The sequence below is a fragment of the Microcebus murinus genome, chromosome 21, assembly GCF_040939455.1.
Source record: "Microcebus murinus isolate Inina chromosome 21, M.murinus_Inina_mat1.0, whole genome shotgun sequence".
NCBI classification, from domain to species: Eukaryota; Metazoa; Chordata; class Mammalia; order Primates; family Cheirogaleidae; genus Microcebus; species Microcebus murinus.
The window spans coordinates 38,471,547-38,742,169 of record NC_134124.1 but is presented as its reverse complement, the minus strand read 5'-3'; the positions used below and the strand labels follow the sequence as shown (position 1 = coordinate 38,742,169).

The window sequence follows — 270,623 nt, the reverse complement described above, 5'->3', positions numbered from 1 at the left end:
GTTGGAGACTGCTGTTGTATGCCTTTTATCTAATTAATCTGCCTTTTGTGAGTTGATTTTTCAGCAAAACTTCAGAGGATGAAGGGGAAAGAGTTTTTCCCTTGGCCTCTGTGTTACCAGCCAAGGGGGTTCTTAGCCCACTGCCCAGGAGGAAGCCAATACCCTGAGATAGCAGGGGTTGCAACAGAGAAAGAGTTTCATATTGCAAGGCACCAAGCAGGGAGACAGGAAGAATGTCTCAAATCCATCTCCCCCAGAATTTGGGGGCTAAACTTTTTAAAGGTAATTTGGTGGACAAAGGGCTAGGGAACTGGGTCTTCCGATTGGCTCAGGATGAACTCATAAGATTAGAAAGCAGAAATTTTCTTCTTGTGCTGAGACAGTTCCTGGATAGGGGGATCACAGTGTTGTAACCCAACCAGGTTCATTGCCTGTTGCTCAGGGGGAAGTCACTCAGACAGCAGGTGTTACAGCAGAGAAAGAATTTAATATCACAGGCACCATGCAAGGAGACATGAGGAAATTCTCAAATCCATCTCCCTAAGAATTTAGGAAGAAGGGTTTTAAAAATAGTTTGGTGGGCAAAGGGCTAGGCAATTGGGTCTGCTGTTTGGCTGGCTTCAGGTGGGAACATAGGGGTGTAGAAATTGTCTTCCTTTGCTGACTCATTCCTGGGTGAGGGTTACAAGACCAGTCGAGTCATTTCCTTGGGATGGTCCACTGGTCTGGGTGGTCAGCTGATCCACTGGAATGCAGGGCCTGGAAGATATCTCAAAAACTAGCCTTACTCTTCACTAGGGTGATGTTATCTGTGGGGGCAATGAGGAAAGCTACAGATCTTTATGACCATCAGCTGTATGACAGAGAGGTAAGCAACTATAGTAAAGCAAGCCAGGAGCACTGGCTAGTTATACATATATTTTAACGACACCTATACCTTTGCAGAGTCCAGGCCACACCACAGTTCCCACTTTGTGTGTACTTTTTATAAAGTATGGACTCAATTGGACTTGTTGAGTCAGTTTCCACACTTGTCCACTGGTCTGGGTGGCAACAGTTGGTTCCCCGAATGCAGAGTCTGGAAAATACCTCAAAGACCAGTCTTAGGTTTTACAATAGTGATGTTATCCAAAGAAGTGACTGGGTAAGTCACGAATCTTATACTAGTCAAGGATATTTGACTCTTAAGCAGTAAGCAGTGACAAGAAGGTAAGCTATGAAACAAGTGCTGGTTAACTTTTAGCTATGTCTGTACTTCAGTAGAAATCAGATTTTTACCACAGTTCTTGCCTATGGCCTTACATTACTTTAATATGGGTGATTTCACCGACATCATAGTTCCACCATGAACTGAAAATGGCCAGGCCTAGGTGTTAGAGGCAGGGATGGAATTAATTCAACTGGAAGAATGATTACTTGAATTCACACTCTAGGCCTGGCACTGACGTAGGGGCTGAGGATTTGAGGTGAATCAATCTGAGCTGCTGCCTTGCAGGGGCTCAGAGTCTGCTATGGAGGAGAGGAGATAGACGAGCAAATCAGAGTATAATGTGCAGTAATGAAGCTGGGTACCTGGCACTGTGAAGGAATATAATGTCCCTCCAATGAAGGAATATTAATCAGTTCTGGGTGTTCAGGAGCTTTCACAGCGGTGGCATTTGAGCCAGGCCTTGAAGGACAGGTAGGAGTTTATTAGGCAGAAGATAGTTGGGAGAGATTCTACCAAGAAAGGATTGATAGGACTTAGTGATAATAATTAATAATAGTGATAGATGTCATTTATTAAGCACTTACTATGCACAAGCACTTGTTATATTTATCTCTTTTCATCATTTCGAAGACCCTATGAAGCAGGTTTTATAAGTTTATCATGGTCAGGTGAGGTGGCTCATGCCTGTAATCCTAGCACTCTGGGAGGCTGAGGCAGGTGGATCGTCTGAGCTCAGGAGTTTGAGACCAGCCTAAGCAAGAGCAAGATCCCGTCTCTACTAAAAAATAGAAAGAAATTATCTGGACAACTAAAAGTATACATATAAAAAATTAGCCGGGCATGGTGGTGCATGTGTGTAGTCCCAGCCACTCGGGAGGCTGAGGCAGGAGGATCCCTTGAGCCCAGGAGTTTGAGGTTGCTGTGAGCTAGGCTGACGCCACAGCACTCTAGCCTGGGCAACAGAGTGAGACTCTGTCTCAAAAAAAAAAAAAAAAAAAAAAAACTATCATATTTTTCACATGGGGAAACCAGAAGTCTTATAAACAGAAGTAAATTTTCCAAAGTCACACGGGAGAGTGGTGGAGCCAGGATTTGAGGCCAAGGTCTTCACCCCGTGTTTAAGTGCCTTCTAAAACGGTCCGTGCAGTGAGAGAAGGAAATGAGAAACAAGCTGGTTCCTCAGTTCCGGCGAAGGCCCAGGAGCGCCAGCAGTGTCCCCGGGAACAGCCATGAGGTCGGAATGAGGGCAGCAGAGGAGGCACAGTGGGCCTGGGTCCTCTGTGCGCGCACAGTCGTTTCGGTTCTTTCAGACTATTGCTCTTGCCGGAATCTGAAGTGCGCTCACCATGGAAAAAGTTACACTGAAACCTCCCTCCCAGCGACAGTGAATAAACCCCGTTACCAGCCATTTTCTTTCTTATGTGCTTTCTTCCTTTGAGGAAGTAATTCAACTCCAATGTTTTTTCCCCTCTGTTTGAAAAAGTAATCCATGTTCATAAAAATGTAGACATTACAAAATATGTTTATCATCCCCCAGAGATAGCACTGGTAATCTTTGGCACATATTCCTCTGGTTATTTTTCTTTGACTATATTAACGTTAAAAACATTTTTAAGTGGAATCATATGACAGATACTATTTTGCAGTTTGCTTTTCTCCCCACTTCATATGTCAAAGACATTGTTCTGTGTTAGAATATATAGATCTGTTTCATTCCATTTATTAGTAGTAAAGTACTCTAAAATATGGATATGCCATAATTTGTTTAGTCATTTTCTTATTAACAGATGTAGATTATTTCTAGTTTTCACACAAGCAAACACTATCGTTAGCGTCCTTGTTATGTTTTTGTACACGTGCAAGTACCGCTGTAAGATAGATTCCTGGAAATGGAATCACGGTGTCAGTACATTGCTAAATTCCCCTCCAAGAAAACTGTACAAATTCACAAGCCCACCAACAGGGCTCAACCCCTGATATAAATAAAGATTCTGTAATGTTTCTCCATTTTTCTTCCTTACAGGCTTTCGCACCTAATTATCAGCCATTTTCATTTTCACAAACACTTTCCTTCCTGATAATGCAAAGCCACCAGCTGGAAAGTTCCATCACATTCCTGTGTGCATTTTGCCTTTCCTCAGAAAGAGGCAGGAGCAACATAGCAGAGAACACATTTGTATTCTTTAGCAGAAATCTCCCCGCTCCTTGCTGTTCATCAGCTCCTTTTGAAATGACTGTGGCTTGCTAAATTAGAGGCTATTAAGAAGCCCTAGTGTTCTATATAATCACTTTTGGGTTCTGTTGGAAATCTTATGCCAATAAAATAAAATGTTAGAGAGCCATTGAAAAATATGGATAAATGCCACTTGATTTGAGTGAATATTGGACCTCATTCCTCTGATGTATCTGTCAGTTGTCTTTGTATTCCTGAAACTTACCAGGCTAGGTTTCACTAAAAGTTTCATTAAGTCCATTTTTTTTTTTCTCATCAGTGTTTAAACGACAGAAAAATGTTTGGGAAAATAAGTTCAGGCTCTGCAGTTCTTACAGTTAGCCACATGTCCAGTTTATGTGCTAATGAAAGAGAAGGAAAAGGGTGTTGGCCACTGTCTTGTCAGAGAAGAGTCACCCTGTCACATTTGCTCATTCTCAGCTGGGTGACATGTCATAACTGGGCCAGATTCAGAGCATCTTAATACATCTTTAGTCTCTCTGATCAGAGGCTGTGAGGTTTCATCTGGGTTTGAATCTGGGCCCCAGGATTTAGTGCCTGTGTGACCTTAGACAAGACAACTTAACCTCTCTGTGCCTTGTCCTCATTTGTAAAGTGAGGATAGTTGGGTGCGGTGGTTTGTGCCTATAATCCCAGTTACTTGGGAGGCTGAGGAGAAAGGATCGCTTGAGCCCAGGAGTTTGAGGTTATAGCAAGCTATGATCATGCCACTGCACTCCAGGCTGGGTGGCAGAGTGAGCCCCTCCATGTCTCAAAGAAAAAAAAATAAGCACAGTTATAAAATGCCTAGGGACTCTTTGAGGTCAGAAACCATAGCTCATTCACCTTTCTATCCTTGAGTGACTAGTACAGTGCCTGAAGCAAAGTGAAGGTCATTCAAAAACCTGATAGTCTGGTGGCAAAAAATAAGCATATATACAAAAGCAGTTACAATGCAATATGGAGAGTATAGACACAGATGGGGTAAAATAGCAGAGATCGTTTTATTTTCAGGGTTTCTAGGAAAGGTTTGTAGATGGGGCAACATCTGGGCTAGACCTTGCAAGATGATCAGCAGTTCAGCACATAGTAGAGTGTGGAAAATATTCTAGAGAGAAAGAATAGCCTGGGAGAATTCTTTCTGGGAAGACATTATGTTCCACTGCAGTTCTGGAAGACCGCAGACTTATATATTTATAAGTTCCAAAGAAATGAATAAATAATGACAGAATTTCAGGGAACACAGCAGGTGTCACATCTGAGAGGCAGTACTGTCATCAAGAGAGCTAGATTCAGACTGTCTGGTTTGAGTCCTCACTCAGCCATTTATCTGTGTGACCTTGGGCAAGTGGCTCTGTGCCTCAGTTTCCTTGTGTCTAAAATGGGGATAATAATAGTAGCTATTCACAGGGTTATCATGACAACTGTTTAACATACCTGACATATAGTAGGTACTATGTATGTTTCTCTTATTATCGACTGTCCCTGAAATTTAAGCAGGTCAGCAGCTGCCTACTTTCTTTGTCAAACTGGCCCTGAATTTGGGAGAAACCGAGTTGGTAAATAACCCAGTTAGAAGAGAGACAAATTAATCACAGTATGCCAGTCTATCTCCAGCTACCAAAGTCTGCTTTCTGGATTTGGTGTGGAGCAGCACACTCCAAAGTAGGTTATTTGAAAAAAATTTCCATGGTCAACTAAGTTTGAGAAATTCTGGATTAAATAGAGGCAAATAGAATTCTTTGCTGTGAGATTCCTCAGAGTATTAATATATTAATAAGCATTGTGAATCTCCAAGAAAAAAATAGAACACAGGGCATTTTCCAATTTCCCAGACTAGGTTTTCCTCTGATTCCTCCCTCCCTTTCTCTCTCAACATCTTCTGGGATTAATATTTTGTGACATCAATTTAGGAAATATTGGTGCCAAGCACTCCCTTGCTGTCCCACAATCATCTCAGTGTCTCAAACCAATCAAGACTAATTACATGGACTTCTTTTGCCTGAAGGCTCCAGAGGATCCTATAACCTATGAGAGAAATTGTGAAGCAGCCAGACATATGAATTACTGTCATAACATGTGGATATAAAAAACCAAGAATTTCTAAGCTTTTAATTCTGAGGATATCTTTGTTCGGACCCGGAACTGGCAAAACTCTAGGCACAATCTTCTTGTTTACAATGACGCTCTCTAGACCTCCGGGGTCTGACCCTTTCCCCTGGCATCTCACTACTCTGTGCCAGCACCTGGGCCTCTTCCTGGGTAGAGTGAAGGAAGACCTGCTACAGCTAGTGCACAAACACCAAAATAGGCTTGGACTTTGTCTTGGTTCCTGGCACAGAGCCCCTAAAACTCTGGGAATTTCCTGAGTAACAAGAATGTCTTTTGTTATTTATAAGAAGCCCTTGTGATCTCACCTGAGTTTAGGCTACTAAAGTGACTTAGGGTGTGACTCCCAGATAGCTTCTGGATGGGGCTGGTCACCAGAAAGACCAAGTGATGAGAGGATTGGAATTTTCAACCCCGTCTAGGGATCCACTGCTGCAGGGGTGGTGGGAGCTGGAGCTCGATATGGAAAGAATTGAGTTCTTACTATGCTGGGACTTCCAATCCACGAAGACAGTATGTCAGTCTCTCCATTTATTTAGATTATTTTTGTAGTTGCTTTCTTTCAACATTTTATTTATTTTTTCTTTTTAAAATAAAATCAGGTGAGCAGATCTTTCAACACTTTTAATATTTCACTCCATTCTCTTCGTGTTTGCATAGTTTCTTATGAGAAGTTAGTTATTATTCTATTCTTGTTCATTATAGTAAGGCGTTCTCCTCCCACCCACTCCACAGCTTGTTTGAAGATTTCTCTATCTTTGGATTGATGTATGTCATTAGTTTTGGAAAATTTTCAGACATTATTACTTTAAATATTAATATTTCTTCTGCTCCTTGTCTCTTTATTATTCTGGTATTCCAATTGCACATATGTTACAACTGCTGAAATTGTCACATAGTTCTTTAATCTTTCATTCTTTTTTTTTCTTTTTCTGCCATTCTTTTTTCTCTTTACATTTCAATTTGGGATGTTTCTATTTACCTACTTTAGAGCCACTTATTTTTTCTTTGGCTGTGTTTAGTCTATGAGTGAGCCCCATCAAAGGGATTCTTCATTTCTGGTAGAAGGTTTTTTATTTCTAGCATTACCTTTTAATTATTTTCTAGAGTTTCTATCTCTCTGCTTAAATTACCCATCTATTCTTGTCTGATGTCCATGTTTTCCATTAAAGGCCTTAGCATATTAATCACAATTATTTTAAATTCTGTGTCTAATAATTCCAACATCTGCTCTGTAGCTAAGTCTGCTCTTCAGATTGTGTTTTTTCTTGACTTTTAGCATGCCTCATAATATTTTGCTGAAAGTAGGCATGATGTGTCAGAAAATGGGAACTGAGGTATATAGGCCTTTAAAATGAGGTTTTTCTGTTAATTTAGCTAGGAGTTGGGCTGTGTTTAATGTTTGCTGTAGCCATAGGTGCCAGAGGTTTCACATTCTTCTAGTGTTCTTATTTTTGTCTTCTGTCTTGCCTTTGGCCTTCCCTCAGATTGAGTCTACATCTAGCAGCTGTTATTATCCCAGGGCACTCACTGCTGGTTTGCTGGTAAAGTGTGGAAGAAGTGGAGAAGTGTTCTGTAATCTCATGATTAAATCTCAGACTTTCAATGGATCCATGTACCTAAGCTGTGACCTTCACAAGTGTTTCTCCCTCACCACTTTAGGTAAGACAGGAAGGATAGAGGGAGGTGGAGGCAGAGAACTTCCCTTTCCCCAGGCGGAGTAAGGCTCTGAGTGGCCCCTGGAGAGTAAGACTTTGCCGTAGAGAATGCTCTGGTCTATCTTATAATGGTTACTCTTCCTCTTCCCCTGCCAGAGCTAAGACGGGATCTTTCTTGGCTCTACACCACTCTAAGACTATAGCCCCTGGGAGTCTCTCACTTCCATGCTGGTCCACATTCAGCCTTCAGCAATTCATCAAAATTACCACATAAGCATTCCTACAATTATTGCTCCTGCAGCTTCTGTTCCAGGTAAGCAGATCTTGAGTGCAACTGTATTCACGTGTCTCTCGATATTTCAGGGAGTGAAAGAAGTTTGTCCTGAGACCTCAGTACTTTAATGCAGGGGTCCCCAATCTATGGTGAGTTGTATAATTATTTCATTATATATTACAATGCAATAATAATAGAAATAAAGTGCACAATAAATGTAATGCACTTGAATCATCCCAAAACCACTTCCCCCTTTCCTGGTCTGTGGAAAAATTGTCTTCCATAAAGATGATCCCTGGTGCCAAAAAGGTTGGGGACCACTGCAAGTTTCATGGGTTCAAGAAAAGTCATAAAAAGATTTTCAGTTTGTTCAGCTTTTTTTCTGGATGTATGGACAGGAGTGATGACTTTCAAACTCTTTCCATGCTGGAGCTGAAACTGGAATTCTCTGTTGTAGTTTTCCACATCCAGAGCCTGTGTATGTTGTGTTAGGTTTCTATCTAAGAAGTTTTGTGTTTGGATATTTGTTGAATTCTTTTAAGTGGTATTGTTTTTAAAATTTCATATTCGAATTGTTCACTGCTAGTATATAGAAATACATTTGAGTTTTGTATTTCAATCTTGTATTCTATAACCTTGCTAAGCTGACTCATTAGTTCCAGGTGTCTTTGTAAATTCCTTGTGATTTTTCTATACAGAAAATCATATCATCTGTGAATGGGGACAATTTTATTTCTTCCTTTCCAATATCTATGACTTATTTCTTTTCTTGTCTTATTGCACTGGCTAGAACTACTAGTATAAAGTTGAATAGGAGTGGTGAGAGTGGGCATTCTTTCTTTATTCTTGGTCTTAAGGGGAAATTTTTCAGTCTTTCACCATTAAGTATGATGTCAACTGTAGGCTTTTTTGTAGATGTTCTTTATCAGATTGAGAAACAGTGTTTTGGTCACAAACAGATGTTACATTTTTCAAATTATTTCTCTGCATAAATTTGTGTGATTATGTGGTTTTTATGCCTTCATTCCTGATGTCTGAAGTTTCCTTCCAGTATCATTCCCTTCTATCTGAAGAAATTCCTTAAGCAATTCTTTTTAGACCAGGTCTGCTGGTAATGAATTCTCTTTGTGTTCCTTTATTTGAGAATGTCTTTCATCTTCATTTTTGAGGGATATTTTTGTTGGATATAGAATTCTGGATGGACAGTTCTTTCTTTCAGCACTTTAAGTGTTATGAGGTTCTGGTCTCCTAACAACTCTGGTTGCACTTATTGAATGCAATCCCAGTTCTTCATCTGTAGAACCTGTGGAGTATGAATAAGGTCATAGGGTTAGCAAATGAGGTATTCCTGTTCCCCCCTCATGCTTTGAGAGGTATATCCATTTGGCTACTTTCTGCTACCCATAGTAGATACGGACTCAAAGTAGCTTAAAATAAATTCAGAGGTAAAGTGTGTTTCAGGTACAGAAGAGGGCTCTGGCTCTATCCTCCTTTTTCTTTTTCTTTTGTTTTAGAGACATGGTCTCCCCATGTTGCCCAGGCTGCTGGCTCTGAGCACTTCTGCAGCGAGCCTACATTGCAACAGCCCCGCCCCGCCGCCAGTGACAGCGGTTACATCAGCAGCTTGAACCCATCTCTCCCTCCTCTATAAAAATTATAATAACCTGTGACTTTACCCTGAAGTCCTATAATCTCAGTCTACAGGAGAGAAGCCTGATGGGTATTTTTGCTCTGGGAAGGCTTGGTAAGAGAATGATTTTATTAGGTTTTACTTGGAAGTATTGAAGATAATCAGGGGAGTTTAAAAAAATTATGTTTGGCATCCACAGGGTTCCTGAGACTCCAAGCTGGGAGTAGGGCCTGATCCAGTCTAGCCTAACCCCGCCCCTAAGAGGAAGCCACTGAGGGACAGGAGGTGCCTGGCCTCCCCTAGCGCCGCCACATCTAGTGCCAGCGACTTCCAGAGTGTTTGATCTTTAATGATCCACATTCTATCTTTTTAATGGTGTGAGAGATTTAGGCAACTATAAACATTCTTTATTTATTATTGTGATAAAAATATACATAACATAAACTTTATCATTTTAACCATTTTTGGTTAAACTTCCCAAAGTGCAATTCTGTACCCATTAAATGCCACCTCCCTACTCCTCACTTTCCCCAGCCCTTGGTGACCAACATTCTACTTTCTGTCTCTATTAATTTGACTAATCTAGGTACACACGTAAGTGGAATCATATAGTACTAGTCCTTTTGTGACTGGCTAATTTCGCTTTGCATACTGTCTTCAAGGTTCATGCATGCTGTAGCATGTGTCAACATTTCATTCCTTTTCATGGTTAAATATACCATTGTACAATATAGACCTCATTTTGTTTATCCATTCATGTGTTGATGGAAACTTGGATTGTTTCTGCTTTTTGGCTATTGTGAACAGCACTGCTATGTGCATCGGTGTGCAAATATCCTTTTGACTTTCTGATTAACTTTTTTCCAGGTATATACCCAGAAGTGGAATTGCTGGATCATAACATAATTCTATGTTTAATTTTTTACGGAACTGCCATACTTACTTTATTTTTATTTATTTATTTTTTTTGAGACAGAGTCTCGCTTTTGTTGCCCAGGCTAGAGTGAGTGCCGTGGCATCAGCCTAGCTCACAGCAACCTCAGACTCCTGGGCTCAAGCGATCCTACTGCCTCAGCCTCCCGAGTAGCTGGGACTACAGGCACGCGCTACCATGCCCGGCTAATTTTTTCTATATATATTAGTTGGCCAATTAATTTCTTTCTATTTATAGTAGAGACGGGGTCTCACTCTTGCTCAGGCTGGTCTCGAACTCCTGAGCTCAAACGATCTGCCTGCCTAAGCCTCTCAGAGAGCTAGGATTACAGGCGTGAGCCACCACGCCCGGCCCATACTTACTTTTTGATAATAGCCATATAGTATGTGTGAAATAGTGTCTCTTCGTGGTTTTGATTTTTCATTCTTATGATGGGAAAGTGTTTCATTCAAAATTTTCATCTAGGAGTTTTATGGTTTTAGCTCTTACATTTTGGTCTTTGATTCATTCTGAATTAATTTTGGGGCATCTTAAGGTAGGGTTTCAACTTCATTCTTCTACTCATGGATATCTTATTGTCCCAGCATCATTTGTTGACAAAGCTATTTGGTCTTCATTGAATTATCCTAGCACCGTTGTTAAAAAACCAATTTGCCTTAGATGTAAGGGTTTTTTTCTGGACTGTCAATTCTATTCCATTAATCTGTATGTCCATTCTTATGCCAGCACCACACTACCTTAATTACTGTACCTTTGTCTATCCTGGCTTACTTGAATTTCTACATGAATTTTAGGATCATCTTTTCACCTTCTGCAAAGAAGCCAGTTCGAATCTTGATAGGGATTGCATTGAATTTGTGGATCAATTTAGGAAGTCCTAATTATTTAATAAAGTCTAGTTTATGTTGTGGTTAGCACAGAGAGCATGAGGAAGACTTCCCCGAGTCTCTGAGGTGGCTCCTGAAAAGAGTTTGAAGCACAAATAGAGGTTAGTTAGGAGAAGGGAAGGGGAGACAGGGCCATTCAACACTGAGGATGAAGCTTGTATCGCGTCTGGGATGGGTGAGTGTGTGTGTGCGATGCAGAGTGAGACTGAAGGATGAGGGACAGAGAGAAAGATGGGGCAGAAGGAGAGATGAGAGAGGGAGTTGAGGGAGGGAGAGATTGAAGGGGGTGGTGTCACCTGTCCCATGCTTTTAGGAACCATTCCAAGGCAGAGTTTGCACCATCTCCTGGTGTTCTTTGCCAGGATGTCAATTCCCATGCCTTGGGAATGTGGTCAGAAATCCATAAACTCTCCTGAGTCCAACGTTATCTTCTTGATCATAGCCTCTTTCATCAAGCAACCTCAGAATCCTGTCCTCCATGTGCCCGCCTCATGAGCTCACAATCTTTGGGGGTGTAGTCCCTTTTCTTCCTTACTAGGCCCAGCGTATCACCTGGTTATAGGCCTAGCGGCCAGTAGAGGAGGTGGGGACAGATCCTATTGTCTTGTTGGGGAGGAGTCCCTCCACTGTTTTCAAGGAAGGGGGAGTGCTGGTTCTTAATAAGGAGGCTGAGCTGCCTCTGCTGGCTCAGAGCTTCAGGAGTTCTGGATCAGATGTCCCCAGCGTGTGTCAGGGATCCATTTTTTTCCCAAGCAGGGCCTGTCCTTGGCATCTAGATCTTCCTTGATCAAGCACTTACTCTTCTCTGGAGCTCGGCCACTCTGACCCAGTCCTGGGTCTGGTTCTCAGCTCCTTGCCCTCCAGCCACAGGAAATGAGAAGCTCTTTGTATTTTAGGAGGTCCTTTGGATTTTTTTACTTGTGAGCTCTGTTGTTTTTTTTTTTAAGAGAGATAGGGTCTTACTCTGTCACCCAGGCTATAGTGCAGTGGCATCATCATAGCTCACTGCAGCCTTGAATTCCTGGGCTCAAGTGATCCTCCTGCTCAGCCCCCCCCCAGTAGGTGGGACTACAGGTACATGCCACCCACCCCCGACTAATTTTTTATACTTTTTATAGAGATGGGAGTCTCAATATGTTGCTCAGGCTAGTCTTGAACTCTTGGCCTCTAGTGATCCTCCCACCTCAGCCTCCCAAAGTGGTGGGATTAAAGGTATGAGCGACTGCACCGAGCCCCTTATGGCTTTTAATTTCCTATTGATCTAGCGTAAGGGCCTGGTTGCAGCCCAAAGCTGCTGGCTCACTTGTGCGGGCCCGGATAACAGAAAATTGGCCCAGGGGAGGAGTAATCGGCTTCTGGAAACTGCTAGCTTGGGGCCCAAAGGTAGAGCTATCGGCTAAACGCATATTTCTGCTTCTGAGAATCGCTTGCTTGCAGCGAGACGCATAGGTACGGTGCCAGATAAGGGAGAAAGGCCCCTTGCCGCCGGCGGGCTACCAGTCCACCGATCATTTTAAAGACTAACACGCACAATCAGCTTGTGCAGCGCGGGTGTTCAAGAGGGAGGGGGGATAAAAGGGCAGCCCCAGCTTTGGTCAGGATCCTTGCCTGTAAGAGCGACCACTGCGCTGGCACTCTAGGGCCTGGACCCTGGCTAGCCAGAAAATAAAGCTCCTCTTGAGTGATTGCATCCTTGGTGTCTTTGTTCGTCTGCCTGGCGGGGTGCAGGAAGCCGGTCCCTAACACTAGCAGCTTTTCATGATCTCTCCCTAAGGCATCAATGGTATTATGCAGTAACCATCTGTAGTGGGTTGAACTGTGACCCCCAAGCAATATGTCTATCCAACACCTCAGTGTGTGACCTTACTTGGAAATAGGGCTTTTGCAAAGGTAATTAAGTTAAAGATCTTGAAATCGGTCATCCTGGATTTAGAGTGTGCCCTAAATCCAATGACTGGGTGTCCTTTTCAAAGAAAGGGGAGGGAGATTTGAGACACAGAGGCACACAGAGAGGAAAATCATGTGAAGACAGTTGCCAAAGATTGGAGGCTGAAGCCCCCAGGGTTGCCGCAGCCATGAGGAGAGGCCCAGAACAGGTTCTCCCTCAGAACCTCAGAGGAACCAAACCTCCTGACACCTTGATTTGGGCCTTCTGGCCTCTGGAACATATTTCTGTGGTTTTAAGCTGCCAAATTTATGGTAATTTGTTATAGCAGCCCCAGAAAACGAATCCTCCATCCAATCCCATCTTTCTAACAGCTGCTACTTGCTCGTACTTCTCAAACGCCAGCACGCCCTTCCCTTCCGCCGGGGTACACCACCCGGTCCACCTCAGGGGGGCATGTTAACAATTGGGCCATCGTCCCCTTGTGCCGGGGCTGTCTGTGCCCAACCTGCCATTAGTGATGGGTCTTCCTTGGTAAGGGACAGGGAAAAAGACGAACTGGGCAGATGGAGAAGCTGAACCATGATGCAGGCTTGACAAAGCATCGCCAAACCCATCAGAGCCGCGAGCTGGATCCCTGCCGCGCGGTCAGGCTTTGGATGAAGGCATGCCCCAAAGCTGCCCCCGCAGGAATGCTGACAGCTGGGTGACAAGGCCCTTCCTGAAGAGGCATCTGGGCTGTCCGTCTCTGTGTTCACGACATCAGCATGAAGGTGAAAGATAGCATTCTCCTCATTTCACCGATGAGGAAACTGAGGCTGAAAAGGGCTGAGTAACTAGCTCACTGTTAGCAACTGGCAGAATCAAGATATAATCCTTCAAGAAAGAAGGAAACTAATATTGAGAGCAACTATGTGCCAGGCACTTTAAGAAATTTCCCATATATTTTTTGTTGGCTCCTCATAACAACCCTGAAAGGCATTTGTTACTTTCTCTAATTTTAGAAAGGAGGAAGCTAAAGCTCAGAAGAGTAGAGAAATTTTGCCTAAGGTCAATAGATTTAATAAGAAATGGAACTAGAACAGATATGAACCTAGCTCTGTGTGATCCCATAATCCTTTAAGAAGCCGGGAAGGGAACATTGCTTTCATACACATAGGCGATACTTCCAAGAGGAGAGTATCACAATTAGAGAGCTCAACTATTATCTACTGAAAGGCAGAGTGTGTTTCTAGTCTTTATTTAGAACAACATGTTTGCAGGCAGAATCTGAACCAGAGACATCATCTGGCAGCTTTGCAGGAGGTCTCTCAATAGAAGGTTTGACTGCTTGGGGGATGTGGAATGGGATGAGTGGTTACTCACATGTGACAGAAAAACAAGACTGGCTTATTGGAGAAAAAAAAAAAAAAAACTAGAAAAAAGGGCTTTAAAAAAACCACTGGCAGTTTTCTATGAGAATCCTGATGTTGGAGTCAGAAAGGCTGAGATTATTAAAAAATTTTTTTCTGGTTACAAAAATAATGTGTGCTTCTTGTACAAGAATACTGAACAGCAAATAGAAGAAAATCACAACTATTTGGAGCCCTGCACATGGAAATAGTCATTGCTAACACTTTGATGGTGAGCCTTTCTAATCTTTTTCTTTGAATATGTGACTATGGATATACTTAATATATTTATGTAAAATACATTCGTTTATATACATTATATGCTTCATACATTTTGTTTTACCAATATGGGACCCTAACATACAGGTTGGCTTTCTTAAAAAATAGGAATATTTTTCTGATTAAAAAGCAATACTTGTTTATGGAAAGATTTGGAAAATGTAGAAAAATATAAAGAAAAAATAAAAATCACCTATAACATTACTTTCCATAATATCGAATGTTTTGTAACATGATTTTTTAAAAGTTAGTGCTAAAATGGAGTTCTTGAATCAGATTTATGAGATTGCACTATTGGCTCCACTACTTCCTGTGTAACCAAAGGGAAATTCCTAATAATTCCTAATCTCTCCAAAGCTAAATTTCCTCACCTGGAAAAGGGAGATTAGGACGTGTCTTGATGATTGGAAGTAAATCACTTGGTTTAATGCATGATACACAGTAAGCAGTCAAATATGTTAGCTAATAAAATATATTACAGTCTTCGTCACTATTACAACAGGAAATATATTTAAAATAACTGTTTTGTTAGCGTTAGTATTTTCAATTTGTCCTTGACCCTTTCGAAACCCACCTCACCTGCCCACTCAGTCGTCAGCTAGGCAGTAGTGTTCAAAGTGTATCTCAAGTCAGAATCCCCTGGAGCTCTGGTTAAAGTAAGTCGCTCAAGCTCACTCCCTCGGCTCCCAACTCAGTAGGTCTTAGGTGGGCTCTGAGGACTTGCATTTGTAAGGAGTTCCCGGGTGCTGCAGTTGGTGCTGCACTAGGAACCACCTAGACTGTGCTAGATTGTTCTGGGACCAATTATCCCAGGGAAGGATGTGTTGGCAGAGCAAAGGGCGCTGCTTCTGGCTTTTGAGTTTCAAAAGCCTAGACTTTCCAGGGAATGACAAGAACTCAGGGCATATTCAACACATCTAGGAGAAATATTTGAGGGCGCAGACCAAGTCCTTTTGTCCTCAAAACTACAGAGTGATTCTCTGTACCGGAGTGGAGGACAGAGATAGAGAGAGGGCACGAGGAGGTAGAGAGTTTGTGGATTTGTGTATAAATCACGTGGCAGGAGCTCAGCCAGCTTCTGCTCCCCAGCCAGCTTCTACCTGCATGGGTGCTGTCCTCACCTGCCACCAGGAGCATTTGGGAAAGAAGTCAGTGTCTAGGGGTTCCCCAGTCTCCATTTTAAGGGTTCTGTTGTCCCCTCTTGCTGGTGAGGAGTGAGGACTTCTTTCCACAGCACCCAACAAAACTCTTTGGGAGTAATGTGCCCGAGATTGCTCAGTGCCTGTCCGGCTGCATTGGCCAGGGCACAGGTGACCATGCCAACAATTCCCCTTTCATTAAATACATCCGAGGACACTTCTAATCCTAAGCTGGAGGTAGGAATCTTGATCTGAGGACCCAACATCCACATGTTATCCTCTTTAGATTTCTTCTTCCCAGCCTCTGACTGGAGCATGGGCAGGTGCTAAGGTGATTCCATTCCATTCCAATTGCCTAAATAAGTACTATTGAAATGAGACTCCCATTGCATGTAAATGAGACATAAACATCGTGACCACCTGCTCACAGGTGGATTGAGCCTTGGGAAGGCAGGTATTGTGAAAAGGAAGGGAGAGAAATATTACCTTTTATTGAGCATCTACTATGCATCATTCTTGTGCTAGGTTCTTTTGCATACATATCCCATTAAATACCCACTGAAGCTCTCACAGGCATGTGTAGCAAACCTCATTTAATAGAGGAGGGAACTGAGGTTCAGAAGGTAGAAGTAACAGGTCAAGGTCACACTCTAAATACTGGAAGATGCTATGAAGATTCTTTACCTGCCAGGATTTTTGTATGTATGCATGCATGCATGTATTTACTTTTGGAGACAGGGTGTCACTGTGTTACACAGGCTGGACTTGAACCCATGGGTTCAATTAATACTCCCACCCCCGCCTCAGGATGCTTTGCAGCCTCTCCCACCCCTCAGGGTAGTGACAGCACCTCCTCCCCTGTGTGCTGACGTTATGCTGTATCACACACAGCCCGGGCATGGCTTGGCAAAAGAGGGTACGTGCCATGCTTGGCAACTTGACCTCAACCAGTTAGCAGTGACAAGACTGGACTGGAGCTGTAGAATTCAGTCACTTACTAGCTTCATGTGTCCTTGGGCAAGGGACAACCCCTCAGTTTACACATCTATAAAATGGGGATACGACTGTATACCTCACAAGGTACCCCACTGTGTGTACCCCACTTGTGAGGGCCGAATGAGATAATGTTCAAAAATCAAAATTATTTCTGATACCCGGGGAAGGAGTGAGTAGACTCAGAAAAAATTGCATCCTGTTGAATGCTTTTCCTGGCTGTGCAACATTAACATCTTTCTAGGGTTGAAAGGTTTAAATGAGAAACTCTGAATGAAAACAGTTGATACAGTACCAGTAGATGTTTAATAAAGTGAGTTTCCTAGTCCTTTCTAGTTTTCGGTCTCCAAGTGATCCGTGGAGCACGGGTGGACGGATGGGTGGCTGGGGCGGCTGCACCACACCTGCAGCTCTCAGGGGCGCCGCCCGCCGTCACGCCCGTTTTCTTTCTCAGCATTCACAGAACATCTCCGAGACACAGAAATGATTGTCCCCAGTGTACAGAGAAGAGAACCCAGCAATGGAGGCTAAATGAGGCTCAGTGATTTGTCCATGACTCATTTTCTGGGAAGTGGCAAAGCAAATTTCAAACCCACGTCTGTTTCAGTTTGAGAGAAATGAGGGGATAAAGCGAGAACAATGAAAAGAGTGAGAAAAAATGATGTTCTCAGTGGATTTCTAGAGGTACAAAACAAATAGAAATGAACAGAACTGAATTTACTGTATATTACTTGTTGCACTCTTCACATTCACGTTGTTGTTAATGATTTCTGCACAGTATGACTTTTTTGTTTTTAAAATTAAAGCGTAATTTACATACAGGAAAATGCAATCTTTCTAATGTTCGGTTCTGCAAGTCTTGACAAATGTGTATAGTTGGGTAACTACCACCACAATCAAGACAGAACAGCTCTGTCTTCCTCTCAAATTCCCCAACCCCTTAACCCCTAAAAATTGCTAATCTGTTTTCTGTTTTGACCTTATAGTTTTGCCTTTGCTAGAATGTCATATGATTGGAATCATATGATGTTTGGCCTTTTGAGTCTGGCTTCTTTCACTTGGCGTATTTGCATGGTACACCTTCAAATGTTTCCTAGGCACAAACCCCTGGTTATAATTCTTGTGAGATCTTTTTATTTCTCTCTAGGATGCAGAAAAAAAATACTCTGTAATTTTCCAAATGCAATTTCTCTTCAAACAGTGAACACAAAGGGAGGAAGGGAAAGGAAGGAAGGTTTAAGCTGCTTCTCTTTAAATCTTCTAAACTGTAATCCCAGCGAGACCCTTTTTGTTATTTTGAGACAGAGTCTCGCTCTCTCACCCAGGCAAGAGTGCAGTGGCAACATCATAGCTCACTGCATCAAACTTCTGGGCTCTAGAGATCCTCCCGCCTCGGCCTTCCAAAATGCTAGGATTACAAGCATGAGCCTGATTTCTCTTTCCTTGAAGCCCCAACTTCTAAAAGTTTCCTGAAGGTTAATCAGAAATGACTGCTCACCTGGGATTACATGGGTTTTCATCTTTGACGTCATGAAAAGCTAAGCAGACTCTCTGCTGTGTTTCCTAGGGCATAGAAGAGAGAGAGAGAGAGAGAGAGAGAGAGAAATGAATCTTAATTTTAGGAAATATAAAGTCTAACTCCCAGAAATAAGGCATTTGCTTGAAAGACAGGTGACGTGGTGAGTTGGTTAAAGACGAGCAGATGGGAAATGACAAAGACAATGAATGATTGCACTCTCACTGGCTGGCAGACAGGGACACCAAGGAGCAAATTCTGTCTGTATCTATCTATCCATCCACCCATGTATTCAACAAATATTTTCCAACAAATATTTTCTGAGCACATGTGTTATACAAGAATGAATAAGATATCCTCTTGTTCCCCAAGGGGGTCATAGGCTTCCAGGTATGGTGGTGTAGGCTGTACACTGCATAACTCTAGGGGCATTCATTATATCTCTTTTGAGTTGAGCAATGTATAACCCATGTAGCTATGCCACAGGGTAGACAGGAAGTCAAACAAGTGAACCGGCAATTGTGGCATAGTATTCAAGTTAAGTAAGAAGGGAGACTGCGGGGTAGAGAGGAGGGTACTTAATCAAGTCAGTGCAACGAGAGTGGATTTCAAGTAAGGCTTGCTGGAGGAAGTGACATCCTCTGTGGTTGGAATGGTGGAAGTGACCTTCTGTGGTTGGAATGAGGATTAAGAGAGATGAATCCAGAGAGCCGGCAGGGTGCCTTCGTAAGGGGCCCGCAGGCTACAGAGCATGGACTTTCCCCTGAAGCCCACGAGGACCAGCTGAAGGGGCTTGAGGGACATGCTATAGCTGCAGGCGCTCTTTGGAAAGCTCACCTTGCTGCTGTGTGGAAGACAGGTTGTGAGGAATCCCACGGGAAGTGTGGAATAGGTCAGGAGGCTGGGGCAGTAACCCAGGTGCGAGACGAGTGAGGCCCAGAGCAAGGTCGTGGCAGTGGGTTTGGAAAGAAGAGGCTGGACGCGAATTATCCGAGAAGGTAGAATTGTCAAGGTTTGGTGATTGATTAGATATAGACGTTGAGAGCCAGGCTAGGAATGAAGAGTGGCCACCAGGTTGCTGGTCGGACCCTCAGGTAGGCAGTGGGGGCATTTAGCAAACTGAAGCAGGGAGGTGAGGTTGGGGATGAGGCAGTGAGCTCTATTTGGGATATCTTGAGTTTGAGGTGCCCAGGGATCCACGGGTAGAGATGAAGGTAGCGTGTGTAGCTCTGATGCTCAGGGGTGATCTGGGTGGGGGTCCTCACACACCTATAGTCGCTGGAGGGGATCACTCAGGGGCTTGGGAAGAGTGAAAAGGAGAGGAGACCTGGCAGCACCAACGCTACAGGATATGCTGAGGTCAAGGAGAGGAGACGGAGAAAGAGAGCTACCCCATATTTTTCCTCCTCCTGTGGCTTCCTGGGTTGCCAAGTCTTGCCTTGGCCGAAATGGAACAGGGTCAGGTTGATCTATAAGCCCTTAAAATATTCATCTCTGCAGCTATTGGCATGGAGCCTGGGAAATAGAGGTACTCATCAGATGTTGGTTGAATAAAAGTAGATTAAATGAATAACTTTGAAAGTGTGGCTATAAAGCACTGAGACTTTAAAAACAACAATATCAGTTTTTATACAATATATCCCCAAAACATGTAAATATTTATCACCTCGTGGGAAAGGGCTTTTAAAGTATACGAGCAAAGACAGATCCATAGAAAAAGATCTACATATCTGACTACATGAAAGTAAAAAAAAATGTAATTAAAAAACAAAGTTTGAAAAGCAAATGACAAACCAGGGAAAGCAAAGTATGTAACATACAAAGGGTTATCTTTTTTTAGCATATAAGCAGTCTTCACACACACAAAAATTAAAAAGAGGCCGGGCGCAGTGGCTCACGCCTGTAATCCTAGCACTCTGGGAGGCCAAGGCGGGAGGATTGCTCGAGGTCAGGAGTTTGAAACCAGCCTGAGCAAGAGCAAGACCCTGTCTCTACTATAAATAGAAAGAAATTAATTGGCCAACTAATATATATAGAAAAAATTAGCTGGGCATGGTGGCGCATGCCTTTAGTCCCAGCTACTTGGGAGGCTGAGGCAGCAGGATTGCTTGAGCCCAGGAGTTTGAGGTTGCTGTGAGCTAGGCTGACGCCATGGCACTCACTCTAGCCTGGGCAACAAAGCGAGACTCTGTCTCAAAAAAAAAAAATTAAAAAGATAAATACTTCAATATGAAAATAAGCAAAAGTCATGAATAGGTAAGTATAAAGTAATAAAAACAAATAACAACATATAAAAATTCCATCTTATTAATAATCAAAACATTCACTTAAAAATAAGATAACATTTTGCACTAACTGGGCAATGAATTTTGAAAGTTTTAAACATATACATGCACTCTGACCCAGAAACTCTATTTCTAGAAATTATATTAATGAAATAATCAGGGGTGTATAAAAATCAATACAAAAACATTCATTGCAGCATAATTTTAATAGCAATAAACTTGGAAACAACAAAGATAATAATAGATTACAAATAATCGATGTTTTTAAATCTTTTTTGTTTTCTACTTTCTATGTAAAGATAAATGGCCTTTGCAATTCAAAGGCCATTTGCAAAGATAAATGGCCTTTGCAAGTGCAAATGCTGCTTTTTTGAAAAGAAAAAAAAATCGCCTTAACCACAAATATTCTTTTGGAGGGCTGCCACTGTTCAAAATCTTCCAGGGCCTTCTTAGCAGTCAGTAGGAAGAGCTAGTTTCTGAGGCACCTAGGAAACTGGTCTCATGACTCAGTAGTCATCATTTCATTTTTACATAAACACAGCCATGATTCAGTCCATCACCCACCTTTTTCATCTGCCCTGTACTGAAATGACTTTAGGGTCTTGTGAAAAATCACTCTCTCAAAGAATGAAAATTTCCTTTTCACTGAAGAACTGCAAAGGAACTTCAAAGACTGAAAAGGAATAGCGTATGGATTTTAGGTATATATATATATATTTATTATGGTGCTTACCATATGGAGCTCAATAAATAGTGGCAGTTGTTTTCTCGTTTTCTTATTTGGTTTTATTTACTTCTGCAGTTGTCTAGGAGGCCAGATTGCTGAGGCCAGATGGGTGAATCCTCCAGCCAATGCTTTTGATAAAATACTAACTCATTCCATCAGTTATTTTGAGTTCACTCTGTAGCCCCCACCTTAAAATGTCAAGATTGCAGGACCTAGGGAGGCAAACGAATGCTGCCAATGAAATGCCTTAGCAACACTCACGGACTGTGAGGGTCCACATTGTAATTCCTAAACGCACATCAATATATGATCTTTACGGTTGAAAAAAAAAGGCTGCGTGTAGGGCTCCGCGCTGGCCTGCCCTCCACTGCCATCTGGAGGCGGGCAGGGGAAGTGCGGCCCGCGCGCGGCACCGCGCGCCGTTCGGAGGGGACTGTGGGTCGCACAGCGTCGCCGCTAGAGGGAGCTCGAGCTCTTCTTCCCCGACGCGGCTGGGTCCGCCCGGAGACGAGCGGGAGGAGGGACGCGCCTCGGAGCGCGACCAGCCTCCCTCGGGATTCCAGCTGTCTTGCAGCTGCGCGGCCTGCGGGGTCGTCCCCCTCTGTGGCGGGGAGTCGTGACACCGTTTGCTGGCGTGTCGCGTGAGGGGCGCCCGCGGCGGGCGCAGGGCCGGGACTGGGGGGCGGGCGCCCTGCGGCGGGCCCTTCCCCGCGGTGTCGGGTCGCGCTGCGCTCCCCGGCGTCGGATGGGGGCGGCCCGCCCGAGGGACGGCGGGAGGAAGGGTGCCGCGGGGCCGGGGAAGCGGGCCGTGTCGGCCGCCCCCGGGCTGAGGCCGCGAGGACCGAAGCGGCCGGGCCGGGCCGCGCTGCGCCGCCCTCGCCCAGGTGCGGGCGCGTGGGGCGCGTGGGCGCGTGGGGCGCGTGGGCGCGTGGGCGCGTGGGGCGCGTGGGCGCGTGGGGCGCGTGGGCGCGGGGCGCGTGGGGCGCGTGGGCGCGTGGGGCGCGTGGGCGCGTGGGGCGGCCTGGCGGGCGTGTTCAGTCCCGGCCCCGCCCCGGGCTGGTCTATAAACTGTTTGAAATTGGTCTGCGATAAGGTAAAAGTTGAAACTGAGTGTTTAGAAAGTGTACAGCGATTTGAAAAAGTAGTTTTATGTCATTGCATAGAATAATAGCATATTTGGGGTTTTATTTAGTATGTCTTTTTTCTTATTTTTTCTAGTAATTCGTTTTTATTGTATTTTTATAGAAGTAGCAATCTATGACAGATTGGAAAAAAATCCTTTTACTAAAGACTTTAAGGAGCAGTGGCTGAGAGCTTAGGCAGGAGGCGTAAAAGGAGTCCTTTCTGTTCCCGTATAGACCACCAAGCTTGTTAGCATAGGAGACAGTAGGGTAATAAGGGGTGGGAATTGCTTGGATTTCTGCAACTCTTCCTCAGGAACCTGCGGCAGTAAGTTAGTGGGGGAGAGTTCAGAATTTGGGATCCTGGCTGACTTTGCCTCAGAGAATGGCCAATAAATGGAATACTCCTTTTTTTTTTTTTTCTTTTGTTCTCCCAAAGATTGAGTGTTTTGGGGAAAACTGAGGCAGCTCAAGAAATAAGACGTAAGTTCTCACAAAAAGATGCAATTGTTAGAATGAGTACATGGCCTCCCTTGGAGGCTATGGGAAGAGAATGCACATACATGGGTTTATTTTATAAGTCTTGTAAGTGGCAGGCCCTGAGATGCACACTGAATGAATGATATGGGGGCAGGTGTGGTGGGCTGCCTTCTGTCTCAGTTCAGCATGTTTACAGGTAAGGGCACTAGGCCTTCCTCTATTCAGTTCAGCTGTAGATTTGGGCAATTGGATTTTTTATAGCAAGCTGAGCAGTTTAGAGAACAACAATTCCCGGTAAATTATTTATATTGAAATCATAAAATATGAAGCCCATAATAGGGAAAAGCAGAGAAAAGATGAGTGCTTAGCAGAAAATTGTAATCTTGAGGCAGACAATCCACAGGCGGGGGGGGGGTCGGTGGATGACAGCCTTGCCCCTCACGTGGGAGCTCTTTCAACGCCACCCAGAACCAAGGACATCTTCTCTGCAGCTGAGGCTTTGCACAGCGGGTTCCAGAGGCCCCATTCTCAGAGAGTGTGACACCAGTATTGGTAGAGGCCACATGTTATGGTGATCCATAGCCTGGGATGGGGTCAGTCATGGGTTCAAATCCTGGATCCACTGAGCTGTGCCGTCTGTCAGGCAGGTTGCTTTACCCTTTTGACTTACAGTTTCTTCACCTTTAATATGGAGATAATATTAGGACCTCCTCCTAGGTACTCAGGATCTGACCTGACAAATAGTGAGGGACAAATACCGAGGGCCCAGTGGACATTCCCTTAGCACACTCTCATGGGGTGGGTTCTAAAAAGAATTGAGTTGGGTTGAACATGAGAGGCCATCTGATCCAATTCTTTTATGGTTTCAGATAGAGAAATTGAAGCCCTATGAAGGGAGTGAAATTGTCCTTGCCCCTTCCCATTTCTTCCTGCCTTGAATGGAGATGTGATATTTGGAGCTGCAGCAGCCATTTATTTAGACTTTTCTGTAGGTGACTCCTTAGGCAAACAAACAAACAAACAGTAACTTTATTTTTTCATGCCACTATAGTTGGGTTTTCTGTTCTTTGGGGCAGAAAGACTTCCTAATTTGATAATGAACACAAGTAAAGAATACCTGCTGTAGAAGCCTAGGAATTATTGGGCGTGGGAGGAAAGATGGTTCTATAGAGAACTCATGTTCTGCATAGCAATTTGGATTGTAGCATAGTAGTTGAGAAGTGGGCTCCAAAGCAAAGAAAGTTAATAAGAGGCATAGTTATTGGAAAGAAAGCAACAAATATATTGTCAGTTGTAGATACTGTATTATGATTGTATATATAAAAAATCCAAAAGAATATATACAAAAATTAATAAATGAATTTAACAAGATCACTGGATACAAGATCAGTATACAAAAAAGCATTGTATTTCTAAATACTAGTAACAAACAGAAAATATAATTTTAAAAATCTATTGAAATGGCATAAAAGACATCAAATTTCTTGGAATGAATCAAATGATGAATAAGACCTAAAAAAAAAAATAAATAAAAACCCCTACAAAACATTATTATTGAGAAAAATTAAAGATCTGAAAGGGATATTTTATTTGAAAGACCCACTATTATAGACCTGATAATTCTCATCAAATTTATTCATAATTTTAATGTAATCTCAATTTAAAAATAATCTCAACACGTATTTTGGTGAGATTGACAGACCTGGCAAAGAGCTAAGAAAAGCCACAGCAGTCCTGAAGCAGAGCAGAGCTGGAGGAATTACACTGTCAGATGTGGAGATGTGACATAAAACTACAGCAGTTAGGACAGTGTGGTATTGGTCCAAGGATAGACAGACTGACAGAATGGTATAGAGAAGCCAGAAAAACACTTCCGTGTATATAGTCCCCCGACTTATTTTCAATACATGATGACAGGTAAATTGGATATTCAAAAAGTTAATTCCAAATGGATTGTAGAGCTCAATGTGAGAGGTAAAATAATAATAGTTTTATAAGAAAACATAGGAGAGTATCTTCATGACCTTGGAGTAAGCAAAATTTTCTTAAATAGATCACAAAATGTACTAATTAAAAGGAGAAAAATTTGATAAATTAGACTGCATTAAAATAAAAAACTGCTACAGAAAGTAGCAGATTGCCCAGGGCTGGGGGAGGATAGGTTGGAGGGACATGGAAAGCGACTGCCAATGGGAACAGATTTATCTTTGGAGCGATGAAAATATTATAAAATTGATTGTGGTGATGATGATTGTACAGCTCTGTGAATATACTAAAACCACTGATTTGTGCACTTTACATGGGTGAATTGTATGATATGTGAATTATATCTCAATAAAGCTGCAAAAAAAACTCCACTTCTGTCCATTAAAAACCACCATTAAGAGAGTGACAAGGCCAACCACAAAGTAGAAGATAGTTGCAATACATATATCTAAGGAAGGATTCGTATCAAGAATGAAGAATTCCTACAGCTCAATAAGAGAAAGCCCAAAACACAGGAGAAAAATGAGGAAAATACTTGAACAAGAACATTCCCCCCAAAAAGATATCAAAATGGGAATGAAGTTAAAGCTACAATATGATACTACAATCCACCCACCTGCATGGCTCAAATTAAAAAAAAAAAATCAACAGACAACTAAGAATTGGCAAAGATGTAGAGCAGTTGGAACCCTTATATTCTGCTGGTGGAAAACTGTTCGGCAGTATTTACCAAAGTTGAATATACATAATATCATAGAACCCAACAATTCTCCTAAATATGTGCCCAATGGAAATGCACACATATATTTACCAAAAGACAAATAGCAGCACTATTTGAAATAGTGCCCAGCAGGAAATAACCAAACTGTCTACCAAAAGTAGAATGGAAGCATTGTCAGGTAATCATACAGGGAATGCTGTACAGCAACAAGCACAAGAGCATTGTTGCCACTTGCCACCACGGGTGAATCTCACAAACATGAGAAAAGAAGCTAGACACAAGGGTATATATTGTATTATTAGACTTACGCAAAGTTTAAAAATAGGCAAAGTGGTCTGTGGTATTAAAAGTCAGGACAGTAGTCACCTTGGGGTGGGAGCTAGGGACTGTCCCTGAGCAGGCAGGACCTCTGGGGTTTGTTAATGTTCTGTTTCTTGATCCTTGTGAACCTCTGTACTGGGTTATGTTCACTCTCAAAATTCCTTGAGTTGTGCACTTAGGACTTATGCACTTCTCTGTATGTTTGTTGTTCCATAAAATGTTTACAATTAGAATTCGAAAAGACTATGGGCTCTGGAATCAGACTGCTTGGGTTCACATTCCAAGTTGCCCTCTTCTTGTCTGTCCTTGAACAAGTTACCTAATGTCTGTGTCTTGGTTTCCTCCTATGTAAATTGGGGAGGAAAATAGTACCCACTTCATAGAACTGTGGCAAGGAGCAAATGAGTTAATATGTGTAAAACTCTTAAAACCCAGTCTGGCAAATAGTAAGCACTCTGTCAAGGTTGGCTATTATTATGCCTCTTACATGACCAATTTGCAATCCAATCCTTGTGAGAAACAAAGGTAGAGAAAGAACTGGGAAGAGATTAATGTCTGGGTTTTGCAGCCAAAATGATTAAAAAACCCCCAAAACCCTAGCTGAAGCTGGTGGTGCAGGCCTGTATTTCCAGCTACTTGGAGGCTGAGGTAGCAGGATTACTTGAGCCCAGGAGTTCTGAGGCTTCGTTGAGCTGTGTTGGCACCACTGCACTCCAACTTGGGCAACAGAGCAAGACCTCATCTCTAAAATTAAAAAAAAAAAAATTAAGATGGTCTCCCAAATGATTTACTTGTAAGCGTAAGCTTGCTATCTAAGGCATTTTCAAACTAGGGTGGATCTGAGCCAACCGAAGAGCTAGCAATCCACCACGGAGTCCAGGGATTCACTAGCTTGTCAGCTAGCTCTGAATTTGAGGGAGGAGATTTCCTCATTAGCTTGCAAGTTAAAAAAAAAGAAAGAAACAAAGAAAAGGAAACAAATTCTTGGCTCACTAATTTGTTAGCTAGCTAAAAGCCCGAAATTGAAGACTGCTTCCAGCTTTTGGCTTAATGTTGCCCTCTCCCCGACCTTCCTAGTTGCCAGTTGCTAAAGGGCTGGTGATAATTCTAGGTCGTTGTGGCTGATAGGCTGGAAAGACATCACTTTGCCTTCCTTGTGGCCATTTGCCTTAAAGCCCTGTCTCTAATTATGGCATGGAACCGTTGTCCTCCCTGAAAGGGTTTTCAGGCTTCAGAGATCAGACTGGGGAGGCAGATAATGTCGGATGCTGGGAGTCACCTTGGTGGAGGACACAGCACCATGGTATGCCCCGGGGTGGAGGAATAAAATAAGAGCTGGTAGCAATCGTGCCCTTTATAACAAAAATCTGCCAGCTGGTTCAAAATGTCACCTGGCCCCCTCGCTTTTTTTTAAGATAGGGAATTAAACGTCTACACCTGTAGTTGTTTGTGCATGATCCTTTGGAACAGAGGGCTGTCTTCCAGATCCCCGGGGCAAATTAGAACAGCATAAAGCTCTGATGAAAAACCAAAGACAGCAGCTCAGAGCACCCTCCTCCTCTCTGTTGCTGGCACCCTTCAAAGCCGTGTAGATTCATTAGTTTCTCTCTTTGGGGCCTTCCGGCGTCTCAAATCAGTCCCTTTCATGGCTGCAGCAGGGCCTGGAGAGGGGGCTGTGGGCACCGAGCTGGGCTCTGTTCCTCCCCAGCCCGGCAGGATCGTTACCTGCTTGGTCAGAGCAAGAATCTTTCTCTGTTTAAAGGCCCAAGTAGGCAGTGATATATGGGGCGCAGCTACGCAGAGAAGCAAAATACCCAGAATTTAAAAGCTAGGTTCCAGGTCAGCTTGGCCACTTTCTAGCTGTGTGACCTTTGAACTTCTCTTGCAACCGAATCCCCTGCTCAGGCGCCGAGAGTGCCCACTTCCAGGGCGGCGGCCAGGGTCGCAGGAGACACCGGAGCACTCGGCGCGGAGTCCGGCGCGGGGGTGGCAGCGTTAACCGCCGCCGTGTGGCAGGAGCGCCCCTCGGGCTTCGGGAAGGGCAGCGCGTCGTCCTCCACAGCCTCCCGCTCCCAGCCTCCCACCGGCTCCGGGAGCCCGGGCTCCTTCCCCGGCTCAGGCGCCGTCCCGAGACACCCGCCGGGTAGCCGCCAGGAACCGAGTTGGCGGTGGAGACACCCGCCGGGTAGCCGCCAGGAACCGAGTTGGCCGTGGAGACACCGCCGGGTAGCCGCCAGGAACCGAGTTGGCCGTGGAGACACCCGCCGGGTAGCCGCCAGGAACCGAGTTGGCGGTGGAGACACCCGCCGGGTAGCCACCAGGAACCGAGTTGGCGGTGGAGACACCCGCCGGGGTAGCCGCTAGGAACCGAGTTGGCGGTGGAGACACCCGCCGGGTAGCCGCTAGGAACCGAGTTGGCGGTGGAGACACCCGCCGGGTAGCCGCTAGGAAACCGAGTTGGCAGTGTAGACACTCGCCGGGTAGCCACTAGGAACCGAGTTGGCCGTGGAGACACCCGCCGGGGTAGCCACCAGGAACCGAGTTGGCGGTGGAGACACCCGGCGGGTAGCCGCCAGGAACCGAGTGGGCCGTGGAGACACCCGCCGGGTAGCCGCTAGGAACCGAGTTGGCGGTGGAGACACCCGCCGGGTAGCCACTAGGAACGGAGTTGGCGGTGGAGACACCTGCCAGGGTAGCCGCTAGGAAACCGAGTTGGCAGTGTAGACACTCGCCGGGTAGCCACTAGGAACCGAGTTGGCTGTGGAGACACCCGCCGGGGTAGCCGCCAGGAACCGAGTTGGCGGTGGAGACATTCGCCGGGTAGCCGCCAGGAACCGAGTTGGCGGTGGAGACACCCGCCGGGTAGCCGCCAGGAACCGAGTTGGCCGTGGAGACACCCGCCGGGTAGCCGCCAGGAACCGAGTTGGCGGTGGAGACACACGCTGGGTAGCCGCCAGGAATCGAGTTGGCGGTGGAGACACACGCTGGGTAGCCGCCAGGAATCGAGTTGGCCGTGGAGACACCCGCCGGGGTAGCCGCTAGGAACCGAGTTGGCGGTGGAGACACTCACCGGGATAGCCGCTAGGAACCGAGTTAGGGGCCGCTAGGAAACCGAGTTGGCGGTGGAGACACTCGCCGGGATAGCCGCTAGGAACCGAGTTAGGGGCCGCTAGGAACCGAGTTGGCGGTGGAGACACTCACCGGGATAGCCGCTAGGAACCGAGTTAGGGGCCGCTAGGAACCGAGTTGGCGGTGGAGACACTCGCCGGGATAGCCGCTAGGAACCGAGTTAGGGGCCGCTAGGGCTTCTCAAGGCTGTGCCAAGCGCCCCTCTCACTTCAGGGCCGGGAGAAAGCGGGGCGCGGGGGTGGGGTGGGGAGCGGGGGGACTCGAAAGGGGGTGGGGGGGGCAGGGGGCCAGCAAGGGGGTCGGGGTTGGGGGGGCGGGGGGCGCGGAGGGTGGCGTGGAGGGGGTGCGGAGGATGCGGGAGGCGCGAGAGGGGGCGCGCGGGGGGGCGGGGCCGCGGGGAGAACGGGGGCGTCGCAGGCCTCCGCAGCTGCGCGGGGCGGCGGGCGCAGAGGGACAGTGGCGCTGGCCCCGGGACTCGCGTGTGCGCGGCGGCGCGCGGGGCGGCGGGCGCAGAGGGACAGTGGCGCTGGCCCCGGGACTCGCGTGTGCGGGGCGGCGCGCGGGGCGGCGGGCGCAGAGGGACAGTGGCGCTGGCCCCGGGACTCGCGTGTGCGCGGCGGCGCGCGGGGCGGCGGGCGCAGAGGGACAGTGGCGCTGGCCCCGGGACTCGCGTGTGCGCGGCGGCGCGCGGGGCGGCGGGCTCAGAGGGACAGTGGCGCTGGCCCCGGGACTCGCGTGTGCGTGGTGGCGCGTGGGGCGGCGGGCGCAGAGGGACAGTGGCGCTGGCCCCGGGACTCGCGTGTGCGCGGCGGCGCGCGGGGCGGCGGGCGCAGAGGGACAGTGGCGCTGGCCCCGGGACTCGCGTGTGCGGGGCGGCGCGCGGGGCGGCGGGCGCAGAGGGACAGTGGCGCTGGCCCCGGGACTCGCGTGTGCGCGGCGGCGCGCGGGGCGGCGGGCGCAGAGGGACAGTGGCGCTGGCCCCGGGACTCGCGTGTGCGGGGCGGCGCGCGGGGCGGCGGGCGCAGAGGGACAGCGGCGCTGGCCCCGGGACTCGCGTGTGCGTGGCGGCGCGCGGGGTGACCGGCGCAGAGCGACAGTGGCGCTGGCCCCGGGACTCGCGTGTGCGTGGTGGCGCGTGGGGCGGCGGGCGCAGAGGGACAGTGGCGCTGGCCCCGGGACTCGCGTGTGCCCGGCGGGCGCCTGCACTGCACCCTGCCGGTTCCGGGCCTCGCCCAACTCGTGCGCGCAAGTCGCAGATTCTGACCGCAGCTTTATGTTCTTTTTGCCTCATTTCTGACGTCTTCCCCCACGCTCCGTCTGTAATGACAATACTCGCAACAGTAATGTCAGGTACCGCGTTGTGTGCTTGGCTGTGGGGTCAGATAGGCACAGGCTCACATCCTATGTGGCCATTTATTGGTTAGATGAAGTCAAACTACACGACTTTGGCCTAAACCAGTGGCTCTCAAACTCGGCGATACCCTGGAATCACCTGGGAGTGTTTTGTAAAGTCCAGTTCCCAGGCCACTCGCCTACTAATTACTTGAGAATCTCTGGGGTAGGGCCTAGACACCAGCATGTCAGCCGACCCCGATGTGCCAGTACCTGAGGGCTGGGGAGCTAACTCCCAGGCTAGCCCAGTGTGGTCCTCAGACCAGCAGCACTAGCATCATCTGGGAGCTTGGCAGAAATCCTGGAATTCAGGCCCACCGAAGCCCTACTGAATCAGTCCCTGGGAAATGCTGCTTGTCACCATGCGTGGGAGGAACACTGTCTGATTTGCTCCGGCTCCCTATCAGTGCCGTGGGGGTAGTAATCGCACCCAAACTTACCTCTCCTGGAGCAAGCCCAGACTCACCTGCTCATAAGACTCACCTGGAACGTCTGATGAGGCTGTGGATGCATTAGGCCCTACCCAAATCTTACCGAATCTCAACGTCCAGGCTTTGGGAATTTGTGTTTGTACCATGTTCCCCCCTGTCCCTCAGGTGATTCTTACAATCGGGCAAGTTTGGGAAACCCTGAGTTATAATCCTCAATGCATTATTGTCAGGATTACATGAGAAAATAGAGGTCTTTCTTATTTTTGTCATTATTGCCATACAGCAAGTGTTTACCATTGTGTGACACAACGCTAGCTGCTTGGTGCACACTCTGATCGAATGAGATAAATGTCATTGTCTCCATTTTGCAGAGAAAGAAACAGAATTTCAGAGAAGGAAAGTCACTTTCTCTAGGTCACACAGCTGGGCCATAACTGAGCCAAGCTTACTCCAAAGCCCATGCTCGTACCACTCCCTGCTTCCACAGAAGTTTAATTCCTGCTTTTCTTTCCCTTGAGAATAAGTTTCACCTTTAAGACAGCCATTAAAATTCCATGTTCATTTACCAATTCACATACTCACCCTCTTGTTTTATTCCCCCAATATTTAGGGAGCACCTGCCTTGGGCCAGACCCTGCGCTAGGCAGCGAGGGTGCAGGTGGGCAAGCCACCCCGGCCCGCTGGGGCTCACAGGTCAGTGAGGGAGATGCACGATTTGCAGCAAGCTTACCAAGGCGAGTTAGTTACAGTTTGGACATGGACAAAGGACAGCATTCTATAAAAGCACAAAATGAGGGCCCCACCCTCGTTTGGGGAGCCAGGCCATGCTTCTTTGAGGAAGTGTCTTTGATGGAAGAGTTGAAGGACAAGGAGGGGTGACCAGGTGAAGAGGGGAGGGAGGTGTGTACCAGGCAGCAGGACCCTTCTGCCAACAGACGTGGGACGTGCTCACAGCCTGACAGCTCAAGCCCCCAACTTCTAACCTAGTGTTTTGCTTACACAAATCTGGTCTTTACATGGTGCCAGAGTTAAGTTAAAAATACATAAATTCCAACTTCAGTCCAGTTAAAAATCCTTCTAAAGTCCTCTTTCTCTGGCTGGAGCAAGTCCAGGAACTTGGCTGGGAATTTCAGGCCCTTTTTTGTCTTACCACTTCCATCTCGGATGATATATATCCCATACTCTAGTCACAGCCAACTAGGTAGGCTTTTGGCAATACCTTCTTTCAATAAGTCCTTGTCCTGTCGTGAGCTGTTCATGTGGCGTCTGTCTGTATCCATCCATTTATTCATTTGGGGGAGGAGAGAGTTATTCTACTCATTATGCAACACAGAGCTCAAATGTTACTTCTTCCACCATTCGCCGGGTGGAGTTAGTTGACCCCTGATCTATGCCCCCGTAGTATCTTTTGTTTGTTTTTTTTTTTTTTTCTGGTTTTACTTCAACATTTTATTGAACTTCTCATATTACATAATTTACCCAAAACATTTAAAGTACCAGTGAGACAAAAACAACTTAAAAAAAAAGACATACAGACAAAATACCTCCAGGTGAGGTCATACTGTAATAAGATTCATTGTCAAATCACAAGTTTTGTTACTCTGCTATATAACTTGGTACCATATCAATGATATTAAGTGATTCAAAAGTTAAGACATTACACATTCAGTTTGTGTGTGTTGAGAGAAATCTCTTATGTACAATGGCTTGAAAAACAGAAATGCCAACATTAAGTATCATTCAAATTCTAGTGCAGCGTGAATTGTTATCAAGAGATTTTATCTGCTTATATAAGTTTTGAAGATAATTCAAACCTGGCTATCTTTTTAAGATCTGGCAAAGTAGTCCTTTGTATCCTAAAAGATCAGCAGGCAAACATCCTACATAATGTCAACTGATAAATATCCAAGCAGTTTTTTTTCCCATTTTCTGAACAGATATATGAATACTTGTACAAAAATACTGAGCCATTTGTGCCCAATCAATAAAATGAATGCTTTGTGCAGTTATAACAAAGCCCGTGCAAAAAGAACAGTTTTGAGTAGTCAGGTACAGCTGCAAAAGTGAGAAAGACCTCTTGCCTCTCCAGTTTTGTATGTTTCTAAAAGCACTGGCTATCAAGTACCCTAATCCATAATCATTTTCAAATTAGCTTGCTTTTACTACTTCATATTTATAACATCTAGTGCAGGGAGTTTGGAGGCTGAAATAACCTTATGATTCTAGGGATTTTGTTTTAAGGACCCATAGAATAAAATTGAGAAGGGCATCTCAGGGAAGTCTATATACACAAATTTAGTAAATCAATTCATACATTCACTTTACATAGTAGGTTAATATTTACCAGTTTTTTATTCAGTTGCTTTCAGTCTATGTGTCTCAAATTAAGAAACCATACAATGTAAGGTAAGCATTATCACAAGTTCCATGGCCAAAATCTGACTTACATAAAGACCAGTGGGCTGTGGACCACTTTAATAGAATCTTACTCACATTAGTATTAGTCATATTAAATTTTAAAAAATTTTATTCTAAGATATTATTAGGAAATACAGCTCATGGATATTTGATTTTGGAACCCATGTTAAAGAGAAGTAGCAATATTGAAAAGGAAAAGAGTCTGGTTATTTTATTTATTCTTTCTAAATTCAATGAAACATATTTGGCCAGCTTAAATGTAAGTGCTTGACTTTTAAGGATTTTATATTTCAACTAAATTGGAATGGCAGTAAAATTAATTAGTATTTTACTTTCTACATATTAATTTTAGTTTTAACGTTAATTTCTCTTTATCCAAAAAAGACAGAAAATAAGACCAACCTTACATGTGTGGTTCATCCCATCAGTCTAATAATTATTCCATAATGTATGAAATTATATTTTCATACTAATTTCCAACAAATAATAATGAAATATCTCATCTTTAGCTAAATAAAGGATCTCACAGATTTTCACTAGTAAATACTTCATTCCACTCAGATTCTGTTCCAGAAATTTTGTGAAACTAAATTTTCTGGTTTACTTGAAACTACTTTGATTATAATAAAAATGGAAGGTTTTTAGGAAGTTGAACATATTATGAACATCTAAAAAGTTATTTGGCAGTTCAAAAGCAATGAAAACAATTTAAATGCCATAGGTTGGACAAAGTAATCCATGATCTAAAAGATTAATGATAACATACAAAATGTGATCAAAGCTGTCTAATTTTATTTTGCCCCTCTTGGTGGAATTTAAAGATGGAAAACTTAGGTGTTTCAGTAATTAAAACATACACACACAAGACAGTAGAGAAAGCCACTACTTATATATTATTTTAAACTTTTTAGATGTCTTTTTCTTCGGCTCCAATACTATTAAAAAGCAACCATTCTGTGACATTTAGCAAGTAAAATGCATTTCAGTTTGTACGCATTCTCAGTTGGACAACGTCAGTGCAGAGTCACTGTGCTTCAGAGAACTAAACATTCACAGTAAAACTGTGATCATCCATGTGAAGAAATGAAACTTTAAAATGTTTAACGATCGAGCAAACACATCATTTTACTATACAAAGAATTTAACCCAATAAATTAAATTTAGGGACAGAATTTTTTTTATTAAACTGATTAATAATTTTTTTTTGCTTATCTATTGAAATGTACTTTTCCCCCTCCTCCATAAAACACATGGATAAGTTTCCTTTAAGGTATGTATTTTTTCTTCAGTATTCATCCAAACACGTTTAAATAAAAGGTGATAAGAAAAACTTGCTTTTCCCTTTATGTATATCTAGTTTGGAAAACAAAACCTTAAGTAAAATCTGAAAGAAAAAAAAAATTGAAGCCATTATTTAATGATGACTATACAGTAGGTAAGAGGCACAAATTCCCAGGTGAATTTTAATTTTGTTTCCTCTAAGACAAGTCATTCAGAAATGAAAGGCAAATGAGGTTCCTTTAAGTACACAATTTGCAAATGTGGAAACAGTAATAGTTGTCATGATTATTTTATATTCTCTCTTAAGATTGGCTCTAAAAGTAGCCTGACGATTCATACAACTAGCTAAACAAACCAAACTTTATAAACATGGCGAATTTTTAAGTTTCTGGCACTGAAATCCTGGGTTTGGATATGGACAAGTATGCTATATTTGACTTAACATCATTTGGGTACCTTGGCTTTTTATGCTGTATTCTGATGTTCAAGCAGAAAATACATGACTTAATTTTATGCAATAAGCTGACCTAAGTATAGAAAACTTACAGAGATGAAGGAAATTCGAAGTCACATGTGTGTACACAAATGGCTTTGTAAAATACATATATACAGCCATTAAAATTGTCATATAGGGACAATGCAATTTAAAATCCTTCATCTCCTACATACAGATTGCCAAATATAATCCTCTTAGTCTTTTTCAATGATGATATAATTTATTTGCTTAAAAGTAAAATATCCAGATTATATTAAGGATAATATACTAACATCAATCTGGAAGGTAAAATAAACACGTAACAAATATTCCAATAGGTTCAGCTCTATGAAATTTTGTTTTATATTTGATAAAGTTTTACTTCTGCCCACGATCATTTTTACTTCAGCATGAGTATTTCGCTAACTAGAATTTAATTTGTTTAAGTGTTACTTTTATTGAGTTTCCAAATTTGGAAGCACTGTGATCCAAATATATACCTATTCCTTATAAAAAATGAAGAGTCAAGATAATCAGCATGGGCACAGGCTTTTTTTTAAAAGCAATTTCACTTTCCAATCCATTTTCCCCCCAGTATTTCACTTTTATCCCTCATAATTTCATAGTAAAGTATCCAGATTATTTCTTCTGGACTAACCAGTGATGGAACCTAAATCTCAAACGCTATTTTGAAGAAGTGTAGAGTAAATAATTTTGGTAATCTGTAAAACGGCTGCATGCAGTGTGTACTGTATTATAACAGCACCAAACCCTTTATAAAATCCAAGCACTCCTTCCTCCCACTTTATGGTATTGATACAGTCTCTCATTCCCTGATACTGTGTATTAATTGGAAGCACTTCATAGCCAAGGTCTGTGTTGTCAATTATTGCGCGTGTTCCTTGAATGTGAAGGCGGTGCAAAACTGTTTCCAATGGGTAAAGTATAACATCAGAACAAAGACTGGCTGCAAAGTTAGCAATAAGTTCTGGAAAATAAGCATCCAGCATATTCTGTACAGGGCTAGTGCTCTCAGCTAGGTGGCTATTACAAGTCTTTCTCTTTAGAACGAGTAGGACAAACTTCTGAATAACTGAACTAATGATGTAATGAAGAACTCCATGAAGCACCGTAGGGAAGATCAAGGAAAGAAGGGGAAGAAGTCGTTTGCTATGAGGCACTCCCATGCCCATCACTCTTCCAATTCCTTCTTTAACACATTCCAAAATGCCAGCATTATCTCACTCTGTACTGTTTCAATTAGACCTGCTGAATAAAATGGCATTGCCACTGTGTAAGTTAGAGATTTCAGTAGAAGGTGTTCTCCTATTTGTTTAGGATTCCATTTGTGTGAAATCTCTCTTGGCAAAGGTGTGAATTCACTAATTATGCCTTCTGCTCCAAGTGTGACACCCTGGACAATAAATGTACTTCCCATTCCTTTCCATAGGGCTCTTGGTCCCTGAGTTTTGTTGAAGCTGTACATGATATTGATGACTGTAAATGGAGTGAGATGACAATGCCGAGCATGGTAATTGACCTGACATTGGCGGCATAGAACAATGCAAGGATGGGCCAGTACATTTTCTGTGCAGAGACTTGCAAGTCCAATACCAAATCCAGCAAATCTATCCAACTGTTCACTGCTCTGCCCTGCACGCTGCCGCCGCCGAGCCGGGGCAAGGTTCCTCTGGGGGCCTGCGTACGGGTGGAGCGGAGGGCACTCCGTGGGCCCGGCTCCTCTCGCCCCTGCAGGTCGCGGCTGCGGGGATGTCTGGGGGAGTCGTCACCCAGTGGCCCAGGTCCGACCCGGAGCTGAAGGACCTTGCAGGGAAGGCGCCGCCAAAACCCTGCTCGTCCCGGGCACCACCGCGGTAGCCCAAGCCATCCAATCCGTCGGGGCGCGCGGATGCCCGCAGCCAGGCCAGGGTGACGCGAGCCCACCCGGAGCCACCCACACCCGGCCACGGCGACCGAAGGCCACACAGCTTCCCCTCCCCCGTAGTAGCTTATGTTCACTTTATTACAGCCTGGGCTGACCACGGACACGTCGGCATGGGGCAGGGTTTTTATCTAGGATAGACCAGATCATGCTAAGGTATTATTAAATTAGCCCTGAAACTCAGTGGTTGAACACAACAAAAACATTTCTTTTTTATAAGACAACTAACTATATTAGATAAAATTAATATATCATAAAATTCACCCATTTAAGCTGTACAGTTAAACGGCTGTTAGTGTGTTCACAGAATTGTGCGACCATCTTCATTATCTAATTTTAGGCCATCATCACTCCAAAACCAAACCCTATACTTGCTAGCAGTCACTCCTGAGGACCTCTCCCAGCCCGGCCCTGGGCAGTCATTACTCTGCTTTCTGTCTCTGTCTTTGCCCACTCTGCACATTTCATAGACATGGAGCCATAGCCTGTGTGGCCCTTTGTGTCTGGCCTCCTTCACTTCGCACAGCGTTTCGAGGCTCCCCATGTTGTAGCAGATGTTAGTAGTCTTTCCTTCTTATTGCTGAATAATATTCCATGGTGGTCTATGGACAGACTGCATTTTGTTTACTTATCAGTCGACGGACATTTATGTGGTTTTGCTTTGGGGCTGTTATGAAAGCTTTAATTCTTGAGTTGCCATAGCCAACTAAGAGCCCACCCACGGCCGGGGCAGCCGCGCCCGTGCGGACACCCAGCCCCTGGCTGCCTGTCTCGCGCTCCACCGTGCGACACCACACCTCATCCGCCACAGGCCGCGAGAGAAGTGACAGGTACCGGCTTCTGCTCTTGGATGCTCAGACCTGGAAGTGGAACATGTCACCTCTGCTTACCACCTGCCGGCCAGAGCTGGTCACACAGCCCTGCGTGGGTGCGAGAGGGCTGGGTGGAGTGGCCGCCCGTGTGCTCAGAGACGACAGGAGGACCGGCGATTGGTGAGCACAAGTAATTATCCCAGGCGGGCTAATAATTTGGCATGCCTTCAAACCATCATTCTTCAAATATTTGTTGAAAGGGTATTTGAAGAAGAGGCTGAATGTGGTCGGGTATTAAGAATGAAAACAAACAGGACTCTTGGCAGTGTCAGTCTCTCTGTTGTGCAAACAAAACAGCTCTATGTTCAAATTTACATCTCTATTCAGCAAAGGGAAAGGCCTCCAGTTAATCTGAACCCTCTCCCCTAAAAGATGAGTTTTAGGGGCCCATAAATCTCGGACCATGCTTCCTGGATGTCTTATCATCTACCTAAGTGGTTCCTCAAAGAATTCTTCCCAACCATGTATAGTACTCTCCTCAGAAGGAATTCCAAGGATGATATAGTAGAGGCAGCTAGCTGCCTATCCAGCGTTTATTCACCTTTTCTTTCTTTCTTTCTTTTTTAAATTTTTTATTTTTCAGAGATGGGGTCTCATTATGTTTCCTAGGCTGGACTTGAACTCCTGGGCTCAAGTGATCCTCCTGCCTTGGCCTCCTGAGTAGCTGGGAGTACAGGCACATGCCACAGCACCAGTCTTTCCTTTTCTTGTTTCTGAAGGTAGTATAGCAGCAAGAGCTGGCGGCTTACCCAGTAACCATCCTCCTTCTTTTTCCTTAATAACAAGATTCTGGTTTTAGTTGGGAATAGCAATGTGCCCACACAAAAACGTTATTTCTCAGTCTTCTCTGAAGATGACAGTACTTGAGCGGGGCTTCCAGGAAAATTATTTTTATTTGCTTATTTTGATTAAACAACAGAAAATTATTTTTTCTTAATTCTGGAGGCTAAAAGTTTGAGATCGAGGTTTTGGCAGGGTCAATTTCTTGTCTTTGGGTTACGGATGGCCATCCTTTCCCTGGATCTTCACAGGGTCTTTCTTCTCTCCAGGAAGCTCTTTAAATGTCATTGTGCAGAGTCGCCTCTTGTAATCTTGCCTCTTCCTGGTAGTCAGAATGTGGATGAAGATACCATGGGCAGTGGGTGGTAGAATCAGGAATCAGACTGGGGTGTAACTGGGGGAAAGCGGGAGCTGTTTCCCACTGAGTGGCACTTGGTTGGGGTGGCAGGAAGGAAGGGCCGGGCAGAGAATACGAGGATGGAGGGTGGAGGGGAGAGGAGAGGGAGGTAGGAAGGACTTAGAGAGGCACCACGGACAGTCAGTACAATCTGACTCAGTGTCGCTTGAAATGTGGGAACTGGGCCTTTTGTGCTTGTGCTTAACTAACTTTTAGTAGCCTCTCCATCAACATAACTCTGAAGTTTCATTTATCTGTCTCCTAATATTTATTTAACAGAAAATTTGTTATAGTGCAAAAATCAGGGGACTTGGAGTCTGGATGCCTGTATTCTTTGTTTAGTGTTGTCAATAATTTGCCATGTGTCCTTGGAAAAGTCATTTGACTTCTGAGCTTTACCTTCTCCCAATACTAGGGTGAGATTATATATAGGGCAAGGAGCTGGGACAATCCAACGAGGCAGTGTATTTGGTTTCTAAGTTTTATTTATTTGTGTTTAATTAAATATAGCACTTAGAATACTTGTCAATAGTGGGGAAATTAGAAGATGCAGAGAAACAAGAAGAAAAATTGCAAATATCCCTTGTGGTAGGCTATTTGGCTGGCTAACCCAATGCCAGCCTGCCCCCTGGTTTTCCCAGCCTCCCTTGCAGCTGGGGTGGCCATGTGACCCAGTTCTGGCCAATGAGATAAAAACATAAGGCTTTTGCCTTTCTGGCTGAAAGGAACAGATGTAACAGAACATAACATGTGCAGTTGCACACGTGCCAGCTTGAGACCACAGGGAAAGGCAAGGAAACTGCGCAGATCCTGCCCCTGACAGTCTTGTGCTGCCGAGCCAAGACCAGCAGCCGCCTACCTCCAGACTTATTTTTCAAGAAGAATAAATCCTTGCTATTTTTAGCCACTGCTAGTTGGGTTCTCTGTAACTTCTACCATAACTATTATGTTAATATACTCCTATCTTCCAGAGATCATAACTGCTAACACCTCAGCATGTAACTTTTCAGATCTTTTCCAATGCACACAAAGCAGGAAAACATTTTGAATTATTAAGGGGTTGTTTCCTCTTAAAACATGACCTTGTCTCTTTTGTGTTTTATACCTACAATTCAGGCCTTTTACAGGTACTACCCATGAGGGACAATAAATAGTCTACAAAAACAAAAGATCAAATTCCTGACTACTCATAAAATGACTTGAAAATGTATAGCAGGAACAAAAGTTTGATAGTCAAAGCTTTTTTTTTGAGACAAAGTCTCTCTCTGTCGCCCTAGGTAGAGTGCAGTGGTGTCATCATGGTTCACTGTAACCTCACACTCCTAGGCTCAAGTGATCCTCTTGCCTCAGCCTCCTGAGTAGTTGGGACTACAGGCACATGCCACCATGCCTGGCAATTTTTCTATTTTTAGTAGAGACGATGTCTCACTCTTGCTCAGGCTGGTTTCGAACTCCTAAGCTCAAACAATCCTCCTGCCTCAGTCTCCCAGTGTGCTGAGATTATAGGCGTGAGCCACCGCACCTGGCCTTAAAGTACTTTTTATTCACAAGAGCCAGGATTTTGTGACAGGACAAACAATGTTTTATCTCCAGATTTGCAGCAGCCTGACTTTGTACATAAAACAGTAAACTTGGAAGACTCAGAGCACATGATTTGTAAGATAAACTCCAGAAAGAAGAAGAGTGCAGGTCCAAAAAGAGATTAGAGTTGGAATATCTGGAGAGGAAATGCAAATTAGAGGGATGAGACCAGAGCTGACGCACCACCTAGGTTCCGAGACGGGCCCAGAGCTCTGCCCCACACCCGAGACTGGGAGTGGACACCCTGAATAGCTGTCGTGAGAACACGCACGTGAAGCCACTTGAGCCTCTCTTCCCAGGATGCAAGTTCATTAAAGTCACTCCATGTCAAACCTGATACCCTGAGGGCAAAGCAGTCATTGTTTGGACAAGGCTGAGGGCATCCTTTCCCATGTGGGAAACTAAAAATTTCCCATGGACCTCTGTGCTGAATATCAAACAGGCTGAGAAGAAATCAAGGTAAACCGAGGTAAAAAGGTAAACCCGGAGTGCAAGGACATTTCTGTTGGCAGACAGGCGGGCCACAGGCATTAGCAGCAGGTATCAGAGCTTGATGATGGGGACCAGAGAAGGTGAACCACAGACTCCAGGGAAGAACAGAGGTACCTGGGACCAGGTGCTGCTCCTCAGGATCTCGGAACAATGCATCTGTCCACTGAAGAACTAAACCTCCCCTAGAGAGCAGAGGAGCAGAAAATGATCTTGAACTGATCACTTTAAATCAGGAAGTCTCTAAGTTACTTTGTTTTTTGGGGGTTTTCTTTGAGACAGAGTCTCACTTTGTTTCCCAGGCTAGAGTGAGTACCGTGGCGTCAGCCTAGCTCACAGCAACCTCAAACTCCTGGGCTCAAGCGATCCTCCTGCCTCAGCCTCCCGAGGAGCTGGGACTATAGGCATGTGCCACCATGCCCCGCTAATTTTTTCTATATATATTACCTAGCCAATTAATTTATTTCTATTTATAGTAGAGACGGGGTCTCGCTCTTGCTCAGGCTGGTTTCGAACTCCTGACCTCGAGCAATCCGCCCGCCTCGGCCTCCCAGAGTGCTAGGATTACAGGCATGAGCCACCGCGCCTGGCCAGTCTAAGTTACTTTGAATCGCAAGATTATGTTTTCTTCACGCTGTTGCAGTTAACTGGAAAAAAAAGAATAAGTTTTCTATAATCAAGAATGCCATACGATAGCCTAATATAAGTTCAGTTTAAATAAATAAAGCTATTTTTTAATACCCAAGTTTGCATTCTGTAAATTTTAGCCCACTACCATACATACCTTACATTTATAACATATATGCAATTTTTTCCAATATGAAAGAATATTGTACATACTGTTTTGTAAATTTCTGTCCCCTCAAAATATTATGAACATCTTTCTATGTCTGCAAATATTAATTTGTTGTATATTGAGAATTCCTTATTCAAAATGCTTGGGACGAGAAGTGTTTCAGATTTTAGATTTTTCAAATTTTGGAATATTTGCATTATACTTGCCAGTTGAGCATCTCAAATCCAAAAATCAGAAATTCAAAATGCTCCAGTGAGCATTTCCTTTGAGTGTCATATGGGTGTTTAAAAAGTTTTGGATTTTGGAGCATTTCAGATTTTAGATTTTTGGATTTTGGATGTTCAACCTGTAGTGATTTTTAAACTTTTTGGGAAAACTTTGAGAATCTGATAAGAATTATGTACTCAGAAAAAGGCACATATACAAGCATACAAAAATGTCTATAGGTAATTTAAGGGCATTTTCTTAAGAGTACAAGGTTAAGAATCACTTGACTTCAATACAGTTTCCAATATAACTGAATAGTATACAGTGTATGGCCACCCCACAATTTATTTAATCCACCTTCTATTGTTGGACATTTAGACTGTTAATTTTTCTCTTTTATAGATGATTTCTATGGCAAATTCCTGGAACTAGAATTGCTAATTATATTAGGACTGTTTCCACTGTAGATAACAGGATGCCCAAATAACAGTGGTTTATATTTCTCACATAATGAAAGATTCAGAAGAAGCAGCCTAGTACAGACTCAATAATACTATCAAGGACTCATACTTTTGGTGTCTTTCTGCTCTGTCTGCTGTGCTTAGCTTTTTGTCTTGTCACCTCATGGTTACAAAATGGCTGCTGCAACACCAGGTATCACATCCTTATTTAAGGCAGGATGAAAGGGGAAAAGTCAGTACTTTTTTTTTCAAGAAAGCAGACTTTTGCTTAAGTCCCAATTGCCAGAACTAGATCACCTGTCTGTAGGTTTCTAAGGGAGGCTGAAAAAGTAAATATTCAATTTCTCTAGGCTATTTTAGTAGAGGCAGTTAAGGGAGAAGAGTGTTGGTGGTGGGTTTTGGGTTAATCAGTTTGCCCTACAGGGCCCAAGAATCTAAGCATTTTAAGAGAGTTGATTGCAGAGGCAACATACTTGAAAGAACTTTATAAACCAAAAAATTTTGTACAAGTGTGAGATATATAAATTATTAGAAACAATGCTGTGTTTTCTCAGCAGATTGAATATGTAGTATTACTGCTAATCCGTGGGCAACTGCCTTACTAATTGGCCACCTCTGTTCAGAAAGACATTGTTAAAACACTCTTTTTACAGAAATAGCTTTTCCATACCCAGTGACCAAATTGCTTGTTTAGACCCTGTTTCGATATTCCAATCACCTCCTGCAGGGCGTCAGGGAGACAACCTCAGGCATGGGGTCCAGAGACCTGAGTTTATTTCTTAGCTCTGCCACCAGACCACAGGGAGACATTTCTCTAGCCTGTGATTGTCTTATCTGTAGAATATCAGTAATAATTTCTACTTCCCAACATTGCTGGAAAGATAAGAGGTTATATATGAGAAAGGCTATGGAGCGAAATAGATATATTGGTGGTTGTTATTTAGCAGTCATTCTTTTTTTCTTTCTTTCTTTTTTTAAATTTTTTATTAGATCTCCCTTACATGTGATTAGCAGTCCTTCTTGCTGGCCATTTAGGGACCTGTTGAATCAAGGTCAGGGCCTATGGTTTGCTGGCAAACAGATCCTCCAAGGGGAAGAAGTTCCTTGATCTGTAATGTTTGGTGATATCCAAGGTATAAATACTCTCATCATGGCCAATTTCAAGGTACCAACAGTTTTAGGAGCAGCCATGAAGTTCCCAGATATTTAACAAATCATCTTGTTAGCTAATGCAAATCAGTTCTCGCACACCACTGGCTCAGAGCTCAAAATCAGTCACTTTATAGCGAAGTGTCCTGGCTGGTCCAGAATCAGCGTCTGGATACACCCGGCAGGTGCAGTTATCGGTCAAAGCTCATTTCATCTCCTGCCCGCCTCCAATATCTATTCTCTCTCTCTCTCCCTCTGTCTGTCTGTCTCTCTCTCTTTCTCCCTCTGTCTGTCTGTCTGTCTGTCTCTCTCTCTCTGTCACACACACACACACACACACACACACCCCATGCCCCAGTTTATGGAAGGGATTCGTCAACTGCAGAGGGTCAGACTCTGCAAGCTGTTGGATGAATGGATTGATGTTTAGCAGTGAATAGTTCTAGGCCCACGTAGAAAGGATTAGACTTGCAAGCGGAGAGAAGTCTTGTAGAACTAATCCTGTGTGTGCTGTTCCTTTGGTTGTACGTGGCAGGAAACCAGGCCGAAACTGGTATAGGACGTAAAGAAAGCTCACTGGCTCACATAACCAAGACATTCAGGGCTAGCGGTGGCTGCGAGCAAGGCTGAGCCACGCGCTCAAACAGCACGACCAGGAACTCAGGCACACCCCCTCACGGCGGCAAAACGGCGCTGGCAGTTCCAGTCCAGCGACCTGGGCAAAAGCCACAGACCCTGCCCCCTGCTGCCACGCGCAGCCGGAGCGGCGGGCGGTGAGCACGAGGCACGGAGCGCTGACTGTGTGCCAGGCGTTCCACCTGCCTTTTCTCCTTCAACCCTCCCAACAACCTTTTGAGGTATGTGCGGCCTGTACTTCACACATCATAAAACTGGCGGCTAAACTGTTGTCCCGGCTAGCTCGGCGGCAGGGGTTATGGCCAGGAGTTGATGATCGGGTCTTCTGAGTCCTGCTCTAGCGCTTCCTCACTTCCCTAGCTACCTTCTGGCCAGAATCAAATCTCGCTCAGTCTGGTATTAGTCCAGCCCTAAAACAGTGCTTCCCTCCCAAGAGATGCTCAATTCAAGTTGAATGAACACAACTGCACGTGCCCCTTGGAGGGCCACTGGTCTGAAGGGGCTGAGTTCATGGGCATAGGCCAGTGTTACAGCTTGCATTACGTCTCCCCAGAAGTCATGTGCTGAAGTCTCACCCCCTAGCACTTTAGAATGCGACTGTATCTAGGGATGGGGTCTTTAAAGAGGCAAGACATTAAAACGAGGTCACTAGGATGCACCTCAATTCACTGTGGCGGGTGTCTTTATAAGAAGAAATTCAAACATAGACACACACAGAAGGATACCATGTGAAGGCACGGGAGAAGGTGCCATCTACAAGCCAAGGAGAGAGGCCTCAGAAGGAACCAACCCTGTTGGCACCTTGGCCTTGGACTTTTAGTCTCTAAAATTGTGAGAAAATAAGTTTCTGTTGTTTAAGCCACCTGGTCTGTGGTACTTGTATGGCAGCCCTAGCAAACTAATACATTCAGGAAGTATTGAAGGAAGAATCTTTTGCTGATTTTTAAAAAATTGACCCTGTAAGACCTGCACATTCAAAAGGCATAAAGGCTCCCTCCTACCTGTGTCCTGCCTCACCTCAGTGTCCCTCCCAGGAAGCAACTGGTAGCCAGTCTCTCCTGTTTCCTTCCAGAGATATTCATTCTTTCTCTCTCTGCAAACACAAATGCATGTTTACATCATTTTCCTCACTCTGTACACACTGCACCTTGCTGTTTTATTTAATAAAACATCTTGAAGATCCTGCAAGAACGACTTTAACAAAGCACATTTGGAAAGTCAGAAAATACCCTGGCGCATCACCAAGGCGATTGAAAAGTACCAGCACTGCATCGAAACCACGTGGCGCCTGTCAGATATTTCAGCCTGCTGCAGTCTGAGGAGCAGGGCGGGGGGGGGGGGGGGGGGGGGGGGGGGGGGGGGGGGGGGAGTGGGAAAGGGTGAGACGGCACTGACCGACCGGCAGCTGCCTCTCGGGAGGGCCAGCCTTCGGCTCTTCGCTCCCTCCTAGTGCCCCCACACAAAGTAGGTCAGTGACGCTGCCTCCAGCGAGCAGGAGGAGCCGGCCGGCTGAGTGGGAGGCGCGATGCGGCCCATGTTGGGCTGCCATCTGTAACTGTAGGCTCTCAGAGCCGCACGAGAGCTTCAAGATCATCTTGTCTAATTCCCCGATTTACAGACAGAGAACTGGAGCCCAGAGGGAAAAAAGGAACTTTCGTAAGGTCACACAGCCAGGTGGGGACAGAGCACGGACTGGAGCGCAGGTGTCCTACCTTTTGGCCAGCGAACTGTTTGTGTTGTCACAATGCCTCTGTTGGTTCTGAAATTCTTGTCGGGACGTCCAGCTTTTACTTCGCTGCCTTTGTCGTCGCTGTAATCAAAATGAAGAGAGCAGACCCTGAAGTCAGACAGCTGGGTTTCAACCAGCTCTGCCCACTGGCTTCGTGATATGGGGAAGTTAATTAGCCTCTCTGTGCCCTCATTTCCACTCCCATAAAATGAAGAGTGTGAGAACATCTAGTCCTCAGGGATGCTGTCAGGGCAGTCATCTTGCATGGTGCCAAGGGGCACCATTCACAATACATTCCGTAATACAGACAATGTATCAGTGGTGCCCCTCGGAGTGGTGCCCCTCGGAGTGGTGCCCCTCGGAGTGGTGCCCCTCGGAGTGGTGCCCTCGGAGTGGTGCAGTGCACAGCCAGGGAGGCTGTACGTGGTGGTTCTGGCTGGAAAGAGGTAAATGAGATCGTGCTCGTCAATCCATTTGCGTACAAAGAGCTCATGAAATGTTGGCTTTTATTATCATCACCATTTTTACTGTGACCACAAAGAACCAATTGTATTGTCTTTAGAAGGAGCAGAGAATGGAGAAAAGTCATCTTTTCATAAGTCTCATTTCTATAATTAAAGGTAAGAAGCAGTCAGTACAGAAAACCTGGCAAACACATGTTAAGAACAAACAAAATAACAATTCTACCAACCAGAAATAACCTCTTTGACGTTTGATGTTTTTCCAGACTTTTTTTCTGCCTGTATTTTTCACTTACATGTTGGAAATGCTTTCTTCTGTCAATAAATTTTCCTCTGCAACACCAGCTTCAATGTGAGGACTACAGCATAGTGATTAAGAACATGGACTCTATGTCTAGATGGCCTGGTTTCAAATGTCCCCTCTACCATTTACTAGCTGTGTGACCTTGGGCATGAGAGCAAACCTTTCTGTGCTTCAGTTTTCTCACCTGTAAAATGGGCTAATAATAATATTTACCTTGTAGGATTCTTGTGAGGATTAAATGAGTCAACATGTGTGAAATTCCTAGAGAAGTGCTTGATGCAGAGTGTTTGGCATGTTGTTGTTGTCAGATTGGTTCGTTTTGGGCTGCACAACCATTTGCTCAGCTGGTCCCCTCTTGTTGGCCCTTTAGGTGGTTGCCGGTTTTTCCCTATGGTAAATAATATAGCCACAAATATTCTCAGCCATGCAGCTTTGAGCACATCCATGATTATTTTATTTAAAAATTTCCTAGAAATGGAATTGCTGTTTTCTAAGGGATGCATGTGACAAATTTTTCAAAATGTGTGCCAATTTACATTCTGGCAGCATTTGAAAGGACAGGAGAGCAGTGTGAGTCCCTGGGGTCTTGAGAAGCAGAACGGGGGACTGTAGGGACACAATTTGGGACTAAGAAACGTGTTTTAGTTGTTGGAAGATCTATGTAGTTCTTTGGTGATGTTATCCACATCTCTGCCCTTTGTAGCCTAATACCATGTTTTTCAAAATTTCAGTTATTTTTTTTACTGCCTTCATTTTTTCCTGTATCTAAGAACCATGCATCCACAGTATATTAATATTTTGAAATAGATTTTCGTTTTAAAAAACATAAATATATTACTTTAAAAGAATTTTAAATCAATATTATAAATGGAAAACCAGAATCACCTGCCATAAAGAGAAAGTAACTATGAAAATAAATATAACAAATCAAAATGTTATTAAATTGTAGCTAGACACCATTGCAGGGAAGGCCCTGGGCTCCAAGCCTGCGTTGTTAACAGAGGGGCACTAGTGAATTAGCAAGGGCTAGGGCAGGGCTAAAGACATTAGCACCAAGCTGACACTTCCTCCTGGGTATAGTCAGAAAGATCAACAGAGAATTGAAGAGAGATTTTATTTTATTTTATTGCAGGATGGGGAGGATATGGAGGTGGAGGAAGGGTGTGATTTTACATTGAAGGACTTGTGAATGTACCTCCTAAAATTAGCTCTATAGCCGTCATTTTCATTACTGTGGGAAACATCAGCCCCAAAGGCCTCACCGAGGGACAGTCCCTAGGTGTGGGACTGTCACGCACAAGCTCAAGCAGTCCTCACGGTAACCTTGTCCAGAAGGTGCTGCAGTCATCACCTCCATCTCACAGGTGAGGAAGCCAAGGCATAGTAAAGTTAACTAACATGCTCAAGGTTGGCAGAGCTACTCAATAGTAGAGCTGTGAAATGGAACTCAGGTGTTCCGGCTGCAGAGTCCAGGCTCCTACCTTCTATATATATTGTCAGTGGAGGTCCCATTACCAGCTATTGGCTGCATCCCTGGTCCTTTGCTCTCATATAGACACTGGTACTCACCTTGGACTGCCTTAACCCTCCTGATAACTGGCTTCTCGCCTTGCCAGTTTGACCCTACTTTGACCTTGACCATACCTTGTTACCTGGATTAGTGACTTTGAGATATGAAACCTTCTGCTGATACTGTTGACTGAAGGTCTTCTTGCAACGGGGATGCTTGGGTCTAGAGGTGAGTATTCTATTTGTATGAGCCTTATGCAGGCTGCAATGGAGAGGGAAGTGACTTTGCCAAGCATTACACAGTGAGTTACTATCAAAGCCTGGACTAGAACCTAGATCTGTTGACTCCAATTTCGATGTTCTATCAACCACATCCTTGACTTTCTTAAGTTACATGTACAATTTGCCTTCATAACAATTGTCTTGTTTGCTTTTCTCTGAAATCTTGGGAGATGGGTAGGTATTATTGGGAGTGCTTTATAAATGAGGAAACTAGGCTATGTTCAAGGTCACACATATGAACTAAAATAAAATATTAAGGCTTCCACCACACTGGCCAACTGAATGGACCCCCCTCCTGGCCAAGGGGATACCCTAAAACTGAATTGCCTGCCATGAGGAGGGAGGTCAGACATGGCTCATGATGCCCCCCCAACCTTCTTGTAAATATCCTTTGTAACTCATTGATAGGTTAGGCTATGCAAGACAAACCTGCAGGTCCTCAATTTATACACCAAATATGTCCAGTGGCTTGTCTCTGATTAATAGACCTCCTTATCTTAAAACATTCCAAGCCTTTAGACAAAGCTTCATGTCTTTAACCAATTACAAGTCAAAGAATCATTAAACCAAACTATAACCTGTAAGCCCCCGCTTCAAGATGGCCCAACTTTTTGGGCCAAACCAATGTATGCCTTCCACGTATTGATTTATGACTTTCCCTGTAACCCCTGTTTGCCTGAAATATATAAAACCAAACTATAACCCAACCACAGTGAGTCCACTTGCTCAAGGCTTCTTGGGTGTGGCTCCAGTCATGATCCTCAAATTTGGCTCAGAATAAACCTCTTTAAATTATTTTATAGAGTTTGGCCTGTTTTCTGTCGACACACAGCTAATATGTGTCGAAGGATCTTGCATACATTAGAGAAAATTTTGTCAGAGAGGGGCATGATTAGAACTAGAAGCCAGTCCTGTCTGGCTTTCAGTCTAGATCTTTTCCCATAAAATGCCTCACATCCATTTCTGCCTCTTTAATATCTTTGGTCCCATTACCACTTCCGATTTCCTGAGACTTTTAACCTTATCCCTTTTCTTGAAAAGATGAGGGAGTGGCACCAAGTACAAGTGACTCATAATACACTGTGAGTGACTATACCTCGCCTCATGCTTCCCCATCTGGGTCTGCTTGTGCTTAGAGAGGCTGTTTTCTAGCGCAGCCGAGAGATTCAACCCTATGTTAGCAACCTATTGCTGTCTAACAAAGCCTGGTGTCTTGAAATAGCAATTATCCTTTGTTATCTCTCAGTTTCTCTTACTGTTTTCTAACTCAGAGCACAGAGGAGAAGTCATGACTACTCCACAATGTCTTGGTCCTTAGCTGCAAGACTTGAAGGCTAGGGGAAGGCATCATCTGAAGGCCCCTTCACATATCTGCTCATGATGCTGGCTGTAGGCTGCAAAGCCCACTTGGGGCATTTCCCTGTGGCCTGAGCTTCCTCTCAACATGATGAGACTGGGTTCCAGGGCAAGTGCCCAATAGAGAGCCAGACAAAACCCATATGGACTTTACGACCTGGTCTCAGCGTTTACGCAGTATCATTTCTGCCTATCTCACTGGCTGAGGCAGTACCAAAGGCCCAGCCAGTTTCAAGGGGAGGTAACAAGGCCCCTACGTCTCCATGGGGGGGTGTTGATGTCACATTATAAGAGCATGCAGGATGGATATATATTTGTGCAGCCATCTTTGGAAGATACAATCGGGTGTGACTCGCTAATGGTGGGATTTCATGCAGGAGTCATGAACAGATTTGGGGGCAGTGAGGGGTCCTCATGGTGTGGCTCTAATCAGACTCCATTACTCTCAGGGTTGCTTTGCTCCAGCTGCCTGCATTCATAATTCTGTGTTTCTCTGAATTTGTGCTGCTCTTCGTTTGTGATCCATTTCTCTCAGAAGGCTCAGACAGATAGACGGGTGTGATCCTGCCTGCCAAGAGGACCTTACATTGACAATGAACAGGAATAATACGTGCTGGTTCACTTCCGTGCCATCAGATAGAGCCCAGCCAGTCATGGCTAGAAAGTTTCCAGCTTTGAAGTAAATCTTCCCTGGGTGAGAGAACGTGTGTGTTAGGGGTGGGGGATATGATCTGTCCTGCAATGTGCTGGCAGTCCCAGAATTCCTACAGGAGCAGCAATCTGGTTGGAAGAAGGGACTGGAAGCTCCATTTGCATAACGCTTTATGTATGTTTGTAAGTGTTAGCTGTCTATTTCAAAGATCTGGGAGTGAGGGCTATCTTAGTTTGGATTTGACCAGAAGAGGACCCTGAGATAAAGATTTAGGAGTAGGGAAATGTGACAAGCGAGGCAAGGCAGATGATAAAGGGCACACCATCAAGCGAGCTACCACTGTGGGCAAATGAACCTTATCCTTTTGGAGAAACCGTGGGAGCCAGTGTAAAATTCTTGTCTCAGGGTTATCCCACCCCAGAGGGGAAAGAGCTGGGCTATTTGTACTCCAGTCGCCATCAAGGCTGGTCCTGTGGAGCAGGGTTCATGCCAGCCTGCTGTTCTGAGGAGGCTCCCATGGCAACTGGAACAAAGCGATGCAGGTGCTGTCAGTGGGCAGGCAGATGGCACGCACCCAAGCTGCAATGAATGTGTGCAGGGCGCTGACAACGTGCACTACAGAGAACGGCTGTCTCCGTGTGCCCAGAACCAAGGGGGTTCCCGGGACATGGGGCTTTCAGTTTTAAAACCAGGAGAGTCCCACACAAACCAAGATGAGGCAGTCACCCTAGCTGCAAGGGCAAAGCAACATGGGGAATCGGAGCCCATCCATCACCCAAATGTACTGTCTGGAAAGAAAGGATCAAAAACAGGATTTATAAATGATAAAAATATTCTGGACTTGATGGTGATGGTTGCAAGGTGTACCATTTTGTGAATTTACTAAAAACCACTGAGTTACTTTAAAAGGATGAATTTTATGCTATGTGGATTATATCTCAATAAAAGTGATCCACAAAAGGACATATAGACCAATGAAATAGAATCGAGAATTCAGAAATAAACCCTATTTTTATGGTCAATTGATTTTAACACTTGTCATTGCATTTAGAGTCTACTGGGTAATCCAGGATGATCTCATCCTAAGACTCTTAACTTAATTACATTTGTGAAGTCATCTTTTTCCAAATAAGGATAATCCATAGGTTAGCAAATAGGACATGGACATATATTTTGGGGGGCCACCATTCAATCCACTACAACCCCCATTTTACAGATGAGGAAACTGAGTTACTCGCTAATGCAGCACAACTAGTAATAGCAGAGCAGAGATGTAAGTCTAGACAGTCTGGCTCCAAAGTGTATGTTTTTAACCACCAGGAAACGAAGAGACAAGACCAGATAAGATTGTTCCAGCTGCGTGGTAAAAGATGGATGAGAGAGGAAGAAATAGGCGGCACATAGATCAACTAGAAGGCAAGTATAAGGGTGCTGGAAAGACACTGAGGAAGGCCTGGACTAAGACAGTGACAAAATAAATGGAGAAAAGGACAAGATAGCCTGTATCCCATCCCATTAATTGGTTCCTTCCCAGGCTTCTGTGGGGTAGATCAGATGGTTCATCTGGCCTTCAGACCACAAAACTGTTTCCCTGGGGACTGGATTGTGCTTTCCTGCCCACCATGATGGAGTGGGATAGAGGGATGTAACCTGTCTCTAGAGGTGCAGCCAGGAAATCTCTTATCTTCTTGCCCCTCCCTTATACACAATTAAGTAAAAGTGGTAAAAATGAATCTCCAAAGGTGGTCTGGACATGGGTATGAGTCTTAGCTAGCTTGGGCTGCCATAACAAAACACTATAGACTGGGTAGCTTAAACAACAGGCATTTATTTCTCACAGTTCTGGAGTCTGCAAGTCTAAGCTGTGCAGTTGGTAAGCTGGAGACCCCGGGGAGCTGATGATATAGCCGTAGTCTGAGTCTAAAGGCTGGAGGTCAGGAAAGCCAATTGTGTACGTTCCAGACTAAGTACGAGTCCAAAGGCAGGAGACCTATGTCCTAGCGAGGAGACAGGCAGAGAGAAAGAATTCTTTCTTACTCAAAGTTTTAGTTTAATCAGGCCTTCAACAGATTAGATAAGGCCCACCTACACTGGGGAGGGCAATCTGCTTCACTCAGTCTATCCATGCAAATCTCAACCAGAAACACCCTCACAGACCCCAGAAACAATGTTTAACCAAATATCTGAGTAATCCGTGGCCCAGTTACATTGACACATAAAATTTACCATCAAAAGTTCAAAATGTTAGCCAGGTCAGGCTGCTATAACAAATTAGCATAGACTGGATGGCTGAAACAGCTGAAATCTATTTTCTCACAGTTTGAACCTGGAAGTCTGAGATCAGGGTGCCAGCAGGGTCAGGTTCTGGTGAGGGCTCTTTTCTCAGTTTACAGATGGCTGCCTTCTCACGGTGTCCTCCCTGGGTGGAGAGAGAGAGAGATGAGAGACACAGAGAGAGAGAGAGAGAGAGACAGATGAGAGACACAGAGAGAGAGATGAGAGACACACACAGAGAGAGAGATGAGAGACACAGAGAGAGAGATGAGAGACACAGAGAGAGAGAGAGATGAGAGACACAGAGAGAGAGAGAGATGAGAGACACAGAGAGAGAGATGAGAGACACACACAGAGAGAGAGATGAGAGACACAGAGAGAGAGATGAGAGACACACACAGAGAGATGAGAGACACACAGAGAGAGAGAGATGAGAGACACAGAGAGAGAGATGAGAGACACACACAGAGAGATGAGAGACACACACAGAGAGAGAGATGAGAGACACACACAGAGAGAGATGAGAGACACAGAGAGAGAGATGAGAGACACACAGAGAGAGAGAGATGAGAGACACAGAGAGATGAGAGACAGAGAGATGAGAGACACAGAGGCAGAGAGATGAGAGACACAGAGAGAGAGATGAGAGACACAGAGAGAGAGAGAGATGAGAGACACAGAGAGAGAGATGAGAGACAGAGAGATGAGAGACACAGAGGCAGAGAGATGAGAGACACAGAGAGAGAGAGAGATGAGAGACAGAGATAGAGAGCGAGAGGAGGGAGCTAGCACGCATGGCTACAGTCACAAAAGTGTTGGCTTTTGTTTAGCTGGTGAGGCTGACGGGCGACTCTGGAGACTGTAGAATCGGGCATGGTTCAATAGAAAGAATATGAAATTGGATCCAAACAGATCTGGCCTCATATTATGGCTCTGCCACTTACTTGCTCTGAAACCTCAGCCAGGTTACTTAACCCTTTGAGCCTCTGTGTCCTCATTTGTAAAAAAATAAAAAATAAAATTAGAAGAAGACTACCTACTATCTTGGGAAGTTGTTGCAAGAATACTCCAAGTGCTACCATTATGAGTCTTTCTGAATTCTTTTTTTTTTTTTTTTTTTTTTTTTTTGAGACAGAGTCTCGCTTTCTTGCCTAGGCTAGAGTGAGTGCCGTGGCGTCAGCCTAGCTCACAGCAACCTCAAACTCCTGGGCTCGAGTGATCCTTCTGCCTCAGCCTCCCGGGTAGCTGGGACTACAGGCATGCGCCACCATGCCCGGCTAATTTTTTTTTTTATATATATATCAGTTGGCCAATTAATTTCTTTCTATTTATAGTAGAGACGGGGTCTCGCTCTTGCTCAGGCTGGTTTTGAACTCCTGACCTTGAGCAATCCGCCCGCCTCGGCCTCCCAAGAGCTAGGATTACAGGCGTGAGCCACAGCGCCCGGCCTCTTTCTGAATTCTTTACTTTGCTTGCTGGTGTAGACAAGCCCAAGGGAAAATGAGCTGATAGGGCTGAGCTGATTAAAAATTTCTCTGAAGACAGCAACTTCAGTTTGGGAGAGAAGAGCTTATTTCAATGAGCCTCCCTTAGCTGGAGAGAGGAACGTTTTGGCCGAATATCAAACATTCTCTCTCACTCTTTCAGCACAAGGCTGCCTTCTAGATAGAATCTTGTATCACTGTAATCACCTGTCTGGCTTCCTGCCTCCAAATCCTTCTCATATCTACAGTCACTAACCCCCTGTAGCCTCAATGCCACCCCTGACATCAGGCAGAATTTAAGGAGACCAAGGACAGAGCAGTATCATCGTTGCTAACGAAACTCCATTTCATGGCTTACGTTTGTTGTATATTTACTACACACCAGTTATGCTAAGAGTTTTACATGCATGTTCTCATTTAGTCCTCTCAACAAATGTATAAAGTAGGTACTATTATTATCCTCATTTTACTGATAATAAAAGTGAGGCCCAAGAAAGTTATATAAGTTGCCAAAAGCCCCCTAAGTCATACTGAATGGATCAAGATTGGACAGCTGACACAAACTGGATCACTCAGATTCTCTCTCTCAGAAATTGGGAATTGGATTTCAGAGACAGTCTCTGCTGGTCACTCAAAATGAAAACTAAACTTGGAAGCACTGGGGTGGTCATTAATGTTATACACACAAGGGCAGAAAAACCATCCTGCAGAGAGAAAAGAATGAGGCAGACATAGAGAAAGAAACAGAAGAATGGGCCTTTGGAGAAAGAGAATGTGAGAAAGGGACAGATTTTCTGGATTCTCAATTTATACTTCTTGTCTCTGTTAGTAAATGACAGAAATATGACTCCTGTTGGCTTAAATGAAAGGGGATCCAGGGCCTCTAACAACAACATGGGCTTCAGGCATAGCTGGATCCTAAGCTGAGTGTTGACAGGAACCTGTCTCTATTCCTTAGGCCTACTTTCTTCTACGTTGGTGTCGGCTTCAGGCAGGCTCTTCCTTCATGACAGAAAGATGCTGCTGGAGGCCCCAGGCCTAGGCCCTTACTCCTTCACCCCAGGTACAGTCTCTCTTTCCCAAAAGTTCCAAGAAAGGTCTCACCACCGAGCCGTTGGCTGGCTTGGGTCAAATGCCCGACTCTGGATTTACTGTGTCCAAGGAGATTGAATGCCTAATTGGCCAGATGTGATTCCAGAGGTTGGGGTCAGTTCCATTCAAATCACATGAACTGAGAAGGGGGGAAAGTAGATGTTTATCCCATGCTGCTCGATTTTTACAATAAATTTCTTTCCTTTTCTTTAGCTGGTTAAAGATGGCTTTGAGGAGGATTTATCTGTTATTTATAATGTATAACTTAAATAATCCTTGACTGAGATAGCTACATTTCTAGCATATGCTTTCAGATCTCGTGCTTTACCTTCTGGTACTAGCCTCAACCACCCGTCCCCTGTTTTTATACCTAATTGGAATTATAGTTAAATACTGCTACATTCCTTCCCACCCGCCTGACACAGGCCAAGACCAGCATCGTGGAGGCGTGCTGAAGATGGCAGAGCCTCGGAGAGAAAGAGCGGAGGTTCTTGAGCCACCACTTAAAGAAGAACCACCTGGCAATTAGAAATGCACATGTTGGGCTAAGTGTACATAAGAAATAATCTATTATGTTAAGCTTCTAAGATTTGAGAGTTGATATGGTTTCAGCAGATACCATTATCTTAATAAACACAAAAATAAAGAAGGGATTTTTAGGCCAGGTTAAGGAGTTTTGACTTGATTTTCATGGATGGTTAGCTTTACCAGTCAGGGGTCTTAGTTGCAAGCAACAGAAACTGACTCTGGACTATAAAAGCAAGAAAGGAATTAATGGAAAGGACATTAGGGTAGTTCACTGAATTGCCAGCAAGGTAAAAATAAACCTCAGAACTCGACCATGGAGGATACCACCACTCTCACTGCTGAACATGGATGTTCTGGTTCAAACTGCCTACACCTTTAGCCCTGGCTACTTCTGTTACTTCTACCCCTAGAAATTGTGTGTCGAGACTGCTCCTCTGTGTTTGTTTCATCACCAACTTCAGACTCAAAATCCTAAGAGGGTGCAGCAGCTTGGCCAAACCTAGATTACGTGTCTAGGTTCTGTTTGCCGGAAGGTCTGAGAAAGAGAGCAACCCTGAGCTTTTCAGCTTCTACACTGGGAGGCCGCCTTTGCCTTCCACCAAGAGTTGGAGAGTGGGGGTTTCCCAAACTAGGAAGAGGCCAACCAAATCACCCCTGCAAAACAGCGAAAACCCAAATCAACAGCAACAATAAGAACTGCTACTATTATTATTACTATGACTGGTAAAACAAATGTCCTCTCCCGGGACTGATGAAGGGTTTTAAAGCAGGAAGTGACATTTCTAAATATACTTTAGAAAGATTCTTTTGTTGGCAAAATATAGATTGGATTGGAAGAAGGCTAGGCTGGAGACCATGAAATAAGTGAGAAGCACATTGGTTATCACCTGAGAGCTTGTTAGAAATGCAGAATCTGGGGCCCTACTCCTGACTTGGTCTACAAAAAATATTTCAAACTTTAAGTTACACAAGAATCACCCAGAGACCTTGATAAAATGCAAATTCTGATTCAGTAGGTCTGGGGAAGGGCCTGTGATTTTGCACATCTATCAAGTTCTCCTTGATGCCAATGCTGCTGGTCCATGGATGCCCTTTTGAGTAGCAAAGACCTAAGTAAGGCAGGAGAAGGGCTTGACCCAGGTCAGTGGCCATGGGCTGGAGAGACTCCAGATTCAAGTCCTGCGAAGGAGGTGGGATTGGCAGGATTGTTCCCATGTGCAAAGAAATCGACGATGCCAAGTGTCTGGTTTGGGTAACTAGATGGCAGAGTTTGGAGGAATTTCTTTTCTTGTTGCTGATTTTTGTCACCCAGGCTAGAGTGCAGTGGTGCAATTGCAGGTCACTGTAGCCTTGAACTCCTGGGCTCAAGCGATCCTCCTGCCTTAGCCTCCAAGTCACTAGGATTATAGGCATGAGCCACCTCACCCAGCTCATGATCTATATTTCTTACGAAAAAAGCTGCACTCACTTGTGTATTAAAGAAAGAGGCTACAAAAGAAATCAAAGACGCTGTAAGCAGCTCAGGTCAGTAAAGGGACACTTCAAAATATGATAAACATTTTAACATTTTTTATGTTTAAATCCACAAATTCATAATCAAACATCTTAACTTTTGATGAACAAAATATACATTTTTAAATATAGTTTCTTGACTGTAATCCACACTGAACTGTGAGTGGAACTGAAATTGTCACAAACTATTGCACTGCTAGAATTCAACTTTATTCCTATGAAGGCTTAATAAAATGTGATATTTTTTCTCTTTGTTAATTTAAGAATTAATCATGTCATAATGCTGACCAGGTGTGACATACTGGTTTCTCCTTAAGAGTACTTTCCAGGGAGATGAATATGAAAACATCAGGGGGATAATGTGCCTCTTTCAATACTGAACCCAATTAATTTCAGTGACTCATAAATGCTAAGGTAAAAAATTAGAATATTAAAGCTCCATTTGTTTTTTGTTTTTTTGAAACAGAGTCTTGCTCTATCACCCAGGCTAGAGTGCTGTGGCGTCAGCCTAGCTCACAGCAACCTCAAACTCCTGGGCTAAAGGGATCCTCCTGCCTCAGCCTCCCAAGTAGCTGGGACTACAGGCATATGCCACCATGCCTGGCTAATTTTTTCTATGTATTTTTAGTTGCCCAGCTAATTTCTTTCTATTTTTAGTAGAAACGGGGTCTCACTCTTGCTCAGACTGGTCTTGAACTCCTGCCTAGAGCAATCCTCCCACCTCAGCCTCCCAGAGTGCTAGGATTACAGGAATGAGACACCGCACCTGGCCTAAAGCTCCATTTGTTTAAGAAAGAAATCAGTTTCCTTCTTCTCAATAGACTGCCTTTTGTTTTGGACATAAATTTCTCTCTGAAGTTAGGTTACAGAATCCAGTAAAACTAATGGAGGGTTCATCCCAAACTTTATTGAAAGAATATTCACCCAACCAGTAACAGGCTGCTGCTTGAGGAGAAGTTGATCACGCTTTAATACGAGGGGATGATTATAACTAATATTTATTAAGCCTTTTCATGCAACACACATCCTGTTGAATTTCTCAAAATACTGCAAGGTACATACTTTTAATTCCCATTATGTAGTTGTGAAAGATACGGCTTAGCAAAGCCCAGGGACTTGCCAAGTTCTTGCCAATGGTAAATGACAGAGATGGCACCCTCATCCAGGTCTGACTGCTTGCAGAATCTACCACTGAATTCTACAATGTTAAGTGTGAACTTATAAGGAACGACCTTCAGTGCTTACATTTGAAGAAAAAAATTGTGATGATTTCTGGTCCAGTGTGGCTTCTGATGCACCACACTGCCTCTTACTGAAACTGGCCCAAACCTATAAAGTTGGTGAAATTGATCTGACTCATAATGTATACAGGTGGTTCTTGGTTGGTATGATTTTGGGGGCCCTGGGAAGCCTTTGTTTTACCAAGATATGCTTTTCCCCATTGGATGGTTTCTAAAGTTCTACCATTAAAAATTAATTCCTCTAACTTTGACCATCCTTATCTCCTAAAGTGCAGTTGATCAAGCAATTCAATGTGGATATACACACCCTTTCCCGAGTGCAGGTTTTAGTTGGGAGAGAGGAAATGAGGGAGAACAGGAGCAGACCGAGATGAGTCTTAGGGTAGGAAGAAGAGGAAAAAAGTAAAAGGTAAAAAATGGGGTATCTGAGGACCCAAAGGACAAATTTCCTCTTTAACTACTTTGCTGAAGAACTGATTTAGACTGAAGGGAAACTCTTAGGGTTAATGATAAACTTTTGTTTTGAATAGAGAAAAAGATGACATTGAGTAGACCTGATTTCTCTCCTTAAGATCATCTACAAATACCATATAGACTTGGAGCACAACTACAGACAGTTTGGAGAATAAGCCCTGAGTCTGTCACCTCCTTGCTCTTATCTTGTCACCTTGATTGAACAAATCAACTTGCCATCCCTCTGAGTCTTAACTTTTAATGTAAACTGCTGTCAGATGGGGCAAGACAGGAAGAGCCAGAACTCAGAATCAATCGACTTGGCTGCTGGGAAGATACTATTTTGAACACTCTGAATCTCTCCTAGAGCATTAAATCCTCCTAGAGCTTATCCATGTTCTATGCTTCAAACAAGGTTGACATTAAATGTCTTTCCAGAGACTTCTCAACTTCCAGGGGCTTCTCTGTTTCATATCCCTCTCTTGTTAGTCACTATAGGATGATTATTGGGGAACAGCCTCAGTTGTTCTTCTAAGCCTTCTTGTTTGGCCAGAGAGGTCTCTGCCACACTCTGTCTCCTAAAGGGGTCCTTTGTCACCTCTGGATGAAGCAGAAGGAGAAGGAAACAGTTTACGTAAGGGTGTGATTGCACGGATGCCTCAAACTCATTTTTTCTCCAATCACCACATTTTCTGACAGCTAGTTTAGAAGTTGTTACCAATTTTTTCCAGTTAGAGAACTTTCATTTATAGATCCAAGTTTATCAGAGCATAACTTTAAAGAACATATTTAAACAGAACTTCAGGTTTTAAAACAGAGATAAATAAATGCTTTTTCAACAATGACACAGATTGGGAAGAAGGCAATTTCCTCCTCTGTGAAAGCTAGTGAAAGATGTTAATGTTTGGGAATTTCCCCAATTAATCTCAAGGATGAAATTCTTCTTAAAGTAGCTTTCTTTAGGTTGTGGCTCAGCTTGGAGAGCAGCAACAGACTTATCAATACAGCTGATCAGAGACAAACCTGAAAACATGGGCAGGACCCTGACTACCTGCAGGCATTTGTATGGTTGGTGAAACCTGGGGTTTGATGTAAGCCCTCGAACCTTGGAGACGGCTAGATTCTTGTCATTATGTGACCACAATAGGAAAGAAGAATAAGTTGACTAAACTAAAAACTGGAGAAAAGCAGTTTCTGCTGTGAGAAGAATATGGGTTCAAGAGTCAGAAATACCTGGGATAGAATCCTTGCTTTGCTACTAACTAGCTAAATGGCCTTAAGCAAGACCCTTATTAAGGGCTTGAGCTTAATTCTGAGCTTCAGAATCCCCATGTGTCTGGCGGGATTGTGCACTGAGGGACTAAACAAGAGGATACGATGGCACTGCTAAACACAGGGCCTGGTGCAGAAAAGCCCTCAATATTGGGTATGAGAGTGGGTTTTAAGACCATTTCCTGGTATCTATCCCCAGTCTCATTCCTGAGGGACCTGGCTTCTCCCTTCCAATGTTGTCATGTTGCTCTGGCCACACCTCAGCTCACTTCCGAGATTCTGCATACCAGAGAGGTGGAGAAAGGGGTCACAGGTGCAGTGCCACTTGAGGGCGCCATACAGACCTTAAATGGCTCCGAGTGCTCCTCTTTGCCTCAGGATCAAGTTAAACCTCTTTAGCCAGTGAGACACTATTGTGAACTGAAGCACTGTGCCTCTGGAATTAGCCAGACCTTGATGTGAATACAAGTTCTGTTCCAACCTTCTTGTTTTGTTTTTGTTTTTTGAGACAGAGTCTCGCTTTTGTTGCCCAGGCTAAAGTGAGTGCCGTGGCGTCAGCCTAGCTCACAGCAACCTCAATCTCCTGGGCTCAAGCAATCCTGTTGCCTCAGCCTCCCGAGTGGCTGGGACTACAGGCATGCACCACCATGCCCGGATAATTTTTTCTCTATATATTAGTTGGCCAATGAATTTCTTTCTATTTATAGTAGAGATGGGGGTCTTGCTCTTGCTCAGGCTGGTTTCGAACTCCTGACCTCAAGCAATCCGCCCGCCTCAGCCTCCCAGAGTGCTAGGATTACAGGTGTGAGCCACCGCGCCCGGCCTCAACCTTCTTGTTTGACCTTGTTGAAGCCACTCCACTTGCTAAGCATCAGTATTTTTCAGCTGCAGAAAAAGGGATTGTAATAGTGCCTATTTCATAGGGTTGTTGAAAGGATTAAGTGAGATCATGCATGTAAAGTTTTCAGTGTACCATCAAGCGTATGAGTAATGCTTGCTACTGTTGATATAATTTTATTATATTATTGCTTTTAAATTACTTTATTATTTATCACTATCTGGTTCCAACTTGTTTGTCCTACCTCCCTCCTCTTGTCTTCACACACCATCATGCTTTGGCTACTTTGAAATACTACCAAAAAAGGTATTGAGCGCCTACTATGTTCCAGGCCCTTTGCTAAAGATCTTTGGTTACCCACTACAGAATAAGAGTCAGTTTATAAGACATAGAGCTGTGGTCTAGATACATTCTATTTGCTGTTTTTGAAACTTCCTCATACTTTTATATCGTTGTGTCTTTGTAAATGCTTCCTGCTGCTTAGGAAGATATTTTTTCCTTCCCTCATTGTTTTAGTCTTATTATTTATCCTTTAATGTCTTGCTTGGTGATAAAATGTTTCTTGATCTCTCAAGGCAGAATTAAATGCTCCTTGTTCTTTGATTCCACAGCACCTTGCATATAATATTATTATGGCACTTACTGTATTGGGATTTTTACATGTCTGTTGCTGCTACCTCTAGGCTGGGAGTTCACTGAGGGCAGAGACTACATTTCAATTATACAATAATTACTTATTGAACTTCATGTGTGAGGCACCATTACACACGCTGGAGATATAAGAGATGCAATACATGGTTCATAGTTTTAAGGAATTCATAGTTTAGTAAAGCAGCAGCCATGTATTCAAAAAATTCGATTCAAATTGACAATTGTTATAGTAGGGAACACCTGTGTCAGTCTCATTTGTCTGCATATTCCTAGTCCCCATGTCCTGTTAGTTGACTTGATTTGAATTCCCTGACCAAAAGTATTTCCACTAATGGCTGGTCACAATGCTGAACTTTCACCATTCAAATTTGTTTCCTTTAGGTCTGTATTAAACAGGCTTCTCTTGGTTGCAAGTGACAGAAATCCAACTCAAACTAGTGTAAGCAAAGAAGAGTCATTTATTGGCTCAGCAAGGAAAACATGAACAGCCACATTATGTGAAAGGCAGGCAAAGCTCAATTTCAGGAAGAAGTGGCATCAGGGGCTAAGTGTGAGGGTTTTCTCTCTATCCTTTTTCTTGGTATGTTGATGTCATTCTTACAGCAGGCTCGCTTTCTCTCTGTGTGGTGGTGTTCGAGGCTATGTAAATGCACCACTCAGATCTTGAAATGGCCGTGAGAATGTGCCTGAGAGAACTGCAGCCACAGAGAGCTTCATGGACCCCCCAGCTGCTGAAATTCAGTGCCTACATTTGTCCTGAGACTATGCTTTCCTTGTGCTGCTCCCAGGCAGTGACTGAGTGTGTCAGGAATTTAAGGGCAGTCCCATTCCTGGAAGACCCAGAACTCCCTGCTGACTGCTTTTGGCTTGAGGGTTCCCTAACAGCATTGCCAGACCTCCTTGGACCACATGGTGGTATAGGGTGCTGCCTTCTCTCTTTCTTTCCCCTCGGGTCAGACTTGCATTGTGGTCTGATGATTCTCCCATCCTTCCCAGGCTCCTTCCCATTCTCTCACTGGCCACTCACCTAATAAAATACTTGCACATTTAATTCTTAGTGTCTGCTTCTTGGATGACTGGACTACCAGAGTCTTCCAAGAAAGCGTGCTGTGGGCACAGAGTGGACCGAAAGGCCTGGCTGGATCCACAATAGCATTTTGCTGAGGCCACACCAGTCTGTTTCCTGCAAATACCTGAATGAGCTGGGGATCTATTGCTGGACCACACCTCTAATGGGCAACATTTTTTTAAAGATGGGTCTCACTATGTTTCCCAGGCTGGTCTTAAACTCCTCGGCTCAAGCAATCCTCCTGCCTCAGCTTCCTGAGTAGCTGGGACTACAGGCTCCTGTCACCATGCCCGGCTCAGTGGACAACTTTGGCGTGGCAACTCTCCACAGACCTGGCCCAAACTTTCTCAGAATTGTGCTGTAGTCTGAGAGGATTCATAACAAATCCTCCTTCCTTCTTCCTCTTTTTTCAGAGGTGCCAGAGCTGTATCACAATCTATTCTAGCTCCCTCCCCTTTACCCTTTACAGGTGTTTCCCTGAGAAGTCTCTTCCATGTCTAATCCCACCTTGGCACCTGCTCTTTAGGTGGTAAAAAGGGCTGTGAATAAGTTGTATTTTCACCTTATATTAATAGTTCCCGCCACCATAAAGACTAATTCTTCTTCTTTTTTATACATATTTGTATTGATACATAATAAAATACATGTTTTCCTATTATTCTTTATTCTAGTTTTCTTGTTAAAAAAAACTCCCAGGGAAAGGTTGTGATTGGCTTGACCTGGGTCAGGTGAACCAACTAACTGCAATCAAAAGAGTGAGAAATGTGGAAACATGGCAGCCATGTGGAGGGCATATAAGAGAAACTACCTGAGAAAAGGTTGGGGAGGAGGATGCTAGAAAGATAATACAATAAAAATTTTCTACAGCCTCTCAGGACCCCGTGGAAGATCCATAGCATTAAGAGGGGGGTCGTTCTTAACTGGATCATCTGGTGTTTTAAGGGTAATAATGGCTGTCAGCTCAGAGCAAAGCATCGTGGGTAGTGCCCACGAGAGTAGCAGCATCAAGTTTAGCCTAAAGCTGCCTCCTTACATGTTTTTAGTTGGGCCTGGTTGTTTCTCCTTACATAGTGAACTGAGAACAGGAAGGCAGTAGAGGCAAACTCCCATCTTCTTCACAATTCTGTTGGGGGCAAGCCTTATCTGAGTCCTCCTTAATGGGGCAGAAAAGATACAGTGCCTAACCACTACAGTGGCCATGCAAATCCAAAATTATTCAGGAGCCCCAAGGTCCAAATGCCCAAATGAAAGACAAGATTAAAAATTCCAAAGGGGCCAGAGGTACAGAGCAAAGTCAGGGAATGGAGCCGGGAGTAAAGACCAGAAAGACAGGATGGATCAGAAAGACAGGGTTAGGATCAGATAGCAGCAGGGACCTGCTGGCACTGAGGGATCACCTAGGGTATCAGCTACCACTTAGAGCTTGGTTTTAAGGTCTGCCAGGAATTCGAGGAGCAGGTGGGTTGGCCTTGTTGATGGGTCCAGGGGTGGAACAGCCACAGCACAGTGCAAAATGCACACATTGCAGTCTTACTGCAAGCCAAATTGAGCCACAACTATAGATTAGTACATTTGGAACCTTAATGGAATTTTCCAGGATAAGTCAAGGCAGGAGAGTTCTGTGCAAGTCAACAAAAATCTGTTAATTCATTGGTATCAGAGGCTTTGGGAAATAAAGAGAATAACTACAGAAGAGGATTTGAGGTATTTGTTTCTTATGGATCTTCTGAGATAAAAGAGGCAGCTTTATAACTGCCAGTAAGGAAGTGCAGACACAGCCTCACAGTCAAGATGTGGAAATCAGAGGTCTGGGACCCTGTGCCTATCCCTGCAAAGCCACCAAGCTGTTATACCCACCCTCTTTTGAGGACATGCAAGGCACCCTTCATATGCTTAGTACATGCCAGACATTGTGCTAAGCACTTTTTTGCATCACCTCTTGTAACCTCAGAAAAACCCTATGAGGTCATTACCATGATTATTTTCTCACAGATGGGGACATTGAGGGTCACAGAAATGAAGGCAATTGCCAAAGTCACACAGCTGGCACAAAGTGGATCTGGAACTTGAACCCAAAGCCTTTGTGATTGATTACCCCACTCATACACCTCCCTCCCACCCTGCCTTTAACTCTTTTAACTTTCTCAGTTGCCCATTTTTATTACTTGTTTTTCCACATATGCCTTGAGTGCCCACAGTTGTCTTTTCAGCTAGTACCCTGAGTCTTGTTATTAAAAATCATTTTTTTTTGTTCATTTTCTTTTCTATTGAGCTTATTCATTTATTTTTTTTTTAACTAGGTAGGTAGTATAGGCCAATGGTACAAAATGACATATAGGAATTTCCCCTAGTTCTCTTATTATGCATGAGATGTAGAAGCCATTTGTATTTCCTTTCTTTCATTTCCATTACCTATTTTGCCTGGTGTTAAATTAAGTTTAGCCTAAAGCTGCCTCCCTACCTGTTTTAAGTTGGGCCTGGATGTTTCTCCATGCGTAATAAACAGTAACCTACCTGTAGGTGGAAACAGACTGTCTCGGCCAATCACAGCAGCGGAGTTTTGGCCAATCACGGGTGGCCAACTGTTCAAACTGTGTTCAAATAAGGCAAATGCTGAGCTGTAGCCAATCGTACTGTTTGTGTGCCTCCATTCTGTACATTTTCCTTTTTCTGTCCATAAATGTTATCTGATGATGTGGCAGCCTTGGAGTCCTTCTGAATCTATTCTGGTTCTGGGGCTGCCCGATTTACAAATTGTTCTTTGTACAATTTAACCCTTTAATGTGTCTAATTTTTTTCTTTTAACATTGGCTTTCACTCTTCTTGATATGTATGACCTTTTAATATATCAAGGAAATGTTATTCCAACAACTGTTATCAAATAATCTTGTTTCCTATTATTTGAAATGCCACATTTATTCTATACTAGATTTCTGTATGCATTTAGGTTTATTTCTGAGATTTCTATTTATTGATCTGTCTCTTGATGCACAAGTACCACACTGCTTAAATTACTGCAGCTTAATACCAGTTCTAATACTGGCAGAGCCAGTCCCTCTCTTTCTACTATTGCTTTTCAGAATTCTCCTTGCTATTCCTGCTTGTTTATTCTTCTGTATAGATTTCAGAGTCAATTTGCCTAGTTCCCCTCCAAAAATCTGTTTTTTCCTTATTTAAATTGCATTACATTTCCAGATTAATTTAGAGAGAAATGACATCTTTATGATGATGAGTCTTTTGATCCAAGAACATGATATACCTTTTTTTATTCAAATGTTCTTTGTGTCCCTCAGTAATGTTCACTTTTTTCCCAAAACAATTTGGAAACATCTTGTTAAATTTATTGGTGGATAATTCATCTTTCTATTGTTATTATAAATAATTTTTTCTTTCCCAAATATTTCCTAATTGGACATTGTTTTGGCAATAATTCAAAATCTTCCTTCCAGCTGTGTTGCCACAGGCTATCTTGATTAACTTCACATCTGATGTGACTTGGGTTCCAGCTCCTGTCTGCAGCTTGCAGCCAAAGCACAGACCCCAAGCCTTTGAGGGTTGTGGCGGAGGGAATGCCCTATCCATATACTGAATGAAGTACCTCTAGGGTGGTAGCATGGATATTAAAACAGAGTGATGATGTTATGTATATTATAGACAACTACAAATATGTATGCATCCAATGCCTTTTAATCCACTGTGAGGTGTCCACAGCAGGGCAGAAGATGGAAAATTATAGCTTATGTTGCTTCCATCTGAGACTCTTTGGATAGACTTATCTTTGGCATCCTGATAATTGATCACATGAGGAAACTGACGTAGCATTCAGTATTGTCCTTTCTAAAGATGTAACACTATTTTCTCCTCAATTCATGAAAGGCAATAAGGTATCCAGTATCCTCTCAGAAAAACAAAATCTTGGGCCCCCAAGAAAACCCCTCTAACTGCTTCTGCAGCCAGTACTGGGATTAGTCAATGTTTGTTAGCATTCTCAACCACCACTAACATGTAATGTGAGCACCTGCTACCTATGTGCCATCTGTGCTGGGAGCTAGGACACAAACATGGATAAAGTCCCATTTTGAGCCCTACAGGAGCCCCAGGTCTAGTGGTGCAGATAGGCAGAAAGACACTATGATGTACTAGGATAAATAATAGAGTTGTGTCCAACATACTCTGGGAATGCAGAGAAGACGGCTGTGAAATTTGTTTGGGGTTAGAAGTATTGACTTTTGAGTCAGGCCTTGAAAGATGGGAGGAGTTAGTTAGGTTATTAAGTATGAAATGTCCAATTTCTTTAAGTACTAAGTTTGATGGTTGTTATCTCTGACATTTCGCTTTGACACTCTTGTTTTATTTTTATTATGAAGGTACATCCTCAGTCTTTCAAACACACATTTTGGCTTGTGATTATCTTTCAAAAAAATTTTTAGAGCAAATTTTGTGAAACCATGGATAAGTCAAAATTTTGTGCTATTTTTGAATATGAGTTCTTTTGTGGAAGCAATGCTGTACAGACGGCTCAAAATATCAACAAAGTGTTAGGAAGGATGTGGCTAATGAACACACAGTATGTCCATGGTTTGAGAAGTTACCTTCTGGTGATTTTAATCTTGAAAATGAGTCACGTGGGTGACCTGAGACCAAGGTGGACAATGATGAGCTGAAAGCTGTAGTGGAAGCGAATCTGTCTCAACCTGCATGAATTAGCAGCAAGGTTTGATGTTATATTCCAACAATATTGGGCCATTTGAAACAAATTGGGGAGGTAAAGAAGGTGGATAGATGGGTTTCATGTGAATCAAGTGAGCATCAGCAATCATCTCAAAGTTTGCCTTTCTTTGCTGTCACAGCATAAAGCTGAACCATTTCTACACTGTATTGTTGAGTGTGATGAAAAATGGATTCTTTTTGACAATCACAAGCAATTCAGCACAATTATGACTGGATAAAGATGAAGTGCTGAAACAGTCCAAAACCGAATATTCTTCAAAAAAGTTAACAGTGTCTGTTTAGTGGTCCAGCGCTGGTATTATCTGCTACAGTTTCATGAAACCTGGCCAATCGATTACAGTGGATGTTTACTGTAACCAATTGGATGAAATGATGAGGATGCTTGTGATAAAATGGTCTCTATTGGTCAAAAGAGATAGGCCAATCCTCTTGCAAGACAATGCTTGACTACTTGTCACACAAAAATGCTGCTCAAACTACAAAAGCTGGACTTGGAAATTCTCTGTCATCCATCATATTCACCAGACCTTGCACCAACTGACTACCACTTCTTCCAGGCTTTGGATCACTTCTTGAAAGGAAAACTATTCAATTCTCAACAAGCTGCAGAAAACGCCTTTCGCAATTTCACGGCCAGCACACTCCAGGCTTCTTTGCTGCTGGCATAAACAAGCTACTGTTAAGATAGCATAATTGTGTTGGGAGTTTAGGCACACACTTTGATTAATTGTACTGCTTCTTGTTTGAGATGTAATAAACTACACTTTTGGTTAGAAATCAGACATTTCATATTTAATGATCTAATAGATTGGCAAGGTTAGCAGATGGTACTAGTGCCTTGTAACTCTCTACTTGAGAACCTGCTCTGGTGCAGGGATGTGCCTGGCTCTTGCACAGGACAGCTGCTGAGGAAGTTAATGCTCCCAAGAGCATCACTCAGTCCATCTTGAATGGGATAAATGCCCGAGCTCTCCCACTCCTTGAGCGGAATCTCCTCCTACTATGTTGGAGTGAAGAAGTGTTCTACAGTATCTGTGAGGGTCCTCAATGGGATTGGACTACAGGTGCCCCAAGTGGTCACCTGCTCACTAATGCACCTATTTCTGGCTTCCTTCCCTCCTTCCCTGTTTCACTTGTCACTGCACCCACTGTGCTTCCTGAGATTTCCTCTTAAGGAAACTATAGGTATATTTTGGAGATATCATGGGTTCAGTTCCACACTACTATAATAAAGTGAATATTGCAAGAAGGCGAGTCACATAAATTTTTTGGTTTCCCAGTGCATTTAAATGTATGTTTACATCACACTGTAGTATATTAAATGTGCAGCATCATTATGTCTAAAAAAACAATATACATACCTTAATTTAAAAATACTTTATAGGCCAGGAGGAGTGGCTCATGCCTGTAATCTCAGCACTCTGGGAGGCTGAGGTGGGAGTACCACTTGAGGTCAGGATTTCAAGCCAGCCTGAGCAAGAGTGAGACCCCGTCTTTACAAAAAAAATAGAAAAATGAGCTGAGTGTGGTGGCACATGCCTGTAGTTCCAGCTACTTGGGAGGCTGAGGCAGGAGGATCACTTGATCTAAGGAGTTTGAGGTTGCAGTGACCTATGATGATGCCACTGCACTCTAGCTGGGGCAACAGAGGAAAACTCTGTCTCAAAGAAAACAAAAATCAAAATCCCCAAAAACCTTTATTGGTAAAAAATGCTAATGAGCACCTGAGCCTTCAGTGAGCTGTAATCTTTGCTGGTGGAGGTTCTTGCCTTGATGTTGATGGCTACTGATTGAACAAGGCAATGGTTGATGACGATTGGGGTGGATGTGGCAATTTCTTAAAACAAGACATCAGTGAAGTTTGCCACATCAATTGTCTCTTTCTTTTGTGAAAGATTTCTCTGTAGCATGCAATGCTGTTTGATAGCATTTTAGCCACAGTAGAACTTCTTTCAAAATTGGAGTCAATCCTTTCAAATCCTGCAACTGCTTTATCAACTAAGTTTATGCAATATTCTAAAACCTTTGTTGTTATTTCAACAATGTTCACAGCATCTTCACCAGGAGTAGATTCCATCTCAAGGAACCACTTTTTTGCATATCTATAAGAAGCAACTCCTTATTTGTTCAAGTTTTATCATGAGATTGCAGCAAATCACTCACATCTTCAGGTTCCACTTCATATTCTAGTTATCCATTAATGGCTATTTCCACTACATCTGCAGTTACTTCCTCTGCCAAAGTCTTGAACCCCTCAAAGTCATCCATGAGGACTGGAATCAATGTATTCCAAACTCCTGTTAATGTTGATTTTTTTTTTACCTCCTTACACGAATCATGAATGTTCTTAGTGGCATCTAGAATGGTGAATCCTTTCCAGAAAGTGTTCAATTTATTTTGTCCAAATCCATCAGAGGAATCACTATCTATGGAAACTCTAGCCTATGAAATGTATTTCTTAAATAATATTTAATAATAATAATACAATATAATATAATAAATATAATAATAATAATTTCTTAAATAATAAGACTTGAAAGTCAAAATTACTCCTTGATCCATGGCTGCAGAATGGATGTTGTATTAGCAGACATGAAAACAACATTCATCTCCTGGTACATCTACATCTGAGCTCTTGGGTGACTACGTGCGTTGTCAATGAGCAGTGATATTTTGAAAGGAATCTTTTTCTGAGCAGTAGCTCTCAACAGTGGGATTAAAATATTCAGTAAACCATGCTATAAACAGATGTGCTGTCACCCATGCTCTGTTGTTCCATTTGCTGAGCACAGGAGAGTAGATTTAGCATAATTCTGAAGGCCCCTAGGACTTTTGGAATGGCAAATAAGCATTGGCTTCAACTTAAAGTCACCAGCTGCATTATCCCCTGGCAAGAAAGTCAGCCTGTCCTTTGAAGCTTTGAAGCCACGGACTTGTTTGATCTACATGGAAAATCTGTTGTGCAGTATGACCATCTTCAACTGTGATCTTAGCTAGATCTTCTGAATAACTTGCTGTAGCACTTGCTGCTTCACCTTGTACTTTTATATTATGGAGATGGCTTCTTTCCTTAAACTTCATGAACCAACCTATGCTAACTTCAAATTTCTCTTCTGCAGCTTCCTCACTTCTTCATAGAACTGAATAAAGTTAGGGCCTTGCTCTGGATTAGGCTTTGGCTTAAGGGAATGCTGTGCCTGGTTTGATCTTCTATCCAGACCCTAAAACTTTCTCCATATCAGCAATGAGGCTGTTTTGCATTCTTATCATTTGTGTGTTCACTGGAGTAGCACTTTTAATTTCCTTCAAGAAATTTTCATTTACATTCACAATTTGGTTAACTGTTGGCAACAAAGGCCTGGCTTTCAATCTATCTCAGTTTTTAAATGTCTTCCTTCACCAAGCTCAATCATTTCTAGCTTTTGATTTAAAGTGAGAGATGTGTGACTCTTCCTATCACTTGAACTTTAGAGTCCATTGTAGGGTTATTGGCTTAATTGCAATATTGTTGTGTTCCAGGGAGTAGAGAAGCCTGAAGAGAGGGAGAGAGATGAGGGAATGGGTGGTTGGTGGAGCAGTTAGAACACACACAACAAGTATTAAGTTTATTGTCTTATATGGGCATCGTTTGTGTTGCCCCAAAACAATTACAATAGTAATATAAAAGATCACTGATCATGGATCACCATAACAGATATAATAATAATAAAGTTGGAAATATTGTGAGAATTTCCAAAATGTGACACAGAGACACAAAGGGAGCATATGCTACTGGAAAGATGGTGCTGATAGATCGGCTCGACACAGGGTAGCCACAAGACTTCAATTTGTAAAAAATGCAATATCTGCAAAGTGCAATAAAGTGAACTGCAACAAAATGAGGTATACTTGTATCTGTACTCAAATCCTGGTCTTGGGGTCTGCTTCTGAGAAACTGAGTCTAACATGGCAGAGCGTGCTCCTGGAGAGGAGCAGCATCGGTGAAGGCACAGAGCTATGACAGGGCATTCCTTGTTTAGGGAACAGAGAAAAGTTGGGTATAGCTTCCAGTTCAAGGAAGGATAGGCGATGAGCTAAAAAGGTAGTATGGAGAATCATGAATGCCTTGCTAAGAAGTGGCCTCATCCGCTATGGAGTAAGGATGGTGGGATTAGAATGGAATTTTTAAGAAGTCCCTCAGATGGTTTGGTGGTGGCTGGGACCTGTCTGGATAGCCAGGAGAAAGACCTTCTCCTTCTCTCTGTTGCTTTTGCCCAAGGCTTAGGGCCCCAAGCTCCGGCTCTGTGGAGCTCTGGGGCTCAGCCCCCACCTAAGTGAGCCACTTGTCTCCCTGCTGTGTTTGTAGCTGCCTTCCTCACCTACAGGCTGAGCTGTTGCCGGGAGGCAGCTGCAGCTGCTGGAGGTGGGCGGAGCTGGGTCAGCCAACAGCCGGCACACGCTGTTACCAGGCCTGGGGCTGCACTCTATCCCCTTGGGCCGCACAGACGGAATTTTCCTTTCTGCTGCTGTGCCTTAACGACTCATCACTTGCCTGTCTCCACTCTGGGTGCAGAGCTCATCTGAGGCTTCCTACTCAGGCAGTCATTGATATTCCTCTCTCGTGGACTCCAGTCAATGGGGGAATTGGGAGGCATTTGCAGAGGAAGCTGGGCAAGAACCAGGTGCTTTTCCTGTCTGCCTGGATACAGAGATGTGGTATTTTTTGGAGCAGTTTTTCCATAAGCAGTCCTGTGTCTTGTTTTCTTTTCCTTCTGTCTTTTTTTTACTTTTCTTCTTTCTTCTTTTTCTTTCTCCCTTTCTTCCTCCTGCCAGGCCCTGGAACAGGCATTTAAGATTCAGAGATGACTCAGACAAAACCTCTACCCTCAGAAATAGCCCAGTCTAATGGGGAAAACAGAACATCACCCAATATTCACAACATTGTTTGCTGAGTACTATGATTGAGTTACTTATGTATTTTAAATATCTGTTGAATGAAGAAAGAAAAAAAAAATAAATGTCAGAGCACAGAGGAGGGAGGTACAGTCAGGAGATGATGGTGTCTGAACTGCATTCAGAAGGCCCAGTTATAATCGTGAGCATCTGCTAGTTGTCAGGCACCACACCAGGCCCGTGGAGCTGGAATCCTCGTGACAGTACCATGAAGTAGAGGGCCCTATTTTATGGAGGACGAAAACCTCAGGGACGTTAGATGAATTGCCTGAGATCATCAAGTTGCAGGTGATACAATCAGGATTCTAAGCCAGCTCTGCCAACCACCTAGTCTGTGGCTGTTTCACTGCAACATGCCGCCAGGCATGGAGAGGGCTATTCTAAACAGCAGGAACACCCTGGGCAATGGCTTGAAGTACACTAGAGATGACACAGGGGCTTTTATAGAGCCTTTGGCTGCCATTCTCTCTAATCCCCAGCACTTTCCAAGAACTCACTATGCCCTGTAGAAAGAGCAAGTGGGCAATGAGTGTTCAACTGTTTCTCCTAAAATTGGGAATTAGAGTTTGAATCAGCTCTTCTGTAATGGGCTGTGTAGCATTGAGGAAGTCTCTTCCCCTCTCTTCCCCTCTGTTTCCTCATTTAAACGAATGTTTAAATGAGCTTGTATGATTCCTACCTTTTAGAATTGATGTAAGAATTCAAAGCAACATATATAGCCATCATTATTATCTATATGTTCAAGGTGACTTTAGGATACCCAGGACTGCCTCATGATGGAGAGGTTGGCTGAATCTTTAGGCAAGGGAACTTTTAGATAATTGAATAGGGGATGCCTTTCATCCACTCAGAAATGAGGGTGCTGGCAGACAGCCTACTGCTAGCCTGCTTCAAATGGACCAGATGCTATTTTGGAGATGAGAAAAGACATTCTCTTGACACTGGCAGTGTAAGGAGAAGATGAAAACCAGGAAATAGGAATACTGACTCATTCCTGATCAGAAACAGGGAGCAGGCAAGCCCGTCAGGTGTCTTCAGCCCTCCATCGTGCGTGCTGGAGGATCCTGTGAACGTGCGGGGTGAAGGGGAGAGGATGGAGAGAAAACGCTGATGGGCTTCCAGGCAGAATCGTACTCACTAGGACAATAGTCAAGTGTGAGACTTTGGACTATGACTGTTTTCTCAGATCTCTGGAGATGGCTGTTTTCAAGAGAAGAAGAAATGGGGCCATCTGCTCAAAGCTGGCCCTGGCACTAAGGAAGCTTTCCCTGGGGACAGCCGTGCAGGAACTCATATGATGTGGTGTCGTAGCAGAGGAAAATTTCTTCTCCATGTACAGATACAGTAAGATACATTTTTATTTTTCAACTTACAGGTTGCCCATCTTCCTACCGCAAATTTGCGAAAATGATTCCTACGTCATGGAGCTACTGCCAGGATTAAATGAGACAGCAAATGTATAGCATCTGTCACAGTGCTTAGCACATAGACAGTGCTCAATAAACATGGCTATTATTATGATTTTATGTCATTTCACCAGTAAAAAAAGTAGCTTTTTATTTTCTTTTTAGAACAAACCCTCAGATTCTCAGGAGAGACACTGTAATTGCATCTTCAAAATAAAATCTTCACATAGAATCTCATAGGTCATCCCAACCTCTTCCTTTTATATATGAGGAAACTGAGATTCAAAAGAAAATATTCTCCAGAATATTACATATTAAGCTATTAAGGGATGAACCAGAGATTCAAACATGTATCTGTTTCTGAATCAGGACATGTTTCATTATGTTTCTTTCTTTAAAATAATTGCTATCATGAGTATGTACCTACCAGGTGCCAGACTCTATGTTGGGCACTATTTATATATGATCTCGTTTAAGTTTTTTCAACAACTCTGCAAAGGATGATTAACCCCATTTACAGATAAATAAACTGAGTCTCATTTTTTAAATTGCGTGAGATTGCCTTGCTAATAAGTAGCTGAGGCAGGTGATAAATCCTGAGACACATGGGTGTTTCTCTAGAGGTCTGGGAGTGCCCAGGCAGGACGGAGGGGTCAGAGGCTGCCCGCTGACTCTGTAAACCCAACAGCTCATTCATTGGCATCTCTTCCCACCAGCTGGAATGCACCTCCATTGAACAGGAACTGCACCAGAAGTAGAGGAAGGGGGTTGCCTTCTGCATGGACTTGGCATAGAAAGCTCAGCCCTGTTTCTGGGGTGGGTGGAACGCTAAGTGAGAGAGCTGCTCTTTCACTCACCCTTGAAGCGGTGTGAAGATGCTGCTGGAAAACAACCCCGATGAGGCCTCTGAGTTTTCCAGGCGGGGGAAACTTACTCTGTGCTGCTCCTGTGTGCATGACAGAGATGCTCCTCTGTCACCATGGCAACAGCCAATACACCCGCATCCTGCAAGAGGCCAGAGCTTCTCTGTGGAGAGCTGTGGTCCTAGCTAAGTGGGAGTAGGAGTGGGGTATACTGAGGCGGAGGGGTGTCTCATTAGCTTGATTTGTCTTGCTTGAGGCTTGCTTGTTCCTTGGGCAGGAATGTTTATACAGGGTCCTTGCTACACCAAGCCTCCTACGGCTGCGGAACTATGGGTAAAGGGAGATGTCAGGGAAGCTGACATAAGCAGAGTCCAGGAGGGCATGTTATTACTCTTAAGGCTTCTGATAAATGTGTTTATTAGGCAAGTTGCTGATGAATGGCAGCTTTCTTAGGGGTCTGTCACTCTATCCTAATAGGAAATCTCATGGGCTTTGCAGGCAGCCAGACCTGCCTTCCAGCCCTACAACGTTTCAGTTCTAAGATTTTATGTTAGTATAACCTCTCTGAGTCTAAATTGCTTCACTGGTAAAAAGGAGGAAATTTAACACCTCCCTTGTAGGGATTAAATTAGATAACACATGGGCAGTTTCTGGCATGTGGCCAGCATCTAATCAGTTGCAGTTATTATTGTATCCCCAACATTGTTGGAGAAATGGAAGCTTGCAAGGGGGCCATCTCTGACTCCCTTAAGTCAAGGAAGACTCAGAATTAGAATTCGTGTCACCTGTGCTTCTCCTGGGCACACCTGCTGTCCCCTCTCTTCCTGAAACCAATTGCTAGTGTTCAGTGTTTGTTTCCTAGACCCGGCCCCTGTAGTCCCTGGCTCAGCCTGGTGACATCAGGTGCTTGTTTCCCCCAGTGGCGCTCTGCCCAGAGAATCTCACAACACCAGACCTTGGGGATTACCTCGCTCAGCTCCCTCTGCCTCATTTTCCAGGCCAGGAAATCGAAGCTGGGAGAGAAAAGTGCCTTGTTCAAGGTCACCTAGGAGGGTAGAAGCCATTAGCTAAAGTGGCTGTTGCATTTATTTTAGCAGGTAAGACTAAGCCTGAGAGTCGCTGCAAAAGGGTTGACCTTCCGCCTGCCTGAATTCTCTTAGGTGTTAACCATTGGGATGAGTATGTGTGGGGAGAGTCCTTTTTTGTATTTTAGTTGTAGTGCTGGTAAGTTCTGTGGTTCCCTAGATGTCAGAAATATTAATAGTTAACACTTGCCCAGTCCTTTACAGCTTATAAAATACACTCATATACTTGATCTTATTGAGTCCAATAGTCCTTTAAGGTAGTTGTGATAATTACCACCATTCTTTTACAGATGAGGGAACTGAGACTGAAAGTGACTTGCTCAAAGTTACATAGTTAACATGAAGCAGATTTAAGAATTGAACTTTTATTTACGTGATTCCTAATTTTAGCAAAATGGCCCAGCTGATGTGCCCACCTTTCAAGAATTTAACATCAGGGCATAGCTGTCAACTGGTGACCCCAGACAGAGGTGGGAGAGAAAGGCATCTACAGGGCTGATATCAGCATTGTCAGGAAGAACCACCCGGATGGAGATGACCAACTCTCATCATCAGGTTCTCCAAAATGACAGGTAACAAGATGATGTGGAAGGCAATAATGATACCTCTTCGGGTAAAGCTTTGTCACTTCCAAAGTGCTTCCCAGACTATCCTCATGACAGGCCCAAGGCAGGCAGACGGTATCACTCCCTGTTTGCATATGAGGCCTAGAGACCAGAGCAACTTGTCCAAAATTGCAATACCAATTAGTAATGGAGCAGGACTAGGGTGCACGATTTCTGAATTCCAAATTCTTTCTACTTCTCTCTAGAGCAGGTAAGTCTAAATGGGGATCCTGACCCTGGGAAGCAAGTAAGAGCCATGGGTGGAATCGTTCCAGCAAACCTCCTTGTTTGGGAGGAAACTGGACAATAAGTTTTGTTAAGTGGCTCCCTGCACCGGGTTTTCCTTTGAGCTACATTTTTTCAGCTCTGTCTACAGGGGCATTTCAATTGCTCCTCAGTCATGTACCCAGACTTTCTGCCTCTGAGCTATCTCAGCTGCACTGTTGCTCAAGGGAGGAGAGAAATCAGAGAGGCGATACAGCATTTAAATTGGTTCTTGATTTTAGCAGTACTCTTTCATCTGCAGTTGCCAGATGTTTGTGTTTATAATTCAGTGGGAAGATAAAGATTACACAAGGAAAGACCTCAAAGAGTCCTGGGCTTATAGATCTGGAAGAGACCTTGGAGATCTTGACAGTTGGCTCAGTCAGCCACTGAGGGATTAAGAAAGGTGTGAGAAACCCCTCCTCTGATGGCTCTGGGAGAAATGTCATCTGCCTGCAGATGAAAAAAGGTTGGTTGGTTTCAGGGGAAATAAGCAGAAAAGGCCATAATTGTACCAGAATTTTATATTTTGTAGAACTTCCTAAACCCAAATCCAGTTCTCCCTTCAATTCCAGGTAAAAGGTAGGATATAAGGTAGACTAATAATGCTATATTTTACCTGCATCTGGAACCTAGACATGCAGCACTCAGTGCAACATGGAAGATATGGGTTTAAGCAAACATGTGATAAAGTACCAACCAATGAAAAACTTCTGCTAACTATTTATGTCCAATTATAAGAAAATAGTCTGTTCTTCCATAAATAATATTCTTATTCAAACTTATCAGAAAATAATATAATAAATTAATGGAGTATTTGATAAATACTCCTCCTTTGTTTCAATGAAGGACTCTACAGTAAAGCTGTTCTCTGGCAACATTCTGATTCAGCTTCTACAACTGGGCCACTTACTGTGTTTTAGATGTTATATTAGGCTTTGTAGATCATTCTGAGAAAAGCAGAAGACAGAATCCCTCACTTTGAGGTGCCTGCAATCTAAAAAGAGAAGCTGAATAGATAATAGCAATAAATATAGACACAATTATAGCATCTCTGAACCTTCTCTACAAATATTGGGATGCCTACTACATTCCAGGTACCATGAAAGGCTCAAGGAAAATAGAGATAAACAACACAGGTAAGGTTTTTGCCTTCAAGAAGTAGATTATGGCTGGACATGGTGGCTTACACTTGTAATCCTAGCATTTTGGGAGGCTGAGGTGAGATGAATTGCTGGACACAGGAATTCGAGACAAGCCTGAACAAAACAGCGAGACCCCATCTCTACAATAAATAAAAAAAAAATTAGCTGGGTGTGTTGGTGTGCACCTGTAGTCCTAGCTACTTGGGAGGCTGAGACTGGAGGATCACTTGAGCCCAGGAGTTTGGGATTGCAGTGAGCTATGAGGATGCCACTGCACCTTAGCCTGGGCAACAGAGTGAGACCTTGTCTCACAGAAAAAAAAAAAAGTAGATTACTTACCAGTTTAGCCTCCTTGATTACACACAGGCTGTCTTTTCTATCTTGGTTGCCTTCTCCACTCTTTCCCACCTGTCTGAATTCCGATTTTGCAAGGCCTGAGCCTTATCTCTTCTGTGAAATCTCTTATCTCTTTTTTCCTTTGGTCCTTGAACATTCACTGCCTATTCCACTTTCTTGTTGCTCACAAACTGCTCTGCTATTGCTAGTTATGAGTTCACATGTTTATGAGCTGTCTTCATAAGGTAAACACTTGGGTTTTATTTATCCTTAAATCTCCTTTGCTAATACTAATACTGCTTTGTAAATGTAATAGGCACTGAAAAACATTCGATCAGTTGATTTTTAAAATATTATGCATCTACTACAAGTCTAACAATTCGAGGAGACTATCTTAGTAAAATATTATTAAAAAAAGATCACCTAAAAAAAGTCAAGTGACAGTGTCTGAAATCCCACTATTAGAGACGCATGCCTTTGGAAAAGATTTCTTCTAGGAAGGATAATACATTAAGTTTATTTAATTATTAATAACTTACCAGTTTTATTCTCTAATAGACACAAGAACTGGGTTGGGTAAGAGCACAGTTTAATTCTCAAACAACCGAGTCCTTACTATGTGCCAGGTACTATGCTTGGTGTTAGAGCCCACATATAACTAAGACACAATCCTGTTGTAGAAAAGCTTACATCCTAGACATGAGAATATCTGATTATGATTCATTTGGGGCTCTGACAAAGCCAAGCACAGGACATGATACACTTAGCCCACCCTGGAGTATTGAGGGAAGGCTTCTTGGAGGAGTTATCAACTAGCATCCCTCCTCCATGCCCTGTCTACATGAGTGCTTTCTTCATTTCTTCACTGGTAAACACAGCTGTCTCAAGGCCCATCTCAGATGTCACCTTTTCTGAGAGGCCTTTCCTAAGCCTCACAGGCAGAATGAATTCCTCCCTCCCCTGGTGCTCCTAAACCACCTTGCCCACCTGTATCATAGCATTTCTTACATCTTATTGTGGTGTAACTGTTCCTGCATCTGTCCTTCCCCGGTACCCCAGCCCCCATAGATTGTGAACTTCCCTCAGACAAGGGCCGCTTCCCATTCAAGTCAGCCTTTCCAGCCCTTACCGCTGCCTGGCACATGGTAGATGGGAAGACCACTGTATTCTTATCGTTGACTGGAAACCGCTCTGAGACCAGTGGTACCAATACTCAGAGCTGGGTTGTATATCTCCAGGTCCTGAGTTGAGTGCCAGCTGGGATGTAGGAAGCAAAATCTGCCTGCCAATATTAGTGACAAACCACTCAGTAATTCCATTCAGCCCAGTAAATACTTATTGAGAACCAATTCAAATAAGAATTCAGCCACCACTACTGAAATACCTACTGGGTACCAAATCCTTTACATACCTGATCTCGTTTACTTTGTGTAACAACTTTGAAAAGTGTTATTTATTCCCTTTTATTAGCTGAGGAAAGAGGCTCAAAGAGGTAATTTGTCTAAGGTCACACATCACCTAGGATGGTCTGAATGCAAAGTATATTTGGTGCATCTTGCTCCATAACAACACAAGAAATAAGTATATCTCACAAGAGGTGAAAACAAAGGTCCAAGGGTCACACATAATTTAGAGAGTGCACACAGGAAGGTGGCAATCAGGAGTCTTTTTTTGAGACAGAGTCTCCCTCTGTTGCCTGGGATAGAGTGAGGAGGCATCCTTATAGCTCACAGCAACCTCAAACTCCTGGGCTCAAGCGATCCTACTGCCCCAGCCTCCAGAGTGGCTGGGGCTACAGGTTTGGACCAATCTTTTTATTTATTTTTTGTGGAGGCTCAGGCTGGTCTCCAACTCATGGCCTCAAGCAAGCCTCCCACCTCCACATCCCAGAGTGCTGGGATCACAGGTGTGAGCCACCGCGCCCAGCCAGGAAAGGTCTTCATGGAGGTCAACGCGGGTCTGACCCAATGAATGAAGTGGAAAAACAAACAGCAAGAACTTGAAGACATGCCCTCCCTGACAGCACTGGATGCACCAATGCATGTTAGGGAAGCAAACACCGAAGGGGCGAGGGAGCCTTGGATATCCCTTCTGAGGGTCCGGCACAGGGGAGTCTCCAGCCTTCACTTGGTTTCCGCTCTCCGGTCAGTGAGGAGGGGGAGAAAAGCACCTGTTATTAGGTGAGCCATCCCTAAAGTGCAGGTGCAAAAAATGCACCCCACAGCTTCTTCCAAGACAAGGGGCAGAGGAGCTCTTTCTCCTCCGTCCTCCCCAAAGCCGATGAGATAGATAGCCTTTACTTCCCCACAGTGGCCTCGTCTCCCTCACCCGGGGTAGGGAGGAAGCCCTAGGAAAGCGGAATGATTTCTGGCGTCGCCACAGGGTGTGCGTGTGTACGTGTGAAAGGGGCGGGCGGTTCCTTTCGCCCTCACCCAGGGTCGGGGAGACGACACGCGTCTCCTCGCTTCGGCAAGGGGGCGGTTCTTCTCCGCTCGCCGCGGGGCGCCGCGAGGGGCCGCCTTCTTTCCGCCGCAGAGGCCCACGCCCCCCTGCCCTGCGCGGCGAGGACGGCTCCTTCGCCTCCGGGCTGGGACGCGACTCCCGTCCCGGTCCAAACGGCGCGGGGACTCTCGCCCCCGGTGCCCTCCCCTCGGGAGCGGGGCCGCGCCCACGCCGCCCCCACCGTCACGCCCGCGCCGCGGGAGGCCGGGCTCGCCCACCCCCAGGCCCGAGCGCGGCGGCGAGGCGGGCGGCGAGGCGGGCGGCGCCGGCTCTGCGGCGGGGGCGGGGCGAGCTCCGGCCCCGCCCCCGGCCCCGCCCGCCGCTCGCGCCCAGCCTCGCGCCGGTGCTCTCGGCCCAGTCCGCGGCGGCTGTCTGCTGGGCTCGCGCGCCGCGCCCCGAGCCTCGGCCCGCCGCCGGCGCCTCACCCGCCCGCCGCCGGCGCCTCACCCGCCCGCCGCCGGCGCCTCACCCGCCCGCCGCCGGCGCCTCACCCGCCCGCCGCCCGCCGCCCGCCGCCCGCCGCCCGCCGCCGCGCGCCCCGGCCCTCGAGCCAGATGATGAACTTCCTGCGGCGCCGGCTGTCGGACAGCAGCTTCATAGCCAACCTGCCCAATGGCTACATGACCGACCTGCAGCGGCCCGAGCCCCAGCAGCCGCCGCCGCCCCCCGGCCCGGGCGCGGCCTCGGCCTCGTCCGCGCCCCCGGCCGCCTCGCCGGGCCCGGAGCGGAGGCCGCCGCCCGCCCAGGCGCCCGCGCCGCAGCCCGCGCCGTCGGTGGGCAGCAGCTTCTTCAGCTCGCTGTCCCACGCCGTGAAGCAGACGGCCGCCTCGGCGGGCCTGGTGGACGCGCCCGCGCCCGCGCCCGCCGCCGCCAGGAAGGCCAAGGTGCTGCTGGTGGTCGACGAGCCGCACACCGACTGGTAGGTGCCGCCGCCGGGGCTCGGCCTGCCGCGGGCGGAGCGGAGCGCGGCCCGGGTCGCCGAGGAAGAGGAGGGTCAGCGCGCCCCGGAGCGGGGAGATGGGGCACGAGCTGGGGGAGGCGAGGGAGGGCGGCCCTCAGATTGGAAAGGTGAACCCTGGAGTAAAATACTTCCTCAGTGGCCTCAAATCCCCAAGACACATTAAAGAAGGAGCAACTTTATGCAACAGGAAAGGGTCTTAAGAAATAGTTTTTTTGAAGAGGGGGAGGAAGAGGACAGACTTGTCAGCTTAGTCACTTAAAAGCAGAGGGGAAAATAGTCCCAGAGAAATAAAGGGACATTTAGGACCAACAAAGACAGCTCTACTTCCTGAGGCACTAAGTGGATTGGGAATGGAAGTTGGTATTTTGCGGGGAGAGGGTGATAGTGATTTTTTTTAACCTGGACCCATGAAGACTGATAGCAAGTATTGACATCAGGTTGACAAATCACAGATGCGGTAGCCCAGGTGTACACAGGCTTGTTCCCTCGGAGCGTGGCTGAAGTCCCCTTAATAATAATAAAATTGTTGTATTTTTTGCAGCAGGGAGGGGATTTGTGGATTTTGCATGTTTTTAGATGGGGGATATGGAAGTGATGGTGGCCTTTTCCAGCTAAAAGATGAAGACCTAGGGAAAATATTCTGGATCATTAAACCGGCACAAATAAAACGAGATCTGCCTTCCTGCAGTAGGGGGGAACTTCAAGAATGTTTTTTCTTTCCTTTTTCTTAAGGGATATGTAGCATTTTTCCAACTTAGAATTGCAAAGGCTGGGGGAAAATGTTATCGCTAGTTGGGAAAAGCATGAAAGAGGTTCTATTCTGTGTGGCGGGAAGTTGACCTAGGGGCTGGTGGGATGGTGGAAATGACAGGAGAAGGGCTTGCAGAAACGAAGAGGCCAGGAATCTGGGATACTTTTTCTTCAGAAATATGAGGAAGGGTTCTTGCTTGTTGTTTGTTTTATTTTTTTCACAGGGTTGAGGTTGGAGAATGGAACCGAGTGCTCCTCCCAGAGGGAGGCACAGAGAGACGCAGAGCTGTTTATGTCCGTTTCCTCATTTGGCTGTTTCTCTCTCTCTCTGTTCTCTCTTCTCTCGGTCTCTGGTTGGGAGACCCTGAGGGAGGAGGCAGTGCTGGTGTGGGTGTGGTGAAAGTGAGATGTAGATGTGAAGATCCCTCCTGCTGGCCGCTAATGTCACCATTCTGAATAGTCCTTTGGGTGACTTGTGTGGTTGGCTTTTTCTGTTCAAGACACTAGAGTAGAAAATCTGAAGGGACTTTTCCCAGGAAATGACAGAGGCACATGCAAGAGGGTAATGGAGAAAGTATATATGAATATGATAGTGCCATTGGCAGGCCACCTAGGAGAATTACTGTGACTCAGTTCAGATCAACAAGTGCTTATTCAGGGGGGAGGGAAGGTAACTAAGCTTGTGTGGAAGCTTGAGCATCTGTTATATGCCAAACCCTGTTCTAGGTGCTCTCAATATATCTCATTGAATTCTCACTGTGAAACTGAGGCTTGGAAAAGGTAAGTAATGTCTTTACAGTCATACAGCCAGCAAATGGTAGAACCAGGATTTGAACTTAGGCCTGTTTGACTCCACTGTTGCCACTCCACTATGTTATGTTGCCTCACTGTCATTATATTATTAGCAATATTAATAATAAGCTCCCTCTAGGGGCTAGGCAGTGTGGAGGCCTATTGAACTTACACTCAAATTTGGGAGGCAAAATGGATACGTGAAACAGTTAAAGCAAAGGAATCTAGAATTATTGTTTGAGATGAGTGTTTCAGGCATTCAACAAATGGAGTGATTAGTGAGACCCAGAGTTATCGGAGGAAGCTTCACAAATGATGAGTCTTGAATAAAGGCCACGAAAAGGAGGGGGAGAAACGAGAATGACATTGGTGCTCCATTTTTCTATGTAAGAATCTGACCTTCCTTCACCTTATACTGATCTCTCATCCTATTGAAGGCACTTGTTTGGGGTCCAGTTACCAGTTAGGTACCCCTAGGTAAATAGATACTCATTCGTATGGGTATGATGAGGCTGCTGCAGATTTGTGTTGAATTATAGATGCTTCAGTGGCTTGAGATTTGAAAGTCTCCTTGGATAGTAGTATTCTCTGGGAGGACTGCCTGGCATAAACGAGAATATTTGCCTTGCCCTGGAGACTAGACTTCTGCTGGAAGTAATAAAAGCACTTTCCTATGGGCTGACTCCCAACTGTTTTCCTATTTTCTCTGAAGTAATAACATTGATTTATTAAAACTCATAAACTCAGTATGAGTCTTGCGCTTGACAGCAGTTCAGTGTTTCTGTTACTGTGCTTAATAGCAGTTCCCAGAATTACAGTTTGTCTTCTTCTAACTTGGGTCTAAATTTGTCAAAAACATCTCAGGTAAATATTGACGAGAAGTTTTATTGAAAGGTCTCTATGAGTTATGGAGCAGGTGCCTGCTTATGACATGCACAGTGACTTACAAATGTGTTTTTTTGTTTTAAAGGCTGATTTTTAGTAAATTTATCTCCTCACAGTTTAAGCTACCTAGATAGTATTCAGTGAGCAGGTGTCATATATGCCCTATATTATTTTTATGGTGCTTACATAGGAAGTCAGAGTGTAGTCTCCCAGTAGAACTGAAGAATATTGGTCTCATCTGAATTATAGAATGCTATAATAAAAAGGGTTTTAACAAGCATTTAAATAATTGGAGATTTAAAAGAAGGGCTTAAAATAGACAGCCTCTCAGAGCATACTTAATACATACCAGATTCCTTTGACTTTCTATCTTTGTAATTGTGGGCAATGGAATTTGGAGACCTTACCATTGAGCAGGTTGATGGGAAAATTGCAGGGTATTTGTCTCTCTCTCCCTTTTGTTGGAAATGTGTTCATTGCTGGCCTCAGATTAATTGCACATTAAAAGATCACTGAAAAATGTATCTGTGCCACTAAAAAAATGAAATCAAGCTCATTATTAGTGGTTTTTTTTTTTTTTACATTGACAGAAAATGCATATTCTCTTTTAAGGTTCATATCTAAATTTGAAGTGCAATTAAAATTGCACTTTAATGATCCTTTTGCTTACACAAGGAACAGGCATCCATTTGTGTACATTGTTTCTTCTGTGTATTATACTCTTACTGATGAAGAGGTAAGTTTTCTCTCAGATTCTCCTCTGTCTCCCATTCCAGTGATTCTGACTATAGTGATCAAATGATCTTTTCATCCTGGTCTGTCTGAGTGTTTGATTCATTACGGCACAGGCACTCTTGATTATCTAGAGATTGCAGATCAGCAGATGTTTATTGAACACCTTCTCTGTATAGGGAATATTTGCTAAGAAAAATGAAACATAGTATCTGCCTTCTAAGAGCTTACTGTCCAGCTGGGTTAATAAGATAAATACATTTTTAAAAAATTTACTAAAACTACCCTTTGTTGATCAAAGTATAGCCCTTGGATCAACAGCATTGGCATCAACCAGGAGCTTTTTGAATTACATAATCTCAGGTCCCACCTCACACCTACTGAATCACAATTTGCATTTGAACAAGAGCCATGGGTGATTCATAATCACATTAAAATTTAGAGGCACTGAACTAAAGGATATGTTAGTGCTAAAGGTGTGGCAATAACACCAGCAACCATCATTTATTAAACTATATGCCAGATGTTATACTAAGCTCTTTACAAATCTAATTTACTCTTTACAGTAGCAATGTAGTATTATAGAAGTTTAAAAGAGTGAGAGAGGCTGGGTGTGGTGGCTCACACCTGTAATCCTAGCACTCTGGGAGGCTGAGGCCGGAGGATTGCTCAAAGTCAGGAGTTCGAAATCAGCCTGAGCAAAAGTAAGACCCGTCTCCACTAAAAATAGAAAGAAATTATTCGGCCAACTAACAATATATAGAAAAAATTAGCTGGGCATGGTGGCGCATGCCTGTAGTCCCAGCTACTTGGGAGGCTGAGGCAGGAGGATCCCTTGAGCCTAGGAGTTTGAGGTTGCTGTGAGCTAGGCTGATGCCACAGCACTCTAGCCTGGGCAACAGAGTGAGGCTCTGTCTCAAAAAATAAAAAATAAACAAAAATAAATAAAAGAGTGAGAGATGGATGTGGGCTAGAGTGGGAATGGAAGGCTTCGTGGAAGAAGTGAGATTTGAACTGAACTTTGAAGAATTTGAATCAAAAGAGAGAGATTTGGCTTAGTCCAGACAGTGGGGAGCATAAGGAAAGTACACTGGTAAAAAGAGGGAGACAACAAAGAGACTGGATTGATGTATTATCCAGGCCGCACCTGTTTCCATTCTTTTCTGGCCAGCCTTTGGGCATTTCATTAAGAATAGGTGAATTCAAAATACAGTAGTCTGATTGGACCAGTGCTAGTGAATGGCTCTAGAAAAATATTGGATTGGAGCTTGGCAGAAAGCTCAAATGAGGTTTATGGTTTCTCTCTGCTAAGTATTTTATCTGTGTGTCCTATTTATGACTACACCGATTCCATAGAATTTCATTTTTCATAGCAGTAGTAGCTGATACTTTTAGGATATTAGAGCTGAAAGATCATCTAGGTTACTTTATAAATGGGGAAATCTTGATCTGAAGTGACTTGTTCAAGGTTACTCAACTAGTTAACAGCAGAAGCAGAATTAGAATCTAGAACTTCAATCTTTCTGCCAAGCTTTTTTTTTGTTTTTCATTGTACCACACTATCCCCACCATGTTTACTTTCTTTCTACCTTCCTGAGTTATCTTTTTCCCTCCCTTACTCTCTCAAGGACTGGTGGGGATGTTTGATCTTACAGTTACAGCATTTAAACCTGAAGGAACCTGAATGATCATCTAGCCCAGAGAAATGGAATGATTTGCCCAAGGTCAAAGAAGCTAATGAAGGAATGGGGACCAGAATTCATATCTTCTGCCTCAAACTCAAGTTTCTTTCTACTCCTGAGTCACTCTTTGAGAAGATTCCTCAAATGCAATCCTTTTTCTCCTTAAAAATACTGTTTGTGTCTGCTTCTTTTAAAGACTCATCTTGGAGCTGTTAGTAAGTGCTTAAAAAAGAACCATGAGAGCACACCACACTTTTAGCCACACCAGCAATTATACTGTTTCTTATTGTTGTTTTACCATAGGCCATTCTAAAATGGTTGAAGATTCTTGGAGACCTAGTTATAAAAATCCAAAAATCTAATAAAGTTAGTAGGACTTGTGCTACAAAGCTGACTTTTCTATCAGGAACTCATTTTTACCTGGTAAGAGTGTCCTTGTCTACCTAAGATTGCTTAGTGTCTTTTTGTACTCAAGTGCAGATCTGTAGTAATACTAGCCTTTATAATATCTTTCTAAACAAAAAGGAATGGAGGCATAAATAGGAAGTTTTCCAGAAGTTCACACTTTCCCCTCAAATTTACAAAACAGTTTTAACTGGGATATGATTCAGTGCAGTTGAGCATCTAACACAAGTCAAGTGCTGGGGATATAAGGATGAGTTGAGCACAGGCCTTGTTTATTGGGATCTTTGAGTACAATGGGAGAGGATAGACATTTAAACAGGATTTTAATATAGCATGGTAATTTGTGTGCATAGGATGCTATGAGACACAGAGATGGGCTATCTTGAGGAATGAAGACATTGTGGTTAGAAATGTTCCATAAAAATGTGCCACCAGGTAACCTGAGGTAAACTACTTTGCATCTTTGGACTTTGATTCTCTAAAATCCATCAAATGAGAGAATTGAAACAAATTCTCTAAGACCTTTTGCAGCACTATGTTATTTCCATGGTACAGTTTGTGTGCCATTTTCTTTCAAAAGCTTTAGCTCTATAATTTTTCTCTGTGAAGTGATTCTTATAAAACTTTGGAAGAGGAGACATGTCAATAAATGACTAAACATTTCCTGGATGTAAAGCTCACCTTTGAGTATTCTCTATTCATACCTCCTCCTTACAGTTTTGCTATCATGGGGTATCCTGAGAAAACAGGCTAATCCTGTAATGCCTACTGTGTGTGTTTCCTCATCAACGATGGGTAATTGGGAACTTGGAGTTAAATTCTTTTCTCTCTAAGAGACCTAAGAACTTTGAAAAACATATGTTGAATTGTTGGCAAGTGGCATTTTTTTCTTGATTGCTGCTATGTGTACTATGCTATACAATTTTCACAACATGTTCATACCCCTTGTCTCATTTTATCTTCACAATGATCCTGAGCAGTACGTGGAATATCTACTTATAAATAAATAGTCTCAGAAAAGTTGTCACTTGCCCAAGATATATAACTTTAAGCTGAAGTATGTGGATCTGAACCCAGACTGATTGATCTGCAAAAAATCCCCAACTTTTCCAGCAGAAAAATTGGGTGATAATTTTTTCTTATAAAAGATGTTTCTCTTACAAAAGTACTTACCACATGATTTCTTTACATAGTAAGTGCCCTACTGCTTTTGAAATTAGTCAGTTTACAAAAACTTGGTATATACAACTTTTTCAGGATTATAACCAGTACATGGAATGAAGTCATGGTTAAATGCAGTGGCCTCAAGATGGAGAGTTGCATCCTGGTTTTTATGGCACTCCCACTATGTGTACTCATCTAAATCTTATGATACCTTCTGCATGCGCATGGGGTAGCATTTTCATCCTTTGTTTTAACCTCCCACATAGATGCATTTGGATATCAGAAGGCTGTAATATCTGTTTAGAAAAGGAGAGAATGATCTAGAAGGCCCTTCTGTACTGCAGACACTGCTTCAGTACAGCAGCAAGAAGTAGCTTAGAATAGGGCAAGTGAGCTATGAAGAGAATAAAGCAAATACCACAGGTCCCTGAACTCTAAGGACACATGTAGCATGACTGAGAACAGGAGGACGTATACTGGCCTTGGTGTTTGTCACTTGACAGCCTACATTTCTGAAATTTTAACCAATTCATATAAAATTGTAAAGTAGATGAAGATTATGTTGTCATCGTACCCTTTTCACCTCCTCTTTTCAGCAGCATGAAATAATGTGAAGATACAGGATGGAGATCTGGCTCTGCTACTAACTATATGATCTCAGAGTTACATGATCTCTCTGAGCCTCCTCCCTCTCCCATTTGACAAATTTTCATTGGGTCCCTACTGTATGCCAGGCACTGTTCTAGGTTCTGGAACAACACAGATAAAAATTAGCCTCCTTATCTGTAAAGTGGAGATAACAATATGTAAATCTTCATAATACTGTTAAGAGAATTAAATAAGGTACTGAAAAAGCACTTTGTGAAAGCTAAAGAGCCATGCTAGTAGTTACGGTTGCACCCTTCCGTGTTTCCACCTGCACGTACCTGACTTACCTAGGTCCCGTTTTTTGAGTTCCCCAAATTTCTTTGTGCAGGTGATTGTTTATTTTGCACATTTCTGGAATAGAGATTCATTTTTTAAAAAATTTGAATTGAGAGCCACTCACTCAAAGACAGTATCATCAAAGGCTTTCTTTTATATTTTTTAAAAGGCAGTGTAATATAGTTTTTATGAGAGAAACAATAGCCATTTAACTCAGCTATTGTTCATAATTAGGAGCAAGACCACATAAATCTTTATTTTGTTTAATAAATAATTCTAAAATAGCTCTACTATTTTTACTTGTGAAAGGGTGGCTACAAAGGGAAATGAAAGAAGAGAGAAATATACAGAATGTCTTTCAAAGCTGGTGCCCGTATTCCTTTTTCCATCCAATCCAAACTTAGAACATTACTTTCAGAGTATTTTTTTTTTTTTTTTTGAGACAGAGTCTCACTTTGTTGCCCAGGCTAGAGTGAGTGCCGTGGCGTCAGCCTGGCTCACAGCAACCTCAATCTCCGGGGCTCAGCGATCCTACTGCCTCAGCCTCCCGAGTAGCTGGGACTACAGGCATGCGCCACCATGCCCGGCTAATTTTTTGTATATATATTTTTAGTTGGTCAATTAATTTATTTCTATTTTTGGTAGAGACGGGGTCTTGCTCAGGCTGGTTTCGAACTCCTGACCTTGAGCAATCCGCCCGCCTCGGCCTCCCAAAGTGCTAGGATTACAGGCGTGAGCCACCGCGCCCGGCCACTTTCAGAGTATTTTTAAAGAAAACAAAATGAAAGCATCCACAGATCTTACTAAGTTAATTTTCTTCTTAATATTCTTCTCTAATATGCTGTTGCTCTTTCTGCTTGTTCACAACCTGGCTCCAGCTTATCTTTTCAGACTCATCTCTCCCTGCTCCCTCAAGCTTTTGCTGTACTCTGGATGATCCTCTGTCTGCACTCGTACTGAACTTTCAAAATTCTGTGCTGTTATAGCATGGTTGACTTTGTTTGGAATACTCTTATTCTGCTTCTCTCTTAACACTTATTTTCTTTATTCCATTCTCAGAAGATGAGGGTATTGCACATTGTTAAAAAGAGACTCATCCCTCCTTCTGCATGACCTTGCTCTAGATTCCAGCCCTCTTTTTCCTTATGTTTATACTCTCATTTTCTACTGATTGCTTCTATCGGTTGCTCCATCCTTGTAAGTAAAGGAACAAATGAAAAACTGTTCCTCACTTTCTTAATCACATTTCCTAACATGAGAAAGAAACCTCACTCTTATCTCTACTTATCTGATGTTTTCCCTTCTCCGCTGACATTGGGCTTCTGCCTACTCTCATAGTACTGAAATTTTTATTCTTGCTTGGGAACCTAATTGCTAAATCCAGAAGAAGGTGTCAATCTATGCCTTCACTGATGTATTTGACATGGTTTTTCTGTTAACTGTTGTTATCTTGGAAGTCTCTTGGCTTCTGAACACTTCATTCTTTATTTTCATACTTGTCTTTTTCAAGTTCCTTCTCACTCTTCTTGTTCTCTCCTTTGCCCACATGATCAAACAGAGATGTTCCTCAGGGCCCCATTTCTTGCCCATTTCTTTTTTAACTCTATATACTCTTCCTGGTGCCTCTACTCTCAAGGTGTCAGTTAAACCTCCTAAATGTAATCAGTTCCCAAATCTTTACCTGTAGCGCAGAAATTTGTCTTGATCTTCAGACATATGTTTAGCTCCCTACCAGACATCTCCATCTGGGTGGTTAGAGTAACTCAAGGTCATTTGACCCAATATTGAAATCCTTACTTTTTCTGCCTACTCCAGCTCTTATATTCTCTGTTTCAATTGGGGACACCAAAGGTTGCCTATTTTAAGTTCTCATTAACTTTCACCCAGAACTTCTGCAAGTTTCTTCATCATTTTCACTTAATAGCCTGAATGAACGATTTAAAGTGCAAATTTGATATTTTTACTCCTTCGTAAAGCTTTACAGTGGGTCCCATGTCCTACAGGTATAGTCTATGGCCCTCCTGTGATTTGACTCCTGCTTTCTTCCCCAGCTTCCTCCATCCATTTCCCTCCCTGACTTTATTTTCCAGTAACACTGAACTATTTGTGGTTCTGTACACACAGGATGGCTTTCTCCTCCTTGTCTTTGCTTATTCTATTACTGTTACTGCAATTGCCTTTCCTCCTGTTTCCTTCTTTTTCTTGACTACACTCATATTCATCTTTTGAGACTGAAGTGAACATTTCCTTTTCCAGAAACCGTTCTCTAACTCCCTGTATTGCATTGGGCTCTATGCCTCCTCCAGGCCCTCTTTTAATCTTGTGGCTGTCCTTATCACTGGACTCGGTGCAGTGATCTATGTGTCTGCCTTTCCCACTAGGTAGTGAGTTCTTTGAGGTCAGGGTTAGTGTTTTAGTCATTTTTGCATCCATAGCATCCAGCAGGCTGCCACACACATAGTTTGAGGTCTGTAGATCTTTGCCACATGGAGTTGTGCAGAGACAGACTCAGAGAATGAGAATAGGGATAAAAGTGAACAATGGAGAGAGGGAGGTATCCTAGGATTAGAAATGTATGTTGTTATATTGGAAGTCATCCTTACTGTCTTCAAATAAAAGCATTAGAATGCATTCACTTTTATGATCTGTGAAATATAAATTAACTTACTAATTTTCAACCACTCCAAATCATAAATCTCTAGAGATTTAGCTCTGAATGAGAGAGGTACACAGCAGCCCCTAATACTGGGAAGTGTCATCTGGTCCGCTGGGCAAAGGCAGCTAGAATCAAGTTGATGACAGAGTTGCTCTGACCAATCGTGTATTGACACGTGGCTCTCAAGAAGCCATTTTTCTGAAGTTAATCCTGTCTTCTTGCCAGATCCAGAGAACTTTTCCCTCTGTGTAATACTCCCAGTTTGGACCACCCAAGCTACTTGTTTCTTTCTCTTAGGTGAAAAAGTTCCTTTGGGTCATTGCTTTGCCTATATCAATGTTTTGTGTGCCTTTTTCCACATAGCTTTTCTGGGCTTTCTTTTTTCTCAGCTGAAAAATGAGAATGTGAGAATAGTTTAAACTTGCTGATCTCCAAGTGTTTTTCAAAACGATCACAAACAGTATATTTGTTTTCTTGAAAAGAAAACAGCTTTAATCATTGTAAATAGTATAGCAAGAGAATAGAGTTTTGGAGAGCCAAAACATGATTGTGACCGAAAAATTTTGAAAGCACACCACAGGACTTCATGATCTGACTCTGTTTACTGCTGCAGTCTTGCCTTTCTCTAATTCCCCACCCACTCTGATATAGCCATGACAGGCTACTTAGAGCTAACTGAGTATGCCCTGTCCCATGTCTTTATTTTTATGACTCTTAGTATAAATAAAGGCTTTTCTTCCCTTTTGTCTTTCCCCGGATAATTCCAGATAATCTTCAAGACTCAACTTAGTTGTTGATTCTTCTAGTATCAGGATGAGACTTAATCCTTTCTTAAATTCTTTCAATTTATGTTAGAAACCATAACACACTTGCTTATCTCTCATATTGAGGCACTTGCTTATCTCTCATAGAGAAAGGTTTCTCATAATACACTTGCTTAACCCACTATATTGTAGTCAGGTTTCATTTGTCTTTCTTCCCCATAATCCCACCTTCAACAACACTGAGATCTTCTTGAGGGAAATAACTGTAACTTTTACTCTAATACCCCCAGCATTTGGTAGGAAAAGAAAGTTTTCAGTATTCATTTGTTGAACTAATCAGTGACTCATAAAAAAAAATGTGGAAGTACCAAAGATGAACAAAAGCAACTCTTTAATTTCCTGTAATTATAAGCAAATGACAGCTGCATTAACCAAAGTGACTAGTCAACAAGGGGTGGTATATATTAATATAAAAATCTTTTTATAAAGTGCTATAAAAGCATTAATCATTGTTACTAGATTAGAATTTCCTACATCCTTTCTAGTGTTAAGCGGATGGTGTACCTGCTCTGCCTCTCTCTAATTCACTCTTCTCTGATGTGCATAAACACTTGATGCTTGCTTGCTTTTTCTGAAGAACAGCTGTTGTATTCTTTGCTGCTTCTCCTCTCTTTGCCTAGCTGCCTAGCTGTCTATGTTTACTTGAGCCTTTCTCAAGTTTTAGGGTCTTTTCCTTTTTTTTCTTATGTAGGACAGTTTTTCCATTCTGGTCCTCCCAAGCACACCTATAATCCCTTTTCCAGGATATATACCTCTTATCTATTTCTTTGTTCAAAAGACTAACAATTTTGTATAATAATCTCAACCTGTTTTAATCCTGCACAAAGAGGCTTGGGCTTTGTGGAAGGAAATTGAGATCCCCCTTCTTGATCATAGACTTGACTCCTTGGAGGGCTCCAATGTTAGTAATGGTAACATAGCCGAAAACTATGTTTCTTTTATACTTATAGGTTCCAGTGATATAGATGGAGTCTTTTCTTTGTTGGACTTTGCAATGCAACTGTAGGGATAACACATGAATATATTTCCCTCTTCTGTCCCTGTCTCCCCTGATGAATAGCTGATGGTAAGAATTTAAATTCTACAGAGTCCTATGTGTAACATTTTAACTGTTGGATAAAAGGGCACCAAGGAAAGATTGATGAACTAACCAGTCAGCAAATAGCTAATAACTATATTGTGTTAGTTGCCACGAAGGCTATGAAACCAATGAAATACTTGGAGTCAGATAATTATAGAATATATGCTTTTGGTTTTGAGAACTCATACAAGACTCTCAAGGAAGACAAAATTAGGATAGTGGAAAGAGCATTACAACACTTAAAACATCTGGATTCAAGTCTGTACTCTGCCAATTAACTTTTTGTGTCACTGTATACAATTTAACTCTTTAAGCCTCAACTTCTATTTCAAAAATTGGGCATATGGGCTAATCATCTATCTTCAGAGGCCCTTATAAAATCAAATGATTTCTAGAAATCGAGTTTCTAAAGATTGGATTGTTTGACAGTATAAAGAGTTGTTCAGAGAAGGAAAAAAAAACCACTGTGGACTACAGAAGTAAGAAAACGTTTCATAGAAGGTGCTGATCTGAGCTGGGCTTTGAAGGATGAGTGGGATTTAGATTAGTGAAGAAGGAATTGTTTCAGTTAAAAGGACGAGAGAGCAAAAGCATAATAACAGTAATGAATAATGTGTATAGAGCAGATTTTGGCTAGTTGGCATAAAGCGTTCAGTACAGGGAAAAGAGGGAGAGAGGTTTGGATAAGCAGAGTGGGAGAAATGGTAATGTATTGAGCATCTGCTACATGACAGGCAGGCACTGTTCTAAGTAGATGTCTTAACTCATTTACTAGGTTATGAAATAGGTGGTTGTTATTAACCTTATTTTACAAATGAGTAAACTAAAGCTCACAGCGAATCCAGAATTTGCACCTGGGGAGTCCAGCTCCAGAGTCCATGCTCCTAAGCCCCGTGCTCTGTAAACACTAGGTAACAATGTCCACATTTCTCCTTGCCACTAAATACTCTGGTGTTTCTTTTCCTCAGTGACACAGATACATGTTTGACCTTGAGCAATTTCTTATTCTCTCTGAGCTTTAATTTCTTCATCTATAATGATGAGACACAATATACCCCAAAGGGTGCTTATGAGAATCAGCTAAAATAAACTTTGAAAATGTCTAACAACATGACTGGCATATGAGAGATGTTCAATAAATGTCTTGCTGTGACAAGCAGATTTTCATAGCAGCTTTAAGACAACAGCTTACCACATAAGTATTTATAGGCGCCTTCAAGTCAAGTAAAATAATTTGTGGACAGGTTTTCATGACACTAAAGAATAATTTCGAAGAATAGAACAGACCCAGATGAATAATCCTTCATTTTGGTTGGAGTAGTTTTCTGCTTATAGTTTAGAAAACACTGATTGCCAGTGTTTTGAAACAATCTCTGCAGAAGTTGTTTTTGAGCTGGTTTATTTGTGAAAACTTTATACTTTGAGCACTTTCACATACATGTCTCATTTAATCCTCCACACAGTAGTATCTGTGATGCAGTAATTAATATTACTCTCATTTTACATATGAAGGAATTAAGATCAGAGGAGGTTAAGATGATTTCCCAAGGTCAAGTAGCCAGGAAGTGATAGAGTCAGGACTAGAACCCAGGTTTGTGGGTTCTGTGGATTGGAGAAGTCAGAAAATGTTTCACAAAAGGATTAGATCTGAGTTGGACTTTGAAGGATGAATGGGATTTAGATTAGTCAGAGGGAGAGAGGTATTTCAATTAAAAGGAAGAGAAAGAGGAAAATCATAACAGTAATGAGGAAGATGGTATAGAGCAGATTTAGGCCAGTTGGCATAAGGGTTTCAGGGCAGGGAAAAGAGGGAGAGAAGTTCAGATAAGCAGAGTGACTTTGGATCCTGTGTATATTTCTACAGGCTTCCAGGGTGCATACAGCTAGGTGGTCAGCTAATCCAGTTAGAAACTTGTGGGTGAAAATATCAGTTCTTTTAGCCATTTAGCAGACATCTTTGTTTTCCAAGGGTATTTAGTGTAGTGACTTCCCTTTGGTGCTAGCTTGGGATTCTTTGGTAGAAACTGCTAGGTTCTGACACAAAAAGCCAGTGAAGAGTGCCATGGAAGGCAATGATGGGAAGGTTGAGATTGGTTTCATCAGGCCCTAGCAAATTGCTGTTCCTCTTCCCTGATGCTCAGTTTCCTCATCCTTAAACTTGCAGTAATAGCACTCGCCCTGCTTTCTTCATGGGAGGGTGTCTATAGAAGGATGATGCAAACTATACTACACTCAACAGATTTCAGGATGTGTGGGCTGCAACTGTAGCAACAGGTGGGAGTAGATACAAGAGTAGATGTGAGGGAGAATTCCCCATTTAGTTTCCTTTTAAGTATTGTCATGGGTAGTAGTTCTAGTAATTAGAAGTCAGAATTTAGGGGAGGAGATAGTTTTTCCCTAGTGTGGGGGCTGGGGAGGTAGTGAATTTTGTTTACTTACTGCTCTGTGCTTTCTTTCCCTGTTGATGCCTCTTATTCTCTGGCCATGGACATATGTCTTAGGACCTATTCCAGAGGTGAACATATTTTCTGAAACAGAAATGGGACATGACGTCTTATTTTCCAGTGCAAGAAATAGTCTGGGAAGTTTTTGGATGCTCAAATGTGGGAATTTGGGGAAAAATTTGGTGGAGACTATGAGACTGAAACTCGAATTCAGCAGGTTCTTGGAACACGTGGGGCAAATTGTTGTTGTCATCCCTATTTCCTAGCCCTGAGTTTTCTACAGGCTGAGTTAATCTTAGCTGAACTATGAGTTGTTAATGATTATTGCTTCTCTTTTTTTAGGTTTTTGCATTTTTATATAAGGAGCTGGAAAATAGAAAAACTCAACACTAAGTCATGAATGGTGGAATTTCAGCCCTAAGATTAGGGGAAAAGGAGAATCATTCTTTATTGCAACCTACCCACACAAAAAGTCTACTCTTTGAAAGAATAAACTATCAGTTGACTTGGCAAAGTGGGATGAGATGAATTTTCCTGCAGCCTCCTGATGACTTATGCAATCAGGTTTGGTTGAAAAATGCACTCAGTGTGGCCCTTGGAAGGAAATTGTAGCATTTGTGATTCTATAATAACCTCATATATTTAAGTAAAACTACAATTTGTTAAATACTTTGACTCGTATATATCATCTCATTTAATTGTCACCTTGATCTTATGAGGTAAATTGGTATAATTTCCAGGTTAGATTAGGAAACCAAGGCTCAGAGACTGTGTGATTTGCTTAAAATCGCAATAGGTAAAGCTGTGTCTAAAGCCAAGACTCTTCTTCCTCTGTATCCTTTTCTCTTTACTCACTGCCCCTTTTCTCTGTTCAGCTAAACTCCTTTCTGAGCTCTGCATTAGTCAGTTGATGATACTTTTGCTTAGAAGCACCAGGGATAGATAAAAAAAAATTGCTTAAGCTGGAAAGAGCCTGTATGGTTTATGACAGGTGTTGCGTAGGTTGGTTGAAAAATAACTTAAAGATTGTCTCCTTTCCTTGTGTGTTTTTGTTAATGCTTATAATACTTCTATGACTTAGGATCCTTCTGGTGCCTCTGGTATATTTCAGACTGGTTTTAAATCATCAAGAAAGAGGTTTTTCACTCCAGAGCTCAATTCTCTTAAAGCTTCTTATTTTTCTTTGTATCTGTAAATTTATTTCTCAGCCAGAGATCATGGTGGCATCAGACTTAAATTCCTACTAAAGGGACTGTTCTCTGCTGATCTGTTTTTTTCCTCTCTTCTTTTGTTTTTTCATATAGTTCATCTTGCTACACCTTCCTGCCTTCCTGTCTTCCCTGTTAATTCCAGCCATAGTCATATGTAAGGTTCTGGGAGTCAAAGAGCAGTGAGTTTTAGAGTAGGGAAAGGATGTGAAACTCCTGTTTCTTCTAACTTGGAGTGTTCCCTGAAAATCTTGGGAGTTCCCAACTGCTATGGCCACTCCCCCGACCCTGTGCTTTTCCCCAGGCCCTTTAGGAGCACAGAGTTGGTCAACAGCTTTGAAGGAAGGAAGATTCTCCAGAGATTCTTCAATGGGCTGATTTGGGTTTTCCCATAGTGAGAGATTAGAAACAGGCACACAGAGATAAGCCTTTTGCTTGCATTTAATGATCCGCTCCCTCTCCCCTTCTTGGGGGTATTTATTTTGAGGTTTCCCATGTATTTCATTCATTCCTTCATGAACTATACAATAGGCACTGGTGCTGTGGTGCTGAGCACAAGAGACACTGTCCTGTCTTCACAAAGCTTATAGATTAACGGGGGACACAGGCAATGAAACAAGCAACATAGTGAAGTGTGATTTATTGTTATATCAACACGATTAAAGGAGGTTTTAAATAGAAAATGTTCTCTCATAATTTCACCATAGCAATACAGCAGCTGCTTTCACATTTTTCCATATTCTATTCAATGTTTATCTATATACAAACATATTTTTACATAATTGGGATTGTAATCTAGCTATAATTTCATCTTTTTTCCACTTATAAATAATTTTGACATATTGTTACATAGTCTTAATTGTATTTTTCCTGGCTGATATACCATGATTTCTTCAGTTATATTTCTATTAGAGAACTGTGTTGACTTCCAGTTTTTCACCATTTTTACATGGTGCAACCGTAGGCATTCTCAGTTTTCAGGAGAGCTACTCAATCAAAGACTGTTATGATATATGTAGCTTTTGATAATATCACTATATTGCAATATCTATAAAATATTCCATAAGGCCAGGCGCGGTGGCTCGAGCCTGTAATCCTCACTCTGGGAGGCCAAGGCGGGAGGATTGCCTGAGGTCAGAGTTCGAAAGCAGCTTGAGCAAGAGCGAGACCCCGTCTCTACTATAAATAGAAAGAAATTAATTGGCCAACTAATATACATAGAAAAAACTGGCCGGGCATGGTGGCACATGCCTGTAGTCCCAGCTACTCGGGAGGCTGAGGCAGCAGGATTGCTTGAGCCCAGGAGTTTGAGGTTGCTGTGAGCTAAGCTGATGCCATGGCACTCACTCTAGCCTGGGCAACAAAGTGAGACTCTGTCTCAAAAAAAAAAAAAAAAAAATTCCATAAAAGGTTTTTTCAATTACAGTCCATCAGCTATTCTTACCTCATTTTCTAGCACATGGTATTATCTTTTTAAGTGTTAATAGGTATAAAGCAGTATTTAACTATTTCAAAATGTATTTCTGTGAGTACAGGTAAGGTTGTATGTTTTTCCCAGTGTTTGCATAAAAATATGTGAAATGTCAGTTCTTGGTTTTGGCAGTTTACTTGATTTGTTTACTTAATGGTTTGATTTTGAATGGACATTATTGTCAACGATGAGGAATGGATGGCAGTGGCTATAATGCCTTCTTGGGTATTTATTCCAACTTGGCAAAAAACATTTGTGATTGTGGAGTCAAGAATCAGATTCTTTAAGCTAAAGTCAGTGCTGCGCCTAGGACTGACACCTGTGGGAGTCTACACTAGGCTGTGAGTTGCCTCAGGACAAAAGCCATGTTTTATTCTTTGCCTCCGAGTTAATCAGCCTGGCTGGTGGCCTCCAGAAATTTTAGAGGGAATATAAAGTTCTTGGGGCACTAGATAGTTTCCTTCTCCAAACATCACTTTCTCATTTTCTTAAGTTGCCTAAAATTTCATCATTGAAGTTTCATTTATTGGTTCTTAAAGACTTTTTAACCTTGGAATCCTCTAGGAAATGATTACTACGTGTAGGAGGTCTCTGGCGACAAACTGCCGACTATAACCACAACATGAGAGCAACACCCTGAAGGGTGAAATATAAAATGCACCTCTGATAGTGGAGGAGTGGAAATCGGGCAAGAGAGATGCTCACAAGAGTAGTAGGAAGCTATCAGAAACAAACTTCATTTATTTCCCAGAATCCCAGGAACATGAGAACTGGAAAGTAATCTTAGTGTTTACCTGGGCCTTGGTGTCCTGTGTAAATGCAGATGAGAATGCCTATTTCTCAGAGTTATTGTGAGACTTAACTGAAATAAAGTAGGTTATGAAAGTGCTCTGTAGACTCTAACGTGCTTTATAAGTTTAAAAAATTAGTGTTATCGTCACCATCATGCAGAAAACCAAGGCATAGAAGGATAAAATTACTTTCATTATTTGCCAGGAGCTAGATTGATTCTTCACATTTTACAGCCAATCTTTATCATTTGAAGATGAAATTGAAGTTTCTGAAGTATTATTTCTCCCTGTCCCCTAAGCAAATAGTGAGGAAGGATGGAGGATTGGAAGGGTAGTTTTAGGAAGTGTATAGATTTTGTTAGGTTTTTTTTATCACATAAGCAAACAAATAGCTTCTTTCTGCCCAAGTCTTTTTTCTAGAGGACAGTGAAAAGAGGAAGGCAAAGTGTGGACCATGTTGAGAGCTGGTTAGTGTTTTATTTGATTGAAGTAGTGGGTCAAGATAAGGTGGAATCATGACTTGATTCTTGAATAGTAGGTTGGAATCCAATAAGGAGAAGCTTGAATGCAAAGCTCAGAGATTTTTACTTTATCCTGTAGTCAGTGGAAAGTAGTGAAGGTTTTGATCAGGGCAGTAGCTTGACCAGTGCTGTGCTTAGGAAGGTTTATCTGGAGGCAGTGTAGAAAATGGGGAGGAGGAAGAACTTGTGAAGCTCCAGACACCAGTTAGGAGCAGGTTTTGGTTGTCTATCTTTGAGGTACTAGAAGCTTGAAATAGAACCACAGCAGTGGAGAAGGAATGGATACAAGGGTATCAGGGCATGTGGGCCTAGGCTAAAGGAGCTCTGGGGCCTTCTGACCCTCAAAAGGTTCTCTCTCCCAGAGGTTTGTTTTCCCTGGAAACTTTTCACAGTGTGGAGTATAAGACTGACATACATAAGCATGCACATATAGTAAGTGTACAGCTCAACGAGTTTTTACAAAGTCTAGAGTGTGACCCAAGTCAAGATATACAACATTACCAGCACTGGCTAAACTTCCATAATACCCTTTCAATCATTACTTCTCTTCCCCCAATAGGAAACCACTATTTTGACTTTTCTTCACCATATGTTAATCTTGCTTTGCTTTGAGCCTTATGTAAACGGGATCACACAGTATAAATTCTTTTGGGTCTGGCTTCTTTTGTTTGCCATTATGTTCATGAGATTCATTTGTTTTCTTGTGTATAGTATCAGTTCATTCTTTTTCCTTGCTGATTTATATTGCATTAAATGAATAAATCATAATTTATCCATTCTGTTAATGGATACTCAAGTTGTTTCCAGTTTGGGGCTATCATGAGTAATGGTGTTGTGAACAAGTCTTGCATTTGTCTTTTGGTGAATATAAGCTCTTATTTCTGTTTGGTATGTACCCGGGAATGGGATTTGCTGGGGCATATGTATTTTCAGCTTTAGTAGATACTACTACCAAACAGTTTTATAGAGTGATTGTGCCAGTTTACACTCCCACTAGCAGTATATGAGAATTCCTCACCAACACTGTGTCTTAGTCAGCTTGGGCTGCTATAACAAAGACATTAGACTGGGTGGCCTAAAAAGCAGAGATTTATTTCTCATAGTTCTGGAGGCTGACAGTCTGAGTTCAGGGTGCCAGTATGATCTGGTTCTGGTGAGGGCCTCTTTATGGCTTGTAGACAGTGACTTCTTGCTGTGTCCTCACATGGTGGAGGGAGAGAGATCTGATCGCTTCACTTCTTATAAGGGTACCAGTCCCATCATGGGGACTCTCATGACCGCATCTAAACTAATTCCCAAAGTCTCTTCCTCCAAATACCATCACAGTTTGGGGATTAGGGCTTTAATATATGGATTTGAGAAAGACACAAACGTTCAGTCCATAGCAACTTGGTATTGTCAATATTTTAAATTTCAAAGGCTTTTATGTTATAAGAAACTTGAATAGAGAGGGCTGTACTTAACAATAAAGGAAGAAAGGGACTACTGTTTATTGAATTCCTGCTATATACCAGATACTGCCTAAGTGCTTTTCCTTATATTGTCTCATTTAATTAAGGTAATACTCATGTAAATTGTGAGGTTAGTGTTATTGTGCCAATTTTACAGGCCAGAAAACTGAGACTGCAGGTGAGTCAGGTAGCTTGTAACTGCCATCCAGTTTAAATTAGTGACATCACATAGAAACTGCAATTGTCAGTGAGATGTGTGTTTATTTTTTTGTTTTTTGTTTTGGTGGATGGAAGGAGGGAGCTCTTCCTGATGACTCTGAATGTGAAAGCCCATCATGTAAGTGATTCCCCCCAGAGTGCTCAGCTGGCCCTGCAAACAGCAGCCTCCCAACCAGGCGCCTCCGCCCACCCATGTCCTCTCCGTCTCTCCACTGAATCTCTTAGCAGCCAGTCATTAAGACTGTCTCAAGGTAGATATTATACTGGCACATCCTCTGCTCCAGCTGGCAAGCTGACGGAAGAAGAAGCTCCCATTGAATTTTTAAGGCTAACCAAGCCTCTTATTTCTTTCACAGTTTTCTTCATGTAGTTTTTTTTTCCCTGCCAAGAATAGGAAGATAGGAATGATATGTGATGCAAAGAGCTCAGAGGGCAGGAGACGTAGGTCCTAGCCCTGTTATTAAATTGTTGTATGACCCTGAATACCACATTTCCCTTCTCTTGGCCCAGGTTTTCTAATTTTATGAAAAGAGGGTGTTATATTGGAGTCAGTGGTTCCCCGGGCTGTCCTCTGGGCCTACTGTGTGAAGACCCAAATGGGAAGTACTTTGGATTCTCTGTATATTATTACAACCAGAATAGCTCTGGTTTTATTTGTTGTATAAATGTTGAGCTTCCTCTTGAGATTTTAGTAAAGCAGAGAATTATATGACAAATATATGCTTGAAGTCTGAGGCTGGAAGTCTGAGTTCAGGGTGCCAGTATGATCTGGTTCTGGTGAGGGCCTCTTTATGGCTTGTAGACAGTGACTTCTTGCTGTGTCCTCACATGGTGGAGGGAGAGAGATCTGATCGCTTCACCTTCTTATAAGGGTACCAGTCCCATCATGGGGACTCTCATGACCGCATCTAAACTAATTCCCAAAGTCTCTTCCTCCAAATACCATCACTATACTAGATGATCTCTACTAAGGGTCCTATCAACTTCATGAGAGATTATGAGTGGCAAAACTGAAATGAGCAAAGTTTTTATCCTTGTTGTTTTCTTTATATATACCCAAGGCCTTTATGCTACCCTTTGAGCACCATGAGGGAATACAGGAGGCTATAATTAATTTGCTTAGTATAGAAGGTTGGGGAAGGATTAACAAAGGAGAAAGCATCTGAGCTGGACTTAATAGAAGAGTAGAAGTTAAGTAGATGAAATAGGAGATTGGGGGAATGAGGCATCTCAGGTAGAGGAATGAGGCAGGAAGGCATGAAAAGACATTACTTTTCTGGAAATACTGTGTTTTGGTGTGGATATTGTGTATGATGAAAAGGAGAAGAGTGAGGAAGGAGTGCAAGGAGACGAGGTCACTCAGCCACTTTGTAAAGGGACTTGAATGTTATAGTGGTGGGGACTAATGAAGAATTATAAATACCATTTGGAATAGCCCTGCCTAATGAATTTTGAGCTCCTCTGGACTTAGGAGCCCTGATACATACACACAGCAGTATTTAGATGTTAACTAAGGCAATGGCAATGCTCACAAACTCAGAAGTGATTCTGATTGGAGAAAGCCTTGGTGACCTGGGGTCTACGCTAATTTCTTCTTCTTAATTGGCTCAGGGTGTTGGATATATGTGTAATGCTTGTATAAAACAAAAGAGCAAGGGAGTGGGGGAAGCTCTGCTGATGGGCAGCAAGTCTCACACTGTAATAAACTCAGTGGTATCTCTGCCATTTAAACTCACCATCAGAGGCAGAAGTGGCAAGATTGTAATTTTACCTCCTGTGTGAAAAATTAGAGTCAGCCTCGTGGCTCAGCCTTCCTTGCTCTGCCCCATAAAGGATCCCTAGTTCAGTCCCTGGAAACATATGTTTATTTGTAATGCCTTCCATTTGTGGTAATTGGAGCAGCATGCCTTTTCATTCTCCTGTCAAACAGCCGTCTCCCTGCATAGAGAGGTTCAGAGCCTGATATAATGAGCCCATGAATTACATTAGTTGGAAATCAGGTTCCCAATGAAACACATGAAAGATGTCTCAACCATTCGCCCCCTTTTTTATCATTTGTGATCTTGAGATGTCCCTAAATCATAAGAGATTCCCATCCTGGTTGAGGAAAAGTTTCAGATTGGGGCACAGTACTTGGCTGGCTGGGGCCACTGTCAGCTTCATCCATTTTATAAAACAGTGAGGAGGAGTGACCTGACATTGAAATGCTGTGACCAGGCACTTTGCATACATTATCTCATTGAATCCTTATACCTTCAAAGAGGAATTACCTCCATTTTACAAACCAGCAGATGGTTAAGTAACTTCCCCAAAGTCGCATACAGCTAGAAAGTGGTGAATGAGGATTTGAATTTTTGTCTGAATTCAAAACCCACCTTTCTTTTAATTCATGCCTCTGAGAGCAGATAATTTGTGCTATTAAGTAACAATTTCATAGCCCAGTGGAAAAAAGTTTAGGGGGAATACTTTGGGCACCAATGTCAGAAAAGGGATTTAGAGAATCAACATTTAATCAGAAGAGTAACCTTCATGAGGTATACAGAGGAAAGAGTTAAGCAATTCTCATACTTTCTTTACTTTGAGAGTGAAACAGACTATGCCATGACCAGTGAGTGGTGAGTTGAGATAATTTCCAGGTATGAGGCAGAATAGGGCACAAGAGATTAATATGATATGTAGCTAGGGCTTTTTTTATTTTTCCAAATTGAGATATTATTTGCACACTATAGAATCCACCCTTTGAAAGTATACAATTCATTGGTTTTAGCATATGCCCAAGGTTGTATAACCATCACCATTATCTAATTCCAGAACAGTTTCATCACCCTAGAAAGAAACCACAGACCCATTAGCAGTCATTCTCCATTTCTCCTTCCCCTAGCCCCAGGCAACCACCAATGTGTTTTCAGTTCCTATAGATTTGCCAATCTGTGGCCCGGGGGTTGGGAACTACAGATTTAGATGCACTGCATTTTACTTATCCTTTCATCAGTTGATGGGCACTTGAGTTGTTTTCACTTTTGTGCAATTATGAATAGTGCTGTTAAGGATATTATGTACAAGTTGTGTGAACATATGTTTTCAGTTCTCTTAGGTATATACCTAGGAATAGAACTGCTGGGTCATACAGTAACTCTATATTCACTTTTTGAGGTACCACCAGGCTGTTTTCCATGACATTCCCACTAGAAATTTATGATGTTTCCACTTTCTTCACAGCTTTAATGATACTTGTTATTGTCTGTTTTTTTTATTATTATTATAGCCATCCTAATCTTTGTGAAGTGGTATCTCATTGTTGTTTGGGTTTGCATTTTTCTAATGATTAATGATGTTGGCCCTCTTTTTATGTGCTTATTGGCTATTTGTATATCTTCTTTGGAAAAAATGTATTTTCAATTTATTTTCCCATTTTTAATTGGGATAGTTCAATTGGATCTCTTTGTTATTGAGTTGTAAGAGTTCTTTATATGTTCTATAGGAAAATACCATCTTAGTCCATTTTGTATTACTATAACAGAATACCATGGATTGGGTAATTTATAAAGAAAAAGAAGTTTATTTGTCTCAGTTCTGGAGGCCAGGAAGTCTAAGACCAACATGGTAGAATGTGTCACGTGGCAGGAAAGCATGCAAGGAGAGAGTGAGGGAATGGGGGCCATATTTATCCTTTATCAGGAACCCACTCCTCCAGCAACTAGCTAACTCCTACAATAGCAGCATTAATCCATTCATGAGGGCAAAGCCCTGGTGACTTAATCACCCCTAAAGGTCTCACCTCTCAACCCCGTTGTGTTGGGGATTAAGTTTCTAACACATGAACTTTCGGGGACACATTCAAGCCATAGCAAATACCTTACTAGATATGAGATTTGCAAATATTTAAATACTTTCTCTCATTCTGTGGATTATCTTTTCACTTTTGATAATGTTCTTTGAAGCACTCTTCTTGCTTATATTTTTTGTGTATATTCAAGAAATCATTGCCTAAGGCAGGATCACAAAGATTTACACCTGTGTTTTCTTTCAAGAGTTTTATCTCCTATATTTAGGTCTTTGGTCCATTTTGCCTTAATTTTTGTAAATGGTGTGAAGTAGGAGTCCAACTTTATTCTTTAGCATGTGGATATCTATTTTTCCCAGCACCATTTGTTGAAGACCCTTCTTTCCCCATTGAATTGTCTTGACACCTTTGTCAAAAAATTAGTTCACCATAGAATTATAGGTTCATTTTAAAATTCTCAGTTCTATTCTGTTGATCCAGTGGATTGCAATGATCCATTTTTTTGTCATTGTATCAATATCACACTGTCTTCATTACTGTAACTTATTAGAAAAAGTGAGTCATCCAATTTTGTTGTTTTCCAAGTTTTTTTTTTCCTATTCAGAGTCCTTCAAATTTCTATATGGATTTTAGGATCAGCTTATCAGTTTCTACAAAAAAGGCAGCTGGAATTTTGATAGGGATTGTCTTGAATATATAAATTAATTTGGAGATTATTGGAATCTCTTAATTCTTCCAATCCATCAACACAGATGTTTTTTCATTTATTTTGCTTTTCTTTAATTTTTTTCAACAATGTTTTTAGTGTACAAGTCTTATACTTCTTTTAAAAATTTCATTCCCAATTATTTTATTCTTTTTGATACTACTGTAAATGAAATTATTTTCTTTATTTTATTTTTGAATTATTCACTGCTAGTTTATAGAACTTCCACTGCAACCTTGCTGAACTCATTTATTAGCTCTAATAGTGTATCTGTGTGTGGGCATGTAAGTGTATGTATATTCCTTAGAATTTTCTATATATAAGATCATGTTATCTGCAGATGGAGATAATTTTACTTCCTCCTTTCCAATTTGGATGACTTACATTTCCTTCTCTTGCCTAACTGGCCTGGCTAGAACCTTCAGTACAATGTTGAATAGAAATGGAGTGTCCTTATTTTATTCTTGATCTTTGGGGAAAGCTTTCAGTCTTTCACTTTTAGTATAAATGTTAATTGTGGTTTTTCCATAGATGCCCTTTATTAGGTTGAGGAAGTTTCCTTCAGTTTATAGGTTGCTGAGTGTTACTATGATGAAAGGGTATTGGATTTTGTCAAATGCTTTTTCTGTTTGAGATACTTAGGAGGATTTTGTCTTTTATTCTACTAATACAATGTATTACATTGACTTCTGTGCATCTCTTGAACCAACCTTGTATTCCTGGAATAAATATCACTTAGTTGTGATATATAATTCTGCATTTTTTTTGTAGCTGGGGCTTTTTTTTTGAGACAGAGTCTCACTCTGTCATCTGGGCTAGAGTGCCATAGCATCAGCCTAGCTCACAGCAACCTCAAACTCCTGGGCTCAAGTGATCCTTCTGCCTCAGCCTCCTTAGTAGCTGGGACTACAGGCTCACACCAACCACACCCGGCTAATGCTTTTTCTATTTTTAGTAGAGATGGGGCCTTGCTCTTGCTCAGGCTGGTCTTGAATCCCTGACCTCAAGTAATCCTCCCACCTTAGCCTCCCAGAGTGCTAGGATTACAGACATGAATCACCATACCCGGCCAATAGTTGGGGCTTCTTGAAAAGTGTGTTTAGTAGGTTTTCTGACATTATGCAGAGGGAAATGGAAGGTGCCTCATATTATTTCACCAACTGCTATGTGCCACCATCATACTAAAGGCCTTATATATGTTATCTTATTTAAACTCTATCTTTGTGCTAGGTAGAGGTCACTTGATCTTCCACTGAGTACTATGTGATATTGTTCCCATCTTGCAGATGAGAAAACAAAGAAGCAAAGATTTCCTTTTTGGTCATTCAGCATTTATCTTCTCTTATATAGGGATTGATGCTGCAAGGAGAAGAAGTAAGACAGAGCCAAATAAAGCAGTAGATTTTTTGTGGATGTGTCATGAGTTATTTCTGAAAAAGCTAGCTTAATGTATGTAGTCATAGAGTTGGTCCTGTCGTAGACATCATTGTACAAGTGTACATGTGTACAAGTCTTATACTTCTTTTAAAAATTTCATTCCCAATGATTTTATTCTTTTTGATACTACTGTAAATGAAATTATTTTCTTTATTTTATTTTTGAATTATTCACTGCTAGTTTATAGAACTTCATGTGTCATGAGTTATTTCTGAAAAAGCTAGCTTAATGTATGTAGTCATAGAATTGGTCCTGTCGTAGACATCATTGTAGGGTAGATATCTTGTATTAGGTCAGGGGTTGAAGATAGAAACTCAAACTTTTCGTAATTGTATGGCTATTCTTTTTTTGAGATCAGATATGATCAGACCCTACTCCCTAAATCTGAACCTCTTTAAGACATATTTCCTGCCTTTAAGTATTTGAAAGAGTCTAATGCGAATGACATGCAAGCTGTACAGTGAGGTTCTGGGCCTCTAGCAATGGCCTACTTTACGCAAGCGGGCATTGGTGTTGGGAGCCCAGAATACTCATTGTATACTTAGTGATAATAAAGCATAGCGTGGTTAGGTATAAAGTATGCTGGTTTGGGACACAAGTTGGTGATTTGGGAGATTTTGTTCATGTCTAAGGAGGAGAGACTCCATGTGTGTTCAGCGGTTGGATTATCATGAACTATTTGGTGAGGGTTCAGCTTCCCAAAGATGATTGGAATTTGATGAGAGGGCTGGCAAGTATATAGTTGCAGACAGAAAAGGCAGTGAAAGTGGATTTTGGAGAGGAAATAGGCAGGAACTCTTTGAATTAGTGCGTTAATCTACTTCTAATGTATAGCAGAGAAGAATGATAAACCAAAAATTCTGCATAGTGATTACTTCTGAAGGAAGCCAGCACAAGGTAGGGTAGACAGTTTCAGTGGTATTGGCAAGTTCTGTTTCTTAAAATGAGTCCATGAGTGTTCTTTTTATTCTGAGGTTTTATAACTTTAATATATATCACATTTAAAAAATATATCCAATATTTCATTCAAAAAAAGGGGATAAAAGAAAGAAAGATGGAGGAATAAAGGAAGAGGATCAAGCCCCAGAAAAGAACTAATGTGCTGATGATAGAAAGGCCAGGCAGCTTTTGCTTAATGTAGGTTGTATTGTAGTCATCTTGCCCGTTTGCAGTTACTAGGGAAATATGTGCTTCTCTGTTCTCTTCTATAACCTATAACTGAGAGGTAATTTCTTAGAGCTGGAATTTGGGAAAAGAAGGAAGATGAAGCTTTGAAACAGATTTTGTTTCTACTTCTCAGAGAAGAAAGTGGTTGGTGTGGGAGTGGGAGCTTATGTGTCCAGGCATGAAACTTGGCAGACTACTCCCTCAGAGCAGATGGAGTGAGGATTTCATTGCCTGACAGACTGACTCAGACCTGCCTCCCTGCAGCCAGCCACTATGAGGTATGGCTTGAATCTCCATCACAATCTGCAGGATTGTGGTATCACTCCTCTTCTAGCAGTGGCAAACTCTGACCTTCCCAGAAGAGCTGCCCGGGACTCAGGCAAACCACATGTTCCTGTGAGGAGCTGATGTGTTTGACCACGATTGTTTGCAGGGATGGTGGCTTTGGTGAAATGGGCATGAAGTGTTTTCGCAGAGACTGTATGACTCCCCCAATTTATGTTGATTTAGAGAGGATTTTTGGATTGGTTTGGAGCTTGCTTTTCTGCCCTGAGATTATGAAATGTGATTATGATATGAGATTGTGAAACAGAAGCTTCCATGCAACCTAGTGATTGGTTTAGTGAGACTGGCACAGGAAAAAAAACCTTAGGAAAGGCTTAGAATTATTCTTTAAGAAGTAAGCAGCTTTCCAGAAACTACAGATCTCGCTGCCAGTCACGATTTTAGCACCCAGTGAAGATGAGCGTGTTTTGGATTAGAGCCACAGCCTTTTAGTTCGTGTCCTTACCTTTAGTCTCTCCCCTGCCAATCTAGGCTATAAAATCTGCCAGGCTTTTTTGCCTTAAACCCTGCTTCCATCATGGCCCTCTCCATTCAGGTACCTCTAGTAGCTTCTGCTCTGCATCAAGTCTAAGCATGTTGTCTAGCTTTGGAATTTGTTATATATGGCCTTATGTTTTATCTTCCTCCACAGCATCCATCATCTGCACCTGACAGGCTGGTTTTCTCTGTCCTCCAAGACATAGTGTTCATTTCTAACTCTATCTTTTGCTCAAAACATTCCTTTTTCCTCTGGCTAAATCCTACCTGTCCCCACAGACTTAGCTCAGGGCTTCCTCCTTCAAGCTAGCATTAATCACTATCTTTTCTGCCCTATCAGACATATATAGTAATTTCCAAATAATTTCTTGGCAAACTGTTTTGAGTTAGTGTTGGACTATTAGCCTTTTGAAGTCATGGAACATGTTTCCTTCTCTTATCTCCACATGGAATTTAAGACGGTGCCTGGTACATATCAGTACATTTTGTTAAATAATCGAACATTGAAAATTTTATAAATAATAACTAGTATTTGTATATCCTTTTAGAGTTCACAAAATGATTTTACATTTGTTATCTTTCTTAATACTCCCCCGAATTTTGTGATATTTTCATTTAAAGATGAATAAATTGAATCCTAAAGAGTTGAAATAATTTGTCCAAGGTATCTCAGTTGGTAACTGATACAGAATAGAAAGAACTGGAGTACAAATTTTGGGTCTGTCGAAAATGCTGACTTGCCTTGGGTTTTCTTGAAATCCTGGTTTTCCTTAAGGGATTTGTAGATACTATTATTTAATACCATGGAAATATCCTTGGAGCTCAATGAAAAGGTAATGTCTTCCTGTGAACTAGACAGTTTTAAGAGACCTGAGAATGTTTCAGACGCAAATGGATCTAAAGCAGGAAGGTGTAGTGGACCGAATAGTGCCGCCCCCCCCCCCCCCCCCCCCGCCAAATTCAGGTCCACTCAGGACCTCAGAATGCAACTTATTTGGAAATAGGGTCTTTGCAGATATAATTAGCTAAGGATCTTGAGATGAAATGGTGCTGGATATGAGGTAGAACCTAAAGCCAATGGCTGGTGTCCTTATGAGAAGAAAGGACGTAGAGCAATACAGAGAGGAGAAGGCTGTGTGAAGCTGGAGGCAGAGATTGCAGCACTGCAGCTACAAGCCAGGGGAAAGCAGTGATTGCTGACAGCCACCAGAAACTGGAAGAAGCAAGGAATACCTAGTCCCCTACAACTTCTAGAGGGAATGTAGCCCTGCCAACACCTCGATTTCAGACTTCTAGCCTCCAAAACTGTGAGAGAATAATTTCATTAAAAAAAAAAATCTCACTTCTTTTAACCCACCAAATTTGTGGTAAGTTGTTATGGCAGCCTTAGGTTGCCAATGCAGAATTAAGAAAAATTAACATTTACTAAAAGGTCTCCTATATACTAGGCGTGTTCTAGGCACTTTAATATGTTATTTTATTTTATCTCCCAGCAACCTTATGTGTGTAGACGTTGTTTTTCCATATTTTACAGGTCAGAAAAGTAAGGCTGAGAAAGATAAAATAGAAATCTTATGTTTTAGGAATATTCTCTCATTTTGTTTTCAGCTAGAGGCTTTCTTCCTTTTTTGATTGCTGGAAGAATTTATTAAGTGGCCCCCAGAGTGACTGGGCATTAAACTGTAATGGTTCATCCCTACTGGATTAGTTAAAGATGTGCAAAATGGACTAGTCAAAGGAGGGCCAGAACTGTCATGTGACCTTTCCTTTGGAGTAGGCTTTCAACATCTGTCTTCCCCCAAATTGTTACCTGTCCATCACCCCAACATAGTCACACCTCTGTTATGAAACTTTCCTAGATTTCTCTTTACCTAATATTTTCTGTTTCTCTCTCTCTGTTGCCTGGAACTCCATAGCAATTTATTTGCTTCAGTTTTATAGCACTGACTGCAGTCTTTTATTATGTGATTTCTGCCTTACCATATTTGCCTAGGTATATTGTTGATCTCTTGATGATGGAGATCTTGTCTTGTTAATTTTTATATCTTCCATAGTACCTACCAGAAATTCTTACTCGTAACAGCTGTTAATTAATTGTTGAATTGTTTTCTCTTCCCCCTTTTACCCACTTACATGTCTGCCTCCCTAAAATGCAAACTCCCCAAAAGGACAGGTTCCTCTTGCTCATTTTTATACCCAAAATGCCAAGCTTTTTGTTTCACAGACATCAAATGTTGGTTGAGTGAGTAAATTAAAGATGTTTTTCTTCCTAGGGTGTCTATATTTTTCTAGGAAAACTTGTAGCCCAATGGTACTTCCAAATCCATTTGAAATTAATGATAGAATTTAAAAAAATGTATTGACAAGGAGTGAGGTAGAGGTCTGAGTTGGGAGCCTTTTGATTCCCCTCATGTTCAACCTTATAGGTTACCCTCTATTTTGTATGGCTGGTCTTGCCAAGTGTAGATGAGAAGTAGTTCCTCAGATCAACATCGTTTTGAATGGTGATGCCGAAACTCTCCATATGGAGTAGTATTGTTTCTTGGAGAGTTTTGTGAAGATGTCTTTTCATGAAAATAGCTTTTAAGAAGCAAAGCAAAACATCTGCTTCAGATAATTCAAGGCTTAGAGTTAACTGATATCTTATAGTTTGTTCCTCCAGGGGAGTAGCATAGTATAATAGAACACTGGACTGGTGGTCACAATGCAAGTTCTAGTCCAAGATCTGACTTTAATTAGGTATATCATTATAGTGGGCTTATGTTATTTTTGTCTCCAGTAACCATTTCCCCTTCTTTTGGTACTCAGGCTCCAGATTTTCCCCTGTGGAGCCATCTTCTCCCCAGGAATCAGGCTTTGTTCTTTGAACAGAGCTCATTTTATTCCTGGCTCCAGGGATGGGCATGCAATTCATGCCTTGCTAATTAGAGTATTCTTCTGATCACAGAGATTGATTTAGGGATGGGCACCAATCTCAGTGTGGATTTGTGATTCTGACTTTTGATAAAATTTTTAGAGAAAAGAGGTGGTGTATGGTTTTCCCATTGGACACGAACCTGGGAGGATGTAAGGCAGGGTCCTTATGAGAATTTCTGCCTAAGAGTGAACCCAAAATGGGGATGAGGAGTAACCAGCTCCTTTGAACTCCTAAAATCTATTGAACTCAAAACCTGGAATTTGCAAATATGTGAGTTAATAAGTTATTCTTTTGACCTAGTTTATACTTGTGAGTGTAAAAGTCCCAACTGAACAAGTGACTTTTAAACAAGCTTTTCAGAGCCTTTATTCTCATCTTTAAAATGGGTACCCTGGGTTCATTAAGTGGTGGTGGATTTACTTCTCTCTGTACCTGTTTGAAATAAACTGGATATTTTTTTTGTCAGAATATTCCAGATTGGTGGCCTATTGGTGCTACTGATTGTCATTGTGTTTTCTTATAGCTAACTGTGACCACTGATGTTTCTATTACTTTATAAAATTGTAGTGCTGTCACTTATCAGCTCTGTAAACTGGGCCAAATCTTTTTAGTATCTTCTCAGACCACAGTGGAATAAAATTAGAAGTCAACTCCAAGAGGAACTCTAATCTACACAAAGTTATGGAAATTAAGCAACCAGCTACTGAATGATTCTTGGGTCAATGATGAATAAAGAGGGAAATCAAAAGATTTTTCAAACTGAATGACAATCATGACATAAGCATTCAAAAATCTATGGGATAAAGCAAAAGCAGTGTGAAGAGGGAAATTTATAGCCTTAAATATTTGCATCAAAAAGACAGAAAGATCACAAGTTAACAACCTAATATCACACCTCAAGTAACTAGAAAAAGATAAACAAACCAAACCCAAAACTAGCAGAATAAAGGAAATAACAAAGCTCAGAGCAGAACTAAACAAAATTGAAACAAAACAAATTAACAAAACAAAATGTTAGTTCTTTGAAAATATAATAAAACGGATAGACTTCTAACTAGATAAACCAGAAATAGAAGAGAAAGTATCCAAACAAGCTCAATCAGAAGTGAAAAAGAGACATTACTACTGATATCACAGAAATACAAAATGTCATCTATGAAATACTATGAAAATGTCTTTGCACACAAACTAGAAAACATAGAGGAAATTGATAAGTTCCTGGAAACACACAGCCTCCCAAGCCCAAATCAGAAAGAAAAAATCCTGAACAGACCAGCAATTAGTAGTGATTTTGAAGCAGTAATAAAAAAAATCCACCAACAAAAAAGCCCTGGATCAGATGATGCACAGTCAAATTCTACCAGACCTACAAAGAAGAACTGGTATTTATCCTACAGAAAGTAGGATAGCAGAATATCAAGAAGTGGGGAATCTTCCTTAACTCATTCTGTGAAGCCAGTATTACCTTGATACTAAAGCCAGGAAAGGACACAACAACAAAAGACAACCATAAACCATTATAGTATCTCTTATATCCCTTAGGAACATAGATGCAAAAATCCTCAATAAAATACTAACAAACTGAATTCGACAGTGCATCAAAAAGATGATCAAGTGGGTTTCCTCCCAGGGATGCAAGGATGGTTTAACATATGCAAATCAATAAATGTGATTAACCACATAAACAGAAGCAAAAACAAAGGCTACATGATCATATCAATAGATGCAGAAGAAGCATTTGATAAAATCCAGCATGCTTCTTGATTAAAAAACCCTCAACAAACTAGGCATAGAAGTAACATACCTCAAAATTATAAAAGCCATGTATGACAAACCCATAGCCAACATGATACTGAGTGGGGAAAGCATCCCCCTTAAGAACCCCATACTGAATAGGGAAAGCATCCCTCTTAAGAACTGGACCAACACAGGGGTGACCACTGTCACCGCTTATATTCAGCATAGTACTGGAAGTCCCAGCCAGAACAATCAGGCAAGAAAAAGAAAGAAAGAGTATCCAGATCTGGAAAGAGGAGGTCAGACTATCCCTGTTTGCTGATAATATGATCTTGTATCTAGGAAACCCTAAAGACTCCACCAAAAGACTCCTAGAATTGATAAATAAATTTAGCAAAATTTCAGGTTATACAATCAATGTATACAAATCAGTAGCATTTCTATATTCTAAGAATCGTCAAGCTGAAAGTCAAATCAAGGACTCAGTACCATTAACAATAGCTACAAAGAAATTAAAATATTAATACTTAGGAATATACTTAACCAAGGAGATGAAAATTCTCTACAAGGAGAACTACAAAAAATTGATAAAAGAAATCACAGGTGATGCAAACAAATGGGAAAGCATCCCATGCTCATGGATTGGTAGGATCAACATTGTTAAAATGGCCATACTGTCCAAAGTGATTTACAGATTCAGCGCAATCTCCATCAAAATACTGATGTCATATTTCACAGATTTAGAAAAAATAATTCTGTGCTTCATTTGGAAGCGAAAAATAGCCTGGATAGCCAAAGCAATCTTAAGCAAAAAGATCAAATCTAGAGGCATCACATTACCTGACTTCAAATTATACTACAAGGCTATAGTAACTAAAACAGCATGGTACTGGTATAAAGTAGGGACATAGACCAATGGAACAGAATAGATCACCAAGAAATAAAATCATCTACCTACAACTAACTGATCTTCGACAAAGCAGATAACAACATACTCTGTGGAAAGGAAGCCCTATTCAATAAATGGTGCTGGAAAAACTGGATAGCCACATGCACAAGAATGAAACAGGACCCCTATCCTTTACCATATACAAAAATTAATTCAATATGGATAAAAGACTTAAATGTAAAGCATGAAACTATAAAGATTCTAGAAGAGAACATAGGAAAAACTCATCTAGATATTGGCCTAGGCAAAGAATTTGTGACAAAGACAGCAATAACAAAAATAAATAGATGGGACTTAATTAAATTAAAAAGCTTCTCTACAGCAAAGAAAATAATCAGCAGAGTAAATAGACAACCTACACAATGAAAGAAAATATTTGCAAACTATACATCTGACAAGGGCTAATATCCAGAATCTATAAAGGACTCAAACAAATCAGCAAGGTAAAAATAAACAACCCTATTAAAAAGTTGGCAAAAGACATGAACAGAAGTTTTTCAAAAGAAGATAGACAAATGGCCAACAAACATATGAAAAAAATGTTCAACATCACTAATCATCAGGGAAATTAAAATTAAAGCCACAATGAGATACCACCTTACCCCTGTCAGAATGGCCATTGTTCAAAGTCAAAAAACAATAGTTGCTGGCATGGAGGCAGAGAGAAAGGAATGCTTATACATTGTTGATGGGACTGCAAATTAGTACAACCTCTTTGGAAAACAGTATGGAGATTCCTCAAAGAAATAAATGTAGATCTACCATTTGATCTAGCAGTTCCACTACTAGGTATCTACCTAATGGAAAAGAAGTCATTTAATCAAAAAGACACCTGCACTAGAATGTTTATTGCAATACAATTCAAAGATGTAGAATCAACCTATCAATTGATGAGTGGATAAAGAAAATGTGGTATATATATACCATGAAGTACTACTTAGCCACAAAAAGGAATTAAATAGTATCTTTTGTGGCAATTTGGATGGAATTAGAGACTATTATCCTTTGTGTAGTATCTCAGGAATGGAAAAACAAACACCACATGTACCCTCTAATAATTGGGAGGTAAACAGTGGGCACATATGGTCACAAAGAAATGTAAAGGATATTGGAAACCAAGAAGGGGAGAGGATGGAAGGGGGTAAGTGGTTAAAAACTTACCTTTTGGGTACAATGAACACTATTATGGTAATGGGCACACTAAAAGCCCCGACTTAAGCATTATACAGGGTATCCATGTAATAAAAATATTTGTACTCTCCTAATATTTGGGGAAAAAAGAGAAATCAGAAGAGCCAGCAGAAAAGCATAATTTGGGCCTCAAAGAATAGGTAGCATTCAGGTGACAAGAGGGGATGTAGGGCATAAACTTAAATAGCATGAGCAAAGGCAAACAAAAAAAGAGTGGGAATTCTTCCTTAATAGTGAAACTTGTTCAGACTCCTAATAGATATTGTATTTCATTTTGTCTTTCCCATTTCATGAGTAATCAGGATATTGAAAGATTTGAAATAATATCCTAATGGAAAAGTAAAGCATTCTAAAAATGACTGAAAACTTAGTAACTGTCTAAAATTGTTTTGCTCTATCCTCAAAATAATTCTGAGCAACTATTTATCATTCTTTCAGAGTAAATATTAATACCTAGGATAATATATATGAGATATACAGAATCTGATGAAGATATTTGATTAAACATTAGAACCCTTCAAAATAAGAAGAGTCCTTTTATTTTGGGTCATAGTCATTTATAATAGTTTCATAGAAGTGTGTGGAGGCACTATTTCTAGAAGAGGAACACCCCTTTTAAGTCTACATGGTCATTCATGGTTCTTGCTATGAACTGTAGCACATTCCTGCTATTGGGGAATATGAAAAATACCTTCAATATGAGTTTTCTACATTTTATTGTGCTCTTTAGCACAATAGGGTTTATAGACTTCATAGAACTTCACAGCTGAGAAAGATAATGAGAATAATAATATAGCAAATATTTATTGACTCCTAACTGTGTGCTATATATTATGCTAACCTCTTTACATATTTTATTTAATCTTCACAATTGCCCTATGAAATAGGTACAATTATCATTTCTGTTTTATGAATGAGGAAACTGAAGATTAGAGAAGTTAAGAAATGTACCCAAGCCACACAGCTAAGAAGTGGTAGAGCTGGAATCATTTAAAATTTTGATTGTATGTCTTAAAGATTATGTAATCTAGAGGTTCCCATCCTGGGCTTTCCTGGCCTCTAGTAATCTAGAGTCCTTTTCCCTTAACTTTCAATCAATCCAGTATCATTCCACTGTACCACCACCAGGGGGCTGTATACTCGTGGTATACCATAAATATGAGGTTTAAAGGGAGTTTACTGCATTTGGTTTTTTTCTTTTTCTTTTTTCTTTATTCTTTTTACATTCTAGTGACTGCTTAATGACTGAGTTGTGATTATACCAAATGAGAACTGTCAGATTTTTAATATTGTTCTGATGCAATAAAAAGGAGTGAATAAAAAGTAAAATAGATAAACTGATTTGTCCTTTGTTGTAAGTAGGAATTTTGTTTGTAAAATGAGTTGAAATGAGATGCTAAGAATGAGTGAAGAGAAGTGTGCTTCAGTTTTTTATGGGTTAAGTAAGTAAAAGGCTCTACTGTTTTTCATTTTGAATAGATGATTTTTTTGTCCTTGGGGGATTCCATTGCTTAGAGAGAGACTACTACCACTATTGCTATCACTAATAACAATCATTTGAGTAGTGCCTTACATTTTACAGAGTGCTTTCACTTATGTTATAGTCCCCAGACAGAATTAATCTTCTTGTCTTTTTTATTTCCATAGTCCTCTGCACATACCCTGTACTATACTGGATCCCCACCCCAGAACAGTTTTCACAGTGAGCCGATTTGTGGGCCATGGGGACTTGGAGTACTGCAATGCTGAGTGGCGGGAAGCTCAGAAATGCCTCTCAGAAGCATAGGAGAGTACTATGTAGAATTTGAATCTGGTGGAGTTAAAAAAAAAATTAAAATCAGTTATGCTTTGAGATAAAGATGAAGCTTGAATTTACAGCATAGCATAGTGGGGGAAAAGCATGGCATTTAGAGTAAGAAGGCCTGAATTTTAATAACTTTCTTCCCTCATTTACTGGACATTCATTCATTCTCAAAGCACCCTATACTTTTTTCCTTTGTAGTCTTTATTATAACTGTAATTAAATAGTTATTTGTTTAATGATTTACTTTCTACTAGTATATAAATTTAATTAGGAAAAGAGACTGTCAGTATTTTCATAGTTAATAGTCTTTGTACAGTTTGGGTGCTCAATGAATATTTGTTGAATGAATGAATGATAAATTGGGTGTGTGGATGGGGGTGGAGGGAAGTTACTGAACCTGAAGGGTTGGAAAATGTTTCACTGAGGGTGTTGCATTTAAATAGAGACCTGAAGGATGAATAGAAGTTTGCTAGGTAAATAAGGAGAGCAACATTCTGGGACAAAAAACATGAAGCTCTGAAAGGCAAAGGGTATAGTTAATTTGAAGAAATACATTCCTGTTTGACTGGAGCATAGAGAGGAGAAGAATGGTGTGAGATGATGCTGGAGTAGATGGAGGTTAGATCATGCAGAGGCTTATAGACGTTGCTAAGGATTTTGCACTTCATTGTAATACTGTGGAAACAGGAAGCTATAAAACAGTTTTGATGGAGACCCATGATTATGTTCCTTTGGAAATGACTGCTCTGACTGCCATCTAGTGGACACTGGATGGGAGGAGGGGAAGAATGGATGCTGGGGAATCACTAAAGGCTGTTGCAGAAACCCAGGCAAGAGATGATGGTGGCTTGGACAAAGGTAGTGAAAGTGGAGATGAGAGGTGGAATAATGTAAGAAATATTAATAGATCATCAGGACTTGATGATTGATTAAATGGGAGATGCTGGAGAGGAAGGTATCAGAGTATGACACCTAGGTTTCTGACTGCACAGCTGAGTGAATGGAGGTACCATTTCCTGAAATGGGGAACAGTAGAGGAGATGAAGGAATACATTTTAGGGGGAGATGATGAGTGTTATTGTAGACTCGTGTGTTTGAAGTGCCTATGAAATAACCAAGTAGGGGATGATTATGGGCAGTTGGGTATATGGGTTTGAACTTCAGGAAAGCATATTGTACTCCATGACTGTTCCATATCAGGACAGAAAGAACTACCTTATTTTTTCATGACTGGTATTTCATTGTGTATACTAAAGTATCAATTATATGCCATAATTAACCTAAGGAAAAGGTAAATGATACGGAAAGAGAACAATAATTGATACTGTGAGTTTCCTTTAAGAGAAGGAGGACATAAGATCCAGCTCCCAGGTGGTTTTGGTCTTAGATAAGAGGAGGGCCACCTGATTTGTTATTTTAGCAGAAGGCATGGAGGAGAAAATGGGTGACGATACAGAAAATTGTGTAGATTGGATGGTGGGAAGTTGAGGACGTATCCATCTGGTGCCTTCTATTTTCTCTGTTAAGTAGGAGGCTAGGTCATCTACTGAGAATGAGGAAGGATGATGGAAGGGGTACTATTTGAAGGGAATGAATAACATCCAAAATCATTATTGTCTTTTGACCAAACACATGGCTTAGCAAGAGTTGAAGGCCTTATTGAGGTGACAATCTGTTCTATTGTGTTTTTTCTGGCATTCTTCAGCAGCTTGGGGACACAGAAGGTAGATACTGGAGCTCATCAAAGGTTTTTAAGGTTTTTATCAGATGGAAAGGAAGAAAGACAAAGGAAATTTAAGTTGTTGAAATACTAGATCATGGAATCTAAGCTGAAGAGAGAGTCAAGTAATCGAGTGGGACAATGATTTTCAAACTTTAGTGTATATCAGAATCATTTGGAGGGTTTGTTAAAACAGAGTTTGCTTTCATTAGTAAAACGGGAAAAGAGTTCTGATGCTTTTCTCATTTGGCTGTTGTAGGTATTAAGGAAGCAGCGTGTGAATGTTCTGTTTAATTTGAAGAAAGCAATTAACATACTTTTTACTGTAAGCCATTCAGATTTAAGATGATTTAATAAATCAGCATTTAACTCTGGGTGTGAGAATATTTTGGCTTCCTTGGTACCTGATTGTGAAATCAGGTTACAAGTTACATACTTTGTGTATTCCAGCCTTTTACTTCTGACTTACAAAATGCCCATTATTGGTCTCTATTGTATTAAGCATTTTCTATAACCCCAACTGAAAGATTTAGCCTCTCTGTGCCATTTTTCTATTTTTTTTTTAGAGTTTTGTCTCAAGCTCCTGACCTCAAGTGATCTTTCCGTCTTGGCCTTGGTCTCCCAGAGTGCTAGGATTATAGGGGTGAGCCACCAAGCCCAGCCTCATTTTTTTAAAGCTACAAAATTCGTTGAATTCTTTTGAGACTGTTTGCCACATATAAAGTCTACATTTTAATTGTAGAACTCAGTGATATACTATAAAATGGTGATGATAGCTAACATTCATTGAACACTTATTGTGTGCCAGGCATTGTGTAGATAGAGGATAAGACAACCTATGGAGGGCCTACTTATTAAGTATTTTTAATATAGTATCTCATTTAACCCACTGAGCAATCTTATGAGGGTATATACTTTATTTTCCCCATTTAAGAAATATATAAATTGAAGCTTAGGAAAGGTAAGTAATATACCCAAGTCATGTAGCTAGTAAATAACAGCTAGGGCTCCAATCCAAATTTGTTCAATTCTAGGCCCTTGCTCATAATTATTGTAGTGGAGTTGTAGCAGTCAACACAGTAGTGATATAAGTACTTTTGGTCATTATATCACTGGTTTATGAATTTTGCAACCACATGCAGATCTAAACCCTGGGAACCTGTCTTTTGACTTCTGTGTAAAATGAGATTGTCACAGTTTTGTGAATATGCAGATGAGACATGGCGAAATTAGAAGCACTTAGGGTTTAGGAATGGTCACGAACCCATCTTTCTCATTCATTGAACAAGTGTTTATTGAAAACTCAAGATATGCCAGGCCATTGTGCTAGTTATATAGTAATTCAGTCTGAATGCTTACCAATTTAGCATAACTTTGGTATGCTAAACTTTGGTATGCTAACATTGGGGCTCAAAAGAGAAGCAGAGAGGAATTGTGGAAAGAACATTAGATTGACAGTTGAGAGGCCTGGGTGCTAGTCTAGACCTAGAGTGCTATATATGGGTTGGGGGTTATATAGGAAATAGGATTCCTATAAAGTGGCTGGTACATGTTAAATTAAAACCATGGTTTGGAACTCATTTTGTTTAGCAGTCTTATAATATGTTATGCTATGGCATTTTTGTCTTTTGTTCATTTATATAGCCACTGGGAAATGCATTATGTACATGCCACATCTCTGCCAGGGTGGTTGACAGATTTGGAAATATGCTCACGTCTAAAGGAATGGAAGGGCAGAAACCTGCCAGAGATGGAATCAGTACCTTGGAGAGCTCCAAGCAGATGCTAGACCTGTGTAACACAAACCCATCTCAACAGTTCTGACTTAGACTATGAATGATTATAATTCTCTGCAAAAATCATAGAATATTAGGGTTTATCAGAATAGATCTTTAAGTTAGCCATTTATTTTAATATTGATTCCTTGGGAGCCATTCCAGGGATGGCTCCAGTCTGGAATAATTTTACAGGTTTGTAGAGTTGGAAAGATCTTTACCATTGCCTCATCTAACTTTTTCACTTTAAACATAGAGAAAACAGACCTAGAAGTAGAATAGCAAAAGGATAAATGCCTTGTCAAAGGGAGTACAAGAAGTCATTTAAAAAGTCTAGACAGGAGTCCAAGTCTTTTGACTTGCAGGCTAATGCCTAGTGTGTTAACAATGGACCTACCTGTCTTTGATTCTTTAATTGTCCTCTCAGTAAAGGCAGTTCATATTATGAGGATAAAAGAAGTAATGAATCCTACACAATATTTTTAGCAAAACTGATATTTTCTAAATGAACAGGATTTTAAGATGACCTTTTAAAACTGTGGCAAGGGGAATGTCAATTTCTTTAAGTTCACTGGTAGCTTTTAGTGGAGAATATTCTTTATTATCAAAACATAAGGCAGTTGGAAATACTCTTCTAGACATTGACCTAGGCAAAGAATTTATGAAGAAGACCCCAAAGGCAATCACAGCATCAACAAAAATAAATAAATGGGACCTGATCAAATTTAAAAGCTTCTGTACAGCCAAAGAAACTATCATGAGAGCAAACAGACAACCTACAGAATGGGAGAAAATTTTTGCAAGCTACACATGTATCCGATAAGGGGCTGATAACTAGAATCTATTTAGAGCTCAGGAAAATCAGCAAGGAAAAACCAAACAACCCTATCAAAAAGTGGGCAAAGGACATAAGCAGAAACGTTTCTAAAGAAGACAGAATAATGGCCAACAAACATATGAAAAAATGCTCAACATCTCTAATCATCATCAGGGAAATGCAAATCAAAACCACAATGAGATACCACTTATCTCCAGTGAGAATGGCCTTTCTTAAAAAGTCCCAAAACAATAAATGTTAGTGTGAATGCAGAGAGATAGGAACACTCCTACACAAACTAGTTCAACCTCTGTGGAAATCAATATGGAGATACTTTTAAAGCAATACAAGTAGATCTACCATTTGATCCAGTAATCCCATTACTGGGCATCTACCCAAAAGAACAAAAGATACTCTACAAAAAAGACAGCTGCACTCAAATGTTTATAGCAGCACAATTCACAATTGCAAAGATGTGGAAACAACCCAAGTGCCCATCAATACATGAGTGGATTAATAAAATGTGGTATATGTATACCATGGAGTACTATTTAGCTATAAGAAACAATGGTGATATAGCACCTCTCGTATTTTCCTGGATAGAGCTGAAACCCATTCTACTAAGTGAAGTATCCAAGAATGGAAAAATAAGCACCACATGTACTCATCAGCAAATTGGTATTAACTGATCAACACCTAAGTGGACATATAGGAGTAACATTTATTGGGCGTCTGGCAGATGGGAGGGGAGAGATGGGGATGGGTGGTATATACATACATAATGAGTGTGATGCCCACCATCTGGGGGATGGACACGCTTGAAGCTCTGACTCTGAGGGGGAAGGAGGGGAAGGCAACACACGTAATCTAAACATTTGTACCCCTATAATATGCTGAAATAAAAAAGAAGCACAATATTAAAACAAACAAACAAAAATATGTTCATCCAACACCATCTTTCTCTCCCTGTAAAAGTCCCTCTTTGCTCACTTTTTTCCCATCCTTTCACCACTCATTGATTCATTCCTTCATTCACAGATTTTTTATTACCAGGTAGCAAATCAAGTGAAAGCACTAATAGGAGTGGAGAATTCTTCTGTGCTCTTGGCTACTTCTTAATGAAAGGTAAACAATCATTCTTTACCTAGAGAAGTGACTAGGTGGTCAGGGGTTTTGCTTATTTTTTTGAAATGTAGATTTGTTAGTCTAAGAGATCATGAACTAGCAGGCTCTTGAGGACTGCAGGAAAGGGAAGATGATATTCTAGAAGTTGATCATCTGGTACCTCTGATAAGTTCATATATCAATTTTTAATTCCACCATGGTTTTGTTTTCAAAGTAGAAGAAATTTGTAACATACTATAAGCAACAGCTCCCTGACTGTAATGGACATGAACCTCTTTGAATGTTGCTTAACATTTAGTATGTGGTCATGCTATCTGTACCTTCTTTGGAATGCCACTTAGACAATAAAGTTTGGGATTTTCTTCTAAAAAAAAAAATAAGGCAGAGGGCATTGTGCTCAGAGATGAGTTGCTACATTGCTCTACTTCTCTGGCAGAGGCATGAGGACAGATAATTTCCCCTCCAGAGCGACTGCTGGTCATCTAGGTTGGGGTGGTAATGGTCCGTTCCTCAAATTGTTGCTGTCCCAATGCTGCCCCTAAAGTTTTCTTAGTACAGATGAATCCCCAAATGTCAGAACTGAAAGGTCTTAGCAATCCTGTGGTTTATCCCCTTCATTTTTTGGAATGCTTTTTAGTTCTAAGCTCCTCTCCAAACTGTAAATAGATCTTGGGTCTCTGAAACTGAACACTCAAGCTTATTTGTGCATCAGCCCACTTGAGAATGGCTCACCAAAGATCTTTTCTGGACCAGAGGAAATACTCATTCAATTGGAACACAGTCTGTAACAGCATATGCTTCAAGGCCTTATGTGTGCCTGAGGTGTTGGGATCTCATCCCTTAGGCAAAAACTGCCTCAGGTATTCATCCAGCTTCTCCAAGAAGGAAGCTTTTCAGAAGCCAGAAATATTAGTAAATCTACCATATATTTCCCGCGTGGGCTACTGCTTCTAAGTTGGGTCCCTACTAGTTTTCTCTTCCAGTGTTTCTTTATTTTTCACTTTTTAATGATAATGATTCCTCACCTTTGACAAATGTTTTGGTTTTAGGGAATGTTGACACATCCTTATTTAATCCTCATACCAATCATATCGGATGGATATTATCTACATTTTAGTATTTAGATTTAGCAAACATTTATTTATTTATTTATTTATTTTGAGAAAATCTCACTCTGTTGCCTGGGCTAGAGTGCTGTGGCGTCAGCCTAGCTGACAGCAGCCTCACACTCCTGGGCTCAAGTGATCCTTCTGCCTCAGCCTCCCAAGTAGCTGGGACTACAAGTATGCACCACCATGCCTGGATAATTTTTTCTATATATTTTTAGTTGGCCAATTAATTTCTTTCTATTTTTAGTAGAGATGGGGTCTGGCTCTTGCTCAGGCTGATTTCAAACTCCTGACCTTGAGCGATCTGCCCACCTTGGCCTCCCAGAGTGCTAGGATTATAGGCGTGCCACTGCGCCCAGCCCAGCAAACATTTATTGAGTGAAGTCTCACAGTATCTCAAGTTATTATTCACATTTTACAGAATAGAAAGTAAACATTTAAAGAGGTTAAGTACATAACTTCTGTTCCATTCATCTGGTTTTTTTTATATATCTACCTCCAGATTAGAACTGTGCTTAGCCCTTAGGAGAAGTAAAAGACATGTTTGCTGTTCTCCAGAATTCATGCCGTTGCTGAAGTAGTCAAGATTTGTAAAGATAGGGTAGAATTTAATCAGTGTTAAAACTTAATTGTTGGTTGTATTTCCCAAGAAAAAAAATAAGTTGACTATTAGAAGAGAGCAAGAAGAATCAAAATTTGGGTGGACGAGAGGAATGAATACAAATTTATGAAGAGGGTGTGGAACCTAAATTGAGGACTCTGATGCCATTATAGATTCCTGATCTGTGAATAAAGATCCACATGATAGAGTTGGGTTAGGAGCATTAAGCAGCTAGATGAGTTGGTGGGGAGAGACTAGAGGCAAGAAAACAAGTTGGGAGGTTGTTGTGATCAAGATTACCTACAGGAGCCAGGCCTGGTCATGTCTCCCTGTGGAAAAAAAGAAAAAAAATTTTTTTAATGCCAGAGGATTTTTTAAATTCTTAGCATTGCCCCTGAAGTTTAGCCTTCGAAGAAGTGGTAAGTTAGAGGATTTGAATTCACATTCTGCTTATCTACCTTTGACCCCAAAATGCTGCTTTAATCTTGCTGCTAGTTCTGTGCCTCTTCTGAAAGATGACCTTTCTGTTTTCAACATACGTCCATGTACATTGTTTCATTTTACCCTTGAAACAACCCTGCTGCAAAAGGCATGGTAGATATTATACCCATTTGATAAATAAAGAAACTGAGAGAAAGGTAAATTAAAAACTCATCCAAGATTATACATTGAATTACTTTAGAACTGGAAATAGGATTTTGATTGAGTGAACCTTCTTTCTCATTACCTGGTAAAGGTAAACTTAGCTCTCACACTCCCGCTCTACACTTCATCAGTCAAATTTGATTTTTCCACAATTTGTAGTTTTATCAGTATTTACATTATTATAATTATACATGTTTCTTTCTACAGAGCTAGATGACATACTGTACTATGATTGCAATGTTTACTATACAGAACTTCTCCCCCTGAAGTTAATAGTATTCTCATGTCTTTTACTTGAATAATTTTTGTAAACCTCATTTAAATTTTTCATACTGCTTCATCAGAATTCATCATATGCATGTGATTTGGTCTGTGTTCCTTAGTAGATAACAAGGCTTGAGGCAAGCATTAAATGCTAACCCTTTATCACGAGGGATGATCCTAGGGCAGCAAGAGTGATGGTAGAGGGAAGTGAGGCAGAAAGAATGGGAAGCAAATGCAAGGTGATGCATTATGCACTGGCCACTGCTTTATCACAGGCCACGAGGCCACAGCTGGTCATATGGCAGGACCTATTCACCCACTGAAGACATTTCCATATAGGCTGTACTGAAAACTGTTAGAGTAGTCCATGGGAAAGAGGTAGAGGGACTTTATTTGTTGACTCCCCCTCATATTCTGTCTTCCATTGGTTAAAATTTTCCCATGAAGAATAACCCTCCTCCCCATGCTTCCTGGTTGCATCATCAGATGTGTCTTTGGCATTTTGGGGGAAGCAAGATCCTACAGTGTGGTACTTCATCTGAATCTGTAAGTTGAGGGAGGAGCCAGAGACCTGGTGTGTATAGCCAGTTGGCTCGGGTCATGGAACTGTATGAGCCCACATAGAATAACAATCGTGGCACGTGAGGGCAGAGTAAGTAAAGCCAAGAGCACCTGAGGAGGAGCAAAAGATATATCTAATATGACCAATTACTAATGTTGCTGAAAAATCTAACAAATTTCCCTTCTCCGATCCCCTGCCCAGAAGTCTCTTTCTAGAACCCTCTGTCCTATTTTAATCTGGACAATTTTCTACCTGGGCTTCTTGTATCCTGGGACCTTCTCCCCACCCCCACCCCCACCCTCTGGGGAGTAGCTACAGGGCCATGGATACCACTTGTTCTTTTATGTGTCACTTTACTTCCTCATTCTACAGGAGCATGTCTTTCAGGAGTTTTTAAAGAAACGGTGCCTAAATGATGAATCTTCTGAGAAATTGCATTTTCCAAAGTGTCATTATTAACCCATACATTTGGTTGATTGTTTAGTGGAATAGAGAATTCAAGGTTGAAAATATATTTTCTTCAAAATCTAGAAAATTATTGCTTTTGTCTTCTAGCATTCTGTATTATTGTTGATAAATTTAATATCAATAGGTCAAAAAGGCAGAAAATCAATAATATAGAAGATCTGAACCCCCAAATTTAAAAGCTTGATGCTTGACCTTTTGGGCATATAGATTTTTATATTTAATAATTTAAGAATATACATTTTCTCAAATATACTTCTAACAGTCATAAAAATTAATATGAATAAATCAGAGACTACATCAAAAAATTTCAAAAACGGATATTATAAAGAATGATCTTTGACTACAATACAGTGAAATTAGAACTTAATACAAAAAGATAAATTTTTAATATTCCCCTCTTATTTTGAAAATTTTAAACACACTGCTAAATAATTCATGCAAATTTAAAATACCTCAAACTTAAAGAAAACACTTCATAGCAATATTTAAAGGATGCAGCAAAGGTGGTATTTTGAAGAAAATTTATAATATATATATATATATATTTTAGATGGCAGGGTACAGTGGCTCATGCCTGTAATCTCAGCACTCTGGGAGGCCAAGGTGGGAAAATTGCTTGAGCTCAGGAGTTCAAGACTCAGCCTAAGCAAGAGCGAGACCCTGTCTCTACTAAAAATAGAAAAAATTAGCCAGGCATGGTGTCACGCACCTGTGGTCCCAGCTACTCAGGAGGCTGAGGCAGGATCATTTGAGTCCAGGAGTTGGAGGTTGCAGTGAGCTGTGATGTGCACCATAGCCAGGGCGACAGAGCAAGACTCTATCAAAAAATGTGTGTGTATATATACATAGATAATAGATATTAAATATATAAGAACATTGTAAAATGAATGGGCTTCATTTTATGAAGTTATAAAATGAAGGGAATAAACTGAAAGGAAATAAGAAATACATAAAAAAGAATGGATTTCCATGCACACCGAAAAGACCTGCTGGGATTTTATGATTGCATTGACTCTGTGGATCAATTTTGGAGGAAATGATAGATTCGTAATTATGAATCTTCTAGTACATCAACATGGTGTATTTCACCATTTATTTGATGCTTTTTAAACTTCTTTCATTTAAATTTTGTGGATTTTCAGTGTGGAAATCTTTCATAAATTTTGTTGCCTTTATCACTGTGCGTTTTTGGTGGTTCTTTTGAGGCTATTATAAATGGCATTATTTGAATTTCATTTTATATGTATTGGTTGCTGGCACATAGAAATAAAATAAATTTTTGCATAAAATGATAAAATTAGAGTATTTTCATTTTGCAACTCCCAGTAAATTAATGCATCTAGGCATTGAACATCAATAGCTGTTAACATCACAAAAAAAACAAACAGGCATTATGAGCTCCTGATAAAAGAACATAAAAGGATCTTACATGAGTCTTATCAAGCCTCTGGATAAAGCTGCCAATTTGTGGGAAACACAAAGAATGGAGAAACACAATCTTCCCATCAAGAATGTATTCAGCAAAATCTGGACTGTGGGAAGTGCCACATATGGGTCAAAATGCTCCAGATTCTTCAACAAATCAACTCTAAGGAAAAGACCTGGGTACAGGGGAAAACTTGTAAATTAAAAGAAATTTAGAAGACATAAAATTTTTTAGGAATAGGCAACTCTAAACTGTAGTGTCTAAGAATGTACACTTGGGTGCAAACATAAGGAAGTGATTCCTATAAAAGTCAGGAGAGTATTTACTTTTGGAGGAAAAGAGGAAGTTGAGGCTGGGACAGGGCACTGAAGGACCTGCTGGGAAGGCTGGCCAAGTTCTGTTTCTTAACCTGGATAGTGGAAACGTGTTTGCCTTACAACTCATTAAGCAAGACTTTATAAGTATGTTTATATAATTATTTTTTAGTTTTAATACTCTTCCAAAATTATAGAATCATCTTAATTTACATACTTATTTTGAGTTTTTCACATAACTGTTTCATACCTTCCCTGATTGTCTTCTAATAACAGAAAAGCATTCCAAGAGAGTGGAAAATCAGAAAGCTAGAGAAAGGAGAACTTCAAAGTGCCATCCTCTGACTACCTGCATCAAAATCACCTGATATGCTTACTTTAAAAACATCGTCTATAGATGCTACTCCATCCTTTCTCAATCCTTTCTTTTATGTGGCTTTCTGTGTCTTTGTTTTTGCAACATAAAGGTTAAAGAAAAGAAGGTCTTCTGTGGTCCAAACTAATGAGCAAGAAAAATAGTGAGCAGACAAGAAGAGAAGGGAAGTTCTGTATTTAAAAAAATTTTTTTGACTGCTATATACTAGGCTCTGTACTAGGGCATTTCACAGATGTTATCTTGATATTCAAAACCAATTATCCATATTTTACAGAGTCTCAGTCATGTTAAATAACTTGCTCATGGTAATGAGTAGCAGAACAGGAGTTCAAGCCCAAACCTGATTTGGTTGCAAAGCAGAATTTCAGTCAGTGGTTCAGCAGTCGGTGGTTCTCTCATTGACTGATGCTGGCAAGCAGAAGTATGGGTGGTACACTGATTCCTTTCTGAGCCCAGTGTCTATCCTTCTGAGAGAGTATCTATCCTTCAGTTAGTCACCCTTCCAAAAATGGTGTGCTTTGTATACATAAAAAATTCTATGGAAACATGTACATTAAATTCTCAACCCATCAACTGATCTACTATATAAAAGACCAGTTATATTATATTAGTTATAAGGAGACAACATAAGATATGAAAAGATAGTGACATCTTTAAATCTCATATTTTTAGGGAAACTTTTTTTTAGTGAAATATGAGCAAAGATATTTGAAATGAGTTTCAAATATAGTCCAGAAGCCAAGCAGTATAAGAACAATCTTAAACATACAGAATTAGGCTACAGGGAGGGATTTTATTTTAGTCCTTCTATGTGGTATGATTTTAGCCCTGAACACTGTGTAAATTTATACTAAGCATGTCTGTATTTTGACTTTGAGTCAAACTTTCTTTGTAAAGAAAGAAAGTTTGCAGCTTTTGTTGCAGCTTGATTTTTTAAACTTGGCTTTATATTTTATAGTTTTAATTTTGACTATTTTTCATAGCATTTTATCCAGTCTGACAACTTTGTGCTCTTAATTTACAGAGAACTAAGCTCTGCTTTCTCTAGCTTTCTGCTTTTCCACTCCCTTGGAATGCTTTTCTGTTATTAGAAGACAATCAGGGAAGGTATGAAACAATTATGTGAAAAACTTAAAATAAGTATGTAAGTTGAGATGATTCTATAATTTTAGAAGAGTATTAAAACTAAAAAATAATTATATAAATATACTTGAACATATTCTTTATTTTAATTATTTTAGAGCATAATATTTCAAAGTGTCATCCTCTGACTACCTGCATCAAAATCACCTGATACGCTTACTTTAAAAACATCGTCTGTAGATCCTACCCCATCCCTTCTCAATCAGAATCTCTACATTTTAAAACAAGTGTACATACCTAGAATATTGATCCTTATCCTTGAAAATTTTCCCTATTTATTTCTTCACTTTGAATATCTTATCTACAATGTCAGTAGGCCATATGGAGGTTTATTTGGTAAATCATTTGCATGTTTTTGAAATGAGATTTCTGATGTAAGTAGATTATTAATATCTTAATAGTTTAGCATAATACATTTCTATCACACAAATTAATGATCCCTTTAATGATAGTAAATAATTTCTGAATGATTCCCAGCTGCATTGTTAAAGACATTAAATTAAGATATGCTGTTATGCTATGCATATATGTAGGACTAAAAAGGAATCAGAACTCAGAATTTTTTTCTTCTAGAATGAGTGTCAGTTATTCCAGTCATTAACCTTTGTATGTTTGTGTGGTGTAAGATAACAGTAATTTACTTCTCTTCCGGACAAGTGATTGTTCCCTCTCTGAAGCAAACTGTTCCTTCTAGTCCTGGACAATTTGTCTCTATTATGTCCACTTATGCTAGTACCAGCCCTTCTGATAATAATTAAGTACTAGCATGTCAAAGTGGATCCAGTGAATAAGTCCAGATAAAAGCATTGGGCAAAGGGAATATGAAAGTTCTCATATTAGTTCTGGCAGGAAGAGGAGAAGAGTAAGCATTATGAAATATGCCCAGAGCCTTCTTTGTAGCGAAGATCTATTATCTGGGGGAAAAGACTTTACCAGAGCCTTGTCCCACCTGGGGGAAGGGCATTTCTCTGACTCTAGCCCCCTCTAGTCTTACTGTCCCACCTAAGGGGGCAAGGGGAAGAAACTGCAAAACACTTGTAAGAGATTTAATCATAATAGAATGCTTCCTTTCCCCCACATCTTACCACCACACCAGCAGGAGTCCGGTACAATTAATGGCTTAAGCCAAAAGAATTGTGACATACAGACTCTATCTGAGGTGGGAGTTCTCAGGGAAGCCCAAAGACAATAGAGGAGATACAAACAGGGACTATAGAGGAATTTGAAGCCTCTGGCACCTACTGCTACAGCAGATATTAAATACAGCAAACTCCTAGCTAGATTAACATGAAACCTCATACTAAAGGCCTCTTTATCCAAGTTCTTACTCCCAGTACATTATACCTGGCTTACAACAAAAGATTACAAGTCGTGCTAAAAGGAATAGAAAACATAGTCTGAAGTGTCTCCAAAGCAAGTATCAGGACAAGACTGAGCTATGACACAGATTTTGAAATTATCAGGGATGAAAAATTTATTTGTTTGTTTTGAGACAAGGTCTTGCTCTATCATCACAGCTAGAATGCAGTGGCATCATCATAGCTCACTGCAACCTCTAACTCCTAGGTTTGAGTGATCCTCTTGCCTCAGTCTCCCAAGTAACTGGAACTACAGGCATAATAAGCCACCAAGCTCAGATAATTTTTCTATTTTTTATAGAGATGGGGGTCTCGATCAGGCTTGTCTCAAACTCCTGACCTCAAGCAATCCTCCTGCCTTAACCTCCCAGAGTGCTAGGATTACAGGTATGAGCCACCACGTCCAGCCTATGCAAGAAATTTTAAGTAACTATGCTTAATATGTTAAAGGCTGTAATGGAAAAAGTAGATAACATGAAAGAACAGATGGATAATGTAAGTGGAGAGATGGAAACTATAGGAAAGAATGAAAAGGAAATGCTAGAATTAAAAAACTGTAACATAAGTGAAGAATGCCTTTGATGTGCAATTCAGTAGACTGGACACAGCCATTGAAGGAATCAGTGAGCTTGAAAATATGTCCATAGAAACTTCTCAGAAAGAAATGCAAAAAGAAAAGAGTTTAAAACAACAACAGAACATCCAAGAATTGTGAAGTGTTTTCAACAGGTATAACATCTAATTAGAATGTCAGGAGTGAAGAGAGAGCAGAATTGAAGAAATATACAAAGAAGAGATATTTGAAGTCCAGAAATTAGTGCTAAACAAGTTTTTAACAAAATACAACATCCATTCATGATAACACTCTTAGCAAATTAGGATTAGAGATGAATTTCCTCAGCTTGATAAAGAACATCTTACAAAAAAATCTACAGCTAATGGTGAGAAACCATGCTTTTACCCAAAGATTGGGAATAAAGCAAATATGTTTTCTCTCATCAGTTTTATTCAACATCATACTGGATGACTTAGCTAGTGCAATAAGACAAGAAAGGAAAATTAAAACTGTATATATTGTGAAGGAAGAAATAAAACTGACTTTGTTCACAGATGACATGATTGTCTATGTAGAAAATTGCTAGAAGCGACTAAAAAAAAAAAAACACTCACCAAAAAACTCCTGGAACTAATAAGCAAGTAGAGCAAGGTTCCGGGATGCAAGGCTAGTATAGTATACAGAAGTTAGTTGTTTCTCTGTGAACCAGCAGTGAACAATTGGAATTTGAAGTTAAAATAAAATTGTGGTACCACTTATAATAGCACCCCCCCCAAACAAGAAAAAAAAAGCTTAAGCATAAATCTAACAAAATGTGTAAGATAGAGAAGTTAGTTGTACCAGCAATGAACAATTAGAATTTGAAATTTAAAAAAATTGTAGTACCATTTATAATAGCACCGTCCCCACCCCCCAAAAAGGAAAAAAAGCTTAGGCATAAATCTAACAAAATGTGTAGGATTTATAAGCAGAAAATTATAAAACTCTGATGATCAAAGAAGTAAAAAATCTAAACAAATAGAGATTGTGTTCATGGATTGGAAGACTCAATTTTGTTGTTGTTGTTTTAGTTTTTTGTCGTTCTTCTTGTTGTTTGCTGCAATAAAAGCTTTATTTCCATTTGGTCCAAGGCTTGGGAGAGGGCTCTGGGGTGGTTAAATAGCTGTCTGTTGGCTGGAGGGACCAGCTCAGGCAGAAGCCCTGATACTTTGAGAGAGGCCCCTCAGAGGTCACCCCCCTAGTGGTGCTTGAGGGTGAGCCTTTCCAAGAGATACTCGCTGGGCCCAGCCTGCGGGTCCAGCCAGACTGTGGAGGTTGGTCAGGTGGTTGCGTGTCTTCTTGATGAGTTTAACCTCCTCATCTACAGTGTTTCCCTGAAAATAAGACCTATCCATAAAATAAGCCCTAGCAGGATTTCTAAGCATTTATACAATATAAACCCTACCCTGAAAATAAGACCTAGTGATGGGCGTGGCTACGCAGCGTATCTACACAACCCATGCATTTCGTCACAGAGCGGTAAAGAAGACGAGCAGCCCTTCTCATCTGCCCATGAGAGCTCTATTGCTTGACAGGAGAGATTGGGGCCAATGGTTCTAAAGGAAATAGAGTCGTAAGAAATTTAGGATGGAATTTGGGGTTTGGAGAGTTATGATGATGTTCCAGAAGAAGATGACTTAACTATATTTGAATAAATGTAGATTGTTGTACCGTACTTTGAAAAAATAACACATCCCCTGAAAATAAGCCCTAGGGTGTCTTCTTGAAGAAAAATAAATATAAGACCCTGTCTTATTTTCGGGGAAACACAGTAGGAAGTGGCTCTCCAGCAAGTCACAGAGATGAGGGTATGTGTGGGCAGAACCAGGGCATGAAGATCCATGTGGCTTACATAGCGGCCAGGGTTTTACCCTACTCTCCTTGAGATGACTTCTGCAGGTGTCCTGGAAGAGGGTGCGGCCACCACGCTGGTGTTGCATTTTCAAGACACTTGCTGCCTTGGTGCTTCTCCTGGGCCAATTTGAGGAAGAAGCGGTCCAGGCCTTCCAGAGCCACGTCCTTGCAGTACAAGTAGAACCCCCAGGGAGAGGTGGGTGTAGGAGGTCTGCAGATGCAAATTCAGGCCGCTGACAGCTGCTTCCACCTCCTAGGAATAATTCTGATGACTCTGGGAGTTCATGGTTGGTGGGCAATAAGAAACTAACTGCAAAAATGGTATTGGCTTGTCCCAGGAGCAGGAGGTAGCTGAGAAAATGGTCCCATAGGTTGCAAGTAGAGAGAAGATTGAAAGGTGGTCAGAAGCTGGAAGAGAGGGATTCCGGGGTCTGTTCCATTCAAACACTGTTGAAGCAAGACACAGGTCCCTGAGACCATCAAACACGCTACTTCAATATTGTTAAGATGTCAAATCTTACCAACTTGACCTATAGATTCAATGGACTCCAAATCAAAATCCCAGCTAGCTATTTTTGTAGAGATCCACAAACTGATTCTAAAGTTTATATGGAAATGTGAAAAACCTAGAATAACTGAAAGTACTGAAGAACAAGAAGGTTGAAGGAGGAGTCATACAACCTGATTTCCAGTCTTTTTATAAAGTTAACAGTAATCAAAGCAGTGCGATATCAGTGGAAGAATGACAAATAGATCAATGAAACAGAATAGAAAACCCAGAAATAGATTCACACAAATGATCTTTGACAAAGGAGGAAAGACAACTAAATGGAGAAAGGATAGTCTTTTCAACTAATGTACATTCACGTGCAAAGTTATGAACGTAGTCACAGATCTTTCATCTTTGACAAAAAATTAATTCAAAATGGGCCGTAGACCGAAACCTCAAATGCAAAACTATACACCTTCTAGAAGAAAACAGAGGAGGAAATCTAGGTGACCTTGGATTTGGCAATGAGTTTTTAGATACACCACCAAAGGCATAATTCATGAAAGAAAAAAAAATTGATAAGTAGGACTTTATTAAAATTAAAAATTTCTGCTCTATGAAAGACACTTAAGAGAATCAAAAGACAAGCCCCAGACTGGGAGATAATATTTATAAAACATATCTGATAAAGGAATTGTACCCAAGTGGACAAAGAACTCTAAGACTCATAGGAAGTGTAGACTCTGGAAGACAGTTTGGCAGTTTCATACAAAGCTAAGCATAGTCTTACCATGCAATTCAGTATTCATGCTCCTAGGTATTTACTCAAATGATTTTGGAAACATAATGCCAAGACAAAAACCTGCCTGCAAATGTATATAACAACTTTATTCATAATCAACAAAAACTGGAGGCAACCAGGATGTCCTTCAGTAGATAAATGGATAAGCAAACCGTACAACATCCAGCCAATGGCATATTATTCAGTGATAAAAGTAAATGAGCTATGGAGGCACAGAAGGATGTGGGTGAATCTTAAATGTAAGTGCTAAGTGAAAGAAGCCAATTAGAAAAGGCTACATGCTATATGATTCCAACTATATCATTATATGACATTTTGGAAAAGGCGAAACTATAGTGACAGTAAAAAAATCAGTGGTTGCGAGGGGAAATGGGGAGGGGGACTTGAATAAAATGAAGCACACGGAATCTTACTGGTGGTGAAACTATTCTATATGATACTGAAATTGTGCATACATGGTACTATGAATTTGTTAAAATCTATAGAATTCAACAGCACAAAGATGAACCATAGTGTTTGCAAACTCAAAAAAATAATTTAGGAAGTTGGGTGATCCCAGGATGGAATACAAAATGTAACAAAATTACAAATATGTGAAACCACCTTACCGAAATGAGTTGAGGGGAAAAGGTACTGACTTTAATTGACTTTGGAAATTAGTAGAGTCTATAAGACTAAATGAAAAAGAAACTGAATGTAAGTATTATACTCTAGCTGATAATGTATCCCATGGGTATGTGGATTAACAGTTCTGATAATGCTATACATATATACTGAAATTGAACACATAAATGAATGGCAGATGGTGGGAACCAGGTTTCTCATTGTTGGGTTTGGAGTTCACAGATAAACATGGGAAGGAGGCTAGAATAATCCATGTAGCAATGGATTAGAGTTGTAGACATTGTAAACTCATGTTTAGCTTAATACAGGTACATATAGTTGCATATAGAAAAGTCTCCCATGCAAAATAATTACGAATAATTTGTGTAGATATTCTGGATTAAGAAGGTGAAATATAACTCCCCACTCCTCAAAGTATGAGCTGTGCATAATGACTTCTTTCCAAAGAGTTCAGTATGGAAAGTGGTAAAAAAAAAGATTATAATGGAAAAAACAGACACTGCCTCAATCGGGTGATTAAAGTCATTATCATTAGTGATAAGTCACATTAATAGAATGTACTTTTGACATTTTGTGACTGAAGTACACTTTACCTTTGTGGTCTTCCTTCCCCAAATCCATAACCCTAGTCTGATTTTGAGGAAACAAATTAGATAAAGACCAGTAGAGGAACATTCTACAAAATACCTGGCCAGTATTTATTAAAACTGTCAAGATTATGAAAAACAAGGAAAGTCTGAGAAATTGTCAAGACAAGAGCATAAGGAGACAAGATGATGAAATGTAATGTATCCTGTATGGGATCCTGAACAGAAAAAGGTCATTAGGTAAAAACTAAGAAAATCTATGCTTAAACACAACCAAAGAAAAATAAATAAACCGAACTTCATCAAAATTGAAAACTTGTGCTTTAAATGACACTATCAATAAAGTGAAAAGAGACCACAGAAAGGGGGAATAATGTAAATCATATAGCCAAGAACGTTATAGTGTTATAGTATCCAGAATATGTAAAGAACTCTTATAACTCAACAATAAAAAGACATCCCAATTTTTATTAATAAAAGGGCAAAGGATTTGAATAGACGTTTCTCCAAAGAACATAACACAAATGGTCAGTAGTACATGAAAAGATGCTCACCATCATTAGTCATAGGGGAAACACAAACCAAAGCCACAGTGAGATACAACTTTACACCCACTAGAACAACTATAATAAAAAAGACAGACAATTTAGTCTCTAACTGAGTAGGTTCAAATTCAATCATTCTCTGCACAGGATGGTGGAGATACTCCAGTAGAATTGATGGTGAATTTCTGAGTCTTATTTCTCTCTGTAAAGGTATTTTGTAATTGTATATACAACAGCAGTGAGCATGCACTAAAAAGTAAGCACCCCTCATTTTAGAAGTTTGGTGATTTGTAATTTATAAAGTTGAGCCTTTTGTTTATCAGGTAACTTTTTAGGTAATATGGATTATTCGCTTCTGTATTTCTCATATGTAGAAATCAGAAAATAAGTCTGTGATCATAATGCTTTCTTGTTAACACAATGTGATCCGTAGCATCAAAATACTATTGGGAGAGTGTTTGTACTAGCTTATGGTTAATTAATTCCACCTCTGCATGTGAAAAAAAGAGACAATAACAAGTGTTGGCAACGATATAACACTGTGGGGAATATAAAATGATGCTCTTGGAAAAAACAGTTTGGAAGTTCCTCAGAAATTAAAACATAGACTTACCTACCATGTAAGTCAGAAATTTCACTTTTAGTTATATCCAAGATAATTCAAAACACGTGTTCACACAACCTATACACAAATGTTCATAGCAGCATTATTCATATAGCCAAAAAGGGGAAACACACAAATGTCCATTAACTGATGAGTAGATAAATAAAATGTAGTATAGCTCTGCAATGGAATGTAATTTAGCAATAAAATGGAGTGAAGTAATGATACATGCTACAACATGGATGTTGAAAACATGCTAAGTGAAAGAAGCCAGTAACAAGAGAGCACATATTATATGATTCCACTTATATGAAGTGTCTGGAATAGGCAACTCTGTAGAGACAGAATGCAGATTAATGGTTGCCTAGGACTGGAGATGGGGAGGGCGACTGGTAATCGGTACATGGTTTCTGTTTTGGGTAATGAAACTGTTCGAGAATTAGTGGTGAATATACTAAAACCCACTGAATTGCACACTTTAAAAGGATGAATTTAATGGTATGTGAATGATATCTCAGTAAAGATAAATAGCTAAGGAAATCTGGATAAAGTATGCACTTGAGTTAATAATCATGAATCAGTATTGGTTTGTTAATTATAACAGATGTACCATACTAATGTAAGATGTTAATGGGGGAACCTGGGTTTGGGTATTATGGGAACTCTGTACTATCTTCTCACAACTTTTCTGCAAATCTGAAGCTATTATGAAAAACTAAAGTTTAGTTTAAAAAATGAAAGCAGCTGTTTCAACATCAGAAGTGAAAACAAACAAAAATCTCACTTCTGAAAACAGGGATAATTGGAGCCAGTTGTTTTAGATAAAAAGATTCAGAGGGGAAAAAAATCTAATCCAATTGCAAGGCATGAATTGAATATGTTCACCAAAACTCTTGGAGGCATTTGTAGAAAATCTGGCTGCCTCTTATGCAAACTGGATAACATATTTGCATAACTACTGAGTTTTGCAGCCCAATTTCCCCTCTCCACCCTTAACAACATTTGTGTGTACTTATATTAGAATATTTATAGCATGTAGGATATGAAAATAAATATGCTGGAGTCCCAACATCACAGAGGGTGGCATGGTGGTTACACTCAGACGTGGAGCAGTTGTGTTCAAGAACCTCTCCACAAGTTTTGTTCAATTCTGTTTCACATCTCCCTAGGGGAGAAAAGACATGCGGATTTTAGCAAGGGAAAAGACCAAGTCCGTGTCAAGAGTAACCCACGTCATTCAGTGATAAAAAGGGAAGATTATTCCTCATATTGTTTCAATTCTTTCTGATAGGTAGACCTTTCCTTTTCTTGTGAAATTCTTTTCATCCTCCAAGGCCAAGTCTTCTGTGAAATTTGTCTTCTTTCTAGTTCATATTATATTCCTTTGTTGAACTGCTCTAATAAATATACCTGGTATCACTACATTGATTCTTAAATAAGAGTCTGTTTGAATATTATTCTTTTTATTTTATTTTTATCTATTTATTTGTTTATTTATTTTGAGACAGCGTCTCACTCTGTTGCCTGGGCTAGAGTGCCGCGGCATCAGCCTAGCTCACAGCAACCTCAAACCCCTGGGCTCAAGTGATCCTCCTGCCTCAGCCTCCCAAGTAGCTGGGACTACAGGCATGCGCCACCATTCCCGGCTAATTTTTTTTCTATATATTTTTAGTTGGCCAATTTATTTCTTTCTATTTTTAGTAGAGACAGGTCTCACTCTTGCTTAGGCTGGTTTCGAACTCCTGACCTTGAGTGATCCTCCCGCCTTGGCTTCCCAGAATGCTAGGATTACAGGCGTGAGCCACCGCAGCCGGCCCTGAATATTATTCTTATTATTAAATATCTGAGATATCCACATATTATATATATATGATATGTTTCCTTTTTCTGAGACTTTACAGGAGAAATTCTTCTTAGTTCTTATGAGGTGCAGTTAGGCTTCTCCCAACTAACTTGTTTTCATTTAGTGATGCTACAAGTCACTGTAGCCAGTGATTCTTTTTCCTTGATTGTTTTGTTGTACAGAAACTGAGTGCCAAATTTATTGTCCATCACTAGCAACTGTATATGGGATCTTCTGGCTTACATCTGTACTGTTCTTTCTCCTGGCTTCATCATTTTCTGTTGCTACTATTTTCCTTGCCTTACAATAATCAATAATTTCTTTTTTTATTCTTCTCTATTATATGTGTGTTAGGAAGCATTCTCAAATCCTTTATGCAAGAAGTGAAACATTAAAATTACTCATGGGTGTGCAGTTATAGCTGACTTTGATTCTAGTCTGAGCTGGGTCACTGTCTAGCCATTTGCCTTTCCTAGCCTCATCAAGTTCCCCACTTGCAAAATGAAGGAATTCTCTTACATAATTTCTAAAGCCCTTTCCTGATATAAAGTAAGTATATATGTCAGTCTCATCTCACTGTATATGAAAGCTCCCTGACAATAGAAGTAGTCCTTAGTCTCATATCTTACAGAGTACCTTACAGAGGATCTCAATAATTTTTTTTAATTCAACTTTTTCCAGGCCTGTGTTCCTGTGTGTGGGTTACTGTTATTGAGATTTTTCAAGTTGAGATCTTACTGCCAATTTTACTAAAATATAGGGAGTTACATTTATTCATGTGACACTGAAAAATGCAGATTTTTCTATGCTGCAGGTATCATGAGCTGTTTGCACATATTCTGGGACTTTCTGTAGGACCTTGACAAATAAGTGACTGCACTTGTGGCAGAATCATTGGTGTTTTATTTGGCCCATTTATCAATTAAATTACCATAGCCTCTGTAGTATCCATTGATACAGTAATATGGCATGCCAGGCATTCATGGAGGAGGTAGCAAGTATAAAAATGTGTTATCATTGATAAAAGCAGCATTGGAGGAAATCTAAGAGAATTATATTTGGAGTTCTAGGTTCCGGTTCTGGCTCTGCCTCTGAGGGTTTTTTGTTTTGTTTTGTTTTAAACAATAAAAGTATCTTGGTTTTTAAAACATCTAATTCCAACATTATTGGTTCCAAACCATTCAAAACAGAATTTATTATCTCCTTTTAACCTTAGGGAAATCACTATACCTCTCAAGTCCTTAGATTCTTCATCTACACATTGAGAATGTTGGATAAGATGATTACTGCAATCCTTTTCACAGCCAACATTTGAGAGCTTATATGGCTTACGTATTAGATTGAAGATGACAGACTTTGCTTTGAGCTCCTGATGTGTGATAAAACTATCAAGAATCACAACCACATTCATAGCTTAAGCCTGGAGTGCTGAGAGAATCAATATTTTCTCCCAGACGACACTTCTGCAATAACTGCCTCTTCTCTTAGTCCTTCAAGCACTATCATCAGCACTACCTCCCAGATAGGCTCACTTCATGGTCTTTGCAGCTCTGGAACAGCAAGATTTGTATGAAACCACACAGATCCAACCTAAGGATCTGATTGCAGTTGGTGTTGATGGTGTTCAGAAAATTGTCAAAGATTCAGTAGGTATCTACTTAGCTACTTAGGAAGCTTTATGCTGCTATAAATGAAGCCACACAGAGCTAATGGAGAGAGTATTTTAAGTAGCATCAGTTTCTTTACTGAATCATTCCCACCTGTGTATTGTAAGCTCTAGACTCCCTTATCTTAACCAAAAAAAGAAAAGAAAAAGAAGAAAGAAAGAAAAAGCGCTTCCTTGATACTCATATTCCTCTATACTACCACTCATTTTCCTTGTGTTCTTTCCTAGAAAAACTCTCTCTGTCTTCATGTCTTCACCTCTCAGGCACTCTTTAAATTTTTTAAATTAAAATTTGAACTCAAATGTAATAATCATATTTGGCATGTATCTACAACTTGATCTCTCTTTCTCTATATATAAACATTTAAAGTTCTACCTTTCATGTCTGAAAATATCTTTATACTACCCTTGAACTTAATTGATAGTTTACTGGCTTTAGAATCTTAGGTTGGAAGTCATTTTTCCTTAGAGTGTTGAAGGCATTGCTCAGTTATCTTCTGGCTTTAAGTATTGCCTCTGGGAAGTTCAAAGACATTTTTTAAAATTTTTAAATGTTTAAATATTTATTTATTTTAGAGACAGGGTCTCGCTATATTGCCCAGGTTGGTCTCAAACTCCTGGCTTCAAGTGATCCTCCCCCCACCACACCTTCAGAGCCACTTTGATTCCTGATATTTCGAATGTCATCTGTTCCTCTTCCCTGAAAGTATTTATAATTTTCTCTTTTGCTTGCTCTTCTGAAATTTATAATGATGAACTTAGGTGAGAATCTATTTTCATTTGTTGTGCATGGCTTTCTGGAGCCCTTTCAATCTGGGAAACAAACCCTTCAAACCTGGGATATTTTCTTGAGTTCTTTCATTGTTGATTTCCATCACATATTTTTCTGTCCTCTCTTTATGGAACTAGTATTATTTGGATGTTGAATCTTCTGAACTGATTAGCTAATTTTCTTTTTTTTTCTCATTTCTGTTTTTCATTTTTAAGGTTTTTTTCCTGTATTTTAGGAAGATTTCCTCAACTTTCCTTCCAGCCTTCCTCTTGAGTTTTCTTTCTGTGCTCTAATTTTTTTCTTTTAAAAATTATTTCCTGTTTAAAATGTACAATCCAGTGATTTTTAGCATCTTCACAGAGTTGTGCCACTACCACCTACCACAACCAATTTTAGAACATTTTCATCACCCTCAAAGAAAGCCTGTACCCATTAATAGTCATTCCTCCATTTCTCCCCATCATCTCTGCCCTAGGCAACTATTAAACTGCTTTCTAGCTCTATATAAGTGTCTTCTGGATACTTCATATAGATGAAATCATACAATGTACTCTCTTGTTACTGGCTTCTTTCATTTAGCATACTGTTTCCAAGGTTCATCCATGTTGTAGCATGTATCATTACTTCATTTTATTTCTGAATGACATTCCATTGTGTAGCTATACCACATTTTATTTATCCACTCATCAGTTAACGGACATTTGTGTTGTTTCCCCTTTTTGGCTATATGAATAATGCTGCTATGAATATTTGTGTACAGGTTGTGTGAACACCTGTTTTGAATTCTCTTGGGTGTACCTAGAAGTGGAATTTCTGAATTATATGGTAACTCTATGTTTTAACTTCTGAGGAACTGCCAAACTGTTTTTCCAAGAGCACCATTTTACATTCCCCCCAGTGGTATATGAGGGTTCCACTCCACATCCTTGCCAACACTTGTTATTGTCTGTCATTTTCATTATATGTACCCTAGTGAGTGTGAATTATACCTTAGTTTTGATTTGTATCTCCCCTATGGTTAATGATGTTGAGTATCGTTTTGTGTGATATTGACTATTTGTATATGTTCTTTGGAGAAATATCTATTCATATCTTTGACCATTTTTAAATTGAGTTATTTGTCCTTTTGTTATTGAATTATAAAGGTACTTTATATATTGTGGATACTATATATATTGTGGATACTAAATTATAAGATTACTTTATATATTCTGGATACTAAACCCTAATTTGCAAATATTTTTTCCCATCCTATGAGTTGAATTTTTACTTTATTGATAATGTCTTTTGAAGCACAAAATTTTTAATTTTGGTGAAGTTCAACTTGTTTATTTTTTCCTTTGTTGATTGTGGTTTTGAGGTCATGTCTGTTGTCTAGTCCAAGGTCACAAAGATTTATGGTTATATTTTCTTTCAAGAATTTTCTAGATTTAGCTCTTATATTTAGGCCTTTGATTTCATCTTGAATTAATTTCTATATGCAGTATGAAATAATGGTCTAAATTCATGGTATAAATGGTCTAAATACATGGTTATCCCAGCATCATTTGTTGAAAATACTTTTTTCTCTATTGTCTTGATACCCTTGTCAAAAATCAATTGACCATAAATGTGAAAGTTTATTTCTAGGCTTCTCCTGTTTATATTTTTAGCTTCTAAGAACTCTTTCCTTTTCTCTGATTAATCCCTTATTCATCTTATTTTTCTATCGTGGTTCATTATCTTTCTGAAGATATTAACAATGGCCTTTATAACGCTTTCATTTCCCTGCATAATCTGTATTTCTCCAGGTTTCTTTTTCCCCTGTTCATGGATTTGATCTCCGTGTTTCATGTCACACTGTCTTAGTCTAATACTAAAACGTGTATTAGTCTCAACTATCTGCTCACGTGTAAAGGCAGGGCACGAAAGGCTGATTGAAAGCTCTGTGCATTGTGTTTAGCCACTCTACTGCGGGCCTCGCTGTCAGGTGATCTAGTAGACCTTATCAATATTTCAGTATCTTAAATTTTTTTCTTGAACAATTCAGAAGGCTCTCTCACTCTTCTTCATGAGAGGGTATAATCTTGGCTCCTAGCATTCTGGCATTTCAGTGTGGCGTGAGCTGGATTTTCTCATCAGAAATTAAACTTTCCCTTAGTTCTACCTCTTTTCAGTTAAGCATCCCCATCTTCAAAAGTGCCTTGTGGCCTCAAGGCCAAAAAACCCTCTTTTAAACCTCTTCAGAGAATATGCCCTGGTTTCCTGCATGGGTGAAGGAGAAGGACGGGGCGGGCAATGAGTCACCAATCCAAGGGCAGTAGCGGAGAGGACATAGAGGCCTAAGTGCTCAGTCACGCTCGCCGGTTCCTGTACCACCAGCTCAAAGTTGTTGGTGTTTCCATGCTATAAACCAGGCTGCTTCTCTGCTTTCCCCACTGCTAGCTTGGAGTTCATTTTTCTGAAATTTGCTATCAGTCACCACTTCTTCCAGTCTCCAGTATCCACAATTTTGGGCTATAAGTCCTTCTTCCATTCTCTTTGTCCTTGTGTGTTTATACCTAAAAAGAAAACAAAAAATAAAGCAACCCTTTACATTTATTATAGGTGGATTTCTGAAGGTAAGAAAGTTACATATTTCTGTTCATTCTATCATCTTTTACCAAAGATAGACTATTAAACCATATTTCCATTATATTATTTCTAATTTAGCACATTAGAGCCAAGGATTGAATCTCTGAAATTTGTTGAGGCTTGCTTTATAGCCTTAGACGGATTGATTTTTATAAACATTTCATGTGTGCTTAAGAAGAATTTGTTCTTTAATTGTTGGTATCTAAATCATTTGCTGGATCAAGCTTGCTAATTATTACATAAATATTCACGTACTTGCTAATTTTCTTCTTCTTAATCTATCAATTATTTAAAGAGGCTTGTTAAAATCTACCACTTTAATTATAGATTTGTCAGTTTCTCCTTTCAAGTCTGTCAACTTTTGGTTCATGTATTTGGAAGCTATGAATTAGGGCCATCCATATTCCCAAGTAGTTATATCTTCTTGCTAGATTGCTCCTGTTAATTGTATATTAAATATAATGGGCCCCTTTATTTCTACATCAATGCTTTTTGCCTTTAGTTCAGTTTTACTTGATACATGTTTTGTCTAATATTTACTCTGATATATTTTTCCCTCCTTTTACTTTCAACCTTTCTATGTTTATGTATTTCAGGTGTGTCTCTTGCAAATAGTATATAAATGAATTAGGAAATCAAACTGACAGTATTTGTTTTAACTTGAAATTTCGCATTTATTATAATTACTGATATGTTAATTTCTACTATTTATATAATGCCCATTACTATGCTTTTACTATTCATCATTGTCTTTTTCTTTCCTGCCTCCTACTAGATTGCAAGTCGCTGCCCCCCCCTTACCTTGTGCATTTGGTTCAGAAGTTATACATTCTGTTCATATTCCTTTAGAGAATACCCTTAAAATTTTAAAGTTGCAGTTGACTTAAAGTCTAAATCCAATCAAATTCTTTATCTTCCTCCAGACAATTCCACATTCTTGTTCTGATTACTCTCTTCTATCTTATAGGTTATTATTGTCCAGTTTTTATACTTTACTTGCTTTTATATCCAAATTAGTCATTTTTATTCATATTCTTATTTTTGTTCTATGGCCTGGCTTTATACAGGAGTCTTAATTCCAGTGTCTGCCTTGTTCAGGCCTAAGGTTTCATTTCTGGCTCTTGGTTGGGCATCAACATTCAAGTTCATGTTATTTGTGATACTGATAGATTGGGGGGAAAAACTCAAATGTCCATTATTATGAAACATCCACTCAATGGTATGCTATACAACCATAAAAAGGAATGAGGACTTATTTCTTGGATATAATAAGTGAAAAAGCAAGATATAGAATAGTATGTATAGTATATTTTATTGAAGAAATAGGAAAAGTATGAACATGTGTTCATTTATTTATATTTTCACGAAGAAACATTGGAAGGATAAATGAAAAATTAATAAAAATGATTAACCATAGGGGATGTGATTGGTGGAAAACAGTGTATACAGGACAGGCCTTGGACCTAAGACTTCTTACTATACAGCATGTTCTTATTCAGGACCAGGCTGCAAGCAACTCTTGTATTTAGGGGCTGGATAAAGGAAGGGGAGGAGCAAAAGTAATTGAGAAAGAGGGCCACCAAAATAGGAAGAAAAGTACTCTCCTCACTTTGTCAGACATTAAGTTCTAGAGTTCCTCATTAGGAGCTGAGGTGTCCTACCTTTCTTGTCCTCTCTATCTATACTTTCTCTAGGTAATCTCACACTGTCTGTGCTTCACAAAGCTCATTTCCTTCATAGTGTATATCAGTATCAGTAATTATTTATTTGTGTACTTGTTTATTATTTTTCTCTACTGGAAGGTAAAGTCTATGAGGGCTTGGTTAGTGCTTAGAATAGTGTTTGGGGCATAGTAGGTCCCAAGTTGTATTTGTTGAATGAATAAGTAGAGCGAGGTATAGAGACATGAAAACACATGACATATTTGGGGAACATAAACAGTTCAATAGGACAGAGTATAATTAGTGTCTGTTAAAAGGAGGGCAGGTAGTTTGGTAAGACAAGGCTGGGAGTTGCTTCATACTTAAAGTCCTTTAAACCATGAATCCATCTCTTCTAGCTCTCAGGATAGTAAGAAAATTCTATTAGGCTTAAGTTAATGGTGTAGATAATTTGCTTTTACATATGCTTATATTTCCCCGCTCTCTTTCTTCACACTACTATGACCTTGAACCCAGGAGAAAGACGTATATAAATTCTTGCCCTTGGGGTTGAATATTTAAAATATTTCTAATGTGCCTGTAGTAGAAAATGTTGAGGTATTTATCTAGTTCATGATGCTTTTCTTTTTCTGAGAACTCTTTCTATTCCCTGTACTCAGTTGTTTGGACCAGTGTGAACACTGAAACCAAGGCAGGCTAATCCCTGGAAACTTGAAACTGGGCCCAGGAGCCAGAAGTTTGAAGCAGAAAAAAGCCAGAGATGAGAAACAGAAAATTTGGTATTTCATGACTGTGCAGTTTCTGATTCCAGTTCCTCAAGAGGTAGAGCTCTTGAGTTCTCTGAGATGTCCCTGTATCCTTACAATATCAATTGTACCCAAATTTCACATTTTATGAAAATAATTTACAGTGAATTTCTTTCTTGTTATCAAAAGAACTTGAAGATGCCACTCTCTTTCCCAGCTTCACTAATTTTAAAGTAATTATTATTGCACATCTGTTTAATATCTCATATCTTACTACGTATATTCTGTCATTAATCATTCCATTCTCCTCACAATGTTGTCAAGATTACATAGTGTTTTCTCTATTTGACAATTGAGGACACTGAGGCCAGATTGATGAAGTGACTGGCCCCAGTTCTTAAAGATATATGGTTGATGAGCTCAGTTGAAAACCCAGGTCTTATTTTTAGTCCAGTAGCTTTCTATGCATGATTTTATATCTAAATTAGCCTAAGCTTGTCACAGAGATTGTTTTCACAGCATAGAGCTTCATCTTCCCCAAAGAAGTAGAATTGAGATCACAGGAAAAAGCTTTTACATTAAATGCTTAGATAATATAATGAGAAATATGTTATCCTATTTGGAGAAAAATTATTTTGGGTACAACTGATATGATACATGGTTTTTAATATCTAACACAGGTAGAGGCTTATAATGCAAGGATGCCTTGCTATTATAGTAGAAGAATGAAATAACCTTCACTCCACATTTATCTGTGGATGCTGCTCCATTTCTTTTCTTCTTAGCCTTGCCAGTTTTCCTTAAATTAAAAAAATTAAATCTTCAGGATCACTATTTAAAAAGATATTCTATTCTTCCTGTTTTCCCTAATAACAAATTCCTTCTATACCAGGAATTACTGAGGCAATATTTTCTCCTATTTGGCAAGTGATTTAAATAGATGCTTTTCATTTCTGAACTCTCATTAGGAGGATATAAATGCTTTTTAAAAAATTATTCATTTATTCAGAAAAGCAAGTAGAATGTCCATTTGCAACCCTAGGCCACATGTGAGTTTGTTTTGTTTTGTTTTGTGAGACAGAGTCTTCACTCTGTTGCCCGGGCTAGAGTGCCCTGGCGTTAACCTAGCTCACAGCAACCTCAAACTCCTGGGCTCAAGTGGTCCTTCTGCCTCAGCCTCCCAAATAGCTGGGACTACAGGCATGCGCCACCATGCCCGGCTATTTTTTTCTGTATATTTTTAGTTGGCCAATTAATTTCTTTCTATTTTCAGTAGAGATAGGGTCTAGCTCTTGCTCAGGCTGGTCTTGAACTCCTGACCTTGAGCGATCGGCCTCCCAGAGTGCTAGGATTACAGGCGTGAGCCACCGCGCCCGGCCAACAGGTAAGATTTTTAAAATGAGTTAGTTAGTTACTGTCTTTAAAGAGCATGTAGCTGGTAATGTTGACAGCTAACATTCCTTGAATGGTACTATTAGCCAGGCACTGTTGTAAATACTTTAGAACATGTATTAATTAATTTGATCTTCACAACAATCCTATGCACCAGGTACTATTATTATACCCATTTACAGATAAGTATGTGAGGTACCTTCATAGAGAAAGGTAGAGTAACAGGCCCACGTCACATAGCTGGTGAGTTGTAGAACCAGGACTGGAATACATGCCTGACTCACTCCAGGTCCTTGCCTTTCTCATTACGCCATGACACCTTCCACAGTGGGGAGGCTCATGAATTAATTCCAGTGCGAGCTGCTAAGTTGTTGGACCAAGTGCAGTCGCATTACTACATTTCTTAAATTTTCTCAGTACTGATTTCAAATAGTCTCCTTGTCCCCACGAGCCATGAAAATGTTAGGCAAAATCCAGAGTTTTCATACATAAAATGTATTTTCCAGGTTGCTTTTTGAACTAGGAATAATAATTTTTTTCTCAGACTGTATGTGTCAATTTTTTATTATGGTAACATGATCACCATGGGAAGTGAGAAGAGAGAAAAATATAATTTCAAGGGTATAGTACTAATAATACATATTTTACTTACCTTTTATCAGTCATTACTAGGTGCCAGACACTATGCCAAGTGTTTTACCTGTTTTAATTAATCCTCACAACAATCCTATTAGGTAAGTATTATTATTTACCAAAGCTAAGAAAGGTTAAGTAACTTGTCTAACATCAAATGGCTGGTTAGTGGTTGAACTGTATTTGAACCTAGGTCTGTGTCATTACAAAGCTCCTGAACTTCCCATTATACTGCTTCTGGGAACAAATGGGTATCACTCTTATAGCCCAGGGATGCTAAGACTACAACATGTCAAATGCCTGTGTAGTGACAAATGGTTTGGAGGAACAAGATGGACCAAAGTTAACTTTGACCTGGGAAATTGTGTGGTTTTAGATGGTGTGACAGGTTGGAAGGGGTATTGAGGAAAGGCTGAGCCAGCTGCCAACTGGTAGGATAGAGTTTGACAGAGGGGGAGGTGTAAGAAGTGGAGTTAGAATTTACTCTCTGATTTTTTCCTGGTTCATTTTACTACTTATTGCAGGTACTTACTGCTAACAGGGGACAGCCTCATCTACAGTGTTTCTTCCTTAATCTAGTCTCCAGAGCTAGTTAGGCGAGTAGGTAAAATTAAGCATTGAGCTTGATGCCAGTGACCCAATTGAGATGGAGTCACCCCCAGGAAAATTCATGTAGTAATAACTCTAAGCCTGGCCATAGATTTTAATCAAACCTTGCACAGAATTTTTTAGGGTGTACTTGCTGTTCCAATTGTGGTAGAAGAAAAATGTTCACTTTTAAGAATTTGAAGGCTGATAGTTTAGAAAAAGATTCAGTAAGTAGCATGAAGAAAGTAAATAGCATCATCTATTAATATATTTTTACTGATGAAAGGATTTTAGATTTTAGTGCTTTTTTAAAAACTATAAACAGCAGCTTAGTCAGAGGGTTATCTGCACTGTTTCCTAGTGTAGTGCGTGGCATATAAATGCATGAAAAATGTTCACTGAAGTGAAAAGCTACCTTTTATTTATGCAAACACAATTGTCTTTTCTGGTACTGTGCTAAAGAATGCCCATAATACCAAATCACAGAAGAGCTACTTGAAAGGAAAGTGGAATATGTAATACTACCTTTTGTTGGTTTCTAAAGGAATGAGCTATTGTTCCAGGTATTTTGCATGTCTATAACAAAAAGGTAGCTGAAAGATGATTTGCTTTTCTGGCATTCCTAATTTTAGTGCACATTATTAGATTGTTCATTTTAGATATTTGAACTTTCAGCTCCTTCCCTTGATTTACTTTTTTTTGGTTACCAATGCAAATTGCAAATGTTCTGAGAGAATATTTGAGAAAGCAATTCAGATAGTGATCAGTTCTTTGTAATCAATCCAAAGAATGTGTTCTGTATATTTCTGGGGTTATGAAGGTCTGTAATTGAATTAATGATTTTGAACAGTGCTTTAAAATGAAAGGATCAGAATCCTGGAAGAAGTATTTTTCTCAGTAGCCATCTAATCCATCATTCTGCTACCACACATGCCCCCACTACCACCAATCCCCAGCTTTTTCCTGTGTTCAAACTGCTTACTTGAATATCTAAATAGAATCATTTGTAATCTCTTTTCCTACTTGTCTCTATGTCACTCTTTCTTCACGGCCCAACTCAAGTACTATTAATGTTTCCTCTAGTGAGCTTTCCTATAGCTCATGCTGTTCTTAATGTGCTTACTGTTTGTCATTAACTTTTGTATTTGTTCTAAGGTGTAGAACTGAAGGTACAGAAACTAAGGAAGATAGCAATAGGCTCAGTATCTGTGTTGGGGATCCCCAAGACTACCCTCAGGCTTGATGATTCACTAGGAGGACACCCAGGACTTAGCATATAGTCATACTCATATCTAAGGTTTATTACAGTGAAAGAATACAAAGGTGAAGTCTAGAGGAAATCCAGCACTAGCTCCCAAGAGTCCTCTTCTGGTGGAGTCACACAGGATGTACTAAATTCCTCTAGGAGCAAGTTGTAACAAGTGTGAAATGTTGTCTATCAGGGAAGGTCATTAGACTCAGTACATCAAGTTTTTACTGGAAGCTGGTCATAGTGGCACCCTCTGCCTAGCACATACCAAAATTCCAGACCCCCAGAAAGAAAGCAGGTGTTCAGCATAAACCATTGTATGAACAGTTTAGGCATAGCAAGCCACTCTTATGAGTTCTGAGAATGGTGTTAACCCTCCTGAGATCCAGGTTCTCAGATGCCAGACAGGGGTCAAACTTGCAAGGAGGCCTTTCTGAGCGTAGCGGTCTCAGGATTGCTATGTTAACTCTTTTCTGCAAAGTATGGTATGAGGAAGACCTTTTGGTGTCAGATGGTAAAATAGGTGAACTTAGGAAGTAAATATTACCTTGTTACTAAAAGGTATTTGCAAATAAATTGTGTGAGAACTTTTAGAGGAGATACAACTCTGGGACATTTTTAGTCCCATGATATATATTATTCTATAGTTTACTTTTTTTTAAATGTATTAGTCCTTTATTTTACAGAAGAATGGCCCTGGGTTAGAAGACAGAGTACCTGAGTTTTGACTTAGTGCTGTCACTCTTTACCTATCTCCTTTAATACCTCTTATCTGTTTGTAAAGGACTTAAACATTTTTTTACCTCAGAGTTTCTTCCTAGCTCTCACATATCTGTCCCTTGAGAGAGTCCATTGAATTACTTTGATTGTTAAAAAGTTCTTGATGATACTGAGTAGAAAAATCTACTTTCCTATAAAGTCTACCTATTCCTATTTTTCTTAATTATTATCTTTTGGATAAATCTCCACTTTTCAGGTAGGATGCCTGTGAATAGTAGTCCCATCACTCTTAGCTTTGGTGGTAACAAATCTTGTGGACTAAAATTTGAGTTTAGCTTCTTACCCTAGGTTGGGGGAACTGGGGTGGTGAGGAATGGGAAAACTCAAGGGGAGAGCTAAGGACAAGAGAAATGTTTATTCCAAAAGTTCCCCCTTAGACTTGGAAAGCCTGTAGGTTTAGGAAAATACTTAGAAAATACTAGAAGTGCTAATGTTCCCCAAACTCCTGTGTCATCATAACTTCTGTTTTTCTGTACTGTCATGGTTCTCCCTGAGCATAAAGAGCCTATGGTATGGGCTGCCGCTCCTACTGAACATGGCCTTTCACCATCTATTCTACCCAGTAATCTCTGGTGTGGACAGTGGAGGGCCCAAATATCTGCTAGTTTTAATCTGTGTGGAAACAGGGGACTGTTGGGGTTTAGGAAAACCTAATAGTTCCATCTACCTAGCAGAATTACCACGTCTCCATTTCCCCCCATATGCTGCCAGCATTCTACCAAGTGGGAAATGTCCTAAGTTGGGAGCAGAGAAATCCTTAGAGGCCATGTCATGTGTTTCATGGGTCGGGATAGGGAGACGAGAATGCTGGGACAATTCCTTGTCCAGACATCTCTCTCCCTGTTCCTATAATTTAGAAATCCTGTTGATAGCATCTTTGTTATGTAGCCATCTAGGTTTTAATTAAAACTCTTCATTGATCCGAAATTTATGTCTGCCCCTTAAATTAAGCCACTGAATCACTTTGAATATTCTTTATAATGTTGAGGTGAAAACTGCTTCCCTATAATATTGAATCATTTCTAATTTTCTTAATTATGTCTTTTGATGTCATTCAGACTACTGCATTTTTTTTCTGAGGAGCCCTTCAAAATATTAGAGAGTTTCATTCTCTTTTTATTAATTGATATTCTTTTATACCCTACAGATGCTCTTGGGAAGTGTAATCCATTAAATTAATATGCAAGTTAATTTATTAGATTCTTTCATCCTGGGCAGTGGATCAGATAATAATCTAGAAGGAATATTATACCCAGAAATCTTGCCCTTCAAAAATGAAGGGAGATAAAAATTTTTCTCAGACAAACAAAAGTTGAGGGAACTTATCACCACTAGACTTGGCTTACAAGAAATGCTGAAGGTTCTTCAAATCCTTCAAGCTGAAGGAAAAGGTCACTAAGCAGTAACATGAAAACATATAAAATTATAAAATTCACTGGTAAAAGTAGGCACATAGTCAAATTCAGAGTACTTTAATACCATGATGGTGGTATGAATATCAATTACATCTCTAGTATAAAGATTAAAAGGCAAAATTATTAAAAAGAGTTATAGCTACAACAATTTGTTAAAGGGTGCAAATTATTTAAAAAATGTAAAATGTGATACCAAAAATATAAAATGGGTGGGGAGTAACAATATAGAGTTTGTGTAAGTGATCAAAGTTAAGTTGTGATCAGCTTAAAATAGTCTGTTATAGGATATTTTATGTAAGCTTCATGGTAACCACAAAACAAAAACTCTTAGTAGATACACAAAAGATAAAATGAAAGAATTCAAAGCTTACCACTACAGAAAATCATCAAATCACCAAGGAAGACAGTAAGAGGAGAGAGAAGAACAGAGGATCTACAGATCAACTAGAAAACAATTAACAAATTGGCAGTAGTAAGTTCTTATTTGTCTGTTGTACCTCTCAATAATTACATTTAATATAAATGGATTAAGTTATCTAATCAAAAGATCTTCAGTGGCTGAATGGGGCAGGGAGGAAGACCCCAACTATATGTTGCCTACGAGAGACTCACTTCATCTTTAAGGAGACACATAGACTGAAAGTGAAGGGATAGGAAAAGATATTCCATGCAACTAGAAACCAAAAGAGAGCAAGAGTAGCTATATTTATAAATCAGACAAAATAAACTTTAAGTTGAAAACTGTAAAAAGAGACAAAGAAGGTCATTTTATAATTATACAGGAGTCAATTAATCAAGAAGACATAACAGGAGAATTGCTTGAGCCCAGGAGTTTGAGTTTGCAGTGAGCTATGATCAAGCCACATTATTCTAGCCTGGGCAACAGAGTGAGATTCTATCTCAAAAAAAAAAAAAAATTACCTGCCTCAGCCTTCCACACTAGGCTAATTTTTAAATTTTTTGTAGAGATGGGGTCTCACTCTTGCTCAGGCTGGTCTTAAACTCCTGGCCTCAAGTGATCCTCCTACCTTGGCCTTCCAGAGTGTTAGGATTATAGGCATGAGCCTCAGCACCAGGCCTTGAGAATGATCTTGTAATATTCCCAACAGTGTTAAGGATTTCATTCTTTAAATAATTTCTGGTTATATAAAGTTATATTTATTTAATTTGCATTTCTCTAGCCATTAGAAAATATTATCATTTCTTCTTGGGTTTGTGGATCTTTTAAAATTTGTTCTTCTGTTAACTGTCTATCCACATTTTGTGCTTATTTTTGTATTAGATTGCTTAGTCTTCTCTTGTCAATTGAAAAAGCCCTTTTTTATCTTATAGATATTAACATTTTTTCACCTGTGGTACTCATGCTTTTGCCTAGTTTCTTTTCTATTGACTATACTTATAGTAGCTTGTAAATAAAATGTGTTTTTTTTTTTAAAAGACATAACAGACTTAAACATAACATTCTATAAAACAGCAACAGAATACACGTTCTTCTCAAGTGCACACAGGACATTTTCCAGGATAGAGCATATGTTAGGCCACAAGATAAGTCTTAACAAGTTTAAGAAGATTGAAATCATGTTGAGTATTTTTACAACCACAATGGTATGAAACTAGAAATAAATAACAGGAAGAATCTTGGAAAATTCAGAAGTGTATATAAATTAAATAATATGCTTCTCAACAACCAATGGGTCAAAGAAGAAATTAAAAGGGGAAAATAAAAAATAACTTGAGAAGTGAAAATGGAAGCACAGCATACCAAAACTTTTGGAATGCAGCAAAAGCAGTAAATGTGTGGCAATAAATGCCTATATCAAAAAATAAGAAAGATCTCAAATAAACAGCCTAACATTATACTTAAGAGAACTAGAAAAAGAACAAAGTAAGCCCAAACTTAGCAGAAGGAAAGAAATAAAAAAGATCAAACCAGAAATAAATAAAATAAAAACTATAAAAACAATGAAAAAATCAAATAATAAAGTTTTTATAAGATTAAACAAAAGTGATAAACTTGTAGCTAGAGTACTAACAAAAAAGAGAGAAGACTCAAATAAACAAAACTAGGACTTAAAGCGGAGACATTACAACTGAGAGCACAAAAATACAAAGGAGCATAAGAGACTACTGTGAACAGCTATATATCAACAAATCAAATAATCTAGAAGAAATAATACCATTCCTAAAAATATACCACCTACCAAGACTGAATCAAGGAGAAATAAAATAATCTGAATAGGCCAATAACAAGTAGGGAAATTGAATTAGTAATAAAAGGTCTCCCATCAAAGAAAAGCCCCAGACCTGATGACTTCACTGGTGAATTCTATCAAATATTTAAAGAAGAACTAATAATACCAGTGCTTCTCAAACTATTGCAATAATTGAAGAGAGGGAATATTTATTTCATCACTTATTTTATGAGGTTAGCATTATCCCAATACCAAGTCAGACAAAGACACTACAAGGAAAGAAAACTCCAGCACAATATCCCTAATGAACATAGATGCAAAAATGCTCAACAAAATACTAGCAAACCAAATTCAAGATCATATTTAAAAATCAATCACTATGATCAAGTGAGATTTATCCTTGGGGTGCAAGGATGTTTCAACATATGTAAATCAATACATGTGATATAGCATATTAACAAAATGAATGAAAAAAACCACATGATCATCTCAATATATGTGAAAAAGTATTTGACAGAATTCAACATCTTTTCATAATAAAAGCTTTCAACATATTAGATATAGAAGGAATGTACCTTGACACAATAAAGTTTATATATGACAAGTCCACAGCTAACATTATACTCAGCAGCAAGAGGTTGAAAGGTTTTTTTTCTCTAAAATCATGGACTAGATGAAAAATGACCACTCTCACCATTTCTGTTCTATTAGAATTCCTAGCCAGAGTAGTTACTCAGGAAAAAGAAATAAAAGATATCTAAATAGAAAAGGAAGATGTGAAATTATCTTTGCTGATGATTTGATCTTGTATAAAAAAACAACCTTGAAGACTTTACTAAAAAACTATTGGAAACAAATTTAGTAAAGTTGTAGGATACAAAAAATCAGTAACATTTCCATACTCTAACAATAAGTATCTGCAAAAGAAATTAAGAAAACAATCCCATTTACAGTTACATATAACTAAATAACTAACCTAGGAGTAAATTTAGCCAAGGAGGTGAAAGATCTATCTACCAAGAACTATAAAACATTAATGAAAGAAATTGAAAATGACACAACAAATGGAAAGATATCTTGTGTTCATGTATTAGAAGAATTAATATTGTTAAAATGTCTATACTACCCCAAAGCAAGTTACAGATTCAATGTAATCCTTATCAAAATTCCAATGTCATTTTTTTCAGATAGAAATAACAATCCTAAAATTCATAAGGAACCACAAAAGACTCCAAATATTCAAAGTACTATTGAGCAAAAAGAAAAAAGCTAGAGGCATCACACTCCCTGATTTCAAAATATGTTTTAAAGCTATTGAAATGCAAACAGCATGGTGCAAGCATAAAACAGGTACATCAACCAATGGACCAGGATAGAAAATAGAAAGCCCAGAAATAACCCCATGTATTTGTGGTCAATTAATTTTCAGCAAAGGTGCCAATAACACACAATGGGGAAGGACAGTCTCTTTAAGTATCTAGCACACAGTCTATAAATACGACATATTTCAAGGTAAAATGGACAGGACTTGAGATTGGATTTGTTAAGGTACAGAAGGGGGGAGGGTAAAAAGTGAAGCATGACTTCCAGGTGTTTGTCTTGAACAACTGAGAAGATACTGATATAATTTATGGAGAATATAGAACATTGAAAGAGAAACAGGTGTGGAAAAGAGATATTGAGTTTGATTTTGAGATGTTGAATAGACAATTAAATATGTTAATACAAGTCTGGAGCTCAGAGGAAACATTTATGAGAGAAAGATACAATATAAAACAAGTCTGGAGCTCAGAGGAAACATTTATGAGAGAAAGATACAATATAAAATCAGGGGGTTGTTGACCTACATGGTAAGTGATGCCCTTAGGTAAAAGAGAGAGAAAGGAGAGTAAGATGACCTAAATTCTGAAGATCTTCAACACCAACAAAGGTGACTGGAAAAGGGCAGGTTGGAGAACTAGGAAAGTGTAGTTTCACTAAAGCCAAGGGGGGAAACTATTTCAAGCGAGAATCGTCTACACATGAGTTCTCTTTGTTTTCACCTTCCATTTACTTTCCATTTCACTACAGTCTGGCTTCTGTACCAGCCCCCTCAATTGCACTGAAATGGCTCTTTTAATGCCCATCACCAGCAATAGGACAAATTTTGTGGACATTTCTGTATCCTCATTGGACTTGTTCTTTCAGCAGCATCCAGCACAGTTAGTTACTTCCTCCTTCTTTCCCCCACCTCAGTAGCTGCTTTTTAAATACCTTTTCCCGGTTATTCCCTCTCTACCTGATCCCCAGCTCCCTCATGACTTAGAATTTCTTCTCTCTCTGTAAATTCTTTTCTTAAGTGAACCCAACCACCACCCTAGATTTCATACTGTCATGATCTTATGATTTCCAAATTTTTATCCTCAGTAAGATCTATCCTTTCAGTGTCAATTATCTTTATGACAGCCTCACTTACATCTCTTATATACATATCTAAAACTGAGCTGTTGAATTTCTTCTCCTTTAAACCTGTCTCCTCCCCAACACTTTTTTCCATTTTAATAAATAGTACCACTATCCACTCAGTCAATCTAGAATTTTGGGGTCACTTTGGCTCCCTCTTCCTCATTCTTGACATCTTATCTAATACCTCCAGAATGTATCTCAGATCATCCCATTTCTTCTTGTCTAGGTCACCAACAATTTTCACCTAGATTCCTGTAGTAGCCTCCTATCTTCTATTCCTGATTTCAGCCTTGCCTTTCTATACATCTTTTTCTGTACAGCAGGAAAAGAGATTTCTTAAAAATATAAATTTGATAGGGCATGTATGAGTTAAAGATGAAATTAAGCATGTTCATGTTAAAGGACAGATTCTTTTTGGCTCCTTTAGAATCTCACAGCAGGTCAGAGGGTGGCTAAGAAGAGGACCCAGGTGTCCTGAGAACCAGTTCAGAGCCCCAGAAGGACATTCTTGCTAATATGATTGCAAGTGACATTTTCTCAAAAGTTAAATGAGAAGAAAGCACAGGCTTTTCTGTTACTATGCTACTAGATTATATTATAAAAATCATTTGTGATCATGAGCTGCTTGTGCATGACTTTAATCAGCTATTCTAAATACTGAGAAACTATGTCTAAATAACTAAAGGAAAATATGAGAATGATGTTTCCCCAAATAAAGAATTTCAGTAAAAAAACAGAAAGTGTATATGTAGGTATGTGTGTATATATAACTGTCTCTTTTCCTCTCTTGACATACTTATAAATAGATAGATCCAAAATAGAAAGCCTGTAGTTTAAAAGTATAATAACCAAAATAAAAAATTCACTAGAGAGAATTCAACAGCAGATTTAAGCAGGCAAAAAAAAAAAAAATTAGCAAACTTGAAGATAGGCCAATTAAGATTGTACATTCTGGGGAAGAGAGAGAGAAAAGAATGAAAAAAAAATGAACAAAGCCTCAGGGACCTGTAGACCACCATTAAGTGGATTGACATAAACATATTAGGAGATTCGGAGTCCCAGGAGGACAGAGAAAGAGCAGAGAGAATATTTGAAGAAGAAATGATAGAAAATGCCCCCAAATTTGTTAAAATACATAAATTTACACATCTGTGGAGCTCAAAGACTCCAAGTAGGATAAACTTAAAATAGTTTAGACACATCAGATAATCAAACTGTCAAAAGCCAAACCCAAATCCTAGCTCTCTGGGAGGCCGAGGCGGGTGGATTGCTCAAGGTCAGGAGTTTGAAACCAGCCTGAGCAAGAGCGAGACCCCGTCTCTACTATAAATAGAAAGAAATTAATTGGCTAGGTAATATATATAGAAAAAATTAGCTGGGCATGGTGGCACATAGCTATAGTCCCAGCTCCTCGGGAGGCTGAGGCAGGAGGATTGCTTGAGCCCAGGAGTTTGAGGTTGCTGTGAGCTAGGCTGATGCCATGGCACTCATTCTAGCCTGGGCAACAAAGTGAGACTCTGTCTCAAAAAAAAAAGCCAAACCCAAAGACAATCTTGAAAGTGGCAAAAGAGAAGTGACGCATCATGTACAACAGATCTTCAAAAAGATTAACAGCTTGTTTGACATCAGATATGATGAAGGCCAAAAAGCAATGGGATGACACATTCAAAATGCTAAAAGAAAAAGACTGTCAGCCAAGCATTCTATATCTATCAACATTTTCCTTCAGAAATGATGGAGAAATTAAGACATTCCTAGATAGACAAAAATGAGAGAATTTGTTGCTGGAAATAGTTACAAATCTGTTGATGGGCATTCAGTGCATAAAGATATAATTTGTATGGTCATAGCATCCAAAGGATATGGAGTAGGGAGGGAATGGAGCCACATAGGAGCAAAGTTTCTGTATACAATTATAATTAACTTGGTGTTAATTCAAACAAAATAGATACAAGTTAAGATGTTTATTGTAATCACCTAGGCAACCACTTAGAAAATAACAGAAAAATGAAATAAATGACAATGATATTAAAATGGTACAGTATAAAATACAAATTTAGTACAAAAGAAGAAGTAATGGAGGAATAGAGGAACCAAAAATACATAAGAGGTAGAGAAAACAAGAAAAAAATGGCAGATGTAAATCCTACCTTAACAATAATTGTATTAAATGTAAATAGAATAAAAATGGCAGAATGGACTTTTAAAAATATGATCTGATTATATGCTGTCTACAAAATGCACATTTTAGATTTTAAGTCATAAATAGGTTGAAAGCAAGAGCATGAAAATACATGCCATGCATATAGTAACCAGAGAGAATTGGAGGGATCTACACTGTTGACTGGTTATATGATAATCACCTGGAAAACCAAATAGACTTTAGATAAAAATTGTTACTAGAGACAAAGAAGAACATTATGTATTGATAAAATATCAATCTATCAAAAAGAAACAACAATTACATATGCACCTAATAACAGAGCCTCAAAATACATGAAGTAGAAACTGACAGAATTGAAAGGAGAAATTGACAATTCAACAATAGTAGTTTAAGAATTTAGTACTTCACTTTCAATAATGGATAGATCATCTAGACAGAAGATCAGCAAGGAAATAGAGGACTTGAACAACACCAGAAACCAACTAGACATAGCAGACATCTATACAACACCCAACAATAGTAGAATGCTCATTCTTCTCAAGTGCACGTGGAACATTCTTCAAAATAGATCATATGTTCATAAAGCAAACCTCAATAAATTTTAAAGGATCAAAATAATGTTCTCCAACCACAATGGAATGAAATTAGAAACTGGAGAATTCACAAATATGTGGAAATTAGCATACTCTCACACAACCAATGAGTCAAAGCAGAAATCACACAGGAAATTAGAAAATAATTTTAGATTAATGAAAAAATACCACACCAAAATTTATGGACTATGGTAAGAGCAGTGCTGAGAGAGAAATTTGTAGCTATACATGCCTATATTGAAAAAGAAGGAAGATTTAAATATCAATAATCTTATCCTCCACATTAAAAAACTAGTTTTAAAAAAAAGCCCTAAATCCAAAGCAAGCAGAAGCTAAAAAATAAAGATTAGAATGGAAAGAAATGAGGTAGAGAATAGAAAAACAATAAAGAAAATCCAAAAGTTGGTTCTTTGAAAAGATGAACAAAATTTGACAAGTCTTTAGCTATTCTGACCAAGAAAAAGAAGACTCAAATGACCAAAATCAAGAAGGAAACAAGGGATGTTACTGTTGACCTTAGAGAAAAAAAGGGTTATGGAGGAACACTAAGAAGACTTGCATACCAATTAATTAGCTAACCTAATTAAAATGGCCAAATTGAAAGACACAGAGTGCTGAGACTGATTCCAGAAGAAATAGAAAATCTAAAAAGATCTAAAATTAAAGAGATTGAATTACTAAAGTAATTAAAATTTGAAAACTGTAAATAAAAGCCCAGGACCAAATGGCTTCACTGGTGATTTCTACCTGATATTTAAAGAAGAATTGACACCAAATTTTCACAAGCTATTCCAAAATCAAGAAGTGGAGGGAACATTTTCTTTTTCTTTTCCTTTCTTTCTTTTTTTTTTTTTGAGACAGAGTCTCACTTTGTTGCCCGGGCTAGAGTGCTATGGTGTCAGCCTGGCTCACAGCAACCTCAAACTCCTGGGCTCAAGCAATCCTTCTGCCTCAGCCTCACAAGTAGCTGGGACTACAGGCATGTACCACAATGCCCGGCTAATTTTTTCTATATATTTTTAGTTGGCCAATTAATTTCTTTCTATTTTTAGTAGAGACAGGGTCTCACTCTTGCTCAGGCTGGTTTCAAACTCCTGACCTTGAGCAATCCACATGCCTCGGCCTCCCAGAATGCAAGGATTACAGGTGTGAGCCACCACACCCGGCCTATTTTCTAACTCATTCTATGAGGCCATTATTGTGATACCAAAACCAGACAACACATTACAAGAAAAATACAGATCAATATTCCTTATGAACATGGGCATAAAAATCTTCAACAAAATAATAGCAAAATTTAATTCAGAGCCATATAAAAAATTATATAGCATGACCAAGTGGGATTTATCCCAGGAATATAAACTTGGTTCAACATGCAAAAATCCTCAATATAATACAGCATATTAATATAATAAGAGAATATACCATATGATTATCTCAATAGACATTGAAAAATATTTGACAAAATCCAACACTCTTTAATGATAAAAACACTCAGCAACCTAGAGTCAGAAAGAACTTCCTCAAGCTGATAAAAAGGCATCTACAAAAACCCCACATCTAACATTATACCAGTGGTAAAAGACTGAAAACGTCCCACCTAAGATTAGGAAGATGACAAGGATGTATGTCCACTGTCCACTCCCACCACTTCTACTCAACATTTACTGGGGATTGCAGCATCTAGCCAAGACAATTAGGCAAGAAAAAGAAATAAAGGTCATCCAGGTTGGAAAGAAAAAATTTAGTTATATTTCTATATGCTAGCAATGAATAATCTATAAATGAGATTTAGGGAACAATTCCATTTATGATAGCATAAAAAAGAATAAAATACTCAGGAATAAATTTAACAAAAGTAGTATAAGACTTGTACATTGAAAACTACAAAACTGTTGAAAAAATTAAAGCTCTAAATAAACAGAAAGACATTTCATGTTCATGGATTGGAAGACATTGTTGTTAAAGTGAAATTATTCTCCAAACTGATCCTCAGATTCAATACAATCCATGTCAAATTTATTTTAACATGGATTGCATGGAATCCATGCAAATTTTTTTTAACTTTTTTTTTAAATTTTGGCATATTATGGGGGTACAGATTTTAAAGTTTCAATAAATGCCCATTCCCCCCTTCTCCCACAAGTCTGAGTCTCCAGCATGACCATCCCCCAGATGGTGCACATCTCACTCATTATATATGTATGCACCCGCCCCCTTCCCCCCCTGCCCAATACTCTATTACTGTAGTACCTATGTGTCCACTTAGGTGCTGCTCAGTTAATACCAATTTGCTGGTGAGTATATGTGGTGCTTATTTTTCCATTCTTGGGAAACTTCACTTAATAGTATGGGTTCCAGCTCTAACCAGGAAAATATAAGATGTGCTATATCACTGTTGTTTCTTAGAGCTGAATAGTACTCCATGGTATACATATACCACATTTTATTAATCCATTCTTGGATTGATGGGCACTTGGGCTGTTTCCACAGCCTTGCAATTATGAATTGTGCTGCTATAAACATTCGAGTGCAGGTGTCTTTTTTGTAGAGTGTCATTGGATCTTTTGGGTAGATGCCCAGTAATGGGATTGCTAGATCAAATGGTAGATTCACTTGTATCACTTTAAGGTATCTCCATATTGCTTTCCACAGAGGTTAAACTAGTTTGCAGTCCCACCAGCAGTGTAGGAGTGTTCCTCTCTCCCCACATCCACGCCAGCATTTATTATTTGGAGACTTTTTGATAAAGGCCATTCTCACTGAAGTTAAGTGATATCTCATCCATGCAAATTTTTTATTGCAAGAATTGGCAAGCTAATTTTAAGATTATGTGGAAATCCAAGGGACCCAGAGTAGGCAAAACAATCTGAAAAACGACAATTGGAGGACTCATGGATTTCAAAAGTTACTACAATGCTGGATTTAAAGCTATTGTAATCAAAATAGTGTGGCACTGGCATAAGGATAAACATATAGATAAAATAAATAGAACTGATAGCCCAAAAGTAAATCCATACATATATGCTCAATTGATATTCTCCAGTATTGCCAAGACAACTTCAATGAAGAAAAAAAATCTTTTCAGTAAATGGTGCTGGAGCAACTGAATATCTACATGCAAAGGAATGAGATTGGACCCCTACCTCACACTATGTATGAAAATTAACTCAAATGGATCATAAACTAAGTGTAAGAGCTAAAACTATGGACACCTAGATGAAGTTCTAGGTATTAGTCTTTGCGACCTTGGATTAGACAGTGGTTTCTTAGATATGACACCAAAAAAGCACAAGCAATAAAAGCAAAATAGAAACATTAAATTTCATCAAGATTTAAAACTTTTGTGCTTCACAGGAAACTGTCAATAAAGTGAAAAGACAATCCACACAATGGGAGAAAATATTTGCAAATCATATATCTGATATATGTAAACAGCAAACAGACTATATAAAGAACGCTCACAACTCATAAACAGAACACCTGGTGGAAAACAATGGCCAATGGGCGGGCGGGGTGGCTTAAGCCTGTAATCCTAGCACTCTGGGAGCCCAAGGCGGGCAGATTGCTCAAGGTCAGGAATTCGAAGCCAGCCTGAGCAAGAATGAGACCCCATCTCTACTAAAAATAGAAAGAAATTAATTGGCCAACTAAAAATATACAGAAAAAATTAGCTAGGCATGGTGGCATATGCCTGTAGTCCCAGCTATTTGGGAGGCTGAGGCAGAAGGATTGCTGGAGCCCAGGAGTTTGAGGTTGCTGTGAGCTAGGCTGATGTGACAAGCACTCCAGCCAGGGCAACAGAGTGAGACTCTGTCTCAAAAACAAACAAACAAAAAACAATGGCCAATGGATTTGAATAGAATAGACATTTCTCTAGAGAACATATACAGATGGCCAACAAGTTGATGAAAAGATGTTCACTCCCATTTATCACCCAGAAGATGCAAATAAAACCACAGTAAGATACCACTTCATACTTCCTAGGATTGTTATAATAAAAAGGATGGACAACAGCAAGTGTTGGGGAGGAAGTGGAAAAATAGATCCCTCATACATTATTGCTGGGAATGTAAATGTTGACACTGCCTTGGAAGACAGTTTGTCAATGTCTTAGAAGACTTAATATAGAGTTATTATAATAATAACCCAGAAAATCTACTCTTTGGTATGTACCTAAGAGAACTGAAGATACATATTCACATAAAAACTTGTACATGAAAAATGCTATGATAGCATTATTCATATTAGCCCAAAGTAGAACGAACCAAATGCCTACCAACTAATGAATATATAAATAAAATGTGGTATATCCATACAATGGAATATTATTATTCATCCATAAAAAGGAGTGAAGTACTGATACATGCTTCAACGTGGATAAACTATTAATGTTTTAAAATGAAGCCAGAGACAAAAGACTGCACATTGAATGATTCCATTTATATGAAATGTCCAGAATTAGGCAAATCCACAGAGGCAGAAAGTAGATTAGTGAGTGTCCATTAGTAGTCAAGGCTGCAACTGCTAATGGGTAAGTGGTTTCTATTTGAAATGATTTCAATGTTCTGGTGATGATTGCACAAATTTGTGACCATCCTAAAAGCACTGGATTGTACAATTCAACCAGGTGATTCTTATATGTGAATTATGTATTGATTTTTAAAAAGAAAGAAAGAAAAGAAGCAGAGTGCAGAGACTTGAGAAAAGAATGCAGATAAATTACTTGTATAGCCCTTAAGCATGTCAGAGTATGGTGTAAATATCCCTTACAGAGGGGTAAGACTGAATTGTAGGTATTATAGGGACAGTGTCTCTGAGATACATTAAATCCTTTCAGGGCATTGGCAAAGTCACTATTAAGTGGGAAGGCACTTAATGGCAATGTGTAAGTGCCTGGGGGATACAGAGATGAGTCAGACACAGTCTCTGCAATTAACTTAGCAACTAATTGTCAAGGTGGAATTCTACAAGGCAGAATGTGATCACTTGTCAAAGGAATGGTGCAGGTGGTAAGAGGTAAAGAAAAAGAGAACCATGTATGATTGGCCAATCAGGAAAAACATTTTAGAGGAGAACATGGGACTTTATTTTAACCTTGAAGCATTGGGAAGAATTTAGCCACATGAAAATGATGTAGGAAGAAGCTTACCATTGCTGATGAATTTGCTATTCGTAGATGCATTAAGAATAGTGGTTATCATTCCCATATGTTGGTATTGTTCAATATGGTTTTTACAAGGATCTAGAAACCCCATGAACACTTTGCTTTGTTTTCACCAAGTCAGGGAAATAACAATAACTGAATGAATGTGTGGATAAGTGATGATAATGTGTCATGAGACAAAGATCATTATTTAATTTTGTGCACCATCCATTAAATGTAGAAAAAAAGAAGAAAGAATAGGAATAAATCTCATTCTCTTCTGACCATCCCCAGCTCAGACTGATCTTCATTTCTTTCATTCATTCCTGCTTGTGAAGAAACTATAGTGTGAGCAAGAAATAAAATTTTCTTGTGTTAACCACAGAGATTTAGAGGATTGTTTATTACTGCAGCATATTCTGATTGATACACACATGAAAGACTTCTCAATGACAGTAGAGGCCAGAAGAACTGAAATGATATTTACAAAGTGATGAGAGAAAATAACTGACAACCCAGAATTATGTAATAATAATGATTAACACTTATTTAGAATTTACAATGTGCCAGATACAGTTCTACATGCTTAATTTATGGTAATTCAGTTAATCCTCACAGCAACCCTCTTAAGATGGGTGCTCTTCTTATCCCCATTTTACAAATGAGAATACTGAGGACTCGAGAATTTCTGTGAGTTTCATAAGGTCCACAGTTAGTAACCAGCAGAACAGGGATTCAAATTCAGACAGTCTGCCCCAGACCACTAATGTAACCCTGTCTTTCAAGAATGAGGGTGAAATAAAATTTATCACCTAGCGGAGCTTTGTTTAAGAAATTTCAGGAATAAGGAAAGTAATCTCAGAAGGAAAACCGAAGATGTAAGAAGGAAAGGCAGGCAAAGAAATGAGCAAACTTTTCTGTGAGTTTAAATCAGGGATCCTTGGCCGGGCGTGGTGGCTCACGCCTGTAATCCTAGCTCTCTGGGAGGCCGAGGCAGGCGGATTGCTCAAGGTCAGGAGTTCAAAACCAGCCTGAGCAAGAGTGAGACCCCGTCTCTACTATAAATAGAAAGAAATTAATTGGCCAACTGATATATATATAAAAAAATTAGCCGGGCATGGTGGCGCATGCCTGTAGTCCCAGCTACTCAGGAGGCTGAGGCAGGAGGATTGCTTGAGCCCAGGAGTTTGAGGTTGCTGTGAGCTAGGCTGACGCCACGGCACTCACTCTAGCCTGGACAACAAAGGGAGACTCTGTCTCAAAAAAAAATAAAAATAAAAAAATAAATCAGGGATCCTCAACCTTTTTAAACAGGGGCCAGTTCACTGTTCCTCAGACGGTTGGAGAGTGCGCACTGTGGGCACGGGGCGAGTCGGCTGCTAAGCAGGACAGGCAGCTGCGGCAAATACACCCAGAGGTCCGGATAAATGTGCTAGGCGGCTCACAGGCTGTAGTTTGAGGACACCTGGTTTAAATGAATCTTGTCTAAAATAATAATGTATGATTATGGAATTTTAAAAGACAATTAAAATCCTCGGTTGTAGCAACAGCATGTCCATGTCAAGGGGGATAGGCCTTGCTTCTTCATTCCACCACTGGAGAGCTTAGAGCTGCGGAATATCAGAACCACCTCATACTTACTAATTGAACTCTGCATTTGAACACACTCACCAGGGGATTCACGTGTACATTAATGATTGAGAAGTGCTCTTCCAAGATACTTGAATTATTTGGGATGGGAATTATGGTACCAATTAATTTCAATTTAGTCAGTCAACAATCTAATTTCAATAATAATCACTGAAAGAAATGAAATAGCATGTATAAAACTTCCAAATCAGCACAGGGAAAAACTAGACTCAGAAAATTAACAAATAAAAAAGAAGGGGGCATGAAAAGAAAAAAAAGACATATAGGGCAAATGAAAAGCACAGTAAAGTTCAAATATAACAGCAATCCCAGTTGATGTGAGTGGCCACAATTTGCCATTAAGAGAAAGAGCTCATCCAATAGAATTTAAAAATAATCCAACTACATGATTTTTACAAGAAACATATTGAAAACATAGGGCATAAAAGTAAAAATATCAAAAAAGCTATACCAAACGCTAAACATAATAATGTTAGGGTACCAATAATATCTCAGTAGAGCTTAGGGAGGTAAAAAGAATGCTAGAATTGTCCTATTAATATCAGACAAAATATATTTTAAGGCAAAAATGTTAAACTGAGAAGATTTAATAATTCTAAAATAGCTTTAAAATGTATAAAGCAAAATTGAAAAGTCTGTAAATTGAAATTTATAAATGCAATGTATTTGCTAGATTTCAGTACATCTTTCTTAATTATTTAAAGGTCAAGCACCAAAAAACCCAGTCAAGATATAGAACATTTGAAGTACACAATTAATCTGTATGATTTAATGGGCACATATACAGATACTATGCCTCAAAATAAGAGAACACACATCCTTTTTAAGCACATGTAAAACATTTTTCAAAACAAAATAACAAAACTTAAAACAACTAAGAAGAGATGGTGGTACCATAGATAAGCATTAACTTGATTCTTTTTTTTATATAGATTATATCTAAGTTTTAATTCAATATACAATTTGAAAATGTTCATTTAATTCCTTTTTTTTATTTCAGCATATTATGGGGGTACAAATTTTAAGGTTTCAAATAATGCTCTTGTCTGAGCATTCAAGCATGACCATCCCCCAGATGGTGCACATCTCACTCATTATGTATGTATATACCTGCCCCCCCCTCCCCTCCCACCCGCCCAATATCCAGTTAATATAGTTCCTATGTGTCCACTTAGGTGCTACTCAGTTAATACCAGTTTGCTGGTGAGTATATGTGGTGCTTGTTTTTCCATTCTTGGGATACTTCACTTAGTAGTATGGTTCCAGCTCTATCCAGGAAAATACAAGATGTGCTATATAACTGTTGTTTCTTAGAGCTGAATAGTACTCCATGGTATACATATACCACATTTTATTAATCCGCTCATGAATTGATGGGCACTTGGGTTGTTTCCACAGCTTTGCAATTATGAATTGTGCTGCTATAAACATTCGAGTGCAGGTGTCTCTTTTGTAGAGTGTCATTGGATCTTTTGTGTAGATGCCTAGTAATGGCATTGCTGGATCAAATGGTAGATCCACTTGTATCACTTTAAGCTATCTCTATATTGCTTTCCATAGAGGTTGAACTAGTTTGCAGTCCCACCAGCAGTGTAGGAGTGTTCCTAGCTCTCCACATCCATGCCAACATCTGTTATTTTGGGACATTTTGATAAAGGCCATTTTTACTGGAAATAAGTGATATCTCATTGTAGTTTTGATTTGCATTTCCCTGATGATTAGAGATGTTGAACATTTTTTCATATGTTTGTTGGCCATTATTCTGTCTTCTTTAGAAAAGTTTCTGCTTATGTCCTTTGCCCACTTTTTGATAGAGTTGTTTGATTTTTTCTTGCTGATTTTCGAGAGTTCTAAGTAGATTCTAGTTATCAGCTTCTTATCAGATGTGTAGGATGCGAATATTTTCTCCCATTCTGTAGGTTGTCTGTTTACTTTCATGACTATTTCTTTGGCTGTGCAGAAGCTTTTTAGTTTGATCATGTTCCATTTATTTATTTTTGTTGCTGCTGTGATTGCCTTTGGGGTCTTCATAAATTCTTTGCCTAGGCCGATGTCTAGGAAAGTGTTTCCAACATTTTCCTCTAGAATTCTAATAGTTTTATACCTTAGGTTTAAGTTTGTTATCCAGCGTGAGTTGATTTTTGTGAGAGGTGAAAGGTGTGGATCCTGCTTCAGCCTTCTACAAGTGGCTATCCAGTTTTCCCAGCACCATTTATTGAAAAGGGATTCTTTTCCCCAGTGTATGTTTTTGTCTGCTTTGTCAAAGATTAGATGGCTATATGAGGATGGTTTTATATCAGGGTTCTCAGATCTGTTCCACTGATCAATATTCCTATTTTTGTGCCAATACCAGATTGGTTTAATTACTACAGCTTTGTAGTATAGTTTGATATCTGGCATATTAATACCTCCCATTTTGTTTTTATTGCCTAGAATTGCTTTTGATATGCGGGGTCTTCTCTGGTTCCAAACAAAGCATAAAATTATTTTTGCCATATCTGTGAAGAATGATGATGGGGTTTTAATAGGTATTGCATTGAATCTGTAGATCAGTTTGGGTAGCATAGACATTTTAACGATGTTGAGTCTGCCGATCCATGAACTTGATTCTTTTTAAAATCTTTTCTTGAGCATTATTAGCACTAAGTGAGCACAATACATGTAATCACTCTTTCTGAAGCCTTGATCATCCCTTTAAGCTCATCCATTTTTTTCCATTTGCAGACCCTGCTGTGAATTGAGAGGGAACTGCTTGTGTCTCTGACAACATAATTGAATTGTATGAGCAATCTGATTTCAGCTGTTCATCAAGTTTAAATTAGGAGAATGCCAACTCATGCAGTGGCTGCAGTATTAGACAAGGAACTTTAAATCTAGTTACTGGAGTAAAAGGAATAGAGCTATTGAAATTCTGGGCAGAACCCTTTCTTCAGCATTCTTGACCCCTAAACTTAGACTTCTTTGCATATCCAAAAGCCTGGTGAAATAATTTTTGGCCTTTCCAAATATACCTCACCTTTACATGGCCTCAAAGTAACCTTGACTTCCTCTGAATCACTACAATCTCTTATCTATGCACAATGTTTGGCACATAATAAACTTCTAACTAAAGCTTGAGTGATGGAATATAAAGGAAAGAGAGAAAACACTTCTAAGGGGTGTTTGTCCTAGGTAGCCCATGAAGAGTGAAGAAAACCTGACATCAGAAGACAACTCTGGTTTTAGGTTTTGGGGGGGGGCAGCCATGGAGAAGGGTATCACTCTGCTGCTTGGGCTAGAGTACAGAGGTATCATTATAGCTCACTGCAACCTCAGACTCCTGGGCTCAAGTGATCATTCTGCCCCAGCCTTCCAAGTAGCTGGCACTACAGCTGTGTGCCACCACACCCAGCTGATTTTTCTGTTTCTTGTAGAGATGGGGTCTTGCTATGTTGCTCATCCTAATCTTTTTTTTTTTTTTTTTTTTTTTTTGAGACAGAGTCTCACTGTGTTGCATGGGCTAGAGTGCCGTGGTGTCAGCCTAGCTTACAGCAACCTCAAACTCCTGGGCTCAAGCGATCCTCCTACCTCAGCCTCCTGAGTAGCTAGGACTACAGGCGTGCGCCACCGCGCCAGCTAATTTTCTTTTTTTTTTTCTATTTTTAGTTGTTTGGCTAATTTCTTTCTATTTATAGTAGAGATGGGGGTCTCGCTCTTGCTCAGGTTGGTCTCAGACTCCTGAGCTCAAGCAGTCCTCCCACCCAGCCTCCCAAAGTGCTAGGATTATAGGTGTGAGCCACCGCACCTGGCCGCTCATGCTGATCTTGAACTCCTGGCCTCAAGCGATCCTCCTGCTTCAGCCTCCCAAAGTGCTAGGATTACAGGCCTGAGCCATCCTGCCCGGCTGACAACCCTGTTTTAGGACAAAGAGCTTTGTAAGGAAGGAAAACATCAGAAGCTTCCAATGAAACAATCCATAATATTCTCAAAGACCTTTAGCTGCAGAATTAACATAGTCTCACTTGAAGATTTTCTCTTTTAAGATTTCAGGAGAATACATGGACTGTGTTAGACTACAGGAAAAATTTTTCTAGTTTGGCCAGAAGGGAAGCCACATGGTATCCCAGACACTATAAACTCATACAATTTCTATGATTCCAACACTGGAAATGATTTGTTGTTTTCTATTACTGCATAACAACACCTATTTATTAGCTCACAGTTCTGTAGGTCAGAAGTCTGATATAGTATGGCTGGGTTCTCTGCTTTAGGATCTTACAAGGTAGAAATCAAGGTGTCAGCTGGGCTGAGTTCTCATCTGGAGACACTGGGGCTGCTTCCAAGCTGGTTCTTGTTGGTAGAATTTAATTCCTTGTGGTTATAGGACTGAGATCCCTGCTTCCTTGCTAGCTGTCAGCCAGGGGCCACTCTTAGCTTCTCAAGGCCACCTGCATTCCTTGATGTGTGGTCTGTTCAGTCTTCAGTGCATTGATGGCACATCAGGCCCTTCTCATGCTTTAGATCTCTGACTGCCTCTTTTGCCCCCAGCAGGAGAAAACTCTCTGCTTTTAAAAGGCTTGTGCTCACCTGGATAATCTCCCTATCTTAAAGTCAACTGTGTCATATAATAGCCTATTTATGGGGATAAAATCCCTTATACTCAATAATTCTGTGATTAGGAGCCATTTAGAATTCTGCCTACCATATTTGTGTATATATTTTATCTCATTTACTGGATCCTAAGTCTTTAGGGTAGGTTAATGCCTGGTACATTATAACACTTAGAAAATACTGGTATTTATATTATCAGTGACTAAAAATTAATGTTTGGAGTTATATATATGAGGGTTACAATCTTATTCATGTTTAAATCCCTAGTATATAGCATGGTGTGTCATTTATAGTATTGTTTTAGTAAATACTTAGATAAATAAATGAAAGAATGGATAATTAATTATATAATTCACAACTGTGGCCACTATTCTGATTAAAAATCATATGTAATTCAGTTTGTAATTTCTTTGAAGTTTTAATAAAATGAGAGTATAGTGTCTCCTAGCAGTCTTCTTTTTTTAAATCAATGCTTTAAAAGCAAAATTTTGCAAAGTGCTCATTCACATAAACGTCATTTATATTTTTTCCTGCTAGGAAGGAGCACTGGAATAGTAGATAAAAATTGGATTCAGATCTTGCCCCTAACATTAGCTAGCTAGAGGTGTGTGTGTGTGTGTGTGTGTTTTAGGGGTAAGGACAAGTTGTGTTAGATAATCTTGTACATTCCAATGTCCTGTGCTACTATTACTATTTCATAAACTATTTGACTATTTAAACATACTATTTCCTATAACCAGGTGCTTATATATTTTGATTCCAGACATCCAGCAAAAATATTCTAGCTAAAGGAAAAAATAACTTGAAGCTGGGCTATTTCCTCTTAGGATCCAGATGGATACCAACAATAGCTCCTAAGACAAATTTATCTTTGTAATTGAAAGCCTGTTATCCTGGGACTATCTAACGCTAATGTTTTCCTTCCTGTTTGGGTAGATTTCTAACCTGTAGTTTTGAGTGATGGGTGGTGTTGTTGCAGTATAATGACATTTGCTCAGCCCTTATTGACAATCTGGTTGCTCTAAAATAGATTAGCAGATCCTTGTCAGAGGGCTTGTCAGTGTAATGATGTCACTGTAATCAGGCCAGGTAATACAATTCTCTGCCTTGTTCAGTTGCTAACGGTCATCCAGAGAGGTCATTCCCATCCAAGATGACTAACATGGAGGCTTCTGAAACATGGTACTGTATTTTAAAGACTGCCATGTAAGGAGAAGTAATATGATTTATTTATTATCTCTTATCTTTCAATGCAGCATAGATTTTAGCCCAACATTTCCTAAAGTCATTTGACTATAGAAGACCTTTCACAGAACCTCCAGTGAATCTCATTTGGGAAAGGCTAGTTTCTTCTCATCTAAGAAAGTAAGACCAACTCTTGGGAACATCAGAATGTTTTTATTAGAAGTGGCTTTACATATCATCTGGTTGAACTGCCTTATTACAACTGGAGGATCTGAGGCCCTTGGGGATTTAAGAGATTTGCCCAAGACAGTGAGTTGATGGCAGAGGTGGGTTTTGTGGTTTTTTTTAAAGAATATCACAAGATAGTTAGCTTGTTCCAACTCCAGTTCCATTCTTTTTGAACAGAGTCCCTCTTTTATGTAAAGTCCTCTTCTTATCTCTCCTTTCCCCTCAGGAGTAAAAGCTGTTATTAAGTCATCAGACTCCAGTGTGAGCTAATTCAGTCATCTTCTATCTAACATCTGACTATAGGAACAGTTATTGGAAATGGGGTCCTGCAAGCTTCATGAATTGTTTAGTGATTTTTGTTTGGTTGATTTTTAGATTTTTGTTGTTATTGTTTTTCTTTCTTTTTTTTTTTTTTAAAGACATAATCAGTTTCTCAGAGCTTTTCCTGACCATCTACTTAAAAAAGAGAGAGGTAGGAAATAAATGGAAAGTTTTGGGTGAGGAGTTGTATGGAGAAAACTCAAATACCTATTCCTGATGTCCAGTTTTTAAAAAAGGTGATCATAAAGACTAAGGAAGGTTTGTAATTGGCCCCGCTGACATCCTCTAATTCCAGTCCTAAATATTCATTTACATGTTGAAGGTTTCTCATTCTTGCTTTCTCTTACCAGAAAGTGCCATTATCAGAAATAATTTTAAGGGAGTATTTTCTGGGAAATTGGAATAAGGTGGACTCAAGATAGAAACACGGTCAGGGCCTGGGGACTTGGAGAGGTGTGAGGGAAGAAACGCACAGAAGGCACAGTTGACAGAGGCACAGTGAGGGAGACGGCCGGGACTGGGGAGTCACCAGACTCCCTGCTTTTGAGCTACATCATTTTGGACACGATATTTAATCTCTCTGGGCTCATTATGTGATCTCTAAAATGGATGATACCACCTTGGAATTATCCTGGGCTTTGAATACACATCAAGCTGGTTTGTCTTCTCATGGTAAATATGTCTATAAAATATAGATATTAATGTGAACCTCAAGGAGTAGTGAAAATTAAATTAGGAACATACATAAAGCTTCTGGCACATGGGAGAAACTCAGTAAATGTTACTTCCCCTCCCCTTGTCCTTTAGTAATTTGAAATTTAAATATTAGATGGCCTATCCAAAAAGATTATTAAGTTATATGTTCCTTAGGAAACATAAACAGGAAAATAAATATGCATTTGTCCCTATAATATGCTGAAATAAAAAAATGAAATAAATAATACAAAAAAAGAAAATAAGTATGGAAATTCCTAAAAAATAAAATAAAAATAAAATGGATAATACCACCTAGCTTCAAGATTATGAAGATTACATAATCAAAGTATGGGTATTTATATTATTATGTTTTACTATTACATTCATCAAACCAATTAGAGTTTGCTTTTGGGACGTGAGATTGAGAAAATCTTTTACTTTCTCCTTCTTGTCTAATTGTGTAGTATCTAAAAACCAGTAAACATATTTTGCTTTAATATAAAAAGGAAATATGTGAAGTGCCTGATATTTACTTAGTGTTCAGTAAATGTTAGTTCTCTTTTCTTCTTTCCTTCCTTCCCCAATACACCCTTCACTTCCAGACTTCCTTGATTTTTTCTTGATACCAGCTCTTTCCTTTATGAGGAAAGGAAGAGAAAGACTCAACTATACAGATAACTCTCCTAGGTTTGGGGTAGATACAGGATGAGAGGAGGGAACTGTGCCTGTCTAGAATCTGTGTAAAAGGCAATAGAGTATAATGGATTAAAGACTCAGGCTTGAAAGAAATTCAGTTCTAAAATTGTATCCTGGCTCCTACCACTTACTAGCTGAATAACCTAAGGCAAGTTTTTTGATAAAACTTTTGCTTTTGTCTTTTTAAAGTGGCAATAATTATAATACTTAATGGGCTTATAATCTGTATATACTTAGTGTAGTACCTAGTGCATTGTGACACTCAGTAAATGTGAGTTGTCATTATTGTTATTATCATCATCGATTAATATCATCATCTCATCCCACTCAGATCCCTTCCAGGCCCTTACCCAACCCTAAACGAACTTTTAAAGAACTGGCAATTCCTAAGCATTCCTATTGGATGGCTTAGAGGAAACGGTCTTCTTCTTTTAGCAGGTCTCGCTTTTTAGATCTTCCTCTTCTTTATCTTAAGTGGGACTTCTGACTCAGAAGTTTTGAGTTTGCTTTTGGTGTCAATGTATTGCCCACTTGACCAGCTTACCCAGTGGTTCTGGTTAGTGGGGTGTTTTTTAAGGAAAAGAAATCTGGAACTCCTTCCCCATGAGTTCACTGCATTGGGTCATTCATCCTTGGTGATGCTGACTACTGTTTCACATTAAAGAATTGGAGAATCCTTGGCCAGTGTGCTGGGATGTATCATTCTGGGATCCCTATGCATTAAATGGCAGGAGAAGAAACCTTGGTGCCTGTCCTATACTCAAACCCAGCTTGCAGCTGTGGAGAACACAGACATATAGGCTGTGCTTTCAAAATTTGCAGTGAAGTTATAAGGCTCTTAACCCATTAAAATATAAGTACTAAGAATCTCTCACATTTGCATAGTATTTGGCAGTTTGCCAAATACTTTGATTATCACAGTGACTGTTATAATCCTTGTTAATAACTATAAAGATTTTGTAAATGAGGGCTTTAAAGCTGGAAGAGGAGGGATTGTCCAGCCAGGATCACAGCACATCACTAGTGAATGGCATATTGCTAGTGAGCTGAAACATGAGCCCATTTCTTCTGCTCCACATGAAAGTTCATTATACTGTGCCTCAGCTGCCTCCATGGATATTATGCAATGCACTAATGCACTTTTTTAAAAATAAATACTTTAAGAGTTGTCAAGGCTGGGTACAGTGGCTCATGCCTGTAATTCCAGCACTCTGGGAGACCAAGACCAGCCTGAGCAAGAGCGAGACCTCCGTCTCTACTAAAAATGGAAAAATTATCTTGGCTCAGCAGTGCACACCTGTAGTCCCAGCTACTCAGGAGGCTGAGGCAGAAGGATTACTTGAGCCCACGAGTTTGAGGTTGCAGTGAGCTATGATGATGCCACTGCACTCTATCCTGGGCAATAGAGAGAAACTCTGTCTCAAAAAAACAAACAAAAGAGTTGTCAAATACAATTAGTATAAGGTATATAATTGTGGTGCAAATAGTAAGTTCTATGGTAGTCTAGAGAGGAGTGAGCACCATGGGTTGTAATGACCAGGGTAGATAAGTAGAGTAGATAAGATGTGAATAGAGGAACTGTTAAGGAGGTATTTAGTGCCTGTTCTTTGAGTGACAGAATTTTCTTATGTGAGGGTTTTGTGCAAGTTCTAAGCTTAGTGGTGGTGACATTAGTCTGTCTGTTATCATCCTAAAGAAGCATTTCATACTCCTCTCTGTTCGACTCTCTAGGAATGACTGTGGTCCAGATCAGCATCCTAGTTCTGTGCATTGACATCTTCATGCAGTAATTTTTCCCCACCAAAGTATTCCTAAGGAAAAGAAAGTACATATGTACCCCAAGAGCTGCTGCCTTTAACTTGAAATATTTTGAAGTCATATGTTTTGATTTTAAAATATATATAAATTTGTGCTCTAGTTCATAGTATTTATAATTGTTTAATGTGAAAACCTTTTAAAAAATAAAAAGGTGAAAAACTTTTGAGCAAAAATGATGCTTCAGAAAGACAGGCTATATTTACTCCTCCCCATTTTTAAAATTGAGGTACAATTCATATAACATAAAATTCATCATTTTAACAATTTTAAAATGTACAATTCAGTGGCATTAAGTACATTCACAGTGTTGTATAACCATCACCACTATCTAATTACAGAAACTTTTCATCACTCCAAAAGGAAACCTTGTACCCATTAAACATTCATTCTCCATTTCCCTTTCTCCAACTCTGGCAAACACTAATCTGCTTTCTGTTTCTGTGGATTTACTTATACTGGATATTTAGTATAAATGAAGTCACACAATGTTCTACTCTTTTATGCCTGATTTATTTCACTTAGCATAATGTTTTTGAAGTTAATTCATGTTGTAGTATCAGTACTTCATTCCTTTCTGTGGCTGAGTAATGTTCCATTATATGGATATACCACATTTTGTTTATCCATTCATCAGTTGGTAGACATTTGGGCTATTTCTACCTTTCCCTATTGGAAATAATACTGCTAAGAACATTTATGTGCAAGTTTTTGTTTGAACACCTGCTTTCAATTCTTTGGGGTATACACTACAGAATGGAATTGCTGGGTCATATGGTATTAATAACTCTATGTTTAACTTTTTAATAAACTACCTGTTTTCCATAGTGCTGTACCATTTTATATTCCCACCAACAATGAATGAGAATTTCTCACAAGCTTACCAACACATGTTATTATCCATCTTTTTAAATTGTAGACATCCTAGTGGGTGTTAAGTGATATCTCATTGTGGTTTTGATTTACATTTCTCTAATTACTAATGATGCTAAGCATCTTTTTATGTGTTTTTTGGCCATTTGTGTATATATATATATATATTTTTTTTTTTTTTTGAGAAATGTCTGTTCAAGTCCTTTGCTCATTTTTTTTTTTTTTTTTTTTTTACAAAATACCCTCAGATTCTACCTTTGCTCATTTTTTAATTGGGTCGTTTATTTTCTTGTTGTTGAGTTGTAAGGGCTCCTTATATATTCTGGATACTAGACCCCTATTCTATATATGATTTGCAGATATATCCTCCTATTCCATGGTTGTCTTTTCATTTTATTAATAGTATCCTTTGATGCACAAAAGTTTTTACTCTTGATGAAGTCCAATTTATTTTTTCTTTGGTTACTTTTGCTTTTACCTAAAAAACCATTGCCTAATCCAAGGTCATGAAGATTTATCCCTATGTTTCTATCTAATAGTTTTATAGTTTTATCCTTTGGTCTTTATTCCATTTTGAGTTAATTTTTGAATAGTGTTATAATGCTAATGATAGAATCTAGGTGGTGGAGTCTTTGTAAAATTCTTTCAACTCTCAGCTTTGCTGTATAGTTGAAATTTTCCATTGTCAAATGTTGAAAGGGGAAGTAAATCAAATTTAGAAACCTACTAGTTCCTCTTTGAGCACCTTCTCCTACCTACCTTCTCCACAGCGTCATCAGATAGGCATAGTGTGAGAAAAAGGCAAATACCGGGCCAGATGAATGTAGCAGGAGTTCACTCACCAGGCCCTAAGCTAGGGTGACAAGTTTCTATTAACCCTGCCTCATCTGCCCCCCAGAACCTTTCCTCTACAATATGCCCCCAAAAAACTTTCCCCTCAGTCCCAAATTTTATCCTTAATTGCTTTTTCTGGTGGATAAATGTCTTATTACTCTGAAATGATTTCACCTGTGTCATACCAAAGAATGATCTCATTTTCACCTGAACAAAGGCAATTTTTGTAGAAAGAAAACTCATTTGGAAAGCAGAAGACTTATAGTCTAGAGTAGACTCAGTCAGGTAAGTGACTTCTGCAAGGTCAAAGAATTGATAAATGGTAGAACCAGCATTTGAACCCATGACACCTTATTCCAATTTATCATACTGCTGCTCTTTGGGACCTAAAGGAATATATGGTGGAGTTTCAGAAGGCAAGGATATATTTCACCACTCAAATCCTGCTGCGTGGACGGCTACCTACTTTAGAATTTAATACTTTAAAAGTAAAATTAAATCAACTTTTGGAGAGGAAGAGAGCCCACAGCCAGTTCTCAGTAGCTGTATAAAAACAGTTTCAACCTTCATCTTTAGAATATTTTTCTATTTTACCTCCAATAAGCACCAAGAAAATTGGTGTGAAAAACATGAATTTTGGGGCCATGTGTCAGATGAAACCTTCTAGGGTTCAGGAGTCCCCTTTCATCTTTTATTCATTCTATATTTTTACTAACCTATTCGCATGTATTTTTAATAACCTATTTTTAAACAGCTGGTTCCTAGGAAAAGGTGTGCAAGGACTCCAGAGTTCCAATTTACATAGGCACTTAAATCTTGAGGGGTCTGGCTGACAGTCTTTGATTTTTGCCTCCCTAATTTTACATTTAGAGTATGTCTTGGTAGTGCGAACTTGCTCCCCGGAATATAACTTTTTTGTCCCCTAGCACTTAGTACAATATGTAGCACATAGTAGGCATTCTGTGACCTTTTGATGAATTGGGTAATTGTTGGCTTCCTCAGAGCAGGGTCTAGACTTGTTCATTTCTGTATGCCCATCTACTAGTACAGAACCTCCTAACATATAATAGATATTCAATAATTTTTAAAAAACTTAATTGAATTGATATTGTTACTTCACTTTTAGGTGAGTGCCTGTCCTTTTAACTAGGCATTTGTCAGCCAAGAATGTCAGAGCCCTGAATGAGTCATTGAGTCAGGATCAGAGGGTTAATAATAGCCCAGAAAAGATGGACTGAGCCTATTAGCTGATGCAAGGGGCTAATGTCAGCTCTTTTCGGGGAGGTGGCCTAGATAAATCAAAGACTGGCAATAATGATCCCAAAGCCTACAGACAGCAAAAATCGTCCACCTCGCTGAACTCTCAGGAAAAGGAAATGAAAAAGTCCTTCTTAATCGGATTTCTGTACTTGAAACTAGGGATTTTTGTGAGGATGCTGTGTTTCAGATTACCAACATGGATGGGGAGCATGGTCATAGAAAGTTTGGGAGAAGAGAGTAGAGGCCCAGTTGGGAGAGGAGAAAAGGGAAAAGGTCACTAGGAAGAGAAAGATGACTGAAAGAATAGTGACTATGGCCACACCCTGATGTTGTCAATGACCTGGCGGCAAAAGGACTTTTGCTAGAGAACTCCCATTTTTCCTACCTTTCAGTTCTGGCTTCCTAACCTTCATTCCTGTCCTCACTATTTTCTTTTAATAGATCTGCCTATTTTCCCTTTCTTTAGTTCCTAGAGAAGCAGGCTTCTATTCTGCTTAAGTGCCAGGTATCCTTTCTTGTTCAGGTAAAAAATAAAAATCTTCTCTTCTGGCCACTATTTTGAAATCAGCTAGTGTCCCCTGAACGATACCGTTCTTCCACTGTGAACACTTGGGTTTTTTGAACTGAGCTTCCCATCTCTATTTATGAGTCTGTCTCTTCCACTAAATTTTGTGCTCCTTGAGGACAAGGATAGAGTTTTATTCATTTAAGCAATCCCGGCAACCTAACCCAGTTTCTGACCCCTAGCAGAAATTTGATAAATTTTTAATAATTGAACAAAGAAATAAGCTTTTCCTATATACCTTTACCAGCTATTTTTTCCCCCTCAACACCAATTTTTCCCTCTTTTTTTCTCTAACAATAGTTTTTGCTACAGTGCTAAATTGTGTGGCACATACAGGCAATTTTGTTATTTGTAGTTTTTTTTTTTTTTTTTTTTTGAGACAGAGTCTCGCTTTGTTGTCCAGGCTAGAGTGAGTGCCGTGGCGTCAGCCTAGTTCACAGCAACCTCAAACTCCTGGGCTCGAGCGATCCTTCTGCCTCAGCCTCCCGAGTAGCTGGGACTACAGGCATGCGCCACCATGCCCGGCTAATTTTTTATATACATATCAGTTGGCCAATTAATTTCTTTCTATTTATAGTAGAGACGGGGTCTCGCTCTTGCTCAGGCTGGTTTTGAACTCCTGACCTTGAGCAATCCGCCCGCCTCAGCCTCCCAGAGAGCTAGGATTACAGGCGTGAGCCACCTCGCCCGGCCGTTATTTGTAGTTTTAATTATTTGCAAGAAAACATATAGCCAGAATTTTAAGCATATTCCACAGTTCTTTCCAGAAGCCCTCTCTTCAGTCACTTTTCAAGTTGTCTGATTTTACCTACATCAGGAAAGCCTTTGGGGTCAATTTGGAGGCTTGGCTCCTCAGCTGCCTACTTTTTCATTCCTGATGTTTTTCCTAGGTTCATTTCCTCTCTTCTCTCCTTCATACCTGCTTTTGCTCGCTCTGTCTGGACCTTCTCTTCACTTTGAGTTTTTTATACAATGTCAGTCCCAATAGACCTCAAGGTGGGAGCTCCCAAAGAGCAACTCATCATAAAACCACAAAGTCATAGACCATTGAAGCTAGATGGTGTCTTAAGAGATTCAAGTCCAGGAGTTTTCACGTATTTTTAAGTATCTGATTTTTTTAAAAAACAAAGATTTAGGCAGAACCCTATATATAAAACAGATAAACATGGAGCTGCTTTGGTTAAAATGGGGTTGGGGTTCCCAGAGATACTATGGGATCCACAGAATATGATTTGAGAACCACTATTCTGGTTTAGCCTCCTTGCAACACAAATGGGGAAATGAGACCTAGAGGAGTGAAATAGCCTGCCCAGGGCACCCAGCAAGCTAGTGACGGGATCTGGACGAGGACCCAGGCTTCCTTTCCAGGTCAGTGCTTTTCTAAGCACAACCTACTGTTTAGAGCCTCATCTCCCAAGGGGAGGAAAGAGTAACAATGAGTCTTCTATTTTACTCCCCTTGATGAGACCTGACAGGGTCCACCTATCCTTCCCTACTAGTAAATCAGGTTGGCCCCTTCGTGTTATTGTTTTTCTCTGGGACCCAGGCTGGGGCTTGCCTTAGCCTTTGTTCTGTTCCCAGTTTTTGCGGTGCCAAGAAGGATAGGGAGAGAGCAGATTCGGGCAGGTCATGGTGGCACAGATGTTTCCTGTCCGTTAGCCAGTCTGGCTGCGTCTTTCAGAGGAAGCCGAATGCCATGGCCAGGTGTGTTTTTCAGGGCCTTCCAAGCCCTTGGAGGTGATAGGTGTTTATAACCGCAGTTTCCTCATTAGCTTCTGTTTTTCTTAGGCCTCTAGCCATTACCTGAGGCAATACATCTCAGCCTCAACTTTAGGAGTTGTCAGTCATTCAAGGTTCTCTGTGGTCTGGCCACAGCTTACCTCTGTATTTTTATTTCCCAGTATCTCCTTCATGTATCCTATATTTTCTCCCAGAGTACTAAGTTTTCTCCCCCTTCCTTCTCATCTTCACCTATTAAAATCTTACTCATCTTTCCAGATCAAGCTGGAATCCAATGCCACCTTCTTTAAGAAGCCTTTCTCAATTTCCAACCTTATGCAATTGCCCTCTGCTGTAGTATCATGACTTTTAAGCCTCATGTCCCATCTTTCCCTAACTCATATATTTGGTTTGTTTTAGAGACAGGGTCTTGTTCTGTCACCCAAGCTGGAGGGCAGTGGCATCAGCATAGCTCACTGCAACCTCGAATTCCTGGGCCCAAGCGATCCTCCTGCCTAAGCCTCCTGAGTAGCTGGGACTACAGATGCATGCCACTACACCCAGCTAATTTAATATATATATATATATATATATATATTTTTTTTTTTTTTTTTTTTGTAGAGACAGGTCTCCCTATGCCTCCCAGGCCAGTTTGAACTTCTGGCCTCAAGCAATCCTGCTGCCTCAGCCTCCCAACATGCTGGGATTATAGACAGGAGCCACCATGCCCAGTCCCCTGCCTCATATTTTGTGCACAGTAACTTTGCACATTCCATGGTGTTTCTCACTTTTGTATTTTGTTTGTGCCATTGGCTCAGAATTCCCTGCCCTAACATTTTACTTCACTTTTATCTGAATTTAAGTAGGCTGACTCCTACTTAAATTTAGGATGGGATCAGGCATCACTTCTTCCAGGATGTCTTCCCTAACCCCTCCAAGCTGGCTTAGACCCCTTTCATAATAGAGTGTACCTGTATCTTTCTACTTACTATATTTTATGTTTGCATCTGAGTCTCATGTTAGGTGGTGTTCCTAGGGAAATCAGTTATGCCTTATCTTCATATTTCTAGCATCTAGTAGCATATTAGTCATAGTAGATACTTAATAAATATTTGTAGAGTGAATGCATTAATAATCTTTGTACTATTATAATGTTATTTCTGCATTTTGGGGGTAGCTATTTGTCTACCACTAGACTACAAGCTCTATGAGGATAGGGAAAGGGATTGCATCTTACTTGTCTCTTTGCCCCCAATAAAGCCTTTTTTATACTAAGTATATCAGTCAGGGCTCTCCAGAGAAACAGAAACAATAAGAGAGAGAGACTGATTGATTTTAAGTAATTGGCTCATATGATTGTGGGAGTGGGCAAGTCCAAAATCTGTAGAGCAGGACAGCAGGCTGGAAACTCGAGCAGGGTTTCTGTGTGTTATAGTCTTGAGGCAGAATTCCTTCTTTTCCAGGAAACCTCAGTTTTTGTTCTTAAGGCCATACACATTTCCCAGGGTAACCTCCTTTACTTAAAGTCAACTGAATATAGATGTTAATCACGTCTGCAAAATACTTTCACAGCAACATCTAGACTAATGTTTGACCAAACAACTGGGCACCATAGCCTAGCCAAATTGACACATAAAATGTAATCATCACAGTAAGTGACCAATAAATGTTTGCTGAATTGAAGTATGCTTCTTATCTGAAGCTCAGAAAAAGAGAACAATCTTACTTCTGTTCCCAGCAATAATTTGAACTCAATCATTTGAAAATCTTCTACCACTAAACTCCTAACAATTCTGAACAAAAAAAATAGCAAGATTCTTTAAAATACATAACTGAACTTGCAAGAAAGTAAGGAAATCCTTGGAGGCTGAAAATGAAGACAGACTGAGTAGTAAGCCTATTGAGGATGCTGTTATCAGGCCTCTTGGAACATCTTTCTTAGTAACCTTGGGGCCGGGATTTTAATGACCATACAGGAAAAGGAGATGATAAGTTGAGTCTTCACAAGACAAGAATTAAAGCTGAGACCCACAAGTGAGGCTAGGACCTAAAGTAAAATGGTAGATAGAAAAAAACTTCTCATTTATAGGTAGACAGAAGAAAGTTGTCTATCTCAGCTTATGCTCTGGATAGAAAAAATAAATTCTCCCTTTGGGAATTCATAACCACAGGTCTGTCTTCACTTGTCAATCTGAGGTTCTGCAAATTCATTAATTAACATAAAAACTATGCCCAGCCAGTGATACCCTGGGATGCTTATCAGAAGAAAACATAAACCCTCTTAAGAGGACAAAAGATCTAAAACTATAAATTGAGAAAAACCTATACTATGAAATTAATGTATTTAAAATTTTAAGGATAAGAAGGAATTAAAAACATGAAAAAACCAAGACATCATGAATAAAATAAGGTATATAGGACAAATAGAATTCCTAAAAATAAAAAGTATAGTAATTGAAATTAGGAACTGAAAACAGGAGATCAGACATAGCCAAAGAGAAAATTGGTGAACTGGAAGGTAAACCTAAATTACTCCTGATGCCTCTCAAAAAGACAAAGGGAAGAATATGCAAGCAAGGTCAAGAGACATGGAGGCTAGAATGAGAAGATTCAATATATGTCCAACAATAGTTCTAGAAGGAGGAAATAGAATGGAAAAGAGACAATATTCAGAGGTAATGGTTGAAGCTTTTCCAAATTGATGAAAAACATTAATTAGGAATCACATCAAGTGCCAAAGGATACATTAAAATAAAGCTACATCTAAACATATTGTAGTGAATCTGTAGAACATTGAAGACAAAAAAGTAGATCTTAAGAGCATCCAAAGACAACAGAGATTCCTTCAAGGAATCAGAATTAGACTGAGGGCAGGAGCAAAATATACAAAGGAATAATGTCCTTAAAAGCTGAGAGGAAGGAAACAAACACTCTAGAATTTACCACGTAGTTGAGCCTTCATTCAAGAGTGAGAATAAAGCTGACCATAGCAACACACAAGTGCAGTCCCAGCTACTCAGGAGGCTGTGGCAGGAAGATCACTTGAGGCCAGGAGTTCAAGGCCAGCCTTGGCAGTGTAGCAAAAAAGAGGATAAAATGGAGACAATTTTAGACAGATAAGTTTACATCTCAAGAGATCATTTCTGAAAGGACTACAAAAAATGGGTATTCTTTAGGAAGCAGGAATTTGACTTCAAAATGAAGTAGTGACATGAAAAAGAGCAAAATTGAGCAAAAAAGATTGGTAAGTGTGGATAAATCTAAAGCAAAACAGAAACAGAAAAAATTTGACTGTACAAAGTAACAAAAATAATGACTAATTCAGGGAATATAAAAACAAGGTGACATTAAAATACTGCATAGTAATATGTGATATGAGAAGAGATTAAAGAGGGAAGGAGAGTGACCAGTCTTACAGAATGCTAAAATCTGAGAGGAGAGGAGAGCCACTGATTAAATTTATACCTAGGTAAGAAAATTATGCATGTTAAAAAAAGTTAATATTGACCCTTTTTCATTCTCTCTGGTTCCAAAAAAGAATAAAAAGGGAAAAGAATTGTACAAGAGACCCCATACAAGAAAGATTAACTAAGCATTATTTGTAATAACATGCATTCAGAGTAATCTAAATGTCCATCATTGAAAGAACAGATAAATTGTGGTATAGTCAAACAATAAAAATAAAGGAGCCAGAGTTTTGTGTATTACCATGAATACATGTCAAAATATAACATGTATGGGAAAATGTATAAAAATATAACAGGAGTGGGAAAATGCATGTTGTAGGCAGAGAGATATAGAATAGTGCCACTTCTATAAAAAATCCCCCAAGCAAGCAAAACAGTACTATCTTTAGTTTATGAATAGATACACATATATTATAGTAAAGCTATATAAATACACATATGGAAATAATAAACATTAATTCAGAATAGCTACCTCTGGGGAAGGAAGGTAGAGGAATGAGACTGGGGAGGAATGTGCAAGAAATTTCAACAGTAAATATTAATATATATATTTTTTAATCTGAAAAGGTATAGAAAAATATTAAGATTTGACAAAGCAGCATGGTAGAAACAGGTATTTGTTATATTATCCTTTAAATATTTCTGTATGACAAATAATGAACTTAAGTTTGGAGAAATGTGTGCTTGAGGATTCTAATTAGTTAAATTTATTTTTTCCATAGTAAGGCATGATATAAAGTGATGGAACAAATTTAAACAGATACTGCTGGGTCTGATTAAAATTTATAACTTTAAAGAAATCAGCAGACTTGCATTCCTCCAAGATCATGTTTTCCCTGAGTGGTAGTTTGTCAAGAGAAAGCTACACTGAAGAAAATCTCAGATTTGTCCAACTTCCAATACCTGTTGCTTTACTTGGGTGTGATCTGACCATCCAGAAGAATTTTAACTATCACGCTCTGAGAACATAAGCAGAGCATTTTCAAAGAGGAGCCTCAGGCTGAGATTGAAAACCTTGTCTCAGCAGGAGTGTTCATGAGAATAGGGGTAGTGTAGCCTGAAGAAGGGAAGTTTCAAAAGGGCCTGTTCACTGTCCTCCACAAGGTGGATGTGACAAAAAAGAAGCAGACCAGTTTTATGTGGGCAGAACCAGAACCAAACAGCAAGCTGTAATGGCAAATTTCAGCCCAGTTTGAAAATCAACTGTCTGAAAAATGAGGGGAAGAAACCCCACAAAACACAAAACCCTGAGAAATGTTTCTGATGGGCCCTTGTTATAAATAAATGTAGAGTAGATTCTTGCATTGGAGTGTGAGGGGGGCATGATGACCTACTTTTAAGTTTCCTACACATGAATGACAGAGACAGACTATTGAGTCTTTAAGCCACTCAAGTGATGATAATCATACCAAAATCGTTGACACAAGGGGGCAGCTATTCTTGGCCTCAGAATTTCAGCTGTTTTAGGAAAATCTCTAATGTACAGAATCTAGAACCCAGGAAATAAACAATATTCAAATAGAAATATCCCTTCTAGAGAGTACGGTCGAGGTTTCTGCTTCATCATTCCGTTTCCAAATTATTTGCCCCAAGGTCTGCAGTGGCCCCTCTCCTGGTCACTGGCTCCATCCTGCCTTCCAGCCTTATCCCCACTGCCCTGTCACTCCCTCTGTGCCACATGTCTGTTTATCAACATATTGTACTGCCCCACCACTTAGCAGGACTTTGTGAATTACACTTTCATGTTGCAGTAAATCTGTTGAAACCACTTGAAATGCCCTTTCTACATCACATATTGAAGTCCTGCTGTTCAGCTCCTATGCTGTCAGAGCCTCTTTTTATCTTACAAAACTGAATCTGTGCCCACATTAAACAACAGCTTCCCATTAGTACAAGGAATTTTAAAGATTTTTCTCTTGAAAACCACTACAAGAAAAAAGGATTACTATTTATAAGGTTGATTATTAGTGAGAAAAGTATCAAATTGTATCTAAAGATGTTGATTGTCTTTATTATCTTACATAAGTATCCATTTTCAAAGTTACATTTTATTACAAGAGTCATACTTCCTTGGAAGCATTATTATTACAAGATTATATTTAATCTAAAAGGTCAAATATAACAGAAAATCATGTAGTAAACCTTGAAAAGTGAATATGTTAGAAAATTATTAGTAAACTGTGAGACTTTTTAATGGATGCTCTTTAAAAATTCTTTCTGAATAATGCCATATTTTAGAAGTAGTGTGAAGTGAAGTGGTTAATAAGATCTGCTCTGGAGGTAGTTTGCCTGAATCCACCCACCAGTAGTTAGTTGTATGACCTTCAATAAGTTACTTATCTCTGTGTGTCTTAGTTATCTTATCTGTAAAATTGAGAGCTAATTATGATTGATAAGAGGATTAATTCACTAAAGTGTATAAAGTAACTAGTACTTTTAAGTACTTAATAAATATTAGCTACTATTAATTTTATTGTAGTTAATATAATTTTGGTGCTTGTACTCTAGATAATCTACTGTACTTTTTGTTAACACTAATTTATTTTTATTCTTCTTTGTGTTAGAACTGGGTGAGGTCTTTCCTTCCTCTACCCCCTAAGTGCCTTGCCTACAGCTAGAAAAATTAACGGTGCCTAATCTAATGAATCTTTGTTACATGCATAAATTAATGAGAATTGCAATATTTTAAAAGGTTTAAAAATATGTTTCATTATAACAGCACTGAATGGTAGAAACCTTTTCAAAGGAATGTATCCAAACACCAGGGATAAAATGAACTAAGTTTTCAAGCAAATAAGTTTTGGTTGGTTTTTAAAACTACTTTTTAAGGCTTGTTGAGTGTGAGGATTATTTCAGTGGATCATCAGAGGTGGCTGAAAGAATGGACAAACTCACCAAGGAGGGAGCTGGAACAGCACCATATATCTTTGCACTCCTATACGAAGTCATGAGCTTCCCACTGGGGGCTAAACTTGGTATAATGAAAAGAGAATTGATTGAGAGGACATCAGTGTTCCCACAGGGCTCCCACTGCATGATCTTGGGCAACTTTCTCTCTTTAAGTCCCAGCTATTTTCCTATAAGAATGGTAGGATAGCATCTAAGGTCCATGTCTCCATTCAGAACTTGCATGGAACATGTTGATAAACTGGAGTGCATCTGGGAACCTGTGGCATGACTCTTCCAGGCCAGTGCCAGTTCTCTTCCCAGTCTGCCAAAATTCAATCATTAGTACCTCTTCCGGTGAATAATAACCCCCTCAATCGGTGCCAGTTGGGAAATTGTAGAATGGAATGTGCCACCTGGGTTTGGATTTGGAAATCCAAAGTGTTATTGCCTTGAGCTATAAGGATGTTCTGCTGAGCCATGGTGGTGAGTAGGCTGATCATTCCAGCCAGGGCAGTTTGCACTTGGACCAGGAAAAGTGGATCAAGTCTCCTTTGCTAATGAGAGCAGAATGTGGGGAGACTGTGTTTATTTCCTTGCTGTATGAACTGTGCGCTGGTGATGCAGTATTATAAACAGAATCAATGTAAAGTAATAGAAATAAATAAGACTTCCTTATGCTTCTGTAATGCTAAGCTGTTCACATTCTTTCTCATACTTGATCTTGTAGGCATTCTGAGTGGAAATCAGGTCCCCAGTTTCCATATGATATTATATCATTTAGGGGTCTCTGTCTGTTGAATTCCAATCTTCAAATTGGAAGAGAGTTGCCTTTCTTGCTCTAAGGAGACAGCATGACGGGATATAAAGGAAACATGGTCTGCCTCTAACTGTTGTTTGATCTTGAACTTAAATATTCCCTCTCTTTGGGCCTCTATTTTATCATAAGTAAAATAAGTAAACGGCCTCTAAGCAAAATTTTCCCTCTACAAAGGCTGAATGTTTTATTATAATTTCTTATATTATGATGAGAACAAAGTGTATAAACACTTCAATAACTGGTACGTTGATTTGTATCTATTAAGGTCATTAAATATGAAATGTCCAATTTCAGATCAAAAGTGTAGTTTATTACATCTCAATCAAGAAACAGTAGAATTAATTCAAGGATGCACCTAAAACATTGACATAGTTTTGCCATCTTAACAGTAGCTCGTTTATGCCAACAGTGAAGAAGCCTGGAGAGTGAGTGGCCATGAAATTGTGAAAGGCATTTTCCACAGCTTGTTGAAAATTGAATAGTTTTCCTTGCAAGAAGTGGTCCAAAGCCTGGAAGGAATGGTAGTCAGTGGGTGTAAGGTCTGGTGAATATGGTGGATGACAGAGAGTTCCTAAGTCCAGTCTCTATAGTTTGAACAGCATTGTTTGTGTAACATGTTGTTGAGCATTGTCTGGCAAGAGGATTGTCCTGTCTCCATTGATCAATTTCGGCTGTTTAATTACAAGCATCTTCATCATTTCATCCAATTGGTTGCAGTAGACATCTGCTGTAATCAACTGACCAGGTTTCATATTGGATAATACCAGCACTGGACCACCAAACAGACATCATTAGCATTTTTGATAAATGTTTGGTTTTGGACTGTGTTTTGGCACTTCATCTGCATCCAGCCATTGTGCTGCATACTTGTGATTATCAAAAAGAATACATTTTTCATCACACATAACAAACAGTGTGGTGTAGAAATGGTTTACCTTTATGTCATGACAGCAAAGAAAAGCAAGCTGCAAGATGATTTCTCTTCTGATACTGGTTTAATTCATGCAGAATCCATCTATCTAGGTTCTTTGCCGATTTGTTTCAAATGGTCCAATATTGTTGGAATAGTAACATCAAACCTTGCAGCTAATTCATGCGTAGGTTGAGAAAGATTTGCTTCCACTACAGCTTTCAGCTCATCATTATCCACCTTAGTCTCAGGTCACTCACGTGGCTCGTTTTCAAGATTAAAATCACCAGGATGGAACTTCTTAAACCATTGACGTACTGTGTGTTCATTAGCCACATCCTTCCCCAAACATTTTGTTGATATTTCTAGCTGTCTGTGCAGCACTGGTTCCACGATGGAACTCATATTAGAAAATAACACAAATTTTTTATTTTTCCATGTTTTCACAAAAATTCCTTTAAAAAAATTTTTGAAAGATAATCACAAACCAAAATGTGCATGTGAAAAAGTGAAACTGTGCCTTCACAATAAAAATAAAACAAGAAGTATCAAAGTGAAATGTCAGAGATATCAACTGACAAACTTAGTATTTAAGGAAATCAGACATTTAATACTTAATAACCTAAATAAAATATTAATGGAACATTAAGGTGGAGAATGGTCCCATCACACTCTAGAATAAATGATAATATTTTGTCTATATTTATAAATGCCTGATCAGCACTCAAACAGTGAATTATTTTATTGAAATATCCTCCATTTCAAAGAACTCACACAAACACATGGTTTAACCCAGTAATTTCTACACAAAAAGAGGTAAAATTGGGAGCTAAAGTATGTGGCTGTGGTGTGCTAGGTATCGAGGTATCTAACACGTGCCAGACATTGTAACAGAGCTGGGCATGAGATCGATACAGCATCTGCCACAACAGCAAGGTCCCTGGTCCCCGGAACTTACATTTTGGTTGGAGAAATGAATAATAAATAAATAGTCTGGAAAATTTCAAAATAGAAGTAATGCCTATAAAGATAACATAGAATGATTTGAGGGCTGTGGGACGGGGAGACCATCTCAGTTCAAATAGTGAGGAAAACATCACTGAGGAGGGAATGGGTAAGCTGAGTAACACACATTAAAAAGAAGCAGGGTGTGCAAAGATCTGGGGGAAGGAAGTGAAATGCCCAAGAGGGACAGATAAGTTTAAGCATGTTTCAGAAATACATTAACAGCAGAATCATTTAACTCTAACAAACTTTAGAAATAGTATTATCCTTATAGGATCTACAGATGAGGATACAAGGAGGTAAAAGAGCCCAAGTTCAGTTAGTGAGTAGAGGACCTGAGATTGAAACCGGGTTAGTCTGGCTGTAAAATCCATGCTCTTTCCACTGCGCCACTCAGCAGCTGATGGAAATGCAGAGTCTCTGAGTCGGCATGCATAGCTTGTTTCTGTGTAACATGGGGGAGAAGATACTCTTCCTTCCCTTGGATTCAGGGAGTGTATTCTCCAGCCAGAAAGTGTAAATGGCTATTTGTTTTTGTCATTTGATAAACATATGGTATGATGTATTTTTGTGTAGTACTATTCTATGTATTATGGTTCCCCATTCCCTCAAGTCCCAAGTGGGCACGTGTCCTCTGCCGGGACTTAAGTGATGGGTCTTTCTTAAGGATGTTGTTATGGACTGAACGTTGTGTCCCCCAAAATGTGATGGTATTTGAAGGTAGGGCCTTTGGGAGGTGATTAGGTGTTAATGTCCTTATTAGAAAGAGGAAGACAGAACAAAGCGCGCTCTCTCTCTCTCTCTCTCTTACATATGAGGACACAGAAAGAAGACATCTATCTGCAAGCCAGGAACTGAATCCACTAGCACCTTGATCTGGACTTCCCAGGCTCCAGAATTTATGAGAAATAAATCTCTGTTGTTTAAGCCAGCCAGTCTATGGTGTTTTGTTATAGCAGCCTGTATGTGTGTGTGTACATACATATATACGTGTGTGTGTGTATGTATATTATAAGGAATTGGCTCCCACAGTTATGGAAGCTGAGAAGTCCCAAGATCTGCAGTCAGCAAACTGGAGACCCAGGAGAGCCATGATACAGTTCCAGTTTGAATCTTAAGGTCTGAGTACAGGGAGAGGCAATGGCATAAGTTTCAGTCTCGGTCTAAAGGCAAAAGAAGATCGATGTCCTCGCTCAGTGGTTGGGAAACTTCATGTTGGAAGGCTGCATTAATTTAGCTGTAATCAAATAAGGCTGCATTCAAAAAACTTAAATTAGATATGCTTAAATTACATTATTTTGTAAAAATCTAACTATGATGTACTTAATAATTTCAAAAAATGGAAACCTATCTGTTAATTTTAAAGTTAACTAATCTTTTAATGATTTTGTTATGTCTGCTTTTTGTTGAAAAGCATTTGAATATTTGGTTGCAGCATGGAGGACCACAGTTCCAGTTGATCCTCTAGATGGATGGGTATCAGTCATTTGTGACCTTAAGGGTGTCTTGATTCTGATTAGGTGGGAGACTGTAGATTCACAGCAATAAGTGGTTGAAAAGCAAGAAAGCATTTTTGGGGCATGTTACCGAAGGCGTGGGTATTCTACTGCATTTTCCCATGTTTCAATTGGATCTTCCTTAGCATCAAACTAAGAAAACTTTATAATGTCATCTACTGAGAGCTTGATCAATTTCATCTGTTCTTTAGGTGCCTTGGCAATTTCATCTAGGTGAGGCTGAAATGCTGATTTGAGTGTGATGTCATGATTCTCAAAGTCAGTGAAACTTTCGTTGTATTCTCCAATTAATAGGTCTGTAACAGCTGTGTATTCTTCAAATAATTCGATTATATCATCCTGCTCATCAATGACCTTTGCTAACTGGGGAAAATGTTCATCCAAAATTTCCTTTTGAAGAAGAATTGTTCTGAAAAAGATAGTTTTTTGAAATGCTTAGACTTTTTTGCCACGTATCATATTATAGACTTAGTTTTACCTTACAAAGAAATATTCAAGTCCTTTTGATTTAACATGGTATCACACAGAAATGCTGCATTCCTATAGAAATCTTTCAATAATTCACATTGCTGATTCTGTTTTTCTTAAAATTTAACTGTCTGTTCTCACAGAGATAAAATTTGGGCTAACACCTGTCACTGCCATAGCCAATGCACTTTAGAATGACACTGCAAATCCACACTGAATACCTCGTCATTCAACTTTAGCATGCTATGAAATTGATGATGCTGTGTTGCATTTGCAGGAGTGTGTCCTGTGCCAGCGCCACAGTCTCTGATTCTCATGGAGACTGTGCAGCAGGCTTACAGGAGGGAAATAGTGGGAGGTCAGTTTGAAATAGAAGGGTGGGGCCAGATCATGGAGGGCATGTCCTTGTATCTAGACTGCTACAAAAGGGTGGATATGTGTAGCTTTGGTGGTAATGGTGATTGTGGGTATGATTTGTGGAGCTGAAGGTAGACCTGGAACTTTCACAGTGCTAGGAGCCCTGTTTATCTGGCATAAAATAATGCCATATCTTTCAAAAATTATATTTCCCTGATCTTTCTCCAAAGCAAACTTTATAACCGACCCACTTTTCTCCAATATCAAATCAGCCTGATTTAATTTCACAAGCCAGTCATGGAAAGAAAATGTATCCCATGACTCCAAAGCATTCTGTTCTGTAGCTGCACTATAATTACAGACAAATGCATCTAATCTTCCCATCATGTGTTCTCCTGAGTTACAGAATTTTTTTCTTCTGTATTTGATAATCTTGTTATCTTGTGACACTGCATCATTTCATTATTCCCCAAAATAGAGATCTTCAGAAAATCTGCTCAGAAAAAATGATTTGCTGTTCCCAATTGAAGTCACAGCTGGGTGTTTGCTCAGAAATTAGTTATTTTCAGAGCGTTGGGATTGCTGCTTCTCTTAAGGGATCTCATCTGCCACCTAAGGCTGTTGAAACCTTCCTGCAGATCACCCGAAGGAATTTCATAAATTCTGGAGAAAGACAAAATGGATATCCTCATAGGTCTTCAAGCCCCAGAGTATGTCAGATTGAGCCTGGTTGTCCTTCTGACATTAACCTCCAGATATCTATCTGTATTCAATTCAGTAACTCTAATAAAACATTTCCTGAGCATCTACTATGTGTCCAAGAGCAGGACAGACATAGGAACTCAAAAATGAGTAGAGCACAGTCCCCATCTAAAGGAGTATACAGTCTCTGAAATGGATCCTCACAAGGGCTGGAATTTAATTTCACTAGCTCTGCCACGTACTAACTGCTGCCTTTAAGCAAGTCAGTTAATTCATCTGAGCCTCATTTTCCTATAAAACTAGTGACATTGAGATGACATTCCTGTAAGAGGCAGGAAATATCGTGAGGATTAATTTGGGCTGACTGAGATGAGTGACCTGTTCTTCTCTTCTCCACACTGTGGGTTCCCTTTGGATCTTCACCTTTACAGACTGAAGAAAACTAATTACTTTAGCTCTCCTGAAATCAGAGCCATTTCATTTGTTCTGTTTTTCTCTGGACCGATTTCTACTTTCATCATGTGTTTGTTGTGTGTTCTGGCGAGGGGGTCTGATACGGCAGCACCACAAATATGCAGGCTCCGCGGCTTGGGCAAGATGAGGCCAGAGAGTGAGAAGCCCTTTTATGTTGGGTTTCCAGTAAGCTTTCTGGTGATAACTAACATTTTTCCTTCTTTCACACTCTCTGAATCTTACTGTTTTTTTGCCTGTGACAGCTCGCAGGACTGTCTTAAAGAAACAATTTTCTGTCATTCCAGGTTCCTTTACCAGATTGTAGCTGAGCACTCCAGCTCATGATCCTCAGATAAGATTATTCCCCTGAATGTGTTTTCTTACACTTAGTCACATTAAAACTCCTCTGCCACTTTTCTGCCCACGTCCACATCTTCTTTCAGTTTACCCCTAATCAGCTTGGCATTTAATCCCTGGAAGCGCTGAATGCCATCTGCAAACCTGGCAATTTCCCCATGTACTTGCTTCCAGATCATTTATATGAATGTTAACTAAGATACCACGCAGCTTGCTCTCTATCAAAGAAGTGCCTGACTTGCAGAGCATTTGATATAACAACTTAATCGCTGAATAATAATATCAAGGACCAGCCAAAGAACATCATCTTTATCCAGAAACGTCTTCGTGTCTTCCTGTTCTTTGTTTCTTATTCCTAAACCAATTATCCATAACATAAATTTCTCTATGTACTGAAAGAAAGTTTTATGATCTATGAATTATATCAGCAGTCCCCAACCTTTTTGGCACCAGGGTCCGTTTTCATGGAAGACAATTTTTCCATGGATGGTGTGGAGGGGGGGAATGGTTTCAGGATGATTCAAGTGCATTACATTTATTGCGTACTTTATTTCTATTATTATTACATTGTAATATATAATGAAATAATTATACAACTCACCATAGATTGGGGACCCCTGAATTAGATAACAAGTCCAAATTTAAGTTAAGAACCCCTTCACCAATGAAAAGCCTTACCTCACTATTTTAGATCTCATTTATGTCTTTATTCAAAACATCTACAGTGGGAGTCATATACTACTTTCTGCCATTTTGTTAAATCCTATTTTGTAATGTTGCTATCATTTCCCATCTAGCCTCTAAGTTCCTACCCCTAATCAATCAAGTGATTAATTGACTTGTCAGGTGAGTGCTATGCAATAGCCATTGATTTGCCAAGTACCAATAAAATAGCAAGTCCTGAAGTCTAGTTACTACGCTGACTTTCCAAACACTCTCAAGCCCTGATTCATTCCCTTCTGTCTTCTCCACGTTCCAGATAAAGCAGTCTCTCAGATCTTAGGCATATCTGACCTCTCTGCTTAAAATTTTTGAGAGTATTTTTGGAGACAGTGGGAAAACTTGAATATAGACTCGGGAAAGATGTTAATAAAAATTATTGTTAATTTTGTTTGGTGAGACAAAGGCATAGTACTTACATTTAAAAAGTAATTACCCAAGAGTAAGCAAATTCAGAGAGACAGAAAGGAGATTAGATGTCACCTGGGACTGGGGGTGGAGGGTAGAGGAATAGGCAGTGATTGCTTAATGGCTGCAGAGTTTCTGTTTGGGATAATGAGAAAAAGCTTTGATAATAGATAGTAGCGAATGCTGCACAATGTTGTGGATGTACTTAATGCCACTGAAATGTACACTTAAAAATGGTGAAAATGACAACTTTTGTTATGTATATTTTGCCACAATAAAAAGAAATAAAAATAAGCCAGTCATTACCAGTTAGAGACCATACTTGAAAATTGACAGGAGAAATGGCATGATGTTTGGGATATACTTTAAAATACTCACACCATAGTCCCAACAACAAAAACCGTGAGGGTGATAGATGAAAAAGATTGGCAAAATGTTGATGATTATGGAGGGTAAAATTTTCCACAATAAAAAGTTTTTAAAAAGTCTTTTGGAGGCTAGCCCTCAAGTCCCAGCGACTGGGCGGGACAGTGGACGCTGTCTGCAGTCTGTGTCTGGCCCACCTCGGGATCTCAGCCCTCTGGCCCCTGCAGTGCCCGGAGCCTCACGCTAGCCCGTGCCTCTGCCCTCACTTTCACCTCGGCTTCCCTTCTTAGGTGGCTAGTTCTCACTCACTCTGTAGGACTCAGCTCAGTCTCGGTGGAGCCTTCCCGGGCTTCTCCAGGCAGGGAGAACTGCTCCTCGCTCGGGTTCCCATAGCACCGTGTCTATACCTCCCCTACAATGTATACCCTGTACTGTGATCTTCTATAGTCTCCACTCACCTGTGAGGTAGAGAAAACTTACTTTTTCTACCTTGAAGGTAGAGGAAACTTACTTTCTGCGGTATATCTTTCTGGGCTGTATGAAAGTAACTTTTGTTGTCGTTATTGTTTTAGGTGTGTGCTTTAAATTTCTTTTAAAGGAAAATATTAAAAGGTGAGAATGTGAACACTAGCTACAAATCTAAAGAGTTGAAAGGGACCTTAGCAATTACCCATATGGATACTGGTCTCTTTTCTAGACTGGGCTTTCTCTACTTGGCGACTGCTAATGCATTTTTATGTCCCGCACCTGCTGCTGGGTGCTCAGTACATTTTTGCTGAATTTACTGACAAACCACAGCGTTTCTCTCTACAGGTTGCAAAAAGCCTGGTATCCAGGTTGGGGTGTGTATGGACACACACTTTTTAGAAGAGACAATTAATCTTCTGGCATGGTTTTTCAGACCAGCAGATGAACACGTGGAGGGATACCCTGGGCCGGCAGAGTGCCGGCTGTTCCGCCGGGCCGCGAGTGGGTGGCGGGATGCGGTTGTCTGCAGTCGTCCCCTGCTGTTGTCTGCAGTCGTCCCCTGCAGTCGTCCCCTGCCGTTGTCTGCAGTCGTCCCCTGCAGTCGTCCCCTGCTGTTGTCTGCAGTCGTCCCCTGCAGTCGTCCCCTGCAGTCGTCCCCTGCAGTCGTCCCCTGCAGTCATCCCCTGCAGTCGTTCCCTGCAGTCGTCCCCTGCAGTCGTCCCCTGCAGTTGTCTGCATTCGTTCCCTGCAGTCGTCCCCTGCAGTCGTCCCCTGCCGTTGTCTGCAGTCGTTCCCTGCAGTCGTCCCCTGCAGTCGTCCCCTGCCGTTGTCTGCAGTCGTCCCCTGCTGTTGTCTGCAGTCGTCTCCTACAGTCGTCCCCTGCCGTTGTCCCCTACCGTTGTCTGCAGTCGTCCCCTGCAGTTGTCTGCAGTCGTTCCCTGCAGTCGTCCCCTGCAGTCGTCCCCTGCAGTTGTCTGCAGTCGTTCCCTGCAGTCGTCCCCTGCAGTCGTCCCCTGCAGTTGTCTGCATTCGTTCCCTGCAGTCGTCCCCTGCAGTCGTCCCCTGCCGTTGTCTGCAGTCGTTCCCTGCAGTCGTCCCCTGCAGTCATCCCCTGCATTCGTTCCCTGCAGTCGTCCCCTGCAGTCGTCCCCTGCAGTTGTCTGCATTCGTTCCCTGCAGTCGTCCCCTGCAGTCGTCCCCTGCCGTTGTCTGCAGTCGTTCCCTGCAGTCGTCCCCTGCAGTCGTCCCCTGCCGTTGTCTGCAGTCGTCCCCTGCTGTTGTCTGCAGTCGTCTCCTACAGTCGTCCCCTGCCGTTGTCCCCTACCGTTGTCTGCAGTCGTCCCCTGCAGTTGTCTGCAGTCGTTCCCTGCAGTCGTCCCCTGCAGTCGTCCCCTGCAGTTGTCTGCAGTCGTTCCCTGCAGTCGTCCCCTGCAGTTGTCTGCAGTCGTCCCCTGCAGTTGTCTGCAGTCGTCCCCTACAGTCGTCCCCTGCAGTTGTCTGCATTCGTCCCCTGCAGCCGTCGTCTGCAGTACACATCTTGCCAGTGGGTGGCAGCAGACGCTCACTCTCGCCAGGACAGGCAGGCAGGCTTGGTTTTCACCCTTCCAGTATGGGGTGGGAAATAGGGCGCTCCTACTATTTCTATTAATAGTGTATTTTCTAACTTCTTGAAGCCTTGAGATATTTGGTCAAAAGAACAAGGCCTGAGTCATATCAGTGAGAGCCAGAAACTAAGCACCTTGTTAGGGATAAATGTCTAGACCCGTGCCAGGCATTTACTAGGGCTGGACTATTTCCAAAGCTCTCAGAAATTCTTCTGCTCTCTAAATACACGGAGCCTGCAAATCCATCTTTAGCGCTGTTGTCTTCTAGATTGAGGTTTGATCCTTGTGCACATTTCAGTGATCTGGGGAGGATTTATACTCTAAGCTGTTTCCAGATCCTTTAACTCCAGTGCAGATGGCAAATGAGAACAGATTTTCCTATGGGGAAAGATAGGGAGGAAAGAACTTGACCCCCTGGATGGGCATTTGTGAAAAGAGAGGAGAAGATGGCTGGGCCTGCAGAAACAGAGACAGTCCACCCAGTCCTGAGGGTGGCCTCTTCTGGTTTTCTGCATTGATGCACCCAACACCCCCCCCACCATCTCTAGTCAATAGCAAGTCTTGATTGCGAACCTACTAAGGCACAGCTCTGTAAAGGACTTGGAAATTTATAGATGCAGTGATTGTATTTGTGTAGGCCTAAGCTCAGAGCATATAATCAAACAACAGGACATAATATTTAAAACACAAATGTTCTTGAAAACCTAAGACTCACATATGGATGCTCCTTGCTCTGAAGCATTGTTATACAATCTGGTGGTCTGAGGATGGAGGTGGAGGAGGGGTCAGATTATTAGACAACTAGCTTTGAAATATGTATCAGATGATGATGATGCTACAAGGCAAATATTATGAGCAGACAATAAATGTCATGAAAGTTCAGAAAGGAGGAAGCCATGTTGGCTGGAGTAATAGTAAAACAGCATAAATGTTTGCTGCATTTTGTTAACAGTTCTTCATATTTGCATAATGTTTTAGAGTTTCCAAAACAATTTTGTGTCATCTGATTTCATTAAGTCTTCACAACCACCTGTGAGCCAGATATTATTAAATGAGGTAAAATACATAATACACTTAGAAGAGTGTTCACTGTTATTAAAATTATTATTAGCCCGATTTTATAAATGAGGAAAAGGCTCAGAGAGGAAGTTTCTTGCCCAAAGTCACATAGCTGGGAAGTGGTAGAAGTAGGCCTGAATTCAGCTCCTATTTCTAGAACTTTCTTCATTATCTCATGCATAAAAGAGAGAGTACTTAAACTGGGTTTGCCTAGGTTGGGTCAAGTTTTGAGATAGCGTTAGCAGAGAAGCCTCTGAAATCACACCACACTCCTCAGCCTCACAAGCCCTAGTTGGTAGGTGGATGGGAATTGATGAAATTTTTCACTTGCTTGAGTTAACAAGAGTTAAGTCTAGAAGCCTCTACTCATTTTAGCAATAAGAGGAGATGGTTTATTACCTGGTCCATCAAGGAAGCTGCAAGCCATTAAACTCACATAGATCCTCAGCTGCTAGGCTTGTTAAGAAAATGTTACAATAGGGGGAAATTGACAACACAGGCAGCACAGATTATTTTTAGTCTGTGCTTCAAGGATGTACATCTTGGGTTCTGTTTAGGATTGAGCCCAAGGAGATGAATTTGGTTTTATTTGACAACACTGCCAATCAGAAACTCCATACTGAGCACCCTCTCTGTTCCTAACTCATGCAAGCTGTGTGGGAAAACTAAGAGAGGTAGAGTAACTTTCTCATACTCCCAAATGCTGGTGAGAGTGGTGTCATCTCTTTCTTAGGTGGAGGGCAGTTTGGAAATATCAGTAAAAACCGTAGCTGCATCTGTTCCTTGTACCAGCAATTTTACAATATATTGTTTATCCTATGGATATATTTTTAAATGTGAGCCATTATAGCACTGTTTGTAACAGCAGAAACAAGAGACTGGAAATCTAAATGCTCACCAATAAATATAGGTTATATTACTATAATCCCTTCAAATAGAATTTCATGCAGCTATTAAAGAGGCCCATCAGTATGTGCTGAAAGCACATCACTAAGACACATTTTTTAAGTGCAAAAAACAAAATCAATTCGGAAAAGTTTATGTACCATGATGCCATGTGTATATGTTTGAAGCATATATGTATGCAGATACATCCATACATTTCCCATACACACACCTGCAAGTATATGCTTGCAACTGATAATGGGGAGTATATGTGATAAGAAAGGAATGTTAGAAGAGAAAATTTTATTTTTCCTTTTATTCTTGTACGTAATTTTGAAGATAGATAGATTGATTAGTTTAAACATATGATAATCTATATTTTAAAAAATTTAAGCCGCCTGCCCCAGGTTACACAGCCAGGAAACGGTGCAGCGAGGATCCACATCCCCGACTGGGATGGATTCTATCACACTGTCTCCTACCAGGGCTCTCATCCTATCAGGAAGTTCTTCTGTCATGTGCTAGCAAGTTACAATTGTTTTGTGAGGATACCTGAAACCAAAATGTCCAAGGGCCAGGAGCTACGCGAGTGTGCTGGTTCTCCAGGAGAGGGCTCTGTGCCCCACCTGCCTGCCATCCTGGCTCCTTTTCTACAAATCATGGTTCAGCCAAGAGAGGTCAGTGACCCGGGGCCAGGAAACAAAGACTTAGATTTCCAACAGGACAAATTACCTTAAGGAAAAGGCATTAGGATAGCTGGAGAAGTGGGGGTGGAGGGAAGGCATGAGAACAGTTCATTAGCCAACTTGGTCAACGGGCAGGTGCGGGGAGTGGCAGATAAACCCAGCCAGAATCTATAAATATATTTTGATATCAGTGTTCAAAACCCACAAAATAAATGAGTGAATTAGAAAACTTGGCAGCATGTAAGCACCTAGAAGTAAACTCTTACATCTTAAGTTCTAGCCTTAACTCCCATGAACTTCTCTGTGATTTGGGCATATTATTTAACTGTCCTGAGACTTAGTTTCCGCATCAATCAAACGGGCTGCCTCTCCTGGCTCCTTCACAGAGTGGCGAGGAACAAATAAGGCAAGGAATGTGCTTCGAAAACTCAGGGCATCCCTCGGATTGAAAGGCTATTGTTAAAGTCTCTGAGACTTGCCTTGCAGAAGGAGAGCTATTCTGAGACAGGACGATAGGAGGAACCATCAGAAAAGCATTGCTGACGGCAAGGTGGACATAACGTCACCAGTGAGAGAAAGGGCCCTCACGGGTCATCGACTCCAGTTCCTCCTTCTTATAGTCATGGGCAAAGGCCTGTGGAGTCCAAGGTCTATAAACAAGTGATAGTGCCATGCGTAGACTATTAGTTAAACCCACAAATAAGATGGAATAGTAGCCAAAGGGACAGTGTCTGCATAGGCCCCTGCCCGAGGGACTTGGGGAGCTGCAAATGTCCTGGGCGCTGGAAGCAAGCTGATGTGACGCTTGCTAAGGAATTGGGGCAGAGGTGGGGGATGGGCTTCAGCGACCCAACGCCATGATGGCCAAGTGCCTCAGAGGAGCAATTCGAGGGTGACCAGGGACTTGGAAAGGACAAATGACAACTTCCTAGAACGGGCTGTTCCAGATCCCATAGAGAAAAGGAAATAGCCCAGCCTTGTCTTGGGTAGCTGACAGGAACCAGGGCGGGAAGTATTTGTGGTAAGGCTAGTTAGCGCTCACAACATCGTTAAGTCCCTTTTGAGTGGAAGAAGGAAAATGGGGGAAAATGCAAAGCAGCACACATGGCAAGCCAGCTCCCCTGGTGGTGTGAGGGAAAGGGGAGAGTAAATCAGCGGAGGGAGATGGTGCTGTGCTGCTGAGGGCGCTGGGCTCAGAGTCCTGCAGACCTGGGTGTGAATGCCAGCTCTGTCACCAACTTGCTGCGCCACCCTGAATACGCCGTTTCCCTCTGAATCTCTAAAATGAAGACCTTTCTCCCTGTCTCATAAGCTGTTATGAGGATTAAATGAGACGTTCTTGAAAGCAACTAGCATATATTTCCTAGAGCACAATGCCCAATAAGTATTGGTTTATTCCTTTATTTTGGGGGCAGACTCCCAGAAAACCTCGAGTGAAATATGCCAGTTGGAAGTTTCTAGTACTGGAAACGCAAGCCCAACTTAGCTAGCAGGCATAGTGTGCAGAGGCCCTTTTTGCAAATGGAGAACCAGCATAGATGGGCAGAGAAGAAAATCTTACGCAGGGAGGGCAGATGAGAGGCAAGGTGGGAATGAACGTAAATACAAGCATAAACACAGTCTGCTGATAAGGGGCTGGGATGCCAGTAATGCATTAATGTCAGCTTCCTCTAGATCCAATGCACTGTATACTCAGCTCGACCCATTTTCTGACTGTCAGAAATATAGGGTAAGTTTTGTGTTCAGTTGTAGCAGCTCTCACTCTCCTCCCTAGCCCCACCCCCCTTTTGGGTTTAAAGTTAATTCCCTCTCATTCGTTGATTATTCTTTAATCTTTATTTCATTAGTTATCTTTTTTAAATTATTAATTGCCTCAGATCCTTTTGGTATGGGTATGAAGAGGTAAAATGATAGTAACAGTTTCTTTAAAAACCAAAAACCTAAGGGTGGAAACCAACTAGAAAATCAGAGTGAAATGTGGGATCAGGGAAGATAAGGAACTGTGGAGATGTATAGGACTAACCTCGTCTTCACTAAGAATAACATTGGAAATTACTACTTCTATGAATAGACTCTTTCAGCAGCCAAAAGACCAGGGATGTTGTCATAAAAATCACAAAACCTGAGGGTGAAAGTGTGCTTTGGATTATTTTGTTGATGGGTAAATTGAGAGTAACAGAGAGGAAGTGGTTTGCTTGAGGTCCCTGGTGATCCTCTAGCCGAGTGAGGGTCAGAACCTGAGTCTCTTGACCCTTATCCTAGGTTCTGTTTGCCTTAGTCCTCTTCTTTGTGCTAGTCACGGTCTGATTTCAAATACTTGAACAAAACTAATTCATATGGGTTTTTCCCTTTCTCCAGGGCCAAGTGCTTTCGAGGCAAAAAAGTCCTTGGAGATTATGATATCAAGGTGGAACAGGTAAGCAGCTCAGAGTTGTGTCTGTGTCATCACCACTCCCTCCTGGCATCCCAGAGTGAGCCATCTGGTTCTGCCCAGTGGAGTACAGTGTCCGTCACTGGGCTCTGGGCTCCCTGTCTTCTCTCTCCCACTCAGCCCTGGGGCTCTTCTCTCTGGGAGGCATCCTAAAGGCTGCATCTTTTCACTTCCTGGTCTTCTTTTCGTGGTTCTGGTGTCAGTAGGGAGGCAAGCAATGTGGCCCTCTGGTGGCGCAGGGTTCCCAGGCTGAGGAACACTGTAGCAGAATGTCTTCCCAGGACATTGGACACACCTCCACATCATTGGTGGCAAGATGCTTTCGGGTGGACACATGTCTCTGTTCAGGTGTGCTGCCTCCAGCAGTGGCTACCCTGGGCCTAAGGCTGCACTCCAGAGGGAACTTAGAAAAGAACACCTCCCTGTTTTAATACAGTGAAGCACTGAAAGGCCCATTTTTTTACCTTCCTCTATCAAAACAAGTAGGTGATTAGGTCTCTTTGGGGAGGAGAGGGATGTTCACTTTAAATGATGCATGTATTTTCTATGCAACAATAGATGTTACTCATCATTTAGTATGCAGTGAGTTATGATTTACAGAGCATTTTCATATCTTAAAACAACATGTTAGATAGACTGGGTTGATACAAATTATTCCCATTTTATAGATTGGGGAAACTGAACCCCAGAGAGGACAAGGCAGAGCAGAGCTAAAACCCAGTTGCCTCAACTAAAACCTAATGCTTTTATGTCAAAACTGACAAAGGGGTCATTTGTCCTGGTCTACATTCTCTTCCTATAGAGAGGCTGAGCTGGAGCCAGAAAACCTGAGTTTTGCTCCTGTCTGCCCACAATAAGTTTTGTTTGTCCAGAAAAGTCACTTAACTGCTCCTAGGCTCAGTTTACTACTTTGGTGAATGGGGATAATTATCTCTGTCCCACCTGCCTCACAGGGTTGCTATGAGAATTAGATGACATCAGGATGTGAAGATGCCTTCAAAACTGTCAATATATGCTTGGGGCTGGGGCTGCTGCTGCTGCCATGTGGAGGACGTGGCAAAGCCAGGACTGTGGACTGACTCCCCTACTGTGATTTTCCAGGCGGAATTTTCAGAGCTCAACCTCGTGGCTCATGCAGATGGGACCTATGCTGTGGATATGCAGGTGCTCCGGAATGGCACGAAGGTTGTCCGGTAAGGCCCTTTCTGTCCTCAGGATCACTGTCATTGCCCCAGAGTTACTAGCACTGGCTTGAAGGAGTGGTTTCCAAGTCAAGTGTTAGAGGAGACAGAAGGGCTACGTATGGTACACAGGACTTAATGATGTGTGTTGTGCAGAAGTGGAGAGAAGGCAGGGAAAGCCAGCTCCTGCCTCTGGGAGCTCTCATCCAGTGGTGGAGGAAGCAACATTAAGCTTCATGGACTCAGAGCTCCCTCAGAGGTAACGGGATTCCTTCCAGGACTGCCCCCACCCCACACCCCCTCAGCCAGTGCAGCTCTGTGCGTTTATCTCTGCATACATTGCCCCTGGAAAACAGGGCTCTATTGCTTAAAGAAAAAGTTTGACAGTATCTGATCTTGGCCGGCCTTCCATTTGGCATTGATTTGCTTAGATTCACACGATGAGTTGTGGCAGAGCCCTGTGTCCCGTGTGAGTTCTCTTGATTCCCAGCCCTGTATTCTTCCTGTAGTCCTCATTCCTGGGAATTCAGAAGTCTGATAGGAAAGCCTAGGGTTGGAAGGGACATTGTGGGTGGAAGAAAATTAGCAGTTATTGAGCACTTACATGCCAGTTGGTATGCTGGGTGCCTTAAAGATGTGATGTCATACAACAATTCTCTGAGGGAGCGATGAGAATTCCAGATGGTGGGAAATGGTTTCCACAGTGTCATTCTTCCCAGGAGCTCAGTGGGCTTCAGTTTTCAGACCTCAGTCTTGCTCCAGGAAGAGTCTCTGCCTCACCCGCTTCCCCACCTCAATCTGCAGAACACTGACGCTGAGGCTCCTAGGGTCCAACAGGAACTGGGTCAGTGGCAAGAAAGGCCAGACTCAGGGTAGCCGGAACCTAACAACAGGAAACATGAGCTCATCCATCCTGGAGACTAAAGAGGAAAACAGAAAAAGAGATGTCCACCCAGGTGAAGGGAGAGCTCAGGTAGATCCTACTGGAGAGAATGGATGGGCTTCTCCAGCTGCAGGTGGAGCGAGTCATGGGATGCAGGCACACGGGGAGGAGGTGGCAGGGCACCCAAAGGGATGCAGCAAGAATAAGGCAGGCCCTTCCAGGTACCATGCAGGAACTCAGGGGGTGGCCACAGTATAGGGCTCAACTCCTGTAACTGGGATAGAAGGTTGGAGTTTGATTTAAAACATACAGTTGGAGCTGGCTGCCCAGAACTGGGGCACAAGGAGGTCAGAGCAGTGCTAGCAGATGCCATGTTGACTTGATGCTAAGTCCCTGAGCAACTGAGAAGGGCTCCTCCAGCCCTCCACCTTAAAAGACTGATCTCTGAGCGCAGGCGGGGGTGGGGCTGGAGGTGGGGGTGGATGACTGCCTGGACAGAGAACCAGACAGGCCATTATGTGCAGTATAAACTTCTGAGCCTTAGAGCCTTGGGGGCAGATGCTAAAACAGAACTGACTTGCTGGGAAGGTGAGATTCCTCTGGCATGAAGACAGGAACCTGGTCCTGTGGAGCATCTGCAGCTAGGAGCTCTGCTGGCCAGAGGTGAAACACTGGAGCTTTCCCATGCGTGGGAACATTCTGTACTCAGTGCTTCCTGCAGCATTGCTCAACCTCAGTTCTGCGAAAAATATTTGCACCCCTCCCCAGCGTCCGCTTTGGAAGAATAACATTGGGAAGTCTGGCGTCTGTCCTCAGCCAGCCTGGCCCCTTGCTCTCCTGGGGGCCTGATGAGGGCATCGCCTATTTTAAGGAGCAGTTTAAGGGGTTGGAACAGGACACTGCGATCAGGGACCTCTGTGGCAGTGTGGTGAAGGCAGCCAAGTACTGTCTGTTGTCTTCAGTTTTCCAGGACCTGCTTTGAGCACCAATTCTAAAACTGCAAGGAGCCCTAACTTCTCGTAGTGCCCCACGAGGACAGGGAAAAGTACTTTCACTCAAAATGTGAGGGTCTAAGTGTTCCTCCCCTCCTGAGGGTATTTGTACATTAGAGAAAGGCAATGCTTAGCCCAGGGGAATGAGGGAATTTCAGAAATCTGTTTCTCAGATCTCCTTTGGAAAGTGCCCTAACACCTCATTTCCCAGTCCAGAAAGGAATAATAACAATAAAATGAGGGGCTTAGACTAGGGGAATCCTAAGACTTCTTTGCTGTCCTTGGCCTTGGAAAGGGGAGACAGAATGATGTGTGGCCTGAGTGCTGGTCAGCGGCAACCTGCCTCTGCATTCTTCCCAGGTCCTTCCGGCCAGACTTTGTGCTCGTCCGGCAGCACGCCTTCGGCATGGCAGAGAACGAGGACTTCCGCCACCTGATCATTGGCATGCAGTACGCAGGCCTCCCCAGTGTCAACTCCCTGGAATCCATCTACAACTTCTGTGACAAGCCATGGGTGGTGAGTGAGGACCCCTTGCCCCAGGTGGAAGTGCAGGATCCAGGCCCTGCATCTCCCACCCCCGGGAGGGGCTCCTGGAACTCAAGATGCAGGAGGCACCTGCCGAGAGGATGTGAGAGGAGCTTGGGCTGAGACGTGGGTGGGGCCTGCTGCCAGCGCTTGTCACCGCGTGTCATGGGCTGGGTCTCCAGGGCAGCAGAGTGAACCTTACACTCACAATAAAGTCACACAGAGATTCAGCAAAGAAGCCTTTATGGGTCTGTAGGTTCTGCCCTTGGTCATGGGCTGCAGTGCTTTTCAAAAACCGGTTTCTTGCCTCTTAGAATGATCAACTATTGGAAAGGCCTGAGCCCAGCAGGGACCGAGTTCACAGAGGTATTAGTGACAGAGTCACACCAAGTGTTTCAACAAGCTGAAAATGAGAGTTATCCACATACATATGAATCAGACACTTATATGAGCTGGAAGTACCCTTGGAGATCATCAAATATCGACCTTCATGGTAGAGATATGAAAATTAAAGAAGGAAACTAAGGAGTAGAAAACCATTTACTACTACTATATGGTGCCAACTTCTGAGATTTTCCACAGTAATTTCATTCATTCCTCACGATAGCCTTACAAGGAATATATTGATATTATCATTATTAACACTTTTTACAGAAAAATGAAACCCAGAAAGGATTAAGTAACTTACCAAAGTTGTAGAGCCAGGATTTCTCTACATACCATTGCCTCCCACATAGGCTGGGCTACAATGTGAGGAAGAAGCTGGCATGGTTGTCCCTTCCTTGGCCAATCTGGAAATCTGGGAGGGTAGTAGAGGCTTTAGGCAGAGAGGAAGTGGGCTTTGGAGAAAGAGTGACCTGTGATCACTGCTGGGGCATCTGGCCCCTCGACCACCGAGGGCACAGAGCTCCTCCCCGCCTCTGCCGCCCTGGGCTGCCCTCTCGGAAGGAAACACCTGCCCTCTAATCACATCCTTTCCATCTTGTTTTGCAAAGATCAAATTTCAGCCATCACACACACTGAATTGCCAGGTTCCTGGCATTCGTGCTTATCATGAAGTTTCTCAGCTTTAAGCCTCTCTACCACTCAGGGAGCTGAAGAGGGTGGGGTTTTTTTTATTTTTTATTTTGTTGCTTTGTTTTTTAACCAAATAACTCTATCCCCTCTGTTCGTGACCTTTTTTTCCACACCTGAACTAACAGCTTTCTTGATCCCTTGGAAGCCAGGGAGACCTTACAGTGTGAGAGAAAGAGCAATGAGCAAGGGGCTAGCAGGGCTGGGGCTGCCATTGTCGAGGTGGGGGCTGACTTCCTGAGCTCCTTTAACTCGGCCTTCCCCTCTGTGTGGCCTGAGGCATCTGGAATCCTGGAGTTCTGCACAAACAGGCTACAGGCGTTGTGTGATTTGAGTGTGTTGCCAGTCACAGAAGAGCACATGTGAGACCTTCAGCAAGTGTCTTTTCTGGGGACCTCCAGTTTCTCCTGAGTCCCACAGCCTTCCTGCTGCACGTAGGCCTGAACTCACCCCCGATATTTGAATTTGGCTCCATCGTAGCCACACAGGGTGATTCCACTACTATTGGCTTTTTCTCTGACTAAACCGCTCTCTGGCCAGGTTTCTTTCTCTACAAACTGGGGATAATAGTAGTACCTGCTACCACTTTGTCAGCCTGGTTATGGTCCCCTAGTATCTGGGATCTCTTAACGAAATTAGTTCCCCATTTACTTTCTCTAAAATGTGCCGGAGGCCAAGCAGGGGAGGAGCAGGGAAAGCCTGTGCCAGGGCTTTGCCCCTCCTGGGAACTGGGATCTGGGACCTGGTGAGGGGTCACACTCTCACCCATTCACAATCCCAGAACGTTGCCTTTGGCATTGCAGGAGAACAGCAGGTCTCCCTGGCCAAACACCAAGTCCTCCCTTCGGTTTCACTAAGCAGCTGCCACATAATGACATTTGACATACTGTTCGCTGCCTGTTAATGGGAGTGGACAAATCTGGTGACTTGTGAGGGGCAGGCGGGTCCCTCTGAGATGATGACTTTGGTTCATGTTTCTAAATGTCTTTGCTGCGGCTATTCTTGGTGTGGGGAGAGGCCTGTTTAGTTGGAGAAGGCTCTGCGTTGGACCACGGATGTCTCTGAGCACACCCACTATCTCTGGAGTTGGTCAGGGCAGGCCACTGGGATTTTGGAAGCAGACATGGATTCGTCAATGAAAGCAGCATTTCAGAGAAAGCAAGAATGGCACCATCCTTTATTGCTGCAAATTTATCTGAAATTCCAGCCAGTCTTTCAGGGTTTTTTGGTGACAGGTGCACCAGGAAATTAAAGCATTTAATTTCCAGGAAGGATTGGGATAACACATTATTCAGACTGATCTTGAAGTCCCATTTCTTCCAAGAAATCTTTCCTGATTCATTGGATAAGTGGTTATAATGAACATATCTTCCTATTAATTAACAACAGCACCCACAGCCTCCAAAATTTATTCATTCGTCTGTGTGTAGAGGAAATACCCCTTATTAGACATCACATTTGTTTAATTGGTGACTGTGTGCCTATGCCTTAATCTAAGTTTCCAGGGAGGCAGGTGTTAGACACCAAGTCCAGTACCTTGAGCAGACAGGGACCACTGGAGATCGGGTAGAAGAGGGGGGGGTGAGCTCCCTGAGATCCAAGTAGAGCCTGAGAACTGGCTGCCATTATAGTGTTGGCTGTCCCAGGGCTCTGGGAGTCTGCCGCAGGCCTTCCTGGCATCCGTGGAGTGTCTGTGTCACTCCCCCACATGCTGGAAAGATAGGGCCCTGCATGCCTTGGTGCCATGCCAGCGCGTGGGCTGCAGCAGGACAGAGGTCACTAGGCAGAGCTGGCATCAGCTCCCGGGGATGCTGGAGAGCCTTGGGAACCCAGGCAGGTACCCAGAAGCAGAGCTGGAGTCCAGCCAAGCCCAGGTGGGCAGGCAGGACTCAAAGGTCAGATGAGGTGGTGGGGAGAATCAGAGAAGGCAGGAAAGCTCTGAGGGGTTGGTCTTGACAGTCGAAGCAAACTGAAGAACCGAAGAAGGGTGAGGACAGCAGGGTACCATGGAGAAAGCACTGGGCAAGGAAAAAACCCCAGGGCTCTCCCCGTGCAGCCCCTCCAGCTGGGATATGGAAGCCTATACCTGCCTTTGCTTCTCTAGCCTCAGTCTCCCCATTTGTCAAGTGAAACAGCTGGTCTAGAGACTTCTAATGTCCTCTTCAAACATAATCGTAGGGGATTGAGAGCTCATGAACCATCTTTGCAGCCTTAGAGCTCTAGAGTCACCAATTGTGTGTCACGAGAAGGGGCGACCTGGGAATTCCAATGTTTTCCAGCATTTCAAAAATAACAAAATTATATCCTTTTGTACCCACAAAAGGACCACAACAGATGATCACTTAAAGGCAGTTTGATAGTGGAGTTTGGGAAGAAATGTAAGAAAGGGATATTCTTTATGGTACAAAGTTCAAGGAGCTAATCAAATTCAACCCTCTCATTTTATATATGGAAAGAATGAGGTCTGGAGAGGAGTAATCATTTGCCTAAGGACAGCTAGAAAATTAAGAGGTAGAACAAGCACTAAAAGACTCCAGTTTTCTAATAACCCAGTTCTGAGCTTCTACTGCCCTGACTCCCTCCTCCCTCACTGGCTCATGGGCCAAAATCCCTCCTAGAGAATGGGACCTGAGCTTTTGGAATATGATGTGGCTTTCTTTTCTCTGATACATAGATTTGACCTGACAGCTTTCCCTTCTAGCAGTTTCTGATGTCGGCAGCTTGGAGTATGAACTAATCCCGTAGCACTAGAGAGAAGATGCTGCATTCCCGCTGCCAGTGCACTGGGGATGGGCGTGTGGGCATGTGCGTGAATGTACTGAGCAGGAAGGTCCTGTGCTTCCTGGGGGAAGGGCACGGTCTCAGCGGACTCTGAAAGGTGGTTACTTGAAGAAGTAGGGAAAGTTATGGATTGGGACTGAAGGGACCTGGCTATGAATCTGGCTCAACTACTGTGTGACCTTGGGCAAGTGACCTCTCTGGGCCTCAGTTTCTTATTTATAAAACAGTGGGGTGGGGAGCCTAGCTGTGCTCCAAAATACTATCAACCCTAACACTGGAAGTCTGTGTACTTTGCCTCTTCCCCATGGAGCTACTCCAGTTTCTTACAGGTGAAGCGTTCTTGGATGAGTAGTAAGTCCCAGAAAGACTGAACCTATCTTGCATATCATGACCATCCAACTCTTCTTGAAGAACAGCTTCAAAACAAACAAACAAACAAACAAAAAAACTGCTTCATTCATAATATGTCCCCCTGCTAAGACTCTGGTGACTTTGTACTGCTTACAGGGAAAAAAAATCCATGGTTCTTTTGCCTGGCATTTGAACTTCCAAGACTTGGCCCACATTACCTATCCAGCTCCATTGCTTGCTGTTGTGGAGATATGCAGATGTTCAGAGTTGGAAACCCAAATTTTAACCCCTGCTTTACCTCTTTACAGCTCTGTGACTTTAGGCAAATTTTCTACCCTCTCTGGGCACCATATGTGAAATGAAGATGATAAAGTATCATCAGTTTGATATGATGATTGAATGAAATACCATTAACATTGAGTAAGGTAATCAATGAATTTTAGCTCACTCTTTCCCTTCCCCAAGTAAAGCATCTGTTCCTTGAGGACAGGATTGTACACTTCTTTGTGCCTAGCACAAAGGCCTCCACAGAGCAAATACTCAATAAATATTTGTTTTTTCTGTCTGTTTCAGAAGTTGTCTTAGATAAGCTAAAATTTTGCTTTTCTTTTGCAGTTTGCCCAGCTGGTGGCCATCTACAAGACTCTGGGAGGAGAAAAGTTCCCACTCATTGAGCAGACATACTACCCCAACCACAAAGAGATGGTAGGTGGCTGAGTGGACACGTTAGTCTCTCAGCTGTTTTCATTCTGCTCTTAGCCACACAGTGACTGTAGGACCCTGATGAGGGCTCAGAATCTCACCCCCAAAGACTCTACTGGGGTGGGACTGCAGAGCTGCTTTGTGGAGTTGGAATGGCTGGATTTTAGCTGACGGCATCTTGTCAAATTCTGGAGACAGAATAGGGAAGAGCAGAAACAAGGGAAGTTTCATCAAGCTTGGGGAGTTTAATCAAGCTGGGAGAGTAACAGACCTCCCAAACAAACCAACAAGAAGATCCCACTGCTTTGGGTTCCAGCCCTAGCTCTGCCATGTGTCATTGGACAAGCTACATTTCGTTACTGTGTGCAGTTCCAATAGGACAATCAAGTGGGCATAATTATCCCCGATCAGGATATCTAATATGGTATGTACAACGTTTAAGTGAGACTAAGTAATACACTTCTGGGACGGTGTGAAGTGACGCATTCCTCAGATGTAAGATGCTGCTCCCTTGGCTTCCTGAAGATCATGATGAGACTGAGTTAATACTATGCCTTCTCTGAACCATCGTAGGATGTCAAAAGGAGCAGAGAGATGAGATGGTTGGTTGTTAAGGAGGCTGTTCCTAATGTTTTTCCTCCTTGACAACCTAGAGCTCAAGTTGCCTTCTTCCTCCCTGTCCCTACACCCTCTGCCCCAGGCTGGTGTTATCAGTGGGTGATCCTGCTTAACTCACCTATGCAGACTCAATGCGACCTGGAACAGAGATGATATTTGTGCCCTTACCCACTCCGTTTGCTAAAAGGGATCTCTATTTGCACCATTTCTCAGAATCAAGAGGCTTCTTCTTACACGTGGTGTATGGCCCTGCTTACCAGCAGACCACATGCAGAAGAACAGCTGTGGGCCTTGAAAAGAACTTTCTCTGTCATCTTGGCCAGAGCTGCCCTGGGGAGAGGCTCTAATTTTAAACCCTTGTCCCTAATCATCCTAGAGGCCAATATCAGGACCTGCCCTTTCATGACAAGCCAGGAAGCCTGGCAGAGGCTGGGGAAGTCTAGAGCTCCTGTTGGAGATCTCAGGGAGCCCAAGACACGGTGAGGGGACTGAGCTGAAGGGTGCAGGGGCTGTTTCCTGCTGTAACGTCTAGTAGGGCTGACCACTGAAAAAATTGCAATAATTGCAAAGTACATTCCCCATCTACCATCCTTCTACCCCAGGGGTCCTTGTGTTATTTCTCTTCTGTTCTTTATCCTGAAATTTGCCCTTAAGAGAGGACTGCTGCTCTGAGGTGTCAAAAGCTGATGAAGGGGGACTTCAGCTCTACAAGAGAAAGGCTTTTTTTGGCTTAAAAAATAAGTTCTACAGTAGGAATTAATTTTAGATTACATTAGAATCTAAAAGAGGCAGAAGAGAAGCCTAATGGGTATCAGTTGAGGGCATTAGGGATAGTTAACCTGGAGAGACAGTACCTATTCTTAGACAGTAGTGTATTCTCGTCCCAAGAGGTGTGCTAACTGGGCAGGCCCCTCTACCAGCCATGGTAGAGGGATTACAGCATGGGGAGGGAGGTTAGACCATTCTAGCTCTCACACTGAACATCCCAGTCCCCCAGGACACTCCCCCAAATGGAGGAAAGTGTGCCAGAGGATTAGAATGAGTTGAGACAGGAGGGGGAGTCGAGCCATAGTATGTTGTCTTTTCATTCCTGCCAATCAGCCTGTTTGTGACACTGTCAACCCATCTTCTGGTATTATACATCTCAAGGATATACCATCTCATATACATAACATTCACCATTTCGCCCCTATCAGATCAGTTAAGGCAAAAGAAAAACATATTTTCCTGGGGATAAAAGTGAATAGTCCTGGCTTTGGAAAACAAACTAAGCCAGAATAAACACTTTCAGTAACATGTACAAGGCTACACTAATGGGGTTTGGGAAGCAGAGGAGATGGGTTGAAGGAAAAGATAGAAAATAGATAGAAAGATAGAAAATTCATGTTGCCTTCCCTAGCCCTTGACAGATTGTGGGCTGGGGTCTTGGACATAAGCTGTAATGTACCCAGCCCTGCCTGCCCCTGGCCAGACTGTGCACTCAGCACTTCACATTGGCTGGCAGCAGTGGGGCAGGTGGTGATGGCCAGAGCTCTGCAGGGAAGGAGAACTGGCTTGACCTCCAGGACTCTTGAAGGGATGTGGTGGTCACTGGTCCTTACTAGGGTTGGATGATGTCAACAAACTCCTTCCTCAGGGGCCGGTGCCCGCGGTACCAGCTGCAGGTGCCATCAACATGCTTCATGCAGACATAATGCTGGGCCTGGTACCCATAGAGCTTTTGTTCCAACAGCCAGTCTGTCCAGAGGCACTCGTTGGGGGCCGAGATGGTACAGGGCACAGCATAGCAGGTGGTGATCTACAGTCATGGCCACACAACATCAAAATGAGTAGGGTGTCCTTTTTCCATTGCTGCCGTTCAGAGTCCTACATATTCTTACAGCCCATCTCATGCCCCCGTCTTATGAAACCTTTCCTAGCCCCCAGCCTCTCCCCTGAATTCCCCTCCCCCGTGCCCTCACGTGCAGTACTGCCTCTCTAACGGCATCTCTGGAGTCAGACAGCTCTGAGGGTCCTTACTCTACTACTGACCTTGGGCAAGTCACTTCACTTCCTAGAGCTTTCATTTCTTCACCTTACAATGGAAGCCTCAATTATTCATGAATTTGTTATGGAGACTAAATTAAATATTCAAAATAAATTGACTATTACAGGGTCTTGCAAAGTATAGATTCTCCTTAAATGGTGGCTGTAATACTGTCATCTCAGTTGGCCTTATATGATGGCCACATTCTCAGCCAAAATGTCAGTACTTTGAGATCAGGGCCTGTGGACTGAGTTCCTTTCCCATCCCTAGCTTTATGCAGTGTCTGACCCACGGCAGATTATCATATAGTAAATGAATAATGCAAGCATGAATGAAGGAGGACATAAAGCATGAGGTCAAAGGCTCATGACCCTTCCCCCATCCCCCCCAGACCTGGGAAGTGGGCATTCCCTTACTTGGCAGCCACAGTTCAGATGGTAGTGATGATTCAGACTTTCCCTCTGCAACAAGGACAGATCCTCCCAGGGCTCGATGTAGTTGCACAGATGGATGAAGACTTTTCCATCGCTGAGGACCTGACCTTCAAGGAGAGCGAGAGGAGAGTCTAGCACTAAGAGTCTGCTTCTGGAGCTCCAGGGGCCCAGGTCCAGAATTGAGCCTCTCTAATGGCGACACGGGGCTCAACAAAGAGACCAGAAAAACCCCTGTAATCTTTATAGCAAAGAGATTAACAGATGGTGTTTGTGCAAGGCAGAGTTGTGGGATCCGGTGCAGGTTGTTTCCTTTAGCACAGTGCAGGGAGAAGAACATGGGCTTCAGAGTCAGACTCTGGGTGGGCCCCCTTCCTTTCCGTCACTTACTTGACATATGATCTTAGGAAGGTCACATAACCTCTCAGTTGGAAGACCAGAATAATAAGGTTGTTGCCAGGATTAAATGAGAAAATATCTGTAAAGTTCCCAGCACAATTGTGGGCCCACAGAAGATGTTCTGTAAATAATAGGACCCTTCCCCTTCCCAACCCTTCCCAGTATGTACAAAGGCCAGTCTCCAGCCCTGTGGATACTTATCTGGCGAGGCTTTTCCTTTCCCCATAGCAAAGTGGCCCTTCCTCACTTATGAAACTCCTTTCACCCTTCAAAGACCTTTCTAGTACCACCTCATCCTCAAAGCCATCCCTGAACACACTAGCCTACACCTCGTTTAGAATCTTGGTCACTCAATCATTTACTCACTGAGTAACTATTATGATTTAATTCCAGGAATGCAGAAATACATAAGACAGGATCTCTGCCCCTAAAGAGCTTAAAAATGAGCGGAGTGGACAGAAGTAGGCAAAAATTACACTACTGTGTGATTATACACAAAATGCAATATGAGAACAAAGGAAAGCAAATTATCTCTTTCTATGGAGGGGATGTGGGGCAAGGAAGGTGTCTCAGAGGAAAGGTGCTTGCACTGGGCCTTGACTGGATAGGTGGAGGTTCACTTGCCAAGCAAGCTGGGGGGAGGGCAGGGACACAGCCCAGCAGCATACCTTCTGCCACTGCAAGTAGTTTAGTTTAGCTCCGGGGGGAGTGAGAGGCTGGGAACTGTCACTGACAAATGGCAGAAGACAAAGCTAGAGAGGGCAGCAGTGTTCTGGTTACAAAGGGCTTTCAACAGCAGGCAGAAGAGCTTATGCCTTCCCCTAAAGGGCCCGGGCACCACAGATGATTTTTCAGTAGACTTGGGTTTTGTCATTTATCCCCACCCTCGACTAGACTTGACCTCCCTGAGGGCAGAGAGTACATCTCGTCCTTCCCCTGATGCACCACGGCAGTGCCCAGCAGAGGGCCAGGTGCACAGAGAGCAGGTGCTTAGGAAGGAGGTGGGATAACAGGATAAAAGAGCTTGACAAGGCCTGGTCTGCCAGTCCTGGGAATGGGAAGGCTCAGTGGCATGCCCTGCCTCTGCCTCTCCCAGCCAGGAGCTCCCCAGCTCAGCGCGATTCCATCTCCTTGGAGCTGGGAAGCCCATCATTGTGGCCTCCAGTGCCTGAGCCTTATCAAGAGCCATGTCTGGACTGTGAACTCTTTGAGGACTGTCGCTTGTTACAGAATCTCCGGTCTCTTGCCCCAAGCTTGGCAGTGAGTAGGTGGACATTCATTGCTGAATGGATGGACAGAGAGTGGAATTACTTCACCTGTTCTCCCCACCTGCTGGGCTTTTTTATTTTCCTTGCTTTCTTTCTAAATATTTTTCATCTGTTAGGGCCAGTGTAGAGCCCACTTATGCAATGAAGCTTCCCTGATTGTTTTACAACCACCGAATACCTCCTTTCCCTGAACTCCAAAATAATTTAGTGTTGTATTCGTTTATGGAGTCATATTTTTATGTAGTTCTTTAACTGTTCTATCCCAACCAATTCAGTATGAAGGAGACCTGCCTGGGCCCAAGAGCACAGTGACAGAGCCGTGTCAGACTCAAGGCTCCTGTGGAAAAGGGCAGAGCTGAACTCATAGGCAGCAGTTTTAGAGGGGCAAATTTTGGCTCAAGATGCCAAAGATCTAAGACCAGTCTAAGCTGTTTGAAAATGGAACCAGCTGCCCTAGACTGAGAGAGCAACCTCTTCTTAAAATAGTGAAACAGTGGCCAACATCACCGTAATGAGGACTTCTACATTGAAAGGGAGGTTACCAAGGCTCCTGCTAACTCAGAGGCTGTCTCACTCACACAGCTCTGTTTTCTGCCTAAGCACGTGCCACCTGGCTCAGCCTGGTGCCCAAGGAAGGCCCTGGTCCTTTCTCACTACCTTCCTGAAGATAGACTCTATTAAGGCCAGTTACTGGTCTTTAACTTACCAGTCAAGAGATACTGTTTCTGGCTGTTGGCTTCTAGTTTCACACCACAGAGGGAAGAGTCAAAAGGTGTATAGATATACTGAACATCCTTGACTTTCTCAAACCCTTTGAACATCTGAAAGGCAATTACAAAAAAGCAATATTGGGTCAGTGAGTGTACTTTGTATAGTAAGCAAAAACTTCTCATTTCTCAGCCTAAAAATTTAAGCAAAAGTCTAGTTCAGGATTTGGTGCACACAGATGGCCCCACTGGGTTATTTCTATCTTTAAAAAACCAAAGTCTAAACCTTGGTTTATTCCAGTGAGAGGGGGATTACCTCCAGTGGCCCCCATGCATAGGCAGCTATAGGACTGGATGGATGGTGAGGCCCTACCCTGTCCCTTGGATTCTGTGGGCCTTGACCCCATCCAGGTCCACTTTAGCATCCAGACCCAAGGATCACCCAGCCAGGTCCCCTGAAATCTGCCAGCCCCACCCCTCCCAGACACAGACCCCATTCCCTCCACCAGCCCAAGGGGGTAAACACACTCTCCTGTTCCCATGTACCTTAATCTGTTTGACTCCATACTGGAGCATTTTTTGAGTGTCAGCAGGATCTGCACTGGCAGGAACTACCTTCTCACTGGAGATTTTGGCCCGAATCACTACATAGGAAGAGAAAAGAAGGAAACTGCAGCAGACTGGGGGGGGGGGGACGACCAATGCATCTGAGATCTGGATGATCTGGGGCCCCTGGAGAATTCTGTAGGGGAACTCTTGGTTGAGGTGTGAGCAGTGCAATGTGTGTGAGAATGGAGACCTGGAAACTCCTCCTGCGCAGTGGCTGCAAGTTCCAAGCCCCTCTGGCCTGCTAGGTCCTACAACCTCTATGCTGTTTCTGCTCTTTGAACCTTTAGTTTGGAGAGCCCTGGTTCTCCACAGCCCTGGGTGCAGTGGGGCAAGGGTGGGAGTCAGGGTAGAGGAGGGAGGAGGAGCCCCTTGAGGGCAGCTGATGTTGGAGCTCAAGGCCTTAGCGCTCTGCCAGAGTGCATATTAGTAAATGTGTATTGAATTCTTAAATGTTCTGACCCTGCACTCAGGTAGTCCATCTCTTGTCATTTGGGCATTAATCAAACACTGTGTATGAAGTTCTTCCTCTGTGGCTGGCCTTGCACTAGCCCTAGGCCCATGGATGTGATTAAGACATGATCCCATCCCACAGAACTCTTGGTCTAGTGCAAGGCACACTTATGAAGAGCAACAGCACAACCCACCAGGAGCGCAGAAACGGAGAGACGCTGTGCTAGCACCCAGGAGTCAGGAAGCCTACAGAGAAGAGGGTGTGTTAGACCTTGAAGGACGAATGGGAGTTTGCGAGGAATTTAAGGGTATGGGGTAAGGCCATTTCAGGCAGAGGGAAAAGAAATGGTAAAAGGTATGTGTTGGGGTCAGGGGATGGTGGCAACATCAGTTACAGGCCTGGACGGACAGGGTGGTTATGATGCAAACCCGCTCCCCGCCCCTCCCCCACCCCCAATCCAGGAGCTCAGAATAACCACCAGATCGCTCAGATGACACCTTGTTCAATGACACTCCGTAGTTGCGGTATGGCAGGCGAGGACTCGCTGTGGAGTTCCCAGATACAATCTTTATTTCCTTACAAAGCAGTCACTTTCTGCGCTTGCAAGGTTGCTATGGCGCCGCCCCTCCATCAGCCCTAGCAGGATTTGAGCTCCTTCCTTTCCCTCAGGACTCCTGTTCTGCAGCTGGCCAGATGCCAGCCCCCCACCACCACCCCCTGCGGTGGACCTCGGACTCACCAAGCGCCGAGCGGCAGACGTGCTGCTGGGGGTGCGCGGGGGCGCAGCTGCACGCCTCCCCTGGCCCCGGGGGCCGCAGCAGCGCCAGCAGCCGCAGCAACAGCGCCCAGCTCGGCGCGGTCCGGGGGCTCCCGGGCATGACACTGCAGAGCCCCGGCCGAGCCTGTGGGGTCTGGCGACCAAACAGCCCCTCCAGGATTCCTTCAGAGCGAGTGCGCCCCTCGCCCCAGGCTTTATGAGGTGGCCCTGGGGCCAATCCCGCCCCATGGGCTCCGCCCTCTCCTGGCGGGAGGCCACCCGGCTGCAGGACCGACCCTCCAGACCGCAAGACTCAGCGAGAGGAAGTGGGAAGCCAGGACTGAGTCCCGGGGCCTCTAAGCCCTGCCCAGAAAATTAAGCGGTCTGGAAGTGGAGGGATGGCGCTGGGAGCGGGATGGTGTCAGGGGAGAAAGACAGAGCGGCAGAGACGAGCGCGCCAGGGACTGCGATTTAGGCAGAAGCAACAGGAGCAAGGAGAGGCAGACACAGAAAGAGTGAGAGGCAGAGTGGAGAGAGGCAGACAGAATTACAACAGGCAAGAGAGACAGTGACAGAGAAGGACGGACCCCTTGCCGAGCAGCACACTAGGAATGAGACAAGCTACTCAGAGCTTCTTTCAGCTGCAGGAAGTGTTTTCAATGCCCTATTTATGAGGCTCCAAAGCAACAGCAAACAGTAATGGAATAGGACAGAGAAAGTTGGGGGGGGGGGTCTTGGCTCTGCTCTGTCGCTGGGGGGTGGGGAGAGATGTCAGAGAAGCAGCCAGTGCTTTAGAAACCCTTTCCCACACCCAGCTGGACTCTGCAGATAGCTGGGGGCAGTGCTCTTGGTGGGGACTCCAAACACAGGGTGTCCCATCCCTTAAGGCAAACCTTGGACCTCAAAGCCTTCTCCAGGCTCTAGGCTACACTGATTCTTAATCCGTGCCTCTGCTTACTAGACTATGCCATGTTATAGAAGGTGGGGTACCTTAGAAAACAAAGAAGCGAGGCATGTGAGGTCACTGCACGGCGACCATAGCTTTGTCTACTGTTTGACAGAGCATGGTATCCAGATCCCAAATCTCCTTGGGATTATTGCTGTGGGATGTTTCCACCCCATGCTGAACTGAAAAGCAGGACACTGTGTTCTGGTTCTGACTGTCAGTAGGTAGCTTCGTGACCTTTGCCTCTCAGGGCCTCAGTTTCTTCTTCATAAAATGGGGTTGAACTGCATGACTTCTAAAGCCCTTTGAAGCTCTTCCCCCTAGCCTTGACTGGCCTAAGCCAAAAATGCTGAAATCCTCAGCCAGACACTCCCAGTATCTGGTCATACCAAGACTCCCAAGGGAGTCTGACTTTTCATCAGGGTCAACATTATTTCCTTCAAAGGACACCTTTCATTTTGGTGGTGGTAGTGATGTTTGAAAGAAGGAAATTGAAAGAGAGCTGAGTCTGACTAAGAAAGGTGAAACATCCAGGCTGGTGGCCCGGCTGGTTTTTCATATAATGTCCAGACCAAGATAGAGTCTGATGTGTTATTTGAAGAGATCTTGAAAAGCATCCAGTTCGATCTCTTCCTCCGACAGATGTGAAGGCCCAGCCTCAGCGAGGTAGAGTGACTTGCAGAAAGTTAGTGGCAGAGAAAATAGAATACGAGTTCCCTGCTGTCCAGTCTGGTTCTCCTTCTACTTCACTCCACAGTATTACTTCTTCCGTCACCATTTTGTAACAGCTTGAAATCCTGCCCTTGGAGGATAATTCTTCTTTTAAGTTTTTATTGTTCCTCTGTTAAAATATGGCTGCCTCAAGGTACCTCTCTTAAAGGATCTCTTTCCAATGATAAACATATTGAATTCTTGTAACAGCTCAGATACAAGAATGGGGCAGAAATAGGCCTTAGCATACAAAGCCGCTTGGTGGTGAGTTTGGGGTGTTGAGTAAACAGGGAAGAATCATTATAGGAAAGCTGGAGCTTTGAAGAGGGTGAGTACTAAGAGGTACATGACAAAAGGGACATAAAGATTCCAAAGATGCATGTGAAAAAATTTGGATTTATTAAGATACAATTTACATACAGTAAAATTCATCCTTCCAGAGATACATTTTTTTTTTAATTCTCTTTGGCTGAGGACCAGTCATGCCCAGGGTTTGTCTAATATAGAGAAGGTTGAAACAGTGAAGTTTAAAGATCTGAGGGTACCTAATAGGAGAACAGGGTTCTTGTAGCTCTGCTACTCCTATCCTGTGTGACCTTGGGAAAGTCACTGTCATTCTAGGGGCCTCAGTTTTTTTTAATCTGTAAAGCAAGTAGATTGTCCTAGTTCTTTAAAAGACTTTCCCAAGGGCGTTCCAAGATACATATTTGTAGGATTCCATAGAGAGACAGACACATACTGACCAATTCCTTTCTCCTCTGCTTTCAGCTGACACTGCCCACGTTCCCTGTGGTGGTGAAGATTGGCCATGCTCACTCTGGCATGGGCAAGGTAAGGCAGAGAGAGGAGCCTGCTGTGCTTTGGGGTTGAACCAAGAAGGACATATTTCAGAGAGAGCCCATTTGTGGACTCTTCTTCCACCACTGTTACTGATAAATTCTTTCCAAGAAGAAGATGATTTGGCCCCTCTGAAGCCATGATTAGTACCAACCAGATCTCTTTCAACGAGCAGAGGCAGGCCACCTGCATGGGCCTTTGGGTCCTTTGCAGCAAGTGGGCCCTGAGCCCTGGGAAGGGAAACTAGGGAGATGAGTCCTCCTGGGGAGATGTGGCACCCAGGTTTGCATCTGGATTGGAAACATCTCGATGGATTTGCAGGCTCAGGGCCTTTGTGACTTCTCAGTGTGTGTATGTGTACTTCTCCCTTTCTCCTTCTCTCCCTTGCTCTAACATTAGGTCAAAGTGGAAAACCACTACGACTTCCAGGACATTGCTAGCGTAGTGGCCCTCACCCAGACTTATGCCACGGCAGAGCCTTTCGTTGACGCCAAGTATGACATCCGGGTCCAGAAGATTGGCAACAACTACAAGGCTTACATGTGAGTAGGGGGTGGGGTCCCAGCAGATACTTCCACTTCCTCCTCAGCCACAGTGGGGAAGCTGAGCCTCCAGGTAGCAGGCAGTTCTCAGTTTAACCTTGTCTGGCCCGTGAGGCAGATGTCAGAGAGAGGGTCCCACTTCAGTCAGGAATTCTTAACACAGGTTAAGTTGGAGGAAGGGGTCTACAAACTAAGATAAGAAATAATGTCAATATTCATTTTCACTACTCCCTAAGTAATTTAGCCTTCTCTTCAGTTATGAACAGAGACAACAGACTACAGTAGTTGCAGCAGCAGCACATAGGACTTGTCATAAAGGTAATCACAGATACTCTTGTGTCCCACTACAATTATCTCTACATACCAGTTAGTCTCCTCACTACTTAAAGATCATGGTAGTTATTAGACCTGCCACTACTATTATTTAGAAAGAAATACATATTTTACTAATCACAGATTTAATATGTTTGACGGCTCTAATTGAGCACCTCTGTGATGCTATGTGCTTTTATTTTATACAGTTACACATCTTACATGCTGTATACAACGGAAGGAGTCCATAGGCTTCACCAGATTTCCAAAGCACAGAAAAAGTTGAGAAACTCCTGCTGTAAATGTCTGGCCCTCACAATGCTACAGAGCATTAAAAGCCTAGTGGTTATGAAAGTAGATGACTTCTCCATGTAACTGTGCCTGTTTGCCCGAATGGGAAGTTGAAGGTTTCCTCCACTAGAATGTAGTAAAAGAAACAGTTTCAAGACTACTTGACCTTCCATTATATATATAAGAATGCAAATGGTTTACAATTCCAATTTTGGATATATTAATACCCAACATTTTTTTTAAAAGTAGTATTTTCTTTACAAAGAGAGAACATTAATATATGAATTTAACCTTTGCCACTCAAGACTTTAGCAGCCTTCAAGGTTGAGCAGCCTTCCTTCTTACTCATCCGTTTCTGTTTTTCTTCCCTCATCTCTCTTTTCTGGACCTATGCTCTGCACCTCTGGAGTTATGTAGGCTCCCCCTCTCTGCGTTCCTTTCCCACACCAGCCCGCACACACCTCTAGTCCAGGCCTTTCTGCCTGTGTGTTTTGTGTTGCCCTCGTCCTCCAGACTCTAAATCCTTGTGGGTGAGAACTGAGGACTCGTCCCTGCAGCTTCACTACCTTGTATAGCAGCAGGCACATAGTAGGTGCCCAGTAAGTATTCAGGGAAGAACCTTTGTAGAGAACTGGACATAGAATTTTTTAATCTTTATTCACTAGATTCCTACCTTTTTTAAAAAATAGGCTTTTTAGTACAGTTTCATTTTTTAAATTTATTGATTTCAAAATGTTGAGGGGCCTAATATTGATTTCAAAATGTTAAGGGGCCTAATTTGAAAAAGTGTATAATTTTATATTTATAGTCTTCCTGCTTCCAGAAAAGAATTTAGGATTGCTTTAAAAATATGCACAAAGTAAGACAGAATAATTTAAAACCATTATAAAAACTCACTACAAGAAAGCAGAAACATATACTTTTTCCAGACACCCAAGAAAGCAGATTTCCTGTTTTTTAATTTTAAATAAACATAAAACAGTGGAGTAAGAGTGTCTTGATCTTCAAAAGGAGATGATACCAGGTGAGGATTGGTGGCTGACACCTGTAATCTTAGCCCCTGGAAGGTCAAGGTGGGAGGATTGCATGGAGCCAGAAGTTTGAGACCAGCCTGAGCAAGAGCAAGACTCTGTCTCTACAAAAAGTAGAAAAATTAGCTGGGTGTGGGGGTGCACAGCTATAGTCCTAGCTACTTGGGAGGTTGAGGCAGGAGGATTGCTTGAGCCCAGGAGTTTGAGGTTGTAGTCAGCTGTGACAATGCAATTGCGCTCCAGCTCAGATGACAAAGCAAGATCTAGGGTTTCCAAAAAAATTTTTAATGAAGCATAAGAAAAGAGAATTCCAAAACATTGCTGAAGGGTGGGTGACCAGAGAAGGTTTAGATAACATTTACCTAACTTTTTTATTTGCAAGGGATCATTAGTTATTTGGAGGAATGTTTAAGCCCTCTCAGCTTTTCTCCACCACACCTCTTCCTCAAACTTGTGGCTATGTCCCTGCTCTCAGTAGAAGAGACTGACTTAGCAATAGCAAGATAAGGTTTGGGATTTTTCCCGTCTCCCTGAGCAATCACCTTGGAGATCCTGAGAAAGCCATATTTGGTAGAAAGAAGGTGCTGTTCCTGCCTCCATCACAGGAGGCAATAATGTGGTCCCTCTGCGGAGGTCCATGACCTCTGAGTCCAGAGAGGCAGTCATGCTGTCATTGAGTGGCCTCTCAGTGTCCCCTCTGCTCCCACATGCCCCAGGTCACCTAGCCTGTATGGATCTGTCCCTACATCCCATTGTTAAAAAGGGTGTGAGGTGTTAGGGAACTTTGCCAACTTTAAAGTGCTATGCAAATGTAAGGGCCATTAACATTATTCACTCAAAAAGGATCTTAGCCTACAAACTAACTTCAACAAAATTATGCAATGTTTTTACTAATATCTTGCTTGTTGACAAAGTCATAGTGGTCATAGGACTGGCTTGAAACCAGTTATATGGGATTCGATTCCTTCCCTTCTTATTTTAAGCTTTAACCTATGCATGGCCTTCTAATGTATGATACGGCGGTGGGCAGCCAGGAAGTCATTCAAGATTTGTAGTGGAAAGTTCTGCTACTGAGACTTCTCGTTTTGTAGCGAAGGCTTTTCAGATTATGAAAATTATTAATGTTACTGCTGTTAATGAAATAAATGAGCCTATAGATAAGAAGGCCTTTCACATTGTATATGCATCAGGGTAGTAGGAGTATCAGCATGGCATTCCCGACGAATCAAGGAAATGTTGTGGAAAGAAAGTTAGTGCTGACAAATATAATTGTAAACTGGATTTTGCCTCACGTTGAATTGAGTATGTAAACTGAAAATAGTGAGAATCAGTGAACACATTCAAACTTTGTGAGACTCCATTATGCATCATAGCTCTATGCTGGGGACATGAAATTGAGTGACTCTCTCTCCCTCCTTGAGGAGTCTGGTCACGGGGACACATTTGTAAACCATCACTGTTAGAAGGTAGAGTAATTTTTAGTATGATTCTGTATTTGTGTTGCTACTCAGGTTTTACCAGCCACTCAGGCTTCTTTGTGCGTTAGGTAGTGGGGTGTGGGGGAAAGCACCTCGCACCGAGGGAACAATGATTCTTGGATTTTTATCTCATCTGCTTTGAGTAGACATGCAATCTTGGACAAGTCATCCAAGCTTCCTGAGCAGTGCTCTCCTTGCCTGTAAAGCGAGGATTCCAGCCTGCTCACAGCAGGGGCCTTGAAATGAGGGTTTGGTAAGGAAGGCACCTTGGAAAGCAGTCAGCGCTGCCCCGCGTTGAGGATGTCATTACCCTGTCAGTTGACTTGCTGGGCTGCCTCGTGGCTCTGAAAAACTAGCACATAACTGGGTTTCTCTGTGCCTGAAATCAGATTTCTGGGGAGAACCCTCCTGGAAACTAGCACACCCTCCCTCCAAACAGTGCTGAGTGATGAGGACAGCACTTGCAGAGCTCTGTCAACAGTCTGAGCAGGGCTTTTCTGTGCCCTCGGCCATCCCCTTCCTCCTGACTGTGTCTGGGTGAAGACTAATAATTAAAAAGATACATTTGGGGTGTCTTGCAGTTCATTTAAGCCTGTATCAATTGGTCTTCCTCACAGCCCTGTGTTTACAGATGTGACAGGCTCGGAGAGATGATTTGCCCAGCCAGTCACCCAGCCAGTCAAGAGCAAATCCAGAATGAGAAACCAGGTCATACACCTCCTATTTGGTCCAAGACTGGTTGACTGGTAACACATGCTCATAGATGGAAGGTGCAGTGGGTACAGCAGAGAAGAAGAGGCTGATGGCATCAAGCCATCAGATAAGGCAGTTTGAGCCCAGAGAGGTTAACTGACTTGCCCAGAATCACATGGCTAATACTGCAGTGGCCCTCAGAAATTAACTGTTGAATAAATGAATGAGTGAGTCAATAAGGAAGACATTGGAAGATATTCATAAGAACCCTGTAGGAGTTCCCAGGATCGATGGAAATTCCAGCTTGGAATGTATCAAGTCATTGCAGATACTGAGTGGGTAGGTTTTGGGGAATACAGAGCAATATATACCCTCAGTGGTTTACAGATTTGTGGACAAATCTTAGCTTAAGACTTAGCTCCAAAACCTAAAGTAAAAAGTAGATGTAGGATTGACAGTAAGGTACAAGCAAATTCCCACAGGGCTTCTAAGGAGAGCAAGAGCTCATCTGATTGAAAGATCAGGGCAGGCTTCTTGAGCCAGAGCTGTCTGGGCAGGACCCTTGTAGAGAGGAGAAGAGAATTACAGATTTGGCAGAGGCAGCCAGGCTCAAGGCTCAGCATGACAGACCCCTGGACTATTTGTGGGAGAAGCAGGTGCAGAGAGCAACAGTGAGCTAAAATTCTGTAAAGTTTCATGCCCTCCTCTTGCTGATATGGCTCACTGCCTATATCCTATCCTGGTGGGACCTCATTGCAGGAGGACATCGATCTCAGGAAACTGGAAGACGAACACTGGCTCTGCAATGCTGGAGCAAATCGCCATGTCAGACAGGTGAGTGAGAGAAGGAGTCCAGTTCCCAGCCTAGGTAGAGGGAAGGTAACTTAGATGAAGAGGTGTAAGTAAGGAGCCTAAAGGGAGCCTCTAAGCAGACAGGACAGATAAAACACAAAGGCCCAAGTAGCCAGGTAACAAGATGAGGCAGGACTGGGTCATGTGCTTTATGGAGATAACAACTGTACATACCATGGAAGCTCCAAGAAAGGAGTGGTTAGCATGGGCTGAAATAGCCCAGGAAGGCCTCCTAGGGGCAGTAAGACCTGCTCTGGGCTGCAAAGATGGGTAGGGTCTGGAGAGCAGAGGAGGGAGGGTACTGTAGATAAGTGCTTGATAGGAGGGCCTGGGGGCAGGGGGATGGTGGGAAGGAGGGAGGAGCTAGGAGAGCCTGACTGCAGGCAGGCTTGCCCTCAGTGCATGCCCCAGCCTCAGGATACCTTCCCATCACCTCCAGGTACAAGCTGTGGGTGGACACCTGCTCTGAGATGTTTGGTGGCCTGGACATCTGTGCTGTCAAAGCTGTACATGGCAAAGATGGGAAAGACTACATTTTTGAGGTAAGTCTGGCCCAAGTAGAATCTCAGTAAGAGATAACCCCCAAGGCAGGAGGCCAAGCTCTTGGCTTGAGAACCATGTGGGCAGTCCAGACTGCCTTTATGTTGGAGTCTTCCGTGCCATGTGAATATTCCAGATGGCAGATCAGTGAATCTACATGGCAAGATCAGTGGAAAATTAGTGTTTCCAACCTGCTGGGCTGACCCACACCACTCTGGACCTGGGTTCCTGGGGTCCCAGCCTAGTGCCATTCCCCTGGGAAGACTGCAGTGATTTACCACTCGCCATCTCAGAAAGCAGCCCTTGGGAGTCATTCAGTCCAACCTGCTCATTTTACAGGTGAGAAAACTGAGGCCTAACTCCATGAGCCTGTGCCCCGGGCCACAGAGTAAAGCTGCGTCTCTGCCTTGGCACCAGCATGCAGGAGATTCTCCTTAGCGTCTTGCTGAGCCTTGGAGACACTTTGCTCAGCCTGACCCTCCAACACAACTTGGCTGACTCTGCTTTCCTGTATTAAAAGGAAAGCCAGTGACAGTATGAATCCCTCACACGCACTCCTGCCCAACCTGCCTGGGAGCAGGAAAGGCTCCTTGCTAGCATAGCAGTCGGTATCAAGAGCCCAAAGTGGGCTTCAGTTTCAGAATCTACCCCCTGTCCTGCTTGGCATGTAACCCTCTGGGTGGCCAGACCTCCCCTCTCTGGGTGGGCCTCAGTTTTCTCGTCCACAAATGAGAGAGTTGGGTTGCAGAGTCTGTGATCTATGCCTAGTAAGACAGACACCTCCTAAAGGAGGAAAACATTGATTCAAACCTTGAGATACAGGAAGAATCAGGATTGTTGGCCAAAAGAGATGGGATCCCAGGTTAGGAACAAAGGCAGGAATCTGGTCATTTAATGAGCAGAGCATGTTTGGAGACTGGGATTGTGTGGGTGAAAAGTCACAGAGATGAAAACTAACCCGAACCTTAAAGGAATGCCCTTCACATCTACCTGCTCCCCTGCATGAAAATTTCTGAGCCCCGGGTCTCTACCCCATCCTTGCTCTCTACCTCTTCCTACTATTGCTGCAGCCAGCAGTCTTCCAGTCCCACTGAGTCCTGGCCTTCGTGAAGGTTAGGGGGAAGGGCCCAAGGCAGAGGTTTGCATGGGGGATAGAGGTCCTATTTCTGCAAATGAACATGCTTCCAGCTGAAAACAAGAACGCCTATTTCATCTCTAACCTATCTCTGCTGGCTTGAATCCTACCCATTCTGAAAGACTGTACCAGGCCTTGTATGTTTCCAGACCTCTCTCCTCACCTGGGACACATCTTCCACCAGGTCATGGACTGTAGCATGCCGCTGATTGGGGAGCACCAGGTGGAGGACAGGCAACTCATCACCGAACTAGTCATCACCAAGATGAACCAGCTGCTGTCCAGGACTCCTGCCCTGTCTCCTCAGAGACCCTTAGCCACCCAGCAGCCACAGGTAAGCAGTGAGAAGAGACATAGCAGAGCCGAGAACCACCCCTCAGCATACCACTCTAGACATTGGTTTCTCTAGGATGGAGTAGAGGTCAGATGCCCACAGGCCTCCGTGGGATCTGAGGAGTCCTCCCTCGCCTCTGGAGGCCTGATTCCCCCACCCCCACTTAGAGGGGCCTTCTCATCAGCAATCTGTGATATCAGTGCCAGAGCTGTGCAGAGGGGGACCACTGGCACTCTCCCCTCTGAACCTGAAGTCTCCAGGGAGCCACAGCCAACTTCCCCTGGGATTCAGGATACTCCCATTTTTAACTAGGACGTCTTGGAGGAAGCGTCAGATCACTCACTAGCTGTTCACTGTGAGGGGGTCTGCTGCATTTGGAAAGAAAGAAGGGTGTTTCTGAGAAATATGCCAGGCTGGAAATAGGGGAGAGTCAGGTCCCTCATTCTGGGAGGGAGTGACAATGCAAACACAAACTAGGAATTGATTTTCCTTCCTAAGAGAGAGGAGCGGCTTTCTTCAAGTGGCTGTGGCACACAACCAGCGCCAGGCATACTCATGCCAGCGGCGTCCCAGTTGCGGGTCTAGCAGGTGGCTGTGGTACACAACCAGCGCCAGGCATGCTCATGCCAGCGGCGTCCCAGTTGCGGGTCTAGCAGGTGGCTGTGGCACACAACCAGCGCCAGGCATGCTCATGCCAGCGGCGTCCCAGTTGCGGGTCTAGCAGGTGGCTGTGGTACACAACCAGCGCCAGGCATGCTCATGCCAGCGGCGTCCCAGTTGCGGGTCTAGCAGGAAACCCACACGGAGATTTCTGTGGAACATGAGGCCCTGTGGCTCTAGAACGAGCCCAGGACAGGCAGGACCCTGGGCCTGAGGGTCTTTAGTCCCACTAAAGAGGAATCTCGTTTTTCAAAGATATCCCCAAACTCTTCTCTCCACTGAACTTCTGTATAATGAGTTGGCAAGAACTTGGGACAATGAATCAAAGAATTGAGTCCTGGTTTAGTTCTTCTCTAAACAGCTGTGTAGCTCTAGGGGAAGTTAATAGCCTTTCTTGGGCTCAAGTTTTATTATTTGTAAATGGGAATTTTCTCAGAAATCTTTCCTTCAAAATCCAACTTCAAACAATTAGGGAGGTAGAGCAGAATAGGGATTCAGAGTGTGGGCCTTGATGTGAGAACTACCCAAGTCTGAATCCTAGACCCTCCATCCGTTGGCTTCGTGACCAGTACCTGTGAGGTAGGTACTATCGAGATAACCATAGTGCCTCTCTCACAGGGTTGCTAATGAGAATAAAATGAAGTAAACAGCCTAATTGGATTCTAGAAATTCTTCAGTAAGAAAAAAGAAAATGCAGATAGCCTTACACTAGATGGGCAGAGGGGAAAAAAAAAAAACAGTATAAGGCAGTCTGGATGATTTAGGATAGAAGCAAATTATCCTACTACATTCTTCTCATCATTCGAATATCACAGAACCATAGCACGGATTTATTGATATGCATAATAATGAACCTGAATCATCCAGAAAGGGTTTCATCTTAGGCAGTATTCCATATTCTGTATAAGAAATCTAGAAACAATGCATAAGAAATATTTCTCCAATAATTGATCAAAATAAAACAGTGTGACAAGTGGTAAGTCCCTGGATCTCAGTTTCCCCACCTATGAGATGATATCTAAATACCTTTTATGCTCAAAAAAATTCCTTCGAGTAGAATGCTTCCATCTTCACTGATGCTGGGTACATGGGACCTTCTGGGCTGATAAATGTCGGCCCTGACTCTTTTTGGTTGTCTGAGTTGAGAGTAGCCCTGTGTGGTGGGTGGTATCATACAGTAGCTCTGATGAGTGTTTCACACCTTCCTTAGATGATTCATGCTGTCTGACTTCTGACCAAGTATAAGAATCCATTCTTGTACCTTAGGAATGTTAGTTGCTAGAGCATCATAGTAGGGTAATTAGGAGAACCAAGCTTAGTTGCTTGGTAGAGATACAAACCCATTATTTAAATATTGTACTAAACCAGAGGTGACAATAAGATTTTTATGAATAAAAAAATGAGGCCTATGGTTATATTTTATGATTTTATAAATGTGATAGAATCAATATAGCTGGGTCCTAGTCCTTCCCTTTAGTCCCTACCATCTCTCAGTGGATAGTGAGAGACAGTTTGCCAATCAGATTATTGCTTGTCCCTGCTCTAGAGGAAGCGTAACAAGTAGTATCCTTTCTCCCTTTAACTCTGAGAAATATAGAAAACATCTAGTAGCATCTCAAAGAATTTATGATGGGGCAAGAGAACCTGATACTGCTTGGACAAAATGGGCTACTCTGGGATTCTGTGAGAGGCCCTCAAGTACTCTTATGAATGTGTACAACTCTCTCGTGGCCTTCTCCAAGGGAAGTCATTCTGAACTAGAATGAACGCTATGCTGAGAGTCAAGAGACCTGAGCTTCGTCTGTCCCTGCCACTGACTCCCCAGGTGCCTTGGGTAGGTTTCTTCTCATCTCTGTGCCTCAGCATCTTTGTCCATAAAATTAAGGGTTGAACAAAAAGAAATGCCAAGATCCCTTCTAGCAACACAATCTAGATTATATAAGAATGATCTCTAAAGTATAAAAGTTCAGAAGCAAAGAGATAATTCAGAAAAAAATGTTTCTGCCCCACAGAAAGCATTAGCGTGTCTTTAGTACAAGCCTCTCATTTTATAAACATTAAATATTTCAGCTTAAACGTTTTGTAAGAAAAATCTATAGGCAGGAAACATACTAAGGAATAAGCTCCCCTAAACATAGGAACTCCTGTCCTGCAAAATCCCTGTAGCAAAGTCAGTCTAACTCAAGAATAAAATTTTCTCTGCTCAGCCTCACATTCAAAGCTGCCTCAGGATATCACTGAAACACACCATGCTAAAGTCAGAACACTCCAGGGCTAGTTCTCGTTATGCCATAACATTATGTGAGCTTGGGCAACCTGCTTCTCATCCCTAGACTTCTGTTTCTCATCTATAAAATGGAGTTGAGTTAGATGATTTCTAAATCCCTTTCAATGCTAAGATTTCATAATTCCTGGATTTAGCCAGACTGCAAAGTCTGAGGGCACAGTCCTCCAAAAGACTGCCCTCACTTCTGATATCAACTGGTAGTTCAGGAAGTTCCCCAAACCACTCTTAGGCTTAGCAGTTCTCTGGAAGAACTCACAGAACTCACTGAAAGCTATTACAGTTATAGTGTATTGTGGGAAAAGGATGCAAGTCAAAACTAAGCCAAAAGAAGATGCATAGAGCAGAATCTGGGACAGTCACAAACACAAAGCATCGAGTGTGTGGAGGACACACTCCCCTCCCAGCATGGATATGTGACAATACACATAGCGTATTGACAACCATGGAAACTCTCCTGAGCCACAGTGTTCATAGTTTTTATTGGGGCTCCATGATGCAGGCATGACTGATTGAGTGATCACCTGGTTAGACTCATTCTCTGGCTGCCCCTCCCTGGAGATCAGGCTAATGCCTTGTGGCCTGAGGTGGCCACCAGGATTGACAAAGACATCTCTATCACTTCTGAAGCTCCAGGAGTTTAGAAGTTACTTCTCAGGAGCCAGGGACAAAGGCCAGTCCTCTCTTAGGGCAAGGCCAGATTCTTTACCACACACATGACTGAGTTAATACAGCAACTGTTTCTCAAATACTTTCAGTCCCTTGTGGGCAAGGATCATGCCTTATCCATCTGTGTTTCCATTGACTAATGCAGGCCTAGCCCAGGGTGTGTGCTTAAAATTAGTTACTAGCCTTAGGACTTCAGTGACAAGTGAGATATAGCTCCTGCCCAGAGGTTGTTTATATTCTAAATTGAAATCATGAGTGAATTCACAGAGGTCCTCACCATTTGTCAAAGGCATCTTCTGGTAAGGTCGCCTCTGTGAGCTTCCTACTGAGCCATGTGCCTTGACCCCAGGCCACCCAGGAGACAGAAGACACCCAAGAGTCTGTCACACTTGGCAAAATGCTGCAACTTAGGCTCAAAGCCATAACTGTACTGGTCATATTTCCACCCCTGTTTCTCCCACCTGACAGCACATTTCCATTGAGTATGGTTGAGGAGGCGTCTTCCCCGACATGGTTCTGCTCCTAAGGCTCACCCTCTACTTGTGATCATTGCTTTCAAATGTCCCCTCTCTTATCCATAATCAATTTCTCCTTTTCCAAAAGATTATCACACCCACATACAAACACCTCCCATTACAAATAAAATAAAATAAAAAACAAAAACCTCCATCCACCCATATTCCCTTCTAGCTGCTGCCCATGTCTCTGCTCCCCTTCCTAGTAAATCATTTTGAGCTATTTCAGCCACCATCTCCCCTTCCTCACACCATATTTTCTCTCCTACCCCCTTCAGCCAGCATTCCACCCCTTCATCCCACTGAAATTGCTCTTCCCAAATTCCCCTCCAGGTCACCGAGTCCAGCAGTGACTTTTGTTCTTACCTTGCAGACTTTTCAGCAACATTTGATGCGCTGACTACTCTCTCCTTCCTGAGACACTGTCTTTTCTAGGCCTCTGTGGTCCGAACCTTGCTTGGATTTCATTCTACCTTGTTGGCTTCTCCTTCGTAGCCTCCTTTGCTGACTCCTCCACGTTTGCTAAATCCCAGAACTTGGTTGACGTACATTCCTTGGTGGGTTTGGCCAGCCCCTATCTACCTCCTGCCCTGACCACCCCTTGGCCCTCTAGATTCACATTCCTAACTCCTGGTGGACAGTGGTACTTGCATATCTTAACAACATCCTAAATATAACACAGCCCGAGCAGAACCGTAGTTTTTTTCCCTTCAACCTGCCCCCCAACACCCAGTTTTCCCCAAGCAATTGGTGTATGCTCCAACTGTCTATTTGCCCTTAACCATCCTAGCTGTTGCTAACTATGACCAGCCACTCTGCAAAGGGCCTTTGTGTTAGCTGTGTCTTTTCTCTGAAATGGTTGTCCCCCTTAGTTTTGCATGGCTGGCCCTTTCGTGACAGTAGAACTGATATTTCCTCAACCATCCAATGCAAAGCTGCCACCTACTCACTCCCATCTTTAATTGTCTGCATAGCGCTACCAGCTAAGATTATTCTTGTCTATTTCGTTGTCTCTTCCGTTAGAATATGAGCTCCTCGAGAGTAGGGATTGTTCACTGCTTTATCTCTAGGGCCTAGCAAAGTATCTAGTAGCCATTTAATACATCAAGGGTGTACCAAGGTAGGCTGGGGTGGCAATCATGGTTTGCCCACATGCAGCCAATTGTCTGTAGGAAATTTAAACAAATGACAAAACTGAGTCCTCCTGCTTTTTATTACCATCGTGTGATAGTGATTTTATACAAATGACAGTGATAAAGTATTCCTCCCACCTAGGCCAACCACCTCCACCGCCCTCCCCTTGGTACACCTGTGTCATCTGTGTCTGCTGAAGGTCCCCATTTGGAGTAAGCATCTTTAATAGCCCTGGCAGCCCACTGCAGTTGATGTCAGGATCCTGTCGGTGACCTTGGTAGTATGCAGCTGGAAGGGACGTGAACCAAGGAACGTTCCCGGGGTCCCAGGCAGACTGTGTGGCCAGCTGAGCCCTTAGGTGCCACTGGGTCACATGCCGCTCCTCACAGTCAAGCCCCTCTTGCTGGCCTCTTTCTTCTGTGGCCATGGAAGCTCAGCTGACAGAGCTTCTGGTCTGAGTCACGAGACCTAGGAGCTGCTTCTTGCCCAGAATTCTAACCCAGGACCAGGGCAGACTTGTGACTAGCCACTTATCCACCTTCTCTCTTTCTTTCTCTCAATCCTTGCCCTTAGCTCCACCATTAGCGCTTTCATTTCTTTGATTCTAGGAATGCCTAAAGCAGCTGGTGGGGGTCAGGGGAATGTGGGAAATAGGAGAGTAAGGGGCACAGCTTACCTCTTCCCAGCCACCCCCCAGCCAGGGATGGATTATTGTAGAAAACAAAGAGCAAAGACATGGGAGTGGGCCCAAGCTAGCTCCTGTGCGCAGTTCAAAGGAATAAGGTCAGGGCATAAAAGACATCGGCTGTGTCACTGAGTGTAGGGAGGTGAGTGACAAAGCGTGATTTGGCTAATGAGAGCTTGGCCTCAGCCTGGCTGGACTGCCAGCTTTGGGGCTGCCCTGAGAGTCAGCAGGGGCAACTGACCCTCTGTCTGCACGTGGACTCTGAAGTGTTTTAGGGAGATTGTTCTCAAGGTGGCAGTGACACCTGGTGGCCAATGGTGGCCAAAGCCTCTAGGCTCTGTACCTACAGACCCCCTCCCAGTACTGGCTGCCCTGCTTCCTGCACAGATTCGCTCACTCTTGGGGTCTCTGTTATCTGATCTGGGATCTGAGTTGGGCCTTGCATTGCGGGGCTCTGGAGAGGTGTGGGCTGCTCCTTACACTCCCAGGAAGCAGGGAGAGAACTTCGGAAGGACAAAGCTTTGAGGCCATGCCAGTAGAGATGGGGTCCTGGTCCTCTCTTCATGGGGCTAGCCTTTTTTATTTATTTCCCACTACACTAGTCCCACTCTTTATATTTTCCTGTAAAATCTTCCAGAGCCAGAAGGCAGAACTGCTGATGCAGAAATTTCAGACACTGGTGGGCTGCGGTGGGGACTGGTCTCCCTTCGAGGCCCTCAGTGATGCCACAGAGCTGCTTTCCTGTGGGTTAGACCCATGGGGAATGAGTCTGAGAGTTGATTTTTGGAAGCATTCATGTATTAATATATTTGGTGTCCAGGAGGGAGACGAGACTCTTTTTCTACTCTGAGCTGATCAGAGCACACCTGAGATGTTTCAAGTCTGAGATGTCTCAGTATACAAAGGAAAAAGCCTAACTGGAATGCACTCAGAGGAGCGAATGCACTCAGATTTGCGTTGTGTGGCAAATCTGTGCTAGGAGTAAAAGTTAAAGGAGCTAAAGTTGAGCAGCAGCTGTCTCAAGGAGCCCGTGACTTAATATCTTCCACTCTCTGAAGCTGCCATGGGGGAAAACTGGCTCCAAGAGGTAAATCAGCTGGAAGACAGGTTTTGCCCCAGTGTAAGGAGTAAACCCTAACACCGAGAGAGGACGCAGCTGCTGTGGGAAGCGGCACGTGGCTGCCACGTCACTGCTGATGTTCGAGCGGGGATGGGATGAGCCGCTTGTCAGGGACGTGGTCAGTGGGGGAGCTGGGGCTGGGACTGACAGAGCAGGTGACTTATAAATTCTCCTTCCAGACCTGAGACGCTGGGGTCCAGGCCGTGCAGCCGCAGGACCTGGGAAAGGCTGTGGCGAGAGTAAAGTTTCGAAGGACCGAGGCTGAACAAACTCTGGCCTCTGGCGGGATGTTCTACTAGCCCCTTTTCTACTGGCTTTCTAGTCTAAAGAGAAACAGCACTTCCAGTGAGGCTTTTCCAGCCCCAAAGGCTCTAAAAGAAGGTTTCTCTTCTCTGAGAAGTGGCCACCACTGCCCCTCAGACCCCTACCATGAGACTTAGAGGGCTTCACTTGAGCATAGAAGAGGTAAATTTAGGACAAATGAAAGCCCTTCCTGCTTCCCACAGCAGGAATGGCTTTAGAGAATTTGCTCCCCAGTGAGCATACTGAGAATGTGAGGCGATTTGGGGCAGATTCAGATAAAGCCACTAGCGACTAGATCCCTTCACAGACTATTAAGAGAAACTGACTATTCTGGGACTGTCTTAACTTTTCAGGGATGTCTTTAATCACTTGAAGCTGACATTCTGACCTGGGGTGACCTAACCCTCAGTGCCCCCAAGGGATTCGTGGACTGACCCCATGGACATTTTTGTGTCCTTGGTTATGGGAGAGCCCCAATGCAGAGCAGCAGTTCCCTTTAGGAAGGAAGGAGCAGCAGCTCATCTTTGGGTACCTTTATGACCTTTCAGAGGAAGGAAGGTGAACATTGGTGACCACAGGGGTGAGCCCAGAAAGATCCCAAGGTGCCTGAAAGCATGTTGTCCCCTTTGTACTGACTAAACCTACAACCTCCAGACCACATTCTTTCCCGCTGCCTCACTCTCCCTGGGGTCCTGGACCGGGAGAGCGGGGCCTGGGGGAACTGATCAGAATAGTTCTGCGGCGTGTCCGGCAAGGAGGTTGGCCCAGCCTCTTTCCTGGGGCCAGACCCTGGGACCCTGTCCGGTTTCCTGTCGCAGATATGCTGAGCAAGCACAGGCCTTCCTCCTGGTGGGGGCAGCTGCTGGTCTCAGGCCAGCAGCTCTCAGAAGTTGACTCACTCAGTGTCTTTCCTTCCTCAGCTCTCCATCCTGCTGGGACTCAGCTAGGAGCTCCTTTCTCCCAGCTGGCCTGCTGAAAGCCACAGAGTGGCCAGTCAAAGGTGCCTTTGACAAAAACCTACAGAGCCTCATCTAAGGGCTTGGTTTCTGTCCCAGGCCAGTGATTTCCTTTCCAATCACCTCAAAAGCTAATATTTACTGTTTCTGCAGGGACCTTGCTGGAACTAAGTCAGTGATATACACAGGGCATGGTACAGCCCAGCCCAGAATTCCCCACACATGAAAATACTATGCACCAGGTAACAAGAAGCCACCCAGCAATATCTGTTCCACTGGTAGATGAAATTCCAACAAGTGATCTTCATTCCTGTGGATTGATATTCATTATTATTTCAATAATAGTAGTGACGCTCACTTACGTTACTACTTTGCCTAACACTTTACAATTTACAAAGCACATTCGTTAGGCCTCACACGCCTTGTGTGAGATGGTTTGGGCTGGCAATTCTATCTTTGTTTCACATATCAGCAGAGAAAGAGCAATTGACTTGCTCAAGCTCACACAGCTGCTAAGAAGGAGAGCTGGATCTTCTGATCTCCAGTTCAGGGAGTTCTCCACAATACCACGCACCATGCCCTTTTGGTGCTCCCACATAAGCACAGGGGGAAGTAAGAATGGAGAAAGCTGGGAATCTGTGGCCTTATGTAAGGAAAACCCTTGCAGTCCTCCCTTGACAACTGAGTGCTGGACCCACCAACCTAGAGGAGTCTCTGAGCTTCACCAGCTCTCTCCTGCCTCCATGGCTTCTCTGATTACCAAAACCCAGTGGATACCAGTCCAATTAACTTTGATGCAGGGAAGCAGCACACTCTTCTTGCTAAGCCCCTCAAAGTCCATACCTGTAAGACACCTCTGGGAAGGCCCAATAGCCCTAGGGTCATGCTGGGCTCAAGACTCTGCACCTAAGGCTAGTCTCTCATCTTAGACACCTAAAGAACTGAAAAATGCATGAATGACATAATGAAGCCCAGAGCCAGAAGAGCCTGGAGAAGTCATCTACCTGCAAGTACATGAACCTCCTCTACAGCCCCTCTGACCAGAGGTTGTCCTGGCCCTGCTTAAACACCTCCTATGCCAGGAAGCTCACTACTACCCAAGCCAGCCCTTGACCCAATTCAGATGTACATTTAACTAATTTCACTCTTCTGCTAAGCCCATAGGTGCTTCCACAGTTGCCTTATTTAATCCTGAGAACCTGCCCATTTGGGAAACTGAGACTCAAAGGTTAAGTAACTTGCCCAAAGTCACATGAGGAAAGGTGTCATTTCCAGACTTCTCACCATCCTATCTGCTCCATGTACCCATTTTATTCTGCCATTATCCCCCTTAAAAGAGGGGCCCAGAACTAGCTGCAGTGCTCTCTGTCGGGGCTTGTCAGCCGGAGGGCAGTGGACCCGTGGCTTCCCCTTGCAGATGCATTGAGGCACCCCCAGCTGCATCAGATTTTGGCAGCATCATTACAAACTGACATCTTCTGATCTTGTCATTTTGTAAGCCCAGGGTTGTTGTGTTTTTCTTTTTTTAATGCTACTATAGCCATTTATTCCCCTTCCTTTTTGTGTGTAGTTAGGCACAAGCACTGAACTTCACATTCTTACCTGTTTGAGTCAGTCCAACTTCCTGAGCTAAACTCTGCCTCTCAGCCTGGCCATGAGTTCTTGCTGCGGGCTGGCTATGGGCCAGACTTTGGCAGTGACGCCAGACTGGCCAGACTTCTGTGGAATTCAGCATCCCAGAAGGCTCTTGGTGACTGGAGACAGATCCCATGGTAGCCAAACTCCACGGGGAATAGGCTCCCAGTTCCTAGCAGACAGCAAGCTTGTGGGTGGAGCCAGATCGTCTCAGCCTGGCAAGGGACAGTCCTCGGGGACTCCGTCCCCTGCCTCCCATAGCCCCTGAGAAGTCTTCAGAACACAACCTCGGTGGAGCTGGGGACAGGAGAAGCTTCCTAGGCGCCATCAAGGGTGGCTAAGGCACATTCCCAGGCCCCAGCCCAAAGTAATGCCTCTGGGAGCTTTTCCCCTGAAGCTCTAGGAAGGGGACTTCTGGGCTCAGTTCATCCTAGGGTGTCTCATGTGAATGTTTCTGTGGCTGAGGAGAGCTGGGGCCCGCCTGCATGGTATGGCTGCTCCTGTGAGCTCTTCCTGTGAGCGTGTAGAGTGCTCCCATTAAAGCTTAAACTATGAGGTTTAAAGTATTTTCCTAGGTTCTCTCATAGGTTGGAATGAAGCTTAGTGTCCATCCAAATCTATCTCATATTTAGAGAAGGAACATTCTCTCTGTCTTCATCAGATAATGCTCTAGCTTCTGCACGAACACATACATCCACCTCACAAGACAGTCTGTTTCACTATTTTTACAATAGAAAGTTCTCCCTGGACGTGAAAGTCTCTGTCTTGAGCGTCTGCTCACTGGCCTTCATTCTGCTGTCTTGCTGCGTGGTCTTCCATGACCCTCTCTGAAAATACCAGTTCTCCGGGAAGAGGACCTCTGAGGTGATTCACAGGAAGCCTTCAGCAGTGCTGGGGGTGAGGCCCCGGGGCAGAGCTGGCCAGAGGGGTCTTGTGGCTCCACAAACTGCGACTTTTGTTGTCCTTCACCTGAGCATCCACCTCAGGCTTCGAGAAGCTGTGACACTAAGGCATGACCCAGACTAGAGAATAAATAGGAAGGGATCAGGCCTATTGGGGCAGGGGTGTTCATGGCATAAAGGAAAAAGAAGGCTGGGAAGGGCGGCTCCCACCATGCTGAAGCCAGGGGTAGTATCCGCCCCGGACAGCTATCGTAAGGTGCAAGTGCCCCACGGTACCGGCACAGAGTGAGCACTTCAGAAGTGCCAGCTCTAACTATTTAGAGAAGTGACACAAATAGGGGAAATAGGTGGATAACAGGTAGCCAAGGTGAAGATGGATTGGAGGATTGGAGAAATAAGAGATGAAAGAGTTAGGAGTCCATTTCTAGGCAAGAAATGATAAAGCCCTGACCAAAGTTGGGCAGAAGACAGTGAGTCGTAGAAGCCAAGAGGGGAAGACTGAGACATCTTGGCAGCTCGCTGGGTGGGGTGGCTCAGCCGGCTCACTGGAGGTGGCATCGCAGTGCCAGGGTCAGAGCCCGCCCGCGGGCGCCATGTGAGTGTTGGCCGGAGGGAAGGGTGTGTTGGTGCTCTCACTGTGGTTGGGGGTTATAGGTAGGATGGTCACTCTCTGATGTCGTGGCTCTAAGGACATTTCAAATGCCCAGCTGCCTGTTCCTATCCAAAACCCTCTTAGCAGAACAGTTTGAGGCAATGCTGGTGTTGAAAGGCCGGGACACTGGGAAGGGTAACACTTCTGCTTCCCTGGCACCGGGGCTGAAACATGCAGGAGGGGAGGAGATGGCCGGAATGGGAGGCCGGGGACGTGGAGGACAGAGGGAGAAGCAGCTTTCCTGTGGGCGTGGGGCTGGGGGCACTGGATGAGGACGTGGAGGCTGGACACGCTCAGCCTCAGCCTTGCCCCGAAGCCCCTCCCGACGCCACCGTCGCACACTCAGCAGGAGCCAGGCTTTACGGAGCTCAAGCTGCAAGTGCTCATCACCATTAACACGGTGTTAGGCACGCTAGGGCACGCGGGGCTTTGATCCTGTCAGGGCTTAATGGGAGTCGCAGCTGGGAGGAGAGGCGCCCGGAGCCGAGCGAAGCCACCTTCCCGGTAATTATGCTGTCCGAGAGGGAAGAGCGGCTTAGCCTTGAGCACTTTTACAAACATTAACATCTTTTCCCTCTAGGTGAGGAGGGTCCCCTTCTTCAAGGCCCTTCCCAGGGGAGTTCTCAGCCCAGGCCAGCGAGTGGATCTGACCCTCTGAGTCAGGCCTGCAACTGATCCTATCCTGGAGTTAACCATATGAGAAGTGAGCCAAGCCTAGGCTAGTCACCTGGTCCAGCTACACACGCATGCACGCACGTGCACACACACACACACACACACACACACACGCTCCTTCCCGCCCCGCCCGCCCTCTGGCCCTTGGAACAACCTACTGCCCAACCCCATCCCTGGAACTACTGTGGATCCTCCCTTTCCTTTAGGAAGTTTGGCCTGTATGTAGGAGTGGGAGCTGGACATCAGGCAGGCGCCAGGAAAGAAACCAGATGGTGTTAGAAGACTCAAACCTTCTAGAAAGAACAAGTCTGAAAGGGAGTAAAGTGAAAAAGCAGTCGAGGAGGTCTCAGGCATCGTCACGGAGATGCCCCTAGCCCCACACTGCCCACACCGCCCCAGCAACGCCCAGAGCCTGAGGTTCCCCTTCGAGGGGTGTTTCTCCAATGGTAGAAGCCTGTGGCTGCCCTGGATCCCACGGCGGCCCTGCCCCCGGGCACAGGGCTTCTCTTTGGAATTCACGCGCCTGGAGTTTTGTGTTGATCTCTTTTGCATTTTTGTCTTCCAGAGTGGAACACTTAAGGATCCCGACTTGAGCAAGACCCCGCCTCAGCGGCCACCGCCCCAAGGTTGTTTACAGTATATTCTCGACTGTAATGGCATTGCAGTAGGGCCGAAGCAAGTCCAGGCTTCTTAAAGTGGTCGGTAGTTAATTTTTCAAAGCAGAAATTTTAAGCCAAAAACAAACAAGAAAAGAAAAGAAAGGAAAGCAGGGGAGGGGAGCAACAGACCCCATCCCCACTGTGTGTTGCCGCGTTCTTTCCGTGCTGACTGGACTGTGTTTCCTATGCAGTGTCAGCTCCTCGTCTGGTTGTTTACCTGTTCCTGTTCACACCTGTAATGCTCACTTACGTTTTCTCTGTATAACTTGTGACTCCAGGGCTGTTTGTCAACAGTGTACAAAAGATTTGTGCCTCTCCCAAGTCCAGCGTGACTCTATCTTCTGGGTGGTTTCATAGTGTTTTAAAGCATTACATAATGTGGGGGAGCAGTGGGGGTGGACAGGGGAGAAACAAAAACATGAAAAATCAAATCCGTGGACTACTCTTCTCTCCCTCCCCCAGGCTCAGATTAGCCTCCTCCCCCTCCCCCCCTCTCCCTCTCCCCTCCCCTCCCCCTTCCCCCTCCCCTTCCCTCCTCCTCACCTCCCCTTCCCCTCCCCCATTTTACCTCCATGAGCGTGCTTGGAATCTTCCACAAACTGTGCTTTCCGCTTCCTTTCTGCATGACTAGGGTAAATAGGTAGAACTTTAAGAGATTTTCAAGGTCAAATTTCCATAGCTTCATCCGTTGAATTTGAAGGCATCCACCGTTTTCTCCATTTGCTAAAATGTGGTGCAGTTTGAGTTTATGTGAATAGGCTGGCTGTGCCTGTAGAGCTCTTGTGTTTTTAGTGATGCCATGAAATACAAAGAACAATCTATTTCCAGGAATGTGTTCTGTATTCTACATCCCAGTGTACCCTTCGTTTTTATTATTAACTAATTAGCTATGAGATTAAACAAACAAAAAAATGGGGCCGCCGATGTGCAATATCAAAGTGAACTTGTGAGTGTTTTCTGTGTTTTGACCTCAGTCTCCCTCAGTTGTTTCCTCTTTGTTGCTGTTTCTGAATCCGCTGTATGTGCGCTTCTGTGGAACTGAGGCTGCTTTGTATTCCCCGGAACTTGACCCGCGTGAGGAGACTGACCTTTGGCAATGTCAGGCCTAGAGTGCAGGGAGCACCGAAAGGCTGGGAAGGATCTGACCATTCTGCTCTTGGCCTCTCCTGAGGCAGCATAACACGAGACCAAATCGCAAACGTTCCACGTCACTCGAGTGGGTTCACTGCCTACACAGCTCTGAGGTTGGCTCCTGCCTGGTCCTCAGCTGTTCACGAGAGCTGTCCAGGGAGCCAGGAGCTTTCTCTTGCCTGGCAGGAACTGTCTCAGCTTTAGCTTGCGTGGGTTTTGGACAGAGGCTCCATGGCCATAGCTCTTGAAGAACCCTCACCAGTTAGTCCTCTTTCCTTTGACAAGCAGCACCTGGGCAGACGATGGGGCAGTTAATTGAACCAGGCCTCAGGTCCAGTGCCTCTTCTTGCCACCTCCTGGCCAGGCTGGGAACGTGCAGCAAGTGGCCACCTCTGGCACCGCGGCTCCTGGGAGCACTTGCCGGCAGTGAGCCTGTTAGAAAAATGTGACTGCCGGCTCTTCTTATACATTCCCTCCCACCTCTGTACCGACATGTCCCAGTTCTGGGCTCCCAGATCTGAGGAGTGCCTAGTGTTGGTAATATGTAACAAGGGGCTCGTGCCCTGGTTTCTCCTTTGGTTGCTGGAAAATTCTGAGGCCACAGAGAAATGCATTGAGTGTAAATGTTCTCATCTGTGATCCCTCCCTTAGAGGATGGTGGTGGTCGATGTGTTGTAAATATATACATATATGCATATATGCACTTCCAGGTGGGTTGCAGAAGAATCAGGTCCTCAGATATCTCCCAATCTGATGAAATGATAGAAAGAAATTAAATAACATTTCCTAGAATGGAGGAATACATTTTTAATTTAATTCTTTTTTTTTTTTTTTTTTTGTCCAAGTGGTGAGCTGATGGTGGTGTTGCTTCTATGCATGTTATCAGTGTGTACATCCAGGTGCTTTTCATGTGACATTTGTGAGCCACAAGTACAAAGTTGCCATTTGAATGCAGTCAGGCTGCAGGGCAGCGTCAGCTAAGCTCTCTCAGGTGGGGGAGAAACTAATTAGGATTCCCACTGCGAAACTCAAGCAGACAGCTTAACCTGACTGTCATGTACCCTCAGGCAGCATGCTAAGGGACAACTCTGTGGCCTGGGGGGGACACCTGTGTCACAGTATAGGATTGCTGTTCAGGTGTTTTGTACCCATTTCTTTTCTGATGTTGTCCCCTGTTTTTGTACTGATCCAGCTGGGAGAACCTCAGCCAATGCTGGAAGTGTGATTGAAGTACCTCTCTTTTGTGACTCTCTTGTACAGCTTAATGTGCAATAAAGGAAAAGTTATATCTGTCTTCAGTGTTAAGTTGTAAAGTTTCTGGCTATTCAAGTATCTTTGTACAAGTGGGAAAGCATTCAGGTTTCTGGTATAAGAGGCTGAGCTACCAACCTGCATTATTTTACAAGAAAATGCAAATACAAATGATGCCAAACTTTGGAAAAGGCAAAAGCTGATTAACATGAAATAATCTACTAATCTGTCATCTTCACTGTTATTTGATTTGAACTTGGAACTTCTTCAACATGCAGAATTCCATTTATCTGTGTATGTATTTATTTCTGTGTAACTAACCCTGGTATTAATTGGTGACAGATGGTAACAGGGAGGCCGTGCCCTCTGGAGGTAAGCTGGCAGTCACGGAGGCACAGTGGCATGGACATGCAATTCTGCCTCTCCAGGGGGTACAGGTGTTCTGATGTTTCTAGACAACTGAGTGATAACACAATTCTTAGCTGCTGTTGAGTTTCTGGAAGCCCACTCCTCCTGGCAGGTCCGTAGGTGTGGACTGTGGGGCTGAGGCTGAGAAATTGGATCTCCCAGGTCAAGTGTGCATCACTTCCATAGTCAGTATGTGGTAATGGTGATGTCTTTTGACTTATGAGTACAGGGACCCCTCCCCCCAGCAAAATCTGAGCAATCTGGTATCACGTTTACTGCCTATCAGCCCCCAGAGGAAGGAGGACCTTTCTTCTCTCAAGGCGACCAGTTGGTTTTGTGTCTCATTCTGGGAGGAGGGTATGCTGGTCGTTTGAGGGAGGCTCCTGTTTGCCAGATGGTGCCCACGACATCCCAGGGGAGAATGGGGTTTGGGTGTGCGGAGAATTTCACCACACATACCTGGGAGGTGCGTCATGCTGGAGCACCTGCGGGTGGTACTGAGGCAAGAGAGCACCTGGGAAGAAGGGATTTCTCCTGGTTGTAGGCGAGTTAACACTCCAGTGAAGCCCTGCTGGGGTGGGTGTGGCAATCAGAGCGCAGGCTTGGAGCAGGACCAAGGGTAGCTCCGTGGAACTTTCTCGTCCTTTATCACCTCTGAAACCCTGCGGACTTAAAAGAACTAAGACTAGGACTTACTTTTTTAAGTGTGGTGTTTGGAAAAACTGAGGCCCAGAGAAGTTTGGTGACTTGCTGGTCAGTCGCTGATAGACTGTCCTTAGGTTCCCTGATTCCCAGCAGTGCTCTTTCCACCACCTTCTCCCGTGTCTGCTGTGTGGGACTTGGGACGTCCTAGTAAACCCTGGAGCGGGGCGGCCTGCACCTGAGGGACCTCAGGGGAAGAGCGGCGGGGTCCTCTGGTCTGGGGGCCTTCTGTAGGAGAGCTCACCTCTGATGGGGGTTGGCTTGACCCTGGCGTCTTCCCTGCCCGCCTGACTCCACTGTGACTGAGCTGCTGCAACGTGGAGTGGTGATGTGCGAGGGCAGCCAGGGACTCGCTGGGAGCTCTTCAGAGCCTCGAGTGGCTTCTTGTAATAGAGCTTATCCCTTTGGTAATTAACTAACCACAGCCTTTGAGACGTAGATTCTAATAAGGAAACCCTTTGATATGGTTAAATTATGAAGTTTTTCTTGTACTGAACCTAGGGGGCCCTGGGCAACCCCAAGGAACGCAGCCCCCAGGCAAGGTGCTGCCTCCACGCCGGCTCCCCCCTGGACCATCACTGCTACCTTCCTCCTCTTCCTCCTCCTCCTCTTCCTCCTCCAACTCGGCTCCTCAGCGGCAGGGCGGCCCCGCCACCCACGGAGAGGCGCCCTCCAGCAACAACTCCCCGGCAGAGGCCCCGCCAGCCCCGGCTGCTCCTCCGCAGAAGCCCCAGCCTCACCCACAGCTCAAGTAAGAGACTCGACACTCGCAGGCCTGCCCCCGCACGCCCGCCCGCAGTGGCTCCAGAGCTGCTAGAAAGCACCTGCAGTCAGGCCGCCTCCTAGCCTCCTACGTGTATTTCGTATTTCGCAGTGGGATTTGGGGCTTTTCTGTTTTGTTCTTTGGTTTTCTTGGTGAGAAGAATGGTTGGAGTTGACTGGGGAGGGGAAGAAAGAGGGAAGTGAAAGTTTCCAGCGTGGCCAGCAGCTTGAGCCCTTCCTGGCTTCCTGGGAGTGGCCTCACTCCCTTCTCTAGGCTGACACCAGCTTAGGGCTTTGGTTTGTCTTTTTTCACCCTATCTCCCACTCTTTTTTCCATTCCCTTTCTCTCTATGTGTGTCTCTTCCTTCTGAAAAAATTTTTTGAAGCTTTCCTGCCTCTGACTCACAGTTCAGGGTGTGCAGTCAGCAGGGCTGCCCAGAACGACAAGGGGGAAGTGATTACATGCATTTCAACTTTTTACCTTCATCTCTGCCCAGAGGTCAGTTTCTGACACGGGCAGCAGAGGAGTTCCTGGATAAAGATTCGAGGAGCTCAGTCCTCTTGGGCTCCCTCATTCCTAGCAGTCACCCCAGCAGCCCCCACCCCACTGTCCTGCTGGGCAGGGAAACACTGAGGGCCCCTGGGCAACAGCAGAGCTGTCCTTGGGCTGGTGCAGAGGGTGTCAGTTCCACCTTGTCCCCCAGGGCCAGAGATGCCTCTGGCTGCTTCCCCTGTCCCCAGGAGGACCAGAGGGGCCCACCTGTGCTCCTCAGAGCAAGGTGATGGGCAGCCAATGAATCTTCACAGAGAGATAAAAGAGAGCTATAGAGTTTTGGTTTTTAAATGAGCCACTCAGAGATCATCTAGTCATTGCATAGATGAAAAAACTTTTCTTTCTCAAAGCCACGCTTCTAGTTGGTGGCAGAGCCAGGGTTGGGGCTAGGTGTCCAGAGGGTCACTTTGTCTGGGTCTTCCAGTCCTATGTGATGGGAGCAACGTCACCCACTCTTGCTCCCCGCTCTGGCCAGTGGCACCTTTCACATCTCACATGGCCCATACATCCCTTCAGTCCAGCTGTTTTCTGCGTGCTGACTCGTTGGTCTCTCCCTTTTTGTTAGCGGACTCTGGCCCTTGTCTGCGGGCAGGTCCTTGAGATGTCCCTGCCTCTGGGCTGAAGTAGTTGAGTAGAGCCAGCCCCTGACAACAAGCTGGAGGCTGGCGCCCGGTACCCTTTGCCTTTGCGTGCAGGGGAGTCTCCCCTCCCAGGGCCAGCGTGTCAGGGCCCGTCCACAGCCGTGCTCACAGTCGCTGCAGGAGAGAGATTGCTCGCGGTCCTGCGTCCTGCAGAAGGGAGTCTCCTGGCTGCACCAGCACTTAGGGGCAGTCCGGGAGTCCCAGGACACCAGGAGAAGAGTTCTGAAGCCAGAACCAGCGGGAAGGCGAGCCGGTGGGAGCCGAGAAGGAGACAGGCCTGGCCGCTGGAGGAGCTAGACCCTGCGTCCTCCCCTGGCGCGGGCTCCGCCTCCCACGGCCTCTTGCCATCAAGGTTCTTCTTGCTGAACCGCTGGTCTCTGAAGTGAAAAACAGGTCCCTAAAATGTGTGTGATTTGGGTTTTTTCATTATAAAACTGCTCAATAAACATGTGTAGGCCTTCTTTGCCCCTGGCCACACTGAACCCGGCAGCCCGCACACAGGGCCCTGGAGGGAGGCTGCAGGGCGACCGCGTGGGTTTTGAGAACGGAATCGAGGCCTTAGAGTTTGGGGCTGAGCCGACAGGTTCCTTTGGAATCATAGAAAAGAGCAAAATGGCAAGAGGCAGATGGGCCTAGAGATCACTGTGTCACGAAGCACCACGTGTCGCAGACGAGGGCCCAGGCCCAGAGAGGCCAGCGGGGAGGGAGTGACAGAGCCAAGTTGTTGGTCCAAGTCTTCTGATGCTGGCTTTGGAGATGGCAGTTGGCAGGAAAGAGATTGCAAGGGTGATGCCCTGCCTTTCCCTGGGAGGAGGTGTGAGATTCCTAGGTCAGCAGCACTAAGCCCCTGGCGCCTGCAATTCAGCCCTCAGGCATTTCAATGTGAAATAAAAGAAGCAGCCTTTGAGTCACCCCTTCCTCCTCTTTGTGTCTCTTTCTTCCCTTCTCCTTTGTCCCCACACCACCCCACCCTTTCCCGTTTCAGCAGCACTGAAGGGGGACAGCATAGGGGTCTCCCAGGGTCCCCGTAGTGCAGCCACTCCTGGCTCCATCGCCCTGGTCTCCCCGGGGTGGGAGTGGGGCTCCGGCTGTGCACCCTCGTGTCGCCGACCTTCCCTGCCTTGCTGGGCACACCACTCTCTCACGTTCTCTCTGGTTTTTATCTTCAAGCAAGTCGCAGTCCCTGACAAATGCCTTCAGCTTCTCTGAGTCCTCCTTCTTCCGGTCTTCAGCCAGTGAGGATGAAGCTAGAGCGGAGACCATCCGGAGCTTGAGGAAGTCCTTTGCCAGCCTCTTTTCAGATTAGCGCTCCAGACACTCGGCCCAGCACCGAGTGAGACACGCACCGGCTGCAGTCGGCCACCCGGTGGTGACATCCGAGACCTTGGCGTGCGTGGCCCCTCCCTCTACTCCGTTGTGCTAAGTGGTGTTGTGCAGCCCTGAAAGGACCATGTGACAGTCTCAGGGCAGGTGCCTAACCAGCAAGGGGCACCTGACATCAGAGAGGAGAGAGCTGCTTCCCTGTAGTCTTGAGAGCTTCCTTCTGAAGTCATCGTTGCTGTGAGTTTAGTGGCCTTATTGTGGTAGCGCCATCATGTCTTATTCTCCCCGTGAAACCAGGATGGCGTGAGGACTCCTGGCAGCCGAACCTAGCTCAGATGCAGTGCTAAGCATGTGCCCTCTAGTCAGTGATGCCTGCTTGGGAAGTAAATATCTCCCCAAAGTACTCTCAGCCCTAAGTTTTAGGGACCTCCCCAAACCTGGATCCCTTGTCACACCGTGTTGATGTTTAAAATGCACCCACCCGCCACAGAAGCCTAGGCCGGCAGTGGCGAAGCACCTGGGCTGCTGGCGTGCAGGGAACCAGGGTCTGCAGCCTCCCTTCCCTCCCCTTTGGAGAGTGGCCCTTATGTGTGACCTGCAGTGACCTTGAGCTCCACAGCCGCGCCGTTGCGGAGAATGCATGCAACTGCCACGGCGGTATGCCGAGCTTTGTGTTCATCTCCCAATAAATGTTACGACTTCTGGCGTAATCATGAGGTCTCCCCGGGCCACCCTTCAGGCTGAGAGAGTGTGCGTGAGGCATGCGTGTGTGTTCGTGAGCGTAGGGAGTGAACAGTCTGGGTGGGGGGGCTGCTTGTGTCAGCGAGTGTGTGCGTGCGACAGCGGTGGACATCCGTGTGTTCCAGTGTCTGAGAACGTCTCCTCCAGGACAGCAAGCCTTCCTGCAGCAACTCAGCAATTCTACCTATTTACTGAATTTGTAGGCTTTCAGCTGAGCATAGCACCCTGCTCCAAGTAGCCGAGTCAGACCCATTGTCTGCTCTGTCTTCAAGCTAAGACCCGTGTGGTGGCACCAAAGAGGCTGGACCGGCCTGCTCCAGTGAATGGGGCCCCGCAAAGCCCAGCCAAGGCCTCCTGAAGAGGCCACAGCTGAGGGTGGGCTCGGAGGGACCCGCTCTGGCTTCTTCGTGACTCCCTGATACCCAAGAGTGTGTTCACGAGTGCTGTGAAGATAAACACCACATCTGCGCTGATAAGAAGAATTGAGTGTATTAACAAGATGTTAATACACCATCTAAATGTTAATAAATGTGTAAATAGCTTCTTGCGCGCAATGCCCATCCTGCCAACTCTACAGGATGACACCCTCCAGACGCCACCCTATCTTGCTGACACTCCTGTTAAGCAGAAGATGCTGAGAGGTCAGAAGATGAACTTCTCTGGTGCCAGGGCCTCTTCCTAACTCATTCCCTATTTTCAAGGTTCAAGAGTTGAGAACTGTACCTTCCTCTCACACCTGAAAAACAGGAAGTAGACCCTCCTGTCGAGTGACGGGCGGCGGCAGCCCCTCCCACAACACACACCTAGGGGACAAGCCACCAAACCAAAGGGCAGGGTGCACGGGCTCAGGTAGTTCGTCTCTAGGGTTCCTTCTGTTTCCGACCGCAGGGGAGGCAGAACTTTCTCCTACCCTCTTATGATCTGTGGCTGGGCCTGAGCATCAAGCTAGGACAGATCAGCAGAACAAAAGCATACACATTTTATTTAATGTTTTACACGTACATAGTCTTCATAAGAGTCTTCATAAGGAAAATGAAGACTCAAAGAAGCTGTTAGGCCCAAAACTTATATACCACTTTAGACGAAGAGTGATAAATTGTGAGGATTTGACAAGACAAAGGACTCTGGGCTGGAGCTGATAAATTGTGGGAAAGTGACTAGGAAATATACAGGGGAAATTAATGGAAGAGAAGGGTTACAAGTTTTAGCAAGGCTTTGTACAGATTCATCTCAGCGTCAACTCCTTGCTGTCTTTGTGGTGGGGGCTAGGGGCCACCTTTCCCACGGGAAGTTTTAGGTCCTGCTTTAGGCAGAAGGGGGGTGTCAGAGCACCCTTCCTGCACCTGCTATAGCTCCACTGCCTCCAGCTCAGTCATCAGTATCCCAAAATGGCGTGTTTTGAGGTGGCACACTCTGAACCCCACCACATCCACTTGTAGTTGCTTCTCTCCCCCTGATTCCAAATATCTTGTAAGAGAATACATTCATAGAGTCAGAAAGCATTTATTGAGCACTTAGACTGAACATACATGGGGTGGATTCAAAGAAATAGTTGTTAATACTTCCTTAGTACCTATTAAGTTCCAGGCACTATTCTAAATATTTAACACAAGTCAACTTATTTCTTCCTTACAGCAAGCCTACATGATAGGTACTATTATTATTTTACAAATGAGAAAAGGAAGTGCATCAAAGTTCAACAACTTGCTCAAGGTCACCCAGCTGGTCAGGTGGAAGAGCCGGGTTTTGAACCCAAGCAGTGTGGCAGCGGCACTCACGGCCATATTACTTTTATTTAATCTAGCAAAGGCAACAAAATATAATTTTATTACATTTTACATAATGTGATCACAAAATAAGAGGTGCACACAAACATTCTTTACGCCCATATCCACCTCCTTTCTCCCCATCTCTCCATCCCTGGCCCCAGGGAAAGGTGGGAGGGAGAAGGTCAGGGAGCTTGTTACCACCGCTGACCCCTTGTCCTAAAACTGTGAGTAACATACACAATGTATCTTATTCTGATCAAATATAATTCTGGTTCTTAAAAAATTACTCATTCTTCCACATGTGATGTCAGACCAAAACCCACAAGTGGCTTATTTAGAAAATGAGTCAGCCTGGAACTGCTGGGGTGACAAAAAGGAGAGGCATTTACCAAGGTCATGCAGCACCCTAGTCCGAAGGACACATGGACTCTCTCCAACTCTTGGTAGTAGGCGGGCCAGGGTGGGGGTTCCACTCGGAAGCAGCCCTCTCAGCACTTAAAGATAGCCCCAGAGTCTAAATTGGCTACTCACCACAGTCAATAAACATTCAAGGGATAGATACCGTGGTAAAACTTACCTAAAGCTAGGATCTCTGCAGCTGGTTCCAGTCCTCTGCGGACCTTGAAGCCTTGGTCTGTGGGGATTCCGACCCACGCCGTCACTCGGATTCATGAAGACAGAAAGCCCCTTCCCTGCCCTCTTGGAACTCACCATCTCCTTGGGTCTGTTCTTTATGTATTTGTTCACAACTCCTTATTTGATACTTACTAGGCTCAATAACTTTCGTTGGAGGAATATGAAAATGAGTTAAGCAAGAATTCTGCTCTCGTGAAGTTTACAACCCAGTAAGGTAGACAAGCAAATATCAGGAATAAAGTGAAATACCATAAGACAAATGCAGCCAAAATGTTCCTTTGGAAAAAAACTAAGCTCGATGGGTGTTTGGTGAGGGTATGGGAACCGGAACTGCCGCAGTTGCTGGTGGGAGCATGTGCTGGCACTGCCGTTTCGGGGAACAATTTGGCAATGTCTACTGCACAAACCCTGTGACTCAGCAATCCCATTTCTGGACATTTACTCTAGAGAATCTCTTGCACGTGCGCAAAAGGAAGCAACGAGAAGGGCGGCGGCTGCAGCGCTGTTTGCGCAGAGAATGGAGCAGCCGTCTCTCCTGGGGGAATGAAAACATACATTTTGGTTTATTAGCGAATTGGAATACTATGTAGGAGTCAAATGAACAAAATATGTGAGGAATTCAGGTGAGTTCAGATAGAATGGGGAAGGGGGATGAATAAGAGGAGCCAGGCAGGGGAAACGGCAAGCAGCGCGCTGCTGCAACGGAGCCGGCCTCCAGCCGCGAGGCCGCTGGCTGGGACAAAACGCGGTCGCTGAATTTTACTGCGGGAAGCTGCATCTAGTTCTGCCCCCTCATCTTACAGAGGAGAAAATTGAGGCCCAGGCAACTTAGGGAGCTTGCCAAAGTCACGAAGGGAGTCAGTAATAGAAGCAAATGAATCTGCGCCCTCGCCGTCTTGTCCCTCGCCAGGTGGATGACCCGTCTCACCTCCAGGGAGGCAGAGACCTACGGGCGCGTCACAGAGGCGAAGGAGGGAACGGGAAGGGACAGTGTTGGGCAGTGGGAAGAGTCCGGCTTTGGGAATCAAATCTGAGCTTAAATCCTGGCTCTGCACATGATTAGCTGATCGACTTTGATTATGAGTTGTTTAACTTTTCTGTGTCTCAATTTTCTCATCTGTAAAATGAAAACAATACTACCTTTCTGGGAAGGTTGTCTTAAGAATCAAACGAGCTAAAAAGAAAGGCTGAGCCTAACACTGATTGGCATGCGAGAGGTCGCATAGAGAGACACCAGGGCAGATCCCGCACCCCCTTACTCCTCCAGGAGCAGCCGGATGAACGCCAGTCACGCCTTTCTTGAGCTCCTGCAACCAGGTGAGGCTATAGAGCAATTTCGGAACATATGATGTCTTTTCCTAGGGCTGCAGCTCTTTTAAGTTAAATTGGCTAAACTGAGTTGGTGGTAGACACCTGAGGAGGCAGAGGCTGCTGCCAAGGTAACACAGCAGCAATGAACACAGACATGTATGTGAGCATACACATGTGCACACATGCACACACACTACAAACCACTGCTGCCATAGAAATGACAACACAATCCCAATGTGACTATAATGGATGCATTTTTAAACACTCATACCATACCATCACTCCTATAGTGGTGTAGTTTCCTTCAAAGCAATTCCTTTGGAATACCAAACAATTATTCCTACAAAGCTGCTGCTTATGCTCAGAAAATAATTGCCGTCAGATCTGTAGTATGTTATTGGAGTTTCTGTAACTTTTGGAAAATCTGTTCCTTACCTGGAATCTAGAGGTTCCCATGCAATCTTTGCTGTGTATTGTGCTTTGTGCATTTTGGCAGGTCCTACACACACACACACACACACACACAGATTATGAATCATTGCATTAGGAAGTGATTTTTGATTTTTTAAAGTAAAAACACTTATAATTCTTTTGGAGTCAAAACAATTAAGCTCCAAAATGCAATGTGACTATAAGTTAATGAGATGTTATGTATCTTACCAACTGGTTCTAAAGGAAATGAATCCCAGAAAAGGAGTCTCAGATATGTTTTGAATAGTTTCTCTTTGAAATAAATGTCTAGCCCCATCAAGGTTATAAATTTTGAAAGAGAGAAGATGCATTTCAAGAGACAAGGTCTAATTTGCAGATTATAGGCTATATTCAGAATAATTTTTCCTTCTCAAATAATCATATGAGTTATCCCTTACATTTGCATAGCGTTTACAGTCTATATGGCACCTTAGAGTTTAAGTCATTTTACAGTTTACAAAGCACTGATTCATCTGTTGTTTGACTCTCACAATAGCCCCGTGAGGCTATCCATCAATGTAGGTAACTTCGCAGTGTCTGAGCTTTGGGCTCACTCTTCATGGTGCTTTTCCTTCTACAAGTGTCCTTGGACTTTAAGCCTGTTGGTTATAAACATGTGGAAAAGTAATGCAATCAGTCATTCCCTCTAGTTCAACACCCTGTCACTTTGAGAACTTGCTTTCTGTCCCACTTGAACGTTGATAGAGTCACACACACACACACACACACACACACACACACATACTTGTGCTTGTCCACTGGTCTATGTTTTCAGGAATCTTTTCTTCTCTTGTTTCATGGGCCCTACTCCCCAGCCTGCTGCCTTTATCAGGGAGATAACCTGGGAGAGAGGGGAGGAGGGAGCACCAGAGAGCTGTTACAGCGGCCCCACCCCATGTGCAAATGAATGCTCCAGGGAACCCCACCCCTCTGGTCATTTTCAGCCACCTCCATATCCTCATACATCTCTGATAAGAGTTTCCAAACCCTCAGCTGACTCCTTCACGCAGTTCACAGCAGAAAGCTAGGCTACCCCTGTGGGTCAGGTTAAGTTCAGCAACCCCCAGCAAACCCTAGTTGTTCTAGATCCAGTCCCCAGGGAAGGGAGATTAGCTCTATCTGATTACGGAGGGGACAACACAGGTGTGGACTTCTTGGATCCACTCTGGAGCTGACTGGTAATGGCAGCGAATTGCAAGACTAGGCCCAGAGGGTTACCCGGATGCTCAGCAAGTCCTGACCTCTACTCTGAAGACCCCCATCCAGAGGCCTGAGTGCTGTGGGAAGTAGCCGAGAATGAATTTGGCTGCTCATTTGTCCTTGGAGCTGTCCTGGGCTAACACACTATAAGTCTTGGGCTCTAAAGACACTTTTGGTTTGAATATTTAACGCCAAAGCAGTGACGTGTTCAATACATTTCAATATAACATTAGTAGGCAAGGCCAGTAGATTATTTCTTCTTCAGTACTACTTGTTTATTCTGTTCTCGTAGCTCTTATGCTAGCTTGGGGCCTTTATTCACACCTCTTACTGTGACAGCCCCCTAACTGGACTTCCCGGCTTCATGCTCTTGCCTGCATCTGCCACTTCTTTAAAAATCTCCGATAGTATTAGTCTCCTGGTCAGAATCTTTCAGGGGCCCCCACGGTTATCGAGGGAAGCCCAGACTCCTTGCCTTGGTGTTTGGGGAGCTGTGGAGCCTCGCCTCCACATGCCAGGGAGGCAGCGTGTGGAGTGGGCAAGCACGCAGGCTCGGGCTGGCCTCAGCACGGATTCTGCCCCTGGCTAGCTCCGTGACCTGGACAAGTGACTAAACTCTAGAACTCAGTTTGCTCATTAGTGACAACTGCAGTAGTAATGGCAGTAGTGATCGTAGTAGTCCCTCCTTCATATGGTGGTTGTGAGGGTTAAATGAGAGACTGTACGGAAAGTGCCGTGTGCAGCTACTTCACACGTAGAAGGAAGAGCCTAAAGCATTTATTTCTCGTCACTGTGGCTTTCCGACCTCAGTCCCCCATTCGGTTGCAGCCACACCGATGTAAAGTTCACCACCTTGCCTTTGTGTTCTCACTGCTCACAGACGCTCACTCTGCCGGGTATTTGCAGCTATCCTCAGCCTCAAAAATTCCTTTTCTTGTCCTCATTATCCATCCAAATCATACACGTCCTGCAAGGCCCAGCTGAAACGTCACCTACTCCCTGAAGCACTTTCTGCCAGCTCACTAGCCTTCCACGATCGTTCTCCCCTCTAAGCCCTTACACTAAGAACACACGGATAGCCTCTGCTATTGACAAATCAGAGTTTTTGCAAGTTCACACAATTTTATTAAACTGTGTATCTATTCTGGCTCTTTATTCTAGTCATAATTGTGAACTCATTATTGATTTTTTTATTTTATTGATTATTTTCTTCAGCCTTTTTCCTACCGAAGTCCATGTTTTAGGCTATTATGAACCCCATGGTTTCTTTCTACATTTTATTGTAAAAATGTTTAAATTCACAGAAAGTCGAAGTAACTCTACAGTGAACACCCTCATTCCCACCACCTCTAGTCTACAATTAACATTTTATTTTATTTACTTTATCTCGCATCTATCCATCACACTATACACTCAAAACCTGTCTTATTTTTTGTGCACTTCATAATAAGTTGCAGACATCAGTACGCTTTATGAATCATGCACACAGATTAGTTCTATATGGCAAAGGCTTCGAGGATGATCTACTTCATCCCCTGATTTTATAGATGGAAAAAACTAATGTCCTAAGACATTAAGTAAGGTCTAACACTTGTCAATTAATAGATCGACAAATATACGCTGATCACCTGCTGTGTGCCCGGCATTCTGCTAAGCCCTGGGGATACAGTGATGAAGAAAACAGACACAGGCTCGGATCTCCCGGAGCATCTCTGATAGTTTAGTGGGGGACATAGACGGTGAATGTAAAGTGCGTGTGGATTCAGCTAGAAAAGGGAGCCATTCTGGAGACCCAAGAACATCCCAAAAGGCAACCCAGACTCTTACTGCTGCTCATCTCCAAAGGCCTTTATGTATAATAGTCACCTCTATGTTCTGATGAATGGTGCAGAGTTATTGTGGGGAAAATGAGATACGTCACCAACTCCTGCAGATGCTGAGAGGGGGGAGCTGAGGGCGATGCCTCTGTGAAAAAAAAGATTCTTGGGCTCACAGAGATGTCATCCTGAGCCCGGAAGTTAAAGCAGTGAACTCAGGGCCTGGAAGTTAAAGCTAGGCAGAGATGCTGAGCTCAGACGACAGGAGCAACACAAACTCAAGCAAAAGGGACCAGACTCACAGGAAGTGCAACTTGGGGTGGAACCAAAGAATCACAGAACTAAGCGTTTCTTTAAGAGTGGCTCCTGAGCTGGACTTTGTAATTTCCTAGCAGGCTGAGTACCTGTGAGTGAGACATGGCTTTTCCCTAGGAAGTTTTTAGGAGTTTCTCTCCTGTTGAATAGTTTAGTGATTTCACAGTTTCCCTTCCAAGGTTTTTCTGCCAGGATCTACCATATCGTTCTAAGGGAAGGAAACGGGTCTGTAGGTGGGCTCAAGATGAGGAATGCGTCAGAGATTTGTCCAGGCAGTAGGTCTGATCTTTAGACTTCTGAAGCCAGAGTGTGGCCACTAAGCTAAGCTAATGGATGGATGGAGCACATTCTCAGCAGGATCTTTTCCCCAAAGACTGCTGTTTCAGAGCATATCATTACATCTAAATAGACTAGCTTTCTTGTATCTTTCTTTTTTAAAATTTATTTTACATTTGGTAAATAGACCATTTACAGACAAACCTAAAATATGCTGAATGAATGAATATCGCTAACAGGGAAATTGTTAATAGTTGTATTATTGTGCCCAATTCTTCTGTCTTCTCCCTTCTTGTAAGTGGCTGGCACTTCTCCGCCCTTACAAAGTGACTTGTCTCTCTGTCCCACTGACACTGGACTTGGTTATGGGACCTGCTTTAGCCAAGGGCGTGGAAACCGACATTATTTACTCCACAAGTGTCAACCTCATTTGGTTTTCCCATTACCCTAAAAACGATTAAACTGGGTCTCAGAACAGAAAGAAAAGTGCGACAGAGGTGTGGCCAGTGTGCAGCTGCCGCATCTAATGTGGGTGGTAAATGCGTGTGTGTGTTGTAATAAGTTGGTGTTTTGGAGTTGTTTGTTTTCATAGCACAGCTGACTGATACATATCAATAAAAACGTATTAAGAATAGGCCTTTCCTAGAGGTTTGGCTAGACTGGGTGAGATTCCTCAAAAAGCTAGTTTTTTTAACTAGCTGTTGCAGCATTGCAAGAAGATGGTTGGAAATTAAAACAGAAAAATTCAAGTGAATGAGGGTAGTATGGAGAGAGGCATACAGTCTGTACCAGGAAGAGGAAATGATGTTTCTTTGACTTTAAAATCTTTGCATTAATTTGTTATTCACTTTTTGGGCTACCTGGACTATCTTTTCTAACCTTGGAGTTTGGTTTCTCCCAGGAAAGCCATGGCCTCTGGAATGACTTACAGTATTATTGAAAGATGAGTTTGCTTTTAATAATTGATGAGGCTCTTTCAGGCCCCCTACTTGAAAATAAACTTTTCTGTCAAAAGAAAAACTGCCTAGTGACATAGCAATCAGTAGGCTTCCTTCCTTTTTATTTGAAAATAAGGTTATAGATCCTCATGCAATAAAACTTTACAAAGCACAGCCATGGAAGAACGTCTGCTGGGAGGGGCAGCATAATCAGCAATGCCTTTTACAAGATCTACTGAACCTTGAGTGGACTCACTACAATGTGACAGGAATGAGAATGAGAGTATTTTAAAACAAACAAAACAAAATAAACATAACAAAAAACTTGTCTTTCTAACTTCTTATTAACTGGATCACAATTTTGGACTCTTTGATGCTGTTATTTTCAAAAGTAAACATCACCTTTGTTCAAGTCCCCTAACTATATCCTCATATTGTTCTTGCTGTCCTCAAACTTGCTTTTCCATCCTTCCTAAAAAGTTAGGCTGGATAAAGCCTAAAACCACCACTTTCATCATAACACATCCCTAACTCACATACCCAGAATAGCCTGGGCTGCCTAGAGCCTAAAAGCTAATCTATAGCTTATCGTCAAGGCCTCTGCAAACCAAACCCAACATAAGGTCTTAGCTGCCTACTGCATAGACGCTCCACTCCAGACCAGTGGTCTGCTCGTCTATGCTTTCCTGTCTGCTCGGAGCTTCGAGTCTCCTCTGCGTGTCCAGATATTCCCCACTCTCAGGTGTCACCCATGAAGCTTTCTCTGACCACAGGAGTATAAGAGATCCAGGTCCTGTGGCCACCACTGTGAACATGATACAGCACAGGCTCTTTGGAACCTAATACTGCCTGACTTAAAGAAGTCAAAGAACCATAATCGATTATCATAGCCTCTTAGGGGATAAATAGATGGAGCAGAAGGCAAAAAGATCAACATCACATTCAAGCCTACTCTGTAAGGCCAGATTCTGCCTCCAAAGTGCTAACTAACTAAAGCTGCCATTAATTTAGTTAGAGTTTAGGGACAAATACAAACACCCAAATTACCTTTCTAAAGCAACGGCCACTGTCCAAGCAAGCCCTTCAGAGCCTGGAGACCACTAAAGACTGGCTCTCGGGATATCTGCAGAGTCAGTCTTGACAGGCAGGGCAGTCTGTGCATTCCCCAGGGAATCTACAGACCACAAATATTTTTAGTCTAGTACTTTTCAAATTTTATTTTTGTAGTAATTGAACACTGTTTTCAAGACAATTTTTTACGTGGAAGCTTAATGTGTAGCGTGGGTTGTAGTCAATTTATTGTGATTAAATCAGGCCAACAGGTCAGACACACCACTGAAGTGGCCTTTCTGTTGTCCCTTCACCCCAGGGTGACCCTTGCATCCCTTCCAAGGAAAGCTGAGTCTCTGAGAAATAGTTGATTGCTGGTCTCGCCCTGCCACGCAGGCTACACCTCTGGTGATTTTTCACCCAGCCTGTCTTTAAATGTAAGGTTTTCGACTTCCTGTGTCGCTGAATCTGAGCTAAAGTTGTGTCACAACCATTACCAAATGAAGAAGCACAAGCTGCTGACCCACCTGGGGTGCACGGGAAGGGCAGCCTGGGCGGGCGCACGCGTGCGCGCAGGCCGCGGGCCTCAGGGAGCAGAGGGGGGCTGCGAGCCAGCCTGGTCCCGGCCTCAGGGAGCAGAGGGGGGCTGCGAGCCAGCCTGGTCCCCGCCTCAGGGAGCAGAGGGGGGCTGCGAGCCAGCCTGGTCCCGGCCTCAGGGAGCAGAGGGGGGCTGCGAGCCAGCCTGGTCCCCGCCTCAGGGAGCAGAGGGGGGCTGCGAGCCAGCCTGGTCCCGGCCTCAGGGAGCAGAGGGGGGCTGAGAGCCAGCCTGGTCCCGCCGAAGGCAGGCGGGACGAGGGCCACGCAGAGCACCTGGAAAATGGGGCTGGGCTCTCTGGCACTATCTTTATTCCTTAAAATTGCTTCAAGCCTCCAGGCTGCTGGCTGCGTGAGCTATCATTTTAATTAAAACATTTATTTTAAGAGACAGGATCAATCAATCTAATGAAAGATTACAAGGACTAAAGGTAGAAAGTATTAAAAATGTGCTCCACGTGGTGCCATTTTGTCGTCGCTAACACCCGTTCCGGGTCTCTCTGCTCTAATGAAGTCCACGACCTCAGGAGGCGAGATCATCCAGGACCACAAAATGCACGTAGCGCTCCTTGCATGGAAAAGAGAGCTTAGAAGCCAATAAGCATTTGGATGCCACTGCGGGAAGAGGGATTCCTTGTGCCAGGTTCACATACAAATGAACTGGGGAAAAACCCTGCATGATAAGTCATCATGGGTAAACCCTAGCAGGAAAGCTTAACTTCCTACTAGTGGTTTTCCAGAGCCTCTTGGTGTAACCACAGGCAGGGCTAAGGTAGCCCCATAACACGCTGAGTTAGATGTTACTGGCCTTCAGCAAGCCCTCAAAGGCCCCAGGGCTATAGAAGGGTAGAGAGGAAAACACAACTCTACATAAAAGAAAGTGATTCATTTAAAAATATCCTGCATATGTTGTACAAATACAGTATGGAGGCAAGCATAAAAGTCCACACTCTATTGTGAGTAAGGGTGTGGCTGCTGGAGCCAAATTAGGAAAAAACAAAACAGCCAACGTTGGTTTTTTTTTTTTTTTTTTTTTTTTTTTTGAGACAGAGTCTCGCTTTGTTGTCCAGGCTAGAGTGAGTGCCGTGGCGTCAGCCTAGCTCACAGCAACCTCAAACTCCTGGGCTCGAGTGATCCTTCTGCCTCAGCCTCCCAAGTAGCTGGGACTACAGGCATGCGCCACCATGCCTGGCTAATTTTTTATATATATATATCAGTTGGCCAATTGATTTCTTTCTATTTATAGTAGAGACAGGGTCTCGCTCTTGCTCAGGCTGGTTTTGAACTCCTGACCTTGAGCAATCCGCCCGCCTCGGCCTCCCAAGAGCTAGGATTACAGGCGTGAGCCACAGCGCCCGGCCCAACGTTGGTTTTTGTAGACATACACCAGCCAACGAGTGAAACACCACAAGGTAGCAGATAGGAGCGTGTATATGTCAGAAATCATAAAAGGGAACCATGTTCCTGAGAAACTCCTGGCAAACCGTCAGTATAGAATTCAGGTGATGGAACTGAACCATGAAACAAACACATCAAAATAAAACCATCCTGCTGCTTCTGAACTGTGCGGACAGTGGTCGCACTGTCCGAGTATAGGCAGCTCGCGATCAATGGGCAGCGATGCGGGGCCGGCCAGGCGGCTGCATGCTGTCCGTGTACGAACTGGGGTCATTTGTGCTCCTTGCTGCACAAGTCCCCTCGCAGGACACAGGCAGTGTGAGATTTCTGCCAGCAGAGCAGGGTGCTGTGCCTTGAGTGGCAGGAAGGGGAGGGGTGGTGGCCCTGCAGGCGGGGCTCTGGTTGGTGATGGCCGGAATCGTGTCCAGTAGCCCCCTTTCTTTTCCACCTAAACTCACCTCCTTTAAGAAGTTTTCTACCTAGTTGACTGAAGTCACTCCAGTCTGCCCTGCAGTCAGTCGAGGTGTGAAGCCTGGAATGAGGACATTTGTTTTCTATTTGAGAGCTTTACAATCTTTCTAAGGAGAGAAGCAACCATTTAAAAAAGATTTTTTTCTAATTTTCATGTACATTTAGCATAATGGAATATTAGAATTGGAAGGAATTTCAGAGGGCATCTGGCCCAAACCCACCTATTAAACTTGGCATGAAGCTGTGCATGAAAATTGCAAAGTACCAACAGATAAACAGTCAAACTTCATGCCTTCAAATCCTATTATTTCAAATTTTGCAATATTGCATAAGAGGTATAGAAGGATAAAAAGAAAAATAATCCCATGTTATTTATGACATTTAAAGTATATAATCAAAGAGCTCTAGGATCAAAGGAGAAATGCAAAAGAATATTGCAGAATTTATAGAAAGTTCTGATATTAAAAACAGATATGTCAGAATCCAGGGATATAAATAAGCAGTGCTCAAAGGAAATTAATAGCATTTAATACCTATGTTAAGAAATAGTAAATGAATTAAGTGTGCAACTAAAAAGTAGAAAAACAACATACATGGAAGGAAAGCAGAAGAAAGAAATTGATAAGGATAAAAGCATAAGTTGGCCGGGCGCTGTGGCTCACGCCTGTAATCCTAGCTCTTGGGAGGCCGAGGCGGGCGGATTGCTCAAGGTCAGGAGTTCAAAACCAGCCTGAGCAAGAGCGAGACCCCGTCTCTACTATAAATAGAAAGAAATTAATTGGCCAACTGATATATATATATAAAATTAGCCGGGCATGGTGGCGCATGCCTGTAGTCCCAGCTACTCGGGAGGCTGAGGCAGAAGGATCACTCGAGCCCAGGAGTTTGAGGTTGCTGTGAGCTAGGCTGACGCCACGGCACTCACTCTAGCCTGGACAACAAAGCGAGACTCTGTCTCAAAAAAAAAAAAAAAAAAAAAAAGCATAAGTTAATGAGATTAAAGAAGGGACACTAATAAATCAAAAAGCTAGTTCATTGAAAAAAATTAACAAAACTAAATAATCCAATAGCCAAACCTAATCTTTTAAAAGAGGGAGAAAACCCAAAGATACCAAAACAAAATGGCAAGGGGAAAGTATTTTAAAAACCACAACTCTATGCAAATACACTGAAAAACCTACATGAAATGGGTAATTTGGTGGAAAAGCTGTTCTCAAGCTTTTGAGGCTCCTAAACATTGCTGAAGACTCAAAAGAGCATTCATGTATGTGAATTATATCTATTAATATTTTCCACATTAAGCCGGACATGGTGGCTCACACCTGTAATCCCAGCACTTGGGGGCCAAGGCAGGAATATCGTTTGAGACCAGGCGTTTGAGACTAGCCTGGGCAACATAGTGAGACCCCATCTCTACAAAGAATTAAAAAAATTAAGTGGGTGTGGTGGGCACTTGTTGTCTCAGTGACTCAGGAGGCTGAGGTGAGAGGACTGCTTGTGTCCAGGAGTTGGAGGCTGCAGTGAGCTATGGTCACACCACTGCACTGCAGCCTGGGCGACAGAGTGAGACCCTGTCTCCTAAAAAAAAAATTACCATGTTAGATATTAAATTTGAGAATTTAAAAAAAATTTACAGATTAATTAGTTTTTAAATAATAATAGACTCATTACATGTTGATACAAATAAAAATTTTATGAAAAATATATTTTCCTAAACAAAAAAATTTACAAAGAACAGCTTCTTTACACTTTTAAAGATCTCTTTAATATCTGGCTTAATAGAAGATGGCTGGATTCTCTCCTCTTCTGCATTCAATCTGTTGTGGTGTCACTCACACTGTAGGATAACTCTACTGTATATTGTAAGATAGTCTGAGTGAAAGAAAGAAATAATGTCTCAGTATTATTATGAAAATTAATTTAATCTTATTTAACTCCTTAAGAGGGTCTCAGGAAGGGGGGATCCTAGGACCACACTTTGAGACTTGATATTCTAGGAAAATATAATTTACCAACAAAAAATGCTACAGATCAACCTCACTTATGAATTTTGAGGCAAAAATCTTAAATAAAATGTTAGGAGGTAGAATCCAAGAGCATATTAAGCAAACATCATGATCAAGAGATACTCATTCCAGAAGGCAAGAATCTTTCAATACTAGGAAATCTATTAATGTATTTCATCATACTAATAGATCTAAGCATCTGACAAAATTAAAAACCCATACCTGATAGAAAAACTCAATAAAATAGGAATCAGTGGATGCTTCCTTAACCACTTCGGTGTGGCGCCCGCCGGCCGCGACCCCTCGCCACAGCCGCACTCACAGCCGCACTCACAGCCGCACTCACAGCCGCTCGGCGCTCTGCGCTGCGCGTTGACGACGGTCCGGTTTGCTCTTGTGTGATGAGGAAAGCTTGAAAGCACTGAGAGCTTGTTTGACTTTACAGGCAGCTTTACTTGTCATGTAAGTCAGAATAGGTAACATATACACATATGTTTTCATTACGTTATTTTTTAATGGTCACAATTTTATTTTGATAAATGAAAAATTGGAAAAGTCATATCACGGCCGTCGGCTAAAGTCGCTGTACGTGGTCATCTGTGGCTGTCGACTATAGTCAACACTGGTACCAAAGTGGTTAAAATGATAAAATACAAAAATTATCATGTTATTTCCTTAACTGATGTAGATACATTTATATATATAATATAGATATAGCAATATCTTAGCCCCTAGACTAGCATCTTACTTAATGGGAACACTACAAGCTTTCCCACTAAAATCAGGTATAGGACAAGAGTGACCATGACCACAATCACTGTTATTATTTAACCTGATATTGGAGGAGTTCAAGGCTATTAGACAAAAGAAAGCAACAAGAGGCATAAGAATTGGAAAAGAGGGATATAACTATCTCTATTTGGGAAAATCCAAGAGAATTGATAAGAAAACTACAAATAATTAAAGAATTTAGTTAAGAAGCAGGAAATTCAGTCTTTTCCCACTGCTTGTTTGACATGCCACTTTTCTGTTTGCTCTTTGTTTCATCCATTCGTCCATGTTTCTGTGTGTAGACCAGTATCACACTGCTTTAATTACTGTAACTCACAATATGTTCTGACTGTGTTAGGAAAGGCCTAGTCTTTTCTTCTTTTTCAAAGTTGTCTTGGTTATTTTCTCTTGCACATTTTTTTTTCCATATGAAACTTAGGACCTAATTGTCAAGTTCTTTTAATAAAAGCCTTTTGACATTTTGATCAGGAAAGCATTGAATTTACATATTTATTTGCCAGGAGACTTGAAATGTCTACAGTATAAAACTTCTCATTGTGTAACATATACTGTCCCTCTTGCAAATTGTTTCCTGACCACGTATTTTAAATTGCAACCCTTCCAATACTCCCTAACCCCCCTCTCCTGCTTTCTTTTTCTCCATAGCATTTATCTCTATCTAAGAGACTTCACATATTACTTATTTATTTTGTTCATTGTCTGCCTCTTTTTAATAGCTATAAGTACTTTTATCTGTTTTGTTTATCACTATAAATAGCCTCCAAACTTAGGACTGTGCATGACACTTAATAGGTGCTCAACAGATATTTGCTAATGAATTAATTAATACATTTGGGTCGTTTAAATTATTCCTTAAATAATTTTTATAGTCTTCTTCATATAATATTTCTTCATATAATATTTTCTTCTTCATATAATATTTATAGTCTTCTTCATATAATATTTGCTAATTTCTTGAAGATTTGTTTCTATGTAGGTTTGTTGTTGTTGCTATGGTGAAGAGAATTTTTTCCATTTAACTTGTTAATTGATCAGAAATTAGAAAAGCCTAATGGTTTCTCACTTGATTTTGTTGGATTTTCTAGATAGATAGCCACAACATTTGCAAGTATTGTCTTTTTCTTTCTAATATTTATGCCTGAAATCTTTCCTGTTTTGAATCTTCATTGGCTGGGACCTACAGTAAAATGATGAAAGTTTTGAGTAAGAGAGATCCTTATTTTGTTTCTGACCTTTAGAAAATGCTTGTTATAACAATTTATTAAATATAACTTGATATGGCATACTCTTTATCAGGATAAAGAAGTTTTCTTTTGCTCCTAGGAAATAGGAAACACAAAGTTTTAAATTTTAATGTACTCAAATTATTAATATTTTTCTCTATGGCTTGTGCTTTTTATCATTTTGTTTGAGAAATATTTCCTTACCTTAAGGTCATAAAGATAATTTCTTCTATAAACTTGCCCTAATATTTTGGTCTTTTTTGTTTTTGTTTTTTAAGAGACAGGGTCTCACTCTGTCACCCAGGCTGAAGTGTAGTGGCATGATCATAGCTCACTGCAGCCTCCATCTCCTGGGGTCAAGTGATTCTCCCATCTCAGCCTCTCAAGTAGCTGGGACTACAGGTGCCCACCACCATGCCTGGCTAGTTTTTTTATTTTGTTTTTTGTAGAGATAGAGTCTCACGATATTGCCCAGGCTGGTCTCAAATTCCTGGCCTCAAACGATCCTCCCATTTCAGTCTCCCAAAGTGCTGGGATTACAGGCATGAGCCACTATGCCCAGCCAACTGCAGCTTTATAATAAGCCTTATTATCAAGTAGCATCACCTTTCAACAGCTGTCTTCATCAGGATTATCTTTGCTGTTCTTCAGTTTTTCAGCTTTGATTAGAATTGCATTTACACTAAAGATCAATTTGAGATCAGGTGTAGTGGCTCATGCGTCTAATCCCAGCACTTTGGGAGACTGAGGCAGAAGGATCACTTGAGGCCAGGAGTTAAAGACCAGCCTAGGTAACATAGCAAGACTCTGTCTCCACAAAATTTTTTTTAAAAATTAGTCAGGCATAGTGGCACCCAACGGAAGTCCTGGCTATTTGGGAGGTTGAGGGAAGGAGGGTTGCCTGAGCCGAGGAGTTCAAAGTAGCAGTGAGTTATGATTGCACCACTGCACTCCAGACTGGGAGACAAAGCTAGTCCTTGTCTTTATAAATAAATAAATATCAATTTGGGAAGAATTGGTATCTTTACAATTTTAAGTTTATCATTCCGTGAATACTGTATATCATATTTATTTAGGTTGTCTTTAATTCCTGTAATGTTTTGTAGTTTTCTGTGTAGAGGTCTTCCATGTCTTTTGCTAATTTTTTTCCTGAGTATTTGATTTGTTTCTGTTGATGATACTATATGATACTATGATGATACTAAATGATACTATAAATAGTATCATTTTAAAATTTGTGTTGTCTTGATTATTTCTGGTGTATAGAAATACAATTGGTCAGATGACCTAATATCCAGAAATCTTGCTAAATTCACTTACTTTTAAAAATAAATATTTTATTTTGTATATTTGAGGTTTACCACATGATGTTATAAGCTACCTATAGACAGTAAAATGGTCACTGTAGTGAAGCAGATTCACATATCTATCATATCACATAGTTACTTTTTTGTGACAAGAATAGCTTAAATCTACTTATTTAACACAAATTTTAATACAATATGATTTTATTAACTTTAGTCCTCATGTTACACATTGGATCTCCAAACTTGTTTATCCTACGGGTCTGCTATTTTGTATCTTTTGACCAACATCTTCCCATTTCCTCTCCCCTACCCTGCACCCGTGGCAACCACTGTCTCATTCTCTGTTTCTATGTATTTGATAGCGTGCTCTCTCTCTCCCCCTAGATGTGTGTGTGTGTGTGTGTGTGTGTGTGTGTGTGTGTGGTATTTCACATTTTCTGTGTTTTCTTGTATCAGTTTTGGTAAAATGTGTTTTACTTAGAATTTGTCCATTTCTTTTAAGATTTCAAATTTATATATATATATATATATATATATATATATACACACACACACACACACAGATACACATAAGCACACACATAAGTGAGATAATAAAATACTTTTCTTTCCATGTCTGGCTTATTTTACTTAGCATAATGTCTTCCAGGTGTATTCATGTTCTGGCAAATGGCAAAATCTCCTTTTTTAAGGCTGAATAATATTCCAGTGTGTGTGTGTGTGTGTGTGTGTGTGTGTGTGTGTGTGTGTGTATGTATGTATGTATAACATTTTAAAGATCCATTCACCCATTGATGGTTGTTTCCACGTCTTAGCTATTGTGAATAATGCTGCAATGAACACGGGAGTGCAGATATCTTTGTGAGGTTGGGATTTTATGTTTTTTGGGTAGATGCCCAGAAGAGGGATTGCTCCTCAGCATTGGCCTTGGCAATGATTTTCTGGATATCACACCAAAAGCTCAGGCTACAAAAGCACAAAAAAATTAGTGGGACTACATCAAACAAAAAAGCATCTGGACAGCAAAGGAAAAAAATCAACAAAAATATCAACCTACAAACTGGGGTTGAAAAATATAATTTGATTAAAAGATGAACAAAGGACCTGAACAGATATTTCTCCAAAGAAGACATAAAAACAGCCAACAGGTCAATGAAAAGGTGTTAACATTACTAATCATCAGAGAAACACACCTTAAAACCACTGTGAGATATCACCTGACACCCATAAGAATGGCCATTATCAGAAAGACCAGAGATGACAGGTGTTGGCTCCAGAGTGGAGAAAAGGAACCCTGCACTGTGGGTGGCAGTGTAGATGGTGGAGCCATTATGGAGGTTCCTAACGAAATTAAAAATAGAACTACCGTGTGACACTCATCATTTGGGTTGTACATATGCAACCATGCACAATCACATCATCTGTGGATGGCAGTTTCACTTCTTCTTTTCCGATCCTTACTCTTTCTTTCGGGCCTCGCTGCGCCGCCCAGGACTCCGGTGTGGCGTTGACCGGAGCGGTGAGAGCGGAGGCTGGCTGTCTCTCGTTTCAGGAGGGAGGCTTTCAATGTTTCGTCGCTGAATATGGTGTCTGCTGGGCTTTTGTCTGTTATTTGCTTGGTTTCTTTTAAAGAAACCATATTATGAAGTTCCCTTATATAGTCTTAGTTTATTATAAGTCTTTTAAAAATCAAGAATGGGAAAATTTTTGTATCCTATGCATCTTATAAGGGGCTGATAACTAGAATATACTTAGAACTCACGAAAATCAGTAAGAAAAAATCAAATAACCCCATTAAAAAGTGGGCAAAGGACTTGAACAGAAACTTTTCTAAAGAAGACAGAAGAATGGCCAACAAACATATGAAAAAATGCTCAACATCTCTAATCATCAGGGAAATGCAAATCAAAACCACAATGAGATATCACTTAACTCCAGTGAGAATGGCCTTTATCAAAAAGTCTCCAAATAACAAATGCTGGCGTGGATGTGGAGAGATAGGAACACTCCTACACTGCTGGTGGGACTGCAAACTAGTTCAACCTCTGTGGAAAGCAATATGGAGATACCTTAAAGCGATACAACTGAATCTACCATTTGATCCAGCAATCCCATTGCTGGGCGTCTACCCAAATGATCCAATGACACTCTACAAAAAAGACACCTGCACTCGAATGTTTATAGCAGCACAATTCATAATTGCAAGGCTGTGGAAACAGCCCAAGTGCCCATCAATCCAAGAATGGATTAATAAAATGTGGTATATGTATACCATGGAGTACTATTCAGCTCTAAGAAACAACGGTGATATAGCACATCTTATATTTTCCTGGTTAGAGCTGGAACCCATACTACTAAGTGAAGTATCCCAAGATTGGAAACACAAGCACCACATATATTCACCAGCAAACTGGTATTAACTGAGCAGCACCTAAGTGGACACATAGGTGCTACAGTAATAGGGTATTGGGGAGGGGGGAAGGTAGAGAGGGGCGGGTATATACATACATAATGAGTGACATGTGCACCATCTGAGGAATGGTCATGCTGGAAACTCAGACTTGTGGGGGGAGGGGGGAAAGGGCATTTATTGAAACCTTAAAATCTGTACCCCCATAATATGCCGAAATAAAAGAAATAATAAAAAAAAGAATGAATGTTGAATTTTAATCAAATGATTTTTCCCTGTTAGATCACAATATGGATTTTCTTATTTATTCTGTTAATCTGTGAATTATACTGTTTGGTTTTCAAATTTTACATCAACTTTGCATTCCTAGAATACACCAGACTTGGTGATAATGCGTTATCCATTTTATGTGACACGGACTTGATTTGCTGTTACTCTGTTTAGGTTCTTTGTATCTATTATATGTTTATGAGATGGACCTATAACTTTTTTTCATCACAATGTCCTTGCCAAGTTTCGGTCTCATTATATTGGCCTCATAAAATGATTTGGAAAATTATCCCTTTTTTCTTTTTCTCTGGGAAGGGTTTTTGTTAGAGTGATGCTATTTCTTCCTTGAATATTTATAAAAATTCACTGGTGAATCCATCTGAGCCTGGAATTTTCTTCATGAGAAAGTTTTTAATTATAATTCAATTTGTTTAGTAAATATATGGTATTTCACATTTTCTGTGTTTTCCTTTATCAGTACTGGTAGGATGTGTTTTAAAATTTCAATTTCTTTTAAGATTTCAAATTTGTTGGCATAAAGATTTTCATGGCATTTTGTCTGTACTACCTTACAGTTATGTCCCTTTTTTCATTCCAAATGT

At 42.1% G+C, this 270,623-nt stretch overlaps 2 protein-coding genes and 1 pseudogene across 4 annotated transcripts; 1 reads left to right on the top strand and 2 right to left on the bottom strand.

Moving 5' to 3' along the window:
• Positions 1–35,430: 35,430 nt before the first annotated feature.
• LOC142863064 (mitochondrial outer membrane protein SLC25A46 pseudogene) lies at positions 35,431–45,788 on the bottom strand (annotated as a pseudogene).
• A 35,508-nt stretch (positions 45,789–81,296) lies between these two features.
• SYN2 (synapsin II) lies at positions 81,297–249,736 on the top strand. 3 transcript variants are annotated; one of them, XM_012785264.3, is made up of 13 exons: positions 81,297–81,689; positions 203,876–203,933; positions 205,050–205,141; positions 207,365–207,521; positions 212,352–212,441; positions 222,130–222,192; positions 222,598–222,740; positions 227,305–227,379; positions 227,837–227,939; positions 229,257–229,406; positions 242,162–242,222; positions 246,249–246,498; positions 248,874–249,736. In XM_012785264.3, the coding sequence occupies exons 1-13, from the start codon at positions 81,325–81,327 to the stop codon at positions 249,007–249,009; spliced, it is 1,743 nt and encodes a 580-aa protein (XP_012640718.3). In that variant the 5' UTR covers positions 81,297–81,324; the 3' UTR covers positions 249,010–249,736. The 3 variants fall into 3 exon arrangements, with proteins under 3 accessions (XP_012640718.3, XP_075852441.1, XP_075852442.1); XM_075996326.1 differs by having other exon boundaries at positions 81,298–81,689; positions 248,878–249,024; XM_075996327.1 differs by lacking the exon at positions 81,297–81,689 and adding an exon at positions 171,258–173,369.
• TIMP4 (TIMP metallopeptidase inhibitor 4) lies at positions 212,664–219,921 on the bottom strand. The gene is made up of 5 exons (XM_012785265.2): positions 219,687–219,921; positions 218,434–218,531; positions 217,887–218,001; positions 215,499–215,623; positions 212,664–214,854 (listed from the first exon to the last, which is right to left on the bottom strand). The coding sequence occupies exons 1-5, from the start codon at positions 219,823–219,825 to the stop codon at positions 214,657–214,659; spliced, it is 675 nt and encodes a 224-aa protein (XP_012640719.1). The 5' UTR covers positions 219,826–219,921; the 3' UTR covers positions 212,664–214,656.
• Positions 249,737–270,623: the final 20,887 nt, after the last annotated feature.

Bases quoted from the DNA above. Each gene is read 5' to 3' on its own strand.
- SYN2 (XM_012785264.3), top strand. From the start codon at position 81,325: ATGATGAACTTCCTGCGGCGCCGGCTGTCGGACAGCAGCTTCATAGCC. The intron at 205,142-207,364 runs GTAAGGCCCTTT...CATTCTTCCCAG, and splicing joins AATGGCACGAAGGTTGTCCG to GTCCTTCCGGCCAGACTTTG. The intron at 207,522-212,351 runs GTGAGTGAGGAC...TTTCTTTTGCAG, and splicing joins TCTGTGACAAGCCATGGGTG to TTTGCCCAGCTGGTGGCCAT.
- TIMP4 (XM_012785265.2), bottom strand. From the start codon at position 219,825: ATGCCCGGGAGCCCCCGGACCGCGCCGAGCTGGGCGCTGTTGCTGCGG. The intron at 218,002-218,433 runs GTACATGGGAAC...ATTGCCTTTCAG, and splicing joins ATGGAGTCAAACAGATTAAG to ATGTTCAAAGGGTTTGAGAA. The intron at 214,855-215,498 runs GTAAGGGAATGC...CCATGACTGTAG, and splicing joins ATCTGAACTGTGGCTGCCAA to ATCACCACCTGCTATGCTGT.